Source organism: Platalea leucorodia, assembly GCF_965183815.1.
Source record: "Platalea leucorodia genome assembly, chromosome: 1".
Taxonomy (NCBI): Eukaryota; Metazoa; Chordata; class Aves; order Pelecaniformes; family Threskiornithidae; genus Platalea; species Platalea leucorodia.
In genome coordinates, this window is record NC_138823.1 from 93,109,354 (window position 1) to 93,369,185 (window position 259,832).

Here is a 259,832-nt window from a genome sequence, read left to right on the forward strand (position 1 = left end):
AGGCAAATAAATGGCTTTTCTAAGAAATGCTCTATTTACATTTCATCACGTGATGTGGCTTTGCTTATGCTCATGGATGTGATAACACTTCAAAGAATATTTCCTTTTCAGTGCAGCATCTTGGCATCAATCATTTTAGTGCAACTGCATATTCTGGGATCTGTTTGCAATCAGGCAAACGAAGCGGCAAGGGAGATTTAGTGGTAAGACCAATTTTTAGTTTAAGTGGTGAAGCTGTATAGGTAAACATAGCTGGCCTTATTCAGCAGTCATAACCTCCCTCCCTCACATGAGCCTTTGGCATAATTACTCATGCAGAACAGGTATTCATCCTCTCTAAGCACCACATGAATGAGGCCATGGTAAAGTTATGCAAAGGGAATATGTATCCAATCTGATAAGAAGTCCCTAATAATTGCTGGTATTTTCCATAATATTAGTTTAGGGCTAGAGCCACAAAAAAGGTTTAGGCATGTAAGCTCTGCCTAACTGCCTCTGTAGGCATTTGCAGCCAATATTTAGATCCTCAAAACCCCTGTTCAGCTACTGCCTAACCCTGGAGGCGTCTGAAGTCTGCAAGTGCCTATGTTCCTGCCAGTAAAATTCCTGAGGTGCCCAAAGGTCTGCTCCTGGGCATGCCTGGGACTGCCTCTGGTTTGTCTTTCTTTTTTTTTCCCCTTCCCTTCCTGAGCTCAGTAAGTAGACGCCCAGCTCATGTTTAACCCCTGATGGCATCCATGAATGAGAACTCTGACAGACGTCCTTTGAGAAGCCCCCGTTGTCCCCCGACCACAAAAAAAAAAAGTAGCACAGCTGGTGGAAATAGTGATTTCACCTCAGTCTAACCCCTCCATGGTGGCAGGAGACCTGACTTCAGGTCCTCCCTCTGCCAGAGGGGGGATATACCCCCTCATTGCTGTGCTCCAAGCAGAAGGCAAGGATGGTTATCTAGTCTAGGGCATCAAGAGGGCTCCCCAGCCAAAGTTGATGCTCGGTTGCAGGGTGTAGACCTGCCTCTCTTAGCTGGGCAAGGGGACATCCCCGGAGCTCTGCCCTAGCTGGTGAGCATCCCTGTGCCCTGCTGCCCGGCCAGCTGTGCCACTTGCCTGCCCTGGGGAACACCCTGGGGTGCCAGACTCAGTGCCAGTTTCAGCGGGGAGGGCCTGGGAGCGCTGCAGCCTCGCCTGCCTCCAGCCTGGCAATGTGGGCATTTGGCAGGAGGCTTGGGCTGCACTTCCAGGGGCAGTCAAACCAGCACAATCCCCCCCCACTGCTCCCTCGCCCTACGCCCCTCAGTCACGAGCCCTGCCCTCTCTTGTGGCAGTTCTGGCATTGCTGGCCTCTGCTGAGGCAATTCAACTTCCTAAAATGCCAGAAGGGGTCTTTTTCCCCTCTTGGCAGGTACAGCTTTCTGCAGGTTTAGTGAGTTATGTCATCCCATGAAGAGATCCAGCCATCCCCAAAGCTGGCTGGGAGAAAGCAGCGCCAGCAGCCCTGCTGGTGGTGATCAGCTGTTCCCAGCTCCAGCAAAGGCTCTGTTTAGACATCAGAGAAAACTAACTAAGAAATCTGTTTTTTCTTTCTTTTTTCACAGAAACAGTTCAGTGGCTGATCTGTAAAATCAGCCTGTGGCCATCGTGTACAGGAGCTGATGTTTACAAGAAGGGACTAACTTAGGTACCCTACATAAAAGCAAGGTGCAGGCCAACGTGAGACAGCTACTTTGCTGTTAACAAAGCGAAGAAGGAGGGTGGTTTCTTTCAGAAGCTCACATTACTTTTTCTAGTATCTTTTTCACTGCCTTCAGGTGATTTGTATGACAGCAGGTGTGGCAACTGTGCTTCAGAGTAAAATGAATCACGTGAATGTGATAGAGGCATTTCCCCCTTCTTGCTTTTCACTCTGTCAGATGAAATCTTGGAGATCAACACAGCAAATGCCAAATGTAGCAGGTAAGAGACCCAGCAGAAGGTAAGTGAGATAAAAAGTCAGAGTATATCTAGGGCTGTGAGGGAGAAGAAAGAGACTGTGGCCCTCCAGGTGCTTCCTGGATTTAACATCACACTGGTTTGCAGTAAGTGGCCACCTCCACCTTCTCTAGTTAAAAAAGCCAGAGAATCTCACAGAAGTTTTATTTGTGTCTTTCTTGTTGGACTTTTAGGTAGGAGAACTCACTCTGGACCTTGTCTAGCCTGGTCAGGTATAACTGGGCACCAGCATCTAGCACACCCAGATGGAGCTCAAAAGCCTTGCTGACTCGGACATGGAGCTGAGATTCACCTTCCTCAAAGCACCAGGACTCTTTGGAAGCATGTTGTCTTACACAGGTAGGTGGCTGCACAATTTCAAATCTGTTACTGATCTATCTTTTATCTCAGTGACAAAACATCAGGAGAAATATTGTCTGTGGCCATCCAGAGTTGGATGAATTGTGCATATACATGTGCCTGTCTGTAGAGTTTCCAGTTCTTGGATGTATTGCTTGACTATGGTTGCACTGGTAGCAGTAGTAGGTGAAGTCACTTCTTTCCTTGCCCAGTATCAAGTATGTAGCAGAGGTGATGTTCGGGCAAGCAACTGGGGCAATAAGCTGGCAAGGCCGATGAGGCTTAAGTTAGACAGCAGTGCCAAATGCATGGAATGCAAGTGTAAGGAAGGCAGGACTTGTGCCTCGCACCTGCTGGTGGCTCCTTTGTTTTATGCCAGCTCAACTATGTCACATCTCTCATTTGGCCTCAAAAAGAAATATTTCATTCTTGTGACTTTTCAGTCTGTGGTCCCCTCACATAAATATTGCATGTCTTAATAGACGTGCCACTGGATAGCAGGATAATGCACCTAACTCCTTTTCTGTTTCATGTATGCTTACCTTAAGGTTTTCTGTCAGTGGTGGATGCTGCCGCCCCCCGCATGTCTGTGAATTCCTGCAGCACCTGCAAAGGCAGAGCCCTAACCACCTGGGGGGGCCTCCTGCTGCTACAGTATTGCAAAGGGTTGTTAACAAGCAGGGTGTTACATTCAGTGAGAAAACAAGCAAAATGCTTCACTGCTCAAGTGCCTGCTCCTTCCAGCTTCTACAGTATGGTGGGCTTAAAATGTCTGGGATGCTTTGCTTTTTCCATATCTCACCCAATTTCAAGCATAGTATAAGCCATGGTTTTTATCAATCAAAGAATTAACTTCAGGATAAATAAATAGTGTTGTCAGCTTCTGCCTCTTACAGCAGTTTGAATTTGAGACATGTATTATAGAATGTCTCTGGTGTTCCTGCTCTCTCCCCCTCCCCGCTCTGCTACTTGGTCTGTGAGAAAATGTGTCCTCCTGGTAGTGCCATGTTAGAAAGGAGGGGTGAGTGTTTCCTGTCTAGTGGAGCTATCATCAAGTTTCACTCCAAATAAAGCTGAAAGGGTCTGCAGATTGGGAGGCTCTTCTGGTGAGACTTGCTCCGTACATTTGTTTTTATAGTACTATAGTTGCCAATCAAAGAAGCAAGCAAGTCACTGCTTAATCCAATGCAGACTAAACAGCAAGGGGACTGGTTATGGGAATTTGCTTACAAAGAGATTTCCTGTTCTGTTTGGAGGTCAGTCCCAGTAAAAATAAGATAGTGGAGGGACTCACTTGGTCCCTCAACATGTAAGTGTGGAAGTGATAATCCCAGTTTAGCATGTGAAGAACATGGGCAGGAATCTACAAAGTGCCCACAGAGAGAGACTTTTTCTCTGTTAACGTTGAGGGGGGTAGCCTTTCAAACCAACAGGTAATCCATGCCTTAGTTTTGTCTTGGTTGTCTTAGTTTTCAGACCATAACAAGGGTGTAGATCCTTGAAAGACAAATTATGGCAGGTTATTCTTTTACAATCATATTGGCAAGTTTCTCTCATAGCAACGTGCTAAACTGTTAGTATGTTTTACAATCTCATTTGCTCTTAGTGGTCCTGAATTTTCATGTAAGTGAGGGAGCAGTTACCAAACAAAAATTCAATCTCTAGGCATAATTTGAGAGATTAGCTAGAACATCTAATCGCTTCATCTGATGCAGTCACACTCTTCCAAATGGGCAGAATAGAGCAGGTTTGTCATTTGTGTTGCCTTGGGGAACTCCAGGATATGTTTCATGTAATCACACCACCGTATTGTGATAGATGGTTAGAATGAAGCTGAGGTCAAGAGTCACAAACGTAGGACGCTGCTGGGCAGCAGTGGTCAGTTCGTGAAGAAGCACAGCCTGGGAATGTTTTCCATGAGGCAGTGAGAGTTTGCTCCTTCCAGCGCGCTATGAGGGAGTGGAGCTGGAGCTGCTTTTCCAAAGGGGATTGTGAACGAACACCCTCTTCCTTCCTGCTTCAGAATAAGAGTCCTGCAAGAATAGCTGCCGAGGACGGTCAGATTGCATTAATCATTTTTGCTTGGAAATGTCCTCTCGTTAACCAGTGACGGTTTGCATACAAGTAAGCTGGTGCGCTGGGAGGGGCTGTTGCTAACGAACAGTATGGTTAATGAGTGATACAGTTGTTTGGCTTATTAGTCATTCACATGCGTTCCCATTCCCTCTGAGGAAGGGAGGGAAGATGAGCTTTCCCACTGCCCATTCCCGGGTTTGAGTATGCGTGGCCCAGCTGGAAACGTCAAGGGCAGGAGCTGCAGATAAAGGGCTGGACAAAGGCGAGAGGTGCAGTTCTTGGTGAACAGAGATGCTGGTACCCAGAGTTACTCCTGGTTATGAGTTAACATAGAGGAAGGAATTAGCAACACTGTCCAGTAAAGTCACAGGGGCTACAATTACAGCCACAGCCCCGTCATCTCCCTTTTACTCTCTCCTTACATTTAGGAGTAAATGTGCCAGCAAAGGAGTCGTGAATTACTAGAGTTCAGTTCAGTCAGAGTTTAGTTCCGCCTACATCACAGGTGAACTATTCCTATTAGATGTGCTACAGGCATGAGTAAGACCACTGCCATTCCCATCTGTTTCTGGCTGCTCTCTGCTTGTCCTCTGTTATGAAGCCCTATGCATTTTTCTTGTGCTGAGTAGTATTTTTTGGCCCTGCTCCCCTATATATCCCTCTCCCAGCAGATGCTCTATCTTCATTCTTAACACATATCCTAGAAATGTCCTCCTCCTTCTCTGGATAACTTTTGGTTGTGAAGCTATCACATTCATCCTGACACTTGCCAGAGGTTTGTTCCATTAAATGCCTAACTATTTGCTTTCAGAAGCATACATACACCTGTTTTTCTCTCTGATGCATTTCCAGCCTTCATATCCATTTATCAATACGGAAATAATAATAAAGTTGAAAAATCTGTAGTTTAGTTCTTAAGGTACAGACTTTTGATGAACAAATCTAGTTTACTGTGGTAAATTCAGTTACCTCTTGTGACATTAAAATACCTTCCATATTTCGAGATACCTTTCATATTTTGAGATTCACCCACTCAGACTTCTTACATAGGCTGGAGTTGGGATCTGCCAAGGTTCTTGTTAGATTCTTCTTTTGGGGTGGGGTGTGTGGAGATCACAGCAGATAAATTTCTTTTCCAAAAATATGTTTGATTCTTTTATGCAACCCTGGCCAAAATCTTTGTCTGTACTTGCATGTACACCAAGTTGTCAAGCACACGAGCTATATATTATTGCACTCACTATTTCTGTGAGTGTCCTTGTGTAATATTGTCAAATCATGCGATACTTGGGTTGCATTCATCTGCACTTTGTCTTTATAGTGACATTGATGGTAAAGCCAAACAAGAGCAATGAGAGAAGACATCCTAGTTTGACAATGGGGTCTCTGCTGCATTTCTTTAATTGGTAAATTGAATCTTGATATAAAACTTTGCTCATATCAATTATCTTGCCTTGTATACATTAACTTGGTCAGTAAGTGCTGATTTCTCCAGTTATTTGTTTTACTACCTCTTCCATTTCTTTATTTGGATATAAGATACAGTGCTTCATAGTTCTGGGTGTTAATCTTGTTGTCTAAATCAATCCCTTTTTATGACATTGATCTGTTTGGCATCTCTTGAAAGCATTCTGCAGATTTCATAGTCTCATTCATCCTCACTTTTGGTTTCCTCATCTGAGAACAATTATAGTTTTAGCCAAATACAAAATGCTGTCATGTGGAAAGAGCCATGACATATCAATATTGACTACCAGTGGTGAATCTAACTGTAGTAATTCAGATTTGTTAGTCTTCTCTATTTGAAATTACTGCTTTTACGCTTTGCGCGCTAGCTTTGTGCTGTTAGTTTCCTTGGTGTTTCTTGGGCTGGTTGGTATTTTTTTAAGTTTGAGCTTCAGTTTTGCCACATGTCAATAAGAGTAATTTCCCAGTTCCTCTACAAACTTAGATATCTTGGAAAGCTGATTCAAATTTCCCTCTACAGCACAGGTTGGCTAATCTGGCTGGTGGCAACTCTGCCCAGGGAATGCCACACTCTCTGGTGGATACTGTTGTTTGGGAACATCTGTCTTCCAATTATGAAGCAGGGCACCAGCCCCGGTTCCACCAGCCTTCCTCAATTCTGATGGGGGAATAAAGGTTGTGCACGTCTCACTTTCTCAGTGACTTCCTGTAGGTGGATACAGAATGTGTTTTTGAACTCATCAATTTGTTGGTTTTATGGTACAAATGTCACTTTTGGGAACTGCGTTTGATACCTATCTCGGAGCAATTGATTACTGACTTGCTGTTGATCTTCAAGTAGTTTCCTTGCTTTGGAAATTATAAGCAACACTGTTGCTTTGGAGGATAACCAATTATGGCCCCCAAAATATATTATTTCCAAAAAGAAATTATTATTTTAGAGTTTAAATTGTTTTCTGTCATCTCTGGCTCCCCATACCCAGTTATCCAAACCTGAAGATTTTGAGCGTGCATTAATTTCCTGTCATTGCTGGTGCTGCTTTTATAACTTAGCAATTCTTCTTATGTTCCAAAAATACATTTTCATAGTTTGTTATGCTACTTGTAAAGAACTTACTGATCACTGCTTTCTGCACGTTTTTTGCTGAGACTTGTTAAATGTGCTGGGACAAAATCCATTCCTCAGAACGGCTACCTGATTTTATTTCTGTAGGGTTTTTGGATTTGGATTGATTTAAAAAAAAAAAAAAAAAATTCACCGTTGCTCCTCTGTCACTTTTAAAGGACCTCAGGGTTTCCCCTCTGCCCTCACTGCTGCTACTAGGTAAAAAGTAAAACTGTCTGAGGGTGGTGAGCCTCCACACAGAATAGTCTGAGGTAAAAATGCCAATTTCAGCCCAGAGACGTGGCTGGGACCTCTGCCTAACCCTGGGCTGGGAAATGGAGGCACCACCACATCCGCCTCTTCCCGAGGCAGGGAAGGCAAACCCAAAGAGCATGGGAGGTACGTGCCCCCTGGCAGGGCGAGGGGAGGTTTCTGAGGGGACGTTTGCGGGTCACTCTGGCTCTTAGCAGAGGCCAGTCCTAGCCAGCTCTTTGAAGCAAAAGCTGGCAGAGGTGCACAACCCTTCCCCAGGTACGGTACAGTCTCTCCAAGTGCTGCCCACCTCGCTGCCCAGCACCAGTGCTCTTTGCTGAACCTAGCCCTCTGTCTTTACTCTTCTCTTTTATGAAAGCCATTAGTGGACATGTTAAATGGGCTGCTTTTGTTTATTTCTGCCTCTCTACACAGTTGAACTTTGTCTTAAGTAAAATACAGTTGTGTGCAAACTAACAATGAAACTGCACTCTCTGTACTCAATTTCTCCCCAAGTGGCACAGTCTCTAGGTCTTTACAGAATTTTTATGGAAGAAAGCATAATAGAACATTTTTATTTTCAACGTTTTGTGTGCTTGAAGTAGCAGAATATTTCATGTGATGTTTGGGAGCAGCAGTAGCTACGCAGTCTTTTTAAAAAAATCTCTTTTGACAATCTCCATAAGCTTTCTAATATATTTACTTTGAAATTATTTTGGATTCACTATATGTTTGCTACAAATCAAAGCTGATACAAATCATGTGTTGTATTAAGTACTTGATCTCACCCCAGAAAATTCAGCTACTTTTTACTCGATGGCCTGTCCAAACAATGAATTGGTTTCTTCATTAACTGGATAACAAAGACCAGCCACAACATATGTTTTTTTTCTTTTGAAGTGCTCTCTTAAAAAAACAGCTTACATTCAGATGTTTACCAGTTTAAAAAAAAAAAAGTTTCCTCTGAGTGAGATGTATCTAGGGAGTTTTAAAATATTTTATTATTATTATCACTATTGTAAATTTAGTAACACGCAGAACCAGGAACCCCAGTAAAACTCTGAAATTAAGGAAACATGAAAAGCAGGATGTTCTTCTGGGTGTAATTCCTCAACGTTCCCTGAAATATATCATTTTAAAAAGTGCCTAAAATAATGGCCTTGGCTACTAATGAATGCTAGTGAATGCCCATATGGTTCTCTTGATCAGAATTTTAGTTACACAGAAACATGCAGAAATTGATACAGAAGTTAACAGAACCAAGATTGTTATTTTAATATGGTTGTAGAAAGTCAGACTCATAAACATGAGTTCTCTGTTAATTTTCAATCTACTGGAGTGAGAAAATTTAATAATAGCACCATATATGTTTTAAATATTACCTTTTGTCTAAGGATTTATAAAATGTGCCACCAAAGGCATGTTGTCGGTATCACAATGCCCTAAGTAAGCTGCCTGTCAACAAAGGAATATTTTGTGGTGTACTGCGTGCCTTAAGATGATGAAGATGCAAATAAGAAATAGGAGTTAATCAAATATGGATGTTATCCCAGAATGAAATAGGATGTTAAAGGGCAACAGATTTTGGAACAGCTGTCCTGTGACACACAGTTACGAAATGAGATTTTGTTCCCCGCCCCCACCCCCGATTTGGCTCAACACAGTTTCAAAAATTTCCCACTGTATTGTCAGAACATGTTCTGCCACATCTCTCCTGCAGGACTCCTGCATGTGGACAACCCCCAGTCCTGCCAAAATGTTCTGAGACCTGGCTTATCTTCCACATGAGAAAGGATAGTGAAAAGATTAAATTTAAAAAGGGAGCACTTAAAGGTATATAAAATAACAAGAGGTAGAAAGAAATTAAATGTAGTTCTCCTGTTTGGTCCTTCCTAACAGAAGGATTAGAGGACAATTCACAGGCCTGAAAGGCAAGAAGTTTGAACTGCTAGAAGACTTTCTGTTGTTCTTTTAATAAAATACAAAAGCTACATTTTGAAAATACAGCCCTAATAAATTGTCTTACCATGGAACTGTGAGACAGATCAGTTACAATACTCTTAGAGCTGGTCACACCACTTAAAAGCAAAATAAATGGGTTGGGTAAGTTATGAGTCAAACATTATCTGTTGAATTGCTTGGATGGTGGAAAAGGGCTTCGGCAACAATTTCTTTGAAGAAAGCGCCTGATCGTTACGGATAAACCTGCTGGAGGGAGGGGCTGTTCCACCACTAGGTAGCTGAGAAGAAGGTGATGTGTGAGGCTTACCTCAACAGCCCTTCATCAGCTGGGGCAGCCTGGGATGGGAAATGGGCTAAAGCATGGCATATCTCACCAGTTGCCATGTGTATGGATGCCCCCACCAGCTTGTAACTTGGCAGGATTTGCCTGAACTGCACCAAGGGACAATCCAAGGACAGGCAGGTTCGTGGTCCCAGAAATCCTTACCAAACACAGCGCTGAGACTGCCAAGAGGCCAGTCTGGCTCATGCTCCAGCTTGTGGGGTGGTCAGAAAGTTTCTCCTAGAAACTACAGATCATCAAGGTAGAAAGAGGGAACAGCTCTGCCTGCAACAGCTTGTTCTGACTCCACGAGTCTTCAGCTCCTCTTTCTGCCCACTCGGCGATCAGAAGTGGAGAAGTGTGTCTGTATCCCCCTAACGGGCTGTCTTGTGGTGAAAGTTCCCAGAAGCTGTGTTTTGCAATATTTATGGTGCCTCCATGGACCTCGCTTCTCCCATGGGAGAAGCGCAGGAAGTCCAGCATTTGGAGTTCCAGAAAATTTGAAGGTCAAACCACTCCAGACAGTCAAGGACAAAGGAAGGGAGGAGGTGCTACTCACTCCACATTCAGGAGGAAATTATGTTGTACCTCTTTTCAGTCCTCTTCAGTTTACGGGTGATAAAACTGCTGAACCATACCTCAGCCTTCTCCAAAGCTCCTCAAAGAAACCAGACAGGCCAAACTTTCATAAGTGACTGGAGTAAAAGATATTTCTAAATGAAAAAAAATTAAAAAAAGACATAATAGTAGCCAAAGATGATGTACTTTTAACCACTTTATTTGCAGACCATTTTCTGACCATAGTGAAGTCATATCACATCTGGTTTAGGGGATATATTTTTTTCAATATAGCAGTTCTTCCCTTTTTCATTATTCATTTTTAAGCTGAAAAGCTATATTATGAATGGAATAAAGGAATCCTAACATTATACGTTGGCCTATAGTATAATTCACCTCTGACTTCTTTTAAGAAGCTTCTGCCTGTTTCCTTATAGGTGTTATTCATTGTGAGGAATTACCCTTAATTTTAGGGAATAACTGTGGATTTAACCACAACATACAGAAATTTTATGTGAAATTCTTCCTTTGTTTACAGTGGCATAACTCATACTAACCTCAGTTAATGTGGGAAAAAAATAGACTTATTTTAGAACTCATATCTGGACTTGGGATCTAAGTTTAGTTGGGTGAAACTCCTAACTTTTGAAGGAATTTATTTTGAAGCTACTGCTTTTGATTGGAGCTATGAGTTTAAATAACTTTCAAAACTGTTAACCAATATGGCATGCTTTAAGTCGCAGTCAGAATCAACCCTGAGGATAGCCCTGAGTCATTTTCTTCTATTGGTCTCTCTTCCCATCTGAGCTCTCAGACTTCTTTCTTAATGTTTAAACACTAATTGGTGACTAAGCAGGCATTTTCACACTAGAGAGGTACAACAGAAAGCAAAGAATGGCTTTTTAGGTGAGGCAATGCTGGCTTACCAGGTGTTCAAAAAAGAAATAAGGTTTGAATGTTACAAGATAGATATATGCATATAAGAAATAGGATCAATAGAAAGTGCACCTTCTCGCTCCCTTCCTCAAGAGATGAAAGGCTGTTTCATACATGAATGTAAAAGCCAAAAGATTCCTAATTACAGTGCTTGTGGAAAGCAAATTACCATCTGTTTTAATTCTATCCCTGATAACAAATGCCATTTTAATGTTAAAACCGCTAGAGCTTCTTTTTTTTATCATGCTATTCTTTACATCATTAAACTGTCCCATCCCCTCCTCCAGTCTCTTTAGAAAGGATCATCGCCTGCATTTACAGGTGGAGAAGTTGTGGCAGAAGCTGTGTCACGTAGTCACAGAGCAGGGTGGGGGCAAAGCCAGGAATGTGTCCTGGCTGGGTGGCCCCTTTCCCTCCCCTTGTCCTGGAGCACATGGCCTCCTTCACACACAACTGGTTGGGTCTTCCTTGGAGGTGGGCCATAACAGTAACAAAACTGCAGAGAAAGCCAAGTTTGCATTCTGTAAATGGTATTTTTGACCTTTATCACAACCCACAGTTCTTGTGGGTGTGGTAAATCTCCTTTAATCATTTGGGCTGTGTCTCTGTTGCTAAATAAAATTGGTCCAGGGAGTGTGTTTAAGCACTGACTGCCGAGCATTTGTGCTGCTTAATTTTGAGTAGGTTCCCTGGTCATTTTGGCCTTTGCCAAGTGGTGCTCTTTAAGGCAAAGCCTAGGCCTGGCACAGGGAAAGCATAGAGCAGAATCCATTTCTGATAGGGAATATAGATAAGACTGAACTGAGTTTAGATGCTTCTCGCCAGGACAGACCTCTGAGGTCCAGCAGGCTTTGCACCTTCCAACATCTCTGTGTCTTCATGCAACACATGCATCAGACTCACATGATGAAAATACTGTTCTGGTAGATCCACACGTTATTTCAGGCATACTGAACTGAAAAAAACACACCAAAATGATAACTATGTCTTGGGGCCACCATCACACAATTTAAAGGATAAAGGTGGGGTGGTGGGAAGGACCAAGGCCAAGTAATGTAGATGTAGTCAGACTGGGCTTCAGGCCAGGAATATTCCCTGGACCTGATTTATTTAGCAGTCTTGACATAGCCTTAGAATCCAGCATAAATAAATTCTTCCCACTTTAAAGTTTTACTGTAGTAATTGCTACTATTTTTCTTATCTGATTTCTTTAGACTTTTAAAATCCCTCTGCGTCATGTCAGCAGACCTTTGTAGAAATCTGGGGGAAAATATACCAGAGTTAATGTAAAAAACCGATTAACCTCCTTTTCTTTTCAACCATGCAATGTAGTATTTGTCAGAGTTACATTATTAAGTTCTTGCAATATTTTATTAAATATTTTGTTAATATTTTTCAAATATGTAAGTAATAACAGAGTCAAATTTAATGTCTCCTGAGCTGGAATGATAAAATATTCAAAGTATTTTTAAGTTTCTCTATCACTTTTCCCCCTGCCCCCGGCATTGCCAGTGTGTCTTTAAGATCTCAGTTCAGAAATATATTAGAACCTCAAGAAAGCCTATAGCAATTTCACTCTATTAACATGTAATTTAGAAATATCAATCTTCTTTCATCATTTAGTCGCGGCACAGCTGTCAAGCCATTCATTTATAGGTTGCAATGAATGCTTGTCTTATAACAGAAAACCAGGAGTGTTGCGGATCTGAGGTTTCCTCCTATTATCCAGAACCCACCTTGAGGAAAAGCTGTTCCTGTGCTTACAGAATAGTTGCTGTTTCCAAGACAGGAGATGCTCATCTTCACCTTCTACCAAAAGGCAGAATTGCATCCAGCATGTAAATCTGCCAGCATCTTAGTCTGGTAGTATATTAATAAATACTGCCCTCAAAAGCACATGTACAGGCTTGGTACTTATTGGAACCAATGAGTTACTCATGTGCGTCTGAAGGTAATTGAGATTCTTTTTGGAGGGTTTGTTCTTAGGAGCCAAAAAGGTTGCATGGTCTAATGGGACTTTGTGAAATAGGCTGCTGTTATAGAATTTCCTCATCCTTTTGCCCAAAATAGCCCTGTAGCTTCCTGAAACATGTTTTCACCATTTGGGGTTCAAACCTTGCCTTCTGCTCCACTGCGGTACCAGAAATATGGGTTTGACTGTTCAGTCTTTTGGTGCCCACAACATATGGTTAATGAAGCCTCAGAGTGAGTTGCAGATAAATGCTGAGGACTTCACAGACCTGGGCCCAAAGAAATGTTAAAAAGCTGCCTGATCCAGCTGATTCGGGGTATAGTTTGAGGTTTGGCATTCCCATAAAGAACGTTTCATGAAAACAAAGAACCTTTAATGGAAGTATTTGGGAAACTTGAAATGTACTTTAATCAATTGTAGCCATTTATAAGGGAATAAAAGTAAAATGAAAGTCTGGGTCTTATCACCCAAAGATTCCAATTCCACATAATTCAGTCTTGAAATCCACTTGAAATCATGGGAATCCAGTTACCTCTGAGACAAACCCACCTGACCTGAATCAGTGTGTAAATTTCAGTTATATTTTTATTACTTCTATTTGTTTGTTTATATTTATTTGTTATTTCTATTAACTATTGTTTCAAAAAACAGACACATCAGTTCAAAAAAAGCACAACAGAAGACTTTTTTACTCTAAATCAGTTCAATGCTAATGTCTTCCACATAAAGCGACATGCTTAGGTCAAGATTGCTAAATCACATTAAGGATGAAAAGCAGTCTGTACTTTTACAAAGAACAGTATTAGCAATCACAGTTTAACATCTGTGGAATATATGAATCAGAAAGCTTTTATTTTTCTGTCAGAGAAAATGTGCAGGAAAATTAACTTCTCTCCAAAATATCTTGGAGACAGAGCAATTTTGAAATGAGAAGTAACATGGCAAACTATTTCTCATTTCATTTTTTCCTTTCAAATATGAACATTAAAGAAGAGCAGGTAGAAACAGTTTGTACATGTTTCAAAAAGATCTTACCATGTTGTCTGGCACAGTAGGTGTGTTCTTTGTCTATTTACTTTTTGATTTGGTCAATACTAAATGTCATAAAGGTGATATGGTGAAAAAAGAAGAGAAAAGGAGCGTTAAGGCTCTTTGCAATCAGTAATGCAAAAGGTTCTTTGCTTTGTAGCCTCATTTCAAGGCAAACATAAATATTTTTTTAACAGTGCAATTACTCACTGAAATGTCTTAAACTCTCTATTTCTACCACAAGTTATTACATTTCCTACAAAAATTGTGGAGTCAAAACCTAGGGTTGGTGTTTTGCAGGAAGGCACCGTGGCTGATCAAACCTTCTGGCCACAAATTTTCAAAGCCTTGAAAAGTTTCAGCTTGACAAATGCAACCTAGGGCACGGACACTCATTTCTCTAACCTGGCCTTTTTGTAAATGGCAAATTTCTTTGTGTGTAGGGAAGGTGCTAGGTTAGATTAGGGGCCATTTTGTGATGGCAGTGTTTTAGTCTGCCATGACGTACTTTTACATTAAGCCCAGATGTTATGTAGTAGATGTAATATAAATAAAATAAATGTGTTTCAGCTTGTCCAGTATTGGATTCCTTAAGCTCTGCACAGATGCCTCAGCATAAAGAGCGAAATCCTTTTTGTGAGATGTGGTCACAATGAGTGGGATTTTCAGAGGGTAAAATTATGTTTAGTTTTATTCTGGTGACTCTGAAGTCCACCAAAGACTCCCATCAGCTTCAGTGGAAGCAGAATTAGGTCAACAGAGAGAGTTTCTGATGGACTGATCTTAAAGCAGTAGCTGTTTTCTGTAGCAGGTCTAAGCTTTCTGCCTTTGGTCAGAACTGGCTGTCATACTCCATTGAGTTGCCTGTCAGCAGTCTGAGGGCTGCTTATTTTGTGGGATGTTCTGTGATACTTCAAAATAGAAAGTGCTATATCAACTCCATTGCTTTGCTTATCTGTTTTTTTAAACAGAACCTCTGGAATAATGACTACTGCCCATGCGAGCAAAGTTTTTTCTGAAAGCATTGCCCAATTTTATGGTTTGTTATTGTCCATCCTTACATGCATTCATCCTGGTGCCTGTATGGTCCTGTTGTTGTGTATTTGGACGCCTTGCAAGTGTCTGAAAATAGGAACAAAAGCAATATTTCTTTGGGTTGTCCTCAAATGTATCCCCAGTCAATGGAGGGCGTAGGTGGGTACCAAGCCCAGCTGCTCAATTGATAATACGTATACTCAGGGTTTCCTCTGAATGAGTGGGGGTTGAAAAATAAGCCTGTGTTAGAATTCAAATACCATGAGGTTATAGTGTGTCGCTCCTGAATAGCAGGAGTGCTATTCCCCCATTTAACAGAATCGGACTTCAGTGCTGATTCTCTTTTCCCAAAAAGCAAAGAAAAAGTGCATATAGTACCTTCTATCCTCATCAATAAGGATCCCAAAATCAGGGGTCCATCGTGAATAAAGGTTCAGTGTGGTTTTTTTGTCATCTGTGCTGTCAGTGTCCATAAACTGGAAAGTATCAAAGCTATTCCTGAATGTTTATGTTAGGTTCCCTCCACGCAAGCAGGGCGGCTCCTTTCGCTCCCTGGGTCGAGGTTAGTGTTTTGAAAGCTGATGGCTATTAGCAGTTCTGGTTATACACGGCTGGCTTGTAAGTGTGATGTCTGCTTGTACGATACGTGGCTATGGAGTGAGCCAACTGCATCTTGCCCAAAATGTTTTCCAAGCACAGATTATGGAGGCCAAAATATTTTTGGGTTAAAAAAAGAAGACTAACCTACTTTATAGAGCTTATTACATACCATACTTTAAAGTTGCTCTCAATTCAGATTCTAATAATTTGAAACCTTCATAAACGTTGTGTAGAAAACATCTGAGGGGCTGAAAAATATCAAGGTATAGAGGCACAATTTGGAAAAATTCACTGCCCTTTCTTTGTAATTCTGCAATATTTGAATGTCTCTGAAGGGCGCTATTTTAAATTCCTTCTTCTTGCCGCTCAAGCTTTCCTTGAAACTCGTATGAGTCAGAAGAGTAATTTTGGAGAGTCTGGAAATGTAATCATAAGACCTGGAAGAATGGCCACATAAAGCATGCTGCTAGCTTAAGTAAGATATGAGACAGAGAATTTTCAATGTGCCAGTTCGAGAAAAATGTTGAAATAATGAACGGAACATATTCTTGGGGTTTTAATGATTATTATTTGTAATTATGATTAGAGTCTATGCCTCTCTAGTTGCAGTTACAAAGGAGGATGCATTCAAGATCTCCACCATGTCCAGGGCTGTACAGATGCATCCTACGTGGTAGTCTCTAGTCTAACCTTAGCACCAAAGGCATCTCTTCATGAAGCACCAATGTTTTATTCTAGAATACCTCTTAGAACTTGTGGTGCTTCATAAAAACCTAGCAGTTCAGGGGCTGTAACACAAAATTTCAGCGACAGCAGGTCTAAGTGTTCTCTGTTTCTACCAGCAAGGCCTTCTACCTGTCCGTGGTCTATGAGCTGTTGACTGTCTAGATATTCATGGCAAATATCTTAGTCAATACTTTAGTGCTATTCTCCTGTTTCCCATTTAAGATACTAACCCTCTGAAATGATGCTCAGGTCTTATGCCCAGTTTCATTTCAGCTCTCAAATAATAAAGACCCAGGCTGTTTGAATTAATACAAACTGTCTTGGGTAAAATTAAAATAAAAACCCAATTTTTTTCTACCCTCACATAGTCTTTATTTATTTATTTATTTATTTATTTATTTGATTTTACATAGAACCCTATTTTGTTGAAGTTAATACAAAATTAAACTGTTGCAGGGCAGATAACTTGCTGCCCCATTCTTGTGCTGCAGAACTCCCCGCAGTGGCACTTGCAAGCTCTGGTTTCCCATTGTAACAGGGGCTGGGCAGGCAACTGCATCATACGGTGTGAACTTTGCTCTGGCTGGCTCCACCTGAATAGGGCAGAGGCTCCTTCCTCCTGCCCCTTCCCTTCTCCTCAGCAAATCTGTGATTGTCACTGTTGATACAAACTGTTGCACGCTGTGCCATAATGTCCCACCTGGACGAAAGCATCGGGAATGCCAGCACAGCAGAATTCACTCCTGTTGCTGTTAGTAATGCTTTTCATTTATTTAGCACTGTTGCAGATAGCTATTCAAAGTGCAAATCAGAGGAGAAGAGCGCACTTTGGTATGGTTTCAGTTTGTCTGGGTTCACAGGGTTCCTTATAAATTCAGGGTGAAAAAACAGTAAGTCTTTTTGCTAGTTCAGTGGTTTTTGCAACATCATTCAGGGACTGAGGCTGGGAATCTAGACGTGGTACCATGCCCACCGTGGAGAGGAGAGGTGGGCTCCACCTTCTGGGATCTCTGCTTGAGCATCCACCACCAAAGCACTGTGAGATGTACTTAGCATTAGACACATGCAATTCCCAGCAAAGCACTTCAGCATGTGCTGAAGCACTTGGGTGAACAGGGAAGGATTATTAAGATTTTAGGTGCGGTTATGAACTTTGTTGAATCAGGTCATTGTTTTCTGTGTACCTTTTTTTTTTTTTTTTTTTTTAAGAGGAGCATGTAGGTGTCTCCTACTTTGTCTGTTCATTTTGAGCCTGAGAGCCTTTTAGAGCTGCTGAGCATTCCTCCTTGCAGGAAGATTCAATAGGAACAGCAAATGCAGAATTCTTTAAAAAATCAGATCTTTCCCAGAAAACAGTAAAAAAGAGTTGGCATTTCTGAAAGATTCTGTCTTTAATGTATAAAACAGAAACTGGAAAAAAGAAATCTAGCAAACTCCACTCTTAATGTACCAACACAGTACCTCTGATTTCAGCTAGGCACAACTAAGCATGAGAGGATACAAGTTTCCTTGAAGCTGACGTAGGATAGCAAGTGATTTATCACCATCTTCAGGCAAAGTGGATTTGAATGAGCTTCCACGAGCCCAGTCATCTTTTGGACTTCACTCAGGGCCTGCTGAACTCAGGGGAAGTCTTACTGACCCTCACCAGCTCAGGTTCTCCTCCTATTAATGTTAATGGGAGCAGGTTCAGGTACAGACTTATCACCTATAAGAAAACTTCCCCACACAAATATACATCATACTATAAATATAATATAAATATTAGTGAGTGGTTTAATTTCAGTATATATTTCCCAGCGCTCAAACGGTGTCATAAGAAATAAGAATAAAAAGCCTTAATAACAGACACAGATTTTTGTAAATCTATAAATAGCACGCTTAAGTTGTTCTTCAGTCGTGTTTTAAGAGTTGCCCTTTCTCGCACCCCAGCTTTCCAAGAATGTTTCTCAATTAATTGAAAAGAAGGCTGGGATACAGCCCCGAAAGCCTTTTGTCCACCATATCCCAGTGCTTTCCGCCACTTCAGTGGTAATCATGGGTCCCAGATGCCGAGCTGTACTGGATATGTTTCCCCAACAACCACATCTGGCTGCCTGGCAGAAACCTCCCAGCCTGTTGCACTGACAGCTGTTAAGTCCCTTGGAGTTGCTTCATGCTCCAGTAGCAGCACAGCTTTGCTATTCTTGGTCTGTCTGAGGAGCCACGCTCCCATGGATGCTGTTTGCCTTTGATCCTCATAGCTTAGCTCTTGGTCATTTTCTAGTTCTCTGTAGAAGTACAGATCTCTTGTTGGGATTCTTAGGCAGCAATCGTAATGCAAAAATTGTAATGCAAAATGGCAGCAGTCACCACGTACGTACTGTAGTGTCCTCTCTGGTGGGGACTCATACATCAGCTCTACCAATGGGCTCTTCAAATGCTTCTGCCACCTTCCCTTCCTGAAGTCCAGATTGCCTGGATAAAGGCACAGCTCCTTACCCCAGCCCTGGGCAGCCATGGAGGGAGGCTCTTTGTTGGGATGCTGGGAAGCAGAGGTCAATCTGAAACAGGGCTTGTCTGAGGAATGCAGCTAGGAGCTCTGACAGCAGCAGAGGAAGGGAGGGAAGTAAGCCAGCAGCTTTCTTTAAAATACACACACAAACATCTGTATGTATATTTGTATGTGCATGCATTGCTATCAGCTAACTGTGCACTTCTCTGGCCTCCTGAAGGCTTTGGGTCACCTGTGCTGTCGCCTTGAGCAAAAAAGAGAGTAGAATTGGCTGAAATTTTCCACTTCAGACCTTGACTGGATTTTTCTCTTTGAAAGCTTCAGAGGTACATTTGCAGCTTCTCTTTCCTCACCACCTCCTGTTTGCAACGAGCTGTAACGGGAGGGGAATATTACAAGGAACAGGAGCAGTGCTGGGTGTGGAAGCAAGGGTTAAGGGAGCTGAGGTCTGAGAGGGAAGGTACAAGTGAGCTGGAAGCACAGCAGTATGGAGAAGAGCCAACCAAGTTCTGCAGTAGAAGAAAAATCCCATAATTTTTGCCAGTAATGACTGACGTGTCTTGTACCGTGTTTGGAAATAGAGGCACACGGCAGGCAGCAGATAGGACGTGCTCAACCCTTGCAGCACTGCTGTGACCAAGCAGCTAAAATAAGAAAAACAAACTTTCTTCTTCAACCGTTCAGCTGCCTCTGAACCCTGTTACAAACCCTGTGCACAGCAGCCTTGTTGAAATCTCGCTCTGACACAAGTTTCTAGTCTGGCTCCAGTCCTCCAAAATACAAAGTCTGCTTAATTTTATTTGAAAAGTTCCTCAATTTTGAGCAATTTATTATGCAAACAATGATTCCTAATAAAGTTTTGAAACTTCCCGTGAAACACATCCTTCTAAAAGTATTCTGATCATGTCCCTTGCCTTTGATGGAAAAAGGCTACGGCTGTATAAAAAAATACCAGTCTGATTGGGAACATACTTGAGCCAACCCACGTGCTAGTATTAATCGGCACGACTCCACCAAACTGGCTTAGCCTCTTCTAGGAAAGTATAACCTAGAACTTGGTTCCTCACCATTGCTCCTAGAATCAAAGATTTATAGCCGTGCTCCATGGATATTGGAGAAATGGAGCAGCGTTTCAAAGTCTTGCCTGCTGGAGTGTGAGATGCCTACATTTTCTGCAGGGGTCAAGAAACCTAAAGGTCATGTTCTTCTTCTGGAAATTTGGAAGAAGGTATTCACTGCCTTTACTTCTATAGCTACGTAGTACATAAACGTCCGCACACGTACGTATACAGACACATCAAATGGAGAATGGCTGTTGAAGAAGTTTGAATTTGCAAATATTACAGTGAGCTGGATGTAACTTTTACAAGTGACGTCGCCCCACTCTTTAATCTCCTTAGTGTCGTTAGCTTTGAATTTATGCCCAATTTTGGCTGGTCAGTGCCTGATCCAACTAACCCTGTCTTTACATTGGCAATTGCTACGTTGATAGAACTATGGCTGTGAATTTTCTCCGTTCTTCTGCATGTTGAGAAATTCTGGATAGAGCATGGGCTGACTCAAGCTTAGATCACAAGCATCACTCCCGGGGAAGAGGCAGAAATGTTTCTGAGTTACAGCCGTTTTATGAGCACTCACAAACACAGATGGAACTTCATAATCCGGAGGTCATCTCTTGTTATCTCCAACATTGAAGTAAATAGTTCTACAACAATTATATGACTGGTTTTCTGGTTGAGACAGAGTAAAGCTATAACTGTGTCTTAGATAGGTATGATATTACTTCATCCTGTACAAACAAGCTGTATAGTGAGCAATGTTATATTCGGAGAAAGTAGTTGTTATAGCTGAGATCAGGAAAAAAGGTTGAACGTGGAGAAGTTCACTATATTGCAAACATCTTATATTTAAAGTGCTGTTGTATTTAATAATAAGAACAGTTTGTATCACAGTAGGAGGGAATATATAAATGTTCTAAATTATGGTAAAATGTGCAAGTAAATTGTTTTTTCCAAGCACAAGCAATTCTAAAGCTGGTCAGAAAATTAGAAAAATCTTTTTTTTTTTGGTTGCATTTGATTTAGTTTTCCAATTTGCTAGACTGTCACGGGTGTTAACTGTGTTACTGTATTTGTTCTTCTGATAAAAAATTGTTAGGGAAGAAATGCCTCCTTAAAAAAAATACTTATTTAAGACATAAAAAACATGTGGGGGTATGTTTATAGGCATATATTTTCTTTATATGAAAAAGAAAACCAGCTGAATATTAATTAAAATATCCTGATTATTAAAATGCTCTAATTATTACCACAAACACTGGCTCTGGTTCAGGAAAGTGTCTAAATACATGCGGGTTTATTTTTTTCAGTCTCAGGGACTTTCCTGGGTTTAGCGTGTGTGCATAAGCATTCTTCCCAATTTCAGATCCTCTCCTTGAATTAGTGTTCGAAAAATCTTGTCTCCACATGCAAAGAAACCCAAGGTTCATAATGTAGGTTCAGTTACAATACACAATTTCTGTCGTCCGATTCTGCAGCTTCTCAGGGAATATAAGACCAAGGTATTTTCCAATTATGCAAAGTCGCACGTTTAACTCACTATTGTTTTAACCCCCCTGGAAGCTCGGGGCCGAAGTCTGTTTCCTTGCTGCTGCAGAAGCTTTGCTTTTCTATTGTCTGTGTGTCCTGGGTTGTTATTGTAGGGTTGCGATCTCGGGCTGTTTGGCTAGCTGTGTTTCTTTTTTAGTTTTAGTTCAGTGAAGCATTTGATCTGAAACAAAGCGAGCTCTATGTGAACCGGATTAAAAGAAGCTCAAATTTGTCGCCTGGTACCACTGTATCCATAATTTCTGGGTATAGTTTGGGACCCACTGTATCCATGATTTCTGGGTATAGTTTGGGACCCACTGTATCCATGATTTCTGGGTATAGTTTGGGGCCCACTGTATCCATAATTTCTGGGTATAGTTTGGGACCCACTGTATCCATGATTTCTGGGTATAGTTTGGGACCCACTGTATCCATGATTTCTGGGTATAGTTTGGGACGCAGAGACACGTTCCTCGCACAGTAAACTTGCTGGCCGGTGGGGCTGCTGCAGTCCCCGCTCAGCCCGAAGAAACAGCCTGAAATGCAACTCCCAGTTTGCAGACCCGAAGGCAACCTTGCCGCGCTGCCTGGGTCAGGCTGCCACCGCGTCGAGCGCGGAGGGAAGCCCTGCCGCTCCCACGCGCTCCGCTCGTTCGCTGCCGCGTGAATGCGGGAGGGAGTTAAACGGCTGCCGCACGCTCCGCCGCCGTCCCTCCCCGCTCGCCGCAGCCAGAGAGACCCCCGCCGCGGCCGCGGCTTCCAGCGGGGCGGGAGGGCCGGGGCCCGCCCCGCCGCCCCGGGGCAGCCCGCCGCCCCCGGCCCCGCGGCTGCCGGCGGCCTCGCCCGCCCCCTGGCGGCCGCGCCGCCCCGCGCCCGCCCGCCGCCCCCTCCCCTCCCCGCCCGCCGGGCGCTCTCCTCTCCCCCTCGTCTTCAGCCATCCGAGGTCTCGGGCTGCCGCTTCACGACAGACGACTTCGAAGCCTTCCGCAGCTTTTTGCGGGCCTGATGGAAGAATTTTTTTCAACTTTTAATTTTTTTTTTATTTATTTTTTTTTAAACTGCTTTAAAAACGGTTTCAACGTAGGCAAAGAAAAAAAACCACTTAACATTTAAAAGGAATTAGTGCCTCTAAACTGTGTCGCAGAGAAGGCAGCAATGTAATTAAATGTCTGCTCTTAAGAATTCCGCTTACATAAACCCTATCATCGCCTTCTTTCAGGTTTTCTTTGAAAACGTAGCAAAACCAAATATTCGTTGCTATTCAGCACGCCGAACCTTTTTGACTCTCCAAAGCAAAAAGCTGCTCAGGTTTTCAACGGGTATTGGTTCTGAGTTTTATCAGAACACAAAGGCAACTCTGTCAGTGGAAATTTTTGCAAAGAAAGAAACTGATTTTGGGGAAGTCCAAATCACTGCAAGTTCCTTGAATTGGACAGACCCTTGGTACCCAGAAAAGGAGGCAGCAGAGCAACAGTTAGAGCACAGAAGACAAAGTAAAAAGGAAGAGAGGAAAAGGAGAAAGAAGTGAGATGATAAATACACCTCGATGCTAAGATTTGTTCTATAGATGTATTCTGAGCAATCCTAAAGAAAGGATCCGATTCTGTCTTTTTTTTTTCAGCCCCCCCCCCACGTAAATCAGGAATTAAAGGGATTATCCTGTGTGTTATATAGTGCTCATATTATATAAGTGCTTGCAGATCCAGCCCTGCTTTGGTACCCAGGACTCGAACACATCTTATGCGTATAACTCTTGGTTTTACTCTCGCATACGCTAGCTTTGGTGGATTTGCCATATAACTTACACATGTGTGTACAAATGGAAGGAGAATTAGGTCTTTTGTTTAGTTTTGGTTTTAATAGAGAAAATCTGTAGAACTAAACTGAAGCCAGTGGAATAACAGTGGATTTGCACTGGTAAGCACAACAGCAACATGTTACGTGTCCTGCGAAAAGCATCTCCCTGTTCTTTCTTGGATTTCCATTCAGGCTTGCCCAGATACGCACAGTACGTGTAAGGAAGCCTGCCTCATCTGAATTAGCAGTGCCAATTTGTTATGTCGCCGTCTCCCTCTACGTTTGAAGGGACTTGCTGAAAAGGAAATCCCACAATCTTGTCACAAATATAAAGATAAGTAACATTCCTACTGGTTTCATGATCAAAGAGCTCAGTTGTCTTCCCACATTCCTATTTCTCCTTTCAATGTATTCCAAGCTCTTCTTTTTTTTTTTTTGTCTGAAAGTGTTGTATACTTTTCATGTGACCTTTCTGACCAATTCCCACTAAATCAGGAGGGTGAAGTGAACGTAGCTGGCTATGTTACAACCTTCTCCTAGCGGACCATTTGCAAATCTCTGCATTTTTCATATGAAACTTTTAGTTGTGTTGGAACTGCAGCACTGAAGTTACCCGATTCCTGTGCTGAGTTTTCATGACGCCGCAGTTGCCTGTCTGACAGAGAAGCGATTACAGCACAGGAGCCATGGGCTCAAGCTGCAGACTCTGATCCAGAACCACACTTTCTCAGCCTGTGTAAGCCCAAGTCAGGTTTCCATCCCCTTGCTGATGCCACTGGAAAGCTTAAAGTGTTTGGCACGTGTTCCTGTATGGAGTGCTACCCACTTCTTCGTGCTCTCCCATTCCCTGGCCAAGGTGCTCTAGGATGCTTTATATACACCCTGCAAATACCACTGCCAGCTCCAGAGTGAGGCTACCAGCCTTTAAGAGGGGGAGAAGCAGGACTGCGTATATGTACACACAGAAAGGCAAAACTATCCAAGAAAAGAAACCAAAACACCAAGCACAGGTTAGGGTTTTTTTTTTTCATGCAATGCTTCTGCCCTTTCAGTCATTCTTCACGCATTCTCGACAGCTCTCTCGACAGCAGTTGAGAAGAAGTGTCTCTGCAGTAATTAACTTAATCAGTAGTGTTATCTAGATGTAATCTAGATGTATTCCAGAATTTGACCCAAAACTATTTATATAGCTAAATTAGAAAAGTTTGGTTATTGATAACTGTACCTTATCTTTCTTTCTTTATTGTTTGTTTAAGGGATGGAGGCAGATTTTCAGTTCTTGTAAGTTATGGAGCTTCACTGTCTTCTTGTGGTATAATTTGTACTGAATAAGGATGAAACTGAGACCCTTTGGGTTCACCTCTGCCAGGTCTCCCAGCTGGTGGGCTCCAGCTTGGCCCCTGTAAAGTGGGTAGTCTCCTATCTCTGACATCACTTATGGGACATCATACTCACATTGCACAGATATAAAGGTTATCTTTGGGCACTAAAAATTCTGGTTTTATGGCATCTTGCCTGCCCTTTGAGTTTGAAGAATTATAATCTTTGATTTGTATTGCTATGAAGTGTATTGCTATGATTTGATTTTCCTTTATAAGGTAAGCTAAAATCCATGAGCTGTGCCTTTCATTAGGCTGTAGGCTGTAAACACCATGACATTTCCTATCTGATGCAGATTGGGCTCTTTACCTTAAGCAAGTCTAAAGCTGCATTAGCAGTATAGTTGAGTAGTAGAGGATGTGGCTGCACAGAAGTAAGATGACCTTCAGGTCTTTGTTAGGTTTTACCAAAAATCATGTCTGATGAAGCTGTGCTCTGAGGAAAGCGGAGCAAAGGACGGAGCCAAAGATGACACAGTTCTCTCTACGCCTTGTTTTAACCAAGTCTTCAAATAGCGCAACTGTTTTTCCCTGTTCGCTCTTGTAAGCAGCAAAAGTGGTTTGGATCTTTAAAAAAATCCAATTCAGACATTATTAGGTGAGGATCTATGTGGTACACTATGAAGAAGGCCAGCCTTGGCTGACTGAGGTGATTCCCTCCTGGCCTTAAAAAACGTGAGAAGTTGTGTGCTCCTAGAGATCCCTGATGGTGTTGATGAATAAAGTTAATAGAATTTTTAATAAAAGATATAACCACTGGAACCGAATCCACCACTATTTTAAACCACAAAATAGATACTTACCTTATAAAGCTAGAAAGTGTTTGGTTGGTAGCCATGGCAATTTACAGGTGTTAAATTAGCCACAACGGGGCTGCCTAGTTCCCTGATGCAACAGAAATATTTTGAGACTTACAATGAAAAAAATTAATAAAGCCCTGCAATATAAAGAGCATAAAGTTCAAACAAGAATAGAGAGTGCTAAGTTAGATCTGTATTTCTATGAAATTTCATAAAATGGGATTTTACACTGCATAATACAACCTGCTGCTTCAACTGAAATAAAGGACTTGGTTTGATATTTTCATTAAATGCAAAGTATTTGTGGATACTGGTGGCAATTAGGTGTTGCAAATGCAGTCATCAGTTTGAAACTGAGCGTATAAAAAGGTATTTTAATAAAAAATACAGTCACCTTGGTACCTGAATCTACCCTTATTGTATTGCATGGCAGACACTCTATCCATAGACTGCAGTCACAGGTTAACAAGAAGGGAAATTTCAAGGCCTAGAATTAGCTACAGGAAAGCTCTCCTATTATTGAATGAATGCAATAAAGACACAGCAAGATTTACAAGGAAAAATTTAATAAAATATTGACTATAAAGGCTACAACATTCTATGTCTGCTGCATAGCTTATATCCAAATGTGCGTGTTCAAAAGTCCATGCAAATTGGACTTAATTTACTTTGCTTTTTCCTTCTTCAGGAATATAAAGTGAGCTCAATAATTTTCCTTTATTTTATCTATAAATGGTTTCCTAAATGGGAGCTTATTAAAAAGGAGGCAGGGTTAGGCTGCCCAGGATGTTAGAGTGATTATGTCTTGGCAGCACCAGAAGAGGCTGAGTCCAAGGGCCTGACTGTTAGCATCTAGCCAACGGTCTGGATTCCTAATCAGCTTAAGAAACGTATGGACAGTGACAAGTGGACTCTTTCCCAGCTTTTCTTTTTTTTTTTTTTTTTGTCACTGCTGACAACTGACAGTTTTTGGTACGTTATTTATCTTTGGCTGTGTAGAGGGCTATTGGAATTGCCATACCCAACTCTGCCAGGTGTCCCCAAGTTTCTCTGTTACGTTTCCATATTAAAAAAGTTACTTTCACTGCAAATGTTTCTATTGTGAAATAAGAGGGGGGGAAAAGAGAGAGTTTCTAAGGGAGGCTATGCAAGAGCTCAGAAGAAGTAGGGGACAAAAATGGCTGCTCTCTAGACAGCTTTTAAGAACATAAAGGTCCAATACACAGACACAAAAACTAAACCAGTTTCATGTTATGTCTCTTAGACCCACAATAAATTTAGCCAACTTTAGTTTACCAGTTGGTATGGCATTGCTTTTCCTATGGCATTGCACGACTGTTCATTGGCGTGACTTGGACTGGAGCTGGTTTTGGAGAACCGAGTTTTCCAGCTCCTACCTGTGCAGAGAATCACTCTCCAGCGTGCAGCTGTGCTGGAGCCTCCTCCTCTGGCGCTCTTAGGAGGCGATACACCGGCACACGATAACCTGTCAATTATACTACTGTAGTCACTCAAACCCCAACTCTGTGCCAATATGCATGCACCTCTTGAGTGAGAGAATAAATGTAAAGAGTAACAGATCCATCCAAATTATCCCAGAGAGGTCTGGACTACATTGCCATTAAAGATTCACCCTTGGTTAGAAGAATTCCTGTGATCACGTAGTTTTCTGGAGGACTACATATCAGGATACTTGCACCTAGTTCATACCAGCATAGGAAGAAATTTCCCAACGCGGGAGGGATAACTTGTTAGGGGTATTGATAGCACTTTGTCATCCATGGGCCCAGGTTTCAATGTCTTCTTCCAGAAAACCCCCTTGGAAGCCAAAGGCAATTTTTGGCCCAAGGGAGGCACTCTAGTATGAAGTGTTTTGCACGGTTTTGTTTCTGCAATAGCATATAGATGAATGAGGGAATCGGGATAATGACAGGGGAAGGTATATTACTCAGGCGTAGACTGGTGCGAACATGTCTGAGCCTTATCTGCTGTTTCCCTGCATCCTTGTTATCCTGCAACCCATGGTGGTCCGCAGTGAGTTTGCCTGTATCCTCGGCCACTAGACAAAGTGACTTCTATTTACTTTAAAACCTGTGGTGTTGGTGTGCCAGCATTGTCAGTGACTCAGGCAGTGATTAAACACAGAAGTATTTTTTTCTACATTTATGAAACATAAAGATATTTGTTTTGATTCCATCACTGTCACCTCATTAGGCACCAGGAAAGTTAGGTTATACATTGAATCAGTTTTGCACTTGGTTTTGTTTACTTTTCATAAATTAACATGGTAATTCACTGTAAGAAAATTCTTCGTTTACACAAAGATATCAAAAGGCATCGTCCATTATTCTCCTTAATGTTACAGCTTTAGAATGTGCAGCAAAAAGCTCTGTTTATATTGCAGCTGGATGGAGCACTTACCACAGAGCGTCACATCCCAGACATGCTCTGCTTTAAGAAGCAGCAGAGAAATGCCAAAAAATGGCAAAAAAAACCCCCAAAACTCTCTCACGCACACCCCCAAACAAAGAAAACCACCTCCTCCATTAAAATGTCTCCCATCTTACTGAATTACTTATCCTCAATTCTGTCTCCTTCCATTTAAATTCCTTTTTCTTGGTCTAGCAAGTAGCAATGAGGTACACTCCTATAGGCAAGGGAAGGCTGAGCCCTACTAGCTGCAGGGTGCAAAAGGGCTGTCCGCAGTCGTTAGAGCAAGAAACATCTGCAGTGAAGGCAGCATGGAACTTGGACAGACGGTGCATTTTTATCATTGGCAAATAACTGATCCTTTACCGTTGCAAGGCATGAAACGCCCTTCAGTCCCACTGTGCCTTAGCAGGTTTTGGCTTCTGGGTGCCCTTTGCTACTGATCCAAATTGCTTGAGTTTTCTGAAGAGAAAATGGTTTGTGCTGCCTCTAATTTCTGATGCTGCTTGGCGTTTGCCAACACGTTATTTCATTCTGCTATATAACTAATACTGGAGTTGTAGGCTATAGAAGAAATTATCCAGCTTACTCGCTTCCCACAAGTGGAAGTGAGGTATTGAGAGCAAAACAAAGCTTAGCTTCAGCTTCTGTTTCTTCTTTTCTCTCTCTTTCCTCTTTTAGGACTGTTTATGTTTGCATGAGCTGCAGGGAAACTGGAAGCGCACTAGCTGATCTAGCAAGGCACAAAGCCCCCACAAATATCTGTGTGCTTTATTTGTGTCTCCTCTGAACTTTTTTTGGGGGGGAAAAAAAAAGCAGTCAGAGAAAGGGAAGGATCTGACGGGTTAAAAATTCACTATTGTGCTTTACATCAGATAACATTCTGGCCTGTATTTGCACCAGACTCAGCTAATTTCATTGAATGGAGAACACATGGTGGATGAAATCTGGCCATGCTTTGCCATAGTGTACAACAAAAGCACCCACAAGAAGAGATATTCTTCTGTGCAGTGAGCCCATGACGATTTTTAAGCAAGTATTCCTCACTGGGTATTAAAAAGGGCTTTCAACATTCATACTTTAAAAACCAGGAGGGGTATTTTGAAAGCCCATTTTTTTGGACAGTTCGGAAAATTTTTGCAGAAGTTTTATGAGCATGTATGGAACATATACTGTTAGGAATATGTTAAAAAACCTTGCAGGTTTAATTTTGGGGGTTAAAGAATAAATATTATGGCATTTAGAAACAGGCTAGTAAATAAACCTTTCATCAAAAAGATACAAAGACTTGTATCTTTTGTATATTGATGGATGACATGATGATGAACAGTAATTTTTATTAACTTTAATATTATCACCTATTCAAGATAAGGGGCAATAATTAACTATGTTCCAGAAATCAACAAGTTATAGAAAGATTTATCACACAGTTTCCAACATCTGTTTTGCGGAGCACTGGTTGTACATCAACTACTTGCTGGCGGTCTTCACCCAACACACAGGATCACAGTGGCCGTAATGCTAATTCCAGTCACAAAACACAGGGGGGACCCAACTCCTACAGTAGAGAGGAGTGGATATAGTGGATGTAGAGGATTGACCTAACTCCTGCAGCGGAGGCTGTCACCACAACGGCTGCAGCCCTGCCTGCGGCGCAGGCAAGCAGCTGAACCGCGATGGGGAGGGCAGTTGCTACAAACACATCTGAGATCGTCAGCCAAGTAAGGAAAAACACAGAGCAAGAAGTACCGGGATACTAGGGAGGAACCCTACCTAGGGAAAGCTCTTAGCGCAGGAAAGGGGTTAGTGTTTTGGCGACCTCTCCTTGTGGAAGGAGCCTCCCCACCCCAAGGGTCGTGTCCGCAGGCTGGCCAGAGGCATGTTAGCAGGTGGCTGGGGCTGTCCTTCTCCACCCAGACGGTCCCCCTTTGCTCTCCCACTTCCAGAGAGACTCCTCTTGCCATGAGGATTTCTCATTGGACTTGATCCCAAATCCACACAGTTTATGGAAAGATTCCTGCTAAGGTCACCTGCTTTGATTTGAGTCACTGCACGGAGGCACTCTTGAATTTCGGGAGTTCAGAGTGGGGTCCTGAGCCTCCATCAGGTGTCAGGAGAGGTGGCGGGGACGGTGACAGGCATGGCAATGCCTGTGAAGGGCCAGAGTTGCTTGAACTCATTCTCTACCTTCCCCCTCCCACATTTTTAGGGATTTTTATGGAAAACACATTTGTAATGTATTCGATTGCATCTATGCAGGGGAGAATTAGATTGGCATAAAGGTAAACAACTGGCAAATTATTCACAACTCAAAATCTGCCCGATGTCTTTTTGTTCCAAAACTTTAGAAATTAGAGACTGCTCACCAGATGTTATAAAAGAAATTACTAATTTAACTGCTAAACTGCTAAAAGGCTCGCTCTGGTAATATTTTCCTGCAGAAAATGTCTGTGTCTTGTTAAATGTTTATTGAATACTGTAATTATATTACATGTGCTGTTAAATGATATTGACATTTTTTGAATAAAAAGGAGTATTTTTGTTGTGTGTTTTTTTTTTTTTTTTTAATCCAGGCAGGATCTATAACATGAACATCTGGTTGCCACCTAATGTGTGGCATTGAAACAAAAAAAATCTCCCCGCCCTCAAAGAAAAAAGCTTTCTGCCAATGTTTTTCTCTGTGTATTATTTTTTCAAAGTAGCTCCGGCTTTTGTAGCACCAGCTATGATTAAGTACCAGGACTTTCTCACTATCAACAAATGTTTAAAGGCAAGTAACCAGCAAAGCTTCAGTAAGCTGATGGCTGGTGAAATAAGGTTATATTTAGCAATGAAACAGCTGTTTCTTGAGCAATAACCCAGCTGTTTGGCTTAGAGAATACCTGTTAGAGTTATTAATCATATTAAAAAGTAGAAAAAAAAACCCTGACTCTGGAAGGCATGAAACAGACATTTTAAGGGCTTTTTTTTATAAAAAGGTGGCTTTGTCACTATAAGGAGTGTAAGGAAAAAAAAGAGGGGGAGGGTTGGGAATCTTTTAGAAGTATTATAGGTATTTAAATAAATGCATTTAATATTGCTGCCAGCTACCAATCAAGTTTCTTTTCCTCATTTAGTGGACGATGCTCTTGTAAAACACTTGCAAAATGCTTTGTATCATAGTGTTTTCCATATCCATTCCCTCCCCTATATCTTTCTGTTGAATTACTGGGAAGGGTTCAGATGTGATGTTGGCTAACTGCACCACTCAGCGTACATTTATTTTTTCCCATTTCCCATTGGGTAATGGAGGACAGAAATTTGGCTCCCTTCGGCCTTGGGACCTATCCATAACTCAAAGAATGTGATTTCTACTGGAGGCTAGAGTAAGGAATATGTATAAAATTCTACCATCTAGCTGGAATGTTAAAGACAGACTTCTTTCATAGGGTTTCCCTCTCATGCAGTAAATTTAATCAAGAGAACCAGTCAATTACAGTGTGCTTGCGCCAAAGAGACGTGAGACACAACTCAAGTATTTAAATTGCAACTTGCGCTATTCATAAAGGTGTTCCTGGCTAAGAACATCTTCAAAAGCAAAAGTTTCCTTGTATGTAGATAGGACCCAATCCTGGCTGCTGTATATGCATAAAAAGTAATTCTAGTGGCTCCATTGTTATTCCAGGTGGTCTTACACTGCACAGCTGGAGCCACCACAAGAAAGACCTATATACATACGAAGCACATGCTCTTTGGACAATGCATTAATTCACTAAAAAGTGGACAGATACATTTCTTTTGGCTCCATTTTGGAGATTTTCTGACTTAGGGTATTTGAGTTTTCTTTAAAGAATAAGCCTCTTTAAAGAATAAGTAAATGGAATAAAACTCAGGTATTTTAAACATCTCGGACCTGAGCTACTTTTTTCAGCTGGAACTGAACACTGCAGTGTTTGTTAATATTTTTGACCTGTCAAAATGAAATGTTTCATTTAGGGGAATCTGAATCAGAGAATAAAGACAATCTAGTTAAGTTATACTTTTTTATTTATATCATCAATTTCTATAAAACCATCCATATGAACAGAAACGTATCTGTGAACAATGAAAATAGCTCAGACTTCCATCAAAGAATTAGTTCATGCATTGAAGGCTACATGGACTATCAGAGCTAAAATCTGCTCCCATTTATCGTGGTTTACATTTTTTGTATTAGAGTAATCTGCCTGTTGTACTGCAGAATGGCTGGAGGGCCTGGCACCATTCCCGCCCAGCCTCACGTGACACGGGATGAGCGTGCTCGCTTTGCCCTGGGGCCGGACATATGCCCCGTGCCTCACTGGATGTAAGCTTTCTCCTGTGAGTCTCCACACTGGAGAAGGTTTTGGGAAGGAGGCAAGTAGGAGAGCACATCGTGAGCCCTTTTTTGGTCACCAGCAGCATTACTCTGTCAATGATTCCATGGCATCTAGCAGATACACTGCTTCAGCAGCTAAGCCTGTGATAAAAATGTGCCTGGGCTCAGTAAATATTATGCCAAGGTATCGTGTCCATTTGCACACAAGTGGTTCACAGTAAGACAAATCGGCACTAATACTAAGACAATTTTATAGATCAATGGAATCACTCTTAGCCTGCAAAAGGTATTTGGGTTTTCACATTCTCCTTTGCCCTCAGAACACCACCGTGACCTAGCTTGCAGTTGTATTTTCACTGCAAGGGTTTCTCGCAACTCAAAGAGAAGACAAAACTTGTATTGCGGGCAATGCGAAGGCCCACATTAATTTCAAGCATGTGGGTGGGTGGAATTTAAATCTGGTCCTTACATTCAGGGTGCCAAAGAGCTGCAGTTTATCCCGTAGTGATTTATACACACTGGCATTATAGTACCTCATGTAAAGCTAACATAAATGAGTCAGGGAAAAGGGTGCCATAGAAAAGATAGCAGTCGGTGGGGACCAAATCTTGTCTCCATCGCACACTGTGTTGCTCCACATCCCCTTTCAGGGTTGTATGGTTTTATCCGAGGCTGTGGCCCGCTGCTGCAGAGAAGTGAGGGGGGCAGCGGGTACCAGAGGCCCTGGCAGGCTCAGTGTGAGTCTCCCGCTGGCTTCTGGAAAGGGCATCAGCTACAGGAATAGCAAAATTGGTCTCAAGGTACCACCAATAGCAACAGATCTCACATGTTGGCTGTTTGTCCATTTTTTTCTCTCTTAGAGAAAAATTAAATGCTGGATAAAATTTAACACTCTACACTGTGTTTCTGCTGCTCTAAACTGGATATGGGAACATAAATGGCTTGGAAAAACGTCATCCCTTTCTCTGCAGGTAGGTGTTCATCAGTGCTGGCATTGCACAATGTTTTTCCTGGGTTGTTAAGTGGAATTTAAAATGTGGTTTGTAAACTGAAATTTGTTATGCTAAAGGCTTACCAGAGAGGTTTTGATCAGCCACCTAGGATTTAATGGTCTTAATGATAAAAGTAACTTCTGAGATACTGCAAAGCTTCATGGATTATTCAGCAAGGAATTGAACTATCAAGTTCGTAGAGACTCTCATCTGATGCCTCCAGCAGGGCACGAGAGAGGTGTGAAGTGGCAGGTCTGAAGTACAACTATGCTGACTGGATGCCAACTCGTAAGCTATGAAGCAGACCGCATCACATTGCTGCCTCAGGTTTCCACCCTCTGCGTTTCATAAAACTAATAGGAATACCATTGTCTGTGAAATATTGAATTGGATTGAAACTGGCCTGGGAGTTATTGGGATAGAGGGAAGAAGGAGGTCTGATCAGACAGATAGCTCATCCCAGAAGCTTCATTTCTTTAGGATGCCTCACTAAAAATACTGCTCTAATTTCAATGGCACATAATAAACATATATGTAGATATAATTTATACAATTCCATAATTTCTTGATGGATGTATAGGAAAAGATCCCATGTAAATTATCTTCATATAAACTGTATTATAATAATATTATATTATGATTATTATTAACTTCTTAAACATTATAATAATTATTTTATTATAATTGTATTTATATTTGTCTAAGTTATAATTCTATTCATATATATGGATACACACATACATGCACACTATAGATGTGTGTGTATATATTTTACAGAAAGATAAACAGAAAAATCTTGCTACTAATATCTACCTAAAAATATTTTTTAAAATATTAAAAAAAAAAAAAGAAAAAAATAACTTAATTCCTGAAGTGTAATCCTTGACAAAATTCATCGTTTGTTGTTTCTGAGCCTCCTTCACCACCCTGGAGCAAATGTAGATGTCCATTTCTTTGTGGAGATGATATGGTGTGTAAAAAGTTCTCAAGAACTTTTTAACCAGCTGAATCATTGCTGAGCAGCTATCCAATGAGCTAAAGGAGAATTAAAGACATTTGCCACTCTGTGAAACAAATCTGACAAATATCCTGCCAGAGTTCCCAAAGGAACCTTTCCCAAGGGCTGTTCAGTCTTTCTCATCCATTGTATGGATAAGCACAAGCATCCATTGTTATATCGATGTGGATGTTTGCTCTTCATGGGACGGGTCCCAGGACCAGAGGGGAGTGTCTGTTCTCATCTCCCTTCCTGAAGCTGCATACTCTGCAACAGTCTGCCTATCTGCCAGTCTAACGAGAGACAAATAGTAAAAAGTGTTGTTATTGCCATAACATAATACTTTCATCATCTGTAAGATGCCATCTTTTGTGAAGTTAGGCATTCCAGGAAATTAGCACTATATTAATCCATGAGAAAAATTTGAAACAATTAATTTATTTGTAGTTTTAGTCCCTTTTTGTCCACATATTTCCAGGATGATCACGGTTGGAATGTCATTTTGCAGACCTTTATATTTGTGCATTGATTTCTAATGCACAGCTTTTGCTATTCACCTTCTTTTTCACTCGTGTTGCTGGCTGCTTGAGAACACTGTTTCTGTTGCCTGGCTGGATTCGTGCACAAGAATTCCTTGTGAAATACTTGTGAACACATCTCTGTTAATTACATTAGAATGGGAACAGAACAGTCTCCAAACGGTGTACATTTATTTTTAAAAGACTGTACCTTAGTAGCATTTATTAAATCTCTGCTCCCTCATCTAAATTCTAACAACGTTCCATTAGTGCTCCTATTTATTTTTATTTACTTTTACAGAGCAAGGGTACAAAGTTAGGCTTCAGGACCCAAAGCTTTGTTTTATGTACAGTTCCTAAGTGCAGCTGAATCCAAGGAAAAATATACTAGAAAGTAGAAGGCGCCAACTGATAGGAGTTTTTTGCTTGGTTATTTTTTATTCAGTTATATTTTTCTTTTAATGAGGAATTCAAATATGCTTGCTTGAGCAATGCCATCTGCAGGCTTTCTAAAGACAGTGATTTTGTTCTTTCAGGTCTCAATTCTTCAAAGACTTAAATCCATCCTACATGTTAGACTTTGAGTTTGGTCCTATTGACTTAAACAGGATTACCTACCAGTCAAAGAGGTAAGCAGTGGGGTTGCAGTGAAAAGTCCCTATTTGCCATCCTTTGCCAACAGATGTATTAGAAAGATACAATGTGCCATACAAAAGTGTATTGACCAGCGAGATGTCTGTCTGCCTCCTAACTTCCCATTGCTGGAGCACAAATCCTGTCAAAAGCAGCCTGTTGCACGTGACACTGAGAAAAGAGAAAAAAAAAAAATCCTGTCCCCTTCAGTGTCTGGGGATAGCAATCTCCAAACTTCTTCCGAATCAGGAATCGTAAATGGGGACTCCTCTTGAATGGTGCAAATGACAGACAGGTTTTGTGCCTCCTTCTCCCAGTAAGTCTGTGCAAGGGGGTCAGCGACTGTAACCTTGTAGTTCATCTCTTTCCACAGTTTAGCGTGATGCAATTAAGGATGTTTCATTCTTTTTACTTGAAGAGTGATTGCATGCTCTAAATCTTGTCTATTTTTTCAACTATTTTAGTTAGTCTAATAAAAGATAATACCTCTTTCTACACACCTGGCCTTGGTTATACACTTAGACTGTTATAGCTACAACATTACTTATAAAACATAATGCATCTAAAAAGTAACACGTCCATTTTTTCTTCTAATTTTCTTATAAAGTTGAAGTGAAATGTCAACATTTTTATAATCCATGAGTACTGTGAGCAAAAGCAGGATGTAGAAATGCTGGTGGTCTGATCCCTAATTGGTTTAAAAGGCAATAAAGACAGATCGTTTCTTTTAAGATGCTGCAGTCACTTTCTTTTCCTAACTCACAGTACTAATCTCTCCTAGCAGCAATAGTTCTGCGTGGGTCTGACTCCTTGAAAAAGTCCTTATAAGGTTTTGTAGCTTCAAAACAGCTCTTAGTATCTACTTGTTCTTGGAAGAATTTTTTCGTCATGTCATGCAAAGCAAAAAATTGAAGTCAATTCCTCTTCTTAGCCCTCTCAGCCATTACGTCTGTGAGCTAGGAGAACCAAGACATGCATGAATATATCATTAACTGCATTAACATTGTAGTCTTAGAAGAAGCAAATGATACACAATCCTTGAAGTCAACAGAAGGACCACTGGAATTCCAGAGAAGGCCAAGCTGTTTATCCATTTTCAGTTGTTTTACAGGCACTGGGACAGAGTCAAGTTTGCGTTTCAAATGAAATGCAGTACACAGAATAAATGTACACCAGACATGACATCAGAAAATGTGAATGGAGACAACTCTTCCTGCTACCAAAGCTAGTTCTCAGATAATGTTCTGCTAAAAGTCCACATGTAAGATCTTTAGAATAGGAGTTGCTCTCTCCAGCACCATAGCATTTGCTGGGAAGGCAAAAGCAATTTGATGCTTTCGGTCCATGATGGAAGTAATAGGAAGTTGGTGGAAGTTTAGGATTTTTCTTTGAGTAAGAGGTCTCCATGAGAGCCGGAAGAAGAGATATTGTTTTGAAGGCACTGAAATCAGGTCAGAAGAGAAACTGATATCTGAAACCATCTCTGGTTTAGATGCAGCAGCTGTAAACCAAGCCTACAAGAATAAATGAGATGTCTAGGTCAGGCTAGGTTTATGCTGTAGCTGAAGTACTGACAGCTAACCTAAGGAAAGAATTAAAAAATTCTGTCTGTCTTGGTTTATGAACTTCAGTCATGAGCACTAAATCTGACCTAATGATAGCCCTGCCTCCAAAGGTCCCATTCCAACCAAATCATTCTGTGACTTTAAGTATGGTCTTCTGCTGCTGTAGTGTCTTTTGCAATACTGGTGAGTTATAAAAATTTCTAAGTTACAAACATTTTACATCATGAGGAATTGTGTTTCGTCAGTAGCCTCTAGCATGGTGGCCTGGGAAATAGCTTTATCAAATTCTATTTTGCTATTTTATTGTGCATGCTCCCTATTGCAGAGTGGTTTTTAAATCTTGCAACCAAAACAATTTGTTTCTGCAGCTTCTCATCTCCTCTTTTCTATTGTTCCTTTTACTGCACATTGTATACACATACACAAAATGAGCACCACTTGCAATTCTTCATTACTAACATTATCTACACATAGACAGCTATCTGCCAGTTACGCTCTTTCTTTATAGAAACACAACTGTAGTCTTCAGAAACCTAATGCTAAGCCTCATTTCTTTCAAGACTTGGAAGGACTTATAAATCATCATAATGGGAGCTACTAAAGACCATATTAAGCCAGTGTCAACCTGATGTAAATACTTCTATGACAGAGCCATCAACCCTCAAACGATTATGCTCACTGCTTATCCTCTAGTATTGCAAAGCTATTTTGGCTAAAATATATGGAAAGCTACAGAAGCGCCTTTCACCTGATACTGTGATATCCTCAGGCTCTTGTGTAGGAGGGTGGTCTCATGGTTACAGTATGGGACAAGAAGACAGAAGAGCTTGCTTCATTCCCAGCCCTCACCCAGGTTTTTCTGCAGGACTTCAAACAAGTCATCAAAGCTGGCAGAACTGGACGGAGAGAGAGTTGGGCAGAGTTCAGTATGCAAAAAATCTGCAAGGGGAAGAAATGAGGGAGGCAAAATGTTCTCTGCCTTAGCCACCTACTCTCTTTCCCTTAAAGTAATGGGATGTACTTTACTGCTTCTAAAGATGATATTTAACTATCTTAGTTCTATCGCTATAGTAAAGGAATGTTTTCTAGATTGCACTGTATTGGTGGCTTTCTATGAACTTCTGTAGATAACTGCATGTGCCTTTTCCTTGTCTTTTTTCCCTCCCTTCTTCTTTTCAAGTTACCCAGGAAGCTCTCAAGAATCTTTAGACCTATCACTCTCAAATGCATTGCATTGTCTGGCATCAGAAAGATAAAATGGCCAAATCCATCAAATTAACATTTCACCGTTGACAACACGAGCTGTGTTATTAGAGACTTCCATGCTTATTCATTGCTATTTCTCGCATAAATATATACATGCTTTTTTTCCTCAGTGCTTTTATAGACCTCCAAATGAGGTTGATTTGTTCTGCTGAGAGATTTAATTGTTGGTATACGTTTTCCATGGGAATGATGAAAGCCAGCTAGAATTACTGCTGAGTGAACTAGAGCAATTCAGGATTATGATGAATGGGAGTAGCGAATGATCAGTGACTGATGTAAGCAAACATTATTGAGTTTGAAGCGCCTGTAATTAGAGGGACATGATACTTCAACTGAACATTTCCATGTAAAACATGGGACAAATACAATATTCATCTTTAAGTACTGAAAGCCTTTAAGCAAGAAATTAGTTCATCACAAAATGGCGTGTGGTTCCTACACAGCAAGCTAACTCACCCATTGCATAGCTTCAGCAGAACAGGGCTCATTTACATCAGGGCTGAATTTGGCAAGTGAGAACTAAAACATTGGGAAATGTTTCTTCAGAGCCTGAGTTGACCCTGGTCACACGAAGTCCTCCTATCCCATTACAAAGTTTTGGTCTCATCACTAATCAAGAAGTGACCCTTTTCTCCTACAGCTTCTCATACCTGCTAGGCTCCACTCTGATATACCTCAGGAAACATTACTCTGTGCTCAGGTTGCTGCCTCGAAATAACTTATTTGGCCCCTTGAATTTGAATCACTAGCTCATTTTTTTATTTCTTTGCCCAACAGAAGATCTGGCGCACAGTCTACGGGGTGGTTACGTCAGGATATGTCAGGCGGCAGCTGCAAAGTTTACCTCTGAGGGCAGTATTTACAGAGCTGCTGATCGTACTTAAAAGGATGTGACCCATATACAGGAAATCATGGAGATAAAGAAACCCTGTTTTTCTAGTAAAACTCATTTCTAGTGAAATCTAAGAGTTTCTGAGGCATAACTCAAACCTGATTGTGAGCAAGAGTAGGTAATAATAGAACATCACTTCTGGAGAAGAAACCAAGCAGGTCAAAGTAATTGGCTTTAATTAGAGGAGACGGAAAGTGGAGAGAATATTGGTTTTTGAAGGCAGGACATCGGGAGTACAGATCTTTACCTCCTGTACAAAGCAGTATGTATAATCAGAGTACTGGTGGCATAGACTGGACCTTAGGTTCACCTCAGTCCTCATTTCCTGAGGTTCTTTTGACACCACTGAAGTATATTAAAGACAATCTTCTCTGGCAGTATTTCAAGAGAGAAGGGATATTATGAAATGCAGCAAGAGCAGAGAAAAATAAATGATCATCAGTAATGTTCTTTTAACATTGTGTGTGTAGAGGGGGAGTGTGAGTGTGTGCACACATGTAAGTAATCTGGATTTAAACTGATTTTAGATTAAATGCTGTCAGATGCACAAAACAAACAGAAAAAATGTTTCTGTTCTGCATTGCCCACATTTGGGTAAGCTTGGCTGGAAACAACTCTAAGTAAAGAAAATTACCAGAAGAGCGATTCATATTGGTGCTGTTCCTTTAGGAGAAATGACTGGTAACCAGTTGTGGTGTTTCAGACAGGCTTTGCTACATCTCTTTTCCTTTGCCTCTCTAAAGGAAAATAGATCAGGGCCAGCACGCTGTATATATTAGCAGGTTAACATACTGGGCCATACTTGCACTTTATTGTAAATGTTTTTGGTACTTCTTCTAAGTCTGTGTTTACCTTGGGTATTTTCTTAGTTCACACATGTGAAATAACAGCTGGGACTTGCCAAAATATAGCAGTCAAGTGCTGTACATGTAGTAGCTTTAAAACTAACACAGGTGTCCTAGATCCCTTACGCAGAATAAACAGAAGCGCACGATCAAGAGTGCGTCTAACTCCTCTCCTCTGGAAACGACGTGTCTTGAAATGCTTGATCTGACAATTGCTCTTGTCTCTCAAGAAAGAGGCATCACATGGGTGGTGAAATGTTGTTGATTTCTACAAACAAGTACACCATCTTTTTTTTTTTTTTTAATAGAAATGTAGTACCATAGCCTGACTCTACCGATTTCCACCCTTTTTCTTTTTTTCAAAGGAAAGGCAAGTACACTTAACGAGCTCAGTTCACTCCTGGGTCACAGCAGGAGCGGAAGGACAAGACCTCCATCGCTGGAAAGACCACCCAGAGAGAAGGACGCTGCGCTTGCCCAGGAGGGAGGTAAGGCAAGAAGATCCCAACGGTTTTGCTCCAGAGCCCAAGCCATGAGCACCAGCAGCCTCGCCAGCAGAAGCCCAGGGGCCCTGGCCACGCAGAAGGGGCCTGTTTCTTTTCAGCGTGAGTACACCTCATTTCCTTTGTGCTGGCAAGGCTGTCTGCGAAGAAGAAAATACAAATGCAAGGAGCCGCTCGTTATTTTTATGGCGGCTTTTTCTTTTGTTGGGAGTTTTTGTTACCATGTTCTTACATTCGTCTGCTGTTTCTATATCTGAAACAGAAATAAAATAGGATATAGTACAGCAATGGCAGCTACTGTACATGGAGGAGGAACTTGCCATGGGTTTGCACAGCTGTACCCAACTGGGATTGAGTAAACACTTAAGGATCCCACTGATAATGTGCGGGAGGAATGGGAATTCAGGACAAAATTCGGGGAATTTTGTTCTCAGAGCAGTTTTGGCTCCACAAAGATGACATACATAAAAGTGATATGCCCGTGGGAACACCTGTGCCATCTTGTTGCCTGAGTAACTGACTGGAAGAAGATAAACAAGCTTAGACACGTACAAGAAAGAAGAGCAGCTGGTTGCTTCTACCGAAGCGGTATTGTTTTGCAAGGATACCATTCAGAGTAGCGTCCAAAGTATTGTAAGTGAAGACACTCACTTGGCAAGTTCACTCAAGAGGAAGTTGCATTTTGCATAGTAATTTCATTGACCTACACTTTCTCACGAACATGTATGATTCATATTGTCTATAAGGATAGAAATTCAGCTGTCAGAAAAGAACCATTAATTCTCTGGAATCAATGTACTCAGTTTGAGAATTTGTGAGACTGGGCAGAGGTTTCCAATACTAAAATCATAGCTAATTTTGACAAATGCATTTGCCTTATTAGCTCTAGCATATGAGATCCTACAGAAGTATCTGGGGTTTTGCTGTCGTAAAAATAAAAGCTGGGAATTTATTTCTAATTACACTATGAAAATGTTTTCCTTAAAGAGTATAAAAAAAAATATCTTAGGGTTAATTATGTAAATGTCCAATGCCAAAAGATTTGTTGTCACTGCAGGGCTAATCTAAACTAACCTTCAGATGTTGCCCATAGCTGCACTGGGTCTCTGTGCCTGGAAGGTTGTCTGCTTTTTCTAGCTGTATCAGTTGATCTGACAAAAGATATTGCTTCTCCTTAGAGCTTACCTTGCTGTTTTTGCAGATATCGCAGCTCAGTAAATCTTACTGTGTTTTGTTCTGACCTTTCTGTAGAGGTAAAAGTGTCTTGGATTCAAACCTAGATTCCTGAATACTTTTCTTGTAGATAATGCAATACATTTAGTTTTCCACATTGTGCCTGGCCAGGATAGGATTAGCATGGCATTAATTGATTGCAGGAGGATCAAGGAAATGGATTAGAGCTGCTTCACAACCAAGAAAGTTGATGATCCTGAAGGTAAACTCCCCTACTTGGGGACATGAGATGAAGAAAGCAAGATTTAATAAACTGCTTTGAGAAAAGGGTAAAGCCAGTCTATGTTCTGGTTTCCCAGTATTTTCCAGTTATCCCTTGGGAAAACTATATTTTAATACAATGCCAGCTTTCTTTTTAATATGATCCTTGAAATTTCTTTTAGGCCACCTAAAATGTCATGGCTTTTTCCTTCATCAATCAAAACATATTTTTTTTAACTGCAGGATGTTTGTTCAGTAGAGCTCGCTGTTTTTCTTTCATTGATTTTCTTTTTAACACGCAGTTGTTGAAAACTTAATTTTGAGTTTAGTCAGCTTTGTTCAAGATGCACTGCAGTTCTAAGTAGAATTTGTGGTATGTTTTCTGCAGTCCGGTGTAAGGGATGTATGGCATGATGGATGATGTTTGGAATGAAAAGCTGAATGAATACAGGCATTACCAAAGCTGCTCTCTTGATCTGAAAAGAGAAATCCCTTTCTTTGTTACTTCTTGATAAGAAATTTACAGTGACACATTGTTGGAAAAAGTTCCCTCTGAAAAATAAATGCTACTTTAGATTTAGCAGTAAGATGCGGTTTGTGTCTTTTGGCTTTTATGTAGAAACCTTGTGAACATCGAAACATTTTTAAGGGGGCGGGTGTCCTATTTTGACTTTACGGTCACTTATTGATCTTTCTGTGTAAAACTGGCACTTCTTCCCCTGGAAAATTTTGCTCCTATCTATATTAGTGCTGCCCACCCAATGTTAGTAGCAAGCACTGGTTATTGCTACTTTTTTATTCCTGCCTAGGAAAGCCCATACCGTCCTCTAATGCCCGACAGATTAATTTGCTGCCTTAGAAAATTGCATAGTGACTCAAATGCACAGTGCTAAGTTTTCAGCAAGACAAGAATGTATTGTTACCATCAGGTAATCTCCTGAAATGCAGCAATTTGGGGATTTTCTTTTATTCTGAGATGGGGAAAAAAAATGACCAGCTTGTCCTACATCAGGGTCCAGGGAAATGTGGTCCATGGGCAGAAGGGCTCTGTGTTTTGGCAAAACCCAGATTTTGGGTGATACGGCATACAAGGCTTTGGTGGGACTACCGTGTCACTAATTCATCCTCCCTGTCGAGTCTGGCTGCTGCACTCTTTTTCCTCTGGGGATAATTCAGAGCAGGGGCCACAGCTGATTGCCAGGGTGTTCCCTTTAGCAGTGAGAGCACACACTCTCAACACCTACTCAGTGTTGTACATTTGAGAGCTGTTGTCTACATTTGTACCATTGGAAAACAAGCCGTAACTGCCTAAGCACCACACCAGTTTGGGTGGACTTTAAGAAACAAGGAACTGTGGGGCACAGCCTGCTTCTCATACCTACTGTGGAGAGCAGAGTAAACCAAATTTTAAAACAGATTTGCATTCCCTCCATACTGCTAGCAACTGGCATGCTTTGGAGAGGATATAGATAAAGTTCTTTAACCAATGATTTTTGATCTGTATTTCTAGATCACTAAGAAAGCGACCATGGTGTCAGTAGGGCTAATGTCATGGTATCAGAGTCTGTGCATTCAAAGCCAGAGCAGACTCGCGAGGACTGAAACCCCCTGATCAGAAGGGATGCAGCTCTGTAACTGCAGAACGGTGACACACGCAGAAACCTGTACACAGAGCATATTTTTTCCATGTTCCTTCTCAGTTGTGTGGGTATCTTTGGCCATGAAAACCATCGTAATGTTTGAGAATAAAAGACACTAATGAAGCGGTACCTTTCAACACCACAACAATTTACATGCTTAATTTAAATACTGCAGTTGTCTGCCTGGTGACTTAATTAGCATGGTATGAAATTAGAATGAAAAACTGCAAGTCCCTGGTGTAAAACAATCAAACAAATGGTCTTTTCGACAAGCACATTCTTGTTATAACTTTGAGAGGCTACATTCTCAGCTAGCATGAACCTGCATAGCCCCCCATTCCAGACGTTGTCTTACACCAGCTGAGAATCTGGCCCCAATAGCTTTATGCTTCCTGCCCTAATAGTGCCACTGGGTGAAGAAGTGATAACAGCCTTGCCTGTAGGCAAAGCGTTAGATCATAGGGTCTCAGAGGTCCTGGAGGAGAAAATACAGCCTGCCAAGCAGTTCAAAGGCTGGAGAAGTCAAAGCATGCTGATCCAACAGCATAATCTTGAAAATACAGTGACAAATAGGAGAGTTAACTAATAGCTTCATTCTAAATTGCTGAGCACAGGCAGATTTGGCCTCCGTACCTGTAGAGTAAGTTGTTAGCCAATGTGATTATCTTGCTGATAACACAGAAATCTCCCAGGGAACAAGCTGTGCCTGAACCACCGCTCCAACCCTGACAGGTTCCCCCCCACACCTCTCCCTTCACACCCCCACTCTCATCCCCCTCTGTCTTTCCTGGTGCTGGCTGCCCGTGAGGGGCAGGAATATGTGAACTCTCCATTTCATGCTAGGGAGTGTCACGAAGAGCTGGGAGCTTCCCCGGGGATGGCACCGGTGGCTTGCTAGAGCAGCTTCTGCCACTGGTTTCAGGAGGGTCCACTGCTTCTCTCCAAGAAACACATTTCTAGCCCTCATGGTTGCAGAGGAAAACCTTAAAACCTAAATCCCCAACAGCTCAAAAAAGAGGGTAAGTGAAAGCAACCTCATTTTTTTAAAGTCAAAGCTGTTTTGGTTTTACTTTCTTGCTTTCCCTCCAGTTGCTGCTGAACCCCAGGGCTGCTGCTCTCCGAAGAAGAGGCAGACGCCGGGGCCGGCGAGTGGAGCCGAGGCGAGCTGGGCCTCTCCTTCCTGCCCTCTGCCCTCTGCCCACCCCACACCTGCGGGCAGGGGACGGGGTGAGAAGCCCTCCGGCACCACCCCACAGCCGCAGCGTGTGGAAGCAGGGGACGGGAGGAGGCTTAGTGCGGAGCTGTGGACACCGGCATGACGGGGATGGCACAAATGCGGCTGCGTGCTCTTGGCTGGATGGCATCAGACATGAGAACGTGCTGCTTCCCAGAGGCGCTTTTGTCCGTGGATAAGTAAGCCCAATGCTCGCTTTCAGACAAGGCTTTCAGACGTACCCCCGAAGAGGAAAAAGGAAGTTTTGAAAGGTGGGATCTGAGGAGAGGAAGTGACTCATGGGCTCAAAGAGAGATGGGCAGGGAGCAACAGCCGGCCGAGGCCACAGAAGCAATCCCCAACTGTGCCGAGTCGTGGGAATGGGGGTGAGGAAGGAGCCCGAGGCTGGGAGAGCCGAGCTTCAGGAACAGCTACAGTCCTACCCTTGCCTCCTGGGCGTAGGATTTTTAATGCATCCCCCCGCAGCCAGCTCCTAGGCTTACTGGCGTGTCCGGCTGTGCCATGCATGTGGGTTTGGAGGTGACTCCAGCTGCCTCCCCAGCCAGCAGAGCCCCGGCGAGCCCCGCGGGGTGCCGGCCGCCGTGCCAAGAGCGCAGCACCCCGGCACGCAGCCCTGCCTTCCCCAGCTGCATGGGCACGCCATCGCCCGCCACAGCACTCCAGCCATGGCTGCAGCCCTTCCCGGGACAGTCCGAGGGGGAGGAAGGACGGCTGCGATTTGGGTGAAGAACAAGAGATTTTTGCCCTCATTTTAAATTTTCACAAATAGCCATCTTTTGTCACTTTAAAGCAGTAAGAGCAGACCTGGGTTGGATTTTATGGGGGTTCATGAGAGATGTGACAAGAGAGTCATGTTTGGGACTTCTGCACTGGCCCCTTGCAGAGCTTCTTTGTCAGGGTGGACTTTCCTCCACCACTGGGATGCCCTTTTTTACCTGACTGAGGCATGAGCTTTCTTCCTGCATCCTCTTCTGCACCTTATAATCTGTGTAGCCTCTGGTAGAAAGAGTTTTCTCTCTTAATGAGGAAGCTCTAACAGTCAGGACTTTGTGACAACTAAATGAGGAATTTCCTGGCTTTCAAACAATTTCCCCCCTTAATTATGATGTTCTAATAATATCATTTTTTTTTAATTAACTGATCTCTACTTGATCCCTCATGTGCAGAATACTCGAATAATAAACTGGCTGCAATTCTGCACTGTGTCTCCTGAAAAGGAAGTGCGGCAAGAGATAACACGATGTTACCTTTCGTTCCTTTTATTTATTTATTATTTATTTATCTTTAATGAGTTGTCCTATGAACCAAGTAAGGTAGAGCAGATGAGAGTGCTCATTTTGAATGTTGAATTAGACCCTTTTTTGTTGAGATCAGTAGTGTTACAGGACTCATTCACCACTGTAGTCAAGATGTGCACTGCAGGAATATTACCAATCCAAGGTGTACCGGCTTTTGCTTTGTGGCATTGACTAGTCTATTTGTAATGTGTGTGTAAACAGAATTGCGTATTAGTTAAGCACTTCAGGCATTGTTTAAAGCATCTTCTTCCCCAGAGGACTACAGAGCTAGAACTGGGAAAGAACTATTTCTTCCGTCACTGAGGTCACAGGACTGGAATTAAAACAAATGGTAAAAGTTTGCTGTAAAAGCTGAACATAACCCTCTACAATTACATCTGCAAAAGCTGTAGGTAATTACGTTCTGTGTGCACCTCCAGAACCGAAGTGCCGCAAAGACACACAGCTTCTTGCAGAGAGCGTTAGCCAGTTATTAGTTAAAGCTTGGTTTGAAAAATGCTGCAATTAAAACCTGAGACTATTCATCACGGGAAAAATGTATGCAAGATGTCTTTTCTTCTATGCCCAGAAAAAGAGTAGTGTGTTGCAGAGCCTTTCCTGAGAGTTAATAAGGGTTAAGATTCAGTTCTTGGCTACAGCAAATGGAGCTCATTTAATCTTCATTAATTTTACTTGGTTGTTTAAATAAACAGTGTTTTCATGTGTCAGGTCTTGTTATCAGATCTTACTTTTTGTCTTTCTTCCTCTTAGGGTTCTCTGAACTTTAAGCTTTTCATTTTTTCCCATATCTAGAGAACTAGAACTTGCATCCTGAAGATATTGACCTAGGCAAGGGCAAACAAAGTATATGCGGTGTGTTGTATCATCATGCCAAATTTCTTGGGCTTTTCCTAGAATCTACTTTTGTTTTAGCCAGACCCTATCAGACTTCTGGAAGAACCTTTGTATCAGGTAATTATGATAAGGAATCATGACTCATACTTGGTATTTTTAGCCTTTTCTGGTAAAAGTGCCTAATCATTGGGTCTGGTAAGTCCACTTGGTCCAGCTGCACAGTTCCTTACTTATTTTATATTCTAGTTTAGCTAACGCTTAGTTACATCAATCAGTGACCAACTGACTGATAGCCGAATTGGTAGCAAGTCATAAAGTATGTTAGTCCAGATTTTGAAGGACTCCTCCATGACAGTCCCTGAAATCACTGATATTTAAGGTGTAGACACTTGTAGGATCACCTCAGTGCTTCATGACTCCATGCTCCTCAGTCTTTCATCCAAAGAATCAGCTTTTCCTCAGTGATAACCGTAGCCATCAGAACTTAAAAGGGAGTAGACTCTGGCAATCGTGTGAAGCAGCCCCTGAGGCCATCTTGTAAATAACATCACTCATGTTTTCCTGCACCTGATGGTGTTACACAGACGCAACAGCAGCGCTCAAAAGCATGTTCCTAAATGATTATGTAGTGTATGGTATTTGGCTGCCTACATCATTTCATCCTCACCTCTAACGTCTATATTTTGGCATACTAGAACTATTAGGATTTGTATTAATAACTGTCAGGAACAAATTTAAAAGGCTCTTCTAATATAGTTCTATGTGTAGCAAGTGTCACTGTCCAGAACTTTTGCATCTATGTGGATCTCGGTGAATCAGCAATTAGTGTATTTCTTTGAAATCCAAAGACAGCTTAATTCTTACTCCATTTTTTCATTGCCAACCCCACCATGCCTTTACTCATATTTATGAGAGGTTATGGCCTCCCTCTGGTGGTTTTTGAAAACCAGAAAACTAGTAGAGGAACATAAATAAAAAAACCAGTAGTTTTGTGCATAAGAAGTTGTTGATCGTTTGCAGAAGGCTGCATGCCCAGTTCCTCCTCTGTCTGTTACCACACTTGTTTTTAAGTTAAGCTAGTTTTTTTATCGAGGCATTTTGCTGTGGTCATGTATCTTGAGAGAGGAGGAATGCATATTGATATATCACAGAGCAATGAGGTAGATAATTCTGCTAAGGGGCTGTGCTTTCATTAATGGTTTCACCAGCAAAACCTGCATGTGTTTACTAGTTCTTCACCTCCCTCTTCTACTAGTTCTTCATGTCCTGCATGGGATTTGAAATTACTCCACAGCTATTTACTCTAGAAAAATAGTTAAATTATTTTTTTCTTGGTAGCTACTGTGAAAATTAACGCTAACATAAATGGAGAGTCAGACTTCACTCTTAAATAGCCATTTTCTCAATGTAGCATTTATACCTGGAGGCTGAAGGGGAAATAAAAAAAGAAAACATTGACGTCAACAACGAGTTTATCTTTCTCCCCAAGCTCAAATACACGGATATGCTTTTTGCTGGCGAAAAGAGTATTTGTATAGGAATGTTTCGCGTTAACTCACAGCTAATTACAAACATACAGAACGTAGAAGGTGAAAATTGCTTCTAATCATGTTCTGCTTCTGCAGAAGTCGGTGCCGGCTTGCAGGCAGTCTGGTGGCAGGCTAGAATTTCACTGCAGGCGTGCTTGTGGGGGCCGAAGCCCGAACGCCGCGGCCGGGATGCTCAGATGCCGGCTGCGCATTTGCTGCGTGACTGCTGCGGGAGTGCTTGGGCAGCCCGGTGACGACTGGAGCCCAGGAATGTCTCTGGGACAGTCCCCTCACCCTGTACTACGATCACTCCCCAGGTTTTTTTTTCCCAGAGCAATTGCGTGATGGTCTGGCAAGGAAAACAGGGAACTACCTTTGATCTGCAGGAGTCCAGAGGCATCCTGGTTAAACTTCCTATAGATTTTCCTGCCTTCCAAAGTAGAAAAGCTTTTTTTCCATTGTGTTTGACATAAACAATAGTTGTGGGGAAGGAAAGAAGGGAAGAAGCCTTAGAACTGAGAGAGCTCTACCTGTGCAAAGGTATGTGGTTGTGTTCAAAATACCTCTGAATGACTAATTTTTTGGCTGACTAACTTGATCCTTCTGTTCTGTTTGATTAAAATGCAGGAAACAAATCAGTTGCATTAAAATAACATGACTTCCACCTTTTTTATTTTGATTGTATTAAGCAGGTATTATTGGATAATTTAGTCACTGGCCATAGGAAATTGCCATTTAATTTAATATTAGAGTCAAATTTGGAGTTAGAAGAAGGCTCCAAATCAGCCTATGTCATGTAATAAGGGATGAGCAAAATCCTGGCCCTGTGACAAAAATGGCCATGCTCCCATTTCGTTCCATGGAACCAGGATTTTTACCCAAACGACTTAACTAAAAGTCTTGTTGTTCAACTCTACATGTATAACTATATTTATAAAATCTGTAGGTACTTCCCATCAGGTGGCCCCCTGCTTCTGAGGGTAAGTGTTACAGGTGTTATTTGCATATTACAATTAGGAAACATGTGCCTTTTTTTAATAACTTACTCCACCTGAGGAATTTGTTCAATATTCAAAGTTTCTGTCCCGAGTGCCAGCAAAGGGCTCAGTCCTGCAAGGTGCTGAACACGCTGGCTCTCATCCAGCAAGGCACTTAAGCATGTCCTTAATCTTAAACACGGGTCTAATCCCCAGGACTTCACCAAATATAAGCTAAAGAGCTCAGTACCCTGCAGATGCGACCCCCAAACCTCCTCTCCATTGATCTTCTCCAGAGCTTCCATAGTTTTGTTATAGTAATATGGTAAGAATTAAGCCAATGGCATTTAAGGTATTGTTTTAAAAATACTGCACAAAGATAATACATGCTATATCATACAGTAGATCAGTTTTCAAACCAGGAAAATGAAGTTTTCTGCAAGCTCCTTTGTTTTTTCATACAATAGGGAACACTCTTGTAGCATCTTACGTGGTTTTGATTATAGTATTTGTGATTCTTTAAATATTTATTCTTCAGCAGTTAAGAAACTTGGTGAAGGGGAACTTTATAAACATTTATCATGGATCAAATGTTCACGTGGAAAGGAAATGAGGCGCTTTCTTCCTATAGGGAAGAAGTACCTTTTCATAAAAGCTGTGGCCTCAATTCGGCAGAGCATCTTGACTCAGGACAATGACTGAGCACATACCCAGCCTTACACACATGTCCAAGTTCTGTAAAAGTTGTCCAGACTCCCCAAAACACATAAATGCTGCCCTGAATTGGTGCCTATTCCACTTAGCTGCCCACAGATCACTTCAGCAATATTACATGTGCCATTCGGCATTCCCAGCACGCAGCTCTCCAGAACACAGATGAGTAAACTCTCCCTTCACCACCTGAAAGATTTGTTTGCTTTGCGGTGATTGGCAGTGGTGTCATGTGAAATACCACCGGCCAAATTCCATTTGATTAAATAATTATCACGTAGGACAAAAAAATGTACCATTATGTGTGAAAACAAATTAAAACTCCCCATATTCCCTCCCCTTCCTTCCTTGCTCTGTTAATTGCTCTTTCATAGGCAAGTGACACAATTATTGACTTTAAACTAAAAAGGTTCCAGGGTAGGTACAGTACTTGGAAGTTAAAATATTCCGTGCTGATTAAAATTTTTACACAACTTATTTAAAACAGCTTCCCTGAGAAGAGGTGGAAAGTGCATCCCTCGATGGACCCCAAGTAGTTTTCAGCATATTCAGCCCCACAGAACTTTTCCTAGGGAGGGGCTGGAACTGCCAGGAGATTGTTTCTGCCTCCTAATACAAATAATTAGGGTCTATTTTTGTGGCCCAGTTTCTCCAGGCTCTATCTGGGCAGAATTCCCAGCGACTTTAGTGCAATTAGGACTGTTGAAAAGACTCACAGGATGGCTTCAAGTTCTCCCAACGGTGAAAGACAATGAAAATGCTGTGTACCTCGTAAATAAATATGATCAACCAGCTACGGGCACAGCTGTGATTTAAACGGGTGCCTGGGTCAGGGCAGCACAGCTAGGCACCACTGGCTGCTTGCTGTGACATGGGAACGTGCCCACACTAGTAGTGTGGTAAAAACATTATTAACACTGCCTGCTGATATTAAGATGGATACACAGAGAAATCTTGGCCCCATAGAGGCTGGTGGAAGACCCATCATCCCTTCCCCACTTCCACTCGTGGCTGCACTTGTTAGGTGTGCTCCTCTGCCAGCCACCCTCTGTAAGAGAGCCGAGGCGGTGCATGGGTCTGGCTGGTGGGATGAGGGTCTCCTGTGATGCTGCAGTGCCACCCTCAGCTGACAGTCGCAACATCAGTTGCAGAGAGTAAAAGAGGAGTGCGTTTGTAGGGAAAGGTTGGCTGGATTCCTTAGCTGGATTGGTCTTTCTCTTGAAGTTCCTTTCCTTTTTCATTTTGTTTTTCATGTTTTAGGAACCTGCTTTCAGGATGAAGGTCTGGCACAGCACCTTCTGTCGTCAACAGGAGCCCTGTCTCTGACTTGCAGAAAGAGATGCAGTGTCTTCTTTTGTGCTTTTTAGGTTTTTATTTTCTGAAGTGCTTTGTCCAACTCAGTCTTCAGATATCTTCCAAATATCACTTTGTCTATAACAGCGGTGCTAAAAGTGTTTCATTCCTGATGCTGTGCGCTCCTGCTTGACTGGGCAGTGTTTCTGGATTCTGGGCAGATTTCCTCTGAAAGTGGGACCACTCCACCTTGGTCGGTATCTGTTGACGGTATTACTCCAGACAAGCCTGACCTGTTGAAATGTAGTGTTTCTCATACTAGTTGCCCAAACTAGCGAGGCTGTTGCTATTTCAGGTGGCTTAAAAATATGTGCACAGTTTGTACTTTGAATGTTTAATAAGCTTAAAACATGAAATATATAATGCAGCTTGAACTTTCTAGTGTTATTTCATCACCGAAAAAGCAAAGTCTTGAGGCTCAGCAATTGCCTTTGTCAGAATGTAAATTCCAGCATGTAATACCCAGGCTGTATGTTTCAGGAAATCAGTATTAACCTATTAGCATGCAGTTTTCCTTGGAGAAGAGCCATCTTCACACTGAGCCTGTATTCCTGCTCCAAACCTTCCTGTCACTGTTCCGTATCCACGACCCAGCCTAAGGCTGCCTTTGACGGTTCTCCAGCCATTTCCTGCATACTGCACTAGCACTAATTGAAAATTTGGGTGGCCTTGCTTATTTATTTTCCTGGAATGTAGTGGGTTATATTTTCATGGCACTTTCTCAGCAGTGCAACGTTTCAATTTCCAAACCGCTGCAATAGGAGGAAAAGTACCCCCCAAAATTAAAAAAATAACAATAAAAACCAGCATACCTTTGATTAATTTTTACAGTAGTTCTTTTGTAAAAATATATAATGGAAAAAGAATTCAGTGTTGGTTTTGTCTCTCAGGATCAGAGGCAAGAGCAGCAATTTAAATACATGTACAAGATGATCACATGCAGACACAATGAGGCATGAAACTTTAAATGTACAGATGCCGTGGAAATGAAAAGATAACACAACGTGTATTCTTTGCAAGTCTTGCAGAGTTCAATAGCTACATAATGTGTGTGGAGGGAAGAGAGAAGCAGCCCCCCTGCATTCTCTAGGAAAATTCCAGCTATGTCTGGATGTGCCATTGGCACCAGCGCCGTGCTTTGTCACCCTGGATTTCTGCAGGAATGTAATTCCACAGCAGCCAGGGTTACTGTGTCACCGTTACCTCTCTGCTTGGAGGTTTATGTGTCTTGGGTATGAGCGTCTGCGTTAGATTTCAAGTTTTGATCAAATATATTCCCCAATCCCTCCCCAACATTCCAAACCTACATATTTTTTTCCTCTTCTTGCCTAATTATTTTGTTTTATTGCAATTTTTTTGTGTGTGGAAAAATTAAAGGTTGGTGCAACCAAGTCAACATCAACAAATAGTATCCTGTTTGGTTTTCTCCTAATACATTAAGTGCAACTATTGAAGTCTTTTGGGAATCATGTTTTGTTCCCCGGAATGCAGGCATAGGGAAATGTTTAACAATAAATATGCCATTAAGATGCTGATTTGTATCTCAGAAATTATTTGGAGGCAGAGTGAACTGAAGATGGAGTCTGTTTTTACCTACAGGCACACACCTTAAGGATTACCCAACTATTTGAATTTACAGATGTTTCAGAGTGAAGACAAAAAAAGAAAATGTCACCTCCTATTTCTAAGTTTTCAGGATGCCATTTTGGGGTTTTACCTATAACTCTGAACTGTGAAGACTTTTTAGTCAAGCACCAAACATTTGCTTGTAAAGGAGTAAAATAACAAAATAAGCGGGGGAGGGGGTGTTGTTTGGTTTGTGGGGGGGGGGGGGGGGGTTGTTGTTGGGCTTTTTTTCAACAGAGACAGTCTCAAATCACAATGTCAGCCCTAGCATTCCGCCATTTCCATTTCCTTCTTTGAAAAGTCTAGATGTCCCCACTGGGGAAGTTCAGATTTGGAGCGGACCTCTCCAGCCTGTTCCAAATTCTATTTCCAAACTCCCTCACTGTACATTTCCCAGAGAGAAGGTTGATTTTGGCAGTTAAAAAGTGCCCCGAGCTAAGGGCAGTGTAGCAATCGATCAAAGTGTATCTATCTCGCATGTGCATATTGTGCCTCGTTACAATTAACAGTGAATTCTGGTTCAGCTGGATGTTACGAATTCCCTGAAGTGTAACACAAGTGATTAAATGAACACTTCCCTTTATATTTACGGCTGGTTAGTTTTGCCTTGTAAATGTGAGCAGCAATCAATTAGGAAAAATGGGTTAAAATGGAAGAAGCTGGTGCTCCCCCGGCCCCGTCTCTCCCCACTGAGGGTTTCTGCCCGCCGCCGAGGATGCAGCCACACCGTCAGCTTGGCATTTGGCACAGCTGAGGCACAGCGCGGAGCGGGAGGGACTCTGTGGCGGGCACAAGGGGCACTTTTAAAAGCGGGTTTGCTGCCCATAGAGGAAATTCTTGTTGTATAATCACCAGAGCATAATCTACTTTGGAAGACACTTCCTCCAGGCTTTTTCCTTTACTGCTGGTGAAGACAGCACCATGGGGCGCTGGGGTTTGGTGGTTATGCTCTGGAGGAGAGAGCAGATACTTTAGCTGCAGGTTGGATCTCTTACAATCCTAAACAATAACTGGCGACTATCACATTTGCAAATGACCATCGATGTACTTACTCCTCTAATTTTGATTTTGTATTTTTTCTGCAAATACTCCTTTAAAGAAAACACCAGGATTTCTGTTAGACCATAACTGATGTTGTCTTTAACTGCAGCTGACAGCTTTGGGAAATGGAAAAGGGAAATGGAAATTATTCTAGCCAGTTTTCACATGCCATCGTTTTTTCAGTTGCTAGAAATACTTGCACAAGCCAAAAAATTGTCTAATCCTGCCTCTTGCTCATAACTGAATCATGACACAGGTCCTACATGGGCAAATGCAAGGGCATCAGCACAGATGGCTAGCCAGTACATAGCAAGAGCCAAACACAGGCCTGATACCGATACTAATAGTTGCACGGGGCTATAAGGCACCTTATGAACTTGCCTAGTCCTAGCAGGTCTGACTATAGCACCAGGAATAGCATCGTTCCTCGAGGTGCTTTATCTAGCCAGTTCTTAAAGGCTTCCAGTGAAGAGGTTCAGTCCATTTCCTAAACAACCTATACCAGTATTTCATTGTCCCTAGTGTTACAGTTCTTCCCAATGCCTCACCTGAATGCCCTTTGCTGAAGTGTCTCCTATTTATTGTCCTGTCCCTCCCAGAAATGGAAAACTGACTCTTAACCACTGCTCTGGGACTTTTATCAGGTCTTCAGAAGTGGGTGAACATTGCCCACAAGTTGGATTTGGATGTGCAAAACACAACTATTATTATTATTATTATTATTATCATTATCATTATCATTATCATTATTATTAATTTTTTATTATTATAATTATGTAAACAAATTAAAATATATTATATATTTTATATATTTTATATATATTTTATATATAAATTATATATATAATATGTATTAAAATTATATAAACAAATTAAAATAATAATAATTATTAATAATAATAAAAAATTAATAACAACAACAACTAAGTAGAAACAGGACAGGATATTCATTATAACTGTATTCAGATATTTATTGTAATGTATATTTTAAAATGTGTGTCTCAAAGTAGGTTCTGAAAGTGTGTTTGATGGGCACTTGGCCCTTTTGAAAAAAACAGCCCTGAAATCTGTAACATGCTTGAGTAATTTTCCTGCTGTGACCAGTCCCACTACCGCAACAGGACAAGCCACGCGAATAAAGTGAGTCGGGGTCTTAGGTGTGGGCAGAATGGGACTGGGGGTTGTATAAGGCTGAGTCCAACAGGCTGCTTAATGTGTACGCTTCATTTTAAGTATTTGAGTTCAGTTCTTTTGGTAAAGTGAATAATAGACCTGAATGTGTTTTAAAGTTAATGGGAAAGCATAAGTGCTTTCTTGGATCACAGCCAGCGTGCTCAGCACATTGCAGGGCTAAATACAGATTTAACAGTCTAAATTTAGGCCCCTAAGTCTTAAAACACTGACCAACATTCCTTTAAGAAATTTCTGTGGAAATTGCTGTAGATCCGAAGTCAAGGCCAAACACCTCTCTCATGTAAATGTACTTCTGCGTCTAAGAATAAATGACAATGAGAAGCATTAAAGACTATAACTATAGTTCATTAAAATCAAATATTGTCATGTATTTAATGGGTTTCAGATTAAGCTGTCTGATCTGGTACCTTTGATCGTACATTTAGGGCACAGATCAAACCCCACATTTTAATGTTAATTGCTTGTCTGATATATTAAAATAATTTTTGTCTCTAAAAGGAACTTCATAATTATATCCAATTGATGTAAAATGCAACCCTTTGCTAATAGCATACAGTTGTGATACTAATTTGAACGTAAATTATCTAAAAAGTTAATTTTTGAATGAACAATTATACTTGGCCCAGATTGCATTGTTTAACTAACTGCTCTTTGCCATTCTGGTTCCTTTTTCCCCAGCCCTATTTTGTAATTTCCCTTTTCCTTTTTCACCATAGGAGAATTAGAGATCAGGCGGATGGGAGGAAGAAGAGGGGAAAGATGAGAGAGACAGACAGGGAAACTTAGGAAGAAAAAAAAAAAATTGAAGAAGGGGTTTATAAATAGATGGAATCTTTATCTGTAATATTAAGCACAAAAAAACCCTGTATCATTTCCCTTAAAATAAATGTGGTTTTGCAAGTATGTGATACACTTATTGTGTTATCAGACCTGATTATTTATTTTTATGTCTCAGTTGTCAAAAAACAGTCCCCATTGTACTACATATTGAACAGTTGTCATGGCAAAATGGATCTGTCCCCGAAATGCATGTAAAACAAAGCCACGTTCCTGCAAGAAATTGCACATGTAGATGAAATCACAAGCTGACAGGCACCTCGGCAAGCAAACACTGGTAGTGGCAAAACCCACCCAACCTTGGGCTGCTTCTCACTTCTTCTCTCTAGAGACACGTGTCAGCAGAGCCACTGAACGGGGCAAGAGAGGGAAACAACTTGGTTCCATCAGAATAAGCCTGACTGATAATTAAATAATAGTTCTTTTTGCTACTCCAGCTGATTTTCCGTAGGATGCATTGGGAAGTGCTGGCTGCTACCAGAGCAGAGGTACGCCCGCTTCCAGTGGAGGGGAGCTGGGGTGCGCAGGCAGCGATCAACTGTCCCGTGGGGACAGTTCAATTCAGAACAAGAGGTCTGATCTCTGCCCTCACTCAACACGATTTCAGAAGTCTGTGAAAAAATGTCTAATGAATGGCTTTTCCCTGCTTATTCCCAAAAGCATGGAAATGAAAGCAGTTGTGCCAGAGTTTGGTCCTGTGGAAAAGAGGGACGGAATTTCACCTGGGATTTGAGGGACAAAAACTGTCAAATGGTCTTTGAAGTGGTTTTGTTTTTTTTTTTCCTTTGAGAAAGAAATGTGGCAAAATGTTAAGTTGGTTTAGGTTTCAACTTTCCCCCCATCTATTTTTTTAAATACACGCAGTAGATGAAGGTTGGTTCCAAGAAGTATTTAAACTGATGCAACTTAGTAGTGACACCCTTGACAGAGCTGTGGTATACAGCATTCAGTATTTTTAGCTGCACAAAGTAATTTAATAATTTGTTTCATTGGTGCTGTTTAGAGAAACAATGCCTCTGGGTCAGTAGTGCACAGATTCCTTGGATAGGCCTTGAAAGGGAAGAATTAGGCTGGTGTTAGCCAAGAAAGTAAAACAGTGAGAGAATTTTGTGTACTGTTGGAAATGGTTTAAAGTGCAAAAGACTATATTTTTTGTCTGATGTGGAAAAAGTGACTGTACGTGTTTTGGAAGAAAACTCAAAATATAGTGTGCATTAATTTATATGTTGTTTCTCTTGCAGCATACCAGAAATCATCTGGGGGAAAACACTGATCAGTAAGTTGTTTCTTTCTCTCTCGCCTTTCAGCTAAGATAAATACATTTCACTTCATAATGAAGGTTTCTGGCTTAAACTCCTGGATAATGGTCAAAATGCTGCCAAGGTCAAAGAACTTACTTCTGTACCTACTTATTTAAAAAAGAAATAGAAGTGTAAGGTTTAAGTAGATCACTTCCTGGATGTTGGTTTGACAACACAGGTCCAGGTGATTTTCAATTTAGGAGGAAGCAGAAAGCAGCTGGTCTTGGGAGCATAATAAGGCACGGGAAATCTGCTTGGAAATTGAAATATCTGTATGAGTTTTTCATAACATCTACGGCAGCTGCTAGAGGCCAACATCTGCAGGAATGTTCCATCAATGGATCAAGAAAATAAAGGGAAGTGGAACCACTGAGATGAAGAAAGGTTGTGCAGGGATTATAGGTTTGTCAGAGCAGGCAAGGATGGGTTGGGCTTCTCGGCTTTACTCCTGGTTCTACTGCCACGGCTTTGGCAGGTTACTGATCTCCGGTTCAGAAGACACCTCTCATGGTCATGGAAGCAGCCCTCTTCATTTCAGTCAGGCTTAAAGTTAAGTACACATAGGAAAAAGGAAGAGCTGGTAAGTTATAATTCAGGTAGCTTCAGTTTGTGAAAATTATCAAGCAAACCATCTGTAAGCATTAGAAGACAGACAAACAAGTAACAACGAACATGGATTTGTCAAGAACGAATCCCGTTCAACCAATCTGATTTCCTTGTACAGTAAGGTAATAGGTATTATACGAAGGAGAGAAGTATTAAAAAGTCAAGTATGTTCATTTTAGTAAGGCTTTTGGCAACGTTTCTCAAGAATAAGCAAAGACAATATGGTCCAGATGGAAAATCCCATGGGGTCAGAAAGAGTAGGGCTGAGGAAGAGTTAGCAAAATGGGGCCACTATCAAAATGGAGAGATGTAGTAAGAGGTTCCTCAAGGGTCTATCCTGTATCTGATATTACTTATAAAACATCTGAAGAACAGAATAGAGACTAAGCTTGTTACATTGGGAGAGGACATGAAGAAGAGTGCAGCTAAGTGTGCTAGAGAACAGAATTGGAATTCAGAGGAATTTTGTCAAACTGGAGATTTTTTTTAAGAAAAACACAAAAGATAGATAGTATTCAATAGGTGCAAGTGTCATCTATTAGACATAGCATCATCCGTTCCCCAGATACAGGAAGTGGAAAAATAAACAGGATTACAGTTGCATAGGAAAAAGTAGAGTGAATCACAGGCTAAACGAGTCACCGCCGTTATGCTGTCGTAAAAAGGCAAATCCCATACAAGGCGGGTAGGAACAGGAAGACAGTCTGCAAAATAGGCAAAGCGGTTATTTTGCTCTGCTAATCCGCAGTGCAACTTCAATTTTAGTTTTTTCCTTTTTTTTTTTTTTTTTTTTTTTATATTTTTCACCTGGAGCATGCTTGGCTTGGGACACTGCACTTCCAGAATGACATTGAGTGACTGGAAAAGAGCGCAGCGGAGATCAAGCTTGATTACCAGTCCAGAAAACATTAAATATCAGGCTACTAATGGCAGTGTGTGGATTAATGAGGAAAAGAACATACAGGGGACAGAGCCTTTAAATATGTAAAAGATTGCTACAGGGAGGAAGCAAACAGTCCGTTCTCTGGGCCCAGCAAAGACAGACATTCACTAATAGAATGAAATTGCAGTAGGGAATATATTCAGAGTATATATTAGAAAAAAGACCTTCAGCAATAAGGGTAGGGAAACACTGGGAAAGATTGCCTGAGGAGATGGCAAAAGCACCATACTGGGAAGTCTTTAAGAACAAGATTGAAAAAACAGTTATGTTATAACAAAGGAGTAGTTGATCCTGTCTTGGGGCAAGGGACAGGACCAGAAAGGGTGATTTCTTAAGGTCATTTTCAACCTTATGCTTCTTAGGTTTCTTTCTGTTCCTTAGATTTCCCTGGTTATAATATTCACCTCACAAATTAAAAGAGAAGTAGGAAGAGGTCTGGTTTGGACATCCACGTGTCAAAAAAGTAAGGCGATAGCTGTGAGCTTGAAGGCATTCAGAAAAGAGAACAGTTCTGGAAAGGCAGTTATACAGCGCAGATTCAAAGTTAATCCATACAGTTTATCAAGAGAAGGTGAAGGAGTAAATCTGCTGTATTTTACAAACATCTTCAAAAGGAAGATATTTCTGTTAACGAGAAGCAGGCTTGCAATGGACAGATGCTGCAGCTAGATGAATTTACCTTTTCAAACAACATTTATATTGCTATCAGTTATTTTTTACATGTTAGGGTAGCAGGAACATGTTAGGGTAACCACTGAGAAATCTTCAAAAGTGACTGCACTTGGATGGATTTGCCATTTCTCCAACTCTTTAAAATACAATCAAGATGACTTTCTAAGAAACAACTATAGAAAGATCTTGGTGTGGGAATGGCTGGAGGAAATCCTACAGCTTTCAATATTCAGGTTAGACAAGATGATCATAATAATCTCTCTTGGCTTTCAAATCAGTTTACTCAACTTTGTAGAGAGATGTAATGTTTACAGATGACTGCCAAATCTGCATAAATGGATTAGAAAAAGGCATGAATGAGCAATTACTCGTGGCCTCTATGAGGTATAATACTTAACTATTTACCAGGTCATTATATTACAACTTGTCATTTCTTTCCTTGGTTTTAACAGCATAGATTAATCTCTTTAACGGCATCTGGAGTTCCATGGAGTAATATATTTATATTAGCAGCGTTATATATGACAGCAAATATATACTATATATAATGGTATATACATTATAAGCTATATATATGAGATAGAGAGAGAGAGAGAGAGATTAACAGCACTAGTTTTCCTCCTTTTGTTCTAAAGAGTTGTGTGGGGCGGAGTGTCTTTTCTCCAGTTGATCAAATCTACAGTCAGTCACCACCAGCTTTGTTCTGGAGTCACCGAAGGGGTAGGTGATGGTTACCACATGGTCACCACACATCACCTGGGAAAACCACCCACAGTAGATTCAACAAAGTGCAGCACACAGGAAGGTCTTCATCGACAATATTATCCAGGGCCCCTGCAGACCGTAAGAGTCTTGGGTGCTGCTCTTGGCAATAGGAGGATTTGCCTATGCGGATGCCTGTGATGAACCTATGTATAGCATTTATGAGGCTTCCGTCCTTGCAGAGTTTAGCCTGGTTGTGGTGTTCTGACAGGTTCCCCAGGACCAAGATCTGAATAAAAACACTGCTGAGCAGCTGTTTAGAAACAGTGGGTTAAAACCTCTAAAAGGGGAGGCTAGGTGACATTTTCAGAAGCAAAAGGCCTCGCAGCTTTTTCTCACATCAACTAAAATCAAGGCAGGTTGTCTCTTCTCAAATTCAGGCTCCCTCTTCTTGATTCTCCTCTTTAGGGTATTTGCCTTTACAACAGAGGTGAAGATGCAGCCAACTCCACAACAAAACTTCAGTCTGGCACTGAAGTTTGTCATTTGAACTAAATCTAAATTCATGGTTGTTTATTACAAAATCTTCTGGGTAGACAGCTCCCTTTATGGACCCCCCCTAAAGTCAATGGACTTTTTGGGCAGGGGTATCCTCTCCCGGAGGGCATCGGGCAGGGCTGGGACCCAGGTACGTAGTGTGCTAGGTGAGGCCTTCTGTATCAACCAAACCTTTCAAAGCAGTGGTTTTATTTGGCACATCCCATGACAGGCTTTTAATGAGAAAAATGCAAACAGGCTGTCATGGAGGAAAAAAACATCATTTGAACCGGCTGGCAAATAGTTATACTTTTTTTTTTTAATGTGATGCCAACTTTACTTTTCTTGGAGGACTGAAGAGCTCTCTTTCTGCATTGGATATTAGCAGAAAACTGCAGACTCACTAGTAACAACTTTGGAGATAATTAGAGAAAAGACAGGTACCGGACACTCTCAGTTTTCCCCAGAGATGCTGTGTAATGTTTTACAGATCCTCAAGGAAAGAGTCAGGAAAGTGCTGTTTATTCATGTGACGAGATATTACAGCCTACTAATTTAACTTGGCCAGCTTTAACCTCTGGAAATAAGGGAAGAAGATTACGTTTCCCATCCATAATGCTTTTTACAGTGCTTAAGTTCTTTGAGATTTTATGAAAGGTAATTTGTTTTCCCACTAACGTCCTGATTTAGGTCTGGTTTGGCAAAACTGAGCAACACATTCTTCCTTCTGTCTTTTTTTCTCTCGTTGCTTTTCCTCTTCTTCTCATTGAGATTTTGTCCGAACTCGGCTTTCGCAACCGAATTTCGAACAATCCCAGCGAAAAGGGAAAAAGGAGATCTGCTGACCCTTTCCGAAAGGAGAAAGAGCTGACGGTGCTGTCGGCCTGCGGGCACCTGGGCCCTTCTCCCTCACCCTTCCTTCCTCCACCGGCGGCGGCGGCGAGCACCCCCGGCCCCCCCTCACACCACGGCTCCGGGGGCCCCGCGCTGCCGCTGGGCGAGGCTCTGCCGGCAGGGACCTTGGTACAGCGCTGGGGGATGGCTTTATTGTCATTTATTATTACTGTTGCTGTTGCTGTTGTCCTGTGCTATTACGATTTTATTCTCCCCTCGCGCCTCTCCCACCGCCCGCTCAAGCGCTGAGGCGAACGGAAGGAAGGAACGGGAGAACGCGCGCGCGCGCGCCCGGGGCGGAGCCTATAAGTGGCTCGATCACTCAGCGCTCTATCGATGTTCTCGGGCCGCGGCTGGGGGTGCCTGTGCCCGCCGGACGCGGAGGCGCTGCTGGGAGCGGAGCTGCCCCAGGTGCCGGATACGAACGCGGCGGCGGCGGCGGCCGGTGAGTGACAGTGTCTGGCCTCCCGCCCCGCTCTTCCTCCGCCGGGCTCTGCGGAGCCGGCTCTCAGCGGGGCAGCTCCGGCTCCTTCCCCCCCCCTCCCCTCGGCCTCCCCCCTTCTTCCTCCCCCACTCCCCGGGCAGGGTCGAGTGTCGCGTCCCAGGCCCCGCCCCTGCCCCGGGGAGCGGGGACGGAACGATCGTTAACGGCCGTCGGGGCGCCGGGGGGCGTCGCTGGTCTCCCGGCGCTGCGCGGCCTCTCCTCAGCCTCCCTGGAGGCACCTGCTGGCCCCGCCCCGCCCCGCCGCGGGGGTGCGCCGGTACCGGCTTGCCACCGCCCGGACGGGTCGCCGCCCGCCCCCGCTCACCTCCCCGGGCGCCGGGCCCCGCCGGGCCGCCTGGCGAGGGAAGGAGGTGGTGGCTTCCCGGCTGCAGCAGTTGGCTTTCCCTTCTCCCCCGCCCCCTGACAAGAGACGGGGCACCGCCGGCAGGCCGGGGGCGTCCCCGGGGCGGGCACACGGTGTCCTGCTGGCGGGGGGTGTCTGCTGGGTGACGGCGGCCTTGGGAGCTTGCCCTCGGGCCGGGGAGCGCCGTGTCCCGGCCGTGGGTGCGCTTGTGAGGGAGCCCTGCTCAGCGCCGGTGGGGCTGGCCCTGAGAGGCCGCGGGCAGGGCAGCAGTTCAGAGGCTTTTGCCTTTGTTTCTCGTTGCTGAGAACCGGCTGGCGAGGGCTCCTGCGCCCGCTGGGTTATACGGTGAAACGAGGCTGGTCTAGAACGGTCTTAAGTCGTTCAGCTCAACGAAGTGTTTGCGTGTCTCTGTACTGGGTGGGGAGTGGAGGAAATAAGCAGGGGAGAAGCGAGGTCTGACCTCTGAAGAGCTGGTTACTTGCAGGTCTGATTTTTTTTTTTTTTTTTTCAATTTTGCATTCAGTGGTACTGTCAAGTTTCAGAACTAACTGCCCAAATTAAGTGTGTACTTAGGCAAGTACAGTAAGAAAGTACCATAGTAAAGAATGGGGAACAAATCAAAATAACATATACTGGTTGAGAGATGATTGCTTTCATTGACATCTAACTGGAAGTGTTACACTTCCTCTGTGACTTAATTTTTTTTTTTTTTATTTCCTACCCAGTTCTAAATTTCTTCCTCACTTGGACTGCACTGCAGTCCAGAAAGGACCATGAGCTGGGTGACCAAACATCTTTCCTACTTGCCTCTTCAGAATCTTAATTAAGAACCTGAAAAAGATCTTTTATCAAGGGGAATAGATCCCCAAAATAGGGATGATCCTATTTCCAAAAGGGAGTTTCCCATTCTGTCCAGCTTTACTGGTTTTCAAAATAGCGTTCCTTCTACACTGTCAGCTTTTCCTTCTCCCCCATTCCCCCCCGCTTTTTCGATTTCCTTCAGTTTGCTTGCTCATTGTGGATTAACGGCTTCCAGCCATGCACTCAAAAGCTCTAAACTGAAATCCAGTGAAGTATTAAGCCATCTTAGTTCTGACAGAACATCAGATTAAATCTAAGCTACAAATATGCATTCTTTAAAGTTTAGTTTAAACTTGTAATCTCGCTTCAATTTTCCAGGCTTTCTGATCATTGTTAAAATAAGTAAACAGCCTCTTTTTCCCTTTAGTGATTTGTGTGCATTTCATTACTGTAAACTTTGTTTTGTTTTTGCTTTTGACAAAGTTGTCAAAACAGTTAAAGGACTTCTATTTGTTTGTTTTTTTTAAATTGCAAATAAATAAACTTGTGGCTTAGGAAAACAGGTCTGTTTTTTTGCTTTACCTTTTGCTCACCTGAAGAAGGAAAGCTCTATAATTCTTGGTTCCCTATTTCTATAGTATCTGTCACAGCTTGCACTGACCTGGCAAGAAGCAGCAAAAGGCATGTCCTGCTGCTGATTTTTTTCCCATGGATAGCTTAGTTTACAGTTTTTGTGATTTATGCCCACCCTCGGACAACAGTGTTTTTACTTAGATGGGATTTGTGTTGTCTTAAACATCATTTACAACAGGATGCAATGATTTTCATTATAGTGGTACAACTTATCTCAGTGAAAATACCATTAATTTACGTTGTAATGGTAAGGGTTTTTTCTGTATGGAAACCGTAACTTTTTTTAGTATGTGTTAGGGGTGAAGCTATTTAATTAAAAGCATGTTACCAGTCAAACTTGTGCTGGTTGTTTTTTTTTTAAACACTGTAAAGTTGTCTTATGTTTTCATGTCCTTCATTCAATAAAGTACAGTATTTTTACAGACTTGATTTTTTTTTTATGCTCTAATTGCTGTATCAGATATTAGTGCTGAATAGTAGTCTAAGTTAATGGACATTTTTAGAATTAATTTGAAAACCCCTTAAAGTTCTAAGTCATGAACTTAAAAAAAAAAAAAAATAAAAATAAGGCTTTTAAATAACATGTTTAACACCTTGCCCCTTGAGCAGTGGATATTGTTGTGTGGCGAAACTGTTTCATCTTCAGTACAAAAGGTTCTGTTTGCTAAGTATTTTTGAATCTGTAGTATTCAGATTTTTTTTTTGAGCTGTAGGATTTCTTGTGAATATGAGCAGAGTTTTTTTGCTGGCTGTTGAGAACATTTGAGGCAAAAATGGACAATAAAGATGTTAAAATATGTAATCCACCAATTATTTTCCCGAGGTCCTATTAAAAAGAAACTGTATCCACTGATACAGTCTGTTCTTTATTATGCTACTTCTGACAATGAAGCTGGACTAAAGCAAAGTAAGTGAGTTGACTAGAAAGGCAGAGGCCACTGACCTCTTTTAGTGATGAAAACTTTTAGATATGTTATGTTAAACTGTACTTAATCAATTTCTTTCAATGTACTGGTATGTTTAGCTGTAAATCCAGTAAGTCTTAAGCACTGTACTTGAAACTAAACATCAGTTTGGAGTTATTTTAATTCTGTTTATTCTGTGCTTTTCTGCTTTCCTACTTCACTTTAAAAAAAAAATCAATCAAAAAAAAAAAAGGCAAGAAAAGAAAAAGTAGTATCTCAATAAGATGGTGACAGAAGGCTGAATATAAAAGGTGTTCTTAAAAACATGGGTTCTGACAGCTATTGAAAGTATCCATGAAATAATCTACAGTTACAGTTTTATACTCAGGGACAAAACAGCCTGTGAAGCACAGACAGACACTACCTGCATGTATTTTGAATGGCTGTACCTTGCTACTTAGTTATGCAAACAGGCACAGAAAATTTTTCCACAGGAGAAATCAGTAGTACTTCATTTTACAATGAAGAACTGGAAAACAATACTCAGAAAACTGTGCGTGTTACAGTGAATTTATTTTCTCTGTGAGCTTTTCAGTAAGAGTGGAATCTGCTGCTGTACTTAAAAGTACGCTGAAGGTTCAAAATCCAAAACCAGCTAAATTAGTATCTTTTAGCAGAAGTCAGATGTTAGCTCTTCAGTTTAACTTTGACCTTCTGTCTTGGACCACCTACATTCTGTAAATCTGTGCTGTGCAACATTGTCTTTCAAATTACTTTTCCCAGGGGAGAAATACGGTGCTTGGTAATGGGGGAAATCTTGTTTGTAAAGGTGCTTGTAGGATGAGGGATGATTAGACAGCACATGCATAGCGCGGTCACGTCAGATTGATGTTTCATCTTTTGCACTGAACGTGAAAGCAAAGGTCTGTGTTTACAGCTTGCGAAGTATCAATTTAAAAATAAAGCTGATTAAAATTTTTGTACCTTAACCTGAAAATTATTTTCTAGAATTCCTGTCAGTATTTCAGTTCAAAAGCAGTTGGATTGTTCTCCCAATGTCAAAAGTTGGAGGAGGAGGGAAGGGCAGGAGGGAGAACTCATTTTTGTGATCTCCTGGGGAGAAGAAAAAAAAAAGGAACGTGAAGCAGTTTTCCTAGAAACTGAATGATGAGAAAAATGCCTGAAAATAAGGATTAATGTGTGATTGGTATGTTATGCGCTTTGCATAGGGAAAGGTAAGCTAAGTATTTAATGTTTTAAACAACACTAAGTCAAACACGTCCCCTCCCTCCTATGGAGAAATTGTTTGCAATTGTACTTTTTATATTATTTTGGAAGTATTTAGTGCCTTTTTTCAAAAGGAAATTGGTCTGTGTAGCCTTTTTTTGACAACAGAAGTTGTTAATTAATCTGCAGACAGTATGCTCAGCATTTTCAGTAGAAAATACTGTGATTGCACTCAGTGATCGGAGTGAAAGCCTGTGGTTCCTTTCTAGTTTTGTGTTTGTTTTTGTTTGTTGTTGGGTTTTTGTTTGTTTGTTTGGTTGGGTTTTTTTAAGGAAAACAAAATTTTGGAGACACCAAGCTTTTAATGGGTCTGGTTTTCTCTTGACCTTAAGGGAACTACAGATTCCCAGATTTTCAGTTTAATTCTCAGAGGCAGACCTTAGGCTATATTGTGCAGAAGCCAGTGGGGACTCTGGCAGTGTAAAAGCGTCTGTGGATCAGATTACAATATAAATCAGTGATTTTTAGGTATATTTAGACTTCTATTTTTTCTTTCACTTCGTGGATAACCTGAAAGCAGTGTACCCTGTATTTGCAAGTTCATCTAAAAGCCTGTAGTAGTTACAGATTTAGGGCCATACTGATCAAAAGTTCCTTTTTAAATGCCCGCTTTTGTATTGAGGACAAACTAAACTGATTTTTTTCAGATAATCCTAAAATGTCTCAATTAAAAAAGCAATGACTTAAGATTTTTCTGCTCAAGAATTCTGTGAGTTTTCTGACTCTTTGAATCTCAGTGTGGTTTTAACATGCGTACCTTGCTTCTTGCTGGAAAACGGAGCATTAGATTTTTGGCAAAAGGGTTAAGGAGCTATGTGTACAGCTGATGGGTTTTTGTCATGTTTCCTTTTCATCAGCATAGAAGGCAGGGAAGCTTCGGTTTCTTACAAGACAACTTCAGTACTCTGAAAGCATGATAGTTCCACACAAGAGACAGGATTTTAGGTGGATGAGTGGAAATGAAGATTGAGAGTATGTAAGGCAGAGCAGGGTGAAGCATGTCAGAAAAATACCTGTGCACACAGGCTCTCAGACGGTGAAATACTTGAGCGTGCGTTTGACCGTGTGAATAGAGAAAGATGCTACCGAGTACGGCTTGAGTACTTACCTAAGCAGGGGCCAGAAAGAGATGTTTGGGAGAGAACATGAAAAATACAGGAATCTCAGTAACACAAGTGCATGTCTCATCTTTTAAATATTTTTGAAACAAAAGGAACTGCCAAAAAAGTCACACGGCAAATGTTAAATTTAGTGTTGCAGTCCTACCTACAAGCACCCAAGTTAAAACTTCAACCGTGTGAACTGTGTAATTACAGTGGTTATGTAGTGTTTTTATAAAGAATATTGTGTGTAGTTACAGGGCTTAGAAAAAAATCTGTGGTGTCTTGTTTCTTTTCTCTAGAAAAAAAAAATAAATCCCATTCTATTGGGATTTATGTAGTTTATTTTTCTGAACTTCTGGATCTTTCTGAATGCATTTGCATAAACATATTTGAAAGTATTTGATGCTTGAAGTATTGTTTTTGAATTTCTGCCTGTGAATAACATCAGGTAGAGGGATGATGATGGTATTAAGATTCTTTACCATTTTCCTAATAAATAAAATAATGCACCAAAAATGATTAATATCTTTAGAACAAAAGAGGGATGAATGGCTTAACTGGAGGACAGTAGGGAATGACTTCTAGATGAAGCAAACTTTTACTAGATGTTGGAGGCAGAAGCAGATGTAGGAAAGCATGTGCTTTGTGAGAATTCAGATATTAATGGGAGATTTATGGCCATCTGTGATACGGTTTTGTATAAAGCTGCGTTGACTTTTTTCTATATATATGTTTATATATAGATGTTTAAGGCTTTTCTTCATAATGTTGCTAGATTATAGTGACGTGTCACATAATAAATACAGAAGCTTTTAACCAAATAGATGACTTAATTTCTGGGGAGTTGTAATGCAGTTTATAATGAAAATAGTGGAAGTTTTGGGGAGAAACATCTGTGTTCAGACTTTCTTGAATTACATTTTCTTCTGCGTTATCACCCTTTTCTAGCCAATTCAGTATGACCAGAACAGACGTTCAGAAAACTTAAATTGGTTTGCCTTGAGTCTTGGTGATGAATAGGTGCTGTAACATTGAATATACTAACAAAAGCGTTCACTCAAGAACTGGTATAAACCAGCATGTAGACCTAATTAATAAATTGGGGGAATAATTTATTTTCAGTATGAAGTTGTGGAACTTTAAAGCTAACTTTTTTGAAAATGTACTTCATAAGAAAAAATTCCTAAAAATATTTCTGTTTAAGGCTTTCCCCAATAAAAATGTCCTAATCCAAGTTTATAGAGCTAATATTGACATTTGGATTATTGCAGTATTGATGGTTTTGTTCTATATTGGCACTTGGAGATTGTCATTGTCACTTAGGCAAATAGATTTTTGAGCTGAGGTGAAAATGTGACTGTGGTTCTGGGCTGTTTAGGCTGTGTATGTGGATTAAATTAATTTTGTGTGCTGATGGAGGAGATATGTGTGTTCATGGTACCAGAGTGGAGGAAAGGGAAACTGGTTTTTTTTTTTTAAGTAGGCTGACTAAACTAGGTTTTAAAATTCTTTGAATGTTTTATTCAGCTTTTTCTGTTTGAACAGGCAATATAATTGGCAGATTAAATGATTTTCTGAACTAAAAGAAACGAAGAATTCCCTCCCCCCCGCTTCCCATTTTAAAAGTCTCTGTTCATCTGTATTACAGATTAATGTTCTTTTTAATCTATTTTTACAGGTTTGTTATTTTTACTTCTTGCCAATGGGTCACAAACTCAGTGTTATATGTAGGCTTATTAATTTCCTTTAGGTTGTTTATGGTGTAAGATACTAATGAACAAAGCTTCATTTTACAATGGAATGTTTGTAGAAAAAAATCAGTGTTTCGATGTCGTAATGGCATTTGTGCAGTTAATTGTCCTTTGTGGGGAATCTCTCCCCTCCCCAAATAAATAATGTATCAAAATTCCTGATGTAAAAGTACATCAATATATAGATATGCTGTACATCATAGCTGATGAGATGCTGTCATTTAATGTGTACAAGGAAATGGATTTATACTAGTCTAAATTTTTTTTTTGACATGTGATAGATAGAAGGTTAATTGATGTTAAATGGATGCTTTGTTAGCCCTTCATCAGCTACTAAACTAGTGCAGGAGGAGTGCAAATCATTACTACAAAAGGCCAAGACCAGTATGTTTTCTTAGTGAAGTTTATAGGTCTTTTTTTATCCCTCCCTTCTTTCCCTCCTTCCCAACCACACAAAACATAACCAGCTGTAACGATAGGAGGAGAGAGCAAGCGGCTTTTCTAAACACACCCCCACCCCCGCACTCCTGCCCCCCTCTTTCCTCCTCATACCTCAGCAGAGTGACAGCTTCTAGATGTTGCGTGCGAGCGAGTTCAGCTGGTGCTGTGTGGTCTGGGTGTGTGGTCTCCAGCTCAGCCGAGAGGCTGCTAACAGGGTGGATGAGAGAGAGCAACGCTGTTTACTTTAATTTATTTCGGATGCCGGAACTGTGCCCGGAGTTTCTCCTGCGCTGGGTTACACAGTTAGCGGTGTCAATCCCGCGCAGCTGCAGCCCACAGGCTGCAACGGGCGCTGAACTCCTCTGCCGAGGGCTCTCGCAGCATCTGCCTGGGGTCCAGCCTCTTAATCCCTTGTGACTCAGAAATGTTAATGGCATCGCTGAGTGCTGTGATTATTTTGCTTTCGTTCTGTCAAGATAGATAGCCATGAAGATGTACCTTGCTGGGTTAAGGAAAGCAGGACCTCTGAGATACTGAGGAAATATGCGAGTATGGCTATTGTGAAAGCAAAACTGCTGCGCTTACTCCTTGGCTACCCAAAAACTAAAATCTCTAGTACACCCTTCATAACTGATTGGAATATTCAGGAGCCCTTTTAAAAAGAGAAGGGCATCGTATTATGTCATTTCAGACTCCAAATCTTCTCTTTTTCGTCATTTGTCCTCTCCCTCGCAAAACTTGCACATCTTCCCAAATTGAAACGGATTTTGGCATGTAACGTTGTCCTGTAGGTTAACATGTTTGTCAGTGTTAATATTGGCTTGAATCAACATGCCGGATATGACAGGGCAAGACAAATGAGGCTTTGTTTTTTCTGTGTGCCGGTGAAATTACCCCCTTTTATATGTTTGTTCATCTTTTCATTATAAGTAGCTTAGTGGTGTTTTGAAGAGTTTTTTCCCCCCTAAATGTAAGATTCGTGAGCACTTCTTGTTTAAATTGACAAGTCTTCTTTTATTATTTAAATAAACACGCATAGATTCTTAATATCACTTGGAATTTCAGCATTGTTTAGCTTATTCACTTCCCAGTCTTTTCTGGCAGGCTTGCAGGAATGGACTTTGTATTATTAATGCAGTGTTGAAGGCTGTGGAAATTCTAGGGCACTGAAGATCTCCAGAGGGGTTAATAAATGTCAGTTATTTTCACAGTGCTGCTTTTGGGATGCTTTTAAATCTTGGTTTATGTAGATTGTCTGTCTGAATTTATATTGTTGGGAGATAAAGCACAGAAAAGGTTGCAATAGTGTTTTTCATCATTTTGTAATGGTTTTGAGTACAAACACGTAGGAAGATTTTTTGCTTTGCCGTCCTTCTTGGGGTCATTTGCTGTGTCCCTTCACTGACTCTGTTGTAGTGTGTTGTACTCAGGGGACTCTCTGGGTTTTCTAGTGAAAACAAATTATTAGATTTATTTAGTAGAAGCACAAGTTTGTGTAGTTTAAGGTGAAAAAGCCATCACCTAGGTTCTGGAATCTGAGTATTTATTGCTTGTTTAAAAAAGAGAGTTTCATAAATCTGTTCATTTGGAAAGCATTTAATGCTGTGATGTTAGTGTGATAAGAGTACCTCACCTACTGGTTTCAGGTTGGTTTGTTTTTTAAAAAGTAAACAACAACATCTGAGGCATACTGTGATTTGAACATGGGTGATGCTTTGGTCGTTCCTGCCTCAAAATTTTTAAAATTGTATTCTGTCACATGTATATGAGTGAGAACAAATAAATACTTGATACCTGAAGACTTGTATGCTTGCTTGTAGCTTAGACTTTCTCAGAGATGACAAATAGGTTTTTGCTTTCCTCCCTTCCTGACAGCTTAGGTTCCCTTTGCTAGATGACCATGGCACTTGCATTGACCTTGACTCTGCCTGAGAGAGTCTTTTAAGTTCAGTGTCTGTGACAAAGTACCACTGAAAACTTTAACCTAATTGAATTTTAAGTCACTGGAACCAACTTGCTATCTTCTAAAAGAAGTCAGAAGCTCCTTTTTAAAACATTTCAACTGCTAGTTTTTCCACTGGTGAAACCTGATGGTTACTTGTCTTCTGAAGTTCCATACCTTCATGATGTTTGTAGTTTTCCTTTGGGATTTGAATTTACCAGCCAATTTAATATCCTTAAATCCTGAACTTTTGTTTTTCGCTTATTTTGTATTCTCGTACTTCTTCCAGAGTGGTAAGCAGTACTCTGCTTTACAGAACAGATGTGGTAGCTATGGCATTTTACTTTGTGTTTCTTCTCTGCTTGCCATTGAAAGTGGAGTGGGGAAACCTATTTAAGAATTCTCATTTTAAACAAACCAAAGGTTTACAAAAGCCAAAAAAGCAACTAGACTGGTATTTTCCCATATCTTGGGCCGTATTTCATTTCTTCATTATTTGTTTTTGAAGTGGCTTTTCTTATGATAAAGAGTGAAGATGTCCCCTCTTTAGCAAGCTTGTAATGCTCAGAATTGTCTGGAATTTTTTTTTTTTTAACTAAACCTTTATGAGAGGACAGTTTATTTGAGAAGCTCATGTGTGGACAGAGATGATGCTTATGAAAGGCATTTTTCAAGATGGCTTTGTAGTAGGTGGTCTTTGCAGAGGCTTTCTAACTCCTCGCACTTTCATAACAAGAATTATGACAGAATAATAGAGAGAATAATATGGGCAAGATCATGAGAGCAGTCAAACAGATGTCATCCATGTTAAACTGTTGGGGAGATATTGTGAGGAAATGAAGTTTAAAAAAAGGGTGGGGGGCGAGTAAAGAGGGAAAGAGACCTCTCAGTGTAGAAGATGATTGTCCATTGCAAAAAAGTAGTCTTGTTAACACTTCTTCAGTGACCCTGGCTCCTCAGAGGAAATGTCTTGTATAGAAAACTGTCTTTATGCAATCTTCCCTAATCTGTATAAGAACCAGTCTTTCCATAAGAAGGCTGCTTTTCTTCTTATTATTTTATACATAATACATATTTGTAAAGAATAGAACTCCTCTTTAGGACAATGTATAGAATTGTAACATAAGCTCTTAATTATATTATTGTATCTTTTCATGAAATGAAAAAAGTAGTTTTTTCAGCTTTGCCTTAAAGATTTTAAAAAAGATTGGAAACTTGCTTTTTGGCCACAGTGGTATACTGGCTAGGCTTCCCAATAAGCAGTTCAGTCATTTTAGCTATTGACATGTTTGTCATAAGAAGGAGGAGAGGAAATATTATAAATGAATTGAAAGCTCCCAAGCATTTGTTTGATATTTGTAGTAAGGACAGATTCCACAGAGTTCCTTCATTTACTCTTCGAAATAAATGAAACCAATTGCTGTTTAAAAATAATAATCATAATAGAGTGTCTCAGTGCTGTAGTGCTTTTGTAATGTGTTGAGATTTACTGTGGTCTTCTCATTCCACTGAGGTATTTTAAAGCAATTCTGCAGTAAGTATGGAAATACTTTAGAAGAAATATTAGACCTCAGGAGGCTCAGCATTTTTATTACATTTATTCAGCTCATCATGAAGGGAGATCTAGTGCCAATTTCTGAAATCCAGAAAAATATGTCATAATATTACTTTTGAGTTTTGGTATTGATTCAAACTAATTACCTGTGTGCCTAGGTATTTTGAAAGAAACAATGGCTGCAATGCAAGGGAACCATAACATTGGGGGGGGCGGGGGGCAGGAAGCAACCAAATCATACCAAAGTAGCTTCTTATTTTACCTGTGTTCCTCAAGATTTCTTCCTCTCCATATTACCACTGAGTTTCTGAAGATGGCTTTTTTACATAGAATGTTAATCAGTAACACAAATGTAAATCTTTACCAACAAAATGCTCAAAAGTAAAAGAGGTGTTTTATGTTGTCTTACCGGTATCTAGACACATGCTGCTTCCTGCAGAAGGTGACTAGGTGTCGATGTGGGGACGTAACCCCACTGTTTCTTTACAGCTGTTGTATACCTTTGAGCTCTGCTGAGGATCTGTGTGAAAAGCTGCAAAGGCTGTGTAGATAAGATCAGGAGGACTAGATGCAGTTTGTCCTCCTCGCTCTAGGTAAGCTTAGGTACCTGATTCTTCTCTAACATCCTCTTTGCACAGGAGTCTAGAGGAAACTTCAAATTCTGAAAGGTCTGAACTTCTGTGCATATGCATCTTGTAATTGTACAGGAATAAACAAGACTTTTGGTGCAACTTTGGATTCTGATTGCTCCAGGTAGTATTAGCTTTAGCAACTGGGAAGCTTATTTCTATTGTGCTGCCTGTTGTTTCGTCAGGCGATGCTGTGGTAATGTAGCTTTGAATGCAACACAGGTGAGAGGAGAGCTGGGCAAGCCTTGTGAGTCCAGGACTAGGGATCTTGACAGAAGACTTGGTCTATTATTTTCACCTGTGGTGAGGAAGTGGATCAACAGTAGTGCAGATGGACTGTCCAGACAAGAAGGCTCAGGGTAAGGAATGGGAGGTAAGGAAGAGGAATTACCAAGCTGTCAGGATTTGAAAGGAAAATGGGGGTATTAACACCTCCCTCCCTCTGTCCTTGAACTTATGGATAAGAAGTCACAGGAAAAATCAGCAGGACCTGAAAGGAGGTTGTAGCGAGGTGGGTGTCAGTCTCTTTTCCCAGGTAACAAGCGATAGGACATGAGAAATGGCCTCAAGCTGCGCCAGGGCAGCTTTAGATTGGATAAAATTAGATTGAAAAATTTCTTCACTGAAAGGGTTGTCAAGCCCTGGATCAGGCTGCCCAGGGAAGTGGTTCAGTTCCCATCTCTGGAAGTACTTAAAAGATGGGTAAATGTAGCACTTAGGGTGGACTTGGCAGTGTTAGGTTTACTATTGGACTCAATGATCTTAAGGGTCTTTTCCAACCTAAATGATTCTATGATTCTATGATAGGGGCAGGAAATATTTCAACTGCAAGACTAGGACCTGGCCTCAGTTTTGAAGTGAGGCAGAGGCTGTCTGCCCCTGTGTGAGGGGAAAAACAGTGCTGGGAAAGAAACAGGAGTAGGGCATGAGGCAGCAGAAGGGAGAAGATCCTGCCTGTCAGAGCACAACCTTCTCTTCATAGCTGGAGATGACTGTCGGCTGATTTCTTTGTAATCTGCTGATACAGTCTTCCTCTCCTTCAGTGCTGTTCTACCCACAAGGTTATAGACTGCATCTGTTGACTACTCACTTTCCTAGCCTCATGTTGGGTTCATGTAAAAGGTTCCAGTATCTTACATAAAGTCTTATAAGAGCATCCATATGATACTATCTAATTTAATGCCTTTTTCATCAGTTTGTTGTTTGCAAAAAAAAAAAAAGGAAATTAATATTTTATTAAAAACTTAATGTAATTTTTAATGTTGTGAAGTCAACCAGCCAAGAAATATGAGGTTTGCCAGTTAAAAACACAAAACCAAAACAAACCACCTTAGTTCCAGACATACGTTGTGTGTGTTATCATGGGCTCTTACCAGACTTCCTTCATGTACTGGATGTGGCTCACATGCTGCAACTTATATATGTTCTTGCTTGTTCAACAGGAATCTGCATCTCTTATTAATTGCACACTCTTCAAAGGTAGTCTCAAAAGTTCTCTAAAGATATTAATAGTTCTGTGGTGTTCAGGGTATCTAAATGCTTCTTCCATATTAAAGAATTTGTCTACAAAATAGCTTTTGAGATGTGTGATAGCATTCCCATTTTAAATATGTGAAACTGAGAAAAGACTTTTAAGATAAAATGTATTTATAGATTTGAGGTGGTTATTTAGGACCTAAATATTTCAGAGCATTGTGCAGCATTCCCAGTGTTCAGGGTACCTTTCACACTGACTTCAGGTGTGGGCTCTGAAGTTGGACACCCAGAAACTGAGAAGAAAAAATGTTACTGTAAGGTTTTATTACAAGTGACCTGCTGTGCATCTGTGGTATAGATAGAGACAGGATCCTGTTCCGGGGACAGCATTTGATTACTTTCGCCACGAGATCTTCCTCCTTGTTCCTGCCTTTCTGATTTCTGTCTTCATTTTCAGTGTGCATTCCAACTTCAGAACGTGAAGAAACCAGTCAGTGGGAGCTTCTTCGATCCTTCTGGCAGATCTATCTAGTAACACTGAAAAATTTGGGGAGGTTGTGTAGAAGCATGATGTATGATGGTACGATGAATGTGTTTTGTATATGCAGAAGCAGCTGAAACAAAGATAGCTTACTTAATTCTGGTATTTCCTAACTGCAGGTGCTTGGAAACTGCAACTTTACTGCAGTTTATTGTTAGGGGTGATTTACAGAGGTTCTGGGTTTCATGGACTTGACTATTTGCAAGTAAAAATAGAAAAATATACCTTGATCCAAAATACAAATAGGTAAGAGAAGCCTTATGAAGCTTGGCTTATATTCCACGTATTTTTTTACCAACCTGAACTTTTAAAATTGTGTATGCTAAAGTGTTCTGTATGCGTACCTAAGGTTTTTGAATATTGACCTGTTTAATCATTCTTGGATTTTCTTAGAAATAAAAACATTTCTTCCTACAGGTTATTTTTGGTTCTTACCTTTCCAATGCAGATGAATTCCTATTAGAAAGTGATCATAGACAACCTTACAAAGTTCTAGAATACAAAATGAAATTTTTTTACTGGGAGTTTTAAGGAAGTTGTTGTGTCTTAGTAGAAGAATTCAGGAGTCACGAAATGGAAAAGGTGATGCAAAATTACCATGGAAGTCGTTAAAAAAACTTTGTTGCCTGTCTTATGACTTCCTTAGGACCTGTGCTACGGGCAGGCTCTATGTTTAGTAAGTGTTATAAATGTGGAGAAGTTGGTGGGAGCTAACGTGCTTCAGGTTATACTCATCTGCTTCTTATAGCTGCAGAGCTGCACAAAGGAAGCTGCTAATAAGCCATAGGAATTTGTGATTAGTTGCATAGTATGCTAAATGTCGGCTGCATAACATGCATACCATATTGGTGTTTCTATTATAGAGCTAATTAAACTGGTTTGAGGTGACTCTCAAGTTCAGGTGCAAAGGAATACTCTTCTGGAAATGCTTCTTCGATAATTTTGTGTACATTTTTGTTGATCTGTTGGGATATTATTTGTTTTGTTGATGTTCTCTGCTATCATAGTGCCTGTAAGTAATGTTTTCATTTTCTCAGTTTATGTAAATGTTGATGCTTTATACAAATAAGGGCTGGGGGCTTCTCCCCATGAGACTGCATGTGCCAATAAGTCTACTTTTGATGGGGAAGCGATCCGAATCTGTAATCATAGTCTATTACTTGGCTTAGCAATTCTAAACTTTCTAAGGAATACAATAATAACTTTCTAATAGAGGATTGAACAGGCTCGTTTGAATTCTGACATAAGTAATTTGGAGAGTGCCTGTGTGTGTATATAGTTTTATTAAGCATTTTGAGGATCTAATATTTTTCTGCATATACTTTTTCTTTACAGTTCAGAACTAGAGCTATACTTAAGTAAAAAAAAAAAAAGGAAGTGCAAAGAAGGCGTAGGTATTCTTTATTGTTTTATGACTATGTGGCAAAAAAAGGCTTTGAGAGTAGTGTTCCATGTTTACATTCATGTTTTTTTTCTCATTTTAGAAGAACAGCTTAAAAGGTTTTTAATAATTTTTACATAATATAATTACTGTTTTAAAATTATTGTTTCTTGCTGAACAGATAAATGCAACTCAGTTTTCAGTACCTGAATAGACATCATGTCTCGAGCACGGCAGCCCCCACTTGTAACTGGCATCTCTCCCAATGAAGGCATCTCATGGACAAAAGTGACAATTAGAGGAGAAAATCTGGGGACTGGGCCTACAGACCTCATAGGTAAGTTGGGAGGGGGGAAACCAACCCAAAAAAAACCCCACCATGCAACCTTCTTTTGAGACTGTAGAACATCACATTTAGGATATGATTAGAGAGAACATTTTTTACGTGGTATAAGGAATGCCCTTTTCACAAATATGTGCTTGAATCCATAAGTTCAGGGATGCTGCCTGATGTGTAACCAGTCAGAATGACCATACTTTGCTAGATGAACCCTTAGTCTGGCTCAACATCCTGTGCTGAACACTAGCCTGAACAATGAATGCCTATGGGAGCGTACTAGAAGAGGGTAGATGTAACAAAATGCTCCTTTGTTACTTTCCCAGGCATTGAGAATTTCAGCATGGAGATTTTCCTATCAGAAGTGTTAGCAATGTTCAGTGACTTTCTCAATACATTGAAATTCCTTGAATTAGTGTAAAAGTCAATTTGTGTATCTGCAACAGTTATGACAAAGCGTGTTCAATGATTTAGCTACATGTTAGGCGAAGAACCATTTCCTTCACTGTTTTGATTTTAACATGGTAACTTCATGGTAACTTGAATCATCATAGTTCTTGCATTGAAAAAGGGAACAAGCAGTTCTCTCTGATTCTTCTGACCATACAGATCTTGATCATCACTGCTCTGTTGCCTCTTTTCCAGGCTGAAAAGTCCTAGTGTATTTAAATTTTCTGCGTATATCTTTGACCCTTGATGCTCTTCAGTGAATCTCTTTTGGTTTCACTGCCAATGATGGGTGAACAACATCTTCGTTACATGCAGTCTTCAGGATGTGAATGCGCTGTGGCATAATACTGTACTCTCACTTTTGTTTTGCATTTCTTCCGTAGGATTCCGTTTTCCGTGTAACTCCTACTAAGCATTGAGCTAATGTTTTTTTGTTATTCTGCCTGTTCGAGTCCCATGATTTAATGCTCGAGGGTTAGCAGTCAGTTTGAGCTTGTCATCTATGAATTTAAGGTTTTGCCTGTGTGCATCATATCTTTGTTTATTGAATTTCAGCTGCTGTTTTATAGCATCTACATTATAGTGCATCCACTCAGTCTCATAAGGTCTGTTCTGCATTTTTTCTAGTTTTTATGGTCTTTACATTCTGTATAAATTAATATAATCAGAAAATTTTAACCTCTTTATCTTGTCATTTATGAATATATTGAACATAAGCGATTCCAGCACATACGCTGTGGAAACTTTCCTCAGTGAAAACAAACCATTTACTGTAACCCTGTTTCTATCTTTTAACAAGCTATTTATCCACTTGAGGATCATATCCTATAGCTGCTTAATTTTCTTAAGCCTTTTGAGAAGGACTTTGCAAAATCTTCTGGAAATCCAAGTTAACTATAAGTACTGGAATTTCCCTTATTTCTTTTGTAAGTTAAGCATATGTGTATTTCAGTATTCATGTTAGAGGCAATTTATCTAATTTGTTGTGGAATCATGACTCCTCTGAAGTCCATTGGAATTTTGTTTGGCTTTGCTAGAAACAATATTTCACTTCATGGCTGTAAACCAAGATTCCCAAATTCTATTCTTGGCCACCGCAATGAACTTCATGGCCAAGCATAAGCTAATACAATTTTCCCCCTCACTTGAGTTTGCTGTCTCTCAAAAGAGGAAGTAGTATTTTCCTGAGCTGCTAGACAAGGTTGCGGTACACCGATGAATCTTTATTGAGAAATAATCAAATAACTGGTGGTGTTATAGGTGAGTATATTTCAGTGTATTTGTGTGACTGATGTACTTTGATGACCTCATTAGTTCATTGATGTGATCCTCTTGGAAGTGATCGGTGCTAGATTCTTCAAAGGAAAACATCTCCTGAACTGTGCCGGAGTATTACAGCTGATTAACTGCTAATATTTTTTCTCCTTTTTTTTTTTAGAGTAACTCTTGTAACACATAGCTGCTAATAATCTCATGCTTTTGAGGTAAAAATAAAAAAATAAATAATGGATTGCCTTGTTTTTTTCCTTAGCTCAATTCTCAGTTGTCTCCAGTAAGTGACTAAGGCCCCAGATATGTAAAGATTTCTTTTCATGGTTAAATTGGGCATGTAAATATTCCTTGTGACTTGAATGGAAATACTTGCAGAAGTGAGCCTTTGTAGGCATGAGATTTAAGCAAGTTTGAGTGAGGTTTTTATAAAGTTTATAGTCTGCTATTTGAGATGCATTAGAGTAAAATGAAAAGCAAGAAACGTTTTTTTACTATATAAACAGAATATCACATAATAGAAGAATACGCCTTTTCATTTCATTTAAGAGAGCCTTCTTGTAATCTGTTTGTATCTTTGAAACCAAATAAGCTTTTTATTTGTAACCCTATAGCTCATGGTACAAAAAGCCAAATCCAGGAGATACCTGCAACATTTATGCTCTCAAGGTTTAGTTTGTCTTTTAAGACGTTTGCAGCTGTATTTTGTAGGCATTGTAAAATTGTCACCATATAAGCTTAAACAAAATTGGAAACTCGCAATAAGAGAATTACTTGTGCCTATTTACTGAAAGGCACATAAAAGCTAGAACCCCAGTGTGATGTTCTCAAAGATCTTTGTACCATGCAACAGATTAAAATGAAGTTTTATTTAAAGGGAAGTTCTCTCTTTTTTTGAAGAAAATATATTGTATCTGTACCATCAAAAGGCCTCCCCCAACATGCCTTTATTTGTTTTAGAAATTGTCTTGTGCCATTACTATATTTAGTGTGGTATATGCAATGTTAATAGAGACTTACTTTCTTTTGCGTTTTTAAGATACAGACAAAGGCTGTTTCCCTCCATTTCAGAAGTGTCAGATTTTGTGATCTTGTTCTCTTGAGAGCTTTAGGAACCTCCAATAAGAAGAAAATAATTGATACCAGGATCTTTAAAACAGTTGTTCAAAAACGTTTACATTACTAAATTGCTATAGCTCAGATATTGATTTTAAAGTATTACTTAATGTCAGCATGAATTCAGACCTTTGAAATTCTGCAGTGAAAACCTCTTTATGAATGGTTCAGACAAATTCTTTTAGTTAGTTCCTACCTCAATCTTTTTTCCTTCAGGGAAGTTGCTAGCATAAACCCAAAAAAGATGTAGTAATATAACCTAAGGTTAAACCCCATGCATCATAAATGTGTGGTTTTTCTTCCCCTCTGAAAAATAAAAACTGGCCTGGTTAAAATGTTGCAAATAAATAACAACCAATTTTTTTTTTATTTTAAAGCTTTTTTTTGGTGCATGTATCCTATTTCCCCCCTTCCCCCTTTTATTCAGGCATCTTTTAAGAAACAAATGTACTGTCCTTGTTCAAGTAAAATTGCCTTCAGTTGTCATAAGATTCAGTGCCTTTCTAGTTTTTATTTTTTTGGTTTGTGTTTTCAAAATAGTTTTTGGCAGGGAGTGAGGCATTTTTATGTCTGACAGCCATGCAAACTGCCAAATTTGTCTGCTGTGTAATGTTAGAGACTTAAATTGTGAGAAAAAGTAAGCGTGAAGCTTTGGTACTGAGCCACATATGCTGACCCTTTTCTGTCTGTAAGTATTTTTTAAATTGGTCAGCTTTCTAGAAATGAAAACCAAAAGCCAAGCCAGCAGGGGAGTTATACTCCAGTACAGCCAACACACTAGTATGGCCTTGTCCTTTTGGAAATATTTCTAGGTAAGGGCGTTATTTAAGAAGAACCTAATGAAGTTGTTCTCCAAATTGATACTATAGAAATTAGGATCTTGCCAATTCTTCAGGACAACAAAACTCTGATGAGGAATGTGGGAATTCTTGTTCTAGATCTGAGAAAAAAATCCATCTATTCCAGCATCCGAAGTCCTGATCTGACCAGAATCGATCGGATTGATCAGTCAAATTGATCAGTTGGTCAGACTGATCTGACATGAAGCCCCAGGAAGCCTTGGATCTTGCGTTAAGGTGTACCTTGACTCTTAAGTGTTAAGAGTTGTTCTTAAACACTGAATCGTGCCATATTTTAATACGCCACAGTCTTTTCCTACGAGAGAGCTTCATGACTAAAATATATGTTGTATTATTATTTCATAGTTTGCCATTTGTACTTCTGTTATGAGAAAGTTTAGAAAAGGAAATAGATGAACATTACGTGGCTATTCATTCATATAACAAGGGCAGTTTATTCAGCAGAATCACAGTCTTGCATCATGGATTTTGTACAGAAGAGACTGGGACAGAATATTTGTCAATTAATACTTTTTTGGCCAAAAAACCCTTCTGTGTCCGCAAAAGTACTGCTAAACAAAGAAGGTTGAAGAAACCTTGTTCAGTGTGAATATTTTGCAGAGTTTCTTTATTTTTTTGCTATGCAGAGTCACACAGAGTGAACTTATAAAAGATTTTTTTGCGTGCAGTTTTGATGGAAGTTTCATGTAAGTACAGTACTGAACAGCAGTTTTCTTGTGTCTTGCAGACAGAAGATCTAGTGTTCAACATGAAGTACAAGTTGCAGTAGCCCGTAACTGGTGGAAGAGATTAAAATAAGCTTCAAGCAGCACTGTGTGTGTCTCATGCAGTGGCACTAACACAAAAGACCTGAAGTCACCTAGGGAACATCTGAAAAACATATTCATGACTGTTTCACTGTAGTTGGCTGTAAGGGACTAGAGAAGGGTCATATATGTATGTAAAATATATGAAGCATCATAAATGTATTTGCATTACAGAATTTCAAAAGATACTTCTGTTCACAGTAGGGTATTTCTTTTTTTCTTCAGGTTTGACAATCTGTGGGCACAACTGTCTGCTAACTGCTGAATGGATGTCTGCCAGTAAAATTGTGTGTCGAGTTGGACAGGCTAAAAATGACAAGGGAGACATCATTGTTACTACAAAGTCTGGTGGCAAAGGAACTTCAACTGTTTCCTTCAAACTGCTTAAACCTGAAAAAATAGGTATTTTTCGTGTTCAAATTCGCATCTGTTTTCTTTGCTAAACAAATATACGACTGAGTGCCTCTTTAAAATGCATGTTTAAAATGGATCCAACTCAGGACAATCTTCAGTTGTCTAGAAAAAGCAGAGTATACCAATAAAATGGGCAAATATATACATAGATAAACTCATGGTATATGTGAAATTAATCCTCTCAATATCCTAATAAAACCCCCAATGACTAATGAAAGGTAGCCCTTTATTTTTCTGTAAGGAGTAGCACTAAACTTCTAAAAATTTTAAAAAAAATTCATAATGGATCCAGTAATTACTCTTAAGTGTACTACATAAATACAAAATATAAACCAGTTCATGAGCTTTACACCTAAATTCTGAGCTGACAGTTAATCCTTTAAAGAAAGCTGAGTCCTCAGTGCAGTTTCTTATTTGTAATTCAATCCATCCTGCAAGATGGAAAGTCTTAAGTATTTCTCATGAGATGCTTAACCACTAAAATGATGTTGCCAAGCAGTCTAGGACCTCTACTTAATCTAGAATCCAGTCTAAATACTCTCTGGATTGAAAATGCTTCTTTCAGAACACCTCCATTGATGAAGTTGGCTAGTTATCTTTTCTAATATAGGGGTTCCCACAAGAACTATTTTAGGCTTTTGTTCTCTGCGGTTCAGTGACAGTTAAATAATGCATAATTTCTCCCAGGCTGTACTAAGATCTTAATATAGAAAGGTGAATTGAGTGCAAATGTTACACAGTGAGGCTTTTGGTAACGGGAGAGGATTGATATTTTAAAAAATGGGTGTGGGGACGGGGTAATTTCTCGTGTTGGGTATCTGATGGGTATGTTAAAGAAGGCCATGGCCAAGAGTATGGCTGGCTGCATCTTTGGCTAGGGCCAAGACCTATTGTGCCTCACCTTTATGCATTGTCTGTGCTAAGGCTTTGGAAACAAAGTCAGTCCTGTGTCCATTAAGTCATCCATCTTGGCATGTGGCCAAAGTTCACTTGCTTTTTGGTTAGTGAGTGGCACTGAAAAGGGATCTTCCCTAAAATATGCAAATAAGACGGCCTCCAGGTAATTTCTCATTTTGAAAGTAGTAGATGGCAAGGTTTGGACAGATGCCAAAATACGTGGAGTAATGAAAAATACTAATACTCTGTGACCAGGAAAATGCTCTTAATGTACACGAAACCGTGCACTCTGTAAGAGGTAATGTTTGATGCCCAGCCATGAATACCTTTTCAGCAGCTATAATAAAATAATTTAGCATAATTGCATCCAGGTTGTTTTGCCATGTATCTTCCAGTATATTACCTAGGCATGCATTTTATATTTATCAGGATTTTTCAAATTAATTCAGTATGTTAGAAGTTGATGGTGCTGGACCGCCCTTGTTGTTTTAAGGATCTGTGCTTTGTTTTCTCTAGGTATCTTGGATCAGTCTGCTGTCTGGGTGGATGAAATGAACTATTATGACATGCGCACTGATAGGAACAAAGGGATTCCCCCCTTGTCCCTACGTCCAGCTAATCCGCTTGGTATTGAGATAGACAAGTGAGTACCAAATGCCTTTAATCCACTTTTTTAGTGGTTTTCTCTATATGTGCATTTGTGAATTCCAGAAAAGTTTTAACTGTTTACAGGGCAGGGAAAGATTTAAAAATACATAAATATATTAGCTGTTGGTATGCTATTTGGTACTCAAAAGAGTTGTTGGTGCACGTTCTATCCTGCTTCATAATCCTCATTTTTGGATCATCAATTAGAACTGTAGATAATCTAAAATCCTGATATATTGAACGCCAGTGATGTTTAGATTTTGAGGACTAGTAAATAACCTAAGGCTTTGGATTTATACATTGTAGTTATGGAATACTTACTGTTGCGTTTGAGTTTTATGGGGCTTTTAAGGATGTTTAGATTGCTATCTGTTGCTAAAATTGTACTGTAAAATGTGATTTATTATACCACATCAACTAGTTTATTTTATGGAAATATTAATACTGTTTTCCAACCCACAGACTTCTTTACTTTTGTTCATAAGTATGGTGGAATTTATGACTCTTTTTTCTGAAACAGAAACTTTATAGTGAGTGATAAATGGAATTAGAGGGCTTTAAATGGGACATTCTTAGGGCTCCAAACCTGACCAACTCCTAGAAATAGCATCAGGAATAATATTTCTCTTGATCAAGATACCAGCTCTACCAAAAACAAAGGCTATTTAAAATTAAACTGTTACTAGGGGTCTCGTCTGCTGAATACTCTGCTTGTGAGGAGTGCATTGGAGAAAATCTGCAGTGTCTGTTGTTACCTTGTTCTGATGGGGAAACTGCACTTTCCCAAAATCTGTATGGGATTTCTAGTGGATCTGTCATTAGCCTCCCAGCCTCTGGCTGTGCATTTCTTTCCTAGTTTGAATATGTATTTTTCTTTCCTTTCAAAATGCTAACCCATTTTTTTTGTAATAAGCTGAAGACTTTTGTCTCTAAGTATTTTTCTCCAGCCTCTGATATAACTTCTGATAGATACTTCTTTTATCTTTTCCAGTTTTCCAACCCTGTTAAAATGTGGACTCTAGGACTGTGGCCAGTATTCCAGTGTCTTACCAGGAGACTTACTGTCTCTCCTCTACTCTCCGTCCCTTGTTCGTAAATTTAAAAAAAAAAAAAAAAAAAAAATCTCTTTTTTACCAAAGTACTGCACTGACAACTAGTAGTGAGTGGCTTCTTAGCTGATTCTCTTGAGTTGTTGCTTATGCTGCTGTCATGGTCGCTCATTATTCTGTAGGGATGGCCTGGATTCCTTTATCCTAACTAAATCTTTTTGCATTTAACCGTGTTTCTGTATTTGTTGCTTCCTTGACAAGTCTGTCTTCTCAGTCCAGATGACAGTCTTTCTGCTTAGTATTTTAACCAACTATTTATAAAAAAATTATTGGTGATAAAGCTGCTATTGGTGATGATGCAAATACTGCTGGAAGAGTAATGTGGGCTTTAATAAAACTTCACCTACAGATGTTCTCAGGTTTGCTTCTCCATGGATTGGGTTTTTTTTTGTAGTTAGTTCTTTAATCCATGTGATGTATTCTATTGGCATTGCATAAAACTAAGTTTTTTAATCAATGTTATGGTAGCATGTCTCCTTTAAAATGATGATACATTAATTTTGTCTGGTTACTTTTTTCGATGACGTACTTAATCTCAAAGCCTATATAATATATTCTCAAACATTGTATGAAACAGTTGTGACTGGCTGTCATTGAAACTAATTTTCTCTGCTTTAATTTTGTATTTGTTGAACCCTGGAACAGCTTTTCCATTATTTTATCTGGGATTTAAGTCAAGATAACTAGTTCTATTGCATAGTCCTGTATCCATATGTATCCCACAATACTTCATTCTGTAAATATAATGGTTATGACACAGTTACTTTTAATTTGTTCTTATTTTAACAAAACTTCTAATGTAGTATTTGACTTCATAACCAAAATTTATAGTTCTTATAGTTAAGACAGTGTCAATCTGATAGATGAAGCATTATCTTCCAGAAACCTTAATAGCATTAGTTTAGGATTTGTTTAATTTAAAGTCATCTGTTCGGATGTTTGTTAAATAGGAAGCCAACAATATTATATTTTAAATGTTTCATCTGAAAGCATTAGAAAATATCATATTAATGAAACCTCAGCTTTTGTGTGAAAAAAAAAAGTCAGAAATATGTAAATACAGATAGGAAATAACTTCCTGTGGGGGGGGGGAAATAGGGAAATATTTGGAAATAGTTGACGTATCAAACCTAGTTCATTGATCTCCAAGTTCACCTCCAAGTTCATTAAAGGTGAAGCACGAAGATTATGGCAAGCACTGGTGTTAAAAATGACTGGTTTGAGAGAAGGAACACAGGTCAATATAACAAGTAATTGTGTAGAGGGATTGAGGGGTAATTTGTGGAGAGGGGAGAGAGAGGGAAGGAGAGGAAAAGCCTGGTCTGCCCTTGTGCTGTAGGTGACAGCACAGTGTTAATAGTAGTGGCTATAGATGGAACGTTCCGTGTTTAAAACGTGTCTCCCCAATGGAAAAGCTTTCATAGTTTGCTTGAAAAAATGGAGCAATGCAATATTTAATTTTATAAAATAATCTCTAATACCATACAGTTTAACCGAACTCACATGTTTGCAAATATTTAATGTATGGGATGGGTAAGTAATGAGAAGTTGTACAAGGTAGTGAAAAAACGCGATTATAAATTGAGAAAGGGAGTGGATAAGCAAGATGTTAGCATTAATTGTTACTGGGCATGGGAATAATTTGCCACTAGAAGTGATAAAAATGGTTGGAATTTTGGGATGCTTTAAAATAAAAGAAAGCCTAATATGATGAAGAACAGTTGTATGTACAAGGAGATGGGACTTTGCAGCGTAATGAGTCTCTCCTTTATTAATACCTTTGGCTTCTTTAAGCTATTTTTAAATGTGAGCAAATTGAGATGTATTTTAATTTTGAAGCTGAAGTGTTTGATATGGTCTGGTGGGATTTACAACCCTTGCAGCCTGATGGCTGATAAGGAAGGGAAAGGAGTGCCTTGCATTGGTTATACAAATAGTGGTAAACAGAAGAAACGTTTAAAGAGAGGACCAAGGAGAAAAACAGTGAAAAATAGATGTGAGAAAATACGATAGGAATAAGCTAGATGGGACCACACTGAAGAGAAGGCAGGAAGTGGGTAGACTACAGACTGAAAGAGAGAAACAAGTCCTCCCTCTGGAAAGTTTGCCAGTCACAAGCAAATGATACAGAAAAGACAATCTGCAGCATGGGAAAGAGTTCGATCACTTACCTATTGTGATTGTTATTTTTATTATCTTTTTTTTAGTATGGGTTACACTTAGTTCTAAAAGTTCCTACTGTGGGTTTTTTAAACATTGTTTATGGTGCTTTGTCCAATTAAAATGTGTTTAAAAATTAATCATAGCTTTTGAATTATTCAGGTGAGTATTTTCAAGGTGTTGCAAATGGGACATTGAAATACTAGAAAAAAAGATCCCATAAGTTATGAACAGAAGTGCTTTAGTACAGCATTTCATTAAACTATTAGGCAAGCACAGTGACAAAAAATATTTATTCTGACTCAGTAGACTTAAGATTGGAGTTTAACTGGGAGTGACTGGGATTTAAGTGAACAAAAGGTTCGAACTGTGAATTAAGGGAAATAGATAATAGTGGGTCTAACACATTCTATTAATAATTAGAATACTGCCTGTGGATGTATTGTAGGAGTGATATGTACTCAAAATATGCACTGGAATTCTGTTTTCATATTCAAATGTTACAAGGATGCAAAGTAAGAACTATGGACACACACTCATCCTCCTGGTTGTTTTTTACATAGTCAAGACATTTTAAATGTTATATGTATACACTGTGCGCAAGCCATCATCTTTCAGCCTGCAAGTTTAACAAGTAGGAAGTGTACATAATTTCTGGCTGATAAGTTCTTCATATTTTCCAAGAATTAATTGCTGTTCTTGTGCCATACAACTAACTAAGAATCTCAGTTGTTAAATAATAAAATCATTTATATTGTAATGAAACTTGAACTTGCTGGTTATTATGTGTCAGGGGTGATCCTTAAAGTCACAAATGCATTCATAGAAGAGTGCACACATTTGTGCTCCTGCCTTGCGAACAGTTGTTTGTTCATCTTTTAAAACACAGAACTGATCCAATTAGATGAGGGTTTTTTTACATTGCTATCACTTAGCGCACGTTGTGTGTATGCTATGAAGTATTTAATTCACATCAGAAAGTAGGTATTTAAAATATTTAATCTTTGAGTTCTAGTTTTTTAGTGTTCAGGATGGAGTAAAGACTGATACAAAGCTTTGGTTTTCTATCGCCATCTTTATGCTGGCTTTAAGTGCAAAGCAGATCTGTGCCACCTTCCTCTCCAAGGAATATTTCTGGCTGTGGTGTTATGCAGATGTAGCCAGAAACCCTGACAGAAGGCTTCAATAGCTTGTGGGAAGAAAAAGGGTATACAGAATAGTCACCTCAGTCTGAGAAATGTGGAAAGTTGGTATGAAAATGCTAACATTAACAGTGATGTTGCAGTACTTGAGTTTGGTTTCTGCAGTTTAGAGCTGTTACAAGAGGAGGTTGGTAGGTTATGTTCTATCAACATAGGATTATTCAGGATTTTGAACAACAGTTCTGGGAGAGAACGTGATGCCTGTTTCATAAAGGCACTCGTTGAAATCTGTTGGTGGAAAGTTTAGATCTACATGAAATTTGTGAATGAATTCCTTGTTCAGATGTACCACGTACTTTTCCCCTCCTGCAAGTCCTTGTTTAATCAAAGGTTCCCTGCCTCCTCTAACTACTCTGTCAGACTAAGAAAATCCATTCTCTGCAAAGCAGTAACAGCAGTCAGACCTAGTGGTGGTTAGAAAATTTTTGAATAGTGTTTGTTGTTTTGCATGTAGCAGAGGTCATTATGGTGGATCCATCTCGTACATGAAAGCAAATGCTCACATGCTAAGTACATTCCACATACTTCTGTATCCACCCACTCAATACAGATGCTTCCCTCTTCCCACGCCAGCTTCCAAAACGGTTCATCTGGGAGGAGGGAACAGATGATCTTACGCTGCCACCTAATGGTAAACGTCAGCTTGCTACTATGAGATGGGAAAAGACTTTCTGGAAGCTTTGATATTTATTTATTTTTTAAGTGGCTTGTATGGAAGTGCAGTCAGTTTCACCCTGGAATGTGATGGACTTGTGGAAACCTTTATCACAAAGATGCATGCGGAAAAACTGTGAAACCTGCAGTTTCACAGAGAGATGCAGTATATGGTAGTATACAGTCCTAGTTTTATGACGTTAAAAAATACAGTAACACTTACTGCTTGTGAGGCTGATGCATCGGTTGCAGCTACCAGCCTATAGTAGATTTCTCTTATCACATTCTGCCATTTTTCAAATATGGTTGTCACTTTGCTGTCATATTTCTGATAAACCCAATGCTACTAGGGAGTAATTGCCAGAGTGCATCTTTGTCTTTTGGGTATTGGAGAGACCTTTGTTAACACCTCCTGATTTGTCGTGTTTAGTCTGCTTCAGGGTCCCTTATGCTGGTCTTCTTGAATGCGTGATTAACACAGTACAGCTGGTACAAAGCCTGCTTCTAGGAGCCTGACTGGCACCAGACAGAGGGGAGGATGTGTACAGCAGCTCTAGCTGGAGCTTGTTTATGCTGGTTGCTATTCAGACTCTGTGTTTATTTAAAGTTGCTCCTTTTGACCTATAAACTCCTGTGGAATTGAGGTTCAAGTTACCTTTTGGTGGCTCTATCCTGTTTTGGGACCTGCCTTTAATCTGCAAATATTGTCATGTATGCTGAAAAGCATACTATGACATTCTGAAACTCTGGGAGCAAAATAATCTTTACAGAAAAGTTACAACTTGCTAAGCTGCGTTCATAGTCAAGCTCTCTTCATTTGTATCCGTTGCATTCTGTTGCTATTACTCAGTCGTGACTGCTTGGAGGCTGTGATTTAACCATGGAGATTACAGCTAATCTTAAGCCTCCGGAGAATACAGATGCTCTGTAGATGCGCAAGTTCTGTAGTAGAATTTGTAAGAGCCGCTACATGCTGTGATGTTAAATTAGATTTATTATCAGGCTATAAAGAACCTATAGAAGTTTGGGGTAGTGGAGGGAGGGACTTGTATTGATGGGCACATGCGGTGCAAGTGAGTTGATTGTACCCTATGTGTTTTGAATCCAAAGTAGATGTGCATGCCCTTTACATGGAAGCAAGGACCACTACATCTAATACTGCATGGCTGTATAGATACACTCAAAATATGTTTGAGAGAAGTGAAAGTGTGTAGTGGCTTGAAACCAAATTTATTTTTGTAGTTCTCATGAAAATAAACAGTATGTGAAATCTTAATTACTTTTATATTTAAAATTGTTGCGGATGGATGAATAAGACTACTTTTAAAATGTTAACTAGAGGCCTAGTACCAGATCTGGTTCTGTTTAAAATAAAATAGTCTGCCTAGCAGAAAGTATTACTATATAAATTCAATATGTGTACCTTTGCTGAAATTGTAAGGGTAGCGAAATACGTAGAGTTGTCAAGGATGGTAAACTTCTCTCTTCTTTTTCTGAGGTTTTCTGGATTCAGTTTGTGGTTCTCGGTTTCTTTTACAGTGATTGCTTTTTAATCAATGATTAAGTATTCAGAGTTGCTTCCTGAAGTGATCCTTGTATAATGAGCAAATCAACAGAAAAATTATCGACAATTTCATTGCGTGTCAGCATGGTCTTAGCTTTTGCTACTAGTTCATATTCACCCCATCATGTTGAAATGAGTAAAACAGAAATACTTTCTCAAGTCACATATGTGCTTGTTTGTAAGTAAACGGTAAGCAAATTTTCATGAGAACAACTTCCAAGGACTTATTTATTTAATTTACTAATGGAAGTTAATGAAACAAGCTTTTGTGTGTGTGGAGTCAGTCTCTTTTTAGATGCATCTAGCCAGACATTTTAGAAATACAGTTGCTTTCAGTTTGAACTTTTTAGTGAGCAGCTTGTTGTGAAGACAGCTGTAGCAAGTCATTCCAAGCTCCCCATATCTGTTAGTGGAAAAACTACTGGTAAAATTTATGATAAAAATAAGGATACTACACCGTAGAGTATAACATATTGTTAACATACCGCACACATTCACATTCATGTTTCTACTCTGTTGTGACTATGTCTAAAATATGTCCGCACAGATAAAAGCACCCATAAACACATTGCTAATTTATGGTTCTGTACAAATACATCTGCTGGAAAAAAGCTCCTAATAACTTTTCAATGCAGTCAAACATCAAACTGAAAAAAAACCCTTTCATTTCTGTCCCACTGTCTGTGGGCAAAACTCATTTGCAGGAATTTATTACATCCCTAGCTAAATTATTGGTCTTTCTCTCTCTCTCTAAAATAGTTGTTTCCCCCCACCAGGAATTGTATAGCTCATGCATAAGCTTAAACTGTCATAGATATGTCTTACAATCTTGCAATAATAAGTAGCATTTGGTAATGGTATATTTGTTGAGTGTGTGTGCTTTTTGTGTTTTATCTGCTTCTTTTGGCTTCTGAGAAAGTACATTGAAATTCTGAAAACTATGAACAAAATTCTGCCTCTGTATTGTGTGCATGTACTTATATAGTGCTTGCACTGAAAGTCTGAGCCTCTTTTGAGGTAACTGAAAGTTTTTTATTGTTTTTGCTTTTTAGCATTAAAAAATATAGTTGACCAGAAAGATGCCACCATGCGTGGATTTAACATAAAAGCTTTTTTGGACAGCCGTGCCATGTATCATATGTGAAGTACTGTCCTACAAATTCACGTGCCTACTGGACACGTTTGACTGCTTTGAATGAAAATTAAGATATCTTAAAATGTCTTTAAAGGAAGGATAAATTGAAACTTTCTTCTCCTTCTTACATCCACCAGCATTTTCTGCTAACTGGCATTCATGAAATTCAAGGTCATTGGTAATCCTGAATCTCACTACTTACGTTTATAAATTTTTATATTAACATTATCACTTTTTCATTGAACTCAGTAATGTTGGGACCTTCATTTTTAGTTGCTACATTTGTTTCTCACACTATTTTCCCTGTCTCTCTACTTTTCATATCTGTCATCACTTTTCCTTGCATCTCATTTGATTTTTTTTGCTTGTTTTTAGAAAGTATTGTTTCACGCCCCTGCTGTAATCAGGTGCTACTGATGAAGGACTTCTGTGCCACGTCACTATGTTTGTAGGTCCTTTGTACCTGCTTGTGCTAGGGGCCATTTGGATATGAATAGAAACTTAGAGAAAACACCTCTTGTTTTTATATAATTGTACTTTTTAACGTGCCTGCCTTTAAATTTGCTTCACTTAATCTGCTGTTTGCTTTTTGTAAGAAAACCAGCTTTAGCTATCTTGAAATATGTTTAGATTACAGAAAAAAACAAAACTAACAAATCATTGGTTTCATGTCCATTCAAATGGCTTTTCATACGGATTAAATGTCATTCCAGTAGCTGTCCCCTGATTGCTACCCCCACCCAACTTTGATCTCAAATGCAAAGTACAGCAGGTTTGCATTTGTGTACAGTGTACTTTGTACAGCAGAGTTTACCTAGCTTGTGAGCATCAGAGAGGGATTTTATTGACTTTTGAGTTTGATATTGTGATCCAAAAATGACATAGTAAATTTTTAGAATAGAATAGAATATTTCAGTTGGAAGGGACCTACAATGATCATCTAGTCCAACTGCCTGACCAGTTCAGGGCTGACCAAAATTAAACTTGTTTGCCATGATTAGTTTCTGAAGATGGGATGCAGCTGGTGGTAACGAAGAGAGTGGTGAGTGCACCTGGTGATGTACTGAGTGTGCATGATGGAAGGAATATATATGGCCAAGTGTTAAGTGTGTGTCTGGATTGAGGGATGAAGGTTGTCATGTTTTCATCAAAAAGTGCTTTAAATATTTTTACTACATTGACTTGAAATAAACAGAAGGCATTTTCTGTATGAGTATCTTAGAAGGGACTTGTAGTTTCAAAAACGCTGTTGTGGAGAAACTGCTTTCACAAGGAATTGGCTCGCATGCTATCTTTGTGCATTTTAAGACTGAATAAAAACAAACAAAGCACGCTGTTTCTCACTCGAGACATGCCCACTTTTCCTTTGTTTTGTGTATTATGAACAGATAGGTGAATGTATTCTGTTTTGCAAGAGGGTGATTTTTAACTCAGGATTTCTTTCAGTGTTTGTATGTAATGGAAGTATGCTCTGTGTATTTTCCTTCTTGTTTCTGTGGGACTTCTGCCACACATGGACCAATAGACAATGACGGTGCGAGATCACTTGCAAGCTATCAACCTGGTGACGTCCTGTAGTTTTAAAGTTAGATAGATACTGGTTCATGGCTTATAGAGAATATTCTCTTGTATTTACTTGGCTTGGTGTACTGATTGTCCTGTTTAAAAGACAGACTTGGCTTTGAGTACAGTCAGCATTAGTAGTCCTGCATTTGAATGTTAGTAGTATCACAGTGAGTCCATCTAGTCCCATTTTCTGAAGGCAGCAGTTTTCTTTCTTCAGAAGCATTTTGTACAGGCAGCATTTCTGTAATGGTGAAATCAAAATGGTAAAATTGGTTTTACTTAGATTAGATCTCAATCTTTTCTTTCCCAGTCACGCTACATGTGTCTGTTATACCAGATTTAATTTCATGGTGAGATACAAGTTTATATTTACATCTTGTTGGAGCATGATTTGGTTTTTGGTTTTTTGTTTGCTTTTTTTATGTGACACTTTTAATTGTAGGCTGTTCACCAGAATATGTCTCACTGAAGAAATGAATATTCATTTTTCAGAGGCAGATTTCCTCAAAAAGATTTAGAAGCACTGTTTCCTGGGATGAGTGCTGATTTCACTAGTGAAAACTTTTCTGCTGCCTGGTACCTGATTGAGAATCATTCAACAACAAGGTTTGTTGCTATCATATAAATAATTTTTTTAAATGCAAGTCACTTGATGTTATTTCATTACACAATAGATGCGTCATTGGTGGTTGATATTTACCGTAATAGACCTGTAGTCTATACTGCCTGTGGTGTTTCTCTGCTTGGCTAGAAACTTGAATCAACCAGTTTGCTCAATGTGGTTATGAGGAAAACTGAATTTTTAACCAGACCTAATTTATGGCCTTCCCTGCCCTGCACCCCCACCCCCCAGTGTCAGATGGAAGTTGTCTTGCTTCAGGCTAAAGCCCTTTATGAATCAAGAAGCTAGGCAGCACGGCCCTGAGTGGAAACTCCAGGTGTTAACGTCATGACTAGAGGCTCAGGATAAGGGCGCTGAACAGACTAAGAGTAAAACTGTTAGCAGTATCAGTTAGCTTTTAGTTAACTCTTGTGGAAAATGCTATAGTAAAAGAAGTTCGACAAGTGAGTAAGATCTTTGCGGTAAGTATCTTAAAATCCTGACTGTTAACGTCTTCATTTTTAAATCTAGTTCATAATATATGCTTACGTGAATGCATTACGTAATATATTTTTGCATGCATAACTGAGTTCTGAAACTTTTATCTGCTGGTGTTCGGGTAATATTGGAAGACATTTTTAGTAGAGATGCTGAGCCTTTTTTGTTGTTTGCAGCTGGATATTCTGATTAGCATTTTGAAGGGAAATACCACTTTGCAAATTTATTTAATTTTTTTTTGTTATCTAATGGTAGAAACAGGTGTGGGTTGGGTTTTTTTTTGGGGGGGGAGGGAGTGTTTGGTTTTAGGAGCTCGAGAAATAACCATTAATCTACTTGGGAAATACTTTAATTTCCTCTCAAAGTGATGGTAGACTGAAGAGCCAAAACAACAGCAAGAGAACATTATTACGTAAGACAGACATAATGACAGCATCTTTTGAAATCAAGTAACTAAAAGAGGAGTGATTCAAAATGAATTCTATCTATCACAATCTGATAACTTTGGGGATCATCGGGTTTTTAAAAAAGCTGAAGGGATAATAAAGTGAGAAAAAACAAACAGCTTTTGATGTAGCTGTTTTTGAGAAATTTCCTTTATATTTGGCCATTGGACTGTTAGCATTTTGTTGCTCCTTCATGCGGGCATCAGTGACACTGCCAAGAGAGATGTAGAGCAGATCAAGAATGAATGCAAATCCCTGGGGACGAAGTGAAGAACATGGCAGCCTGTGTATTCTCTTTGATTTACAGGCGAAGGGGAAAGCTTCAGGTAGTAGTGGATGCGTTCGGTAGGTTCACAGATGGCTGTACCGCTGGTTTCAAAGGCAGTGGTTTTTACTTCTGTAGCCATGGATCCATTACTAAAGAACAAGGACTGATAGTGAGAAATGGTATTCATTTGAAAAAGTGGGGCAGGAGCATTTCTGTCGGCAGGTTTGGACTTTGGTGACAAGGACTTCAAATTAGGAATATTGGGGGATGGTGATAACAGCTTGCAGTTAAATGAAGGGACAGAGTGCTACATGTGTGGTTCAGTGATGGCATTGAGAGTGCTGTTGGGAATTACAGAACCAGTTGGAAGGGTCTAACCTCAAGTGCCTTTACACGCTCACATGCAGCCTGGGAAACAAGTAAGAGAAGCCAGAGTTCCACACGTGGGATTAGACAAGCGTATCACTGGAGTAAAGTGGGACAGCTCGTGTGCCTGGTGTTCTGTGATGGATGGGAAGAGGCCTTCTGAGAAAGATACCAAGGAAAGAAGAGAGGAACTTGACCTTTGTGTGAAGGAACAGCTTGAATAAATATATGGTTCCCCTTATGGAGCAGGTAGCAGGATGGTTAAGAGCTTGTTCAACAGGCTGGAAAGGGTGACATCGCAGTGGGATGAGGAAGTGAACAAAATCTTCCTTAAGCAACTTGAGGAAGTCTCCAGAGAGCAGACCCTGGTTCCTGTAAAAGGCTTTAACCCCCCTGATATTTACAGGAAGGGCAGCAATCCAGGAGGCTTGTGGAGAGTTCTGGGAATGACTTCTAACAGAGCTGCTAGGTGGGCAAGCAGGGGTGCTGGTTTCCTAAATCTGATTCTTGCAGGCAAGGCAGGGGCCGTGATAACCAGCGACAGCCTTGGCTGTAGCAATTGTGAAATAATTGAGTGCAAGGCTCTGAGGGATGCGGGGAAGGCAAGCAGCAGAGTACACACCAGGGGTTGGGCAGCAGTAGTACAGAAGACAGTCTGGTGTTTGTAACATGCCATAAATACCAGTTGGCTGTCTAGTAGAAGTCGTCATCTGGGGTGTATCAGCTAGAGTGTGTTAGGTAAGATGTGGGGATAATTTTTCTGCTCGGCATTATTAAAGCTGCAGCTGAAGTTTTGGCCACTGCTTTAAGAAAGATATGAGAGCTGAGCCACAAAAATAGGAGTATATAAATATCTCTGGGTATACAGCTTGAATGAATTAGGTGCTTATAGAAAAGTAATAGAATTAGTACAGAATGCATGTTCTGAAATATGTGGTGGGCAGTTCAAGGATAGCCATCAATTGTTCTTGGTTTATCAAGAATAGAACAAGCCATCTCAGTTTGCAACAAGGGAGATTTGGGTTAGTTAAAAACAATATTAGCTTGCTTAAGCCCTGAGACAGTGTCACTTGGAAAGCTGCAGAATCACCATCACTGGAGTGTGCTGAGATTTGATTTGACAGCTGTCTGTCATAGATGGCTTAGGTACATTTAAGGATGCTGTAGATCTAGAAAATGAATTAAATGACTTCTTAAAACTGATTAAATGACACATTTTATGAGAATTGCCATGGAATATGAGCGACAACGTAATGTAATGGTTATCTCTAATATGACAAGGTGTCAGTAAAAACACTGATTTTTCTGGTCATCAGTACTATGAATTGATAACTTAAATAACTACATTTGCTTGTATGGCCCCTTTTTAACTTGTACTATGCCAATGGGTCAGTATCTGAAAGTCCATTCTCATGTAAATTTGAAGCTTCCTATTAAGAAAAAAACATTTTTACCACTTTGTCTAGTATCATCTTAAGTTTTTCATCTTTCTTGGGGAAAAAAAATCTTCCATCGATTTGTATCTTTGCATGTCAGCAGTTTCAAGTTACGGTCCCCTCAGTCCAGTGGAATAAAAAGTATTAATTTTTGGTTTTAAATGAAAGCTGGCTTTTTGCATATTAATTCAGTTTATGTTGGTTTATAACATCTAAATCTTAGTGTTGAAGGAGCAAAAGTTGTGTAAAAACTCAACAGGAAGAATGGTTCAAAGGGTAGGGTGAATCCAGTCATGTTTTGAATCTAATTATAAATAGCTTTTTAAGGAAGCAAAATTGGTTTTTGTTTTTGTTCTTCCCACTTCAAAATGTGTAGTCTTAGAAATATTCTGGAATTGGATCATTATCTGCCTCATATCATTTGTGTTGTTTTTCTGGAAACACACAGCAATGGTTTGGTTCTTGTCTTCTACATAACCTCAGGTATTGGGAGTGCTAAATGTGTGGTGCACTGATGTTTTGGTTAGCTTACATCTGTTTTTTCCTTGAAGGAAATTATTTTTAAGCAATCAAAATAATATCTTTTTTTTTTTTTTTTTTTTTACCCCTGGCAATATCCTGACAAATATAAATGCACTATTTAGACAGGCTATTAGATCATCAGATAACATGAAACAGTGCTTAAAAAGAGGACTGGACAGATTTTTGTTAGTTTGAAAATGCTACTGGTAAGTACTTCTTGTATGCCCAAGCAGACCAATCCAGCTGTTGAGTAATGTGGCTTCTGTCCAGCAGATGGAAACAGGAAATAAAGCAAAATGTTGTGGCATCATCAGCACAAAAAGAAAAACGCCTGTAAGTGCTCCAGTGTGTTTTGTCTCCCAGCAGGTTGTGATAGCCTTCTCACTGCCTAGGCTAAAGTTTGGTTTGTTCTCTTAACATGTCTTTTTCTACCACTGTTTAAAATGAGCAGAGAGTATTGGTGGAATTGCCTTATGTCTTAATTTCCTTACTTCATTGTTTCCCTCTCCTCACTGAGGTATAGTGCAATTTTTTGTTTGATTCTTTTGTATTGGGGAGATGGGTTTGGCCTGCAGGTAGGAGAAAAGACTTTAAGGATGAAAATCATGTGTTATATTTGTATTTATGAACTTGTTTGTGATAGTGCTTTTATAATGAATCCAGTAGCGTAACTACTGAGATCATATTCATCATCATCAACAAAAAATGATATGCATGTAATGAAGAATTAGTAATGACATAAGACTTCTAAAATAATTACAGCTACTTGCAAAAAATAAACATGTGAAATCAAATGTAAACTGGGAATAATCTAGAAATATTAGGAAACTAAGATAAGAAGAAACCTACCATACAAACAACAATGATGAGTTGACGATTAATATTCCCCTATGAAGTCTCTTTCAAAAACAGTTCAGTAGAGTATGTATAAAAAAAATGCGTTCATAAAGCAGGAATCTGTTCAGCTTTTCTTTATTTTTGCATTAATATTGTGTTTAATTCTGAACTGTATGTCCAAACCAACATAAAATTATTGCAGGCATTCAGAAACTGAAAGTGAAAAAGGGTTGAGAATTAAGCTGCAGAGTTAAACGTTGTTATTAAAGAGACTTCCGACATCCCAGTAGTTATCCTAGTGTACTAAGTGTAGTGAATTGTACTATCATGTATTTAATGTAGTACAGACAGTTAACTAAGAGCAGTTATTGCATGTTTAGAAGAAATTTCTTGACTAATTTGTATTATAAAGAAGTTGATTCCATCACAAGTGATAGGAGTCCTCCATTTAGGATTAAAACTAAAAACCAAAGCCTCTTTGGACTGAGAGTGTAAATTGTCTTTATTGAGAAGCACGCTTGTTAGCAATTATTCAGTCCTTAACAGCTGTAGCAAAAATAGCTGGTTTTATTTTCCAAGTAATTTGTTCTGTTTTTTCATGAGCTGACCTTATTTGTTTTTTGAATGTCATGGGGGGTTTCTTGTTTGTTTTTCAGTTTTGATCAGCTCAAAACGGCTGTTGTGAATTTGAAGAAACAAGCCAATAAGAAAAATGAGGGGAGTCTAGCTTATGTGAAAGGAGGTCTCAGCACATTTTTTGAAGCACAAGATGCTCTGTCAGGTAAAGGTGCCCTGCACTTACTAAATACAGTATAAAAGAAAAGGCAATATCTGCATGTATGGTTGAATTTAATATTAAAAAATATTGTTTTTCTTCGCTGTCTCTTCTAAAAGTGTATACTGAGCCCCAAATCTGTATTGTGTTGGTCACAAGCTGGGACTAGCTGATTGTTGTGGTATATCTGCAAAAGATGGCACCAAATGTATCTCACAGGAATTGGAGGCATTTGATGAAACTGCTTAGACCACAAATCCAGAAAAGAGAGGAAATGTTAAACTGGAGATAATATTAAGATGACTTACAAACAGTAGCCACACAAAAACTTGATTTTTATGATGCCTTATCCCATAGTCAGACTGCAATGTTTATATCAATATTCAGTATACCCTGACTTGGGAAATCAGCTGGCCTTTATATTTTGCTTGCCATAGAGAAAATGTAACATGCTAGTGAGATTAGCTTAGTTGTCTGTGCTGGTTTTATATCTATCTATCTACATATATATTTTTTTTTAATATATATATACACTTAAAGCATAAAATGTCTCTCAGGTAAAAGCTCATTGTGGGCTACCATAGTCCTGTCTAGTTAGGGACTGTGCTGGATAAGAAAGTGACAGTGCTGTCCCATTCCCAATAGGTTTGACATTTACCACTATGCTGTTGTCCATAGCTACTCTATATTGCAGGATTATCTCCTGATCGTTGATCCTGTGTTATGGGTACCATGCAGTAAGAAAACTTACATCTACTCATAGCCTCAGCCAAGCTAGCACTTCCATTGGCTTTCAGAATACTGCTTTGGAGAAGTACCAGTTTTCTCTTGACTCACTTGCAGGCCACTCACTAATTGTCTGATAGTAACTTCCATGTGTCAGGGAAAAGGGAAGGTAGCGCGGTCTCACCTGGTGGTCCACCTGTATTCCTGCCCCAGGCAGACTAACCTGTGATCTGCCCTTCAGATGACAGTATTTTCAAAAGTGGTTGATAGCTTTTGGCTAGCTGCCTAATTTGGTAATTTTTAAGAGGAGAACTTTTTCCACAAGTGTGAACTTATGTGCTTTGGTAGGGAAGACCTCTTCTTGAGACATCTGAAGATTCTTCCTGTGAAGAATCTTAACTCTTAAACATCTCTATTACCCCATCCAGAACTGACCTATTACTGATCAGTTGTGCAAAACCTCGGCCTCAATTTAGATAGGTTCAATAGCAGATGAGAAGTATTAAAGGGTTCAGTGGAAATACTAAAGAATGTCGTGGTAGTCATAGGAAAAGACACTAAGAATCAGTATTTGGCATTCTTTAACTTTTTTTAAGATGAGTTTTTATTAAGTGCTAGAAAAAAATATAATAGGCTATTTCTTGGTAAGTCTTAAATACCTTGAAAGTGTTGAAATCCTAATTTTTCTTAAATAGTTCAAAATCTGAAATAATCCTGAACAAATATTGAAATGTGACTTGTTTTTCACAACCAAATCTGCTTTGCATACAGAGTATCAAATACTCTTTAGAGATTTAGATTCAGAGTTCTATTTCCAAACAGTTACTGCTACGGATAAAAAGTAGTAGTTCTGGTGGACATATGTGTTATATTGTAAGATTATTTTTTGGACCAGCAAAGACTTAGTAGGATTTACAGAAAGCTAATGCAAACCGTAAATGTTGTGAGGTTTTAAGAAAGACTGAACACAACTGAGTGAATTTTCTCTTGTCCCGTCTATTAAAGTGTAGGCTTCTTGCCTTTGGAGACTGATTTCCTGATAAATGAAGAGGTCTCAGAGCTAGTAGGAATGTAAAAAATATTAATAAAATAACGATAGGAAAAGCAAATGCATTTATATCACTAAATACTAGGTTCTCAATTTAAAAAAATTATAAGAGCTTTAATATTGTTTTGCATCTCTTATCTGTATCAGTGTTATTTTTGCCTAAAATTACAGTTTGTCAATGCAGTCCTTTAGATAAAGTATGAACTCAAAACTTGGGATGACTCATGTGGTTCTTGGTGGCACTTTTTGTCTGCAACCAAAATGGCTTGGTTTTGTCTTATTTGCTTTATTAGCATTGTTCAGCAGCTAAGATGCAAAATTTAAAAAAAAAAAAAATTAAAAAACCCAAACAAAACCACCAAACAACAAAACCAAACCAAACCAACCAAAAACCCAAACAAACAAACCCCCCATTAATTCTTAGGCATGGAATTATGAAATTTAAGCTCTTTGACAGAAGAACATTAAATTAAAAATGCCATTATTCTCTGGCTATAGTTTTGTGCAAGATGGTATAATGGCACTTCTCTGGCTTTACACATTTAAGGGTGAATTTGTATGTCTTATTTTCTCCTTTAAAAGGTGCAAATAGAATTTGTATGCATTTAAACAAAGCTACATGAACAATAGTTTATATTTGAAAGCTGAAAGATTGTTTTAGCAGAAACTCTTAAGGACGTAGTCTTGGTTCTGCAAACTTTCATCATTTGATGCTGAGCATACAGCTGTCACAGATGAGAAGTGACTCAAGTGAAAATTGAATATTGTCTTCCAATATGATTTAAATTTCCCAAGCTGCTTCATTTTGGTTTAGTTTTTTTTTTTATTCACTTCTTCTGGGAAGATTTCTAAAATCTAATGCATTTTCTGAAGATACATTTTTGTTGATTGGCAAAAATTGAGGCTCTCTGTTTTCTCTTACAGATATCCTAGAATACAACTTGCAAACCCAGTGCTTTATAAACTGTAGGTCCGTTCTGTTGTAGAGCGGAGCTATCAGTGCGCGGTTACTTCTTCTAGGTTTCCCGAAATTGGTACAGGGTGTTACTTCTTGTCAGAGGCTCACTTTAAGATGTATAACACTTGCTTTACCAGGTACTTCATATTGATCTATTTGCACATTTGTTTACACCTGCTTTAACTCATACACTTTTAACAATGTTTGTTTCAAGTACCTGAACTTGATCTGGGAAATGCTGACTTACTGATTATCATGCGGCTTTGCTCATTAGCTGGTATCAGTAAGATCAGTCTGATCTTAAGTGTGCTATCAGACTGTATGACACATTTAAATGAGTATTAATATTTTCACAAGTAAGCAACGAAAGCCAGAAAAAGCTATCCCGAGACGTTTATTGTATTTTGTGATTTAGAAGCTGTTTACTAAGAAAATAAGAGGTCAAATAGGCCAGAACCCTTGCTTGTTTGGTTTAATTTCTTGGAAAATAGAATTGCCTTATCAGATCTGCGCGTCTCTCTGCCTGGTAGCTTGGCTGACAGCTTGGCAGTGACTTTGCTGCGGAGGAGATGTTCGACAGGAAGTTTGCTTCGTCAGCTGAAGGGAGCTGTGAACTGAGCTGAGGGGGACTGGGCTCACCTCAACTTGACCCACGTGTCAACCTTGGGGAGTTCAGCTGGTTTATTTCCCATAATGCTAACTGCAACCTAGAAAGTAGCATTCCTAAAAGGGCTGCTGTTTATATGCTTGTAGACAAGTCGTGTTTTATTCTCATGAGCAAGTCGTGTTCTGCACAGAAGTCTTTGGAAAGCTAGAAGATTAATTTACTTTGAATAGACTTTTTCAGAAGTGCTCTTTACAAAGAGCCTTTAAGCTGCAGTTTCTTCTTATTTAAGTGAAAGGAAAAAAGTAGGAAAATTGCCACTTCAGTTGCTCAGTTATGCAAAACCATGCAAGTATGACATCCACATTAGCAAGTGAAGAAGATGCTGTGTTGTCTTTGAAACACAGATATGTTGAACAAATTTGAGAATCAGATTTGGTTCTCTAGTTTGTCATGGCAACAGTTCTTCTTGTGCAGTTATAACTATAAACGCATCTTACATGACTTTCAGAAAAAAATCTATCCAAAGGAAGCACTGCTGGCTATTACAGCACTATTCCTTTTTTCCCTTTCCACTCCTCTTCAGATATGTGGCCTATGGGAATGCCAGTATAATGAGGAACTTAGACAAAAGGCCAACTACAGTCTAATACTTTACTTAATACATATGCTAGGATAATGTTTACCTGGCTGAAATGATCCTATATCTGGTCAATGCCTGGGTTTTTTTTTTTTGCCTTCCCCCCCCCTTCCTATAGAATATTTTTTACACTTCATCCGCTAAGACCCATTCTAGGATGAGCAGTGATCCAGGATCTGAGTCTGTATGAATAGGCGTATTCTGTTGCCATTACATCTGTTAAATTAATTTTCTCTAAAACAAAAGAAACCACTGGATCTATATTCAATTCTGAGTCAGACTGGGAATTTGAGAAACTGAAAACTGATGCTTCTCTGTCATACAAGTGTCCCTTTGCTTCTGATTTTTGAGGAGTTACATCACGTTTGAATTTAAAGAGGGTACATAAAGCCAATTTTTCGTTAGTGATTCTGTTTGCAAACTAGACTGATGAGTGACTAACTTTGAAGTGGTTTTACAGTGCTAGCTCTTATGTCAGTTCACTCTCTTTTTGTCTTTGTCTCTGTGTCCAGTGAAATGCTAGTCCATAGTATGGCATCAGACTATTATACCAGGTTTTGCTGTTGCCTCATTTCTATTTTGTAACATATCTAATTCACAGTTTTGCTTTACTTCAGTCTCATATACCTTTTGCCCAATAGTATGAATTTTTATTAAACAAATGGATTTGAGTAAATCAAATTCAAACATACGATTATTGCCTAAATGTTATGGAGCTGACTTGAAATGGCTAGAATAGCTCTGTGTTGAGTGCTCTGGGTGGTGTGTGTCTATTAATGTTATCTTCCTCATCCTGCTTCAAGTGATAGAATATAGGCTTTGCAGGGTAAGAACAGCCTGCTACTATAGCTAGTAATTTTCAATATTGTAATTCATAGAGATTAAGAAGGAACAGGGACATAGAAACAAGCTGGCAAGGATAAATGAAGATGTATGTGCCCCACAGTAGATGCAAGTTAGATTATTTCAGTTTAAGAATTAAGGTCATGCCTCCAAGTAGTCATGAAGCAATAGCTGATGTGCTCTAAGCTCACCGTCCAGCTTCCAAGTGGATGCTCATGTCTGAAGGCTTGAGGTATTCTTGTCCTACACTTGTACACAAACCTGAATAAGAAGCAATTGCACTATCGTTGCTATGTATTTTGTCCTCACGTTTATGGACCTTCTCGTGTATGCACAATGAAAAAATAGGGATGCTGATTTAAGTTTGGTTATTGAAAAATTGTGTTCTGATCTTGCAGCGCTAGATAACGAGGGGGACATTGCAATGAGCAATGTATGCTGAGAGAGAGAAATGTCCTGACAGAGGAGTGCTAGTAATGTATGTAAGTGGCGGTAGGTAGTTTAGTCTCAGGTAGATGCTTCCTTTTCATGCAGTAGCTACAATCAATTTCTGTAGCAGACCAATTATTACCTTAATGCAACTCTAAAAAAGCAAGTTATGTGATCATGATTGATAAAAGGCTCATTCATGCAGGTTATAGCATAGCATAGTCTCAAGCAAGAGATGGTCTGATTTGAAAAAAGGTGAAACAGCAGGAGTTGTCTCAGTCCATAGTGAAATTTCTGTGCCCAAGCCTGTAGCTGATTTTATGCTGACTGCCCACATAGCTTCTTTTAAATCAGTTATTGTTTTAGAGATGCAAGATAATTACTAGCAGAATTTCTCCAAATGGATGCAGTCATGGCAGCTTTTAGGTACTGTGTGGCTGTCATGTTTTATGAATTTGTGTTTTTCAGGCAGGTTAAATTTTTTGTTTTCATTTGAAAAATACTAAAGCATCAAAAAGAAAGAAGATTAGTTTTGCAATTGCAGTTTTCAAATAGCAAATACTGCAGCTGATTCCAAGTGTACAAAAAATTACCTATGATTAAATTTGAGCCAGACTTGACCTACAAGCCATAAAACCAGCTTAATTTCATGTTACATCATTCAATTTTGATTTCCATACCACTTTTAAAATACACGCAACATTTAAAAGCTGCTTTTATTTCTATCAGCTTTCATAGATCCAGAAGGTTAGCACTGTGTTGGTAAAAAGAGAATAGCATTTCCCATACTTTAAAATTCTGAAGTATCCTGGCAAAGGCCTGGGTCCAGCCCTGGAATTTTTAGTGGATCCGTAAGCAGAAAAATAAACTGTGTTTTCTTGTCTATGTCTGAGATATTTGCCTTGAAATGTCACGCTTGCTTAAAGACAAACCTGTGTGAGAACAAAGTTATCAGGCCTCACAGTGTTGTTAGACTGCAATTTTTGGTCTCTCATTTCCATATAACCTCCCCTCCTAGCACTGTGCTTTAATTTTTTTTTTTGTATCATTTTAAGTCTGTCCATTTTCTTTGATTTTTGGCACTGTGTTGGGTAAGCAAGCTTGAAAAAGTAAATGCTAGAGGGGAAAAAAAAGGGGGCGGTGGGGAACAAACCACAAAAAGGCAATTAAAGGCAGTACTACGTTACTTCAGTATTTTGTAATTTTTGCTCGGATTAGCAATGTTTACCAAAATAAAGCCAAGTTTGCTGTGCAATTTGCAAAAATATCTAGAAATGTCAGGGAAAAACCCAAACCAAGTAAAAAAAGCCTTAGCAGTATTGACTATTGGCCATAGTAACAAACTTTAGGTTTTTTAGGTTTTCATAGTGTAATGTATTACCAGCTCTGTTCATGACATGCTGTCTATGTATTGCTTTGCTCATTATATACAGCTATGCTCTCCTGTTGAATCCAATCAAAAGAGTTTTTATGCTACATAGGAGTGCTGTCCTCATCAATAACCTTCTTATATTTTGTTCAAATCACAGAAAATCATTAATCTTTCGATAAAGGGAACCAAAGGCATTTTTAGTCATGTGTTGGCATGAATCCTGGCAGCATGTTAACATGTGTTCTTCATCCCTCCATTACTGTGCTTTAGTGCCAAATTCTTTATAGTTACCACATCAGATCTTCAGAAATACTTTGAGTCAGTCTTTCCTTTTTTGTAGTTTTTTCCCCCTCTTATTTTTTGCATCTGACTAAAAGGGTTTGATTTATTTCAGGTATTTCCCCCTCCTCCCCCCGCCCCTTAACCATATATCTGTGGAAATGGATAAGATTTTCAGATATACCACATGCATTTCTAGCCATCTTTTAATCAGAAAGTGGTAGAAAACTTGCATCTATGTTGCTTTGAAGGTGAGTTAGGCTGAGGAAGTTTTGAGAATACCACTCTTGGTGCCTATCTCAAAATATGTTTTAAAAATGTCTAATGAGTAAATCGAGAATGCAATTTGCACATCAAAAACTGCATGATCCTGGCAAGTGTGGTTTAATTTGTTAGATTTACGGTTGCCAAGTAGAAAACCATATTCTTCCTTAGATTAAATAAAATTGTTTTCAACACAAGCAGCAATGAATTAATTGCAGTTTATTTTACTACAAGGCCTGTACTATGGCTTATTTGCCAGATTGAACTTTTTGCATGTGTTTTGACCAAAAATAACCAATTCTGAAGTATTTAGTCACAGTTTAGCAATTGTGAGCTCTAAACTTAGTCCCTTCACTATTATTAATTAGTATCTCACTGCAGCTCTGAAGTTTGCAAGCCTTTAAATATTCCGACTTAGCTGGGAAACTTAAACACTTCTTGGCAAAGATGATACAAAATACAGTTAATTTTCTGGCCTTAGTTGAAGCATCTAGACCTAGCTTCTTCTCTTCTCATCTTTATTTATTGTATGTTCCTTACAGTAAAGCTCCTCAATAATGGTAAACAGGCTCTCCTAGGTTTCCAGCTGCTGTTCCAACTTGTATAGTTTGTATCAGGTGAGTCCAGGGTGACTGGCAATTCAAGAAAAAAATCCTGTCCATCCTTTACTTCAGGCCTTCAAAGACCTAAAATTTTCACCTTGATCTTACTGCAGCCAGTGATGAGTTGAGGGTATAAAGTTGCATTTGAAGTTAATCATCTTGACTGCTGGCTACCGTGAGAGGTGGAGGCTGGCTTTCCACCTGCCCCAGTCATGTGCTTCTTCCTCTTCCCTTGTATTGCAGTGGTGCAGCTGAGGCAAAGCTTAGACAAGCTCACTGATCAATAAAGAAAAGTCTGTTGCTTACTGAGTTAGTTTTCCACCAAATCATCTCACTATGGCTGCCCTGAAACTGTGTGATTGTTATAGTCAGCAAAAGGAAGCATGTGGGGGCACGAGAATGGGGATTGTCCCAAACAGCACCATCCCACCATTATATGGGTTTAGTACTCTAAGATAAAAGAATAACTTGAGTATCTCTAGATTCCTTCCAATCAGGTTAGGTCTACAGATCTTTTTCTTGACTGCATATAGTTTTGCTTGTCTAAACTTCTAACTCTGAGACTTTTTGTCTGATCTTAATGGAAAGAACATGTACTTAGCTTTTTAAAAATCAGTTGATGCAAAGTAAGTTTAGACTTTCTGATAAAGCATTTTTCATAACATTTTTCACTATGAAAACTTAAAACTTTTTCTTGTGTAACCCAATTTGGTATACATATGAATGCACTTATTGCTAAATCTGAATATAATGTATAACAAATATCTTCAGTACACAAAGTAGCATGTTAAATGTGTAGAAGGAAATAGAGAAAAATCCTCTTGTGTGTACGTAGAATAACTTAGGTAGGTCTATACTTTTTTTAGTATGTCCTAAAATACCTTATTTCAGATGGTGGTCTAAAAATCCCTCCTGTTCTACGCTACCTGTTACATATGTTTAATATGCCCTTATCTGTATTCCACAGTGCTTTCCACCTTTCTGGAACTTAGCACCTTGTTTTATTTTTATTTTTTCCCCATTGGCATCTTTTTCTCTGTCTGAACATGCCTATGAATTGGCTTAATGGTATCATTCTTCCTGGGTTTACAACACTACTATTTTCAAACTAAAAATCTCAAATACTTTATGCTAAGATGCTGACATTAAATGCTACCAGTGTGAAAAATGTTATCTTTCATCTTCTAAAAGGACGAGGAGAGAATAGTATTGCTATTGTATATTCTTATCTAATGGAGATGAGAAGGAGAACTGCTTTGGAGAAGATGTGTTTTAAAACTTTCAGGAACTGGTTAATGATCATGATACAATTTCTAAATAAGCTGCCTTCAGAATAAAAAACTACAGTTCATGACATTTTTGAAAGTGCTAACATGGTAAAACATGTTCTTTCAAAACTTCTTGTTCTGTACATTAAAGGAAGTCTTCATCATGTTTTACATATATTGGCCACAAATGGTGCTTTGATAGAGGTTTAGATGTTACAGTTCAGTTTTGGAAATTCTTAGGTGTGTCCCCTTCAGGAGTAACATTATATTTAATTGGTCAGCAATTAATTCTATGTAATTAATGGTTCAAAAATACTAAATGTTAAAAATCTTTGAGGCAATATATAACTTAGTTTTTTATCCACATCCATTTAGAAAGTATCTTTCAAAAATACGCTTGATAGAATGATTTCAAAATATTTAAATTCAAATCATTACACTTTGATGTGGTTCCAATAATACTTGCAACATTTTTTTTTTTTTAAATATCTGCTTATGTTGTGGTTGCTGTTCTGATGAACTTGCCTTTCAGTATGTGACGTTAATTGCTGTACAGTAATTGGCTGCCCATGACCGGAACTGATGTATATAAATGGAATAATATCATTAGAACCTTTAATGTTTTTGTTATAAAATTGTAGAGATATTCTTGTAGGTAAGTGGTGTCCACATCATATATAAAATATGTCCTACAGTTAACAATACACCACCTTTTAAGATACACCTCTGTTCCTTAAAATATGCAAGAATCTGTTAGTTTTAGTTCATTTCATTTAAGTGTTGATTGTCTGAAGAAATATGGCATCCTAAATTAGATTTCCCCCCACCAATGACTTTAATAATAAAAATAAAGAGGTGCTTTTGCATTTTCAAGAAAGCAAAGCTTCCTGAAATTCTTTGTGTAGGAACAAGGGATTGAAGGGTCAAATTTAGATGTTTGAGAATAATGGAATTTTATCTTTTTTTTTTTTTTTTTTTAATCACACACCCTCTTCGCCCCCCGCCCCAAATGAAAATTCCTCCTTTGAAGGAGGCAGGAGAGTATCAAGGGCCATCCTGTCTCAGAATAGCCACCTTCTCTCATTGCTTATAGTAGGATTGAGGCCACAGGGCTGCTTTACTAAAGGTAGTTTCTGTCCGTGTTTGCTTGTTCTTAATTTGCGTCTACATGGCATGGGCAAGTAGGGGTGGCATTGTAGGGGAAACCAGTTGGCAATGACATCTCTACGTGCACATTATATGCAGTTTGGGGTAAGATTTTAGACTAGTTTGAGTATCACCCAGTGGGTTGAATTCCAGGTATCTCCTGGAGCACATCAAGTATACTTATAGAGTGGATCTTTTAGTTTTGTTTCATCTTAAAAGAATCCAGTTGAGTGACTCCAGTTGCTCTGCTGTGCAAACCAAAGCAAGATAAAGTGGGACAATTGGGAGACTGGTTTCAAAACTGTATTAGTGTTTTGAACTAAAATATATCATTACTGGCTTTCTTCAAAGCACTGAGCATCACTGTTTTCAATGGTAGCTTAGCTTTACTTCGTTCTACTGAGAACCAGTAGGAAGCAGTAGGAGATTTTTTTAGAAGCCTTAATTTTATCTAAAACAACAGGAACTGATGGCTTTTTGATAGAGCAAATTTTATATATGTTAAAAAATTAAAAATTTGAGAGGAAAATCATATTTTTAAATCATTGTTTTATATATGCTGTATGCATATATACAGGAATACTACCTTTAAAAAAAAGAAAAAAGAAACACTGATCCGTGCCGGTTTTACTGAACAAAGGAGAGGGAAGGGAGGCTGCGTAAGAGAGAGGAAGTAGAAGAAAGGAGCATCTACGCTCCATTCGCTGTTCATATTTCAAGAGTGGTATAGTGTAGTCAGGCTTTGCTGGTGAATCTCTCCCTAAAACAGAAATTAATGCTGATACTATGCATATCCACGTCCACTAGTAATACCACGTGGAAACAAGAACTGGGGCTTTTGGCATTTTTAGGACAGGAAAAAAATAGCCTCTTCCCTCTGTTTTCATGTTGTTTTGAGCAAACTCCCCTCCAGTTTCATGTTGTGTTGAGCAAAAGCATCGCAATGCTTCTGTGTAATGGTTAATGCAATGTGTTGCTACAAGATACTCTTAAATTGTGTGTTTTGAGAGTGCATTTTTATGGATGAAAACAACTGGTGGGGGAGTGTTCTAGCACTTGATTTTTGGGGTCATCCAAATTCCCCATGACTTACTTTCTACCCTTTAATTATTGGTAATTCCTTTTTGGTGAGATCAGTGTAACAACTTTGCCTTACAAAGCAAAAGTATTTTGTGCTTAAAGGATACTTACTTTTCAAAATATGAAGTTGAATTAACACTTGTCCTACAGGATAGCTAATTGGGATTATTCTCTCCACATTTTTTTTTCCTTCGGCATTAGTATCTTGTTCAAGAAGATACAGGAAGTCTGTGTCAAAGGAACAGTTAAAATTCTGCAATGTCTGGCTCTAAGCCCTGTCCTCCTCTAGACTCTGCTGCCATGAAGCATGTTTGTATCTTGTACGTCTAACAAGAAAAATAACACTTTATTTTTAATTTTAAACATTTTTAAAAGTGTCACTTTGATGTAATGTATTCCTACCTATTAAAATGTTCTGCATTTTAACTAGACACTTTATTCCAGCAATCCATCAAAAACTGGAAGCGGATGGAACGGAAAAAGTAGAAGGATCCATGACGCAAAAACTGGAGAATGTACTGAACAGTAAGTTTTGTCCTTCCAGCAGCAACTATTTATGGACTTTGGACTTTCTAACAAGCTTTAATATATTCCTAGGAATATGGTAGAAAGTAGAAAACAGTACAATCTCTCTTGGCTTTTCCTGTTTGATGGTAGTGATTTTAGGGTGTGATAATACACCTTTTGAAATAAGTGGCAGTTTTTGCCATGAGTTTCAGTGGTGTTCGTGATAACAAAGAGAATAAATGTCAAAATAGAGGAGTTCTAAAGCACTTTAAATGAGTCCTGGTGGCATCTCAACTTTAAGTGTATGAAGAAAACGGGAGCTATATGGATAGACAGAACTGTAGAAGGATGAGCAAAACTAAATACTAGGATTGTAAGAATTTTGAGCAAAAGAGGAAAAAAACCAAGTACAAACTGTTTGTAATTACAGGGTCTATTAGCAGAATCTTTTTCACTTAATGTGCTGCCATTTAGACTACTTGGAATTAGCATTTTTAGAAACTTTGAAAAGCTGTCAGTACTTTCTTTTCTATTTTTCTGTATTAGTTGTAGGATTGCATTGAGAGATGGCTTGAATTTACTGCAGTTTGGTATGTGTTTCATCAGATCAAAAAAAGTTACTTTTTTTAATTCTGGGACTTCTGCCAAGATAATTTTACTTTGTTTCATTGTGATTTTTTTCACAGAGGAAGGGATGTTTCCCTTAGTGCTGTATCAATAAGCAGGAATGACATGCAGATAGCTGACTCAGTGTTGGAAGGTCTGAGTGTGTTTTATGAAATCAAGAAAGTGACATGGAAGTTCACTGTTTTTCTTCTCTTGTATGAAGAAAGCAGTGACTGTATGTGTGTTTGTGTGGGGAGCACAAAGAAAGCAGGGGGTTTTGTGAACAGCTCTAGCTCCTTTCAGTAGAGATTCATTAATGCTCACAATAAAGGTGTAATTTGAACATTGTTATGCCCCCTTCTTGTTGCCTGGAATGAAAAAAAAAAAAAAAAAACCAAAACAAAACAAAAAAAAAACAACCACCAACAAAAACAAACAAACAAAAAACCCCAAAATAACAAAAAAACCCCAAACCAAACAAACAAAAACAACCAAAAAACCACCACTAAAACCCAAAAATCACCAACAAAACCCAACCAAAAACCCCACAAAAAACCTCACACACACCCCCCCTATATAAAGACTATAGCATGTGTCTGTGTGTGCAGAAGATTTGATACATACAGGATAGGAGAAAAAAGCATTTGCTGAAATTTTCCAGTGCAATCTTCAATGCTCTGTGTTCTGTATTTATGCCGTGTCATGCACCAAGCACAGATTACTTGGAGAGCATTTTCTTTTTGGCAAAACTGTGTGACAGCTTTTAAATAAAAAAGCAAAAATTTAGGTCTGTGACATTTTCCTGCATGCACTAATATGAGACAAATCTACCTATAATATATAATCACTGTTTTATTTGATAAATGGTGGCTGAAATCTTTATGCAGATAATGCGGACTGTCTTTTTCAAGCTGGATCTGTAGAGGAACTTGTGCCAGGCACTTCAGAGTGGTATTAAATTTGGCTCTGCTGTGAAAAGAATTGGCTGCTTTTCCTCCCAATACTTTGCAAGTCATGATGGGTGGGAGGCAGGGAAGTAGGAATACAAGGATTTAAAAAGAGTAAATAATATTATGCAAAGTAGTTTAGGATCAAAGCTTTGTTTCTTGTCTGACCATTGAAAAGGTTCCATAATCCATGAGTAACAGGGCCTGCTTTCAAAAATGGCTTTGAATCTTTAGTTGAATTTTACATTTTGTGGACTGTAGGTGCATATTTTGAGAGACAACTGGTGGTGTGAGCTTGATTACAAACTCCTAAGAATAAGCATATTTTCCACACCATCTGAATGTATGTTAAGAGTGTGCCAAATTATTGGATTGAAATGGCATGGGATCATAAAGTGCAGTCTGGTGTTATAGATGGAATTATAAATGTTTGGAGTTTTTGCTAAGTTGCTGAATTTAATTGCTAGATAAGGTATTAAATATACATTTATAAAAACATATGGTGTGCTATACTGAATTTCATGAAGAATTGTATCTTAAAGGAGGTCAGTCAAATTCTATTATGTGGTGTTTTTCTCAGGCTCTATGAAAGACAACTGTTGGATAACTAGAGCTTTATTTTGAAGTAATAAAAATTTGCACACAGTAGATGAATCATCTATTTTGAAAACATAGTTAGCCAATATAGGACCTGAATCTTTATCCATGGACTATATTATTTAGGTTTAGATTATTCATCAGGATTCAAGAGGTAAAGATTGTTAATGTAGAAAGGATTTGGAGGGGTGAGGAGGGAAGAAATTTTACAATATTTTTTTAAGACTAAAAAGACAGACCTCTTTTGCATGAAGTATTGAATTGCATTAAGACACTAATAAGTAATTTGATATATTTCAATTTCTGTGTAAAACAGAAAAAGTGCCTATAGAAAAAAGTAAAATAATTTACTTGAATTGAGGATTTCTACAGCAAATTAATTCATAAAGAGATGAAGGCATGTAGTTTTAAACTAAAGGTGGAAATCACTGTGCTATTCCTGCAGTTGTCAATTACCTTTTAAAAACATTTGTTTTGAATAAAAAAAAAAATGCTTCATGAATATAATTTTAATTCCCAGATATTGTACATTGCTTCTTGGCTGTTAAAAGAATGGACAAGAAACATATGAATTCAAACAAAACAAATGTTACTTAATAGAAGGATCTACAAAACAAGCATTTATTATAACCTCAAGAGAAAAATCATACTTTATCAGTGGTCTGTATTTAAATATCCAGCTAGCTGTTTTCATTGTGTATTTCTCCTTAATGGATTAAAGTATACTATGCTAAATAGTATGCAGTAGAAATAGCTATCCTGACAAAACTTTTTTTACATCAAGGCTTCAAAATTTCAACAAAGTTTAAACATTATTTAGATATAACAATTATTTTACAAAGACTACTTTTAACATGAGCAGGCCACCCACAGTGTTGACTAGAGAAAATGGCATGCAAGCCACCCAGCGAGACTGATGTAATTTTTTTCATCTTTGCTTAAAGTATAGTCACTAGACCAGATAATGTAGAAACTTCTACACGCAATGATCAAAAAGGCTAAAACAGTTCCACTTTTTTTCTTTTTTGGTTAATTAAAAATAAGTCACGAGTTGAAAAATGCAAATATTTGCATGTGACTTAAATCTTCCTTACTATAAATGAAATTTTATTATTCTGTGTTAGGAAATTATCCTTATTACAAACCAGAATGCTTTTTAGTCTGGATAGCAAAGATTTTAAGGCTATATTTAATGCATTTATTGAAGAATGTTTGCAGATAGTATAGAAACTTAATTGCATGAAAATGTTGACTAAGGCTTGATCCTGTATGCAGTGAAGCCAATAAGACTTTTAATGCAATGCGAAGACAAATTGTATTCATTCTGTTACAGTGACCAGCTAGTTAGATTTTTTTCAGTCATGCCATTATCTTTGACTTAATCATTGGTACTTTTAAGTGACTCACCTAAATATCAAATATTGTTAATAATTTTTAAGAATTAATTTGAAAACACAGAAAAATTTTTTGCAAAACCCAGTGATAACTCTTAATGCTATGACATTAATTAACATAATGAAATTATACTTTTCTAAAAAGAAAACTTTCTATTACTTTTTCTATATCCTGAGATGCATAATTTAGTTGTAAAATGTAGATCTGGAGCCAAAGCAAACTATAAAATATCTGCAGCAAAGTTAAGCATTTGAAAATAGGAAAGAGTGATTGTTTAATTACACAGGGGTCTTACCACATTAAAATGCTAAGTGGTTCACATTGAAATAGTATTTCACCAGTTGTAAAATGTTAACACAGTTGAACAAAAAAAGTATAAAAATTGAGCAATAATTACTCATTTGCTCTAAAAAACTTGAATGACTCATTAAAATGAGGAAAATCTGTATGTCATTTGAACTGATTACTTACTCTACTTTTTTTATTTTCATCCTTTTTAAAATAGGAGCCAGTAACACAGCAGATACCTTATTCCAAGAAGTGCTGGGTCGCAAGGACAAAGCTGATTCAACAAGAAATGCACTTAATGTTCTTCAGCGTTTTAAATTTCTTTTCAACCTTCCCTTGAATATTGAAAGAAATATCCAGAAGGTATAATCCTTTAAAAATACTTTTCTATTTGCTGAAATTGGTCTGTTACCTTTTTCTTGACAAATATAAATGTTTGTTGTTTGGTTGTGTTTGGTTTTTTTAAGGGCGATTATGATGTGGTTATTAATGACTACGAAAAAGCCAAGTCACTCTTCGGAAAGACAGAGGTTCAGGTATTCAAAAAATGTAAGATATGGGTTCTGTTATTTGCTGCCTTTTTTTTTTTTTTTTTTTTTTACTTAAAGGCTAAAAAGCACATAGTAGTCTAAAGAGCTTTATGTGGGTTTTATATGGATTTTAATCCATGAAAATTATGGATTTATAGGAACCAGTTACTCTAAGCAATATTTCTGGCAAGTTTTCTGAGTGAGGTATATACTATAAAATGTGAAATCATAGCCAATTTTATTTATTTATTAAGTTTTGGTATTACTGGACATAAAAAAAGTTACAGTAATTAAAAAGTGACTTTGGGTATCTCTCACTACCATATTGTTGGAAGGACGTGAAAGTCCAATTTCCTATTTTGGTATAACTGTTGCATACAAAGTTTTCAGATGTGGCTTGTTATAAAATGAGTTATATTGATTTCCACATTAACTCTGGAAGTGTCTGATGTCCTAGAAAAATAGCATAATTTTCAGTTCATACCACTGCTGAAGGCACACATTGGATTTATTTGCTCTCCCTACTCCTAGATTATGCTGAAGTTGAAACTAGAATTGAAGCTTTAAGAGAACTTCTGTTGGATAAGCTGCTTGAAACTCCGTCAACGTTGCATGATCAGAAACGTTATATAAGGTAATCATTTGACTACTGTCTTCATCAGATATATAGGGTTAGATGTATTTAAATCTATTTCCTAAATAGGGTAGTGACTATTTCTACTATGGTTTAAATACTAATTTTAAAGCTGTAAGTAGAGTATTTTGAGATTTTACGATTATATAAATAATGGTAATGGATTGGTTCTTGATTGTTTATTGAATGATTGAAAAACAGTTCTTGAATGAGGACAATTTAATGAAAGATAAGTGAGATTAAATTAAATCTTTTAAGATCTTTAAGGCATGTTTAGATTCTGTTGCTTCCTCTAAACCATCATATTGCAAGCTATGTCTGAAATGGTCACTCATAGGTTGCAGATCTCAAAATAGATTCCTTATTAACTTGTCTTACACTTCAGCTTGACTTGGTGTTGAAATGGAATCATCCTGAGTCAGATATTAGGGAGGTTTTAATCCAGACTGTCATTTAAATTTTGTTTTGGCTCTTTTATTACTCAGTCTAAATGTAGCTCCTTTATATTACATGAACCACTTCCTCAGTTTTCATTGAAATTCCTAGATTTTCTGTCATTCACAAAGCTGATGTCAAAGCCTATTGTAGGCATACTGACATGAGTTGGTTGGACTTTCTACTGGTAGACCTTAACCTGCTTTACAGTCCTTGGAGCTAAACTTTAGAGTGCTCTGGAACATTTGATGGCTTTACTTAGAAAGCTTTTGAGTTTTGGATGTTACTAGGGTTTCTAGTGTGGCTTGACATTCTCAGTGCTTTTTTCCATTATCTTAAAAGATGTAGACTAAATGCGCTGTGCAAGTAGCATACTTAAAATTCTGACACCTGTGTGAGGTCTTAGATGTTTTTGTATGTTCACCAGGCCCAGTCACACAGGACAGAGTGCAATATTGGTATCTTAGGTCCCTTTACGTTACGTTAGTTTGAGGACAATGACCAGTGTACATCTATGTAGAGTGCTTCTCATTCTTCTGGGTGCTCTATAAATATTGCCTATTTATTGGAATTGCGTTTTAAGGTGAGTAGTTAAGCGTTCTGTGTCTCTGAAGAAGGTGCTACTGTTTCCTTTCTATGTCAGTCTTGAAAACCTTAAAGAGCAGCTTCTTTATCTAAGCCAAGTCTTCTGATCTCTTCTAAGGATTCTTTGGAAGAATCAGAGTTGTATGTGTTTGATTCTGGGGTTTCTTTTTAGTTTTTCTCTAGCCCCTTACCTTGAAGTATTGTATCTTTAAAAATATCCCAGCCTATGTTAAAGCAGACTCTGTTAATGTAACTACCAAATGTATTCCACATGTAGAACAGTATAATGAAGGAGAGCAGGGAGTGAACAAATGGGGAATAATTTTGTTCTAATGAATTAACAGAATCCCAGCATACAAAGCGATTAAATTAATTTCACTGATCTAGATATGCTAATGTGGTTATACTAGTGTAAATTTTCTGGAGGCAAGGTGTGAAGAAAGCTTTCTTCAGAGCACTTCAGCTAAGAGGAAATGAACAAAATAGTATTTGTAAAATTATTTGCCTAAAACCTGCTATTTTTATGAGGTTTTTTTCTTCCTTGATATGTTTGTTTTGTATGTCTCCAATGTCTAAGGCTGAGCAAGACCTGAAATACTGTGGTTTTCCCCCTCAAGATAGTCAATGTTTATCTTTATAATTAGGCTTCAATTCATATTTTCTTCTCATTTTATTATGGTATTTACACTGATAATTATTTTATACTGTTCAGAAACAGTTTACTGTATCACTTAACAGCCAAGTAGATGTATTTTTTCCAAGACCAGTGGTATTTTTTTTTTTTTTTATTTTGTGTCAAAGCAAAGACTAAAATCCCCCTTAACACTGAGGGAGGACTTGAGCTCATAACTTATAAATGTCACCTTGTCAAAATGGTTGGTTTTGTAATGTTCTCATCCATCCAACCAATCCTACTTTGACAGTTTATTTTTTGTTCAAGTCCTGCAGACAGTTCTCAAAGAAGACAGAATTTTGCAACACAGTCCTAATTAACTTTAGGTATTATTGTAGTAATACAGCTTTTGTGAAGGAGTTAAACATTCCCTGCACTGCTTAAGATAATAAATCAGTGTACTTCACCTTGAGCATCTTGAATTTTTGAATCTGTCTTGAGTCTCGTTAATGCAGAATGTAACGGGGTGCATTAAATAGTAGAGCAGCTACTGCTTTTTGAAAATACTGTCTTGAAAGTACTGTTGTCAGATAGTCTTGAATGCCATACGCTAGACTACATTACTTCTGTGTTCTCTTCAAAATCACAGCAGCGGGCTTCTAATACTCCCCTCTCCCAAAAAACAGAGGGTGTTTTGCTTCCATGTATTAGAAGCCCCAATCCTTTTCATTATCTACCCCCCCTTTTTTTTTTTTTCAGACTGTGTGCACATCCTAATGAAAAAAAAAAAACCAAAAAAACAAAACCACAAAAAAACCCAACAACAAGAAAAAACAAAAAACCCACCCAACACCACCCCCCATCCGAAAAAAAAAAAAAAAAAAAATTATGTGCTCGAGCTGTCATCACTGATTCCAAGCGAAACATGAAGTATTGAACTGCAACCTTGGCAGATAAAGAGCTTGGTTTCCCAAGTACTTTACTAGAGACACAACTGAAAATACATGTTAATGTGTTATTAAATATGTATGGTTTTGTTTATTCTACAAGTGTTTTTGATGCAATTTTGCTTCACTAAATGAGGAAGGGAGAATGCAAAGCTTGTGTTTGCATTGGGTATGAGTGTATCTTAACAACTATTATTGAATTTTTAGAATTATGTAAAAAAAAAATATTTCTTAGTATATCTTTGGTCTGTTTTAATGAGGCCTTCAGTGTGTCAAGTCAGAGCTGTGATTTTTGGACTGGGTTTTACAGATATCTTTCTGATCTTCATGCGCCTGGGGACCCTGCTTGGCAGTGCATTGGTGCTCAACATCAGTGGATTCTGCAACTCATGCACAACTGTAAGGAGAGCTATGTTAAAGAGCAAAAAGGCAAGGATATATTTTTGTTTTATATATATATTTGACACTTAGGAATTTGGCATTGCCTTTTATTTGACAAGTTTTAGTGTACAAATGATATTTGGCATTTTTTCCCCATCAATTTTGATAGCTTTTTACAAAGTTGAATACTGACTTGTATTTTTTTCTTTATTCTATTATAAAAACAAAACAGCAGTTGGAGTTTTCTTTTTGTTTAACTTATAACTTTTAAGCTCTTTACATGGGAAAAGCATTAAATTTCAATCATTCATCTGAAGTTTACTGTCCTCTCGAAATACTTCTTTGAGGTCACATGAAGTTTGGATTGTTGTCTGAATCTGCTGGTTAGATTTCTTTGTCACAAGATATGCCGTTAGTATATGGATATGCAGCGCATTGGGGCATAGTGGAATAATGTGTAATTTCTTGATATGCAGTGAATGGTAATACGGTGTTCTCTTGTTCTTTGTTCGTGTGCAGTTTCAAAATTCAGATTACACTGTTCTGGCACAGACCTGTGAGTTGAACAAATAATATAACATTGTCTAAATATCTTAAAACCAATATGAATACTTAGCTGTATTTTGTCTTTGCCAGTGTTGCTCCTCAAAGAAATGTGTGCTCATAGGTATTGCTTTCAGGTGTGGCAGCAATTTAGCTACCAGTTAACATGATCTCTCATGTTAGTGTATTTTCAAAAGGGAATAGGTGGGAGGCTATTGGCCTGGCATTTCTAGTAGTAAAATCTGAAAACTGGATTTTTAAATTAGAAAATGACAAGTAGTGCCTTGTTTCTCAAGAAGTCTTATCGAGCTTGCTGCTATTTCTGAAATGAGTAGGTGTATTGGAATCTGGCCTCTCTTGGCTTATAGGTAACTCCCATGTTTAGTGTTAGTGCATGTATATCCCAAACCAAATAACGTGTTCTCTTCTGAGAAACCACAAAAATTTTACTGAGTTGGAACTGCTGCAGAAATGTGCTGTAAAATTGCTGCAGGAGGCTTTAACTCTCTTCAGCAGAGGTTACATCAGGTATAGAGTTCACAGGGTGCATCGCACATGACAGCAGTGTCAGTAAGTTTTAGCTTAAAGCATGCACAGACCATCTTTGTTTCACAACATGGTGGGGAGTGCTGTGGGACCAGCTGGAACACCAGGCTGGTTTCTTGGCCTTTTGGTCACAATTCAGAACACTTCCAAAACCTCCCCATCTTCCTTCAACCCCCAGCCCCCACCCCCACATACAGCTGTCAGGAGCAAAATTCACGTGTAAAAATGGCCGTGGTTAACAATTCTAAGCTTTCTTTTTCTCCGCTCATTTGCAAAATGTTATATAGTCATCTTTCAGCTTCTTAGCAAGAAAAATAGGGGCATGAAGATACTAATTGCTCAAGACTTTTTTGTTGTAGTAGTCTATATAATTTTGATATGCAGCCTCCAGTAAATGAATGGAAAATGTGTCTAAATTCCTAGGCTTGTCTTGAAAATCTCACCCTGTTTGGTGTTTTTCTTGCAACAAATCTGCTTACCTCAGCCTTAATATCAAAGGGGCTATTATGTTAGCAGCTTTGTTTGGCTCACAGAAGAGGGAACTTAACTTGAATGCCCACTAAATGCATGTATGAATAGTTAATACTTAATGCATATATGAAACAAATGCTAATATATTACCACTTTTATTAAAGAGCTCATCAAATTTCAATAGTTTTCTTCCAGCCTTTTATGTGGTCCTTACTAATGTAGTTTTTGTACAGATTGTAAAATATTCAAGAATTGATCCTAGTTGATGGAATTTCTCGCTTAATATCTAGTAGGACAAAGGAAGGTTCCTAAACGTGGTTTTTCCTTTCCATAGATCTTTAATTTTGGCGTACACGAGACAGGAGAAGGAAAAAAGGAAACTTGGAAGAATTGGTATTAGCTGCCAAATAGAACAATGCTGATTGTGATCAGAAACATGGAATGTATTTTAATCTACTTTAATAGACGTATGCTTTTCACACAGGGAAAGTGTGGGCTTTTACTCATAGATATCAAATTGGTTATGCAAGACTTTGAGGAATCTAATCAACTTAAGTCAGAAATGTGGTTTATATGTTCATAAATTCACAGGCTATTTTTAGGAGAAAATATTAATAAATTTTCAAACATTAAAGTCCTCCACTTAAAACATGCTTCCAAAAAAGGTTATTTTGTATATCAAGTATTTGGAGGAAGAGGTGGGTCATAAGGTTGATACTCTAATGAAAAGAGCATTAAATCTTCTTCTAGGTTTCCCTTTTCAACAGGGGTAATAGACGTTGTTTCTAGCAGATGGTGGTCTTTGTATAAGCAGAATAAGCAGACAGCAATTACAGTTCCCCCTTTAACATACCAACAATTTCTGACTATTCTTAGCTTAGTTCTTTTGCTGACTGTGAATCTGTGGGTTCAAACTGACTGAGTCAAAACTTTTCAGCACAGTAAACTTAAACATCAGTAGCAGATTTTATCTATTTTTGCATTTGTGCACAATTTTTCAAGTTTCAGCTGAGTTTGTGCCAAAGCATTGTGCTGCTTTTTTATTAGTTTTCAATGCAGAGCTGTGCCCTGAGTCATTACACGTGAATTTTACTACCTGAAATGGATTTGGAATTAGATGAAAGGCTTTGCTTTTCTTAACTGGAAAAGTCTTTGTTGAAAACTCTATTAGACATTCTGGACAGGATTTTTGTAGCTGATTGTCAAGCAGTAAATATTATCGAATAATAATTTATTTGCTGGACAAGATGCATTCAGGAAGGGAAGGTTAACATTGCAATTATTTGCTAAGCAAGCTAAAACCCAAACCTAAGTGAATTCTAAGGAGAATTTACTCCAAATTTAGTCACTGATATGACAAGCCAACAGTGTGCTCTTAGGAATACAAAACTGTTCCAATTGTCTCCATACTACTAGGAGGTTGACCCTTTAGTCATTACAACTAACAAATAATTTCATTTTCGTATATAGAAATAGCATCATCTTCTATCTTCTTTAAGAGATTTAGTGATGTATCGTCTCATCCAGCCCACTAGTAATGGCAGTTGGACAAATCCCAAATATTGACAAGTAGTAAATCTACTTTTCCATGTCCTTTGTAGGTTCCTTATCTTTGTCAGATGATTGCGCTCTTGTTACTGTAACTGTACTTTCAAGGCTCTCCTAAGCATAGTTGAAGAGTGGAGTGAGCTAATGTATGTGCTGAGGTGGTTGAAGGTGCTATCAGAAAATTGCATATTAGACATGTATTTAAACACATGTTTATTTTGGTTTTATATCTAAGGATGTATTTTTGATCTAAATGTGAATCCTTCACTCCCAGTAGTACTATCACATGAAAAGTTAAAAAAAAAAAAAAGAAGCCTCTGTGCTTTTGTAGAAGTACTCTGCAATTGTAAGCATGTCCTAGAATTGTGAAGTATCATAGCATAGTACAATCTCTGATGCAGCCTGAAAGAAGAAACTTTGGCAAGTTTACAGGGCTGTAATGGTCTTTGAGTTCTCTCCTGGAATTTGTTTCAGGGGTTAGCAGAAGTCCTATGTGTTTCAAATAATGTCTGTTTTCAGTTAATCCAACTTGTGTTAATATTATTTCCAAAAACTGAAAGGTATATCAAGCTGTGCTAAGCTTTGTCAGATAATTTGGCAGTGTGGCTTCAAGGCTGACAGCTACTAACAGCAAATTATTCAACTGGATGTTTCCTTTGATTTTAATAGGCAATTATTAATCGTAAAAGATGCAGTAATCTGATCATTAGCTAATTGGTTGCATTTATTTCAACAGGTACAAGTAGTCTGGGGAATTTTCTCAAGTCCTGTGTATAAAGTACTTTACAGCAGCATTTTGGAGTGTATTTCCCTTGAGGAATCTCCCTGTATGTGTATTAACATACTGTTCCCCCTCAGTCTTAAACAGCTCTGTTGGTTTGCTGATTAATCTTGAATTATGTAGATTGATGTTTCATTACACACTCGGATATGGCTGTTGTTACTCACCCATCATCGCTTTTATCCTATCTATCTCTTGCTTTGTATAGCTATAGCAGACCTTCCTCATTTGTGAGATTAAAAAAAATGCAGGTGGATGATGTTCATATCATGAGAAACTGTTGGAATCCAAGCCCACATGTTTTAAGGAGTGAGTAAATATGCATATATGACAGCAGATCAAAACTTCTCCTGCTCTGAAGTATGAGCAGCCAGGACAAAGAGACCAAAGAGCATAGCCAGTCATAGTGGAAGCATGAGGCAGTACAGGGGATGCCCAAAATCATAAAGCTCCTGTGCTTGTGTCCTTAACGTTAAGCCATTCTCCAGCTTCTCTGATGGTCAGATTCTTCCATTAAAGGTGCAGCTGTAGTAGATAATGGGACCCACTTGCAACAGGCTGGAGCTATAGCTCTGCCGACATAGTAATGCTTGTAAATATATTGATTTATTAACTTTTTATGTTTGCTATGTAATGTTTATTTGCCTTACTAATGGAATAGGCAGTTGTGTTCTTTTATTTTTTTTTTAGAGACTCTGTTTTTATGATTATAGAATCATAGAATCGTTTAGGTTGGAAAAAACCTTCAAGATCATCAGGTCCAATTGTTAACCTATCACTGCCAAGTCCACCACTAAACCATGTCCCTAAGCACCACATCTACACGTCTTTTAAATACCTCCAGGGATGGGATTCAACCACCTCCCTGGACAGCCTGTTCCAGTGCTTGACAACCCTTTTGGTGAAAAAATTTTTCCTATTATCCAATCTAAACCTCTCCTGGTGCAACTTGAGGCCATTTCCTCTTGTCCTATCGCTTGCTACTTGGGAGAAGAGACCGACCCCCACCTCGCTACAACCTCCTTTCAGGTAGTTGTAAAGAGCAGTAAGGTCTCCCCTCACCCTCCTCTTCTCCAGGCTATACAACCCCAGTTCCCTCAGCCGCTCCTCAGAAGGCTTGTGCTCTAGGCCCTTCACCATCTTTGCCCTTCTTTGGACACGCTCCAGCAGTTATGAAGTTATTTCCTGAAGCATTGATGGATTCCTTTTATAAATCTGATTGCATCCTGCTATTGCTGCCCACTGGAAAGACCTGAAGTAGGTAAAGCCAGCTTGCTGCTGTTACTTAGTATGTAGGTATGTTAGAGAGAGGGAGATGCGCAAGACTGAATGGACAGGAAAAAGAGCATTTTTGAAGGCTATGAATATAAAGCTTAACATGGAAGAGCACTATACTCACTCAAAACAGTATTTCTTAAATCTCTAGCAAGAGATAACTGAATGATAAACTGAATTGTGGTGGTATCTTATGCTTTGTATTGGCTAAAGTTTGAATTGCTTCTTCTGAACTTTGAACTTATGATTTGTAGAAGTCTGGGGACTTTCAAACCTGGTACCTGGATAGTAAATTATTTCCTTGAATTAAGATTTTACATATTTGTAATTTTTAACTCTAATTGGCAATTCCCCTATTATGAGGGCATAATTGTAGTTTTTCACTAGGGTTTATGCTTCCCAGACTTGTTGGAGTACAGGAAACATGGGGGATATAATGACGTAAAATGACATGAAAATAAATGTAAATAAATGAGGTTTAGTTTAAAATTTGCCTGGGGCACTGGGCAGATAGCCAAAATGAGTTAAGCAATGGGATTCTTAACATGAGTATCAGAGAAAGAAGCTATGGAGGTGAAGACTGTTTTCTGTGTGGCCAGTGGTTATTTGCTTAGACTTTAATAGCGGTTTAGTGGGTTTCATGATCCTTTGAGCTAAAATGGATAGGAACTCTAATCCAGTTATCATCAAACTGACTGAAAAAGTCTTCATTTCTTAACAGGTCTTTCTGAGGTATTATGTAATGTTATTGTAAATAAGCTATCTGTTAATAACCTTTAGAAACTAAAACTGTAAATGGAAACACTAACACAGTTGTAGTGTGATCTTTCTGCTGCTCTTTGGCTTGCAAAATATATAATATACAACATATTCAGGTTCCCAACATGGGGACAGTTCTCGAAACCGGAGTATACTGGTTGGGTCATTGTGATTTTTGTTGTAGTTCTTACTGTTGGAAAAAAAATAAGTTTTGCAGCACTCAGAGTATGATGCACAGCTCTGCAGATATTGTGAAAAACGATGCAGGATTTTTCTATGCCAGAGTAACAGCAGCTTTACATAGTGTGAAGGAGAGAGATGGATGCTTAGACCATGTTGCTCTTTCTTCTGTGCCACACTGAGATTCTATTCACCTTGCAATGAATGATCCATCTTTGTTAGATCAGACAGGCCGGCAAGGCTTGTGTCAAAAGGGCCTTTTCAATTTGTTATCCTAGCAGCTGGTTCTCTTCCATTGCCTTTGCTTACTGTACATCTGGAAGAAGACTTCTTGCAGCTGGGAGCCATTTCATGTCTAAACCACATCCCCTGTCCATAGCAGAAATACCCTTTTGACAGCAGATGTCAAGCAAACCCTTAATAGGTTATTAATAAAAAAAAAAAAAGAATAAAAATTAATCAGTACAAAATTTGACACTGAATTTGTTTTCCTCTTTTACCACCTGTATCTGTAACTTTTCTTTTATTTAGAATTTTTAGTAGAATCTGACATGTTCAGAAGTGCATGGGACCTTCTTATTTTTTATGTAATACTTTAAATAATATTTAAAGTATTATAAAGACAGTAAATATTGTTATTAAAAAGCAGACAGTAAATATTATGATTAAAAAGCAGCACAGGTAATTTATGATCAAAATTGAAAAGATTAGTACTACTGAAGATGAAGTGAAACTCTTCTGTGGCCAGAATTTTACCTTGGTGTCTGCTCAAGTCTTTTAAGTCCTTATTCGGGCAATTGAGTAGAAGAGTTTTCAAAGTTGCTGGTAATCTTAATGTCCACTGGAGCTAGTGCTAGTAAAATGATGTCATTTTTGTTTATGTGCTGAACTTGAAGTGTTTGGCTCTTGCTTCAGTATTTTTTGGCCTGCAGAACTGACAATAAGGCTTACCCTTAGGCTGTGAAATACTTAGAACACCACTACAAATAATAGGCCCAATTACCCTTTTTGTGGTAAACTGAAAAACAGTTTCATTATAAATATATTTAGTATAATGAAGGCTAGCCTTGAGATTTAAAAAAGCATTCAGTTTTAAATGTATTCCAAAAACATTTTTTCCATAAAGTGCAGCAATTTTAATCTTCCACACTCATCTCTCTGCTAGAAATACAACCCATTTTGTTCTTGATCATTTAAAAATGTCAGATTCCTAATAAATGTAAAGTTAGAAAGAAAAAGTACTGAAGAAAAAGAATAAAATGCAGTCATTCATCTGTTGAGCAGGTTAATTTTTTCGGTAATTTCTCCTGCTCGCCTAATTTCATGCCTAGACAAATTGAAATTCTCAATGCAGTGTCCTTGAAAGGAATCTTATCCTGGTTGTGTCGGTGCGGGCTCCAGGCACTGTGTGTTTGGTCAACAAGCAACAGTGGGTGGTCAGGCTGTAGCACAGGACAAGGGCCCGCTGTGCACAGGAAAAAATGTTCAAAGGTGTTTAAGGGTGGTAAGGAAGTCTGCCGCCCTTCAGAGAGTCCGGAGGCTATAGATCAGCCTTCCCGCGCCATTGTAGCCTGTGAGAAAATTCACCGTAAGATACATAATGGATGAAAGAATACAGTAACTGTATTCACCTGGTTGCACAGCTGTAGGGTCTTTTTTTTTTTTAATTTAATCTTGCTCATATACATGCTGTATATACACACGTAGTCTGTCTAATGACTGGTGTGTGACTTACTGTGGAAAATCGCACTGAAGAACTACTCAGTCTGAGGTGGATCACTTGTTAACAATTTTCTTTGTCACTGCAAAAAGTACGGGTGCTGTATTATCCCCTGATTAACCAGTAGCTTTTGTAAAAAAGCTTTAGCTGAATGTCACATAAATGCTGCGCCGGGCTGGCAGAATTGCAGAGCGGCTGAGGCTGGGTTACAGAGGGAGGCGAGAGATGTGTGACTGCCACGAGAAACCTCCTCCTGTCAGACTGTGAGGGGGGAAAAAAAACAAGCAGAGTTGTGGAGCGATGGATGTTGTAGAACAATTTTTACACTCAGTTTGGTGATAGTTTTAAAATAACAAAGTAAAGCTGCTTGTAAAGATTTAAATCATTTACTGGTTTGCAGATCATGGAAAAATCTATTTTAGGCAAACTTAATGTTAGTAGTCTTTTTTTCACTGAGGCCGTGACATGCTGCGTGAAGGTAACATCTCAAAAAATGGGGTCAAGGCATGTACACGAGCCATAGGTGCTGTAGGCACGCAAGTACCCTGTAGCAGCTCCAGTACTGATAAACTTAGGGAAGACCTGTGGTTAGGGGTCAGCACAGGTGACTTTGGTTTACAGAAAGTGAAAGCACAAATTAAATAAATGACCTCATAAAGCATTGTGCTTCCCCTCCCCCCCCCACCCCCGATCCTTATTTTGGTGAGATCTTACTGCACTAGAACAGAGGTCTGAACAAACCATTGAACTATTTATATTTCACACAGTATCTGAATGTTTTTATTTTATTCTACATACCTTTAAAATATCTGTGTACAAAAAGTTGAAACCCCATAAAATCCTTTTTAAAAAAAAAATTTAAAGCAATGTTAAGATCCTTAAAACTTCTTATTTGATCTCACAATTTTACAGTGTAAATGTAATAAGGCTTTAATTATACTTCTGATTTGTCATGACTGTTCAGTAGAAGAAGAGAATGTAGTACATTTATTTTTCCTGTGTTTCCTTGGTTAAATATACACTTGGCACTGGAGTCACTGACAGATATGCTCCATGTAGATGCTGTATTTTGGAAAAAAAATACTTCTGTAACTTCAAAGATGCAGTATATTTAAAAAAAAAAAAAAAAGAAAAAAGATCATCTGCCAGGACTGTATTGTTCATGCTGTTTATACAACATCTTAAAACCTGTTAACACAGTAAAAAGTTAATTTCTTGGAGCTTTAGATTGTTACTGTCCTATATTCAGAATCTAGGAATGCAGAAATAGTACACAAATCAAAAAATGAATAGGCTGTAAATTATTATTTGCGTAGTTTATTTAGGTTTATAAATATTATTGTCTACAGTCCATGCTAATATTAATTCACTGTATTACATTATGCTGCTAAATTTAAGCTGCTGGCTCCAGAGAGGGAATGAGCTGGGATGGGAGAAAAATTGTTTGTAAGTTAACTCTCACTTTTTTACAAGATTTATGCATTAGTGTGCAGTCTTCAAGCGCTATCTTCTGGTCGGGTGAAAGCAAAATCAGCTTTGTTAATGCAGTCCAGATGTTTATTAGTCCTGAGGGTATATGTGCTGTTGTAGTTCCCTGCTGCTGTGTTATACTTGCTTGTAATGCTAGACAACCAATTAAGAAATTAGTTCATGTTGAACTTTCTTTTCCTGGTACGGCTGCAAACTGATGATGTGGTTTTTCTGGTGGAACAAGAGAGTATTCTTTACATGTTTTCTGTTACTGGTGAATATATAAACCATTTGGGCAGCGTGGGGTTAGTGTATCAGCAGCAATACAGAATTTTCAGGTTTTCAGCTACCTCAGGCAAATGGTTTTAATTGAACTAATTCACATTAAGATGTTTTGGTAAGTGTGTCTGTTTTTCTTAATTCTGAGGTTTAATTGGCACTGTCATTTTTAGAAACCATCTGTTTACAAGAAATTCCTCATATTAACAAGGTGTTTGAATGGTGAGAGCCTAAATTCTATGTGAAGACATCAAAGAGGGAAGTTTGGTCTATCATGGCTTTTTCTAATTGTAGTTTTTGTGAAGGTAGCATTGCTGCACTTTTGGGTTTTTGTTTTGGTGGGGTTTTTTTCATATGTGTTTTAACTAGCAATGTCTCTGACAATTCTGATTTGTCCTTGGTGTACATTTTTTTTCACCCAAATAAAATGCAGATACGTAGAATCTCAAAGTCAGATTCTTATGGAAGCCCAAGAACTCTGTGAAGCACTTAAAATTTCTCGAGGTCTTCTATACAATTTTCTTTTTATTCTGGGTAGAATCTCTGTAAGATATTGAATGCGTACTTTTTTTAATCTCGAGAGGAAAAAATTTTTTTTGTTTTTTACTTCATTCTGCAGGCTTGCTGGAATGTTTTCTCGGAAGTTAACATTGTAAATTTGTAATAATTAAGATATGTTTTAGAAGTCATAGGTGTTCAAATCGTAGATGCAGAAGATGTGTGATCTTACACAGATCTCTTACACAGATCTGTTACATGGGCAGTTGCATAGTATGTGTCAATAATTAACTATTGGCTCTTGTAGCATACATACCTCCTTCAAAAGCTTCTGATAGCTTTAGGTTTTTTCCTTATTATTCTATATTTTTAGTTCATTCATAAGGAAAAGTCTTTCTTTCCCCAAATTCTTGTACACTCACTGTAGAACTTCTTTGTGGTGACAGTGGATAATATACTTAAATCACTGTAGCAGAGTCTGTATTGCTGAAAACTCATCAATTTTACAGGTGTCATAAAGATCAGTTGTTTTTAATAAGTGGTGTAGGATTTAAATAGTCAACAGAATCATAGTACCAAGCTAAAGATAGCAGAGATGAGTTCACCAAGTCAGTTAATGCAGTGTGTGTATCACGATTGTGAACTACATAGCAAATGGATCTATTTATTTAGGTGTTTTATAATGTGAATGGAGGAACCGACAGTTAGCTCGATAACAAAAATGCCTCAGTGAGGCCATAGTGAAAGGCCACAGGAAATCTCTTTAAAAGCTGTTAAAGAATTATGGGAGGAAGAGCTTCTTTCAAAAGGAACTAAAACCCAATACTGTCACCTATTGGAAGTTTGCAATAAGTTTCACTGTACTTAATATTGCCCGTTAAGCCCCAGCTGTTGAAGTAAAGTGACTAGGTATATCTTTACTGCCATATTGGTCTGACAGCAGCATAAATTCAAAATAAATATTCTTCAAATCCTTTTTACTTTGTGTTACTCTTGAATCGGAGTATTGCAATGTTGCAGCTGGTGCTCTTACTGTGTGGCCTTCCTGTTATTTTAAGTGAATGTAGGTATTGATGGACAAGATCAAGCAATATAAACTCAAACACTGAGATTCTCACTACAAAACTCAGCATGAATTACCAGGGGAGGTTTCATCTCGATGTAAGAAAGAAAGAAATTTTTTTACCGTGAGAACAATCAATCACCAGAGCGACCTCCCCAGGGATGTGATAGAGTCCCCATCGCTGGAGGTTTTCAAGATGCGACTGGACAGGGTGCTAGATAATCTCTCCTAGGCTCCCTTTCCCATGAAAGGTTGGACCAGATGATCTTTTGAGGTCCCTTCCAACCTGGGCTGTTTTATAATTCTATGAATTGTGATTAAGTTTAGCTGTTACAGCTCAGTTGGCCAATGCTGAAATAATTTTTGATGGTTACTTTCAGAAATCTGTCTGTATGGTGAAATGCATAAAGCAGCAATTTAGACTTTAAGAGAAATATTGGCAGTGTTACAGTACATTAAAAAATCATTGTGGTCTGCTCATTATGATATGGTTGTTTTCCAAAATGTACATTAGACACTAAGTATCCACCTCCATCAGATTAGATCATTGCTCAGGACTTGCTAATAGTGACCTACGTATGGACAGGTACACAAAGAAAAAAAATAATTATTTGATAACAGTAACTGGTTCACTCGGAAATATTTTGTGTGTTTGTGGATATGTGTAAGTGTGGGGTGTTTTACAGGCATGCACAAACATACAATGCCATTAGTTCATCTGCTTCATGATGGATGGATTCTTTCTACCTGAACTCTGCACAGGTCAAACAGCTAAGAAGTAGTTGAACACTCTGCCCTTAACTGCTTCAGCTGGAGGCACAAGAAACTGTTGCTGTTGAAAAGTAAATGTAGACATACACCAGAAAAAAAGTGTGTGCCATGTCACTAATGGCATAAATACATATTTATCCATGGTGTTCAAGCAACTAATTGTAGGACATTAAAGTAATAACAGAGAAACATACAGACCAAAGAATGATATTTCTCATATGGTACTTCTGGTTTTGGCTTTGCTACAGGAGTCGATAGTGGTGTTATTGAATAGCCTTGATGTAGATGAACAGACAGTCTAAATAAGCAAGATTAAGAATGTTTTTGCTAGATACCTTTTGTCTTGTATCACTTCAGAATTAAACTAGAATTCCACATGCAGCATGCAGTTTCATGTCAATTAATGTGCAAAATCATTATAACTTTTTTCCTCCTCTCCCTAGGCAACTCATTGCTCCACAGCCCCATGCTAGACCTGGAAAGTGATGTGCGTCCATCACCAATTGGCCATCTCAGTCAAACTGCTTCACTGAAAAGGGGCAGCAGCTTTCAGTCTGGCCGTGATGATGGTAGGTATTGATTTTTATTTGGAAAAACAAAGCTGCAGTTCCCTATGTTTAGTATGTGGTATAGTCAAAAAACCCAAACAGAAACCCACACTCTGTGTGTTTGTTTTGGTTTGTTACCAAATAAAATTCTTTCTTCTCACACATTACCATTGCTTACTAAAGGGGTCCTCTGCGTGCATAACTGAAATGTGCTTCTTAAAATGTAGTCATGGTAATAAGAGTCTTTTGTTTTTTTTCTACAAAACCAGGATATTTTTTTTTTTTTGGCATACATATCCACCTGCTGCCTACCACCTTTTGCTGCTGTTATACCTTTTGTGTGTGTTTGCTAAGATGTCTCTCCTAGCATTTGCTCCTTTTGTGACTGCACATGTCTGGTCCATGTTCTCCAATTGTCTAAACCCAGAAAGGGAAACAAAATTGTGTGACTAAGCTCGAGCAGTGTGTCCACAACCAGCTGAGCCCTTGTGTGTTTTACATGTCTTCAACACCCTTGTCCAAACAACTTCATCTCAGGAGTCTTTCAATGGTGGCATCATAGGAGACAGAAAACATGTTTTTCACAGGATAGGTCATTTCTTACCAAAGTGCTTTTTTGCAGAAAGCAGGTTTTTATGAAGAAATTCCTGGCTTTGGTCGTCTTTGATGTTGCTCTTCTCCCCCTTGAAAACCTATCTATACACATCTGATTTTTTTGAGCAAGAGAAGGAATGAAGGGAATCTTTCAAGAACATAGAATGAAGAATAATGAGAACTGTACATTCTTGTGCTGCCACAGTGTATCTTCACATGAAAGACAATTAAATTGCATCACAGTTTGAGGTTGAATGTTTGTATTTCAAAATATAAATTACACACTCTTCAAAATATACATATATACCAAGTAATTACATTACTGTATTACTGTCACCCTTGTCCTTTCTCAGCCCAAAGCCTTGCATGAAGTTGATTAACAAGTGTTACAGAGCAAAACAGTAAATTGATGGAGGTTGTTGGATACCATCCACTAATACACATGCCACACTTAATGTAGCAAGCAACATCCAAAATCCAGTTTATTTTTTCCTTGTCTGAATTCTTTTGCCTGTGTCTCTGCTTAAATAGTTGCATCTACAGAAGGCACTTTCAATTCAGTTGGTTATCTTTGCTTTTAGAGTCTTACTTATGGATCCATAACCTTTTACAAACTGGGAAAGATAGGTCTTCAGCAAGCTTTGCAGATTCTGTAGGCAGCAGTTTAAATGAAGACTCAAAGGACAACTGAAGGATCAGAGCATCATAATACCTTAGGAGCTCAATCCACTGCAAAGACCCTAGAGTTAGAATGAGTTGCTTCTGAGCTCAGTTCATTTGTACTTAGCTGCATGTGCCCACTGCATGCTTAGGAACAGTTGAAAGCTCTACCATTCTTTCTCTTCTCTGAGTGGAGAGCCAAAGCAAACCAACCACTTATGATACTTGTGCAGGAGCTGCCATTCCAAATATGCCATGATGTGCTCTTAGGTTGCTTGTGCATCCTTTTGGTTTTTAGTGAATTTAAGGAGTGGCATCTCTGGGGTTTTTTTGGTGTTTTGGTGTGTTTTTTTTCCCCAGTGTGATTGACGATGATTGCCCATGAGATTACTTGAACGAATTACTTCGAATTCAAAACTGCCTCATTCAAATAACATTGAGCCTTTACTTGAGCATATGTTCATGAGGATATGTAAACAATAGCTCGTTTCATCTTTAGGATGTTATAATAGATCATAATAGCATTAAAGAAAATTTCTGTTTTCATATAGATTGGCGCTTTCTCTAGCAAAAAGAAGTCAAAATATCCTGAATTTATGGCCAGAATGTCCTTTTGACATGATGTGCAGTAGCGTCTTCTGATAAATATCTACTGTCTGCAGACCCTGGGCTAAGGCAGTCTCTGAAGTAGGCCTGAAGTATGCTTCCTGGAGGGAAAAAGAATTTCATACGTGAAGTAAATCTTGGCAATGTGTTTACAGTTAGGAACAGACATCCCTGGTTATAACCTTGGGTTGGTGCTGGAGCTTTTGGCAAAGATGAGATGGTTTCTCAAATCTTTTGGTTAGAGCTTGAGATTTATTAGTGTCACAGAGCCTCTGTTGCTGTAGCAGTGCTGGCACAGCTTCCTGGCATAGTCACAGCGTATGTCAGTAAGAGGAGTTTTTCTGCTACTGGGTCTAGACCGGTTCTCTGACGGTCATAAACCAAGCTGGCAAATGTCGTGCTCTGACATCCTATCTGTGTCCACATGATGAGCTTTGCTGCTTGAACTTTCATGAAGTTTTCATGCCTCCTAAACAGATGCATCGGTATCAGCAGAGTTACACTTCAGTTATGTCAGTCTCTCTCCAAATTCTGGGCTTCCATTGTGATTTTTTTGGTTTTTCAAATACTGCTCCAGAGTCCCTAAACTTTTTGGTCTTGAGGAAGAAGAACATTTTGGGTAGTGCAGATGTTTATTTGTCCACTAAATAAATGGACCAGTAATTGACCTGCACCTCAACAAACGGGTGCTGCTGAAAGCATGCTGTACTTCAAGGAAATTCAAGACTGGTTACCAACACAGTAAAATAGTGAGGCTCTGGTGAAGCGTACTAGTTACCTAATGTGCTATTAGGCAGCTATTTTTGCCTGACTGGTGAATTCCTGTTCTGTGTAGGCAATATTCCCTACAGATTAAGGACAAAAAGTGTAATTTCACCTAATGTTCTCCTGCATTTCCACAGAGTTACGTGGGATATGTTCTTAATTTTATTATAGCATAAAAGACCAGAGTTTATACCAAAAAAATCCAACACATGTGGACCTCTTTAAATATCATTGTTTGGTTTGTTTTCTTTTGGTTGTTTTTTCTCAGAAATCTGTGACTTCTTTTTCCCAACATTCTAAAGTGGACTCTAAATTCTTGAGTTGAAATATAAGCCTCTTATCACTATTGTGTTATCTGTATACCCTGTTTTGTTAAAACATCATAATCAAGAAAGTTTCAATAGAGAAGGCAGATGGGCATAGAAAAGTATTTCATGAAGTTTCCTTTGCTTGCTTTATTAATTGGCACCTTTCTTCTGCCCCTTTACCTTCCCCCCACAACCTCCCTTTGCCTCATTTGATAAGAAACTGAGAAAAGTTATCTGCTGCCAAAATGTAAGCTATGATGTGTTTTAATAGCTGGTGTACCAGGAGTGTAAGCAGGTTCATGAAGTGAGAGATGCTGCAGTGTTATACGTCGTGATTGCGTTCTTCATCCAAGAATCTCAAGATATACTTAGTGATACCTTTGAGTTTTAACAAAACTGTTGGAATATCCCCTGTTTTTCAGATAAAAGATTTTACCAAACAAATGGAAATTAAGATGAGAGGTTGGCAGCTTGCCCCAGGCCACAATGGAAATTTTTTTGAGCTTTAAATGAAGCAGATCTTCTAGTTCCCATTGTTTGCCTTAATCACTAGCATATCCTGTCAGCCTTGTTTCTTCAGCATCACCTCCTCATCAACTGAAACTTCTAATGTCTTGATTGCTTTCATGTTACCTTATGTTTTAGTGGTTTGAAGACAGAAGACTGGCTGACTGGATTGTTAGGTGGATTGCATTAGATACCCCTACAAAGGGGCCTATTCTTTATATACTGTCGTAGTGCTGGCACCTTGTAAGTATATCAGAAAAGAAGAAAGAGCTGGCATGTGTACCAATTGTGTACGCATATATGGACAGAGCTTTAAACTTTTCCACTCCTGCCTGAAAGGTTTTATATATACACTATATAATCACTTGTATAATACAAAGCAGTAGCAAGCTAGTAGTACATTTTTATTATTAAGTCAAAGTTTTTTAATTTTGCTTTTTCCGTCCCCTCTCCCCCTTTTAGCTTGGAGATACAAAGCTCCTCAGCAGGTTGTGTTTGTTGAAAAGTTGACAAAACTTGTTGTAAGTCAGCTGCCCAACTTCTGGAAGCTCTGGATTTCTTATGTGAATGGAAGTTTATTCAGTGAGGTATGGATTCTTCTATATAAATGACTTTTAAGTAACAAAGCTCGATAATAATTATGTTTGAAGTATTATATTTCACTGGAAGAAGTGACTGGGCTTACTTTAATCAGAGAGGTTTATAAAGCAATAAGTGGACTCTTACACATTTGAGAGATGCTACCTTGACTTGTAACCTGTCTTGCAATACTAACCTATAGAAGTGAGACTCTTCGTTTTATTTTCAAAAGAATAAAAGCATGCAATGGAATTACTTAGAATTCTGACAGTGGTGTGTCTATGCATGTTCCAGATGCTGGAGTCAATATCTGTGTAGTTTCACCTCTTACTCATAGCTGGCCAGCTGCCCTTCATTGGTGATCTGAAGAAATAGCAAATTGCATGAAGGACAGAGATACGTAAAAGACAAAGTCATACAGAAAAAAAAAAATACTTCCTTTCTTTGAAACAAGAGTACTCATTTCTTGAGCTTTAAGTGTTTGGAATTGAGGGTAGGTTCAAGACCAGAGTTGCAAAATGACCAAGGCCCAGAGTGGTATACACAGACATACTATAGGGAGTCTAATGTAGAAGTGCAGTCAGCTGCAATCACCTCTGCTTCTAGTCCTTCTTGCTCAGATGATCTTTTTTTTTTATAAATTAGGTAAATAAAATATTGTAATATATAAATAAATTATGTTTTTAAAATAATGATTCATGACGTGCCATTTTTATGTGCACACTATTAACAGATTTTGAAAGGATACATTTCATAATGAATTTGATATGGGTCATATACAGCTTACCATCATAATTGTTACCAGATAAATACAATAGCTTTTGGGTTTGTCTTCTTGCTAAAATTTGGTCACAGAATTACATTGTTTTACAGAGAGTTCACTTCTGGTCCTTAAGCCATGTTGTTTCTTCTCCAGAAGAACTGTAGTGATAGCATATTCCCAAGGAGCAAGTCTGACAAAGACAAACACAAGATTGAAGCGTAGTGAAAGGCAGCTCTCTGTTACATCAACAGATGATAAAGCACTAGTTCACACCTCATCTGCGTAGCTATCACTGGGAAGTCCTGCTGACTGCAGTTTGGACTCACTCATTCTGGGTCCTAAAAAACTCTGAAGACAAGGTCTATAGAGAGATGTAGAGGCAGTTGGGATAATACAAAGCAGGTGGAAAATAAGCAAGCTTTGGACATGCATATTATTCAGATCAGCTTCCATATTGAACCTAAAAGTTTGTGCATCTAAAACTTCTCTGTTTAACTGTTGCTATATCATTTCAGTTGTTGAGATTGTTTTTATCCTGCCATGCTTAGTGTCCTGCTGTGCTTAAATCCTTGAAGTCATTGCAGCTACCATGTTCCACTACAAAATTATCCCTAAAGCAGAACTACAGCCATAGCTATCTAGTATTCTTTGCAGCTTTAGTAGAAAATAAAACAAATTAACCTTGGGAAAAGGAGATTTGGAAGCTTAGTTTGTCATTTTCCTTTTCTCTGACTAATTAAAGAATTAATTTCTCAAGCGGCCATTCTATTTATTGCCACTGTCTGTAAATCAATATGTTTTCATATGATGATACTAATAGGTACTATAGCCCTTTATATGTTCAACACAATATACAGAGCATTATAGCTCCAGTGAAATGTACTCTATTCGTGATATTCATTTTACATGATAAAATAAAAAGAAAGATATGACATTTACTCATAACATTCAGTGAAGGAAGTAGAATCAAGTATAAACCTTAGTACTGTTGACTTTCACAAAAATAATTAATTTTATAAGGGAATTGACAACCTTTATATTTGACAACAGTACCATTGGAAATTAGACTTTACAAATTCACTTGTTACGTTACTGTGATTTTTTTTTTCTCTGAGTACAATGAAAAAGAAAGCAATTTCTAGAGAAACAGAGACTTGAACTGTAAACAAGGCTGAGAAATTCTGCTCATGAAAATGACTGCAAGTGGAAAATGCAGTGATCTTATGTCATGTCTGAACAAAACATTGTTTCCATGTATTAAAAAAAAAAAAAAAAAAAAAGAGGAGGAGATAGTTTTCCTGTTGGTCTCTAAGGTACATCTACTCTTCTGTTGGGCCAGATTCTGAGCTTGTAAGAAATTAATCCAGATACATTTGATTTCTTCGGCTCCTTTGGTCATTATGGAAGCCCCCCAAGTTCTTGGGGAGAGAGGAGGGATGGTGCCCTCGGTTCCTTTTGTGTGTTCTGCATGCCACAGTCAACTGAGGAAGAGTGGGAGGAGGGGGTGGCATAAGCCAGAAGACTACTTCTAGAGCACCTAAGAATATCTGCCGCCACATCACATTCAAGACTCAAGGTTTATATGTTTTTCTGTGAGAAACTATACAGATTTTAATTGTCCATGAAGAAATTTTTTTACCATGTTGCTTGCTATTTATTGTCATTCAGGAAGCAAGGTGATTGCTACATTTTTTTTTTGAAGAAAATTCCTGACAAAATGGTAGAGAGGATCATTTCAGTTAGCTTATTCAAGTCTTCAAGACATTTTAAAAATGTGGAAAGAAAATCCCCACATATGGATAACAAGCTATATTTATTTCTCTTGTTCAGTTTGGAGGGTTTTTTTTGGGGGGGTGTTCTTTTCAGTTTTGAAAGGTTAGCTATATGCCTTAAAATATTGTCAGTTAAAGATTTACGTGGTATTTTCAACAGTTTAAAAAGTTGAGTTCTTTGAATCACTCTAGGTGAAGTAGCATATGTGAGTAGTAACCGTTGGTCTTACCACAAGATAGTTTTGGTCTGTCTGTGCAGGAAAGGTTTAAGATTGGTCTTCAGCAAAACCACTAAGAAAAAAAAAAAAAGATATCAAAGATCTGTGAATTTTTTTTGTTGTTCTTTAATCTAGCTGTAAAAGTGTGAATTTTAAGTTGATACCTGAGGTTTAAAGGAATGCAGCTTATTTTCTTTTTAAGGCATTAGAAGAGAGAAATGGGTATTACATGCAGCAATAACTCAAGTGTTGTTCTCCTTCTCTGAAACTGTATAATTCAGAGCTTTAAAGTACAAGAGTTTCATAGCTATGTATTTTCCAAAACTGTTAAGCAGTTTTATTTTTCTTCTAATTTTTGCTCACTTCAAGTTATTTATTTTACCTTAATCTGAAATGCTTTAGCTAAAGAGGGAATTGGAAAAATACAGCATTTCAGATTAATGACTTGAAAGTAAATGGGTACTCTTTGAGAATACTCCTGTCATGTTATTGCACTTCTTGTCCAGTAGATGTTGCTGTACATACATAAAACGGGAGATTTTCTAACTATAAAATTCTACATCTGCACTTAACCCAGTATTTGAAATAACTTTTTCAGTACCATTTACCCTACTGTGTTCTCAGCAGACTCCACAGAAGGCCAGAACTACAAACAGGAAGACTGTTAGTCAAACCATGTTTTTCTTCAACTGTAACTGTCTCATGCACAGCATACTCGCGTTCCTCGGTTTTCAAAGAAGTGAACTGTCCATGAAGATGCTGATTATTTTGCAGAGTCTCTTTTACAGTTAGTTGAATTATTTAAAGAGCATCGTCAACAAAATGCTGTTCCTAAAAAACCAAACAAAACCCCCTCAACCCTCCCCCTTACATGTTACAGTTCCAAATTGCCGTCATTCCAAGAAGTGTCTCCCACTTCACATCAATGTCCTTCTCTGGGCAGCTTCCACGCTGAGAAAATAGTTTCTTCATATAAACTTGGTGCACAATTGGACTACATATGTTTTAGCTCTCACTAACTTTGCAGCGAGAATACTTTGACCTCATGAAGTTCATATTGCTTGAGCTATTCTTTTATGCTTGTCTCTGACTTTGTCTCAAATACACATTGTTCCTCAGAATTAAACATTAGCACACTGACCTACAGTAAGTAGAGTTTATTGATATATATTAGTCTTTGTTTATTGAGATGCCATGAGTTAGTTTTTATAATTGCATAATAAACTCATCAGTTTTCACTTCTTCACTTTGAAACCCCCTTTTTCAGAATTATTTTAACAGTGGTTATGAGATACTTACACTTTTCAATTTTCTCATTTTCACAAGACTGCTGAAAAATCTGGCCAGATGGAAAGATCAAAGAAAAACGCTAGGCAAAGACAAAATGATTTCAAGGTAAGTTACGGGGGGAGAACCTTGCTCTCTTTCAGTTGTCCTCCATAGCAAGATACTTTAGTGTCACCACCTTGAAAATCAGATTTCTTAAATCGTCTGTGTGCCCTTATACCTCCTTCTCCTCTACTCTCTATCATGTGGAGCCACCTGTAAATCATACATTCCAAGCTATTGTGTATAGCAAGCACATGGCTGCTTAAGCACATTGATGGAGCTTTTTGCTTGATTTTTCTTTCCCTTCTTCTAATGCAGAAAATGATTCAGGAAGTGATGCACTCTCTGGTGAAACTTATCCGTGGAGCTTTGCTTCCATTCAGCCTCAGAGAAGGAGAATCAAGACAGTATGGTGGCTGGGAGATGAAATCTGAACTTTCTGGCCAGTGGCTAACACATGTTATCCAGACTGTAAGGTAATGGATCTGTGGACCTACAAAATGATGCTATTCCAGGAATATGTGTGCTTTAAGAGAAGTTGTTTTATTTATTGCATTAAATACCCTGAGTGGTGAGAATGTTAACATTTTCAAAATTAAGATTACAAAAAAATTACGTAGGGCAGATTTAGGATGCTATGTGCAAGTGTAATAAATAATGTCTCATGATATAGCCTTATTACATAATGATATATTCATTTTTTTCTGTAGCATCTTAGGAAAAGTTTGAATAAAATATTTGCCTGATACAGCATAGACACTCCATGAATGAAACAGAATTTGATTCTTTACAGGAGAAAGCAATTATCTGCTTCATTTGCTGCACATCCTCCCATCTCTGCCAAAATGGGTGAAAATAGCTTCTCACTGTAGTATCATTCTTAAATCATAATTTACTTTTAGAGTTGTTTTATGGAAGGTGATACTCCTGCTTATAATATCATTCTGCTTATAATTACGTTTATAAACTTAGTAATGTGCATGTCATTAATTACAAAATGCCTTATTAATAGACAGAATTTGCTTCCATTTGTCTATGGAGGATATAAGAATTGTCATTATCTTTTGGAAACTTGAGTAATACCTGGATATGATACTGTACTTTTTATCTGCAGTTTTCAAAGTAGGTAACAACAAAGCACAGAGGAAGAAAAGAAAGGGGTATAATCACATATAGATATTCTCATTGCAGATGGAGCTAGCAATTATACATACCTGCTGTCAAGTGTGCTTAACTCTTTCCTGAAGTCTGTTGTCAGTTACATTATCTGTACTTTAACCATTCAGAAAAAAAATTTCCCTGTGACGTTTCTTATTCTGGCTGAATTTTATGGAAGGCTTCCAATTTAAGAAGGAACTGACTTGGCATTTGATGAAAAGATGTAAAGGGGCAAGGGAACAGGCTTTGGCACCGGTGTTGCCCTTTTATGAGAAGCAATCCAATTTCACTCAAATTATAAAATTCTGGAATTTAACACTGCGTATCTGTAATATTGGCTTGGAAATTTAACCAACAGATTCTTTAAAGGTTGGTTGTGCTTCAGAGTCCCGCCACCCAAGGTATGATCCAGGCTGAGTTTATAGGATATGTGAAGGCTCTTTTTCAGGGAATCTCCTCTTGCTTTCTGGCCACTGCCCTGGTAATGAACAACTGAACTGAAAGCTGGGGAAATTCTCTCTCCCTCCCGCTCTTCTCCCCACCTCATGTTCTTTACTGATGCCTGTGCTGGTACTTTAGTAAAGTGAGCTAGACTTCAATGCAAAGCAATCAAAAGTAGAGAAGAAAAAGGGCAATCTGGAAAAGAGGAACTGAACATACCATGATGGAGTACCGACAAGTGATGACCAGGTCAGAAGTTTTTGGAAGTGCTGCTAGTACTTTTCTTTTTGAGGCCCCACACTCTGACAATCTCATAAATTCTTGTGACTGACACCAACAATGAAGGTGGACTCTTCCCATGAAGAGTCCACACATTGCATAAACACCTTATTTGTTGCAAAGTTATGCAATAGTTTAAGTTTTATTTTTATAGTTCCTAACGTTATGAAGCACACGATAGAACTGTACTCTTTTCAGTCATCTCACAAAAGATTTACTGTCTTCTGCTTGTATTTAAGAATGCTAAACCTTACAAATTTAGATAACGAGGAGTTGGCATTACACCTGTGTGATCTTAATTTTTCTGCTTGTTTATATGTATCACACAGCTTAAAGTAGGGTGGTTGCACGGTCTTTCTCTTGTACCCCATTTTGTCATTGCCCAGTTTGAATAGGTTCTAGAGGATAAATTAGAGATACGCGATAAGGTGACGCCATTGTCGGCAAGACTTTTGCCTTGTTGTAAGGATAGAAAGGTATATATTTGTTAGGGCGAGTTATATGAGGAAAAGATGGTCTTAGGGATGTGACAGCTGCGTGCTCCCTTAGAAATGGAATCAACTCCAAGTACAGGACTTCCATGCAGTCTAAAGTCACTTAAACTTCTCAGAGATGGGTATTTACATCCTGTGTTTCCTGAACAGCTGAGACAGTGCAGATTTCTGTAACTACCAATTCAGTAGTTGTGCTGAGCAGATAGCAGTCTGGTTAATGGTGGGGATTTGACGGTTTATGCCCAGCACTGAGGGTAAGGAACTGGAGCCTACAGGTGGGTGACTGGAAATGTTCCACTTACTACTCAAACTTGTTTGCTTGTGCCTTCCTACTCCCGTTCTTTGGCATTTTCTAGTATCTGTGCTTTGCTCAGCATTAGCAGTAGGGAAAACGACGACTGCTTATGAATTATCCTTTCTTAAATATCCAAGAGTTGGATAAAAGCAGTAAACCTCACTTTGTGCCCCTAACTAAAGTGAGCACAACTGCAGCCTTTTAGCTAAAAGCCAAAATGCACCTTGTAAGCAGCTGGTGCGTTACTATTTCTAAAGGAAAAAATGGAAATGAATGTTTCCGTCCTCAGCTATAGTAGCTGGTGATTTGTGCCCAGTCAGAGCTGGGAGCAAAACAGTGAGTGAATTCCCTCTTCACTTTGCAGGTGATGCAGTAGCTGTATTTTGGCTCCTTAAATGCTTGCACTCTTGGCAATCTGATGCACAGCCACATCACCATTTATGGCAGCTTGATGGCTGTTACTGTTGTAAATGTGGGTAAACAATATCTCGAAAACCCTGCTGTAGACCTAGGATTTGATCTAGGCATTCTCCTAAAAACAGCAAAAAAGCTACTTCTGCTCCAAAAGGATTATTCTTGGATTGTAAGACAAAAGATGGATGCAGAAAGGTAGGCGGGGAAGTGCAAGAGGACAGTGGGAAAAGTTGGCATGTTACTATGACATTATTGTAATGTTACAAAAAAATACATCTGTGTTTGCAAGCTTCTGAATTAAGCAAATAATTAATCTTCTCTGAATGGGATGATCAGTTTTCAAAGACTCACTGTGGATGGAGCTGCTGTATTCACATATACAGAAAACATTAAAAATTCAATGAAGTTCTATCAGCTTAAAAAAACCTGCAGATTTACACTTCAGTCTAATTTTATTTGTTTTCCAGGCTTAGTTCTGAGTCTCTTACTGCACTCGAGATACCCAATGATATGCTTCAGATCATCCAGGATCTTATTTTGGACCTTCGTGTACGTTGCATTATGGTGACTTTACAACACACAGCTGAAGGTAATAAAAGGCTGCAGGTCTCTCTGTTTACTATCATATTTTTTTGGCTCTGATTAAGCCAAACCATGTTCTGGAAGATAACCATGTTTGTTACAGATATTGTAGTGGCAGTGGACTCCTCTGAGTTCTGTAATATCTCACAAGAGTTACTCAAACATTTCACTTTTCTGGCAGAAATGCGTGTTATGAGTGTTTTCTTAATCTAATGAATACAGTAGTTTAGATCTGTTTTCTTTGGATTGAGACAGTTTTACAATGCAAGTGATTTATCTCATGATGCAGCTTTTCCGTATTGGAAATATTGTTTATTTTCTGAGTTCTTCTGTAAAGTGAAGAATTAAATAAGCAGTGCCCCACCCCCAAGAAAAAAAAAAATTCCACAGCCCTTTATGAAGTATTTTAGTTGTGTGTTTTCCAAGACCTTTTACTAATATTATAATCCCCAGGCTTCCTACTGTGTACACAGCTTTTGCCATAAATGTCTGGATTGTCAAGGCCAGTAACACATTCTCTAAATCTGATGTGACTCTGTGTGCATCAGAGGCCATTCATCTTACTGTCTTGTATTCAACTCTGAAACTTGAATGTAAATGAAGTAAATCTTCCAGAAATAAATGTCTCTCTTAAAATCTCAGGGCAGATTGATCTACTAATTCACTTAGCAGTGTTTTTTGGTGTTTTGTTTTGTTTTTTCTCCCAAAAGACTAATTACCCTTAATATTAAAAAAATTAGGGCTTTTTTAATCTTACAATTTAATCATTTTTTAATCTTTAACATATAATTCATCATTATTTTGTAGGCTGACATGATGCTAAGTGTTTTACCCAAGCCTCAAGTGTGCAAAGTGCAGGTGGCTACATTAAGCAAATTTTTAAACTTTTGATGACAACAAATCATAAAGCCTCTATGGTTTATTTGATACAATGTTGACATGAATTGTATTCTTGGCTCTTAATTCTTTTATTAAATCCTGTTTCAGCATTAACATTATTTTTCTGCATTAATATCAAGCTCATTGGCCATACAAGTACATAGGTTGTCTTGTCTCTTTGAAACTCCTTAGGGAAAGTATTACCACTATTTCAGATTTCACTTAAAGTATGAGGAAGTCTCTTTTGCTTTTCTTCACTTAGCACAATTGAGATCAATTTTTTTTTTTTTTAAATGGCAAGTGAAAAAGATTCTTTTTTTTTTCTTTTTTTAATTGTGACATGAGGGTGTCTTGTTGGACTGACTGCCCTCTGTCTAGGAATTGTGAGTGATTCCTCAGATTTCCTGACTGTTTCAAAGGAGGGAAGTATGTAGCTCCGAACCGTTTTCCTGACAATCCTTAGCTTATCAGATCTCAGTGAGCTATACACCTAGCTTCTCCAATGCAGTCCAGAGAGCTCTGATACGTGATTAATGATGAAGCTCTAGGCTAAAAAATCTGCTGTCTTACTAGTTTTGCCTACTTGTTGTGTCATAACAATAGCCCAGTTCTTTGTTCAGATCCAGAGTTTCTGCTTCTTACGTCCTGATTGCTGGCCACGTATGTTCTGTGGAGGAAAAACTCTTGTGGTAGTCTGTACCTTAGATTTTTAGAAAAGCAGATTTACCACTCTGTGTTTGAATGATTCTCTATTTGAGCTGAACATCTTTATTCATACTTTTCTTTCTTGATTCAAAAGAGATCAGATCCCTTAAGATGCTGGTATATTATGTTGGCTGGATAATCATAGAATCATAGAATCATTTACGTTGGAAAAGACCATAAGATCATCAAGTCCAACCGTTAACCTAGCACTGCCAAGTCCACCACTAAACCATGTCCCTAAGCGCCACATCTAATATATCTCTCTTTCATCTAGCCAATAACGGCAGCCTTCCTCGACTGCTGCTTCCATCCCCTGTCAGTGAAGTTCCGTGTATTGGCTGTAGCATCAAACAGGGGAAAAGATGCCTGCCTGTCAGATGCCTGACTGTCACTCCATACTGTTGCACTGCGTGCCTTATCTATGGGACCCTTTTTTTTTGTTCTTTAACAGCTAAAGCAAAATTGCATATGTTGAATGTGTTTAGATGTTTTTTTCTGGACAGGACCAGGTTAACTGGGCCCTTGGAGAAACTGTTATTTTTAAAGAACCAGTGAAAGAACAGTTAATGGATATTCTCATGGAGCTATGTAAATGTATCTCAGATGTAGTTATATCTGTAATATATAAGTCAAAAAGGCTCCTCCTGGACTTGAATCTCACCTCTATAATCTCTCTGAAATATGAACTGCATAGACTGCTGATATAAAGTTCATTCTCATCTCCTGCTGCGTGTTGTAAGCTGGTAAAGGCATTCAGATCAGTTAAAATTTTTAATAGAGCATTCTACCATTAGCTATTTAAATAGGACAAATCTGCCCACGCACAGGGTTTTCTTGTTGTCTTATGATAAACACCATATACTCATGCTGGCCCTGAGAAGCAGTCTGTGTTCTTTCCCTCTCGTGTGTGATCACTGGTCATAAAGGTCATGAAAGCCAAATTATGTGAATGCCAGACTAGACAGGGGGTTTACATGAATGTATTTGACTGGAATTTGGTAAGCAGTGAAATACAAGAAAGAAATTTGTTTCTCCTGTATTTGTATTAGCTCAGAACAGAATGCAAAAGTGAGCAGCCACAAAACCATGTAAAGGCTGACCAGTGCAATCTAAAGCCTCATAAGAATATTGGTTCAATTAAGAGGTTTCCTAAATAGGGAAACGAAGAGAGTAATTATTCTGCACAATCGCTTAATACTTTTTATCCTGACTAAGCCTATACTTGCATGAGATGTAGAATTGCAGGGTATAACACCATAACGAAGCTTCTTAATTTAGCTGATTAAAGCACCAAGATAGTGAAGATACCTTTCAGCCTGCATTAGTTACCCTCTTTTCTTGGATTTTGGGGAGAGCTGGTAATTCACTGAAATTTTTGCTTGTTTTAAAGGGAGTTTCATGACATACAGACAGTTCTGATGAGCAATTCGTGTGTGAAAAACTATATGTCAAAGCCCCCATGGGCTGCACACAGTTCGTCTTTGTTCTGTTTACAAGTTGATTAAGCCCCAAAAAAAGCAATGATGCAGAATGCATGTGTCCATAGAGGAATTTTGTTTCCAGTGCATGAGCTTTGGTTTCACATCCTGACTTGGTTCCTGTTAGCTTCAGTAAGCCCATAGAAGTTGGCACGTTCTGGGTAGCGGAAGAGAGTGCTTTTTGCATATGCCTTCATGTATTTTTGAAGAAAGTCTAGCACCATGCATCCTTGACCCTGAGTGGGGACTCTGAGCCTCTTTTATAGTTATTAAATATGAATTATATGCTGTCCTTTCTGTCTTTGCTAAAACGCTAGGCAGTTGTTCTTTCATTTTTAATTAAGAGCTGGAGTATAATAGACTAGAGACTTGGGTTCTTAAATGCAGTATTTTATGTTGTGATTAAAAATTTACAAAATAAAAACAGACCTAAAGCCTTCACAATATTCCTTTAATTTTAAGCTTTCCAGTAAAAGATCTGCTTCATGCAACTCTTGCCATGTATCATAGATATGCTTCTCTATGTGGTGTCACCAGCATACCATGTATGAGTTCCATTCTTAGTCATTTGAGAATGATGAAAGCTTTGAAGCTTTTAGTGCTATTTGCTTGTATGCCTAGTCATTGCAGTCCCAATGTCTGTGGTTTATCTTTGCAAGTTCAAGGAGTTTTTAATAATGAAAATGAATACCTTCTCCCCCCCCCCCCCCCCCCCCCCTTCTTGCTCTGTCTTACAGATATAAAGAGGTTAGCTGAAAAGGAAGACTGGGTTGTTGACAATGAAGGTTTGACATCGTTGGTGGGTATACTTGTGTGTCTTGTAGGCACTTTCTTTGCTGGATTTTTTTTTTTTCAAGTTTAATGAAATATTCTCCAAAAATTGAATTATTTAGGACTTTGTCTATGTGTGTGCATACTGGTGTCTATAGTTTTATTAAAATATGAAAACATAGGAAGAGAAATACAAAATTTTTTGTTTGGATGGTTACGTATTTACAGAACTCTTAACAGATACCATCACCAAACACAAAGTTATTTTTTTCTTCCTTTTCCAAAATTTTTATTTGTACTTCTCAAACTATTATGCCTGAAATAACTTTTAAGTGATAATGGTACTACTAGACAGCAATATTTTTGAAGGTGCAAAACAGGGAAAAAAAAAAAAAAAAGCCTAAATAAAAGCTTTGAAGATTTGTTCCATGTATTGAGAGACAAAATAAATAAGAATTGGTCATCAAGATATGTAGCATGACTTTCTGCCTTAAGTAGGGTTATTTAAGTGTATCAGTATAATTACTGCTGACCTCTAGCATGATTTTGCTGAGATAATAATAACTTTCATTGTTGAGCATCTTATTTTAGGGATGGCTTACTGAAGTAAAAAATTATTTTTTGAGGTCACAACAAGTTCAGTTTGCATCAAAATGCATCATAACTTAGTAGGCACACTACCGTGGAATTGGTCTGTAGTTAAATAAATAGGTCACTTATATGTTATAATGAGAAATTGAACTGAAAAGCAACTAATTTAGGAGATTGCCTACACACAAACAACAAATGACTTGAAACCAAATTCAGATAAATTAGTGAGATGCTTTCTGGAAATACACAGTAATGACTAATGCCTAAAACACAGCAAGCACGTTGTAGGTGTGACTTAAAAACAATCTGCGAAAGCAGAAAGGGCCTGTGGGAGGGAGAGTTGCTTTGTGTATATTATCTAACAGAATGCTCCACAGACTTTTTTAGTTTTTCTTATTTGCTTCTATAAATACATGTTTGAAGTTGAGTAGGAGGGCGTTAAGCAATCACAATATACACATTGTAGGAAGGAGTGTTGTTGAGCAATTGTAGCATTATAACCAGATTTACAGCTTCTGGTCTTGGTTTCAGTTGTCGCTGACTTGGGCAAGTCCCTTAACTTTTCTGTTTTTCACTCTATTCATCTGTAAAATGGAGGGAGGAGGAAGGATCTTCCACAAAAGCTTTGTTTCTTTATGCTTCTGCTGTATCCTAACCCATCTTTGTTTAAAAATTGTGTCAATCTTTTTTGTATTTAGAAATCATCCATGAATTCCTCATATACAGCACTTTCCTAGATACCTTTTGAGGCTGCGGTTGAGACATGCCAAATTTCAATGGTGGCAGTTGACTATGTTTGTCATAGTAGGGTTATTTATCTACTGGAGTTCATTGTGGTAATATTTAGCAAAAATTGTAGCAAAAATTAGCCAATATAAACAAGGGCCAGGCAGTCTCTTTGGGGACATTTTAGGCTTAAGACAGAAATTGTGTTTTAAGGTTGTAGGAAATACTGGTTGATAACCTCTTTAGCATTTATATTCCAGGTAAACGATACAGTAAGACACAGAACCAACTTTCCTCAGTTTCATAATATCCAAAGAATAACATATCTGAACAGCTTTCTTCCCCTGAGGTGTGATGTTTTATTATGTGGAAACAAAAAAAAAAAAGCAGCACAGCATGTTACTGCTGTTCTTTTTCTTTTAAGCGGGTCCAAAAATAATAAATACAGATTGTCTTGGTGGTTTTTTTCACAATTTTCAGGTTGCCGTGCAGGCATCACTTTCATGATCCACCTCCACCCCAGCATTTACAGAAATAAAAGTTGCTCCTAAGCCTAAAGCTGGTGGTGTGCCATAAACTATCTACTGAATGAAAAGCAGGTTTACGTGGCTTAGAATCCTTTTTTGTCCACCTCTTTGATACAAATCCAATAGGATGATGTCCCTCTTTTCCAGAGCAGTGACACCTCTCCGCTTCGGGTTGCCCTTGTACAACAGCTTCCTGCCTAATACCAGCAGGCAGCCTCATTAAAAAAAAAAAAAAAAAAAAAAAAGTGTGACTTAACAGGGAAGAGAGAAAGACAAGGAAAAACTGACTAATGACTCTGATGCTGTGAACTCGTTTGCACTTTCAGAGTGAAATTGATACGTGCATCAAGACATTCGTACTTCAGGTTTGGAAACCTGAAGGTAAAAAAAGCCCCCCCAACCCAGTGGGGTTTTTTTCTTCCATGTGAAAGCAATTTCAATCTGTTTTTCTTAGAAACCTTTTGCTGAAATAAAATGCAGAAATATCAGATATCCCAGGTGAAATTCTATCCTGACTTAGATCAAGGAGGGGGAGGAGGAAGGGTGTCAGAGGCATCTATAATGTAATTGTCAATATATGCTACCACAAACAAGCTATAACAATCATTCATGACCCTTTTAGAGGAGGCTGTTTGGTGTACAAGTCTCTCATTCAGATAAAAAAAATGTGCATTGATCTATGGTAATAATTCTGTAGATAGCTTAAGTGCAAAAGTACATCACTACAAAAGGGTCCTTTGGTAATATACGAATCGTGATTTTTTTTTTTTTTTCCCTTATTTGGGATAATTTAGAAATAAAGACCTTACCATATGGCATGGAAGTTTTTATATATTTGTGTAGTATACATTTGACATGCTTATCTAACACTAACAAGTCATTTGCCTTTCAGCCATCCCAGTTTGAACAGTGCATTATCCATTCCTTGCAATCTCTTAAAACTGTGCTGGACTGCAAACCTGGAGAGGCCAGCGTAAGTTTTGATTTATGCTTTTATTTTCATTCTTTTTATGTAAATTACTGTTTGGTTTCAGAACGAGAACTTTCAGAGAATGATACAGGGGTATAACTTTCCTCTTTATTGTTTTCCATGTACATCCTTTTCACCACTTTTAGCACTCTGTGTTTCCTTTGTTAGGGGTAATTGTGTGTGTATGTATAAGCAGATTGGACCTATGTTTAAATCTTTAAAGCTGTTCTTTAGAAAGAATACTGCTAATGTTATTTTCAGATAGCAGTAGATGTGACTTTATTTACATGAAAAAAAAAGGGGGGGGGCATTCGTAGGAGTTACTCTTCACTCAGTGTTGCATCCAAACGACTTGCAGAACTTGAATTCAGCTTTTTACTTCTGTAAACTTTACTCTAAATAAGGAGTCGTGATTGTCCCCATCCACTTAGTACCTTGAGGCCCTGATTGGTTGTGTTACTGATGTTTTATTTCAGGTTTCAGTGATCTAAGGAAGTTTAACACTTTTCCAAAGTCCTTTGGGCCCCTCTGTATGGGTATTGTTTCTCTCTCCTCCCTTATTTTAATTTTTATGGGTAGCTTGTCTAGTTTCTTAATGAACATTATTCAAAAGCATCTGCAGTATGGTGAATCCTTCTTGTTAGGGGGCAAAGATCTTTCAACATCCTGGGAGCTTTTGCTGCAATTCCATTAGCCAGCAATGATATGTTTCACGTGTACTACGTACTAGGACTTCTTTCCTTTTAGAATAATAGAATCATTTTACTGTGTTGTCTGCTCATGCTTGTCAAATTGCTTACTGGGACTTGTACTCTCTCTCCCCATTTTTAGGGTGGGGAAAAATTGAAACTGATCCATAAGAACACACCGTGTCCCAGCAGCCATTCCTATAATTGTGTCATTTCTTTAGGGATAGGTTACTCAGACCTTCCTTGAGAATAAGGCCACGTGAAGCTGTTCTGCTGAAATAATACGCTTGGATTTTCAGGTTTTCCAGCAGCAGAAAACACAGGAGGATGTGTGCCAGCTAAGCATTGGGATCATGCAGGTAGCTCAAGCACTTTTAAGTATGAAGTTGTGAACACAAGTGATCAATAAAAATGTGTGCTTTGTACCCTGCCCACCTCCCAAAAGGCGGCTTAAGTTGATGACTGTGTTATTCCTCTGATATACTCCGGGATACTGAGAAATGTTTGACTTTAAAAGTATGTAGAGCTTAGTAGCTGAATCTGATGATATCAAATCCTCAGAGGGTAAGTGACATATTCAAGTATTTTCCTGATTGTGACTGTTCAAGATTTTGCTGATGATTGAGAGACGCTTGCTGAGCTGATGTCATCTAACATCGATACACTGCAGTAAAAGGAGCAATGCCGATTTTCATCAGCTGAAGATTTAGCTTTTAATTTTTGTATCGGAAAACAATATTCTTTGTAACAAATTGTGATTTTTTTTTTTTTTTTTAAATATTTTAAATTAGATAATAGCATGCTTTAGGCTTTTGAACCATTTTTATAGTCTTCTCAAATAAGAAATCATGAGCCAAAGCAAAAATTTTAGATTTAGATTTTTGGATTTTAGTGATGCTTCTAAGTTGTTTACTTGGGATCAACTGTTCAGATTGAACACTTGAAAACTATTAGTAATGCCCTCTTTGCAAATCGGCAGATTATCACTGCATAATTTTAGCTATGCATGATGAGAATTACTTAGCAGAATTAAAAACTCCTGTGTTTTGCTACAAGTAAGCTGTGATGCATATAAAATTGAAAATATGCATTCAAAAGGTGTAACTAAAATGTTACTGTATTTATGTAAGGTTTAAGACAAAGAAAGGTGATGATGGTTGTTCTGCTTCTATTGACTGTAGTAAAAGTGAATTTAAGATTTTTTTTAATTATTATTTTTTATTTTTTTTAGTTCTGGCAGAAAATGTAGATCTTACTTTGTTTCCTAGGTCTTCATAGACTGTTTGGAACAACTGAGCACCAAACCTGATGGTGACATAGACACAGCACAGTAAGTAAAATAAATAGGACCTAGGTGTAGTATTCTGAAATTCTGGGTGCAAGTCTCAAACTTCAGTGGTGGTGTGCTTTTTATCCCCTCCAATATTTCATATTTCTTGTGAATACTTTTGCTTCTGGTTAGTGAAGCTTTGAAATAAGAGCAGGTACTTCTTATGCCAAACAACTGAGTGACATCATGTAATAAATATTGTACAAGATAATGAATATGGTATTACTTATACCATTCTATTTAATGACAGTTGTGTGCTGTAGAAGCAGGTATGTTGTTTTTGACATGGCCTTACGTGGAATGAATTGTCCTTGTCACTAAGTAATGTCTAATCATGGAGAAACAGCCCCTGCCTTTCTTACCTTCTGTTTTGACTAGTTCTATTGGTATTTCTGCTAAATTCTTGAAAGTTTGTTTGTTCGATAATTGCTCATGAGCCACTTATTTTTGAGACCAAAACGAGTCAGAATAGCCTGAATTTCCAAGAGTACCGATCATTTCTTTGTGAAAAGCCAGAGACTTGGCAAATATTGGTACCTGCAATATGCATTAGAAAAAGGCAAATTAACTGTGTTCCTAATGCCACTTTTTTTTTGCTATTTGGATGACTCTGTTGGCTGGATAGATGTAAAACCAAAACGGAATCTGTGGCAAAGCAGACAAATTATAGAAAATTAAAATGCTTTAAGAAAGAAGGGTCTGTAGCTAGAATAGTACTGTCTGTCCACAAAGCTCCTGCAGGTTTTGTGGACATCTTTAGAAAAACTGAGCAACATGGGCTGCTTTATTATCTGGTGTGACGGGGCTTGAAACAAGATTCCAGTCTTCTGTTCCAACTGTTCATTTGAATCCACCATGTATCAGATAATCAACAGCACTATACTACTCACTTTTTAAACAATATTCCTAGTCTTTCAGTTGATGTTTCATCTCCAGATTTGTTTGGAAGCATTCATGAAGACTCGAGTCTTTCTTCAGTAAGTTTGTCTTCTATTTCTAAAAGCTGATGTGAAACTTAATATTTCTCAAAGTTACAGGAATGTGGTCCTCTTTTTAAGTGTTTCAGTTTTTTGGTTTCCTTTTTTAGAGAGCAATTCTGTATTCTACAGGCATTTCCTTAGATACATATATATATATGTGTAAGACAATACAAGGATATAAGGCTTGAATGTAAGGCTCTTTTTAAAAGTACTCTTTGCTTACGATATCTCTAGTATACCATCCTAAGGTAACTAATGAAGACATTTTTTGAAACCAAGTCCTCCTCAGAAACTAAAATGGCATCACTGAAATCAGTGAAAATAGCACTGGTGTTAAGACAGCTGAGGATTTGACTTTTGATTGATCACCTTGTTTTAAATAGTAAGAACTGGTCTGATTATTAGTTACTTTTTAAAACCCATGAAGATACAGATATTCAGTGATGTAGGTTTTTTTCCCCAAAAAATTACTTCACTGAGAGTAAGTATTGATTAGTTGTTTGGCTTGTTTGGATTTGGTTTTGTTTCTTTAGGAAATTGGAAAATAGGTTTTTAATATTCTTGACACTTTGACTTTGGTTAATGTACTTTCTTCTAGTCCAGTGGCTGACGAAAAAATGTAGTTGTTCCCTGCAAGAAACCTAGTGAAGAACCTCTTATGAAGTTAATATTCCTTAGTACAGGTTTTAAATGTTGTCAGAAGCCCAGCTTTGCCTCATTTACAAGAGCAATAGACATTCCTGATACAATGAAGTATCACAGATTGCCAAATGAGGCCAAGTTTCTGAATTGCAGACTATAATAATTAGTTCTTTATATCATTTTATTCTTGCAACACAGAGATTTTGATATTAACTGTTGACAGGGTAACTTTTTGTGGCTGTGACTTCCTCGTATATGTCATAGGTATGGATGTTTAAATAAAAAAGAAGAAATCAATGATTTTAGGCAATGTTTGGTTTCCATGGTATCATATTATTTTTTTCTGTAAATCACAGAACACTTTATCTTCTCTTCCCTGATTGAGTAATGAGAACAGAGAAAGTGACCAGAGTAGGTATTTATCAAAGTATTTTTTAAATTCTCATTTTTTTGAATAGTCTGTATACCAACTGATTATAATTTAAAGTAGTAGGCAACTGCACGTCTCAATACTAGTCACCGTATTGCTGGAATACAAAACTCTCAGGAGTTCTTCTGGGTCTGAAAACCAACACTTACCAACATTTTTCATCAGATCTGCTCTATTATGATGAGTTCATCGCCAAATAATTTTGTTTTCAAAATATTTGCTGGTGTTGATTTTGAACTTCCATCTGAGGTAGAACAACATTTTCCCATTGGGAGAAGAAGAGGGGAAGAGGGAAGATCAAATCTGTTTAAATAGTTCTGTCTTGTTTGGTTCCTTGTCTCTTTAGAAAGTACACCTTGTTGCACCAAGGTCAGGAAAAGGCAATTCTGGCATCTCAACTCCAGAATGTATTTGACCTTCTTGTAATTAAAAATTGAAGAATAGACATATGTTATAAGCACCTAGAATTTTTTCATGTTAACTGCTGAAATTATATTATGTACTTCTGAACCTTCTAGTATTTTAGAATGGGTGAGTGCATTCATTCAGTACCTGTTTTGCTTCCCTTGTTTTAGCCAGCTCATGTGAAAGTGAAGATGATCTTCAGTTAATTCTATGATGGTCATAATTCTTAGCATATTTCTTGAAATAAAGTAAAAGCCAGAAACAGCTTCCTGGAAAGCTGTCCAAACCTAATTTTTGTAAAGAAGTCTTAACCACAATTCTGTATTAGTCACAGCTATTCCAGTGAATGCTCCAGATCCTATAAGAAAAAGCATACGTGTTCAATCATCATACTTGAAATTCACTCAGTTCTTGGTGTTTTATTGACAAAAATATTTGTAAACTCCACTTTATTTATCAGCACGTTTATCACACACACAGAGTCAATGAAATACTATACATTTACAGTATTGGTCATGCTGCTATTTCTTTTTTCTAACTATTATACTCTTTCTTCTCTTAAAACAAATTTTTTAGGAACAGAGGCTTTTAATTGCACTCAGTAACTGCCGTTATCTGGAACGTCATACCTTCCTAAATATAGCTGAACATTTTGAGAAACACGGCTTTCAAGGTGTTGAAAAAATAACTCAAGTAAGTGAGAGCACTGGAATGAAGTATCATTGCTTGAAGGAAACAGTTTTTATTTGTTTTACTTTCTGTGGAAATTAAGTGCAAGTGTTCAAATGGCCAAAAGGACTCTTGGGTGAGCCTTCTACAAATGAGTGGGACTCCAAGCATCGGTTGGACACCACAGCAACCATATGGTTGGTTGTGTTCCTACAAGGCTTGAATAGCTGGTATAGAAAATGTGACCTCTTTCTTATTCAGGACTTGTGTGTTCAATGGCAAAGCTTATCAGATTTCTTAGTAAAGCTGTTTAATGTCACTGTGTTTTCTTAATGCAGAGAGTAAAAGATTGTTATCTCAGAAATATACTTGATAAATTATTTCATCTGGCAATCCGCGTTACTGATAGCTGTTGTTCATAAACTAGTTCAGGGTTTTTTTGTTGTGTATTGGTTTTTTGGGTTTGTTTTTTTTTTTTTTTTTCAAAGAACGAAAATGTCAAAGTGGGCGGCAGTAGCTGTCTCATTTTCCTGCCTTTTTGTAAAGATTAATCATTTTTTATGAGAAATGTTGTGACTTAATCCTTAGGACCATAAAGCTAGCTTATTTCCAGAAACATTTGTTGGTTGGAAGTAAAATGTTATCTTTTCCAGTACAGAGTACAATATTTCACTTGAACTGGTGTTTCTACTATGTAGTACATCCTTAGTCCCATTCTGCCTGAATGTTGTTTGAATTTCTGTGGCTGAAGTAATTTCGAATAGCATTTAAATGGGGCTGGTATGATTTGTATGGTTAGTACAGTATATAAAATTACTCTGGATATTGCCATTCTTTGCTACTGAGACAACTTGAGAGTTGAGCTAGGTACAATCAGTGTTGGCTGTATAAGCAAATAAGACATCTGTTATGTATGTATTCAATACTCTGTCTTGTACAGCCACATCAAAGTATTGCCATTAAAAGTCTGGTAGGTTTATAAATTACAAAATTTAAATGTTCAAGTCACAGATTAATTTCAAATCTGTTTTAACCCTTTGAAAGCACTGAGTGGTGCACTACTGCATATACGGGACACATCAATCAGTAACGCTAGCTGGGAGGATTTGGATAATTAGTCATCTTAAGAGGGCAATTTTTGAACCCTTCATTAATTTTAAGAGAGGCTAGAAGCTCACAGAGGTTTAGAGGGGTTGAGTGATTGTTTCAGTTTTTTGTTCTGTCACCTAAATTTCTGTAAGTTTTTCTTAATTTATTTAACTATTAGATAAAAAAATTGCAATAAAGAATTGACAAAATTTTTGAAGAATAGAATTTGTTTTTATCTGAGAAGACTGAAACAAAACTATACTTTTAAATTCTGTTAGCTTTATAAATTGAATTTTAAAGTGAATTTTGTAGTGTATGTTAGTAAAAACTATCTGTTGTTTGGGGGTTTTTTAAAGTCGCCGTTGTTAGGAGGGAAATCATTATTATCTAATATGCTGAAAATAGAGAAATCATAAAATGGTAACTAAGAAAATTTCCTTACATTCTACATGGTTCCATTTTTTTTCTTAGTGTGCCAAATACAAAGTTACATAAAATGGCCAAACTTTATACTCTGCTTTAGCACGAGCCATCTTGGCACATACTTATGGTACTCACCAGTAATTATATTTAATTTCTACATAACTCTCTTAAGTGCTTTTCTGTGGCGATTCTTTAATTCAACTTTTTATCATCAGTTTAGTCAATTAGCAAGTGGAAAAAAAATTATGTATACCATAACATACATCCTAGCTTATTGATTAAGCTTCTGAATAAAATTGTTTCCACAGTTCTGAGACTTAGATAAGGCAGAGGGGTTACTAGGATAGAGGCTCAGAATGGCTTTAATACAAAAATTGAAAACTGTAGTTACAGGGAAGTTCACAGCAAAAAGATAACAATGAGAGAATTGTATATTTTTATAAGCATTTACCCCACTTGGGAGTCAGGAAAATGGGTATACACAGTGGAAGTCGTTGAGGCCTTCTACTCTGCTTCACACAGACACACACCCCCAATCCTGGGCTCAAAATAACACTCAGTTGAATTGTTCATTCTTTCTTGTAATCTTTCCACCAGCTGAAATACAAGGTTACCCATCACTATCTTAATTGTGCATTGAACTTGAAAGAGGTTGAAGAGGACTCGCAGAAAACAAAAAACCTGTACTGAACGTGTACATAATCTTTTGTACTGAATGACTGCAGAAGGGGGAAGGTGGAATTACTTAATTCTAAAACACTTTGTTAAGGACAACTGAAGCAGTTGGTTCACAGATTCGTTGAATGAGTGTGTGTTTGCAGGGACTTCCCACTGGAACTTGTACTTTATTTTTCCCACTAGCTCAACCCTAATTAGGAATGGTCTAAAGATAATTATTCTCCCTAATCATAAGAAACTGAAGTGAAGAATGTCTTGAAACCCATTCCAGGTTTACATTTCTGTGATCCTGTGTAAGGGGAAAAAGAGTGAGATTTATGTATGTTCTTGTGTGGTGTTCTTTTTCAAGTCTTGACTGTCAATGGTCGGGTAGAAGGGAAAGAAGAAGAAAATAGCCTTCATCATCTCCTGGGACCAAATTCTCAGTGCCTCATGAAAATCCTATCTTTGGGATATAGATCCTCTTGTGACAAATTAGAAGAGGCTCATCAGACAGAAAAGCAGGAAAGTGGTGGTGTCTCTTGTTTCTGAGCACCAACTTCACCATCCCAACTTTCCTGAATCTGGCAGCAACTTTGACCTCAACAATGCCTCTGTTTTCCCCTGCACTTATGATCTCATTCCTGAAGGCTTATCTGTCTGTCTATTCCTGACTCAAATATTGCAGTTCACTTTTCACTTAACAATATAGGCATGCCAGAGGAGAACACAGTTTAGAGACATCCCTGCAGTGAATAAGCTTCATCCCTTATTCTGCAGCTTGCAGCATTAAATCTTTAGAAAGGAATGATAAGGAGTTGGTATTCTTCTTTTCTTTCTTCTGAATTCCCAGGTTGATCTAGAGCCCTGCCTTCTTCCTCACTTTTAAACCCCTTTGCTTCTGGAAGATATATATATATACACGCACGTGCTTTTTTCCCTAATGGTTGAGGAAAATGAGTACTAGTTTAAAAGCTTTACTTCGCTATTGCTTAAGCTCTTACTTATAAACATAAATACATTTAAGTAGAAGTCGCATGATATTTTCAGCATATTTTATTTGCATTTAGCATCCATTACCATCCGAAGATACTGACTTTCTACTTAACATTTTATGATACGCATTGTGTTCCAGAATTGTTTTAGAAGCTATAATTACAGGGGGTACCTATAACTTTTTATTAAAGTTGTTCAGGTACTATGAACAAACTGTGCATATCCCTTTAGCTTTCAGTGTGGCTAAGTTGTGTGAATTACTAAGAATTGTATAGAGAGCTGTTGAAGAGAGAAATTCTGCAGATGCTGGTGAGCTGCAGCTTATGCATCTGTTGTACAGATATGCCTTGAAGTAGAGCGGGGAAGTTCACATGTACAGTTTCAGAAGGCAGAGACTCCTGAATAAATATGTGTATTTTTCAAATATAGAGCAGATAGTGAGAAATTGTAGTATTACAATTGGTAGATCTTAAGTATTATACGAAAATCTCCATGTTTCAGGATGGAAATTATTATGGGCATATTTTAAAGCATTGACAAAAGTCAGTTGTGTATTTGGTGCAAGATCAAGACCTCCTGACATGCAGGAAAAAAATCATGCCATTAGAGAATTAGAGTGATCTGCATGCTTTGGTATTCCTTGGACTTTTCCCAAAAATGTCTGTTGCTGAGCACAATCAGAAAAAAAATTATAGTGGGTAGAATGGACAGATAATATGGAAGTTCCTAGGTTTTTATATATGTAATTATGAACTGAAATGTGTAAGTAATTGCTACTCTTTACCAAAAATTAAAGACGACATGAGATTTAATTCTTGTAATTAATGACTATTTATTATGTTCTTTCTCTTACTTTTTTTGTTTTGTTTTTTAGGTTAGTATGGAATCCTTGAAAGAGCTGGATCAAAGACTGTTTGAAATGTACATTGAATTCAAGGCAGATCCGATAGTTGGGTCATTAGAACCTGGCATTTATGCAGGATATTTTGATTGGAAAGATTGTCTTGTTCCAGCAGGTAAATATCTGCTTATTAAACTCTGAAATTATTTTAGCAGTGATTGATAGGAGCTAAAATATACTGTACAATTAAAAACTTTTTTCTAGTCTGTGTTTTTAACTTTTGACAAGTTCTTATTATAAGTTCTTTCTCACAGACTTTACTTAATTCCTAAATCATTTTTCAAATACCCCCAAATTATTAAAGTAGCTTTTATCATTGATAATCTCTTTAATACCTGTTTTTTGTGATTATTTTGCTTCATTGGTTATATATAATAGAAAGAATTATAAAAGACATCTTTGAATTTCATAAGAAAATAGCATTGAGATTGTTTGGGATTTTTTCCAAAGAAACTGGCTACTTTTGTAATAGATGTAATTACAGTTCTGAAAAGGTAAAATTATGAGAAGATGCATACTATAACAGTAGTTCAGCAAAGAATGTTAAACCATCGAAGAAGGGCAAGTATAAGGTATTTAGAATGACTGAGGTGTTAGTCATTATTTAGGTGCTTTAAGAGCCTCTGTTTTAAGGAAGCATAATATAAATGCGTTTGGTTTTCTGGTTTTTTTGTTGTTTTGTTGGGTTTTTGTTTTGTTTTTTTAAGTAGTGAATACTGTGCACATCTTAACATTTAGGTCCTTTGAACATCTAATTTGTCATATCTAAAACTAATATATCTAAATCACTTATCACATGAATGCCTGGTTAATGCCAAGTAGAAATTAGTTGCAGTACAGTAGTATGGGGCATTTTGAAGGTGATCTTCTATTAATTTTCAGTAAATGAATGATTGACATGACAATTTGTACTTTCTTGTTTTGATTGTTTCATTGAGTTGTATATGGCAAGCTCAGTAGAAATTTTGTGGTACTTCAAAATTTCATAGGGAGGTAATTACAAGAAGCACGCTTGTAATCTGTGAATCAAGAGCTGCAATGCTTGCTCACTGGGCCTTAAAAACACAAAGATTTTAGGGTTTAGTACCTTAGAGAAAAGTGTCTCTTCTATCTTTTGTTAACTACTTTTGTGCTCAGAATATATGCTGTAATACAGTTTATAGTGGAAATAACTTAGATTTTAATCTTGCATATTCAAATTTGTATCTGAATAATGCATAACTTCTCATCATGTTTGAAGTATGTTTTTTGCTTGGCGTGTTTGCATTCTCACCAGCTAACAAAGACAAAGCTGTTGTGTCAGCTTTTTATACGCTCATTTCTTGATCTAGTGCATTCGGATCTACTTACTAGACTCGCGTTGCCTTTAGGATTATTCTGTAGTATTTTTTCATTTAAAGGGATTATTGAATTTCTGTTAGAGGCGTGCCTTGGTCTTGTTGTTGTCCAATATATAGTTGGTTTTACTTACTTTCTCTGCAACTTTTTGGCAAAAGTCAAAGGGAAGGTGGTGAATATTAGAGACTCCTCTTCAGGGTTACATATCATAGTGTTGGCCAAGAGGTGCCAATTCAAAGTAGTAAAAAAGTTGTTTGGGTTTTTTTTGTTGTTGTTTTTAATCCCCAAGCTAGACATGTTAATAAGGAACATATAGTCACTTCTTCCATGCTTCTCCACCTTGATGAACTATCTTTCTGATGGACAAATTCTGTCAAATGTACCCTGCTGACTATTGGTGTAAAAGAGTAACTTTGAGCACCTTCAGTTTGTCTCCTTATAGCAATGGTTAGTTGTCTCTGAAAATATTTGGTGCTCTGAAGATAAAATTAGTGACTGGGAAAGCCTCCCTGTTGGAGGAGGTAGATGAACTTCATTATTGAAAAGGACTAAGGGGATGGGGGGAAACCAAAACCACAAACCTCTTCATGGGGCATATGAGAATCTGACTTTTTCTGGTATTCAATTAAAAAAAAAAAAAAAAATCACCCAGCACGCATATAATTGATTTTTTTCCAATAAACTTGTATTTACAAACAGCATTAAATTGTACAACAAGATTATAGTTGAGAAACTATACCCTTATGTAATCTAAAAGATGCAGTTAGTACTGCGGTAGACATACTATCCTTTCATTTTCCTCTTAGAAAATCCCAAACCAAGCAAAGCTCTACTTTACAGTTCATATCCAAGTACAGCATGAAAAGTATCTACTTTATTAAACTAAAATAGTATACAGATGACTGGGAGTGGGTCACACTGAGTTAAACACACAGTTCACTCAAGGATTTGTTAAAGATCGACACATGGATTTGTTGAGGAAAAACAATTATTTGTATAGTAGAAATTACTATCTGTTCTTCAGTAACCTTTATGACTGCAAAATTTAAAGATTTTATTTGAGTCATTTGACTGGTTTAGATCTTGACTTTTGTAGCCTTAATTTTAAAAAAGAAAAAAAGTTGATGGTGTTAGCAAGACAAAACATTTAGGCCTGAGCTGTGTTCCTGAGTGGTACTATCAATGACGTGTAGTGTTGCATAATTAAAGATACTCCATGTTCCTTAGTGGATACAACTATGCCTCATTGCCAAGACATAATAGTTTGGCCTGAAGTTTTTTTATATGATGTTTCTGCATTAGCTTTCAAATAGTACTAGTGATAGTAAAAAAGCAAATTTTGACAAGAATTCTTTTTTTTTGAATGGAAAGAAGAGGGCAAAAGACATCAATTTGCCCATATTTAAAAAATAAGGTAAAAGGCAAATAATTTCCCTGATGCGGTCTGAAACTTTCAAGCATTCCATCTGGCGATTGAAAATTTGACCAGTTGGGACACCATGTTGCTAGTCCAGCCTAGATCTTCAAGACTGCAACTCTTTTGAACAGTTGTACTGGTCAAGCACTAGCAAGCATTCCTTTCTTGATGCTCCCCCTGCTGTTACCGAGCAGAATGAAGAAGCTAGAAGGCTGAATAGAATGCAGAGAAGACCTGATCTGGGCTATCGGGAAGGTAATGCTTTTGGGTAGACGGAATTGTTCATGGGGAGGATACCGGTGCTGGTAGAAAATAAGGTAACTGCAAGGGAGGGAGCAGACTGGAACCGAAAGCTTGTGATGAAGACTGGTATCAAGCCAGGAACGAAGGTGGAACAAAGGGGGAAACCAGGGCTGGATGAGCAAGGTAGAAATGTAAATTAGGGTAGGATTTAGAAATGGAATTAACACAGAAATGGATTGAAAGGGATTATACAAACAGAGGACAGACCTGAAGTGCAAATAAAAGGGCAGAGAAGTCTGATACTCACTAGATCAGTGAGTTTACCAAAAGCTGCAGTGTAATCGAAGAAATCTCCTCAATCTTGCACTTTTGTCCTCTAGGGATGACAGCCTATTGATGTTGCTGATCGCTTTCTTTGCACAGCTGGCAGAAGGTATGTATATATTACGATATTGTAACACTACAGGCAACGCTACATGCTATGTATAGGCAGTACCACCGAGAAACACAACAATGGCCTAAATGTTTTCCCTTGCCAATGCTATCAACATTGTTTCTTTTTTAGAATCAAGGCTACAAAAGTCAAGGTCTACAACATCAGCCAAATGACTCAAATCTGTATAAATCTACTGTACACAAGTTACATGTATGCATTACCAATTCTGTTGTTGAACCATATAGACCAATGCAGTAGGAGAATTTTCTGGTTTCCATTCTGGTTTTTTGTTTGCTTTCTTTTCAATGTCAGTAAAAATTATGTACAGAAAAAAACTACACAAAGACAATCAAGTATAATCCAGTCTTTAAGTAATAACATTTTTTTCCCACACGGGTACACTTGACTTGCTTCATGAAATGGAGGCTGGTTTGGTGATAAAACTGGGTTTTGTATTAAGTGGAGCTGTTACAGGCAAAATCTATCTTCAGCTGTTACAGATTTTGAGAATTGAGTGAAGCATAAAGGGGGAAAAAAAGTGGAGGCAGGATTCTGTCCCTGCCTCCACAGGGATTTCTATGTCATGTTAATAACTCGCTTAAACGTTTTTGTCTTTATCTTTAAAACGCCTTCTTTGACTCCTATCAATTTGAACATTCATGTTTAATTTGACTACCTAAAGCCTTGTAGTATATAGACTATTCAGACAAATCTTATCCAAAAACCTTGACAATCAGTTTATCATTGGCAACTTTGCAGTCATCTGTCTGTAAGTACTGGGGACCATACTTCCTTGCAACATATAATTCATGGGGAAATAGAAGGGAAAATAGAAGGACAAGAACAACTGTAATAAAATGAACAGTTCTGAAGAAATTAGAATGAGGTTAAAAAGCCTGTCTTTTTGAGCAAGCTTTGAAAAACATGTAATACTAAAGGCTTGTACCATGTTTCTGTCAGTGTGGAAAAAGCATATGCCTTGCTCACTTAGGCAATTGTCCTGGAGTTATCAGATATTTACTTATACATATGTTTTTTGTTACAGTTTTAAATATAAGGAGGGGCAAATTGTTTGCATGGGGCAAATTTTAATTTAGCCTATGTGCTAAAACTTTTATTGTTTAGTTTTTCAACATACGTGCTCTTTTCAATATGAAAGTTTTGAATGTCAGAAAGAACTTGTGCACAACGTAATTATACATTTGCCCCTTTATTTTCATGTAAGGTGTGACTGCTGGTGTTAGAAGGTGGTATGATTAACTTAATTAGATTTATTGTTAATAAATAACTTTCATGTAAATTTTCATTTTAATTTCAATGTTGACTTCTGAGTCTTTACAACAAAGACTTCAATTTTAACATGCAGTAACAATGAAATCTAGTTTGGTTCTTTTTTCTTGTTTGAAACATTGTTCTAATTTAATCTATGTTATTAAGAGAATTTAAAGAGATGAAAGGGATAATGGGAAACATAACATTAATCAGTTGCGAGTATGTTTTTAGATTTTTTTTTTGTGTATACTGGTCAATTAGCTAGTTCAGCGTACAAGGTTTTTTCGGTTTTGTTCATTTTTCTCTCTTTCAGTAGTAGGTTGTGTTTTGTTGTTGTGTTTTGTTTTGTTTTTTTTTTAATTCTATTTTAAATGCATATATTTTATCTTAGTCACCTGACAAGAGAAATCAGGCTCTGTCATCTCTTCTGGATTCCAAGCCTATAGTCTTTTGAAGGGTTAACGAGGTGGTTGTGTTACTCTGAATTTGGATAGAAAAGATTTTTGTGTATTGAAATTTGTGCAGTACAAGCAAAAGTAGTTGTATATGGGCATTCAGTCTTTTAGATTATTAATGTGAGCTTTTGCATACAAATGTCAAATTATTTTTAATAATGTGGCAAGTTTAATTATATTTTATTTGTTTAGATATACAACAGCTACATAAATTTGGGACTCTAGTAAGTGTGGATTTGTTTACCACACAAAAAGTTAGTGTTCATTTATTTTTCTGAGGAATTCGGATATGGTGATCTCTCGTCATAAATTATGTTTGAAATGCTGGCTGCTGTGCAGTCTGGCCAACATTCACTCAAAGTTCACAGCATATGGAGTTGCAGAGGCTAGTCTAACAATCTTTTTAAAATATGTATCTTCTGTGTTTCATTGGTGTTGTCAGATATTGGGGAGGGTTTTTTTTTAGTATTTAAAATTTCACATTGCATTGAAAGTTTTCAGGTGATTTCGCACTTTCAGTTGAAAGTTGATTGTGTTTTTTAGATATTCATTCTGTACTTGGTATAAATTGAATATAGTAGAGTTAAATCTGAATTTCTTCTTATTTGGCATGTTAAGGGAGCATTGTTTGAAACATTTCAAATATATCAAATGCCACTCTTACAGTAAAAGATTAAGTGCGTCAGATCTGCTAAATCAGATTTGTTGTACTTGTCACATCTCTTATCTGTTATTTGTCTAATTTAAAAATCTAATAAAAAACTTCTAATGGCAATAGCCTGATGAAAAGGTACTCAACAGTTAAAAATGAAATATCAAAAGGCATATTTAATTTGTAGTTACACAGCGACATACTTGTCAACCCTAACTCTTCTTCTTTTGTTTAATTTGGGGCACCAGCACCCTGCTTACATGAAAGATGACAAGTGCATTTACATCTTAAAAACATCTGGATATAGTAGAATTTTTTTTTTTTGAGAAATAGGCAATTACTTTTTGATGAAATGTGCAAAACAGTTTGGTTTGAAATCTCTGTAACCCTTTAGATTTCTTCTAATGCTTCAAATGGATGGCTTCAGAATTATCTTACTAGATGTAGATGATTTTGAACTCCAACAGATCTCAAACTATTAATGTCCTGTGTTTAGAAATTGTTTGTCTTTTTATGCTTTAGTAAGGCCAAATTCTGCTATTTTGATGCAGGCATATAGCGTGCCAGTTACTCTTTGTATGCGAACAGGAAGAAAACAATGATGCTATTGCAGTTCTATTGCATATAAGAAATAAATGCCATAATATTTAAAAAAAAAAAAAGTGTTCTGCATTGGCAAATAAAGTTGCTAAAGTACTTGTCAATTGTGCTTTTTTTCTTACAAAATGCCAGTTGTTTAACTGTTCGTGACACAGTCACAAATATATTCCACTAGCTAATTATTTTTGTCTAGCTGCTGAAATAGGAGGACAGGCTGATGCCTTACATGTCTTACAGTCTGCACATTCTTTCATTGTACGCCATTGTGTTTTGTTTTCTTGCAGTGTTTCTCAGGTTGCAGTTTAGAGTGCACAGGGGGTTCAGAGTTGGTGAGAGTGCTGATATTAGCTACTGAAAAGGGAACTTACTTTTCACTGCTAGCAATTGCAGCAGCAAGGTGATTTTTTCTTTCTTTTTTTTCTTTTTTTCTTTCTAGCAGGTGAGTATGAAGTATAGCTGGGTCTCTTTTCTGTACCCTGGAAGAACTGAGCTGCAGCAAGCTCACCTGGGGTGCATGAAGGAGGAAGAAAAAAAAAAAAGAGGAGACTACATAAACACAGGGCTGCACAAAAGGGAATCAGCACTTGAAGAAACAGCTGTGTATCTGTGTTGGTGTGTTGTGCCTTTGTAGAGAAACCTTTGGAGCACCAGCATGTTCTTATACACAGTACTCTTTAAGTACTCCTGCTAAACTATGCTATTTCTCATCCAAACTAACTGCATTTGCAACATATGTTAGTAAATTGATATTTTATTAGGATGAGCTGAATTCAACTTCCTTAAATAACCTTTTCAGCCAAGAAGTGTGACAATCTGTGTTGCATGACTGCAGTTCTTGCATTTGATTTACTACATGTAACTCTTTGCAGAGTAGAATCATATACTAAAATTTCAAAGTTGGGGTTACCCTATTGTAGCCTTTCAATTTTGTAAAAAAAAAAAAAAAAAATATATATATATATATAATTTGCTGCTTGAAATATAAGCACAAATTTCACTGCATGTTTCAAAAATGCCTTCATTTGTGTAACTTCATTTTAACCTCAGATTTCTCTTCAATTTCGCTTTCAGACATTCAGGTTTCATTATATTTCTCACTTCTGACAACAGTGAGATTTCTTTAACATATTACACTGGTGTTTGAATTATAAATGTTAAGGATCATTCTAGCTGGTGAAATGGAATGGACATTGTACCCTCTCTGTCTTTGGGAACACTTGCAAAAGATGAGAACAGGAGAAGGAACTGTTTCTCCACTTCCTGTAGTTTCTGCCAGCAGGTTATCTTTAATTTCTGGCTATTGCAGAGATCTCGGTAGAAACCATCCTGGAGAGAAATTGCATTTTCCAGTATTGCCACATATTGCATTGCACTTGTGTGTAGACTTTATTAGATATCTTATTGTGCTTCCACATGCTTCTTGCATGCAAGATTTTCTGTTGCTAATGTTGAACTGAGTTTCTTGTTGGTCCCAGCAGACTCTAGACTTCACGTGTGCAAGCATGCAGTAGAAGTTCATCTGCAACTTAACTAATTTTATTTCTTATGCTTCCTCTTGCTTTGCCCATGTCTGCCTTCACACACAGTTCCGCTTTATAGCGTTTTCTGCTATTAAGCCTACCAGTAGTTGTTTGTTAGACTGTCACCCATATCTCTCCCAGCTTCTCTTTGGCATTACCTGTCAAATCCCTTCCTGCAATACCTTGTGGCATTTCTGTCTATGCTTTGCTAAAGACTATTAAGCTTCAGTAGTTAAGCTCCAAAAAACATTTTCTTTCATTTTTCATTAAAAGTTGGGAAACCTGCATTCTTCTCAAACTGCAAAATTAAGTGGTCAGCAAATTTGTAAATTGCCTGTTTAAAGCAGGGTGTATTTTAAAAAGGGAAATAATATGATAAGGAAAAAATCCTTCTCATCTGTAAATTTTGAAGACCTAAGACAGGCTTTATTTATATTACTTGAGGGGTGGGAAGAGCATGAGCACAAAAGCCTTGTATCTCTAAAAAGAAATCTTGCTGTGATTCCGTGGTCAGACTGTATCCTAGTCTTGTTTTAGCTTGAGAATTCTGTCTATTCACATATCCTTTCTAACTGATGGTATTAGAAGTCTCTAATACCATCTCTCTCTAATACCTAAATGAGATGATAGTTATTGCAACTCCAGAGGATTTACTTATCAGCGGTGTCTGACAACTCAGAAGTCTCTTCTGTTGTCTAGCCAGTTGTAGGAAGTTGTACCGTACTTGTCTCCAGGTTGGCATTTCAAAGGCCAGTTTGATCTTTACCTAGGAAACTTGTCATCAGTTCAGCGTGTTCTAGTTCACATAGTGTTAGTTCGCAGTCCATCTCTGGGTGGACATGTGTTAATGTCAACAACCTTCTTTTTGTTACAAGGAAACCTAAATATTTTTTTAGACCCTCAAGCACATGCTTCAAAAAATACTTAAGCTATTTTAATATTATTTCGTATTTTTATGACTGCCTTTGATAATAGCATCTGATCTCTGTATTGCTCAAAGCAGAAAATTAATCAGGGATTAGAATCAATGATAATGCATAGAGGAGAAAGGGCAAGCATTGTTTTTTCCTTTTCCAGCACCCCTCATTACATGCATGAATGAGGGGATATCCACACAAGTTTCATACTGCCCCAACTGCTTCAATAAAACATAAGTAATAATAAATCATGTCATCAGCAGAACAATACTCAGTGGTCTAACTTGTTGGCATAGTGAACGCTTTCGTGTCTACTTTGTATTTGGTAGGCACAAATGCCATCTTAATGTTTACTGTTTGGTTTACTGATTGCTTTGGGTGCCGCAATGTTACTGGAATGAGGCAGGAAACAGTTTTGGGGCACTGGCAGGTTGGGTTTACAGGTTGGGTAGGTGAGTAGGAATGGAGGGATGGATGGGTGGGAGAGGAAGAGCTTGGTGATGCTTCAGATGGGTTTGGGAGCCAGAACTGAAGACCAGGGAGGTGAGGGAGGTACAATAAAGTCGTAATATAAAAAGCCAAAAGCTTAGAACTCCAAATCAATAGTCACTATTACTATTATTTCTTTTTATTTGATTACTAGTTTGATTATAAGCCAAAAAACTTAAAACCTTGGTTGTGAATGAGGTGTTCGAGTAGATTCAGTGTTAGACTGCTCCTTCAATCATTACCCTTAGAAACTAGATAATTTTTTTATTTTGGTAATGCTCAAGGTAGTTTCTGTGGCAGTCTTTAACAAACTGAGGTGTAATGAAACAAGTGGAGTGAGGAAAGACAGTCACATGAAAAATAAAATTACCTGTAGTCCCAAACTGTGGGGTTGGGTCTGTCTCAGGCTCCTTAGTTAAGCATTTTAGCTTGGGCTTATTCTCTTCCTACAATGATTTATTTCCACAGGTGTGCTTCCTGTAGATGCTTTGCTCTTTCTCATATAATACCCAGTTGGGTAGTGTTTGCTGCTAAAAGATCTTGGGACTGCTCTGTTCTTGTACCCCAGAACTGTTTTAAAGTCACTTTGACAATCTCTAGCCAGACCCCAAAGGCATTCCTGCTTGCGCTGCTGTTACATGGCTGTCAGTGAGTGTGTGGGTCTTGGCATTCTGTATTGACAGAACTAATTTTTTACTATACAGCATTTATCTGCTGAGAGTTTAAGTGTATTCTCAGGGTTATCTCTTTTTTTAATTTTATATTTAAATTTTTTTGCTCGCTTGTAACAGTTGCATTTTTCATATTGTATCAGCTGATGCATACAATTACATACACAAAACATTAATCCTGTTTTGAGGTTGTCAGGGCTGCAGACAAGATCCCATGGAAACCAAGGCATCCATTTTAAAAGTTGGGTTCAAGGCAGATTGATATGCTGTAGAAACTGTGGAACTTTAAACTGTGGAATATTAATAAAGTATCGTATTGAGGTCATAGTCTTCGTTTCAGAAGACAGAGTGTGCATGGGAGCACTGTGAGGTCAAGGAGCATCTACAAGTCATGATTAATATTTGGGAAACTTTAGTGTGTTGTTGTTACCTACACATAGATGACTGTGGCTCTCATTTAAGGCTAATGGTTGATCTGTAGTAGAGGTTTGTCTGCTGCTGTTTGTAGCTAAGTCATAGTCCTCTAGCTCAAATTATAATGGTTCAGAGTTTTCTGTGTGTTGTTTAAATGGAAAGTTCCAAGTCAGAACTTTGCTATTGGTCTAAGTAAACTCAGTTGCATCAAAATTATCAGGCTTGTCTGTGTGGGGAGCTGCCTATATGGTTCCTATAATTCACATTGCTGTGCTTAGAGAGTAGTTTTGTCATGTTAACCTTTAGCGTGTAGGTACTAGTTAGAAACAATCCATAACACTATGTGTTCTCCCCTGATAAAGGTGCTTAGCGTCTTGTTGTGGGGATTCTTCAAGGCCGTACAAAATACAGTGTTACAGTACCTCCTGTACCACCTGTGCAGATGCAGAGAATCATCTTAAAATACCTGGGGTTTGCCCCAGGCAGCTCAGGTCAAAAAGCCTTGATGCCCTTAGTAAACCCGCTGGTCAGTTCACATTCTTGGTTACAGTTTGAAATGTTGCATAAGGGGTCTATGGTCAAGTGTAAAAACAATACTGAATTCAAGATGAAAGAGGAGTGATAAAAAATACTATTTTCTAATCCCTGAATGTGTGCAGTAGTTAAGGATGTTGTAGTTGTTGACGCTTTAAATACATTGATGAAAATACAGTCTCCAGGATGTACCTTGCCACTGGGCAGCTAAACTAGCAGAGTGGGAAAATAGCTGTCTGCTCAATGCTTCAGTAACACTTTCTTCCCAGGGGGGTGTGTGTGTGTTTTTAAGTTGAAAATTTTAGTGTAACAAAAAGTCTCAGCTTTCTATACAAAACTTCTATACAAAATTCAGCCTGGAGCGTATTCTCTCTGTAGCCAAGTTATCAAGCCCTTGAACTCTTACTTTTTAAGTGGGAAAATATGATAGACTTCTAACAGTACAGCAGATCCATTGTAATAAAAAGCATTTCATTAGCTTAAAATTTCTTTGCACGACGAATAGCAATTTAAATTTAATGAAACACTTAAACTTTATTGATGTGTGGATGAAATTATAGTGTTGGACTTGTTCAGCGGTTGAAGTAATTCAAAATTATTAAAAGCCTTTACTTTGAACTGTGAAAAATCCTAAGCTTTCCAGTTATTGTGGGTCACTCCTGAGTCCAGATAGCTTCCAAATGTTAATTTTGGACTTGAACAATTTTTAAGGATCTATTGTTCAGGTCATGCAAAGACATTCTTCATTTCAAATCCATGCCCTTTTCAAAATGCTGTAGGGATTCAGTGAAACTTTGAAGTGAAAAACTATGAAATAGTAACACTGGAAGCCAGTGCAAGTACTCACCTTCACTCTAATAAAAAGGATAAATATGTGGTCTCACTGCATACTGTATGTGCCTTGCAACAATTTTTATCTCATTTTTTTCTTTTTCCTAGCAGAGTAGAGGGCAGTAAGAGGTTGGTTTGCTTTGGATCGGTTGTTGGTTTGTTTGTTTTACTGCAGTAACATCTCTAAAAGCTGCTGTGCTCCGGTTCCAACTCACTGCTTATTTAAACAGACAGATAAATAAAATTCTACATGAAATTCAGTTTATGGCATTTTTTGCCATAAACTTAAGGTCTACTCTTGTAAATAATTATTACTGATTTGCTGATCTACATGCATTTGACTGCAGTACGTGGTGCACTTTTAAATACATACATTGGTAGAAGTAAGGACTGGCTGAAAGTCAAAACGATGACTACCTCTTCAAGAACATCGCAAGTTACCAAGTCTGCGAAAAAGAAACTAGATTTTACCATAGAACTCAAATTTGAGAATTTGGTGAAATGAAGCAGAGCATGACCTCCTCCTACGTCTTCCAAAGAAGCCGCTGCATCTGTAGCTGTGGTCCCTTTCTTCGGTCAGATCTTTCCCATGACTCTATACTTCCACCGTGTCTACAAAATACTGCTACCTGTTAGTGTTTCCTTGTAAGCTAATACCCTGCCTTTGATTTGGTTGCCAATTTGCTGAATTTAGTTACTTAGGACAAATAAAAATTCCGCGTATCCACAAATGGTACGCAAAGCAATTTGGAAGAAAGCATGTAAAAATATTAACAGCCAGTCCTGTGATTTCTTTCAGTGTGGTGACTGACTGCTTGCATTTTTTGAGTTAAGAACATTCACAACCTTTGCAGAATCAGGTTCCAAAAGTATTGGGTTTTTTATATAATATCTATGCCACCTGCTTGTTACCATTGTACTTCTGATATAATTCAAATCATTAGTTGTATTAACAAAACTATACCATAAAAGACAGGAAAATTGTTGTCGTGGTTTAACCCCAGCCAGCAACTATGCACCACACAGCCGCTCGCTCACTCCCCCCCCCCCCCCCCCGTGGGGTAGGGGAGAAAATTGGTAGGGTGAAAGTCAGAAACACTCGTGGGTTGAGAAAATAACAGTTTAATAATTGAAGTAAAATGAAATAGAATGGTAGTAATAATAATAATATAATACAATAATAATAATGTAAAGCAAGTGATATACGACACAATTTCTCACCACCCACCGACGATGCCCAGCCCGTTCCTGAACAGCAATCGCCCTTTTTCTCCGGCCAGCTCTCCTCAGTTTATATACTGAGCATGATGTCATATGGTATGGAATAGCCCTTTGGCCAGTCTGGGTCAGCTGTCCTAGCTATGCTCCCTCCCAGCTTCTTATGCACCTGGCAGAGCACAAGAAGCTAAAAAGTCCTTGACTAGTGTAAACTCTACTCAGCAAGAACCAAAACATCAGTGTCTTATCAACATTATTCTCATCCTAAATCCAAAACAGAGCACTCTACCAGCTACTAAAAAGAAAATTAACTCTATCCCAGCTGAAACCAGGACAATTGTGTATCTTATTGCTGCTAGTAATCTTTTTGCTCAAAGCACCACTCTTAAAGTTTCTTAAAAAAAAAAAAAAAAAAAAATCTCTTTTTAAAAGTCCATAATCTACTTCCTTTTGCCATGTTTACCTTTTCTTTTACTTACCAAAGTATATCTGTCTTAAGTCACTGTAATAAATGCAGGATGTGTTTCACTGGTGACTAAGGTTTTTTCTGTAGCTTGAAGGTTAGACAGTTGCAGGACATGACTGGATACTAAAATTATTAGTGTCTGTATTGTTTCAAATACTTTCTTTGTGAAATTGGTCTCTTTTGGATTGGTTGGCTTCAGTTTTCTCGTTTCTTATAATATTTGAGTGACAACCGAAGTAAATTCATAAACATAGTATATCTCTAAGCCCATTCTTCATTTATGAAATTGCTGTCATTTTGCATATGACAGGCTATTATTACAGTACCAGTGACTTCAGGAATTATGAGAAGAACACACAGTTTCCTGAGTGAGTCTATGTTTTGAAAGGTTTTAATAATTTTAGGTTTTATAAAATCATGAAAGGACACCTTCAGAGTGCCTTAAAAATGATGTGTTTGAAAGAAATAAATGAATATTCTTGCAGACTATGCTTGGTTTGTGTTAATGAAAGGAAATATTGCTTGAGATTTTTTGATTCAACTGTTCTCAGTTTTGATAGAGATGTTGATTTTTAGTATACCTTACAATTAAAGAAGTGACTTGCTTTTCCTATTGAATTGGTCATTCTGTATCTTTATGGTGCATATAGCTAGCCTCTTTTATCTGTGAAACAAATCTTTTTAAATTTATGCTTCTTGCCATTACATAAATCCTCCTGTATCAGGATATCTGGGGGCAGTGTGAAGGGGTTAGTCTGTGTTGCTGACTTCGACTCCCACTGACACAACTAGACGTGTGACTGGACATTATTAACCTGCACATCTGTAAAGCAAGAGATGTGTCTGGGATTGGCAAGGACCACCAAATATGATGCTATCACACTCAGGCTTTTGGAAGTCTATGTCAAAATTGTGAAGGGGTACAATTGGTTTCTTTTTTCCTAAGTGGCTCACTTGGGAAGAATTTGGAAAATGCTTTAGGTAAATGACAAACAGGGTACAGTACTGGAAACATTATAAGTACCAGGCTTCAGAAGAATGTAGGTACTAGTTTTACAAGATGATGATACTCTAGTACATCTACCACCCACCAGTTGCTCTGTTCCACAGTTTCTTTATTTTTCTGAAATCTGAAAAAAAACAGAGTTTTTAAGCAGCAGAGCAGTTTCTTGGTCAGTGTGCTCTAACTTTATTTAATGAGAAAACTGTTGATACAGATGGCTTTTTTCAAAATAAGTCTTAATATATATCAAATATGCACACACACACTAAGGAGTCTGTCCCCTCTTATACGCAATATTCTGTCTTGCCTCAGTGTTTCTCTTGCTCACAGACATTGGAAACTTAATGTTCTGCGGCCAGAAAACAGCCGTTAAGTTCCCGCTCTACCATAGGTCCTGGATATACACAGAAGGATCTCAATCCTGCCTTACAAACTGCTAAAATCAGTGGGAACCTAGTCATACCAGGGATGTGTGCCCTGTTGATTTTTCAGCACCTTATATGTTAGTTATTAATGCTCTCTGCTTTATCAAAAGAAAATCCTTCAGTATTAAAATTGTTCTTAGTGGAAATTTAGTGACAATAGAACTTATATAGATAATGCTATGACTATTATATGCTGAAAATGATGGGGGGCAGAAGGAGGGAATTTGTTAAAAATTTAAGAAATTTTCCTTGGGGAGAATGAAACAGTATTTGCTTAGGAAGCCATCCTACAGCTACTGGATTGCTGGTAGAAAAAGTTCAGGTAGTACTGAGGCATGCTTAGATGAACTAATTTTCCAGTCAAGAAGGAGGGTTTGTTATATCTAAGAATCTCGCACATAAATTTCGTTCTGCAGAACCTATTTTTCCCACTGAGGGAGAGCAGTGGTTTTGTTTTGGTTAGCATATATTATGTTGTAGTTGGGTGAAATGGCTTTTCTCATAGTGCAATTTTTTTTCATCTACCTCAAACCAGATACTTTAAATATCTGATATTTTGATTATTTGATACTGTTCGGTTTCCCCTTAAGTCAAATGTATATAGCCACTTAAATTCAATCAAAAAAAGGACTCAACAACCCCAACACTGTTAATACTGAAATACAAAAGGTAAGATTTTTTAAGTGCTGCTAAATCTGTAGGGCAGCACATTGTTGGCTGCGAAGTGTTTGTATTCTTATTCTGTCTCAAGTTTGTGTTCATGGGCTACAGCCACACGTTGATGGGGCAACTGTGCATGTAGAGCACTCTTTAATGGCTGTAACTGTGCCAGACAATGTTGTTAATACTTAAATGACAACAACAAAAAGACAAGTTTCTGTGGGTCATGTATCTCAAGTACTGGGCTCAGCAAAGGGTCATTGATGCATTTGTTTACCAGTGGTGATTTGGGTGAGCTGATACCTGTGTATGCCTAGATGAAGAAGTATGGATGGCCATAAGCTCCAAAGTGGGTATTTTTTTATATTAGTGCATAGGCTTTTTGTTTGGTTTAGAGGGTTTTGATTTTTTTTTTCCTTTTGCCATTTACATTTCTTGTTACCAGATTAATGGGTTGAAATTTGGCTTATTCTGCAATAATTCAAGTAATTTTAGTGTCTTTATGGTTCAATTCCCAGTATGGTATGCAGCATCCTTTGCTCATGACCTTCAGGTCTGGGTTGGTAAAAGACCCTTTACGTTTTCTGTTACTATGTTTGATGGAAGAAATGAAAGTAAATCCATCTCTTAACAAAACTTTCCTGATAAAATGCATACATACTGCACATCTTTGAAGTATTAGATGCTAGCAGACATCTCTTCTTCCCAAGTGAAGCACTATTGGGCTTTGCATTTCCTGTTGTAGTCTTTGGCCTTTACAGGTTTTGCTCCTTCTTAATGATAAAGCAGATTATATTCTGTCCCAAGAAGCAGTGGATTTTAACCTGTGTGGGAAGGATCAGAAAGCAGCAAGTATTTGGATTGCAGACTTCGTCAGCTGTCCCTCAGATTCTTCTGGCAGGTTTGATGGAGTAGCAGAGAGTTCAGAACAGCCTCAGCAGCTTCTTTTTTAAAGACATCTTATTTTGGGCTTTGCACGAGGGCACAGAACCAGTTTTATCCTCTTTTGATGATCTCTTGTAGACTGAAGTTCATGCATAGACAAAGGTATTAATTACAGTATTGGCAGTCTTTAGAGCTTTTGCTACTTCAAGCCAGCTGAAACGCAGAAACTTTCAGGTTCTTTGAACATCATGACATTTCTATTGCTTGAATTAAAATAGTTCAAAAACTGGAAGTAACATAAGTCTTGAAAGCCTTCATGTTTAACGTTTTTGGAAAGTAGTCTTTTCGCTACTTGTGTCAGGTCCTTCAAGTGACATTCACTGTGTTACATCAACATAGTGTCATGGCTGAAAATAAGAGCAAGGCAACTAATTCAAAGATGTAGCACTCTGGCTTTCAGATCTCAAAATATTCAGCTGGGCTCTGACTCTGACCGATCAGGCTCTCTCCTCCCTTGCTTCAGAACTGCACTTTGTAAAAGCTCTTTCCCAGATAGATTACCAGGGATTTCTTCATTACATTTCAATTATTGATACCTATTTTTTAGGTCACTATTAGTTCTTACGACTTTTTCTCTGATTCCTAAGGCACTGTATGTTTATAATTACCATGAGCTATGCAGAGAAGGATTTCAAGGAAACATTAATCTGATTCACAGTTTAATTAGTATGGAGCTAGTAAGAACAATAGGTTTATCAAAACATTTTCAGTTTTACCAAGAAAGACCTGCTAATGAGCTATTTATAGCACACTTGTATCTATTTTTGTCAGTAGTCTAAGGACTGACTTAGGACAAACGGGTTAAAAAACAGGAAATGTGGTTAAACAAGTGGGTAATCTCTCCAGAGAGTTTCCAGTTTGCCTACACGTTAACATTTTCTTCTGAATGTACTCTCAAAACAACACTAAGTACAGTACCTTGAAATCCATCTCCGTTTAAAGGAGGGAATGTTTCCAGCAATAGCAGGAAGTGGCCTAGAGTAAAGTTTTACATTCTTGGTTAAATTCAAATGAGGCTCGGGAGTCACTGTCTGTAAGTGGGGTTTTTTTCTGCTTTAATAACACTGGAGCAGTTGTATGACATTTCCGTCGGTTCAGGTGTATCATGTGAATCCATAAAAGTCTGTGAACACTGTAATTGTATCTTCAGTTCTAGATTAGTTTCCAGTAATTACTTTAATCCAGCTTTACCCTTTCTTTTACATGGGGCCGTGTTAATTTGTTAATATACTACGCACGTATGTTTTTTAAAATATGTATAATCATGTTTGGAGGTAGTAAAAATAGTGTTATTAATGAGACTGCATAAATCTTACTGTGAAGTAAGGAATTTACTGAACATGATGATGTCCATTTAATTCTCTAAGAGGCGGTGTCCATATTTCTTTCTTTGGGCAAAGCAGAAGCAATAACTAATGAAAGCCATTCTTTGCACTGCTCATTATTTGGTTTTTGACAGCTGCTAATTATTAGCTTTTTTAAAATCAGTTTGAAAATGATTTGTGAGTCCAAACAAGGAGGGAATATAATAAATAAATAAAGCAGCTCAAGTGGTGGTAAAGGTTATGACCTGGTGGAGTTTAGCTCTAGTTTTAGAGCTACTGCTAGATATAAGTGTTCAGCTCATAGCATCCTACAAACAGGTTTCTAAATATGTTTTTATCCAGGGCAAAAAACAAAGCGTCATAGCAAAGACATTTTTAGTAATTAAGAAGAAACAAACAGGCTTGTCTAGCTACCTTAATTTAGAAAGCAGGCCACTGGTAGTACCGGTATTTGAAGCTGATTTCCTATCAACTGTCTTTGAACGGAGAAACCTGTGTGCTGTTGTAAAGAGTAGAGGTGAGCTGCTTTGTTATGTCCATGGGGAAATTCCAAGTCACATCTCTACTTTTTTTTTTTATTGTTTTTTTAAACATCTGCGGGGTGTCAGGTTAGATGATATCACTGTGTGGGTGGGGACACTTCAGTAAAATAGCATGACATACTCATGTACCAGTGCTACAGTTCATGAAAGGCTCATGTCTGCAAACAAGCTAGGTTTCTGTCTGTTCCACAGTTAGGAGACTATCTTGACAGCTATAGGCTTCTTGGAAATTAAAACGCTATTTTCTAAATGAGGTATTGCCTTCACTGTAGTTATTGGAAATAGTGGCTATCTTTTAAAATTATTTTTCAGAAACATTAAATAATTCAGCGCATTTTCTAATGAGCCAAATATCGTTTGTTTTTCTAGAAACATACAAAGTTTTCATTCATAATGGAATTTTAATTACTTCAGTTAATACCTACGATTGAATTAAACTGTCAATCACATTAAATTTTCCCTGATTATAAATGTTAAATTTCAAAATAGTTTTGGTGGACAGCACCTTGATTCAAATACACTTCATGTAGCCTCAGGCATGCTCTTGGTCCTCATGGGTAGCAGATGCCACCCTCTTCTTTCATGTCATCCTGGGCACTTAATTCTAAATCCAAATTGCTTGTATAATTTTTTTTTTTTTCAAATTCGAGTTAAATGCTCTGAAGGAAGTCAATAAATAAATTTATTCCAAATAGCTTCACAATACCAACATAACGTAAAACAATATTTGCTATACATGCTTCATAGTTTTGTAGCCTGAGTCTTTTACACGTAAGGTATATTATAGATCATGTTTATTTGGGATGCTGCATACTAAAAATAAAAAATATTTTGGTGTTCATTTTAATTTTCATTTTTAGTCTGTGTTGCCTCTTGTTCATTTCTTGGGATAAGATAGTTGATAGATAGTGCTTCGTCGTGCTCTGGGAGGTGTCAGGCAGTCATCCGTAAGTATGGGAAGGCTAGAGCTATTCTGTAGGTCTCTTAAATTAAAATTTGTGTACCAAGGCATGTCTAGACAGATTTTTTTTTTTCCTTAAATTCTTCTAGCAACTTCTGCATGCAGACAGTGCTGACTACTCTGCTGACCTGCTGCAACCTCAGACAGTGTTTCACTTTTTAGTGCCTCTTCCCCCTCCCACCCATTCTGTCTTACCTGTTTGTATTTTTAGTTTTCAAAAAGAGATTACTTGATTTTAGTCGGAAGTTATGGGTTAGGTTAGATTGAAAAGTGAAATTCTGTGGTATGTGTCGGGTAGCCGGGCAACTTGGCTTGTCAGGAGGCATCCATCTAACCTTGAAATCCCCAAGCAGGCTGCGCGGGGCAGGACGGTGCTCACTTAGTGTACTGCATAGCACAGCCTGCCTTTCCAAGAGCTGCAGAAATACAAGTAGTAGTCTGCTATCCCACAGGGTATCCTGCTAGCCCATAGTACTGCTTTTGTAACATGAGTTTCATGGAGGAAAAAATGTCCTGACCACACTGGAAATCATGCTAGAATAATTGTAGTTAAAGCAGTTGTTAAATATTGCTATTGCTTCAGCTGCGATGCAGCCAAAACCTAGAGGAAATTTAACAGTTCAAATCAGACTGTTTAAAGAAGTTACATGGCTTTGTGGATACCATTCATTAGTTTCTTTTTTAATGTGCACTACATAGCACTGATTAACGACTTGCAGTAGATGTGTGCACTTTTTTCCCAGCAGTTTCATATAGCAGATTAAAAACTTAGAGAAGAGCTGCAGGAGCTTAACTGACATACAGTTCAAAACACTTTGTGTGTGACGCTGTGAAGTCTGGTACTGTGTATCTGAAGCTTAGAGGCGAACGTTTCCAATATCGATTCAGCTAAATCTGGCAATGGGTGTAATGTAATTGTAAAGAATATGTATCAAATAATTTAAAAAGCAGGTGCCTTCCTTAGAACAGAGCAGTTGAAACCATAATTTTTTTTCTATTTATCCTCCTTTATGGGTTATTATTCCTAAATTTTCTATCAGCATAAGCAAATGAAACATCCAGGAACAGTCAAGTATCAGTGCTGTGCAGCTAGGTATGAAAAATATTAATCACTTAGGATCACCAAATTCTGTTTGTTGTTGTTTTTGAGGAAAGCTTTTATTAAAAAGTAATCAGGCAAAAAAAAGTTTTCAGACTGATTGACTGTTAGTGGCATAATTCGCCAAACAGAACAATAAATTGTAAAAATATTGCATACAACTGGATGGGTTTAAAATTTGAAATTTCAGACTCCCAGGCATCAATTTTCCTAGCTCTACCAAGTCATGTTCAAGCCTCAAGGCCAACACATTTAGTGCTCTCTTTTCAGAGGCGCTAAGAAACATCGCTAGCACCAGCAGCAGTTGCTTGCCCATGCAAGTACTGGCCTCCTACAGAGGCCAGAATGCTCGCTGTTGTTTCCTAAATTGGTGGCTCTGTGCCTACCCAAGACTCATTTCTGTTTCAGTCCCTCAGAGCTTAGGTTTCTAATAAGCCGGTCAACTCAGTCTTGAAACAGAACTGGTGGCTTACATACAGAGAACCACTCATTCCTCTTTGGTGAATCTTTCTCTTTCTTTGCTTTTCAAAAAAAAAAAAAAAAAAGCCAAAATTGAGTGACAGCTGTCAAACTGTGGAACTTCCTATGGATGGCTTTTCTAACTCCTTCACAGAAGAGCAGCAGCTTTTAGTATTCCTGCCTGATTTTTATTTGACTCTGACTTTCCCTCAGAACTTTTTTTCTTTTGACCTTCTTCATGTCTGGTGTAGTTTACTGCTGATGAGCAGAGGTACCTGCTGACACCACCTACTTTTTCTAAACAGTTATGTGTTTTTATCCTCCCCTCCTCCTTTTTGCACAGCAGGCAAGCTGAAAGGCTTGTTCAGCGAGAGGCAGCGGCAAGGTTAGCTTCCCAGTTGTCCATCTCAAATGAGGTTCCGATCTCACAAGAGTTGAAGTATGTCAAACCCGAGGTGCCTGGGTTAACGTTTCCCATGCGTTTCAGTTGTCCTAGCTGAACTTCAGTTCTTTCTTTGAACTCTTGAGTCTGTGGAAGATGTAAAAATATTTGCCACTCATATCCTCTCTCTCTATTAAGTTACTCGAGAAGGACTGGGAATATTTGAAGAGCTGTGCTGGCTTCTGGCACAGAAGCAGCATCCTGATGAGTTCAGATTTACCGTGTGTGCAACTTTTGCTCTAGTTGTGCATGCAAGTTTTTGTAGCCTCTTTGGGTCTTAAAATTACGCATATGGTATTGCAGTTCCAGCTTTTGCATGCTTATTCAGTCACTTTGGAGGTTTCATAGTAGAATGCTGTCATCTAAGTACTTGGGGGAAACGTAGCTCTGAGAACTACATGTGGGACAACTGGTAGCACTACGCCATCTGAAGATCTCCTGAATGACTCCTGCATTGGCAAGCTAGAAGTTTAGTTTCTGTTACTCCTCAGAACCACAAATCTTTTTCCCTTCTGCTTTTCCCATAGTTCACACAGTCATCCTTGCTACAGCTTTATGGTACTGTTAAAATTGCTTGTAAATGTAGACTTTCTGACAGATCTAATTTGTAAAAAAAAAAAGAAATAAAAATTAAAAAAAACTAATAGGTGATGTAAACTGGAGGTTAAATTTAATGGATAATCTTGCTAGATGCTTCACCAGTAAAAAGTACAGTGGAGTGCCCAAAATTGGAAGGTGCTATTTTAAAGTTTTTGTCAGCCATTGTGACAGTTGATGGCTGAAACTGTCCTTCATTTTTATGTCTTAAGTCTTCCCATCCATTTTTCTTTGGAGCAGTATTAGGGCTTTGTTAGTTGCAGCTAGAATTCCAGCAAGTCAGAGTCTTCGGTGTTAAGAATAGAGTGGGAGTGGAATGCATTTATGCTGTAACAGAATAATAACATTTTCCTGAGAGAAATTGCAAGGGTTTGTTGAGACTTTCTTTAACACATTTCTGTCAGAAGCTATGGAAAGGCATTGTATTTGTGCTTCAATATGCTAAATAAGAGGTATTTTAGACTTAAGAATGTTATGTTTCACTTGATTAGCCTAACAGTTGCAACCTACAGTTATATGGTGCGTTAGCTTTCAGTGCTGTATAATAGGCCTGGCAGCATGGTGTCCCAAAAACTGTAATTGCGTGGGCTGCTGAACAGTCGTAAAGAAAGCTGCACAAAAATTCTATTCTAGACAGAATTCTTTCATTTTGAAATGAATTTCACAACATATTCACAGTTGGATGCCACTGCTTGTATTTCCAGTGAATCATACTCCAGAAAAGTAATACTTTGCTTCAACAAAGCCTGTCACAAACAGTGCAGTGATATAAATCAGAAATTGGATATTTTTTAATTGTAATTTTTCAAAATATAGTACAGTTATTAACTATGCCTGCAGGTCCTGACATTCAGATATGTTTGGCTTTGTCTCCACATGCAAAAATGAAAGTCCTTGACAAATAAGAAAAAAAGAAGGGCTGGGGGGAAATACCCTTTTTACTTGTGCTCTATTCATGATAGGAAACTGACTCCCCAGCAGCAATGGTTGTCACAACACCGCATATTTAATAGCATAGTCAGAGCAAACCTGTTACACACTTACCTTTAATTTCCAGCCTAAGTTTACTGATGGTCAATTCATTTATACCTTCCTTTCTTGTGCCAGTGTTGTTCTTCAGCTTAGCTAGTTCTCCCTTCTCTCCCTGTCTGGTTCCACTTACTGGCATTTTTGGAGTGCGATTGCATTTTCTTTCCATCTTTGGTTTATTTAGCTTACCAAAACAAGGTCTTTTAGACTATTAGATGCTGCAGTTACGGCAACTACTGTAAGTTTCCTATACACGGACTGTCTGTAAACTGCATAGCTTTGCACAGTTTGTGCTGAATTATCCGCTCTTAAATTGCAAAACCTGTCTGAGAAACTGAGGAAATACTTGAGCTTGTGCTAAACCCGCTGATCCTGCAGTCACAGCAGGACGGGACCTGCTATGAAAGGTCAGGAACACCTAATTAGTGCTACTGGGATTGCAAGAAATAATCTCCTTTAAGCTCTCAGTTCACCCATTTATCTTTGTACGTGGTACAAGGATGCAAGATAAAATATGTCTGTTTATGCCCTTTCACTGAGGTTTAAGTTAACAATTTTATCGTACAGCTGGGATGGGCTAGCAATATGTGATAATAAGCTACTGTCACTTCATTTTTACCGTAAGTTCCATTTCAATTCCATTTAGTCAATTCATTTTTAATTCTTCAGTTAGAAAATATAAATGACCATTTTATATCTTAGGTGTGCACCACCAGACAGTGGTATTTAACACCTGGTGCTAATGTTGCTGATCTTAGTATTTCGTGCTTGTAGAAATTAACTGGTTATGGTAACTCAGTGATTGACTCTTTAAGAAATACGTTATGGAAGGTTTCCACAGACATAGTTGATAGGCAATTTTTACTAGCACAGTTAAAAGTTGTTTAATTTGGTTGCTCTCAGCAGCAGCAGACAGAAGTAGCAGCTCCTATCCTGAGCCAAGTTGCATGAACGCATGAGAAGAGGCATGCTGCCTCAGGAGCTTAGGTGGGACGGGTGGGAAACGAGGATTCTTCCTCGGAACCACATCACCGTCTTACGCAACACACCCACTTCGGTCTCCGTACATTCCAGCTTTTCACTCGCCTCCTTGATACCACTTCTTCCCAGCTCAGCCAGCTGGCCTCCTCTCTGCAGGACACACACCTGCCCTCTCTGTTTGACATAGCAGCCCCATCTCTGTACTTTCATTATGGCTCCCCGGCTGCACCAGGGTTTGAGTGAGATGCTTCCTTAGAGAACAATCAGTTGGGGCAAAGAAATGCTGTTTAGTTCACGAGTGAAATTTTGATTGACTAATGAACGTGCTCTGGCAGTGCTCAGGTATCCACAGAGAAGGGAGACCATCAAAGTCTTAATCTTGTGCAAAAGTAAAAACACGCAGTTTCCACATGAAAGGTCCTGCTGTCACAAGATGAGGCCGGTAGGCAGCCAAAAGCTGAATACCGCATGGGTTTGCAGACCAAAATCAACACTTTGCACCCTGAGGTTAACTGCAAACCTGCTCCCAAATTTGCCCTGTACCTCTTGGTGTGATTTGCATACCACTGTTCGGTGCCTGGTCAAGTTGTATTTGCTTGTGGGACGTGATACAAATTTTGTCCTCTGTGATATGAAGCCTGCAGAAGATTTAAACTGGGGCAGAGTGAAGTAGAAGAAGGAAAACAGTAGAAGAGGAAAAAGGAAGGGGGTGTTGCATTTCCACATATACCTGTGATCTTTTGGTGTGGTTCAAGTAGTGGCGTGTAGCATTCTTACTTTGTTTTGCAGGTTACAGGGGAGGAGGAAAAAAAGTCAGTTTCATAAAATTTCTGGTATTGCCCTATTCCTCCCTCCCTTCCTTTCTTGTTGCAAAAAATCACTAAGATAACAAGAAATTATAAGCTTGCAACCTAGTATACTGTGCTGTTGGACTTGTTGGTTTAGTTTAAATGGAAAAAGTGACTGAGATTTTTTTCAAGGAAAAGAATAAAGCGAGCGAGAAAAGGCATTAGAGATGTTTTGGAATGTGTGGGGAAAGGCTTGTATTTTTCTCCACCTTTTCCAGTTATTTGCATCTCTTGCAGAGTGAAAATAGTACATTCCTTCTCAAAAGGTCTTGATTCTTTTCTATGTTCAGAAACCAAACTGCTTTTAGTGAGAGCAGTAAAATCTTCTTTGATGCTTACCTCTTTGCTATGAACTTTTGAAACAGACTGTCTTGTGCAGAGCTCAGCTACATCCTGATTGCACACTGGAACCAGGGTCACTGTTCAACATCTCTCCCTCCGCTTTCCCCCAGGCACCCTCGCTTCCAACAGGAGACCTGTGATGCCCTCCAGGAAGCACTCTCCAGTCTAAACTCCAAGCTGCATCATGTTGTGCAGTGTAGGCGCAGGCGATGAAAGTGTTTGTACCTCGTGCAAGGGGGGCCCTGTCATCCTTTCGTCCTGCTCTTATAAAATGTTTGTCTATAATTGTCCGAGTAAGAAAGAACAAGTGTCTCTCTTTCAGATCTTGAAGCGAGTTGTGGGACCAGCAGTTAAAAAAAAAGAGCACAACTGAGATGGCAGTTGTGAGACATGACTCTGTTCTCCCATAGAATAACTCATTTTGTTGATCTCGGGTAACTCCTTTTAAAGCTATTTTTCGTAGCAGGATTAAGTTGCTGCATCGGTGTTATCTGAGGAAAGGTGGAGCAAGTAAGATGAACTGATTAAAGGTTCACTTTGTAATTTTTATAACAGCAGCCTTAATCACATTGTGATCTCTGAGCTGTGTGGTCTTTGTCCATGATTCTGATCTTTTACTGTCAATTGAATATACCAAAGGGAGCGATGGGGCCATTGCACTTTCTCTGATTCACACTAGAACAATTGAAATCAGAAGTTGAGGTCACGTGGATCGGTAACCCTCTCTCATTACTTTGTGTTGCACTTCCAACATTTATGCATACTTTCATGAGTTAAATGCTTTCTAATTTGCCTTTGCCTGCAAAGTGAAGTGCTCGGAAAGCAAATGGGGCATTTTTTGCCTATTTTAGATCTTACACAACTGAAGTCCAGGTCTGTAAAGTTACTCCAGAATTACAGCAGCGTAGGGGACTAAGAGCCTGTCCTAACTAAAGCATACCCTGCTGGATGCCCTTCTGTTAAGAATTCCCTTTTTAGTATAAATTGACAAGCATTTCATGTGCTTGGCAAATAAAATGCTTATTTGACTTCTCTACCCTCCCCAAGAGGAAATTTCTACTAAGGCATGACATCTCCTATAAACTGCCATGAGTAATATCTTCTGAACCGCTTTCAGAGAAACAAGAGTCCTTGGTATTTCTATCTATAATAGTAATTTACAGTCAGAGAAGCTCATAAAGTAGTAAGATCTTCTTGAAGACTGTTGTACAAACAAAAACCCTTGTCTTCTCTGTTTCTTTAGAAAAATTATCAAGCTGTAGTGCATGTTCTGTGCCATGGTATGTGTATTCTAGCAAGACATCCAGAATTTATTTTTTAATAATGCTAGGGTTTTATTAAATTTCAAAGTTGGTGAAGTTGGGTTGCCAGAGAAGAAGAATACTGAAACAGGAACCTGCTGGCTTCTTTAACCTTTTGCTGTAAGGAAATGTGCCTTTCTCCATTTGATTTGAAAAAGGAAATAGACTGGTGGTGTGGCTATGGAACTTTCTCTTTCTGCCTCTGATTGCAAAAGTGCTAGTAAAAGAATGAAAAGAAAAAGTACGGTATTGAACAGTAGAACATTATGGCTTTATTGAGACAACAGAATGAAAGTAATTATCCTGTTTGTTTTGTTTCAGGTGTCAGAAACTATTTGAAAGAAGCATTAGTGAATATCATTGCTGTGCATGCAGAGGTGAGGAAAAACTTGAGATTGTTTTATGCTTACATTCATATGAATAATTTCAGTGTACTTTGCGTGGTAAATCCTGAAAATTTCATCACCTCTGAAAATTGTAGCTCTGTTGAAGTGTCTTCATTGTAGATGTAAGTGCTTTGGGTTAGGTTTAGCCAACCAAGTATGCAACTGCTAACTTTTTTTAAGGGCAGGAGGAGAGGAACAGTTCCTGTTTATCCTCAGCAACACTCCATTACACCTTTTTATTTCCACTGGCTGATGAAGAGGAAAGCCAAAGTCTAAAGCTTAATTCTTCCCTTTTCATGCAGATTAGAGAGAGAGAGAGAGAGAGAGAGAGGATGCTCGCTTTCTCTGATTAACTTTATTTTCCACAACATGTGAAAATGAACTTGTGCTTTGCTTTGGAAGAAATGTTCAACATATGCAACTCGGAGTGAAAAGGCAATATATGTCATTCTTATACATAGGATAAAAAGTGGAAACCTAAACCCAGAAAGTTTTATAGTCTCTGTATAGCACAAATTGTGTTTGAATTATTTAGGTAGGTAATGGCTTATAATAGGGAGTGCATATGAAAATTAAAATATTATTATTAAAATAATATGCTTGCAGAGCTGCAGTTATTTGGCCTTTTGTGATAATATGCAGCAATTTTCTATAGTCCTTTAAATTACAGCCTCTGTTCTACATACTCCTTCCTTCTAATCATCAAGATTACTGTTGCTCCTGGTATAAGCATTGTTATTAATTATCACTCTTACCTTTCAAAATACCACAAGTATAGCTGCTCTACCTTTTCCATCTAATTAAAATCCGATGAGATTCACTTGAGAGTTTTGTTTATTTTATTGCTCCTTAAATTACAAGGATTCATATAAATTAAAATATTTTCAGAAACTTTAAATATCACTTGCAATATTTTTGATTCAATTTCAGTATTTAGTTACAGCAGTTTTCACAGAATCATTGCTGATTTTATCAAATGCTTCTGAATGAGGGAATAAGCAACACAATATATACCAACATGACATTCATTTTTAATGTTGTTTTTCAGTGTAGTGGAAATTAATAAAAATGAAAATGAGAGGCTTTGCTTTAAAAAATTCAAAGGCATTTGTGACTTATTGAGCTAATCCTGTAAACATGCATACTTGTTAAATTGCTGCAGCAGCAAGGTGCACTGCCTTGCTGACTTCATTGAGACCGATACTGATTTTGGCCCAAATAGTGTGGCCTCATAAATTTCTAGATGTGAAATATTACATAAATATGAAAATGTGTGTCAAGATGAAACTCCCATTTCCACTGTTTTCTGGAGAAATTCTGTAAGCTGGGTCAGATTTAAGTTTAGTTAGCAAAGCTGCAAGTTTCTGTAGTTTGAAACAGCAAAATCAACCATCAGCTGAACAGCGAGCATGGACTGAAGTGGAAAGAAAATTGTTTCTCTGCCTTTGAATTCAAATTTAACTGAAATCAAAGTAAGAGCTGCTTATTGCAAATTTGTGATGATTCACCGTTGCTGAGAATTTTTTTTTCCTGGATTCTGTATAGTAACTTCAAGAGTGCTCGTTGTGGGCACAAATATTCTCTTTCTCAGTAGAAGATTTTTGGGTGTGTTCCTGGTATGTTTGTGTTGAATTGCTCAGCAATATTTGCTGCTGAATAAGATGACCCCTTCCCAAATTGTTACTGGTTGTTTTTTTTTTTTTTTCTTACTGCACAGCTAAGTATGTCACTTACTGACCTTTTGTGGGTCAAAACAGTTAAAACAGGCTGCATGTTTGAATTAGTGATGATAACAGCTGATAGCTGACATATATGTGGTCAGTGTACTTAGCCAATGGTGCAGACTTGCCTTTTGGAACAGTCAGCTTTATGGGATCCCTGATACATAATTCATTACTTAAATCACTGAAAACTGTGTGGGAATCTTGCATTCTTCCCCCCCCCCTTAATTTACTTTTACACACGTAAACATGAGTTTTACACATGAGTATCTTCTGTTAATTACTACATTTCCTTGTCAGATAGGAGATCTAAACTTCACATAAAGCAAAGGCATTCTAGCAAAAAATCATTTCACTACCTAATTTTTTAGATCATTTTAAAGCACAGATCCGGAGGGAAGTGTCTAAAAACTCTATGCAGTTCATTTTCCTTCTTGCACCACTCCAGTCACATCATCTTCAGTTCCTTGTGTCGTCTTCTCCCCCAGCCCTGTGCAGCTTTATCATCACCTTTAAGACTTGACACAACTTTGGTCTGTCTAACCTATAATCTCACTTCCTCTTATATTCCAACCTCTTGGCCTGCATTTTCCCCAGTTCTGTGTAGAAAAATCATACTTTTTTTAAATTTTTAATTCACCAACAATTTCTCACTTCCTTAAAGCTCCCTTTAAGGAAGATTGGTTTCTTCATGCTTTCCTTCAGGCATAGATCTAATGTTTAATTTTGTGTTGCTGTTTTGTTACAGTTGCTATTCAAAACCTCAAATGGAGGATCCAAGAACTGCTTTAAAGAGTTTTCCGAATAAGCACTTAAAAAGATGGTCGTGATGTAGGGTAATGTTTTTGCCAGGGAACTAATAAATGGCAGTGGTGGATGAATCTAAATGAAAATCCATTACACCACTGTACTCTCAAACCCTTTCAAAGGCTTATCTCTGCCACAGAGTGTAAAGACACTAGCCATTTGATAGTGGTCAAATATAAAGGATTCTAGAAAAAATAGCAAAATACGTGGGTAAAAAGTGGCTGAATGTGTAATTGAGTCAGTCAGTCTCACAACCCTGAATTAAAGGTGCTATCTACAAAACAGCAGTCTATGTACAACCGCCTGACTACCTGTGTCCATCAGCCAAGAGCACATATTTTGAAGCCTAGCTGCTTTTAGGCATTGCAAGAAAGTTGTTGTTATTGCATATCATATAGCTAACATTGCTGTTAACGGAGGTGATTTGTCAAAGCGCAGGACAAGCATCAAAAGAAACCCTTGATATTCCAGTTGCTTTGAAATTTTTTTGTCCATTGGTAAAAATGAAGTGATCCTGTCAATCAAAGTGTTTAATGCTTTTTACTGAAATGTTACTGTAAAAAATATTTCTGTTAATATAGGTATTGTGCTCATGATTCTTCTTTCATAAAAATCAGGTGTTTACCATTTCCAAAGACTTAGTTCCTCGGGTAATGTCAAGGGTTGTAGAAGCAGTCTCTGAAGAACTGAGTCGACTGATGCAGTGTGTTTCATCCTTCAGCAAAAATGGAGCTTTACAGGTACCTGAATACTTTGTACTGCCAAACATCTGAATATAGATAACTGAGAATAACAGGGAGGTATAATCTGTGTATTTGTTGGATTTATTGTAGCAGTGAAAGCAAGGAGATAAAAAGGATTAGTATACAACCTGTTCCAGATTTACAGATGAATACCCTTTGGGATACTGGCTCTTGGGTTTGATTATATTTTAGTGTTGTTTTTGTGTCTGAGTGCATAAAAGCTTACCTATATCTTATAACATAAAAAGCGTCGTAATGGTATCTGTTTGAAATGTCATTAAATACTGTCTTTGACCTGTCATCCAAAAAAATACTTTTAAAAGAATAAACCACTTTGTGATATTTTGAGATTTAAAAATCTTGAAAATATGAGGCGGTAGGATCTTGCAAGTCTTTGTAAAACTAGTCACCTGTCTGTTATACTATTTCTACATTAGCACTTTGTTGCAGCATGGGTAGAACAGATACTCTTACACTGCCTTCTTCATTTACAGGTGGGTTGGTAGTTGTACCTACTCTTGGATACGTTTTAAAGGACTCTAAGAAAAAATAATTTTAAAAAAAATCCCTTTGAGTCAATGATTACTATGGCTGTAACAGGCCAGAAGAGCAAACTCCCAGTTTTCATTGTATGTGACAGCATTCTTGCATTATGATGGGAAAATAATTATCCAATTGCAAGCCTTATTTTTCAGTTTCTTGTAGTAATTGCACTGGACAGAGAATTTATGTAGGAAGATTGCAGCCAAATAAGATTGACTGCCTATTTAAAACCAAATCAATGAATGGCAACAAAGCTACGCATATATCATTCTTGTTTGACTAGACAGCCCACCGTATGAACTTGCTGCCTAAACTCATAACTGAAAGGATAATCTCTCCCTTCTATAAATTTGTCACTCGTGGTCGTTTTCTGTTCCTCTGAACACAAAAAATCCTGTCTGGGAGACAGCAGCAGTGTGAGAGTGATCTGAGCCTGGTCAGACTGATCAAAAAATACCCATTCCCAAAGAGAAGCCTGAATCTGTAGTCCCACATCCTATGACCCACAGTTTTGCAGGGTTTGCCCTTCCACCATGTTTATTTAGGCTGTGGTACTTGAGAATGTGACACTTCCCCATGGTACTGCTACCTCCTAAAATGTAGGAAAGACTCCAGAATCTTATGTGTAGGACTTCAAAAAGTCCAAGGCTATTCAGCTTGGAGCACCATACAAACAGAGGTGAAACATTCTGTGGTGAGAAAAGCATTTCTTATGAGTATGAAATTGGTGGGTGGCTATGTCGTATTCTGTGCCAGAAAGTTCTGGCACTACAAAAGCATAAATCTCAGCTGGCTTCCTATGTAGGGGAGAGATGAGGGGAAGACCTAAAAGCAAAAGCCTTTCATTAGAACTGGAATTAGATGTCTGTGTTGCATTATAAAAAGTTTTGTTTTGGAAGATGAATGTGGTATTAGTTGGGTCTAAATGTAGATCAGTTTCTGTAATGGCTAACTGGATTAAATTGTGTCTTCATGATAAACAAGAATGGAATATGACTTTGAATGAACTTCACTTTATATTTTTAAATGAAATTACTTAAAGTATTGATCACATGCAGGATATTTGTATTTCGTATAAAACCTCTGATGATAATGATTGCTTTTCAAACACTAAAGGACAATCTATGAAATTTCTTTAATTGTTGAGTTCATTCTCCACTGTAGTTTGCCTAGGTGAAAATCAATACCTAGACACACAGTACAGTGCAGGAGTAAAATCCCCAGCTTGTGTGCCCGCCAGGTGACAGACAAGAAGCAGAGCACAACCATTCTACTTCCTCATCTGATGGAAAAAAATAAATTCAACAGGAAAACCAAGAATAAAATGTGTATTGACAGATTTTTGTACTCTTTTGTTTCCTTCCTCCCTGGCCAAGCTGTGCTGTGAGAAGTTAAGCTCACTGTATTTAATTTAAAAAAAAAAAAAAAAAAAAAAAAAAAAAAAAGTCAAATTAAGGTAGCGTCCTTCTATCTTTCTATCACAGTACAGAAGAGATGGAAAAGGATTGAAGATTTATTACTGTTACTGAGAGACAAACTAATGTTTTCAGACTGCTACATAGTGACCATACAAACAGTTTGACTTGAATCAAAAGTATGAAATTGTTCCTTCTAGCAGTCTCCTGACATAGCAGCATGGCAACCAAAAATACAGGAAACAAACTGATAAAAGCCAAGGCTTCTTACAACTGCAGTGTGCAATGATATTTGCCTCTAAAAAAGATGAAGTTTTGGGATACTGATTTTCACTTGAAGAAAGGACATTGCATCATTGTTTCAATATTTGTATTACTGTTTTTAGGCAAGACTTGAAATCTGTGCGTTGAGAGATACCGTGGCCATATACCTAACACCTGAAAGCAAGTAAGATGTGCTGTAACGTCTGTTTTTTCAATGTAACAGAATCCTTTGTAAACGTGCAAAGGCATGTAATGTAAATTAAGCATTAAGACATTTTGCTTCGCATAGAATATGTGGTATACTAGGTAAATATATGAAAAACGGATTACTAGCAAGGTTTTATCAGTTGAAAGAAAATAATTACTTTTTTTGGTTTTTACTTGAATTTTTAGACACAAACTAGTATTTGCCACTCAAAAAAAAAGTAAAACTTTTTAATAGTAGTACAGCTGCTGAGGAAAATATGCTAAAACAAGACAAAAGCAGATGTCACTGAGTTTTATCCAGTTTTTCACAGCAATTGCATAAAACACAGAGCAAAGAACCTGCCAGACACATCAGAGAGGCTACAGAACTGGACACTGGCAGGATCCCCTTATAGAGACAGGGAGGATTAGGGGTCTCCACAAGCTTGTACAATACCCTACTCCTTCTCCACACACCTAATCAGGGAAAGCAAATTCAGCTTCACCCTGTCTCTTAGAATGAAAGCCTTCAAAAGGCTTTCAGCAATTTATCATTTCTCAGTGAGGTGCAAGACCAAAGATAAATAGTGTGGGACGTACTCACACATTAATATAAAGGGAGAAAGAAAAGCATTAGCAGCAGCAGTGGTTGATGCAGTCAAGGCATGTAAAAACAGACTATGATAGCTGTCAGCAGTTCTGAGTAAAGTTGATTGATTGAAATTTCTAGGTGATTATGTTGGGGATTGAACATGGGCAGGTTCATTCATTATTTTAATTACCTACACTTCTGTTAGGATTGGCGTTACATGTTCCCGCAGATGGCCATTTGGTCATCTTACCTAATAAACATTTTGTAGGAGATGTTGCGGGTCTTGAGGGCCTAATGTGTCTTCGTAGTGTCACAGATAGTGTCCTGTGGTGTCACTGCGTTCCCTTTCGAAAGACTTGCTTCCCTATTCTGAGTGCCCGATAGTGATGAAGGCCTCTTAATGAACACTACTTGGCGCTGGCTCAAATTGGATAAAATGGGAGTGGTATTGTCTCTAAACAGCATAGGGGCAAAGTACAGTGAACCCTGGAAGCTGGAGCTTCATAGATGCCTTTTTGTTCCTGGACTTGTTGCTAGTAGTAGTTGCCACAAGTCACCATATTAATCTTTTGCTGACAAGATTGTATCTATCTGTGCAGGTCCTGCATTGTTCCCTGCACTTCTGTTCCACATCTGTTGCTCAGAGAGCGGTGGAAACCCCATCTTTAGAGTTACTCAAAACTTGACTAGATAATGCACCAAGAAACCTCCTCTAACCTCGAAGTTGGCCGTACTTTGAGAGAGGGCTTGGACCTGAAGACCTCCAGAGTTCTCTTCCAACCTAAATTATTCTATGAATCTATGTTTCCTCAATGCAAACCTACTGTAATTGTCTGTGTAGGCCCCCTTTTGTAGCGGAGAACGCAGTGACCTGTCTACTGACCACAGAAAGCCACAATCCATGTTTTATCTGTGCTTCATACTCTGATGGTCACTTAGTTTGAGGCAGAAGGCAGGCTGGCAACTATCTGTAATTATTGAAGAGTCCAGGATGTCAAGCACAGTCTTAAATCAGCTGCTGATTTAACATTTCTTGTTGATGTATGGTATACATCACTTTAGGAGTGTCAAGAGGCCTGCTTGAACCCATGACCGCTTTATGTTCAATTTGCGCATGAATGTCAGGTCTCAAGTTAATATTTTGTTAATTTATTGAAATAAGAATGGATAAAATATAGCATATCTTCATGGAATTTACAGGGAGAAACTGTGAATGCTGAGACTTGTACCAGTGGAATATGCATATTTTTGTTTTCTTTGCAGCTCGAGCTTTAAGCAAGCTTTGGAAGCCTTGCCTCAGCTCTCAAGTGGAACTGACAAAAAGTGAGTATAATGCACCTTCTTGTTTCCTTTTTGGTCTTTGCAGCCATTGCTTTTTACTCTTGTATCAGAACTTTGTTAGAAGAGGGTTAATGTTCGTTGTATTTGACCCTTTTGAATTAGAGAGCAGAAGCCTCTTTGGACAGAGTTAAGAATAAGCTAAGTTCTTGTTCATCATGGCCTATTAAATTACACGGAAGAGCTGATGGCTTTGTGGCATTATCCCTCTTGCCCATCCTAATCTTATCAGTTCAATGTAGCTTTGTATTTATTTTGTAATTTCAGTCTATTGTACCCTTCCTTGTTAATCTTAAAGTTTCTGTGAGGTCCATTTTCTTGTCTTACTGAGTTTAGCAGCAATAAAAAAAATGGCCAAGGAACAAAGTCCCAGCTTTTGCCAGCTAATATATAGGGGACTCTTAAAACGGGCCTGTTTCGCTTTAAAAACAAATAAGAAGGGTCTGTGGTTCTTTCTTAACATCAGGAGGAGGAGTTTTTCGTTCTTCCTTCCCCACTGTAGGAACCTTTGACAACCAAGCTGCTTTGCTGCATCCAACCTAGTATTTGGTAGTCTGTTTTACAAGCATAGCTTAGTAAGCAGTAGTATGGTAAAACTAGGATGGATTTGTAATGAGTATATTAGTGTAAGTATAGATGTTTTGAACTTGAGATTGGTATTAGGGTACTTTCAGGAACTGAACTGCATCAGTCAGTTGGCACTTAACAGTCACAATTTAGAATATTTTGTAGACACATGAAGAGACTGTTTGTGCAGCCCGTGGTCTGCGGACTGTGCCTTCTTCAGGTGTCCTCTGTCTATTTATTCAAACCTACTCCTCACTAGCCACAACAAGTCTCAAGATGCCTCCTTGCCTTACTTAGCTCTTATGCTTTATTAAAGATAGGAATCAGTTTTGAGTAAGGAGAGTTCTTTCAACTCAGACTTTCCGAAACACCTGTAGAAATTTTTTTTCACTTAGTCACAACCATTTGAGATTCATGGGACAGATGAGAATCAAGAACTGCATCATTTTTATATCTGCCTCCGAGTTCTGAGCCTTAGACAGTGCAAAACTTGTTCTGTTTCCCAGGTCGTTACACCACAATTGTCATTGTTCTGGGTAGCTTATTGTAATCTAAAAAATAACACACATTTGTGCACTGATTTAGAGCTGTTAACTTCTGTTCATTCACAGTCATTACTATGATAATAAATGATGAATGTGGCCGTAGTCATCTTCCAGAGGACCTGCTGAGGAAGCAGATACTGTTTTTTGTGGTTCAAGTTGTTGTTCTTGGGTTTGTTTGGGTTTTTTTTAACATACAGTATAATTTCTGCTGTTACTGCTGTTCAATAATCACAGCTTGCCAAAAAGTTGAGGTGATACATGTCTGCCCTATCTAGCTTGTTTTTGAAATAGAGCAAAAAGTTTGGAGAGCACATTCTTCCCTAAAATACAGGGAAAATAAAACAGACTCTTGCCCAAGACTGTAAAACTTCATAATGCATCTTCACTGTTACAATAAATATCTCCTACAGCAGAGCCATCAACACCCTTGGTCCTATCTCTGTAGTTTGTGGATTATAATAAATATTATCCACTGCACCAAGTACCTTCTTGGCAGCAATGTAGATATGAACGAACCATTGTTATGCTCCAAAATGAACTCGTACATAGTTTGTTATCTATAAAGGACAAAAACCCATGGTTGCCAGTGAATTAGTGTTTCTCCTAGACCAGTCAACACTGATCTTTCAGCCACGATACTTAGGAGAAATCTACAAAATACCTTCCAAAGACAAGTTTGAGAACTGAAATTTGCAATTCAGCTACACACGAAAAGCTGTAGCCTTGATAAGGGATATTGGTTTTATGGCACATAGTCTGTCAGTTTCTGGGTTTTCCTTACAGAATTGTCTTATGACACTCTCTACCAGTCCTTTTGCCACTGTATTTTGCAAATATGTTTCTCTCAAGTTGATGATCTTTATCTGGAAGGAAAGCCATATAAAGGGCTATTTTATCACTTTGATAAGATCTCTGTGGCGAAGTCCTCCTCTGGCCACAGATCATGCTGACACACTTGGTATACTTCTAAATATCTATAATATGATATTTGAATAGATTCAATTTTAGACCCTTTATTTAAGCAGACAATGTACTTGAAGTCACAGACAGAATAGTCAAAACTTTTGGTAGTTGTTCCCTTTTCAGAATCTGCCAAAGTTGTAACTATTTTCCTTTTACAGGTTACTAGAAGAGTTACTAAACAAATTTAAAAGCAGCATGCACTTGCAATTGACCTGTTTTCAAGCTTCTTCGTCAGCAATGATGAAAACATAGACAACAATACAATGCAGGCAACTCAAAAGACAAATGTGCTTAAATGTCACCCATTTTTTCTGTGCTTCTTCAATTCCTTTGAAGACTCTGAAGAAAACAAAAGGAATTTCATTGAAAAAGAAGTTGAGAGATACGACTCTTTGAATAATGGTATGGGGTATCCTGCTGAATGAGAATTCTGGTCATAAGTACCTTGATAAAATGGTTTTCTGTCTACTGTATTTCATTCCGTGGAGGGGATTAAGCCAATTTTGTTTACATACACTCTTCTTGGCTGTATGTTCATGAAGAAATATTCATTGGTGTGCTGCAATCTGTTTCATTTATTACAAATACATTGAAATGTATTTTTCGCAAATGTCACCTTAAATTTGAGTATTACTCCTGTTGTTCAGTGTATCAATCTGTTATTTTCTAGATGTAGAGGGATACTGATGTAAGTGACTGGAAGACTCAACTTCTATAAACTATTGAGAAGTATGTAATAAATATTACTACATACAGCTGACTAATAAGTGTTCAGATACAATATGGAGAAGGACACTGCTTCTTTTGCATTTAAAAATTATCACTTTTTTCTGTTATCTACAGTTTTAGTGGTTGTAAGTCTGATTTCTTGGGAGGCTTTTGTTTTCTTTTTTCTTTTTTAATGAAAGATGTTCCTGCCTCTTTTGTTTCTCACTGTATTGGAATCTTAATGATAACCTTCACATTTGAAATAAGCTCTCCTTTCGCTGGCAATTAACAGAAGTGCGCTCCAAGTTTATAAGATTAGTAGAAGTTTTTTAAAAAACTGTTCAAGTAAGTATTCTTTGGTGTTAAGGAGTAGAATAGTTAATAGCCTCTCGCATAGTCAGAAGTAAGGAGGAGCACAATATGTCATTGGTTTTGCTGCTTCCTTCTTACTCTTCTTGTCTTTTCTTGTTCTTACAGGCTCACTACCACTGCCTTCCTCTTCCCTCTTGTTAGTCAGTCCTCTTTTCACCACCAGTGATTGAATTTGTGTGGAGGGGAGTAGGGATTCAGGGGGAAAGAACAATTTTGCTGCCATTAAGATACAGTTACACAAAGATCAACACCTATCTTCCCAACAGGGAAGATTTGGCACTGACTTTCATTTTGGGACAAGATATAAGATGCAGGAAGCTATAACAAGAGAGCAACTAGTAGAAAGTGGTCTTGTATTGGGGGTGAGTAGTGGGTTTCATTTTGTAACTGAAATCATGACTTGCAAGTAAAACATGCAGTAATAATGTATTCTTTCTGTATTTACAGTCATTTTGAGTGGGACTTTTCAGAAACAGTGCACTGACTTTTCAAACAATTTTTTTAATGTCAGCTGTTTTCTTTTGCCAGTTCAGTTATGTGCTTTCAAAATACAGCGGGCAGTTCCTGTAATATGAGATACTGAAGAAACAGCTTGATGCTCATGTATTTACTCGTTAAAAAAATTGTGTGTAAGTAGTAATAAATAGGATGTTGAATGGAAGTTTGAAACTTCAAATATATGTCATTAACGGCTTTCAGGGAGAATCATTAAACACCTGGAGCAATGTTGTTTGGTTAAATGTTGTCCGTTCTAAGTTGGTCATAGTCTCAGCTGCTGGTGTTAACTGAAATAGTCATCCAGTTAGCTCAATCTGTAAAGGGTTTCGCTTCAGAATAATAAAATATTAACAAAAAGATGGTCATAAGCTCTCTTTGAATTCCTAACTTTCCAAGAAATGTGATTTCTTTATGAATTTTGCCAGTCTACATTTGTATCAGACATATTCCTAAGTACTGAAAACATACTTTATCATCTGTACTGAATAAATATATATTCAGGCATCTCTTTATTGTAACATCGTTCTCTTACTCATCTTCTGTTACATCAGCTTGTTGTTTGTCTTTAAAACCTGAAGTCAGGTGTTTGTGTCTAGTTACCTTTCTGAAGTAACACCTCAGAACATGTCATTGACAGCAAAAGAGAGAATAATGTGTAAGGGATGAAAATATTACTTGAATTCAACCCAATATGAAATAAATGGTCAGGGTCAAGTCAGAGCACTGGATTTCCTTAATTCCATCAAGTGGATTTATTGAAGTCAATGAGCATCATGCCGCAACACGATCTATTGGAATCCCTTTGCGTGGGAGGAGAGTTGGGACTGCCAAGACTTCATAGCCAACGTACAGCAGGCTGCAGTTCCTCTGAAAAGAAGATTACAAAAAACAAGAAGTGGTCAGTGTGGTTTTGGAGAGGAAAAAAAAAAAAAAAACTGTTCAAAGATACAATGAGGTTTACAAAAATATTATTGGAAGTGGAAAAAGATGGGGAGACCACACCAAAATACACAATCAGTTAGGGCTTGCAGAGAAAAGAGAGGCAGCAAGGAAATCAAAGTAACAGAAGTGAAAGGCTCTGACATTTAAAGCAAAGGTAAATGCTGAAAACGAAGTGCATGAACTGTGAACCTCTAGAAAAATCTAAAATCAATACAGACTGGAAAAAAAATTGAAATAAAAAACCGGAGAGCTTTATTTCTCATTTAAGAGAAAAAATTAGGAAGTAATAAGGCTGTAAAATATAGGAAAATTCAACCATAATATGCTGTGTTGAGATATTCACCTTCTGGAGATGTTGAGGCATTCTCCTATTATTGTACTTTGAACATTTTGAATAGTTATGAGTAGTTCAGGAGGTAGGCAAAGGAGTCATAAAAAGCAAATACTGTATCAATGTAAGGGGTGAGGGGGGAGACAGAAAAAATATTTAAATCCCCCACTGAAATGGTGGAAAAAAATTGGGAAAAATTCATTACATACCTGGGTGTTAATGAAATAGATCAAATAAGTAGCATGAAACAATGAAGAAATCCTGCCCCTTCTCACCCACAAAATGTTGGGTTTTTTTAAATTGATACTCTTTAGAAAATGTTTATGAAATGTGCTCATTGTTGAAGTTAAATACCTTCCTATAGCTTTTAAAAAGCCACTTAGAGAGTTTAAAAATATAAAAAGAACCATAGTCCTGCTAAGTTTCATCCATGTGCTGAATTTCAAGCATACAAATAGACATGAGACTACTTGCTCAGAAGATCTCCTTCAGGTATTGCACACACGTGCCCGTCTTTTGAGGACCAGGGAAGTTGTACGCCACGGGCTGAACCCCTCGCGTCTTTCTCTAGTTGCACAAAATGACCGAGGACTCCAACCAGTTTAATTGCACTGTATGGCAACAGAGAAGGAAAGGAGAAACCGGTGCTGTGAGCGCCGTGGCGTTAACGCTTTGCAGGGGCGCTTCTGGCTGCAGCGATAACGTGTGGCTGTTGGCTTGTAAAAGTAGGCCCAGCCTCCCAAGCTTTGCCAAAGCTGTTGCATCTCCCTGAAGACAGGGTACTTCATGTCGACGATGAGATTTTTTTTTTTTTTTTTTTTTTTTGCTTTCTACCCACACAGCCTTTTTGTCATCCAGAACGAAGGAAACATTTCTGAAGTAATGGCATGTTTATGTGGCTGTATCACTAAATAAAGAGATGCAGATAGAATGGAGCCATAAAAACTAGCGTAATACTGTACAGAGCATGGAGATGAAAGAAAAAATTAGTTATTGCTTATTCTGTTTCTGCTTCAGTTAAAAATACTCTTATGTATGTTCAGATAAAACAAGAATAATAACTGATTGTTGATATAAAGGAAGGTGCAATGGTGATTAATGTCTAAAAAAAATATGATACAATTTCATGGAGCTTTTTGACTGCTGAGCCTACTAAATGACATGCAGAAAGTCCCTCACCTGCAAATGTCTCACACTTAGCTAGGGAAAGCCCTAAGAAATATTTCATAAAAAATATTCACAAATTTAACTCCTTTTTAACTTCAAATGTAGTGATTGATAGGCATTTTCTGTTTCTAATCCAAGAGAAGGTAGAAGATTGCAATTCCCTAGATAAAATTTTGGCCTTGTGAAGAAGGAAACATCAAGACAAAACCTATTGCCACGGTTACACACAATCATCAGAGACAGTGCTACACAGGGCATTTGTACTTCCAAACCTGCTGCCAGACCATCTCTAAGTCAACTCCAGCCAACTTCTTTGGCCCTGTCCTGCTGTGATTTTCCCAAGAATATTAATTGACACAATATTGATTGCAAATACTGATCTTTGTGTCCAAATAGGTGTCTGGACTCACTAGCAATGAGGAGGTTTACATGTTTTACACGCTATAAACACTGCTGTTTTGCTCTTTCCAGTCTATAGTATCTCTAAAAATTAGAAGGAAAAGATCCTGAACCTCATCAGAATACATCGAAACTGAAAAAGGAATGCAGTGCTCCTGCCGAAGCCTGAGATTCAAAATTCAGATCTGGATCTTTAACATTGTAAAGCTTTGGCTCTCTGGATCTGATTTATCGGGTGCCTCTTACCCTGGGTCAGAAAGAGGGACCCCTGAGGTGTAGAACACCTGCAATCTCTTTCTGACTGTTAGGAGTTGTACTTCCTCCATGGCACTTAAAATTTTAGCATCAGTCAGGAGTTAGTAATAGGCTGTGACTACAGTCAGAACAGGCACCAGCACATGCGTTATTTAACTAGTAAGACAGAAATACGTTTTGAATTAGTCAGGCTTCCAGGTAGGTTGAAATATTTGGGGATTTGTTAAATGTGATGATAGACTTCAAATAGGACTTTGGTCCTTCGGTCTCGTGGCATTTCTGGCCTAGCCGTGTACCTGGAGGAGTTCTGGGTGACAACCCTTATCCAAAAAAAGAAAATAAAAACCATTGTATCTTGTAAATTTGTTTAAAAGATTTTTAGGAGAGAATCTATTGGGTTTACAATTCAAGGAAAAAAAAAATAACAAAAAATCCTGCTCAAACACTTGCCCCTAGTTACATTCCAGTCTGTCCATATACTGATAAAGCGATGGTTCAATTTACCTGCCATGTCTTCATTAGCAGTTTACTTATTCTGTATTAGACATTAGTATTAAGTGTGCGCACATCAGGACGTTCGTAGAGTTAAGACTGCTTCTGCAGTGTTAACACATGACGTTGTTTCTTTTAACGTTGTTAAAGGGAGCCATAAAATGCTGGATGGTTAATTACAGGCAAAAATAATTTTGCACAAGCTGTGTTAACGTGTTAAGAGTATTTTGGCTTCGTGTGGTTGACACCTTGTTTTCTGACTTAGTACCTAGCAGTACCTAGTAGAGGTTTTTTGGCATGAAATAAAAGGGAAAAGTGGGAATAACAGGGAACACAGTTTCATTAGGGAACATGATAGCCATTTCTGTCTTCGCCCTTTTTAAGTTCTGTTTTTATATAGTACTGCCATAGGTTAAAGAGGAGATTTGTGCAATTCAGCTCCCTTTCTCTTTGAGCTTCAGAGCTCTAAAAGCTTGTCTTTAATGAAGATGTTAAGAGAGCATGTCCAAAATGGTACATTTATTTCAGAACAAGGTGTTTGTTGTGTAAATTATATACTTCTTTCAGTATTACTTGACAGCCCAAAGGGGCTTTCATTTGGAGACTCATCAATGCACCCCTGAAGTCCTTTAAAATAATGTGTGTTGGTGAGTAATTTAAACGAGACAGTTTGTGACATTTATCACTGCACAGAACAGCGAGGGAAACTTGCTGCTTTTGGAGCAGCAGCACTAACAGATCTGCTGCAGTTTATTTTTGTGATCAGAGGAGGCTGGGGGGGCTCCTTTATTGCACCTAGTTTTTTCTGCTAGAACATCCAAGAAGACAGACATCTGTGTGCCTTTTCTCTCATGCCCTCACTATTTAAAGGCTTGTAATAGATTTTGCACAACTCTTCTGCAAGCAGTCCTCCTTGAGGTCGAGACCAAGTAAGGGAAATCTTCAGCCAAATTCCTTTTGAATTGGAAAATTTAAACAACTTGAGGAAAAAGGAGTAAGACAATGGAAAGTGGAATCCAGCCTTATTTGTAACAGATGCTATTAGCACATGCTTAGTTTTACAGCCTATTTTGGCACCCTTTTGCCTCTTTCTTCTGAAATAACTTTAGTATTAAAAGTTCATTGCCAGTCCCCGGCAAAAGCGCCTAAATATAATGGGCTGATAGTCTCAAGATAACTCATTAAAAATGCATTAAAAACAAGTGAAGGATTAAGAATTATCTTTTCCTTCATTCCTGAAATGGGCTTAGGGGTGCAGGTAGGGGAAAAGATAACTTTGCTTCGCACTTTCTGTGTGTTATGACACCTGTGCAGTGAAATTAATGCAGTTGTGGTGGGACTGCAGATAACAGGAGGCTCTGCGTAGACTCAAACCTGAAGCCCAGCACACCTCGCTATTTCTAGATACACGGTGATCTAGAAAAAACCATGAGAGTCTTTGTTTCGGTGGCAGGGGGTTTCGTGCTGCAGTACTAATGCAGCAAAATTTTTGTGGCCACAGATTCTGCTTCAACCAAGTGGAGTACATCTCTTGCTTTTCTTGGTTCATAAGCAGATTTTTAGCACAGAATGTCAAATCAGATAATTTATAAAGTAAAATTTGCAAAATGAGACAGTCTTCCTCACTGCTCATTACTCATTTTTTCTGATAAATTTCACTCATTTAACCAGATTGTACTTCTGCTCGCAGAGGGGCTTCCCCTCCCAGCTTATCTTTTTAGATATTCAGTAGATAATTAAAATTCAAAATGTTAACGGTGCTACTTATTTTTAGAACTTGACATAAATATGGGCAGACATAGATTTGAAAATAAATGAATAGAGACCAGAGAGCTCTGAACCATTGGGGTAAAAAATGTTGGTAGACACCTGTTGTAACCTTCTTTGGTACAGCCTACGCAGGGAAGGGAATCTCCATCCTCGTCTCTTCAGACATCTCCGCCTACTGATGCTGGAGAGCAAGAGAAGGTGATACCTCGGTGGAGAAGGCAAGAGGTTTCTCTGTAATAATTGAAATGCTGCTACAAAACTGAATAAAATGAACCCCAGCAAAAGTTTCTTTCTCACAAGGATAAAAATCTATTCTATGTTTTGAAACTTCCAAGGTCAGCAACACAACTGGCCTGATCCTGGTACAATCTCTGAGGAAGATGCATTTCACAGGCACATTTTACCCTTGCGCAGCAGCATTGCCCAGGTTATCCTTTCTGGGCAATTATTTAAGCGTTGTGTCAAATGGGAAAGCTGCTATCTAGCTCACTAGCTGCTATCTAGCCATCAGAGACCGCTTTACAAACCCAGGTGGTTCATGGATTAGTTCATGAGCAAAAAATACAACTTTTCTGAGGGTCTTGCATATGTGAATGTTGAATCTCTTTTTGAACCTCGATAAACTCCGCTCCCTCAGGGCCCTGTGTGCCAGTACAGTACGTTCTGTATCTATGTATTTTTCTCCTAAGAGTACTCGCTACACAGACCGATCTGAGCTGTGTTAATCCTATCATACTTCAGTCGAGCCTCCTCAGTATCCTCGGAGACCCTTTTCATAGCAGATCAGAACTCATCTATTTACTTTTCCAGCACCGATCCCATAATTTTATATGCCCGGCTTCGCAAGCAGATTTTGGCACCTAAGATGGGATGTAGGCAAAAACCAGCAGTTGAAGAGCAGGAGTGCAACACTGCATCTCCTTGCCTGGGCCTGCAACTCCTAAACATGGTAGGCGCACGCCTGGTTACCCTCACGTTTGCAGGGGGGGTGTGGGTGCCTGCCTGCAGCTGCCTGCAGTTGAGTGCTGCTGGTGAGCTACCGGCATCCTGCTCACACCTGAAACGTAACTGCAGCCCTGGAGCTGAACTCCTCCCGTGCCCTCTTACAGCCAGGAGCTCCGCAGAGGTGCTGCAGTCTGAGTCTTCAAGACAAGACCCTGGCTGGAGTACCCTCCTAGGAAGAGGGCCTCTGGTTTTGTGTCCTCCCTTGCCTTTCACAGCTATGTCATAACTCCTCTGCGGTAGGCTGTGCTGGGGTACGAGTCCCTATCCCCATGGTTTAAGCTCTGCAGGAAGGAATTCAAGATTTCTTTGGTCAGAAAGAAGGAGCAAAGTGGTGTTTGGTTGCCTAAATTGAGAAGTAAGGACAGGGAAAGACCTACATTTCAGTTTTGAAGACTGACAAAGTGTTGTGGCTAAAGAATGTTTAAAGATGAACTTCTGACTTCTCCTAACAACTCATGTAGGTGGCTCTTCATACAGCTTTTGTGCTCTTGAGACACCTTGTTAAGGTGCTTTTCTTAAGGTGTTAGGAATGGATTCTGCTGCAGGACTGAGGCATTGCGAAGTTGGACACAACACTTCAACACATGGCTCTGAGGAGTGTGAGGCTGTTGCATCGCCACCCTGGGCCAGCCCTCCACCTTTGCCTCAAATGCATCATCGATTGCATCAGATTGCTGAGCAGATGGTTGCGAAAACACAAGGGCTGGCACAAAGAAGAGGGCAAAGACCAGGGCCAAGGAACATATGGTCCAGAGCTGGATGGGCCGAGGGCAGCCCTGCTTGAGGTGGGACAAAGAGCCCAAGGCTCCCCTCCTGACATGAGATCAGGCTCAGTGCCTCCCGTGTGGTCACACGCATTGATACCAAGCAGAGACATGAACCTGGAAGTCCTTCTTGAGCGAAGTCGTGGTACTTCTGGTTGGCTAACACACGGCAAGCCTTTGACGCTTCAGTGAAGGCAGCATTGCTCTAACTCAACCGATGATACACTCGTGTGCAATCCATAAGCATATTGAAAACTCAATTTACAAATCCAGCGTAGCTTCTAGTAGCACCTTGGGCATTTGATCTCTGACTCCGGATGAATTTTGCAGGTACGAACACCAGAACCTGTGAAAGCCAATGGACACTGCCCATCGGCTGCGGTAGTCCCGAAATCATGTGCCTGGCCCTAGCTAACTTAAATGGCAGAGCTGTGCCACCAGCTGTGCCACGGTCTCTCCAGGAGGGACGGAGCAGGGAGGTGGCTCGCCCCCAGCCAGCCGGTGAGTCAGTGCCAGCGGCTGGGATGGAAGTGCAATATGCAAAGTCGCTGCGCTACCCAGCAGGCCACACCCTCCAAGGCTTCCTGCCCGTGGTGAATTCTGTCAAGTTTTATCTGCAAGATGGGTTTAAAAGGAAAAAAAGAGAGAAAAAAAAAAAAAAAGCCCCAAAAGCAAACAAAAAACCCCCCCAGCTCTCATGAATGAAAAACTGTCCAGGCTTCAAAAGCTTTCTCAACTTTTCTGGGAGCAGCATATCACTCAAATAACATATTTCAGTTGAAGAAATACTGTGGGTTATCTCTATCTCTTATGACCTTAAGTCTGACTAGCTAGCTTTTACCAAGGATAGTAAGTGATAAACGCTCTCTGTTGAAAACGGTTCAGGTTTTCTGGGGAGCCTTTTTTATCAGGTTGACCACTTTGGGTTGAACAGCTCACAGATTTTGGTCTAAGCATGACAACTCCGGTGTGCTACAGAAATGCAGGATGAGTCAAAAGCTCCCCTCCCCTGATACATGCCTATATTTAAAGAAAAGTAAAACCAATACAACACTAGGGCTGTAATAATCAGACTTGTACACAATATGGTCAGCCCTGACTGACCACGTGGTGGTAAACACTCATCTGGAAATAGGTGTTTGAGGCTTGCTGGGAGGTATTATCAGTATTCATAATGTTACATTCTCTATAACAGAGTGTTTTTCCCATCAGCCAGGTCCAAGATGAAGTGTGTTTGCAAGATCAGCCTGGTTGCTTTACCAATGTTGTTAATTTTTTTTTGTTTCAGCTTATACAAGTATGAGTGAATCTCACTAAATGACTCCCCTTTGAAAGTGGCTGATGGCCAACCTGCCATCAAACATCCTTCCTGTGCTTTTATCGCACTGCAGAGAGCGGGGAGGGGAACAAAGCCGCACGGGGCTGGTGGAGCATCATCTGAAGTTCATCACAAAACGTTAGGCTTTTTGGAATGATGCCCCAGGCATTTATTTCCTTCTGTTCTTCATCTTGGTTTTTTGTTTTTTCCAGTTTCCCATATCTGCATTTTGTTTGGGTTTTCATCTACTCAATTCACCATGTTCCACTGAAACCCAATTGCTGTCCTTTTGTCAGAGTTTTGGGGCTGGCCGGTCCTTTTGGGTTTTGTGTTTCATTTGTTTTCAGTTTGGTTTGATTTTCTTGGACTTTTATTGGGAAGGGATTGTTTATGTATTTGATTTATTGGAGAGGGGTGTTACTTGAGGGGGATTTTGCAGTGGCAATGTCTTTTTTTTTAAATTTGCACTTCTCACCGATATATTATTTCAATCTTAACTTCAGTGTGATGAAGATATTCCCTCTGGCAAAAGGGAATCTGGTTTATGAGATCTGTTATGTGACATAAGAAATTGTGCCATTTTGACCCTAGGATAGAAGAGGCTGTAGAGCACTAACACTGAGGCAGCGAGGCCAGCAGGAGATAGATAGATAGATAGATGATAGATAGACAGAGATAGATAGATGATAGATAGATAGATAGATAGATAGATGATACAGAGAGAGAGAGAGAGAGAGAGAGTGTGTGAACAAAGGCTCAGTCTCCTCAGACCTATTCCCTGGTAGATCTACCCCTGCTCACAGACACAAATGCACTCTTTTGCTTTTATGTTTGCCCCACAGGGTAAAAACTCAGGACAGGACTGCTCTAAAAAGCATGATGCCTTCCTGAGTGTGCGGAGGAATAAGCGCTAGAGCTTTCCAGGCTGTAGCCTGTCCTTCCTGCCTACCTGGTGGAAGATTTCACTATGGCATCCCTGCAGTTCTTAATGTCTGCTCAAGATTGCATCAAGATATTTTTTCCTCTGCTGCACTGCTGTGCTTTTCCCATCAACACTGTGGACGAGGGAAAAGGGGCTGACACACCAGGCTTTTCAATTTTCTGCTGAACTATTGCCTCAGCAATACTTTGTAGCAGTGACTCCACAGGTTAACATTAGAGAGTGAACAGCTACAAGTTTTTCATCCTATGCTCGTGTGCCATTTAGACTATTATCCTAACCTATGCAAAGAACCGCATGTAACAGTTTGTCATATACAGTCGCATTGCTTTTTCCTTGTGAGGCTGAGTTTCGGTGCTCACTGTATGACCGAGTACAGCTAAGCCTACTGGGGAGCTGCCGTTCCCTTGCCGGAGCCTCCCCTCATGTGTATCGGCTCTTCCTAGATAAAGTCACAGCGGCCTTGGCCCACGGCCTCCAACGCGTGCCCAGCGCTTCCTCTCTTTGTAACCTGCCTGTGGGCACCGTGCAGGTCAGGCTGCATTTCTGGAGGCGCTTGTGCTTTCTCATTCCACTGGGATGGGGTTTGTTGCACACTGCTTCCCACCCTTCCCGGCAGTGCTCCAGGCAGTAGCAATGAAGGGGAAAAGAGGGACTAGGACACAAAGGGAGGTTATTGAAGAGAAAGAGAGAGAGAAAAGACCTGGAGGAAAGCGATGGAGATGAGTCAGAAAGCGGGAGGGAGAGTGAGTCAGCCAGCAGCCCCCAGGGCAAGCGCAGGTCATCCCTGGTGAGCAGTCCAGGGACATCTTCCCCGCTCCGGGTTGGGGAAACCGGACCCTTCGGTGCCCAAGTGGGGCAGGAGATGCTGCTCAAGCCGCCAAACCTTTCCCTGGGACGGTGGCAGCAGGACGATGCGCTGGCCAGGATTGCAGCCCCGTGGTGTGACGGGGAGGCAGCCCTCCTGCAGCCCGTGCCTCCCAGGGCACCCCGCTGGCCCCAGGGAGGAGAAACTGAGATACGTGGGGCTGGACTCGGAATGTGGGGGCAGGCAATGAAAAGCGTGGCAAGCCTCTGCCTGGGGCTACCCAGGACCTCCTCAGGTGCCCTGCAAGGTCCATGGGACTCTGCCCAGTCCAGCCGCTCACTCAGCCAAGCTGCCCCGGATGGGACGGTCGCTTGTCACCCTGTAGCAAGGTCAGAGATAAGGACAAGACGCTCTCAAATACATTTCATGGAAGCCAGCTCAGAATAAAAGGTGGCTCTTCATTTCAGGAAACCTCATTTTTCATTTGCAAAACACTTTCATTCAGAAAAAAAGAGGCGGGGGGGAAGAAAAGCGGAGTGATACTTCTTCCCAACCATAGTGAATACACCTGCACAGCAGCTTTCATTCTTTGAAAAATGTAAAAATCATGTTTTAATGGGGCACCAGCAAATCCAGCGGTTGCCTGTTGCTTCCTAATTATGGTTGCTTGTAATTTTATCAAATGACAGCTGTTTGGGCTAAAATATCCCAGGTTGGAGGCTGCCCCAGTATATTTTCTCTGCCTGGAAATTTTAAGTGGTTGCTGAAGAAAAGCTGGAAGAAAATATGCTCTTTTTTCCCCCCCATGCTTCAAGAAATTTGGTGACCTTTTCTTCATACCCCCAGGCTTTGGAAAAAGGACTTGAAATGTGGCAGGATTTTGGCTTGTGTGTCAGGAACGTGCCGCTTGCCTGCGAAAAGACTCCATCCAAATTTTGCCAAGTTATAAGCCTCTGAAGAGATAAATCATCTCGCTCACAAGACTTGCTAAAGCTGGACAGCTAAAAAAAAATCCTCCCTAGCTTTATTCCAGTCTCACAGCTCCCTGTGAGCCCCTTGAGGTCTGCACCTGAGCCCCGCTGCATGAAACTTAGTGTTGCAGCCCAGGGGCTGGGGCTTGTTGGGGTCTCAGCCAGGAGAAGGTCCCACGGCCACGCGCCCCAACAGTGCCAGGCAGCAGCAGCCTGAGCCCCAGCGCTGCCTGCGGCAAAGCGGAAGGAGCTGGAGGTGGAGGGGAGAGCAGAGGTGGCTTGGGGTGGGACTAGGGAGGAAAGAAAGAGGGAGAAATTGTGCCTTACAGCTCGTGGTGATGGGATGGGGAAGCAAAAGTGAAAACCAGTGAGGGAAATGGCTCCCCATTCCCTCACTGGCTTGTTGGGACTGGGGGTGGGGAGTATGAGATAGGGCTCGAAGGAGGCTGGGACCAACAGCAGAGAGAAACAAGGGCAGGAGATAAAGGAGGGTGAAGGAGATCCAGGAGAAGCCAAAGAGCAGTGGAGGAGCAAGTGCCTGGAGCATACAGGGGACATACTGGATGAGGACAGCAGCTTAGAGTACCTCTATGAGCTAAAGCAGCAGGCTACAGCCAAAGGGTACAATATAATGTAATCACATCTTGTTGCTTGAGTTTGCCCTCCCTTCCAATACTATCTCCTTAAGCTAAGGGAACCACGTACCCAAGCACACAAACACCACACAGACAAGTCCAGTGCCGATATTTCTTAACTTTTCCCTATGTGGCCTTCAAAATTTTCTCCTCTGTCTGCATAATATTGTATGTGAAGTGCAATATAAAAAAAAAAAAAAAGAAAAACCAACCCAAAGCAAATAAGCGATCTGAAACTTTTTCGATTAAAGAGACTTCCTACGAGAGTTCAAGGCGAGGCACTTTCATCAACAGGCTGTGTAAATAAGTGGGCTTGTAAATGATGAGTGGGTTTGTAAATAAAGGGTTGGCTTTCTAACAAGCTGAACACCCACCACTTCAGACAGAGCCACAGCGGTGACCAGCACCTCTGAATCATGGGCCATGAGGCTTTTCTCTACTTTGAGACCTGTGCCAAAACCATCCCTTATCTCTGCTTTTCTTTCCTAGCTTGACAGAGGGATGTTTCATGTGCTGTAGTTGCATTCTTCAACTCTTTTTGCCTCCTTTTGCACTCATTGAGGTACCTGCCACTGGGAGGAGATGGTGGGTAATTCCTTCAGTCAACCCCAACCCTTTCCCAGAATTCTGGGATATCTTTCTTATTTAGGATAATGGATGTAATCATTCATAAAAACGGGTTGTTGGGGTTTTGGCTTGGTTGGTTTTTCTTTAGATGATAGGTCTGTTTTCATCACCACCGTCATCCTGGTCCTTCCGTGTGGTTCCATCTCTCCAAGGCGTGGTGGAGAAACCTTCCTCTTATCACGCTGAAAGGATGCCAGGGAGCTTGCTTTAATCCACGGCTTAGCTGCTGGTTTTCACCTGTGATCATTAGCAAGTTGCTCAGTCCATTCAAAAGAACTTCTAAGGCAACCCTGAGCCCACACCTACCTCTCACTGTCACCACACAACTGCTAGGCGCCATCCCACCATCGGTCCCGCCGGCACCTCGCAGCCCATGTGAAAGACCCAGGTTGTGAAGTGGCCCAACAAGCTCTCCACCAACCCTGCATCTCTGTACACTGTGTTGAGATCTCCACTGTCAATGCAGGGCTGGGAAAGCATCCCGCCAGCCCTGTCTGCAGCTACATGTGTGCCTGATCCTTCCTTTCTCAGCTGCCCGTGAGCATGGACAAGCAGGGAGCAGCAGCAGGACCAGCTCCTGGAAACGCTCCCTTCACTGCCAACTAGGACAGCACTGCCCGGGTGAGGGCTATGTCTGAGGCTGTGAGCTCAGGAGGAGGAGTTATGGGGCCTTCCCGCTGGGGCTGCCTGGGGCTGGGCACCTGGGGGGCTGGTTCCAGCAGCCCTGAGTACCCAGGGAAGATGCAGGTCTGGTGCCTAAGACTGCAAAGGGGTCCCCAGTGTGATTTCCAGCACTTCTAGGCATATGACTCCATTCAAAAAATGCTATCCATGTGTTGAGTTATTTTTTTTCTTTTTTCTTTTTTTTTAATTATCAAAACCTTGATCTTTTTGTTATCAACCCTCTCTTTGTATCATTTTTTTCAAAGGTGGCGATGAAGGAGAGATCTAGTTAGTAATGCTTCCATTCTCCTGCCACTTGCAGCGTTGACTTAGACAGGAAGCTTCTGAGGACAAGAAATGTCCCTCATTAGATGCTACTGCACCGGGTAACCTCATTTTGGTTTGGTGTCTAGACAGTAAAGGACAGAGGAGAGCATCAGTAAAAACTGAGCACCCAAATGTCTGAAAGTTCTTTTTTTGATGGTCTTAAGCTCACCTTCACTGAAGGTGAAGGCAAACTTCTGAGTTTTTCGAGGGTTTGTGTTGGTTTTGGGGGTCTGTTTCGATTTTTCACTCCAACATGAAGGTGACCTGAGTTGTGTGTGTGTTTGCATAGGCATGTGCGCTGATCATGCACTGCTTTTATTAATCAAAGTAAGAAACTTCAGAGAGAGACATGCTGCTTTTTCAGAAGTTACACTGTACCACTGCAAAAAGAAAAACTGGGTTGATTGTTTAAAGTGACCAATACGGAAAGATGTCCCTCACTTTTAAATTCCCTAACTCTGAGTAGAGCAGCCTCATTGTCTAAAAAAAGCCATTTGTGTTTTTCTCTGCTTATAACAATGTGGGCCAAAGACTCATGCCTATGTGAATCTTTTCTAGGAAAATACTTCAGGGTGCTCCAGTGATCTCTCTTCTGGCTGTTATGAATCTCTGTTTATGTTGCCATAGCTTCGTAAAAAACCCAAGAGAGAAAGAAACTCGCCTCCTATTTATGAGCATTTTGAATTGCTGTCGTAAGCAGAAGCCTTGATTCATCGGTTTGGGAATCCATGAAGTAAATGCAGCTCCAACTTGCATCATCATGAAGCATGCTGGGGAAAGGGTAACGGGAACACTGTGGTTCCTTGAGATGTTTGGCTGATGGGTCTGGGGATCTTCTGAGTTGCAGACAGACTGAAAGCAGCCTATTGCCGCCTCCAACGTCAAGGTATCTGAAGGTAAGGTCAAACCACCTTTGCTCTCTTTCCTTCCCTTTGAGTGTAGGTTTTGAGCTAACGTGGTTCTTCGAGGCAGCATCAGGCATCTCCCTGGAAAAGGCTGGAGGCTAATCCAGGTGCATATCGCTAAAGCTCGTCATCATCCTAAATTGCACTGAAACAAAACTCTTAGTTTTGCAGCTTGACAATGCTGCTTAAGAAAAAAAAAAAAAAAAGAACAACAACAACAAAGAAGAAAAACAACAAAAAAAAACAGGAAGGAAAACACTAATGAAAATGCTAATGGTCTATCCCTGGGGAAAAAGAGGAGACACAGATTTCATTTAAGGTAACATTAGCATCCCCTCCACATACACCAACAACCGTCTGGTGGTTGAAGGCTGCTCTCTGACACAGCCTCTGCAGAGGGAACTCCCCACATCCAGCAGCAAACCAGCAGCTCCAGCTTGGCCAGCAGCGCTCAGTTATCCCCGCTCCCTTCCCCCTCCCCACCACTTCAGAGCTGCGATTCATATAGTAACTGCTGAAGTAAAATCAGGAGAAATGGGGACTATATATAAAAGGGCTGGAGTAAAGGCGAGTGGCACCTCCATTCTGCTTCTGAGTAAGTCTTCTGTTTTTAGAAGAAGCCGGGTGATGCAGACAAGCCCTGAGCCGGCTCAACCCCGCTGCGCTGCCGTGCACACCTGCTGCAGGCCTGCAAGGAGCCGCTGGCTTGCAAGGCACACTTTTCCCTCTAGCCCCTGCCTCACCGCCGAGTACCCGAAACCACGCTCCTGCTGAGTCCCACAGGACCAACCCTGGCTCCTGGGGAGGCATCCCTCCGGCTGGGCTTCCCTCCGGGCCCCCGCGGCGCAGCGCCCCAGAGAGCTGGGCAGCAGGGGTGCCACCAGCGGGGCTGAGCCTCGAAATTGCCCCTCTTGGCAGGTGTGAAGCGGTGTCTTCCCTGCCATTGAGCCTCTCTTCCGTCGAGTTCAAACCTCCCTGGCTTGGCCTTGGCTGCAGGCAGCCTTCCTCCAGGGATGGAGGTGTCTGGGTATCCCAATGCCTCTGCTGAGCCACCTGCACCAATGCGCAGCACAGGTGTTCACACCAGAGCGGGCAAGTGACTGGGGAGACTGGGCTGAGCCGGGACCCACCTCCTGATTTCCAGCTTCCCTACTGGCGTGGAGTACTGTCCAAGCTTTTGAGTGGCTGATCTTTGATTTTTGTTTTTTTTTAATTTACTTATTTTATTTTTCCTTGTTTGTTGGAGGTATTTTTCCCCAGGAAAAATCGTAATGAAATTTTGCTTTCCCCCCACCCCTCACTGAATAAAAAAAAATAACAAACCCAAAACAAAACCAAAAGCCCAAACCCCAAATGTCACAAAACTCACTGCTGCTTCTGCAAAAGAGAATTCTTATTGTCCAGCAGCCCCGACTTATTGACAGGCAGAGGCAAAGCAGACAGACCTATGACAGCAATGGGAAAAAAAAAAAAAAAAAACCGAAAACAAAACGAGAAAGAAAAAAGACACAAACACCCTCCCATGCAGGATACAGCTCAATTCCCAAGAACGGTGTTGTTGCCTTGGGCATGGCTCAGGCCGTGGGGCCACGAGGTGCCAGGGAGCATGGGGCCACCTCGCTGGACACTCCTGTCAGCTGGGATGAGGGCTTTCCACGTCCCGCAGGGTTGGAGAGGGGTGTAATGTAGCACAGGGCCATGCAACCACGAGGTAGTCTCTTTTCCCTACTGTGTGAGATGCAACCCAAAGCCGAACCAGTGCGGGCGGTGACAATGCAACTGCTCCAAAGAATGAACACCAGCAAGCCACCTTGCCTGCCTCCCTGCCCAAGCCCCCATCCCTCCTCAGCCAGTAGTGCTGAATTACAAAGAAAGAGGCAGAAACAGTAAGTGAGAATAAAAAAAAAGGTGGCGTTGGAGGGAGGGGAGGGCGGGAAGTAGCCCCATTCAAACTGGGTAAAAGAAAACAACAGCTTTTTTTAAAAAAAAAATCACTGGTGTGAAGTTCCTGATGCCAACCACAGAACAAAAGGAACTGCTTTTTTATGTAAGTAAAGGCGATCAAATAGCTGCTGTCTCTGTACGCCTGGTTCACAACGGCTACAAGGGTTTTACCCGGAGGTGAAGCATCCTGGTCCCTCCCCAGCAGTGCCCAGCTCATGCAAGTCCCATTACTGAGCAGCAGGAGCTGCCCTTTGCAGGGGTGGGAATGAAAACCATTTCAGACAGGTTAAATGTCTGATACCATCAGCTGCAGTCATGGCTTGAGAGCACGGGACTGAAAAGCCCTGGAGCAGCTGGAGGTGTGCAGTACAGCCATGTGCATTGCATGGCCACACTCTTGCTAATTTTGCTTTGGGCATACCCTTGGGTTATGATATTTTTTTAATATGAAACCACCTCAAGGGATCTGCGCACTCATTTCAGTGGTATTAGGGCATCTCCGATTGCACAGGAGACTCTCTGTTTCTCCGCTCATCCTGTTTTCCTGGGGATGACCCAAGGCTGGTGGCGGCAGGGGCCGTTGCAGGACACACTTGCAGGCTCTGTCTTCCAAAACACCCAGCAAGCCTGTGCTCTGCATTATGCCAGCAGGTGCGACTGGTAATTTCGGGCAGATCATGCTATAGCAATGCTAGTTCTTGATGCATTTGTTATATATACCCTGCCGCCTTCTCCTAGCATGGATCATCCTTGTAGCGTGGCACCATACCTTGCTCCCAGCTGGGCCTGTGGTTTCACAGGGCTTAGTGATAGAGAAATGCACTTGCACTGGGCCGAAGAGTTTGCAGCCTATAAATAAATGCAAGTAAGAAAATCACCAAAAACAGCATCGCAAGAGCAGGATGGGCAGGGGGGGACGCCAGAGGTAATGCCAGCTTAAGCCTGAGCTTTTCCAGATTTACGCCACTGTGTTCATCTTTCAAATGACAGAGGTAAGGCAGGAGCATCTGCGCTCTGTTTAAATTGCCAAAATATATTAGCTGGAGTGGGAGGGGAAGAATCTATATATTTATTTTATTTTTGCTGTTACACATTTGAGGAGAAACGAGACCTACCAGAAGGCTAAGCCTGACCTACAGTGAGGAGTTTAGTACCAGTCAGGGGTGGTAATTTTCAGACTAGGGTAAGAGCTATAAGCAAGAGTGCAGAGCTGCAGAGGAATCCTTGCTCCAGTGCGAGAGGCACCACGCACTTGTCAGCTGGCGCCTCATCAAATACAGGCCAAATTTCTGCGCTGAGAAACTCCTGCCTCCTCCTCTGCACACACATACTCAGTTCTCTGCCGACGTGTAGCGGCGGCAGCTACAGCCCCGACTCCCCTGTGTGCTGTTTCCACGGGGGCCCTAGGGGCAGGGGGGGTTGCTGCCCACCATTTGCAGTACCCCTCAGTGCTGCAGGTAAGCGGTGAGGAAGGCTCGGTCTTCAGGCCGCTGCCTAGTACTCCCTCCCACACACATCACGCTCCCCTCCGTCGCCGTACACTGTCACGCAACCCCACGCATCGTCGAACCATGCTCCTGCCAAATCGAAGGTACCCGCCAGGCACCCTCCTGGCTCATGAAGGAGGGAACCAGCCCCTCGGGGGGGGGCATGCTGGCAACACGAAACACCCCCGTGATGGGCAAGGGCTGCCAGCTGCGCTCACTGCCACTGCCACCCTCCCGCAAGCGGCCGGCAGAGCCCGGGACCTGCCCCTCTCTGGGCTGAACCTCCGTTCTGTCGCTCTCTCTCGAGGTGGTGACTGAAAGGTTAAGCCACTGAAAGGCTGGCGTTAATTATTTATGGGCAATTTTCTTTTAAAGTGAGTTTTGCTGAAGAAATATTTTCTCCTTATGCAAAGTCATCTGAGGTGGTCAGAAGGGAGTTAACATCCCATAGGCTGTCCAGCGGAGCGCCCAACACCATTACAGGCAGCCTTTTCAGCTTAATAATGAGGGAAAGATGAACACACGCAGAGGCAGAGGCAGAGGAAGATGCTATTACACACCGTTGGGTTATCACGTCTGATAAGGCCACCCGGCAGAGAGTCTGATTCACTTCTGGAAACACTCCAGTCCGACGCCGCAGCCAGACTGCCGAGCCCGTGGCTGCAACCCGGGCCTACAACTGCCGCAAGTCTGAAGTGAATCAGCCATGCCACGGGCAGCCTTTTTCTAGGTACCGGAGGCAGGCTGGCAGCAGGCGGCAGGAGCCCTGCCGTGGCACAGAGAAAGAGGGCGAGAGCAACTCAGCACTCCCGGCAGAGAAACTACCATCTCCAGCACACCCTGTGCACAGCGATAATTTTTTTTTCTGTTTCACCCACAGAGACTTCGTTTGAGTACCTGCTGCGCACGCTTTTGCAGGCAAGCCCAGGGCGCTGCCTGTACGCCACGGCAGTTCAACATCGTTCCCATGGAGGCCCCTCATCTTTTCTTGTAAAAGTACCGATTCAAGTAAATTCTGACTCTATATTCCCACCTTTGCTTGACAAACAGAACAGGGAAATGCCATTAACACGCAAGCGTTCCTCAAACCACCTTGTTTTTGCTAGTCGCTCACTGCCAGTCACAGTGGAAACAACACCACTTCCTCCCACATGCTGTCAGTGCCTAGACTGTAGCTATTTGCTTTTAATTGAATTAGCCAGCCCATTGCTTTTTTGTTATCCTATACAAAGCAGCTACATTCTGCAAACACCTTGCCGGAGCGACTAAATCAGACAGTGAGATAATTATTTCCACCGCATCACTCACGCTGGTTCCAAATTGGCCATCAAAACACAGGCGGCCGTGAGGTTCATGGGACGTCCTCGGCAGTTAAGTAACATCACAGACCTGCTCCCAAATAACTGACATCGTCTCTGTTTTTTAAAAACTCAGTCTTTACTATCATCTGGGGTGAAATCTCAGCCCACAAAGTCAGTGGAATCAGGATTTTGAACCTCCCCCCCAGCCCTGCCCTACTCCAGCTTCTCAGACTATAAGATTTCACCAACACCTCAGTTTCCACTAAAATAATACTTACTGCTGTTGTCGTTACTGCTGTCATTAACACAATTGAACACAGCTCACAATATTCCTTAGAGAGAAAAGAAAACCTTTGCTTTAATCATCAGCATAAGAAGTGATAAATGGCACGTTTGGTTTGTGTATCTATCTTAAAAAACTCACCTGCTTCCAACGTGTTTAAAAGCAGATCTAAGTTCTCACAAATAAACACAGGACTATTTCAGGGATGGAAGGATGGCTTTGGACAGCCTTTAATCATGGGGTTACTCTGGACCTACCATAGACTTTTATCTGCCCCTTGGCAAACCTCGCCAGGCATTTCCCCACGCACACTGAGGGCAGGATAACCTTCCCTCCTGCCAGGTAGAGCACCTTGCCCAATGCTTGTACAAGACCCAAAGTACAGGGCCTGTGAGCTTGGAGAGGTTTTACAGGCAATACTGTCAGCATGAATCCTTCTTAAGCATCATTTAGATGCCCCTTGCCTGGTGCATTTGGCCTCTCCCCTCTGCCCATACAGCCGAGGAGGGGAGCAGCAGGTTCCCCCAGCCCACAGAGCGGCTGAGAGAGGCTCGGAGGGAGAGGGAGACACTCAATGTGCGGGGCTGGCTGCCTGCTTGCGGAAAGGAAAAGACCATCTCTGCTGGTCCAGCTGGTTAAAAGCAATCCCGTGCATGCTGGGCGCAGGCGTTTCCTTGCACCCGTGCAGCTCACAGCAATGCCTTCTGCTGGGAACATGGCCATGGCATTGCCAGTCCAAGGGGCTCGCACTTCACAGAAAAGAAGAAGTGTTGACTAGCAATGGCAGCTGGCACCTTTGCGTCACTGGCAATAAAATTAATGATTAATTGAACTGTTTACTACTTAAAATCAGTCTTCCTGGCCCATTAAACCCTTTGCAGTCTTGATGAGATTCCCTGGTGGACTGAGCAAGAATTGCTGTCTTTGTCCCAGAAGTAATACCCTTTGCCTTCTTCCTCCGAACATGCAGCTGGAGAGAGCTGGGCAGGAGCACGTGCGTGGCTGTGGGGAGATGCTTACCTGAAGCCAAGGAAGCCTTGCTTGACTTTGCTGAGGAACCAAGGAATTATTCAGCATCCCATTTTTGCTAAGGCGTCACCACATCGGGACCACTTGTTAACTTTCGCTCCTCTTAAAAACATTCTTCAGGCTATGCGCTGCTCCTTATCTGATCTCTGGGCTCTCAGTTCCTTCTCTATAGCCGCCACTTTCTCTCCCTCAACATCATCTTCTTGTGTCTCTGCCTGGCCTTGCCATGACCTCGGCTGTATCACTGGCCACGGCTTTGCTGCTGTTTTCAGCCTCCCCTTGCCCCTCCGCACAGCCAAGTTCCTTCAGAACCTCTCCAACAGCTTTGAGTCTCCTGCTTTTCTCTCTCTCTAGCACTGGGTCCATTCTGGTTAGCTCTATCCCAGTTCAAGATCTGCTTTCTCCCATTCTCCCAGTGTGCCTGAAAGCCTCCCAGCAAGGCCCTCCAATAACCCTCTCCTCCAGCTCCTCTAGACCTAGCCACATGGCACTGACTCCTCTAAACACAACCAGCTCCTTACTTCTGACCATCACCATCCTCCATCCTCTTCCTCTTCCCTGGCCTCCCTTCCTCCTGCTTGCCAGAGCACCCGTGGCTGCAGCGTCCCTCTTGCTGTGCCTTCTTCTGCCCCTTCCCTCCCTCCAATCTCTTCCTCAAGCTTCCTCCCCTATTCCAAGCACGACCTGCTGCACTGTATTCCTCAAACTCTCTCTCGCCCTCCACTTACTTACACTTCGTCTTAGCAGCCCCACTGCCGCCTTACCCCATGGCCAAGGCCACCACTGCCCCTTGAGGAGCCTTTCACTCCCTGTCCCCTCCTCCATTCTCCACCGGGGTGGTCTCCAGGCTTGCTCCTGGCCCTCTCCCTTGTGGTGTCCCTCCCTCACCCCTCGCAGACCTCTTCCTGACCCCACCACAGCTCCCATTCCCCCCACCCCATAACCGACTTTCCCTGCACAGCCACAAGCAGCAGCTCGTACCTGCCCTCCTCTTTTTCCAGCCAGTTTTAGCTTCTCTCCTCCTTCTTTTAGCTTCTCTCCTCCTTTTTTTGGAGGGGGAAGTCTGAGAGGGGAGAGCTGTCTTTATGCATTGATTATTTTTTTTCATGCCTTTCCTGCTCCCCACGTCTGCATGTGCCGCCTTATTTCTGAGAAATAGCTGACTTCTCCTCCTGGCCAAAACCCACTTCTCCACTCCAGACCTGCTCACCCTTTCCCTTGTGAAAGGCAAAGCTAATTCACCTTAGCAGCACGTACTAAATGGCCCTAATGGCCCCAGCTAAACCTGGCAACTGAACTGTCCTCAGCCAGCTGTCTTCCTCCACACTTGCTCCTTGCATCCACTAGGGCCATGCCTGCAGCCAACCTCCTCTGCCTCATCCATCTGAAAATGGATAATTTTTCCTGGGGAAGACACAGTTTGGCCAGTATGGTAAAGAGCAATGCTGATAATCCTTGCATCGTGCCAGACTGATTTCAGTACCAGCCCATCTGCAGGGGTGGGCCAGAGAGACTGGAAGGAGAGGCTGCACAGGAGCACTCACCTTCCCCTGCCAGAAGTCGAGCCCACCTCCCCAGGCTGGTGGCCGGGGGAAGCGGTTCTTGGTACCAGAGCTACAGTCTTCATCCTGGGAACACCAAGCATATGGAAGGAGGAGAAATGGGTTTATCGGGGCCCTTGGAGTGTGCAGTTTGTTTTCCATAAGACCTTGCAGGAAAGATGGAGTTTTGGAGCAGCACAATTAGCTGCCCGTGTCCTACGGTGCAGTCTCCGGGGATTAATAAAGCACAAGGCATCGATGGACACTCCTCCCCAGGTGGAGTCTAAAAAATTAAGTGCCTAATACGTGTCGAGAGCCTGCAGCAGGTGCCCGTTTGCACATGCTTACTTGATCGTTCTTTCTCTTCTCTCCCCAGCCCAGTATTTTCATAAAACTTTTAGGGCATCATTAGCACCCTTTCCCTCACTCACATGGGAATGAACCTGGCCAAATGTGTAAAACGTTATTTTAGAGGGGTGGGGGTGGCTTGCTAGCTGCGTACACGCACACACACATGCTGTACGCAAAACATTCATGTTTTAATTAATGATTCTGGCTTTAATGTAAACTTTGCAAAGAAAAAAAAAAAATCAGCCTTCATAATAATAAATGAAGCCGAGCCAAATAACCTTGCCAAATATCTGCACCTAGCAGGCTGCGAGACGGTAAGTAGAGTAGAAACTGTGCTTCAGGTTAAAAAAAAAAAGAAAAAGAAAAAAAGAAAGAAAACTTTTGCCCCCGACTTCCTGCACTGATCCTCTTCGCACCCCCCGTGCACTGAAGCACCCCCCACCACCGCCTCCCAGAAATGAGCTCATCGGTTTCCAGAAAACGCCGCGTCGTCCCCTCCCCACAGCAGGGATCCCGGGTGCCCAGGGTGCCTTTGGCTTTTGTGGGGGCACAGGTGCCCCCACGGCACAGATCTAGACGTGGGCCAGATCCCCGGCGAGCGGTGGCATGTGGGTATGCGTGCTGGGGAGCCGGCGGGGAGCCGGGGCGGGCGGCTGGGGTTCGGCGGCTGTGTCACTGCCATAGTGGATGGTGAAGGTTCGTCAGGGTCCCTCAGCAGGAGCCGACCTATCACAGCTCTGGGCTGATTTCAAACTTCCTTTTTGCGGTTTATGTCGCCTCGATTTATTCATTTCCTTGTAATTTACAGATAGATATCAATGCTTGCTATATTTAAACGGTGCCTGTATCTGTGTGGGGTTTGTAGGTAAGCCATTTTATTCGTAGAGTGATGGTTTTAAAGGAAAGTGAGACTTCAGGGTCACCCTTCAGGCTGGCACAGTCTCGTGTGCAGGTACGGGTGACCTGCATCCGCGCCCAGGGACACCAGGTAAACCCCCTCCCTGGCCCACGGCGCCTGGGACACAGCTCCCGGCTCCTCCACCTTCCTGCCACCCCACCACGGAGAAGGCTTGTCCGCCTCTCTCCCATCCGCTGCGCAAAGCCCAGCAACCATCTGGGCTAGCTAGTCTGAATAATAAAATTGTTAAGGTGGTGCAATGAAAACTTCCAGAATTTGGTTATATTGGGGCTGGGAGAAGCTCTGGAAGAAAAAAATTGTATTTCGTTTAAAAGGGAAAAAAGATTTTGCACTATTCCCATGTCATTTGTTTCACTGTTTTCTTTTGGAAAGTCCAAGCCTGGCAAAAGCTACTGTGACCAGTGCTTCAGAATGGTAACCTATGTTAAAAATCACACGGCAGCAGCTCCTCTGGATGGAGGGTCTCCAAATATTTGGGGTAAGGATGAGATAAGAGATGAGGATAGCATGAATTCTTCAGACCCGGTCTGGGTTTTTCAGCTGTGTTGTGAAAAACCCCTTGCTCTAAACAGCTCTGACCTTTCCTATTTCTTGGAGACTGACGTCTCTACAGTAGATACGCGATGAGGTCACTCACCCTGTTTTTGAAGTCTTTCTCTCTCGCTACTACTCGCATGGGTTTTTTCTGTGGGAGGGGACAGTCATGAAGAGGGCTAAACCTCTTGATCATGTGTGAAAAAAGGAAATGAAAATGAGTTATTGGAGCTGTAACTAGACCTGACCCATAACTTTGGTTTCTGAGGATATAAAAATCATGAAACCCAGAAGTTTGAAAGGAAAATGGTAGGGCACCTAGCTCTAAAAGTGATTTTATCTGAAGCTAGATGCTCTGTGCTAGAAACTGGAAATGCTCAGCCTTTGTTTTTACGAGAGAATTATGAATGGCTGTGAGAGGAGCGTGAGAAACAATTGATTCAATCACCTCCTTGAGAAAAAGTAATTTGAATGTGGTGGCTCGGGCTGAAATAAGCTGCACACCAGCTTCCTATGGGAAAGCCTAGCATAAATGATTGCCACGATTATATTCTGCTGAGCTTTTTATGGTTTCTAGGGTGAGAATCACAACTGGCAAAACCGAAGAACGGCCTACTCACAATTATAGGAATTGTGGTGTTGTCTAAGAGGCTCACCTTCAAAGCGGTGCCCCATCATGCTTAGCACTGCGCAAACAGTAAGAAGCACTGCCTGCCTTTAAATCTTGCTGTCAATGTAGAGGAACATTGAGAGAGGAGCCAAGAGAGAGCCAAAATTGTTAGCTAGACCCACAATGAGGTATTTAGCAATGCACATTACTAGATGGCTGCAACCACCAGCAAAGAAGAAAATTTCTTCATGACTACATACCAAGGCTGGTACCTATATTAGGCCAGGAGGAGAAGGCATAAGACTGATGTGAGATAAACAGTCCACTGATATATGAGTAGGACTTACCCATGGACAGAGACAGGGTAATGCATTTTGGAGACAAACAGCAGAAGTGCTTGAACCTGAAAGTGTCTGACCTCTGTCTGTGCTGCGCTGGCCATCCTCAGCTCGGAGAGAGATTCTGCATCTTGCAGACCTGAAGAAATCAGGGCATTCCTCTAGCTGCCTGGTCCAGATTTAAACCTCTGCTCTTCACGAAGGAAGTGAGAAAGAGCAAGGTGGACAACATGGTGAGGATGTGATGAAATGCATTTCATGCACATGGTGATGCACACGTTGCACCGGCACCGATATAGCTGAGAGAGCTTGGCAAGCATATTTCAGCTACTACGATGCAATTATCTGCTCTAACCTCACCAGGTTCATGTGGACATTCACAGAACTTCCTCTGGTAGGTAGTTTCATTGCTACTGCATGGACATAATTTCTGCCTGGCCAGGAAAGGGATTAAAAGCTGGGGTGAACAGCCAGGCCAACTGGAATCCACAAGTTTTTGGATTTCAGACATTTCTAGAGCAAGAATGCAGAAGCCTGTCTTGAAACCAAAACAGAGCAAGCCCAAGGGTCAAAGATTACACCACTTCCCAGGAATACGGAGGACATTCATTACCTGCTGTTTGTGAAGAGAAGTCACCTAAATCTATCTGTTCTCTTAGCTTTTGAGAGGCAGAATTTGTGCGTAATTCATGACCTGTCTTTTGAAGGGAGCAGGAAATGATAGCCGAAGCCTGGGGGACTGAGTTCAGAGAAGAGCCCAGCGCACAGTCCCGTGCCTGGCCTCAGCCGGCAGCACGGCGACTGGAGCGGCCGGAGACTGCCAGCTGGCCTGCAGAGACATGCGAGGCAGCTGTGCTGCGCCAACGCTGCGGAAACAGAAAAAATGCATTTGCAAAATGAAGTCCTGTGTTTCATCTCCGTTGTTTCCCAGGGCATGAAGCTACTCCTATCGAAGAGCTGAAAATACAGACTGAGCTCTACCTTTTCTTGACTACTGCTTTTTTGAGAAATACCACCCTGTGTGGAGCCACTCAGGCATCAGCTTTCAGGTCAGACTTTGCCAGTGCAAAATGGAAAACCAAATCCAAGCCCAGACCCAAGGCATCTGGCCTGTTTTTCAGTATCCACTTGAGCACAGGTGATTGCCTTACCCTCTTGCCGGTTGCCAAAAGGGCAACGGCAACCCATCCAGTCATCGTGTTCATCAGTTATTCCATGTCTATAGTTCAAGGAGTGTTATTTTGAGACACCTAAGTAAGCTCCTCTTTGACTGTCATTTCAGCATGGCCAAGGCACTGAGCATTTTGCATGCATTCGGGCAGGTGGTACCTGTAGCCCAGCAGCAGAGCTGGTTGCGGGACGCAGTGGATGTAACCGCCCCGCTGGGATGCAAAGAGCTTGCCTGGCTACAGGTTTAAAAGCAAAGTGCTTGAATGAACTGCACGCCAGCTACCTCCTAACTGTTCCAAGTCACAGGGACCTGTCGACTTCTCTTCGGAGCAGACCAAACTCGCAAGCACTTGGTCACAAATAAGTAACTCTTAGCCTCCTACTAGCCAGATCCGAGTTCAGATAAAAATCACCCTGGCAATCTTTAAAATCTTGCCATCCAAGTTCAGCTAAACTTGACATGCAGTTCTGCCTGGGGAAGGAGATATTATGATTGTTTCAAACTACTTGGCTTTTTTTGTTTTTTGTAAGTACTCTTTCTCTCCCCCCCCCCGCCTCTGTACAAGTATACACAGACAATGATCTGAGAGCATGCAAGAGAAAATGCTTTACTTTTTCCTGAAAGCTCTTTGCTGAAGGTGGTGTTTCCCCACCTCCACGCTGCTGACAAACGCTGATGTAAACAGCATGCATATGCCCGTCTAAAAGGCCACAGGGGTTTTCACGTGAATCCTGTGTTTTTTCCACAAACCCTGTTACACTGTATTTCAGCTTAAAATATATCTCCTCGTTTCTGGTTAACCTACAATCCCTTTAAGGCTAATACAGTTTACAGTAGTAGGCAACACCACTTAGCAGAACCAAGTTTTGAATATCGGTACTTCAGCTGCAGAGCTCTCGCACGAAACCCTTTCAAGAAACAATTGTAAGCGTGGCTGTATTAAAATCAGAGAAACCAATACTGACACAAATCGCAGGCTGAAATCGTTTGAAAAAAAAAAAAAAAAAAGAAAACAGCTATGCCTTCGGTGTTGACGGGAGTAAAGCATGTAATTTATAACGCCACCGAAATCATAATAGGAAGGAAGTAGACCTCAGAAACTATAAACAGAAGTAGGAAGTACTTCAAACGCTTTCACGTAGTGACTGTAAAAAGGATACTAAAAGGAGAAAATGTTTTCAGGGTTTTTTCTTGTTTGCCTTTTTTTTTCCACTTTATGTATCCATGAGTTATTTTGAACAGTAAGCGATGGTCACAAAAGTCAAATGCAGCTTTAAAGTCCTCACATGCGAAATAATTTATGGTACAAATCAACAGCTTGATTTTCCTTCCCCTCTTCCCCCTGCCCCGTCCCTCCAAGAGAAGTACCTCAACCTCCTTCCATGGTTAAAATAAGTCTTTCACCTGCATCTCTCTGCATCCAAACTAAGCAAGTCATGTTTGGCCAGAACGCAGATGGTGCTCTTCTCCCTCCCTCTTCACAGCCGCTGACTTTAAATCATGCTCCTTCAAGGAAAATAATTGAAAGCTCATTCCAAAACCAAAAATGATAATGCACCTCAATAGTCAACAGGAGCCTCCACATCTTCAGACATTTCACAAACCTCGTAACTACTTTTCACACCTTGCTCCGTCTGTAAGCTACTGCGCCCAAGGACCCTTCTCAGGACCCTGATTTCCAATAAACAGGGGCTGCCCAAGGAAATTCACTCCTATTCTTAACTAACTTCACTATTTTAGTTCACTTGTCATGCTCCTTTTCAGCCTTTCTGAGCTCCTCTCACTTGAAAGCACTCTGGAAACTATAGCGACCAGTAACCACCACCTCCAGCTCCTGCCACCAGCCTGGCAAGCGGCGGGTCAGAGGGTCCCCGAGTGCTGGGCAGGGGGGCACCAGCCCAATCTCCAGCCCCAGAGGCCATGGAGGGGCAGGGGCAGAGCCCTCAGGCGCGTGGCAGCACCAGGTCCCCAGCTGCAGGGCTCTGATGCACCACCCGTTGTCCAGGAAGCCAACAGCAAAGGGCAACCTCCCTATTTTCCCTTTTTCTACTAACTGGCTAATATTGCAGACATGTTCGTAAGAAAAAAATCCTTACCTTTTGACCTTTCCCCGCACTTTTGGATTAAAACACAGTTTCCCATAGAGTTAGCCAGCAGTGCTGCCCAGGTTAGCAGTGCAGAACTGAGCCCGTTAGATTTGCCCCGCTACTGAAAACAACACATACGAATCGAGTCGGTAGGGAATAAGGACTTTATTCTAAGATGTAAGCTGAAGCAATGAGCATATGAAGCAACGACCACCAGAAAAAAGTGAAAAACACATCAAATATTTGTACTGTACCAGTTTAGTTTGAACACAAAAGTCCCTTTCAGTAAAATGTATGCACAGGCCAAAAGCATATGCAGAAGCTCTGAAAGTCACCTAGAGCAGTGCTTTTAATGTCTAAGAAAGAGGTCACCCCTATGAAAATCTTTAAGCCAGGAAAAACACTTCAAGTAACAAAGAACACAAAAGTAAAAATGATCAGTTAATTCCGTGTGGCACTGTGGAGGAGAGGGATAATATATCCCAAAAGAGTATGCATCTTTAAGATGTATAAATTCAAAGTCCCTAGAATACAAGTCTGCTGCCAGACCAAGTACCAATTTTTCTTCCTCATTTCGAAATTCAGGTGAAGTATGTCTGTTAAGCATAGGGAGATGATGTTCTGGAGTTAAAGCTAGTAAAATCACACAGTCTACTCGCCAGTGAGGAAATTTCACTGACATGCGTACCCAACAGACCTCTTCATCTTTTTAATGGCACCCTACCATCAAAAGGCTGTGAACTGCATGACTGCAAATTGTATCAAATTATACTTCCGTAAAATTTTTGAAAACAAGTGTTAGAACAAGTATTTCCTTGACTGTCTTAATATGGGAGGCCAAATGCTGCTCTGCTTGCACTCCCTCTTCACATTCATTTCAGTACCACTGGAAGGAAGCTGCTTGTGCATATGAAGAGCAGAGCTGGCTCAGAACAAGTCAGAGGTGGTAGTTATTTTAACCTGGCTCATGTGTGTGACATCAAAAAAAGGGCTAGCAGGACCATTTCTGTGCTATTTTCAAGGTCTGCCAACTTAATTCTAATGCATACACATATATATATATATGTATATATATATATCAAAAATGCATAGTAGCTCTCAACTGTAAGAAAAATGTAATTTATTTTTAAACCTGCTCTTTGGGACTCTAGAATTTTAGTGGTTAATCCACTAAATCCACAGGTAAAATGAGCTGAATGATCACTTTTCTTGACATAGTACCATAAACGCATCACCTTAGAAACTGCTGTTATGGGGGCTAATCCAATAACAACAGTGGCAGCAACAAAATTCATTGTCAGGACAAATGTCAGTCAGGCATTAAAAAAATATGTCTCTGAAGGATTGCATTGTTTTTAAAAAATACGCTGAAATATTCTATACAAGAATATAGGCATCGCACTTATGAATGTAAATTTATAAACACTTACATGTATGAGCTATTCTCAATAAACCATCTACGTTTGCTACCCACCTATAGTAGCTACAGTTTCAAATTGGGAACACCACAAATTTATGTACCTTCCCTGAGATCAGTAATCCAAAATAAATAGCCCTGCAAATGTAACAGTGTAAACTCTGGATTTAAGTCTTCGGTAAGAATCAGTCCTCAAAACCCAAGGAGAGCATTAAGCAAACGTAAACATAGCAAACATTTCGTCAGTTTTGAGTTATTCTCAGCGATAGTGGAACCTATGTGAGACGTAGCATCCAGACGTTGAAGACCCGTCATTTGTATCTTACAATATGGTTGTCCTAGTTCACTTTCCTATCATTGAACCCCTGAACACATCCAGCTGTGAGGTGGATCTCCAAATTGCGACCCAGATCTGCTCCTCCACTCTGCACAATCTTTACAGTGCCTTTAAGAACACTCTTTCTGAGGATCTTATTCTTGAATAGAGGAATGGCGAATAGATCTGTGATAATCCTCTGGACTAGTCACAAGTTCTGGTAAATCATAGCCTCTCAGAAGATGTCCACTGTTTTGTTGAGCAAAGTAATACAGCTGCCTGGCAAACATTGGTTCAACCTTAAGAACAGACAAAGTGTTAATCAGACATGTGACAAAATCTCATGCTCCTCATCTTAGTTATTTATAGTGGTTTTCAGTTAAAAACAAGGCAGGACCAAACAGTTCTGCTTACCAGAATGGAAAAACAATTTCAGTGGTCTCACTAAACTCTGTTTTAAGCTAGGGCTTGCCTGTTCTGCTGCCAAGTGCCTTGCTAACTGCACACACTCCTTACCTCCACGGCCTTCGTTCAGAAGGGCACATACCAGTGACACAGATGATGTATTAGCAATTATAGCCCCTTAGCCAGCCCCTGGGTGTGAGCGATGCCTACAGGCCAGACATGTCTGAGGCCACTTGATGTGTTCAAATGCATATACAAAGTGTTGAAACTCTCGTCTGCATAGTAAAGTACTTTCAGGACTTAACTTGAAATGCTGGAGCCATCAGGTAGACTGAGATAAGTCGCCAAACGACTGTGTTTGTTTGAAATTAGACTTCAATCTAACACCAAGGTTACTCATTCAAGCTCTGATGAGGAATCTGTTCAACCAGCAAGAGGGATTTGTATGATTTAATGCTGCCTTCACTTCTGTCTCTTCAGAAACCACTGTCCCCCCTGAGGGCTTTGGGCTCTGATTGCAAATATTTAAGCTGCACACAGAGAACAAACACCTGAAGCTCTCCTTAATCTCTGGCGATGGACACATTGGACAACTCTTTTCCACAACCCTCTCCTGCTGGTCAGCCAGCCCCTCCACTTTAAGACACGGGCACCATTTTGGAGGAAAAATACGCTGTTTGTGGGTCCTGCCTCTGGGAAGGGAGAGAGCCAGAAGAGATCGCTGCCTTGGAGCAGGCCCACCGATCCCCCTTCCCTTCCTCTCATCGGCATTCGGAGGCAGCTGACCACCTCCCGTCCCGCCATGGGGGAGACGGGAAGGCAGCAGCGCAGGTGAGCCAGACAGCTCCCAGGGCATAGCTCTTTGGTGGGATGGTGGATCTCCACCAGCCCACAAGCCGGGAGAATCTGAGAAGTGGAGGAGCAACTGGCAAAGGAGAAACAAAGCTCTGGAAAGAGCAGGAGGTACAGGCCCACAGAGAAGCTGCTGGGACAGGAGATGGAGAAGGAGGGATGGATAGCTTGGGATGGATCTGTGAACTTCCCACCTTCCACCCCACAGACTCGCTAAGCAGCAGTGTGGCAGTACAAAAGCTACACAGCTAAGGGGAGGCCACAGCTTATGACAAAAGTCTGACTTGGGACCTGTGCTACTACCAAAGGGGCTTTCAAAATATTAAGAGACACCAGTTTTCTTCCCAAGGATGCAATAAGCTAAGCCCTGCCGCTAACGTGTGTGTTATCACCTCTCTTGTGGTTTTATGGGCCAATACAGCCAATTTAGAAAGTACCTGGTCTCAGTCTCCGTCATCACCCTCTCTCAGATAGCATCCCGAAACACTAGCTTTGAGTGTGTGCGAACTGTGGTCAGTCAGCCCATGAGCTTGCCAGCTACCTTAACCCCGAAGCTGCACAGGCAGCCCCTGCATCCCATTAAGGGCTGAGGTCCCCGAGATGCAGGCTGGGATTCTGCAGCACCTTGAGGTGCAGCGACTGTGCAAGCACCGCATCCTGCACCGGCGCAGCAGCCCAAGGAGCTACGCAACCAGGCCGGCAATAACAACACAGCCCAGCTCTTCCAGGGTACCTTTCAGCTTTAAGTTTTGAAGGGATTTGCAAAAGACATCACTGATGCTCTACAGAGAGGGAAATCAAGTGCTCTACCCTACCGATGGCTACCAGTGAGTCCTTGGCAGATCTGGAGATTCAACCCCAGTCTGGATGGTGCTGCATTTTCAAGAATTTGTTACCTCCCTCACAACCTACACAAGCTAAAAAAGCCTGACTGGCAGATTCATATCCTCCAAGGAATATGTTTGTTTTAGGTAAGGCAGAAGTCCTACTTACATGGGCTGTAATTAGTTTCCTCTGCCTCTGCGGATCTGGAAATTCCTCCCCAAAGCACAGAGCAACCTGGTATCTTGGCAGCGGGCGTCCATGGTGAGCAAAGGCTTGCAGCTCTGGGAAGAAAGAAAGGGACATGTTGTGGGTTAACTCCAGCAGGCAGGTAAGCACCACGCTCGCTCGCTCCCACCACCAGGATGGGAGAGAAAATCAGAAGGGCGAAAGTGGGAAAACTTGTGGGTTGAGATAAAGACAGTTTAATAGGTAAAAAGAAAAAGAAAAGACAAAACAAATAAAAACAAGATATGCAAAAAGCAATCGCTCACCACTGGCCGACCGATACCCAGCCAGTCCCCAAGCAACAGCAACCTCTGACAAACTCCCGCTCCAGTTTTAGTGCTGACCACGAGGTCATACGGTAGGGAATATCCCTTTGGTCGGCTTGGGTCAGCTGTCCCAGCTGTGCCCCCTCCCAACCTCTTGTCCACCCCAGGCTACTTGCTGTGGGGGCAGAGTGAGAAATGGAGAAAGCCTGGACGCTGTGCAAGCACCGTTCAGCGCTAGCTAAAAGATCCCTGTGTTATCAGCACTGTTTTGATCACAAATCCAAATCATAGCACCACATGGGCTGCTATGAAGAAAATTAACTCTATCCCAGCCAAAACCAGTACAGGCCGGTAAGAAAGACTTTGTGGCTGGCTGAGCTCCAAAGGGAGGACCCCGGAGCACAGTGGGAGAAGATGAATTAACTCCAGGGGAGGATGAGAGAGGTCAGGAAAAAGACAAGAGGTAAGGAGAAGACACTGAGTTTGAAGACTTTCCCACAGACCAGGCGAAACTAGTTATAACACTGCAATTTTTCTATTTGCCTTGTTTCACAAGTCATGTCACATGCACAAACTGGGATGTCTTCCAATTAGTATTTCTATTGGGCCTCGACAGCAGAACCTCCTGGATCAGATGTCGGCAGTACCTGGGACCCACTCAAGCAGACGCCCAACAGCAGCACTGAAGCCAATGGCTTCGTAGAGCCAGGCACGAAATCCAGCCTCAGCTAGACAGAGTCATGGAGCCACTGTCATCACTGTGCCTAGCGGGGGACAGGGAGGCACGGGAAGGTGAAGGACCTTATTTAAGCCATGGACCGAGCCAGCAAAAGAGCCTGTGTCTTCTGCGCTCCTGCACTCTATTCACTAACCCGCACCCTTGCACAAAGGTAAAAGCTCAAATTATACAATTATTCCAACGGTCAAAGTGTCCCCTACGAAAGATAGCGGGGGAGGCCTTTGTAAGAGACTTCCACCCAGACCGAAATCACTATGTTGTGTTTTAGACACTGCATTTCCTTCCAGAAAAGAGAAAATTCCATCTAACACAATATCCTCATTAAAGTCTGCGTTATGTGCAGTATTTCTACGTAGTTGATTGGTAAAGATTTTGTTTTCATTTATAACCCTGTTCGTGCTTTCTGGAAAGAGCTGAACTTAATATTAAAAACAATGTCTTATAACGAAGCACCCCCTGCTACCCAGGGAACTTGGCAGGACAAATGCACCTTTTCCCAAAACACACCCCTGCCATTTCTACTTTAACTGCAAGCTTTTCAGACCCAGGTGTGAATTCAGCGGCTACCACAATAGTGTCCCAACCCTGCCTTGGGACTACTGGTCTTACTGGGAAGGTCAGTTATAAGAGTAAAACAATGGGCAGTTCACTTAAAACACAGAGTAAAGCACTGTTCTCTCCAGAGTCTCCCCCTTAAAGCCCTATGAACTTTTCAGAGGTATGCCAAGAGAGAAGACAGATCTTCCATAGGACTCTGCTTCCCTCTGTGCTGCCACAGGACAGGGCAGGACGATCCACCCGAGGCCAGCCCAACACCATACTGCTAACGGGGAATTCCTGCCACCTTCCTCTTTCCCCCAGTTTTACTTGGCCTCAGCAGTTCTCCAAATCCTGAATACCTGTGGGACCGCCACACAGCAGCCCGGGGCATGGACCTGGAGAAGAAAGCCCTTTCTTTCCCACCAGCACGATAATCAGGGCTTGAGGTCAGCCTTGTGCTTCTCCTCGCTCCGTCTCCCTTTCCAGGCCCAAGTGCCTCCTCCTGCGCCGCAGGGCTCCCCACCCGCCCCCCCAAACCTTCCCCATCTCCTGCTACTCCGGCTCCAGCCGCCCCTCCTTCTGCCAAGCCAACCCTCCTCTGGCTGCCGCCTGCACGCTCCCAGTTCTCTTCCTCTATCCTCCTACTCTCCACCCAGCCGAATTTACTGCATTTATTACGCAGTACTCCCCAGAGACCATCCACCTGTTTTCTGATGTATTGCCATTTTAGCCTTCTCAACAGTACAGGCCACTCAACACAGGCGTCGATGCTCCGGTGCAGTTTGCATTGCAGGGTCCAGCTCCTCAATGGGGCCCTAATAGCTGTGGTCCATGGCAGTTCTGCTTTTGCCCCTTTCTCTGCTGCTCAATATTTCCTCTCCTGCTAGAGGTTTCTTGCCCCCCTTCCCAAGGAAGCTCTGGTTTCCTAAGGGGGGAATCCCCAAGCTTGCCTGCAGTTTGGGACCTCAGTACATTCAATTAACATGCAGATGTGATACGCCCATGGCAAGTCACTTACAAACCCAGCTGAGCATTAACACATGCAAAAACTCACTTTGCACACACCGCAGACTATGACTTCAACCACATGCTTGGGTTTGCACAGGCATTGGTGCATAAGTAATTTAGGAGGGGGGAAAAAATAACTATTGCTTGAGCTTATCTTTGGGGTTAGGCATCTAAAAAGAGATGTCCTGTCAACCGTTTGGAAGAACCCAGAGTACATCTAAAAAAACACCTGAGAAAAGGGAAAGGGATTTCCAAAACCATCATCAGAGGCAGAATTATACGTCTTTAAATTAGCATGTGATTGAAGCCCAAGCCAATACCCTGACCTCAAATTCCCCTTTCTAACTGTCAATTTTCACATCCATATGAGATGTCTCTCTTGAAATGCATTTCCTGCTTGACCATTTTGCTAGGATGGTGCACCAGCCTTGGAATATAAAGTAGGATAAAGCTGTTGGTTTGGTTTGGGTGGTTTTTTGGTTGGTTTTTTTTTTTGTTTGGTTGGTTTTTGTTTGTTTGTTTTTTTTTAATTTTGCAAGGCATTATTCTTCTAAGAGACTCATGCCAGTGCTGATGCCCTGTTCTAATGGGAAAACACACCAAACCATAGGCACTCAGTTCACCTGTAGCAATGTCACATCTCAAAAAAGGGGCAACGTAATCCTCCTGCCCAAGTTGTCCTCTGCGACAATGACCAGCTCCCACCAGTTTCTCTGGGCGGACAGCTTTCCTCCCTCTAACTGCTCAGAAGTGCTGGGAAGCAGGGTTGAGGCTCTGCCCCTTCCCTCCATGGGCTGGAAGGAGAAGGCACCATCCTGAAGCGTGCCCTTGCCCTCTCTGTACTGACGCACCCAACTGCCCCGTGCAAAACGAGACCTTCCCGCATTGCTCTGGAGAGGTACTGCAACTCCCTGCTTAGAGCAATCCAGAAACTCCAGAGCTTGTGAAATCCTTTTCACTCCCCCCACCCCAAATATCTTTTAAACACTGGCACAGACTGAAAAGAAGGCTTTCTACTGAAATTCACGCTGCTATTTGGATACTCTGGGCAAGATCTCAGGCTCGCTCTGGGTCAGGTTGAGAGCAGCACAAATGCAGGCCACAGACCTACCCAGGACTTACAGTAGCAGATCGAAGATCAGGATCCACTTTCCTCTATCACCTAATACGTGGAAAGACTATTTTGTTAGGTTCCTCCTTACTCTTCTTAAAGAGATGTGAGGTTTGGGCTGTCACCAGCCAAGCATCAATTCACTCCTGCTGGTTTGGGCAGGGGCATTGAATGTGCATGGAGAGCAGAATTTGACAGGATTATTCAGGAGTCAACTACCCCTTGACTGCGCTTGCCCAGAAGAAGTGAGGGGTAATTCTTACTGTAACTTGTAAGGTAACATGAAAAGAGCACTCCCGTAAAGCTGATGCGGAGAGCGACCAGGTGACGTCTCCGGAAACGATATCAAAGCCATAGTGGGAATTACCTGCTAAAAACTGCTGAGTATCAAAGAGCTTGCATGTTTGGTCCCGCTCCAGCTTGTTGGGTCGGTCACTGCAGAGCGCCAGAGGCCCGTCCCAGTAGATCCTGCTTTGGCAAAGTCTCTTAGCATAGAGGCCATCAGGTGCCATCCACAGTATTACGCCTCTTTCCAGGTGGTTCAGTAGTTTTTCTATGTTCTTCCTCTGGCCGTTATCCTCTGGATAAGGGAAGATAACTTGCTCCAGGCTGCTGACCTCGTAACTTTGGCCATGGGATATCCTACAACCTTCAGGACTAGAAGTTGTCACCTCCTTTACCAGTATTTCACGGTAATATAAGCAGATGTGGAGCCGACAATCTACAGGGAGAGGAGAGAAAAAAAAAAAAAAAAAAAAAAGAATCACTGTGATACATTAGTACAAATGTTTTATGTTTCAGATCTGTACTAAGGCCAAGAGACAAGTGTGCACGAGGCTTCCAAGCCTGCTGGTCACCACCACCCAGAAGACAGGCTCTCATTAGCAAAAATAATCTAAAGAATATAAATACTAAAATTTTGGGGGCACAGTAGCATTAATGCTCTCTCATTTTATTATTAGGGCAACTGATGCGGGAATTTGGTAGGAACTAGCATCCTGCAAACTTCACGTTTCTGTTTACAAGGAAAAAGCCTGCACACGAAAAGCTGTTGTTCGTCACATCTTCCAAGTTCACGTCACAATTAAACCCACCGGCTCAGTACACTTCCTCAGATTTAATCAGGAAGTAGCTGTGTTTCTCCCCAGATTTTGCATAAAAGAGGCTTCTGCACAGGGGACCTGCAGACTTGCACTCAGCTGCCTGAAGAGAAGCAACTGCTGGCCCTAGCTCCAACAGGGCTGTACCCGAAATCCCCAGCCTTGCTTTCAAATGGCCATTCGGTCAACTTGGCTGACCTCTAAGAATTCACACAGCACTGAATATATATATATATATATATATATGTATGTGTATATAACATATGTCTATATATATATATACACACATATATACACAAACGCACACACATACATACACACAGACCCTGATTCAGGAGAACAATCCCGCTAAAGAAACCTCCCAAGTGTCATGTTACAGGTTTATCCATTATTTCTGAGAAAAGCACATTCCCACACCTCTTCCCAGAGTTATTCAGAAAGTCCCCCAGAATCTGACTGTCTGGAAACTTGGCTGAAATAACTTTCCTTTTCTTTCCCAAATGCTTTTTTTTCACCAGGAATAATGAAGCAGAGCAAAGCCAGATGCCACCAGCACACAGTGAGGTACCCAGATAACAGCAGCTTTTGTGGGGGATCCTCCCAAATGAAAAACTGAGCTAAAAGTCACTGATAACACCCAAATTTCCAAACTCCCCTGGGAAGGTGGCTCACCAAAGCAACCCAGCACTAACACTGTGAGCCAGCAAAGCACTTCCATTAACCTTAACCACAGTTCCCCCGATCCCTTGGAGCTGGGGCTACAAGTGCTTAACCATCCTAGCATACAGAGGCTTAAATCCATACACCAAATTCATTCATTAAAGAGGTTTCTCTTTTTTTTTTTTTTCCCCTCCTTCTTCTTTCTTTCTTCATCAGAAAGGAGAGATGGTCCCAGGGCAAGTCAGAAGCAGGAGTCTCTTGTCAAGCTCCCCAGAAAGCCCAGGGGGGTTACGGACCTTACCTGACAGGGCGAGGGCTTCACCAGACCTTATGCTTGGCTCAATCGGGATGCCAGGAGTCTGGGACTCAGGAGGGGCACAAGCATAAAAGGTTCCTGTCACCTGACAACCTGTTTTCACAAACAAAAGTCAGTGACAGCTGCCTAAATCCTTAAAAAAAAAAAAAAAAAAAAAAGCTCGGGCAGAGGTCACAGTGATGCAAACGCAAGTTTTTCTGGGCCCTACCAGGAACTCTCTCTCTTCCTCAAGTTTTTCTGGGCCCTACCAGGAACTCTCTCTCTTCCCCTCTTCTCCTTAAAAAGGTCTTATTTCCCAGTTTTTGCAGGTATGTCAAGACTACCAGTCTCTCTAGATGCTATTTGGACTGTTTTTTTATTTGGGTCTGCATGAAATACTCCCTTGGCATTTCAGTATTCCCCCCAGTACTGTTTCCTTACCTAACATGTTATTCTATTACAGAAATAATTCACATTTTTAACTAGACTATAGTGCTCTTAAAAGCTGCCTGCATAAAATAATCCACTCAGTATAAGGAATTTTACTAAAGACAGGTATGACAATAAAGCTGGAATTAACTGTTTAAAAAGCAGGTAAAGAACATCGTGCAGCAGGAGATTACTAGGGTTTTATTACCAGGCATACTATTAGACTGTTGCAAGAGATGCCTATCAGTAAGTGATCTATAACACAATAAATAGGTATTTTCCTCTGTTTCTTCACGTCAATGAAAATCTCTGGAGGATGATGCAAGTGACTTGCAGACAAGCGCACGCTACCTTTCCCAGTGGCAGAACCCGCCACGATCAGGAGCTGATGACATGTGGATACAAAACACCCGCATCTCTTGGAGAAGTCTTAGAGCCAAATGAGAAACCCAATACCAGCCACTAACAACTGCCTCCAAATCCAACAAAGCATGTGAACGTGTGTTTAACTGCCGCAGAGGATGTACTTCAGGGCAGAGCTCATTCAGCTTGATACCTCGATTTTTTTATTAGCAAACAGCTCAACGAAAAGCAAAGGATTCTGCCTAATAATTCCAATACACTGCCAGCAGAAGTTGCAGTGCACTGAGCATTTACTTTTTAGCAGACCCAAGGAAACAGAAGTTTGTTTCTCTGCACCAAAACCTCTAGAGAACTGTCCTTTGAAAATGTAGCAGCTGCTCTAAGAAGTCCTTCCTTGCCTCCCGTCCTTTCCTGCCCTTCTGAACCAGCTGCTTCTCCTCACGAAGCAAAAGCCTGCGTCCTCAGGTGAGTTATCCTGCAAGGGTCTACAGCACACAGTTCCCTTTCTCTTATGTTTTATCCCCTGCAGGCTTCAGCGTTGCCAATTTTCACAATTCAGGCTTTTTCCTAAGGATGCAGAGCTTGGAAAGCCATGATTATGTCAGACTCTGGTACTGTGAGATCTTCAGGGAAGGGAACGTCCCTTTATTCTGCTTCTGCTGTACCAGCCCCAAGAGAGACTCAATCCATGACAAGTTGTCCCATTGCCACAGCACTAAAATCAAGTAATAATTTCAGCTTTCCTCTCGGGAGAATAATGCCATTCTAATCCGCGAGGCTGGAGGGAAAACCTCACTGATGTGTGCCTCAAAAGGTTCAAAATCAGAAAGCAAAGCTAAAGAACACATGTTCCCATTTGGGGTTGGGGGGGGTTTTCTCTTCTTGTTGCTCAGGGCTTTTGAAACAGCTCAGGACTTTTGGGGGCTGACTTATATCAACTCAGAGGACTTCACAGCTCACACACCGCATGTATGGTGGCAGCGACAGCAAGAGCCAGGACAACGGCTCTTGCCACGGGCCCCACGGCTCTCTTTGAAGGGAGCCCAGCACTCCTCTCCGGCCACTTCTGTTAATTCCAACGAAAGCCACGAATAAGAAACCCAAAATTTGCGGTCCTTCTAGGTGACCAACCTCAGCAAGCAACCCTAAACAGGAGCGTCTTACCATTTTCACAGCCGGGCCCTTGCCAGTGGTGACCGCGAGCTGCGAAGGGGACGCTGGCGCACTGGTAGGGGATGTCAGGATGCGGCTGCTCCGGGGCAAACTCCCTCCAGTTCCGTTCGTGGGGCACCATGTAGTTTGGTACCTATTCAATTCAACGAGATATTCTTTTACTCGGCAGCTGTCAAAACTAATGCTCTGCGTTGCACCAGCTTTCACATTTCAGCTCCTTGATTTGCTCTGCCAAAGCCCGCAGAGGTCTAAGCATCGCCCAGGCGACACGAATGGCACTTCGCCACCACCACCAGTGGGGCTTTCAAATGAACTTCTCACTGCTGGCATCAATAATAAGCAGGGTGGAATAACAAAAGGCAGTCAAAGCATTGCTGGTAAATGTCTGCTTGGAAGAGCAAGGCTTCATTGGGTGCTTACATTCTGGCATCAAGAGAACGGCAGTGCACTAATATCTATTGCCCAGCAGAAAAGAGCTATTACTCAGGGATAAACAACACCAAGGGAAGTCAACTGCCCTGTGACCTCATATGACGTCAGAAAAGTTGCTTCTCGATTTCTCAGTTTTCATAATAGAGTTTCTTCCCAGAGAGAACTAGAGAGCTACGCCAGCAAAGACAGACACAGCACACAGCACAGAAATAATGCTGATCAATGTACGACCACCAAGCAAAATGCATAACTAATGTCATACCTGAGATGGTAGTGAAGTATAAGGAGACGTTATTGGAAAGGGATGGTTCATCATTAACGGTTGCTCCTCCATGCTGATCTGTTTTGCACCTATGTTCACCAGAGGGATGTAAACAAATTATGTCAACCACATCTTAAGGAAATCTAAAATTGGCACATTGAAGATACATCCATACAACCTGCCTTTGAACAAGCAGAGGACTAAAATGCCCTCCAGTGCTCGTTTGGGACAGGATTGCCAGCCCTCCCTGGCAGGCAGATCCTGGAGGCAGTCCATCCCGCCGGGCTCCCCAGTGCCCCACAGAAAAGAGCTGCCCGGCCATACCCAGTGCGCCACAATGTCCCCCCCGGGCCCTGCCAAGCCTTTGCCTCCCGCAAGCCCTGCCTGGCACCAGAGGCCTGTCAGAGAGCGGGCACTGCCCCAGCTTCGGCCCAGGAGGCTGCAGGCTGGGCATCCCTCGCTCCCAGCTCTCCCCCCCACAGCAGCTACCTACTGTCTGGCTCAAAAGGCTGCTGCTCTTCCCTAGCAGTCAAAATGTGTTCCCTAGGTATTCAAAACCTAGATCCAGCAAGCAATTTTTTTTTTTCTTGCCTGTCCCTTGAGCCGCTTGCTCGGCTCCCTCTACACAGAATTGGCAGGGAGGCTCCAGCTAAAAGAGCAAGCCCTCCAGCGACGTGCAGGGCGCCTGTCTGCATCTTCTGCAAGGGCTCCCTTTCAACGCTCCAACTCAAACGCCAGCAGTCCCTCCACAGATGCAGCCTCTTCAGTCATCAGAACAAGCTGCGCTTGAGCCCTGCATTTTGGCTCCTTAAAAGACTTAAAAAGACTGCAGAGCCCTTCCAGAAAAGCACGCTTCAGTCCTCATATGCTTACAATGAGACATATTCACACTCTTACACAGGGAATTTGAGATGCTTTACCTTTTTTAGCTCCTTCTGGCACTATTCTGTACACTTTATAGGGATCTGAGATGTCCAGCTGGCTTCTCTCCACCAGTTCTTCAAAGTCATTGCTCTTGTTCAAAGCACACCTTAATCTTGTCTTCCAGGTAGGGGGATCTGGTTTATCAATGCCCTCTCTGAACTTTCCTTTAAAAAGAGCCCAAGCCTGGAAACATTTCAGATAATCAAAAGAGCAAGGAAAGAAAAAAAAAAAAAAAAAAGAAAAAAAGAAAAAGAATCAACTACAAGGTACAAGTCCACAATGCTTGAAACAGCATATACGTGTGTGCTTATATGTGCATGAATTTATTCCCTACAGGTTTAGGCTAAGAAAAAAAGCAGCATGGCAAGGTAGGAAAAACAGTTTAGCAGGCACAAGGAAAGGGAGAAAATGATCCAATGTGTAAACAGATGTGCTGCAGTCCCACAAGCACTTAGCTCCACACAGAGAAGTGGGAAAGGGCGGGGTGTCTCATCCCACAAACACAGGGGCCACCAGGGCACAGCCAGGGCCACCAGGCAGGCAGCCGGCGGCAGCCGGCTCCCAGCAGAGCCAGCCTGCAGAGACGGGCGGCGAGGAGGGGGTGGCAAGGGGCCACCGCAGAGCCTCCGGACATCCCTCCTGCCCCAGCTGTGTCCCAAAACCCTGACCCCGGGCTGAGCCCTACCTTGAAGAGGGCGGCATCCTCCTCGCGGTTGTAGTCCTGCTTGCCGGCGTGCTTCCAGGGGATGCGGAAGATGCTCTTCTCATCGTTCTCCCACACCAGCCCTGGGTACTTGCCGCTGTCTATCTGGTCGATCAGCCACTGGCGGAGTTTCCCGTTGCCGCAGCTCACCGAGTTCATCCCGCACTCGCCCGGCTCCAAGTTCATGCCACTCGTGTCGGGGGTCGGGGTGGGGGGTTTTGGGGTGCCTCACCGAGCCCACCTCTCCGCACACGCCCAAGCACCGGCTCTCTGGGGGGCTGCGGAGGAGGGGGAGAGGGGCAGGATGGGGGGAGAGGAAAACCCACAGGTCAGGCGCTGGCTGAAGTCCCCATGTAGAGCCCCACCAGCGGTCCCCAGTCCCCAGTGCCACACGTATCATGCCAAACGGCAGCCACGGCGTGCAGGGGGGCCCTGGGGAGCCCGGGAAACACGGTACAGAGCCTCAGGAACCCAGGCACAGCCCCCCGCAGCCCTCCCCAGGCACCGCTCGTGCTGCAGACTTTGACAGACTTCCCCCCTGTTCCGACACTGTTTTGCATGAACACATGCAGGTTGCTGAAATTTTCATTGCAAGTGACTTACGGCGCAAACCCCTTGTCCTGCTCGGAGTTCAACGGGGGTTTTACTTTTTAACCAAAAAAGAAAAAAATTGCATAAAAATGTATTTGCATATGACAGTGCACATGTTAGACACATGCACACGATTCAGAGGGCTTCACATGCAGTTATGATTTATACGGCATCTAACTATGACATCAAAGTAGTTTTCCCAAGCTCACTTAAGCAAGACACATGATGTCCTATACATATCTACCCCTCCGACTGCTCCCGACACGCACGTATAACAACATTCAAATCTATACATTGCAAATACCTAAAAGCGGGAAGACAGCAACCCACGGAGCCTGGCACAAGGGCACTGTCCCCCGAGGCACGGGAGCTGGCAGCCAGCCACCGAGCCTTAGCTACCCGCGGAGGTGCGGGCACGCGCTGGGCGCCGCGCGGCTCTGCGGTGACGGGCACCCCCAGGGAAGGTCCTGATGTGGGGACACCGACACCCGTGATGGGGACCTGGCATCACGTTTGTCTCCCCCGACCTGAAAAAGTGCCTGAATGCCCAAAAGCTTAGCTTGGTGGGGTTTTTCCCCTCCATCGTATCTAATAAAAAAGTGGTTCCTCGCCCAGTCTTTGCCTCTACGCGCAGGGAGGCCTTCAGAGTCCCCCTGCACGGCAGGTGCGTGCCACTGCGGGCGGCTCCGCGCCCCTCCTCGGGCAGCGGCACCCCCGGACACCAAAGCCGCTCCCCAGCCTCTCCCCCGCGCACGATGTGGCTGGGGGGCGGCCGGGGCCCGTGCAAAAACCCTCAAAAAGTCCTTTCCCCGCCTTGGAGAAGCAGGGGATCCCCCCCACCCATTCCCGCGACCCTCCCCCGGGCAGGGGGAGCCGGCAGGGCCGGGAGCCGGTGCGCGCCTTCACCTCGTGAGCCGAGAGCGGGGCGGGCGGGTTTCTTTTGCTTTAAATTAGGGGAAAAGAAAAATAATAATAAAAAAAAAAGGCCAAAGGGCTCGCTCAGGTGCCGACAGCGCCAGGAGAAGCCCAGAGGGAGGAAAGCCGAGGTGCCCGCACCGCCCACCCCCGTCGCCCACCCGGCCGGTCGGGTCCCGCGGCGGGGCCGCTCCGCCCGGGGGCGGCGGGGGGCCGGGGAGCTCCGGGGGGCTCCGCCGCCGCCGCTTACCTCTGTCGCGGCGCTGGGAGCGGGCTGGGGCCGCCGGCTGCCGGGGCGGCTGCTGAGACGGGGCGCACCGCGACTGGGCCGGCGGCACCGGGAAGTTTCTTTATATGATGGAGGGCGTCGTGCCCGGGCGGGGGGGGGCGGGCCCCGGCCCGGAGGTGGAGCCGGCGGAGGGGAGCGGGGACTTTGCGAGCTGGAAAACATCTGAGGCAGTGACACATGCCCATTGCTGGTAAACACACGCCGCGGGGCGGGGGGGAGCGCAGCCCGGCGCCCTCTCTGCGTCCGCGTTGGTTTTTTTTTTTAAATCTATACAGACAGACACATATACATAAATAGCATGGGGAAACTCCTACCTATGATAGCCAGGCGGCTTTTACTGTAAAAGACCCAGCTAGCTACACCCACCAGCAACGTGCTAGACGGCTCCGGCCGGGCGCCCGGGAGGCTCGGGGAGACGGCGGGGGCAGCCGCCCACCCGCCCGGGGCCGGCAACCCCTGCCCGCACCCCTGCGACCCGGCCGGGCCTGGCCCGGGCCGCCGAGGCGGGGTGGCGGAGGGGACCGAGAAACCCTCCGCCCCGAGGCGAGGGCGGGCTCGGGGCTCCGGGCTCCGGCTCTTCCCCCGGCGAGCCCGCCCCGCGCTTTGCAGCCCCTACGGTGTGACACGGGGGGCAAAGCGGGGGGCAGCAGCGGGGCCGGGCCCCGCAGGCAGCGAGCCCCGACGGGGCGGCAGCGGCCGGCGTCGGGGGCAGCCGCCAGCCCCGGCCGGGAGCGGCTGCCGCCCCGCCGAGCTCGGGGGACGCTGCCGCGGGAAAGCCCGGCCGCCGCAGCGGGGCGGGGTGGCGGTAACCCGCCCGCTCGCCGGCCTGCAGAGCCCCCTGCCCCGACGGGGTGGGAGCCGGGCGGGGGGGCGAGGGAGCGCGGTGCGGGCTTGCGTGAAAGCCTCTCGTGCCGCCTTTCGGGCGTCAAGCACGCGTCTCGTGCCACGGCACTTTCTTCTTCGTCGTCTGCCGTTGTAACGCCTGCAGCGCGCGCCCGCATCCTCTCTGCTGTAACGTATCAGCAGATCAAACGCCAGCAGCCACCGCGCGCTGTGCCGGCGGCCGCCGGTGCCGAGGGCACGCGCAGGGTTTCGGGTGTTAATTGCAAATCTTCAACGCCATCTTCTGAAATTTGAATGTAATTATCGCCACGTTTTGAGGGAGAAGTGAGAGGTGCAGGCGTTTTTAGAGATCAGGTTTGTAACGCGCCGTCCGCCCTCTAAAAAAAAAGAATTGGCAGCGTCCGTCAGAAACCTTCGCAGTCACGAGTTAAGGCACCTTCAAAACGTTAAAATACGTCTTTGAGACTGGAGGTGACTGCCACCATAAACCAAGACGAGCAACCACAGCTTTACCAAAAGGCATCGGAAAGGCTTTTGAAAAATCCAATTTCGGTTCCTAGGGGCAAGAGTGTGCGGTACTCGGGGCGCCAACTGTAATTTCATTAAATATAAAACTGTCTTGAAAGTATCACTATAAAATGAACACTTCTAATGCCTTCTCTTTTTTGCAGCTTTTAAGACAGCAAATTCTGGGCCAGTGTGAAATATGCAGATTTGATCCGCATTAGGTCAAACCCTTCGGGGGAAAAAAAAAAACCATCTTTCTGAAATGCTGGAGAATATTTTGAAAAAATAATTGTAGTTGTCCAAAGAAATCCACGTACAGACAGAGAAGTGGATGAGTTACCCATTCAGAAATCTTTAAGAGAAGACAGAGTCAATCATAAAAAACCCAGGCAGTACATATGCGGGAAATTACCTGGCTGGGCGGTTGGTGGCTGTCTTTGTGCAGCAAGAAGTCTATCTAACTGAACTATCTCCAGTTGCCCAACTTTTAGAGGGAATGCTTAAAGCCAGGCCCCTGCATGCACACACAGCCTTTGCAAACAAGTCTTCTCCTGACTAAGACGTGCTAATCTCATTAGCTCTGCTGACTTCGTTACTCGGGGTTTCTGGACGTCAGGCATTTCCATTTAAGATAGCAAAAAAAATTTAGGACCACCATTTCAGTCTGTAAAGGAGAAAACTCTGATCAATAACACAACTGTGGTGTCTGCATCGAACGCTGCAGCGGTGCGCCGGCAAACTTTTGTTGAGTGCTTTTTGCATGTGTGAAGAGACGATTCCTCCCTAACCGGCCTGGCTGGTGGTCTGAACGTTTACAGCACCTCAAGCCTGTTCATCTTTTTCTAGTGATTTCCACACCGTTGCCAGTGCTTGACCCTTCAAACCTTACCCAGAAGCCCCACTGCCTTCGTGGAAGTTTTCTGTGTTGGTGACTGAATTGAAGTCCTCTTGTGAAAATGCTCTTGCTGCTGTTTAACCACGGCAGTCACCGCCGGGCCCCCTGTTTTTCACACTCTTAAGGTCACACTGACTAAAGGCATGCCAGGAAAAGTGACTGTTTCTTCTCAACAGTCGCTCGCAAGCCCTCAGCGCATAGAGAGCTGGCTTCTGCTTTCACGAAACCCCTCTGAAGTCCCAGCTGACTCACCTGGGAATTGCACCCAAGGCAGAAAAGCAAAGAGCGATGCCAGCTCAGACCGGCTGACAGGGGCTCTCTGAAATGGGTCCCTACGGCAAGGTGCAGTGCTGAGCCAAAGGGCACGCGTATTAAATGCCCTTACACTCAGGAGTTTACTCCTCCTTTCCTTCAGGAAGGTTGCCCTTGCTCTTGCTCTCCTGGGTGCAAAGGCTCTCCTGCCTCCCTAAAAAACCATGGGGTGAACCCAGTCTCTAAGCCAGAGGGACCTGTCAGAAATATGCCAGAGGCAATATGTCTGGCAGCAGAGGCCCTTTGAGGATCACCGCTCGCTCGTTTGGGGGCTCTCCCCGCATGCTGGAGACGATGAAATCCCCCCTGGGCACTGGCACAGGGGGAGTTCCTCGGTGCAGAAGAGGAACCTGCCAAGGGTGAGCGAGGGGCGCCCGCTCCTTCGTGCTGCTCCTGCCTGGGCTGGGAGGGCTGCCCTGCTTGTGCTGGCCATCCATCCGGCCATCCATCCATCCATCCATCCGGCCATCCGTCCATCCGCCTGTGGCTCTGGTGGGAATGTGCTTGTGACGGCAGGTCCTGGCGAGCAGCGAAGGCCGGGCCCCCTGCGCACCCACTGCGGCCCAGAGCAAACCCAGCAGTGGACAGGAGCGCAGCAGGGAGTGAGCTCCTTCCCTAGCAGTCCAGCTCTAGTCTTGGGTGAAGACCCTGACCAGGGCTCTTCAGGAACCCAGCAAAGCTTGTGCTGAAGCCTTGACAAATGACATTGGGAAATGCACTTTCAGAAGTGAATTAAGCCCCTAAAAGTGGTTTTGAAAAACCTGCAGCTGCCTGTCTACGTCTTTAGCTGCCCCCAAACCCCTTTCCTGAGGTGGGTTTTTGAAGGGCTCAACTACCTTGCTGTTGGCACTGGTTTCCACTGGGTGTCTTCTTCCCTCAGAAGTCCTCACAAATCCCCGGCTGCAAGTCCCTGTGAGATGATGCCCTCCGCTGCCCACAGCAGCAGCACAACTGAAGAAGCGGCTCTATTAAAGCCTCGCAACCCCACGCTTCAGTCAACAACTCGGAGGCATGGGGTTGAGTTCACAAGTCGCCTACACAGCAGAAAGACTTCTGTGGATGGCATTGATGGAATTCAGAGACACCGTGGAAATTTGGGGCAGATTTCCAATTACTTTGACTTATTCCAGCAAAGCGCTTGCTCTATAAGCAGTCTAACACGAGCTGCAACAGGCGATTTTAAGCATCCTCTGTTGTAGTAACTTCTGGTGTCTTAAGTGCTCCCTTCTCATTTTGGAAGGGTATTTGCAGTTCCTCCATTTAAAATAGTGACTCCTGAAAGAGTATTAATCTGTCATATATCTTCCATGTTACTAATTACCGTCATTTTAAACTGTTAGAAATAAAGCAAACTGGTGAGTGTGGCCATGTCTTTTAAGCAGAAAGGTCTCACGGTCCAGTTGCGATTATTTTGGGTGGATTCGGTGTACATTTTGTTTCTTTTTCATGTACTTCCCCTCCGCTGCGTAGCCAAGAATATTTCAAACCGCCTTTCATTAGGCTGCCTTCATGCCTCCGTACATCAGCCTGTGCCTGGGACTGAAACAGCCTTTCACCGCGTGTCCTAACGCCCGAGGTATCCTGCAGCTTTCCTTCGAAGAGAAGAGGTCGGCGTGCGCGTCCAGCCAATGCGGCACACAAGCTGCAAGGAGCCCTTCCCGGTGCTGGGTCACCCTGGCTTGACACATTCACCTCTGCAAACCAACAGCAGAATTTTTACGGACTTCCCGCTCCTCGGGGCCTCCTGGCTGAGCAGGAGGTTGCTTGGGCAGCTAGTGTTGGGCTGATGGTGTTTTCTTTACAAAACAAGCACTGGAGGGCTGTGTTGCTGGAACTGGGAGATGAAAGGCTTCAGCAGCGTAAGCATCACCACCCTGTCCACGCCTGGCACTTCTAAGCCTTAATTTACTTTTTCTGGAAATCAGAGGTATTTCCATGCTCTCTTCCCCTCCCCCCCCCCCCCCCTTATTTACCTTTCCACATGTTTTCAGGGACCGCTGGTTATTCTTGGATCATTATTAACCCCCTTCCCACCATTACCCCGATAACAATCCTATTTTCCCAAATGCCCCGCTGAATCACTGAGCTAGGATCTGGAGGGGTACTACTGAGCAGCCCTTTCATGACCTGCTTCTGATGCTGTCCAACACTCCCCATGCTAGCTGGGAAAGGAGATACAAGCAGAGTGTGTCTTATGAGCAGATTTCTGAAACAAGAAATAACTCTTGTTCAGATTTATGGACTGTTTTCTTCTATATGCAGAATTGTGGGAAAAGCTGTATGACTTGGAAATAGCCACTCTAAGATTGCGTAGCCTTGAGGGATACAAAAGCTGCTGGAGGGTTGCTAACGTGTATTTGTTTCTATTGCAGGTACAAGAGGTAATTAATAAATACCACTGCCGTCTGAGGAAAAAGCCAGGTGCCCTGAGCTAGTGCAGGGAAACCAAATGTTAAAGAAGGGATTTTCCTTTGAGAAGCCAGAGGAGCAAAGAGGAGTATGAAGGATAGGAGCTGGGTACTGCTCTGGTGTGCAAACTGCGTGTTGTAGCCATCTGGAACCACAAAGCATGAACATTTACAGCCTAAAACTAATGGGAGGAGTGGGCTTTACTCTTGAGGTGCTCTAGGTTTTATTAATTTTGTAAGGGAGAAAAACCTTGGATTTTGTGTATCTGCACACATGCTCACATGCTTGCGTTCTGCAGGCCGCTGGTTACAACGCCAATTTTGCTAAAAAGCCTTTTTTTAAAGCTCATCCTGCACTCCTTGAAAAGCCATGGGGCAGTTCTGGATCACTGCCTGCTCGTCGTCAGTCCAAGCACGACACGGTGGAGCTTCCTGAAACGTCGAAAGAAGAACCTGCAGTCACGTTTGTGCTGAGCGCGTGCATCTGATGATTCCACCAAGCTGAGGAAATGAAAACGTGTGAGTGAGTAGTGTTGCGAATCAAATCATCAACATTATGAATAAAAACAATAATGAGAGTTTGTTGCTGAATCAGCAAGAAATTGGACTTCTCGTATACCAAGGTTGGATGTGAAGTGCAGCAGCTTACCCCAGAGCGGCATCCTTTGCCCATACTCTTTTTCTGTGTTACCTCTATTTCTGTGTCGTCCTCCCCCCCTCATCTCCCCAAAACAGTTCAACCTATGCTAGTCCAGCCACTTTCATCAGCAAGCAGCAGTTATGCATCTAAAAAAAAATCGGAAAATTGTGGGGGAAAAAAAAGAAAAAAAAAAATAAGTAGTTTTCAAATAAAAAGATAAAGAAAGCGTGGTTGTCATCACTTAACAAAGTGGATTTCTGAAAATTTCTGAACAGGTATATAAATGTATTTGCGAAGAATATGTTCGCTTTGTCTTGAAATAATGTATTTAATTCGCAGGCAGTCATTGCATATTCGTTATTCACTGTCACCGTCTGAGCAGCTGACGTGTTGGTGACCTTCACCTCTCTTCCAGCCCTCCCCGATGAGTTCAGACGAGGGAGGAGGCCATCTCCTCGGGGAGCTGAGCATCACAAGGACCACGGTCGCTCACCTGGCACTGAAAGGAAATCTCTGCTCCTGCCTGCTTTCTCTCGCTCTTGTTTCTTTGCTTCTTGGCATTTGGTTGAAGAAACCAAAAGCTTCCAGTTCTGTGGAAAGGGGAAAAACTCAATTTTTTTAAAAACTCAGCTCTTTGCCAGTCACCATTTCCATTCTTTAAAACGTATTGTATTAAATAATAGTAAGTACCAGTCCCAGTCCCTGTTTTTTAAAGGATCACCCCCAGCACAAAAGCTTTGGAGAGATAACCTGTCCTGATCAAGTCTGGGGAGGGTTCTGGCCCTTAAAATAAAAACATAAAGCTGAATGTGATGTATTGCTGCAAGAATTTAAAATTTACAACAAATAAAAAACTATCAATCACAGAAGGAGATCAAGCAAAAAGCCAAATCTTTTTCCTGACTACTTTTAAAGAATAGAGAACTTTTTTTTAGAAAAATGTTTTTTAAAAATTGTTCAGTTTTCATATGAAAGCTCAAAACTTAGTGTGTTTGATATTTGACAACACAGGAAAAAAAAGGAAAAATCGGTTAGAATTCTCTTTTCAAGGCTTTAAAAATTTATTTGTTTTTATTTGCTTTCCATTGACAAAATATTTTATCAGCTTTTAAGTTGGTACTTTCTGGTTTGTTTGGTTTTAAGTGCAAAAAGTTTTATTTTCTAATAATCAGCCAGCTCTGCGTCATGTTCTGGTGCTGGCCAGGAGGTGCTGAGAACAGCCTCTCCCTTAACCCAAATAATTTGAGACCTTCTTCTCTGCAGGACGGCTACCAAGGACTGCCCAGGACTGCTGGTATTGAGGCAAGGAAACCTTGGTCCTTTGCGAGCGATGTGAGGCACAGCGCGGCCACGTGTCCCCTGCTCCCTGCAGTAACGTGTCCATCTCATTCCCACCTGGGAATTCACACTACCCTTCATCCGGCAGAGGGGGTAAATCCAAATTATAGGAATTATCTTTTTTTTAATTTTTTTTTTTTTTTAATTTTATGTTTTTCATATCCAACCTTCTTTATTTGGAATAAAAAGACAGGGTGGACAGGGGGTTAGATTTCAGACCATCAGCCCACCTGGCCAAATTCCTTCAGCTATGTTGTATCCTCAGAGCATTCCCATAAATGTAGTTTACACAATGCACTTGAAGACGTCCCGAACGTGACTAACGCTGACAAAAAACACTCACTGCATCTTGATCACAGAAGAAGTTAAACAAAGCTGGGGACGGTATCTCACCAGACTGGAGAAGTGGGACCACTCCAGAGGTGGTACCCGATCTAAACATGATTTATTACAGTGAAGAACAAGGGAAAGGCTGAATTCGTGCCCTCGGAAAAACTCCCTTTTTGGAGTGCATTTCCAGACTGCAGGACACGCAGGGAGAGGGCTGGGCCGGCTGTTGCGGGAGTGGGACGAGGATGCAGCCGGTGATGGGGGGGCTGCTGGCTGGGTGCATGGGCTGGGGTGGGACACCCCAGTATCACTCTCTTGAGTCCTTTCCTCCAGCAAGGAAGAAGCAAATTTCCAGGGATCTGGGGAGCAGCAAGCGCTGGCTGGCACGTTGGTTGATTCCTGGCACATTTTGAGCTTGTCAAGAGTCTGTGGCTTGATGTCCAACACTTGACACTTGATGTGGCTTGATGTCCAACTTGATGTCCAACTTGATGTCCAACACTTGATGTGGCTTGATGTCCAACACTTGATGTCCAACACTTGACACCCCAAGTGTTGGACATCCTGGGATGTGTGAGAGCCCCATGCCTGGGGGAAGCAAGGCTGCCAATGTGACCACTTTAAGTATTTTTGCTTTAATCAATCTTTGCTGGCTTTCATACCAGCATAATGTAAGTATTGTGCCTGGGTTCATTTGTATCTAAGTTCAAACCCACATCATTTCCCGGGTTCAAAAGATCAACTTGGTTTTGTATATTTTGGGGTTGAGGTTCCACTTCAAAGAAACTGAGCTGCAGGGAGCCCAGTTAAATCAGAAAATGACTTGGAGAGGGAAGGGATTAGGGTGACACAACAAGAAAAATCACTGAAAACTAAACACTGAACATCATTTAAAAAATCCACAAGATCTATACTGCATATGTATTGCCTCTTCTGGTCCCACTACCTGCTACAGTTCTCTGTTAAATATAAAACTGTCTGGGTTTTCTGTCCTTTTGAATTGGAGCATCTTTGTGAAAAGCAATGCAAAGCAGGAGTTCAGATGATAGAGAAAAGGACTCAGAAGGGAGGGAGCTTTGGGAAGTTTCACAAAAACCATAGATGCGGCTGCCACTGAGATTTCCCTGCTTGAAAGAAACTGGGAGACTCTCCTCTTGTCTGTGGCCATTGTAGGGTGGAAATCACTGGTGGCACATGCATCCCTTTGGAAGGAGATGCTTTAGAGACCATAGGTATAACATACTCTGTACAATTTCAAACCTGATTTGGTTTCATCCTGTCTTGATTAGTGAGGGGTAAATCCTCAGCCTGGACTTACTGAGCAGATGGCGATGAGATGCAGATGGTTGTGAGAAGGAGGTGGTGGCAATGGTCTAGCAGTTTGTGTTACCTTCTTCTTTTTGATAGACAAAAGAGGAACTCACAGCCCCAAAGGAAAAATATTTAGTGAGCAAGGAGGGCTATAATCTAAATTATTTAAAGAAAAAAAATCCACTTATTAATTGCTCTGCCTTAGGCAGCAACACAAATGCCCTGCCTGTGCTTTTCTGTTGAGGAGAGACCTGACTCGTCATTCACAGTGGCACAAGACAAGTTTGGCTGTATGCTAGAGGGAGTGAATGCAAGCCCTAAATGAATGTACAGTGGTATTTCACTTTGAAAAGAAGCGGGTCAGCCCTATTAGATGTGCAGAAGAATGATTTAAAAGGAAACAAGTCTTCGCAAACAAGGTTTTCGGTGATGGGCGAGAATGGGGGATAGCGAGTACATCCAGTCAGAATTTCTCCTGCTATCAATGATCAGTCTAGCACATACATAAATCAATGAATGCTTTCTGAAAGTTTTCAGAAACATAAAACGCCTTCATTAGCTACAGCACCAAATGCAATCAAACATCGCTTTACAGCCCAGCGCCAGAGGAACCACTGGATCCTCAGCGGTTTCAGCTCCAGCGCTCGGCTCACGGGGCAGCACAAAGCGCCCCGCAGGCCGGCTGCCCGAGGCAGGGGCTTTGCTGCAAGCTCCTGCAGGAGGGAAAGCGTCCTCTACAGTCCCGTGACAACTGGGACATTTGTGTTACGGTCCTCCTTGACAGGTGCCTTTATAAATGAGAGGGAATGGGAGCGTGGAGAGTGCCTGACACTACAAAGTTTTAATAAATTGCTCAAAGTAACCTATCGTCTCTCCTGGGATGTCAGCGTCTTTCTGCCGAGGGGAGCTTTGGCCTGGGTTTTCCATACCGTGGAGCAGGGCAGAAGGGGCAGTGTAACCAGGCTTCTCCTCCTCACTAATGCTTGATCCCCCGGGCACGGGGCCAAGTGGAACAAGGAGATTGGAGCGGGGCTCCCCAGGGCTCGCCTTGCATCGGGCCCCACGCAGGAGCCGGCCACACGTAAACCTGCCAGGGAAGAGGTGAAAGCTGGAGGCGCGTGTGCTCTCCAAACAGCAGGCTGCTGCCGGGGGCCGGGGGGAGAGCGGTGGCTGCATTGCTCCTCAGCTGGGTACGAGGCGCGCTTCTCCCCCACGGCCCGTAAAGCCTGACGGAGGGAGTCTCAGGGATGCTTCTCCTCCCTCGGAGAGCCCGGCGACACGGTGCTCACAACGCCTTATTTCCAAAGATGCTGAGAGCATACCATAATCTGCAAAGAGCAAGCAAACACCTGGATGATGGAGGATAAAACTACCAAATGTGAGGGAAAATACGCAAGAGCTGAAGTGTTGTCAGAAGTCAGGAGGGAACTTCACAATGTTGTGGCCACTGTGGAAAAAGAGACTTAGCTGTTTTTGGAAATGTCTCCCTGAACAGTGAATATGTGAAATTATAGTAACAATACGTTATTACATTTCCTCCCACCTTTCTCCACTCCAGATGACAGCAGCTTTTGGTATTGCCCCTGCGACGGTCTTGTCAGGAGAATAACATTTGGGACCCAGTGAGGCTTAGGTAGAAGAAAATCTTACACCAGGTGCTTGCAGTGCCTTCCACAAGCAAAAGCGTGTGCGCACATCTAGAGGGTTTCCTACAGGCAGCGTTTGGTTTGATGCTAACTTGCTTCCCTGTGGCTGAATATTCTCTGAATTTCGCCTGACAGTTGATGCTGGCCCACAGTACCTGCTGAGGAGTTAACAGCTGCAGTGGCTGTTGACAGCTGATGGAGCCTGGGTGGCCTGTTGCATTAACTTTTGTACCAGGTTGCCCTTTTCTAATGGTGAAAAAAAGAGACCTCTGCATGCATGGCTACCTTTGGTTAGCACGAACAGGAAGGATACTCTGAAGGGTGACTTACTAGCATGGGCAAATGCTTCCCTTTTGAAGCAAAATAAAGTTTTTCACATTGTCAGTGATGCAAGCTGAGCCATGCACACTTCTACTGAAGGCACTGCATGCTAGAAAACACCAAGAAATTCCCTCAGCCACTTACCATTACTCATTTTGTTACATAATTCTTTTTTTTTCCTTTTTGCTGTGGATTGGGTCAACAAATACAGTGCCCGATAAAAAAACTGACTGTTGTACTTGTTTATAGCAAATGCAATTCTGCCTGTGACTGAGCAGGAAGGCACCATGGGCTACTGGTCTAGGCAAGAGGCTGGCCTGAGTAACTTTCCCCTGGTTTTCCCGCAGGACCTCAGGTCCATCATGGGACAGTTCATCCCTCCTTGTTATCACCTCTGGATATTCAGACCTACCAGACTTACAAAGGCCTCCAAAACCCCCTTGCAGTGCTCCCCAGCTCTTACTGCTCGAGAAGCATACAAATCGCTGCCAATGGTTGCTCTATTATCAGACCTGCTAGCTGTTTTAAAGCTGCTCTAACCTGTTTCTTTCACAGATATTTTGTCCTTGCAGATGGGTGAATTTATTTGTGATAGTGAAATGGTATGAGAAGTAGAGAAGCAACGTGATTTCATCTTATGTAAGGCAAAATCCTGTTTCATCTCTTTATTACCGCGCTAGCCCTTCCACCACGCTGGTGCTGCAGCTGGCTGCCTTGAGAAGCGGGGAGGAAAAAAAAAAAAAGAAGAAAGAAATGGCCACTTGGTGGCCTTAACAAACTGCTACTCAAAGCACGGAAAGCCAGATCCTGCTGTCACTGAGCTCGGGAGGAGTTTCCCCACTGGCTTCACTGGGGGCAAAGGGTCCGGGCCAGGAGCTGCCTGTTGCAGAGACACAGACAGTCCCGGTCCTGCCAATGCACTGGGCTGCCTGCTGCTATACTGCCCGAGCAGCTGTGAATTATGAGGTTTCCCTCCCCAGCTGCAAGGCAATGACTTTTTAAAAGACTTTTTGAAAAGGACAAACAGCAGCATTTAAAGGGATGTGGACAAAATTCCCTGCTGGCACAGTGCTTCTTGAGTAATGGTAAATGCTCCGCGTGAAATGGCACACGTACTGGGGCTTCTGAGGCAGCTCTCCGGAGAGGATTTTACTGGCACAGTCACTTCCAAGCCTCCACAGCCCTGGAGGCACTGTATTACTAACAGCAGTCTCAGGACACAGTTTCAGTGATGTTGTTCCCTATCCATCTGAACTCCAGCCTGAAACCTAGACCAATACCCATTTGATGTGTAACGTATCTCAATATGTTAGAGAGAGCAGTCTGTAGATACTCCAGTAATCCTATGTTTGGGATAGGTGTATGTTCCCACATTGGACAGTCAGATATAAGTCCACTCTACTAAGGACTGGGAGAGTTCCAAGGACTGGTGCTTAATTTTTGTAAGGCAAATGAGGATCATACCATATTGTTGGAGAAGCAGCAGTACAAGCTGACCTCATTAGGGAAAAAAAGAAATGTCTGACAGGGACAGGGAACTCAAGAACATCATTATTGCTGCCCGAGGCTCATTTGGGAACGCATATTACAAGAGCTGTTCCAGCTCTGCTTGGGACCAATTCTTTCCTCTTCCCTCAAAGGTCCCCCTGAACCAAGTTCCCATAATTTTGACACTCACCAGAGGTTGAAAGGATCTTTTGGGGAACTCCCAATCTATAAATTTACACTTTAAAATATTAACTCACATTTCCAGAGCACAGAGACCATTCAAGAAAGGTCCATTCCAGCGTGGAAAAGTGATGCAGAGTGGCACAGAAGCAGCAGAGAGTCACCTCCATCTTCAGTTTATGAATGCACGAAGCAGCTACAGCGCACAGGATCGACAACAAGTGTAGGTGCCTCTAGTGCCTCGGGATGAGGATGACTGTTGGTGCCACTAAACAGCACCAAAAAAGGAACCATGTTATACCTGCAGAAAAATTATTAAACTTAGTGCACACTTTAATCAAGCTCCTCAGAGTTTAAGGCAGCAGAGCTTGTCCACCTGCAACGTCATCTTCCAGCTGCATTTTTGGCTTCCTTTCACCCCTCCCTGTAGGCAGGACTTTAATGTACAACATATCAGTACACAGAAAGCTGGGGCTAGCTTCCCACTGCCCAGGAGAACATCAGATGTCAGCATGGGCTCAGGTAGTCTAAGCCTGCAAGTCCTAACTCTTCTCTACCAGTGCATTCATGCTCTCTCCTCCCGTTCCCGCTTCTCACTGGAAGTATTACAACGGTGCTGTAACCATTGCACTGCCAAGTACAGTTCACTAGCAGCCAGTTTGTCTATACAGCCTGGACTAAAACCGTCAGTTTGGTTAGTCATCGTGTTTTCATTAGCGGGTTTTTTTGCTGCATTAAGATGCAATAGTCAACGTAATTCTTGAAGAAGAGTCCTTTTCCTTTCATCTTTCTGTTTACACGCAGTATTAGCGATCATTTCTGCCCTCTCAGAAAACCCAGAACAAAAACTTGACTCCACTGTATCTTTCTCAGGAAACTTCTGCAGTTCCTCAAAGTTCCTCCAAATTTTCCTTCCAGCTCCCACAGGTGCCGCTATTTGCTTGTAGAGCTTTCCCCTTGTGACAAAGCAGCAGGAAACCGACAGACCAAAATCAAAGCCTTACTTGGCTTTCCTCTAGAAACATCATTATACTTTTCTCTTGCCTTCACTGAGCCAGGCCACTACAAACCCCATTAAGATCAGGTTATCTGTTATGACTGTTCACCTTCAGGGTCTTAGCAAGCTTGCACCGTGACTGTCCAACACACCAACAGTGACAGAAACTGAGAATCATTGGTGCAAAGCTCTAGAAGACCGTAGGAAAGAGAAATTTGATGACAACCTGAAGTCATACAATGACTGCGAGCTTTTGTTTTCCATTACATTTTATGTATTACTTTCAAAGACGATCACAGTGGACATCTGTGTAAGTCAAACAACTGTCATGTTTATTGTTCAAGCTGCCAGATGCCAGGAGGATTTTAAACACACCAGCTTGCTAGAAGTTCTTTTGAAACCTTAAGATTAGGCTACACACCATCAGTAGTCTGTTTAAAGAAATAAATTGCCCCCCTCTAGAATGTAATCTTCATCAAATCTTCCCACACCTAACTATTATTGACAGGTGGAAGGGAAGGTTTATCACACTAGAGTTTTTTCTGACTGCCACAACTTCCCTCCAGGAATGACTTTGCATCTGCAGAGCCTAATAAAAATCATGCCTGAAATGTGAAGCTCCTGTTTCCTAAAGCTGCAAGAACATGTGACAGACCAAGAATATTGATCACCCCCCTTTGAAGGGCAGCTAAAAAGCAAAACTGCCCAAAGCATCCTTGACTTCTGAAAATGTGCATTAAAGGCTTATCTTAGGATTGCACTCGATGTTTAAAGCTTCCCCTCCAGGTCTTCAGGCTAATCCTCTCCCAACCAGAACATGTTCAATATTACCAATGCACAATCAGCTCCCAGTTGCCTGGGGTACGGCTTATCCAGTTCACCAGTAAACCATGCCATGGGTCTGTGCCCAACTCAGCCTGAGCTGGGCAGGGTCATAGGCTCAGCCCTGGCCTGGCTCCGGCATTCAGACCCAGCTGCGCCCGAGCTCACGAGCCCGCCGGGAAGCCAGGGCATGACGTGTGTCAAAGCAGAGCACCAGCTGCGATGCACAGGCAGACAATCCTCGTCACTGTGCAGGTTTTACCCTAGCTGATGGAGACACAACCCTATTTATTACCATTTCCCAGGAGAAGATTACCATTACATGCAACTTCATTGTCAAATATTTCCTTCGGGCACCATCTTAGTAGCTTCTATTGAAATGGGGTTTCTAGCGTCTCATCCTGTCCCTTCTCAAACAAATGTACTCCTTAACCGCAATCTAGCACTACTTACAGTAGCTCCTGCTTACTTTAATTGCAACTGCTCGCTTAAAATATCCACTGCCCATTTGCCCTCGCCTCTGCCCCTGACACGCACACGGGTGGAAATTCTCTTGCTCAGAGGTTCACGGGACTTCATGAAACGTGAAATTAGAATATGGCTTGTTTAAAACAACTACTAATGCCTTTCTTCTGTGGCCCACAAAGCGTTCTTGTAACCAAAGCCACAAAAAAGGAGGTATTTTTAAACGAGCCGTGCGGATTGATTCACTGATTACTGTCTCTTCCTCCCTATTATCGTTTCCCATCAGAGCTGGCAAATTACTCTCAGAGCACTCACCAAACCATGCTCTCCCTGCTCTTTCCTCAGCTATTTCCGCGGCCTGGTTCCTCAGACGGGTTATTTTCAGCTAGGTAAACCATCTATTAGTTTCTAACCACCCTAATATTCGTACTTCAGATTAAAAGTGGATAAAACTGTTTGTTGAACGAATGAACAGCATAGAGTTCATCGACCGCCTTCATTCAAGCCTTGAAGGGAGGGAGGGAGGCCTGGAGGGACTAAACCAGGCGTAATCACCCAGCTTAGTGCTGGAGGCAACCACGGAGAGATCAAGGAGACCTTGGCCATCAGTAGAAAGATAGACGCTTCTCCAATACACAGTTTGGATCTACTCCGGTTGGAAATTAAAGGGAGTTTTCCTTTTTAACTGAGGTGCCCGCAGCATGCGCTGCAAGTTCCCCAACCCTGCTTGAAGTTCAATGTGTTTCAAGGCACTGAGGCTCCCAAACCACTCAAACTGAGGAACAGAGGGTCAGTCCCCACACACTGACCTTCCCCCAGGAATGACCTGAGAAGCTGCACTGACTGCATTTCACACAAGTGCAATGCATTCAGAGAAAAACAGCTAAGTGAAGGGGGAGTCCCTGCCTCTGCTGCCTGGAGTTTCCAAGCTGTCTTTGGAAATGAATCAAATTCATGACTTCCATGAAACAGTCCAAAAGTAGCAGCAGCAGCTTGGCCAAGGAGGCACTAATCTTTTTCCTCCTCCAGTTCTCATCTGCCAGAGCAGCTTTTATTAGACGTATTCACCATATGCACTTTCTTTCCAGAACAAGCCTACGGGAAAATCAGGACATCACTTTTTTTCTATGATCATAAGCATATATCCAAAGTATAGGAAACAGTGGAGATTCCCTTTCTTTTCTTTTTCCCCTGCAGACTTTTTCCTGGAGTGCGTGGAACGTATCTCAGCACATATATCACCAGCCCTTACTGCGTTACCTTTAGGTATTCCAATGCTTTGATTTTTTCCATATGCTATTCCTCCTCCACTTGCCCCCCTCCCCGCCATCATTCTTGACATCACAGGCACGTTACATATCCCTACCATTTAATTTTCACCTGAGATTTTATGTTCAACAGATGCACCTGTGGGATGGATTTTGGCTAGGCCAGTCACAACCAGAATTGCTCTGGACTTCTTCCGCTTCACCCCGTCTTTTTCCACATAGAAATGACAACATCTGCGTTTTATGTAATTCATGTTGAAATACAGCAACGGGTACCTGGGGAATCAAACCTTGATTTTTCCCTATTCCCATCAACACCCAACCACCATCCTGTGTGGCACAGCACTTCCTATGCAGGTGGGACTGAGGTGTTGAGAGCAAGCAAGAAGCCACCACAGCTCCTCTCCCTGCTTCAGAATCTCTCGGTTATAAAGGCATTTTAACAGCCCTTAGATGGAGGGCAGATACCTCGTTTAACAATACACGACCAACGCTGATGCAGTGCTTTTCATCGGGGGCTTCGCAGAGCTGTAGCAGGGACAGTCATAACACTTCTTCCCCATTTCATTGGGAAAATGAAGCAAAGCAGAACTGAAGCAACTTGCCTAGTCACACGGCAAGTTGTAGGAGAATCGGGAACCAAATCCCAAATGCTTCTCAGTCCAGCATTTTATGGATTCGACAAGGTGGCTGACTCAATATGCCTTCTTGATAAGCCCAAACCACAAGACTTTTGCATCAAAAAGGACTATTGAACTTCCTAGCCTACCTTACTGCATTGCAGCCACTCTTGTAACCCTTTCTATGCCATTTTGGAAATTTATGTGCATACCAAGGACGTATAATTCTAAGGCAGAAAAGCCCGGCTAGAAATATGTGAGATCTCACAAGACAAACATTTCCTCCAGTGCAATCGACTTGATGTAAGGTGACCACGCCGGGGAAATGAAGGTCAACTCTAAACATGACAGAAGCCCCACCTCAGTCCCTTGAAAAGAAAATATGGCTAAGGAAGAGGAGGAGTATTTAAGATCCTTCCACTGACAGCAAAGTCCAGCGTGGTCTTGCAGTGAATTAGTACATTACTATAATATATCGTGGTGGGTTCTGTATTGTGACAAGCCTTTTCCCATTCCTCCGCCAAACTTATTAGTGATGGTTAACTTCAGAGTCATACAGCCTTGCCCAGCTGAGAAACGAGAGGTATAGTCGCACAGCCTCCACGATTTCACAGAATCATAGAAAGCTTTGGGATGGAAGGGACCTGTAAAGGCCATCTAGTCCAGCCCCCCTGCAGTGGGCAGGGACATCTACAACCAGATCAGGTTGCTCAGAGCCCCATCCAGCCTGGCCTTGAATGTGTCCAAGGATGGGGCATCTACCACCTCTCTGGGCAACCCGTTCCAGTGTTTCACCACCCTCACTGTAAAAAATTTCTTCCTTATATCCAGTCTGAATCTACCCTCTTTTAGTTTAAAACCATTACCCCTTGTCCTATCGCTATTGGCCCTGCTAAAACCTCTGTCCCCATCTTTCTTATAAGCCCCCTTTAAATACTGAAAGGCTGCAATAAGGTCACCCCGCAGCCTTCTCTTCTCCAGGCTGAACAACCTGATCCCTCTGATTATTTTTGTGGCCCTCCTCTGGACCCGCTTCAACAGGTCCGTGTCCTTCTGTCTTCTTTCATTTGCAGGAAAGCAAATGGTTTTCAGTATTCTCAAACAGAAGAGTCATGTTTTTATGGGGTAAATGGTAGCACTAGCCAGTAAAAGCCCAACCAGTTCACTTGTGTGCAGCAGAGGCACCTTCCACATCTTGCAAACAAGCCCAGGTTGCAGACTTTTGCAAAACTGAGGCTTGACTCAGAGGACACAAGATGTTGCATGACATACCCCACCTTCCAGAGCAATGGAGATCTTTATCAGGGCTGATAAGAACCTCACTGCAAATCAGACATTATCAAGTAAGCAAGCTACCTAAGAACAGAAGAATCTCATGTCTAAAATCTGAGGATTTGACCAAAGCTTGCACAGCACTCAGGGGTTTTTTTTTGTTTGTTTGGTGTTTTTGGTTTTTTTGGTGGTTTTTGTTTTGTTTTTTTTTTTTTCCTTTTCTTTTCTTCTTCTTTTGAGACATTCAGGGGTTACACAAGTAGTTTTGCTGGGAAAGTTACATGCTACAGACTTACTTGCAAAGACTTCCAAAATGCAATCCTTGGGAAAATATGCAGTGAGCATGCATAAACACAGCGGTAATTCTGACATCTTGAACACATACTTTCTCTAAATGCAGGGCAGTTTTCCCCTACTTACAAGCTTTCAACAAAGTCCCACCTTGCCTTAAAAAGCAAGGAATAGAGAGAATCAAGACAAACGCTGTTTGTAATCAGTAACCTGCATAGGATGCAGGTCCACCAATGTACATTGCTTTTTGGCATACAAATAGAAGTTAAATTTCCCTTTTTAATTTTTCAAATGTCAGGTTCAACACTGCCATGGATCAGTGTTCCTTTTCCGCAACATCCAGTGCTGTACAGGAGCCAGACTGCCACAGAAGATGACAACGTCCACAGTCATGGCAGGCTTGGCAAACAACCAGCACCACCACCACCACGACAGGACAGATGCACAAACAGCAGAATTGTATTTGTTAACACATTCAATTAAATCAGCAACCTTATAACATCAGCTTTTTTTATTAATGCACATTTACAGGAAATAAATTGTTTTCGAGCCACACATTGGCACTCACTTATCCTGACTCCAGAGCTCTGGGATAAATACCAGTTATTAAAAAAAAAAAAAAAAAAATCACATACGAAAAAAAGGGAAAAGGAGGGGTGGAAGGGAAGAGATTCAAGAAATTGTAACAAAAAGCCTATCCCCTGTATCTGACAAATTAAAAACTCACTTGCTTTCAGAGAAAGAAGGGGAGAAGGGGAATCAGAACTCAGACTTTCAAGGGGTCCATTTGTAAATGCATCTGCCCAGATCTAAAGCTGTGCTTTGCTAATGCCTGTGTGAATAGATGACCAAGCGAGCGAACAACTTAAAAACACTTTGCACTTCAAGTATCTTGGATGTCTTGGTTCTGATCTCTCTAGTCATAGTTCAATGAACAACGAAGGGTACAAACCTGCACATTCATAACTGCCTCAACTAAAATGGAAACTGGGTGCAGGTCTGGCTGAAAATCCCATTTTTTGAGAGTGCTTGCAAATGAATTTTACTCCCAGTTTACTGCAGATGTGTTCGGCTCACACAAGCAGAACTGAGGCTCCTACAAGGACTGAGCTATGCAGTAGTCGAATGGCAAAAAGGCACCTCCTGCTCACACTTCATTAGATGCCTACTCCTGATAATTACACTAGAAACTACATGGAAACTACAGAAGTCATCCTGCTACTCACAAGCTACTCACTTTTGGTAGACTGCA

The 259,832-nt window shown here is 40.6% G+C and overlaps 2 protein-coding genes across 6 annotated transcripts; one reads left to right on the plus strand and one right to left on the minus strand.

Annotated features, from left to right (window-relative positions):
- The first annotated feature begins 62,134 nt into the window (after positions 1–62,134).
- EXOC2 (exocyst complex component 2) lies at positions 62,135–197,286 on the plus strand. Of its 5 annotated transcripts, none has more exons than XM_082314829.1 (28): positions 62,135–62,210; positions 77,240–77,395; positions 82,122–82,298; positions 83,724–83,850; positions 93,738–93,851; positions 98,876–99,000; positions 110,698–110,778; positions 114,811–114,956; positions 115,061–115,142; positions 115,655–115,757; positions 118,648–118,766; positions 131,066–131,191; positions 135,073–135,197; positions 139,269–139,337; positions 139,590–139,747; positions 142,820–142,941; positions 146,734–146,795; positions 149,489–149,584; positions 150,570–150,629; positions 151,539–151,600; positions 152,511–152,577; positions 154,634–154,750; positions 158,766–158,907; positions 185,546–185,601; positions 188,756–188,878; positions 191,226–191,287; positions 193,145–193,204; positions 195,453–197,286. In XM_082314829.1, the coding sequence occupies exons 2-28, from the start codon at positions 77,278–77,280 to the stop codon at positions 195,544–195,546; spliced, it is 2,793 nt and encodes a 930-aa protein (XP_082170955.1). In that variant the 5' UTR covers positions 62,135–62,210; positions 77,240–77,277; the 3' UTR covers positions 195,547–197,286. The 5 variants fall into 5 exon arrangements, with proteins under 5 accessions (XP_082170955.1, XP_082170956.1, XP_082170957.1 ...); XM_082314830.1 differs by having other exon boundaries at positions 149,504–149,584; XM_082314831.1 differs by lacking the exons at positions 185,546–185,601; positions 188,756–188,878; positions 191,226–191,287; positions 193,145–193,204; positions 195,453–197,286 and adding an exon at positions 165,642–166,068.
- Positions 197,287–226,555: 29,269 nt separating this feature from the next.
- IRF4 (interferon regulatory factor 4) lies at positions 226,556–240,649 on the minus strand. The gene is made up of 9 exons (XM_082326086.1): positions 240,588–240,649; positions 238,814–239,109; positions 238,125–238,311; positions 237,205–237,293; positions 236,502–236,643; positions 234,552–234,659; positions 232,858–233,211; positions 228,770–228,882; positions 226,556–226,818 (listed from the first exon to the last, which is right to left on the minus strand). The coding sequence occupies exons 2-9, from the start codon at positions 239,015–239,017 to the stop codon at positions 226,675–226,677; spliced, it is 1,341 nt and encodes a 446-aa protein (XP_082182212.1). The 5' UTR covers positions 239,018–239,109; positions 240,588–240,649; the 3' UTR covers positions 226,556–226,674.
- Between the last annotated feature and the right edge of the window lie 19,183 nt (positions 240,650–259,832).

Bases quoted from the DNA above. Each gene is read 5' to 3' on its own strand.
- EXOC2 (XM_082314829.1), top strand. From the start codon at position 77,278: ATGTCTCGAGCACGGCAGCCCCCACTTGTAACTGGCATCTCTCCCAAT. The intron at 185,602-188,755 runs GTGAGGAAAAAC...CATAAAAATCAG, and splicing joins TCATTGCTGTGCATGCAGAG to GTGTTTACCATTTCCAAAGA. The intron at 191,288-193,144 runs GTAAGATGTGCT...TTTTCTTTGCAG, and splicing joins TACCTAACACCTGAAAGCAA to CTCGAGCTTTAAGCAAGCTT.
- IRF4 (XM_082326086.1), bottom strand. From the start codon at position 239,017: ATGAACTTGGAGCCGGGCGAGTGCGGGATGAACTCGGTGAGCTGCGGC. The intron at 234,660-236,501 runs GTAAGACGCTCC...TTGTGAAAACAG, and splicing joins AGGGCCCGGCTGTGAAAATG to GTTGTCAGGTGACAGGAACC. The intron at 233,212-234,551 runs GTAAGGTCCGTA...CTCTCCCTGTAG, and splicing joins TGAAGCCCTCGCCCTGTCAG to ATTGTCGGCTCCACATCTGC.